Source organism: Lissotriton vulgaris, chromosome 8, assembly GCF_964263255.1.
Source record: "Lissotriton vulgaris chromosome 8, aLisVul1.2, whole genome shotgun sequence".
In the NCBI taxonomy this organism is placed as follows: domain Eukaryota; kingdom Metazoa; phylum Chordata; class Amphibia; order Caudata; family Salamandridae; genus Lissotriton; species Lissotriton vulgaris.
In genome coordinates, this window is record NC_141696.1 from 1,253,694,190 (window position 1) to 1,253,982,547 (window position 288,358).

Below are 288,358 nucleotides of genomic sequence, written 5' to 3' on the forward strand. Positions count from 1 at the left end.
CTTTTCCCCCCCGGTTGGGCCAGCATCAACATACATAAATGTAACTTAGATAGTGCAAAACATCTTAACAAGATATATTATTCAAACATTTCAATCCATACTCTCTTCTTTCCAACGAGTAATGGGATCCCAGATCTGTCTCCCAGTTTTCCTTCCCTTTTTCCCTTTCCTTGCATAGATCTCAATTTCCAGGTTATATATTGATAGTAATTTAGCCAGCCATTGGTGAAATGACGGTGGTAAAGGATCCAGCCATGCAGATGCAATACAGAGTCTCATAACTGACATAGATAAAAATAAGCAGGATTCCCCTCTGTCCGGATGTTGACCCTCCTCCTCCCTTATCTCCAAGAGAATTATTGAGGGGGTAAGGGGAATATTTGTTCCTAATACTTGATTCAAGAACCCCTGTATATCTTTTATAAGTGGCTGCAGGTGAGGACATGTTGCAAATACGTGTTAAATCTGCCTCTGAATTTCCACATCTAAAGCAATTAATTCCTGCTGTTCCACCCCATTGGGCTATCTTTGCAGGCGTATGTTATATATGGTATAGTGTTTTATAGTGTTGCGCCTGGAGAGGTGCTGAGCATAGCAGTGTATACCCCATTTCCAGAGACATATAAAAGCTTTCCTCCCTGACTTCCAAGCTGTCTTTCCATTTATTTGCCCATTTTTCAATATCATCCTCTTTTGAATTTAATAACTCAGCATAGAATCTCTTTATAGTGCATTCCTCACCAGCTTCGATCACTTCCATGATTGCGTTTTTGCTAAATCCTGACACTCCACCTTTTTTGTTGTGCAAGGAACTCCTTATTTGTAAGTACTTAAAAAATTGTCTTTTATCTATTGCGTACTTAGCTTGTATTTCGGAAAACTGGTAAACCCCTTGCTGTCCCATAAGGTCGCCTATCCTTCTAATTCCTTTTCTTTCCCATTCTGCAAATGTAGTATCAGAGACTACTTCCACAGGTAGGTTTGGATTTCCTCTCAGTCTAGTGTATGAGTTATACCGCCCCAGCCCGAACCTTTTAGCGAAGACTTTCCAGACAGTGTAAGCCGCTAGGAGCGTTTTAAACCTTGTCCTTTTGTAGTAGCTGGTTTCAGTATATTTTAGAAGAATATTTTCTGCTTCTGGACCCAATAGTAAACCATAGATTGCTAGTGATTCCAACTCATTCCAGCCTTCAAATTCTCCTCCCCCCACTAAGCCAACCATATTTTGTAGAGCTGCTGCCCAATAGTAGAGCTTTAAGTCTGGCAGTGCCCACCCCCCCCTCTCCCGTGGAAGTGTCATAAATCTAAGTGCTCTCCTGGTTTTCCCCTTTGCCCATAAGAATCTGTTAATCATATCTTCTATTTTCTTGAACAATTTAGCCTCGAATAGTAAAGGTATTGCTCTAAAAAAATAAAGAAACTTAGGTAAAACCAGCATCTTTACTACATTTGTTCGTCCCACAATTGATAAATGTAAATTATCTAGTCTATCTAGGTCTCTCCGTACTTTGTTGATTAAAGGTGTTAAATTCTTTTCCACTAGGCAGTCTAAATCAGCTGAGATAGACACTCCCAAATATGTACCTGCCTGAACAACTCGGGTATCTGTGCACGTAGTGTTATGGTTTTTAATTATCTGGGTCTTATTGGTATTAAGTTTGTAGCCTGAGATTTCTCCAAACTTCAAAGCCTCTATTTCCACTTGAGCAATAGCCTCCATTGGTGTTGGTGTGATTACTGCGACATCGTCAGCATACGCTAGTATTTTGCAATGACCAATTCGAGTAGGCAATGGTTTAATTATATCGCACATCTCTATTCTCCGAATTAGTGGGTCCATATACATTGCAAATAGCAATGGGGAGCAGGGGCAACCTTGTCTCGTACCTCTCCTTGTCTGGAATTGTGTTGTAATCCCCGCATTCACTCGCACGGAGGCCACAGGGTCTACATATAGCGCCTGGATTGCTTTAATAAACCTTTTTTTGACTCCTGATCTTTCGAGAGTATGCCACAGATAGTCCCAGGAGACCCGATCAAATGCTTTTTCAGCATCTAGCAACATAATCGCCATTGGGTCCCCTGAGACTGCTGTGGCATCAAATAAGGTTATTACCTTGCGTGTGTGGTGCGTGGTGCTCCTTCCAGGTATAAAACCATGTTGGTTATTGCTCACTACTCTGTCTATTATTTTGGCATATCTTGTTGCTAATACTTTAGAGAAAATTTTAGTATCCGTGTTCATCAAAGTAATGAGCTTATATGACCCCGGTTCTTCCGGAGGTTTCCCTTTTTTTAAAATTATCACTATTTCAGCCCCTCCCCATGACCTAGGTATTGAATCTCCTATTTGTGCCTGTTGCAACGTCCTGACCATGTCAAATTCTAAGATATCCCAGAATACTATATAAAACTCTATTGGAATCTGGTCTGGACCTGCAGCTTTTCCAGAGGGGAGATTCGAAATAGCGTTTTTAATTTCCTCCCCCTGAAAAACTTCCTCTAAAGTATCTGCCTCTTCAACCGAAAATCTAATCACCGGGATTTCCTGTAAATAATCTCTAATTTGAGTAGCATCTCCCCTTATTGGTTCCTCATATAACTTCTCATAAAAGATTCTGAACACTTCCCTTATCTCCCCTGCCTCTGTATGAATCCTACCAGAGGTATCCCTAATCTCCCTTACGGTTCCTAACGCTTCTTGCTGCCTTGTTCGAACAGCTAAGGTTCTGCCCACTGTTTCACAGAATTCGTGACATTTTTCTCTTTTTGCTGTATATAGTTTTACAGCCTTTCTAGCGATGTCTCCCTCTGCGTCCCCTTTCGCTTTTAAAAGTTCCAAGATTGCATTGTCTAATGGGGTACCACTTACTATACATTCCTCTAATTTCTCTTCAGCCTTGAGCACTGCCTTTGCGAGTTCCATATTTCTGATCTGCTCCTGTTTTCTCTTATAAGAATTAAAGCTCAAAGTTTCTCCCCGGACCCCCGCATTAAAAGCATCCCACACTACCCCTACAGTAGAACTATCTCTATTAATCTCGAAAAATTCTTTGATCCATACTTTCATGTAATCCACGTATTTTTCTTCCTGCAGTAATCCTCTTTCAAAAGTCCACTGTCTTCGCTCTCGAGTATTTGCCGGTTTTGGTAGTGTAAGGATTAGGGGATTGTGATCACTCAGGATCCGTGGGAGTCTTTCTATTCTTGATTCCGGTATAAATGCATTTGATATAAAAAAATAATCCAATCTTACACAGATTTTATGTGGGGCCGAATAGTATGTATACCCCTTATTTCCTACCTTTTTTTTCCCCCAGACATCAAATAGGGTATTGTTTGCCACTAATCCCTGCAAAGCATGGCATACACGCCTCTTTCTACCAGAGTATTTACCGAATGAGCCTAAGCCTAGACCATCAGCGCCATTGATATTCAAGTCCCCTGCCAAAATGATTCTGGGTGCCCAAGTAGCTAGCTCCACGTCTAAAAATTGAAAAATCTCCGGGCCATCCTCGGTTGATCCATATACAGTTACCAACGTGGTCCATTCCCCATCTATCATACATTCAGCCGTTGCCCATCTCCCCCATTGGTCTTGTGCTTTTTTTCTTAGGAGCAGATTTTTATTTCTGGATAGTATAGCTACCCCCCTCTTTTTGACACCTTGCTGTGAACTTACTAATACCTGAAAGCCCAATTGTTTTAAATAAAATTCTTGTGAGGTCATGACATGTGTCTCTTGTAGAAAAATAAAGTCCACATTCATTTGTCTTAGTAACACTGAAATTTTTGACCTTTTCTGAGCATCATTTAGCCCGCACACATTCCATGTTACATATCTAGTTCCCATAAGTAATTCATTTTTTTGTTACCATATATAAATTCATATTATACAGTTTATTTCTTTTTACCATATTTCCCATTCTCTCACATCTATACCCCTCACCAGGTAAATTTTTCCTTTCTTTCGTCCCCAAGTCTCTTGTCTTGTCTCCCTTTTCCCCCGCCTCTGCCTTTGCTTCTGTGAATGATTCTATCATTTGGTGCCATACCGTGCCCTGTGTTCCCACCCCCCCTCCCCCTTGACCCCTGCCCTCCCACCCTCCCTTACTGGCAAACAGGTCAATAATGACCTGTGTCTGACAGCCAATCTCCCCCAGGAGGCCTCTCCCCTGCCACTCTCCCATAATCTCAGTATCCTTTAATTTAACCTACATTGTCGGGATTATTTATCCATGCTACTCCCTCCCTCATTCGCTTATTCTAAATTCTCCATTTCATTTCTTCTTTTTTTGCGTCACATGAGCAGTTTGTCTAATAGCTACAGCTCTCTCACTTTGCGCTTTCCCATCTCTTTGTGCCTTCCCCTCTTTTAGGTAAGTCAGATATTCCTGTGCCACTATTTCCGAAAAGAAGACCCTAAATTGGCCATTAAAGCCAACCTTGAGTCGACATGGAAACATCAAGTATACCTCACATCCCACATTCTGAAAAGGTGTTATTAGTTGCCTCATTCGCCACCATCTCTCCACAGTAGTGTGGCAGAAATCTGGACGGGCAAAGAATGTTGTGTCCTTGTAGGAGCACTTAGCTGTTGGCTTCGCCTTACTGATCACCTCCTCTCTCAATAAGAAATTGCCCACATATACTAGGATGGCCCTTGATTTGGTGCTTACATTATTTATTTTTTTGCGTCAAAGGAAACCTGTGTGCACGTTGCACTTCCTTATCCCAATCCCATTTATCCATTTCTGGGAAAGCTCCTTTCAACAATTCCACCGTAAAAGCACGTACATCCGCCCCCTCCTTCCCTTCCTCGATCCCAAGCAGTCTGATATTGTTGCGCCTCTGTCTATTCTCGAAATCTTCGAGTTTCCATAACACATCTGATGATATTTTCTCTTGTTCGTCTCTGTACTCCTGTAGTTTTACGACATCATCTTCTACTTTGCCTGTCCTCTCCTCCACCTCCACCAATCTACCAGCCATTTCTGCATACATTTTGTCAACCTTTCGTAGAGACCCTTGTATTTTTTTATTTGCTTGCTTGGCTCTTTGGCTCTCCCGTCGAGCCTCCCCCTGTATCTGCTTTAGGGTTGAAAACAAGAGATCGAAGCTCGCTGCGTAGTCCTTGCCCTGCATCTGGGCCTGAGCTTGCGGTTTGTCAGCGCCACCAACTGCACCCTCCTGGTACAGCTGCGAGGTGGCTGCATAATCCCAATCCAGTTTTTTAGCCACACCTGCTTGTATAACACTCCCGCGTTTCTTTGCTCTTCTGTGGGTCCTTCCCTTGATTCTACTTGACTTACTCACTAAGTTTCGCTTTAATACGGTGTTATGTTCTGACTCTGACTCAGTGTCTAACTCTGAGGTATCTATCTGTGATACCTCAGAACCGCTTTCCGTGGATGTTGATGTGTCACCTAAATCAGCAGATAGGTTCTGACTTGATTCTGATTCCTCGGCCTCTTCCTCATTATCATCCCTGTCATCGTCATTCCCAGTGAAGAAACAGTCATCACTGGGTGAGCCAGTAGTTGCAAGCATATGTTCAATCCTACTGTTCATATTCCCCTTATCCACACCCTCAGTTCTTGCTTGAGAGTCATCTGATACCCCCCCTGGGACCCCCTCGTAAGTATTGTTTTTGTTAATACCATTTTTAGCATTGCTCGTGTTATCCACCAAGATATCTGCAAAATTATTAACTGGACCGATTATGGTAGGCATGTCTACTATCTTGTTACCGGGAGAAATCTGTATCAATTCAGGTGTAGAAATGCTCTCGGCCCCTCGGCTCCCGCCCCCTTGCTCCTTACCCACTTGGGCCATTGTATTTTCACGCGGCTCTGTTTCTCCCATTGAATCACTTATATCGCCAGGCACTGTGTTTGTCTTCATTAACACTTGAGGTTGAGTATCAGGCATTGTTACTGTTGATAGCGATGGCATAACCGCTGGAGGGACTTCTACTACAATTATATTTTTACGCGGGTCTGTTTCACCCATTATACCGCTTATATCGCTAGACACTGTGCTTGTCTTCATTAACGTGGCCGTCTGCTTTGGGCCCGTGGATTCCAAAAGCTCATTTCTACTTTGCTCTTCTTTCCCGGCTCCGTTCACAGGATCCAGGGCTGACTCCTTGCCGGCCGTTAGCTCACTGCTGATTCCCGCCGCGTCGCTTCCTTCATCCATCTGACACATCACAGCTGCTGCCCCGGATTGCTCGCTCCTTGGCTCGCTGACGTCATCCTCCAAGCTCCTCGCAGCCTCTAAGCGTTCAGCCTCAGTTACATCTTGCAATCCAGGCCGCTGCTCTGTAACACTCTCTGACCTGTTACAGCCATTCAGTCCTGCAGCGTTCACGCTCACAAGAGCATCCCCAGCGCTCTCGGCTCTCAGCTCCGGAAATGACTCGAACAGAGTCGGTTGCCGCAGGGTAGTTTCTCTCGAGGATTCAGAACCGGCATTGATACCTTTCGTAAGTCCTTTTCTGATCGATTCTTTCTTTTTCCTCTTTTCAGCTTCTTTATCTTGTTTTCTCCTTTCTGTGGCAGCTAGTCTCTCTTCTTCTCGAGCCTTAGCAGCCTCCCTCCGCAAATGGGCTCTATGCCGTGCCTTCACCCTTACGTTTGGTGGTATCTCAGCATCGCTAGCTCGCAAATCTTCCTCCTCACTTCCAACCATATCCTTGCCTGTCTTCAACACCTTTGGAGCCATGAGTTGCCTCCCAATACGCCAGCTATTCTGAAGTCGCTGTATCGCCTCCACAACCACTGCTCCAACCGTCTGCCAGAAGGTATATGGCTCTCTCTTGTAGTCAAAAGTGGATTGTGTGATGGGCCACTCGATGAAATCAAGCCAGCTGAACAAATCCTTAAACATCACGCTATGTAGTACCTTAACAGTTCAGCTTCTGCTCATTATTTTGGGCTCAAGCTCGGACACAGCTTCATTAATTTGATTGAATTTCTTAACTCCGCTGCATATTACAAATTTGTAGCGTATCCCGGTGTCCTTCTTATCAAATCCAGGTCTCCCGACTTTTCACCACGGGAGAGTGATCGGGTGCTGCCACCTCCTACGGTCTGTCGGCGGCCATCTTGCCTCAGACTCCTCTATCTAGCTTCTGGTCAAAGACCAGATTGAAATCACCTCCCAAGATTACCGGGCCAGTTGACCCTATTAATGCTGTCGCTAGCTTAGATAGTGGGCCCGGGTTATCATCATTCGGACCATAATACACAGCCAGTGTATACGGGATGTTTTGAATATGTATTACTGCTACCAACCATCTTCCTGATTGGTCTGTCTCATATTTTTTCAAACTTATCCCACTATTTGCTCGAATTATGATGGAGACCCACCTTGTGGTGCCAGATTGCCTGGAGCAGATTATTTCCTGAACCCACCTTAGTTTCTTAAAAAGAGAACTACAAATATCTGCCTCTAGATGGGTTTCTTGAAGCATTATAAGATGTGCATCTGAGTTTTTTAAGAATTCACAAATCCTATTCTGTTTCTTTTTTTCCCCCATGCCATTGATGTTCCATGAGAGGGCTTTAAGCTTATATAGATTACTCATAACCCTGCTATCATCTCGTATCCATCCATAGCTATATACAAAATATATTTACCTATATATGAGGATTTTTTATTTTTTATCCTTCTCCCTTTGCTCCCTCCACCCAGTGAACACCCTCCCCCCTGAGGAACCCCCCCGACATACCAGACGATGGCTTCGCCTTTTGGAACACCTAGGAGGATCCCCTGACCGAATCAACTATATTATAGCGAGTGAAAAGTGGGACGTTAAATAAGTCGTGTTCCCTATGCCGTGATTTAGTGTTTCAGTGCTTCAATTTATTCTTTATTTAATCCCTAATATTTTTTTCCCCCTTTTTGTATTTTTTTTTTTATTTTTTTTTAGGTTATATACTTTTAAGAGTTGTCACAAAATCTGCCCATTATTGATCTTCCTGATCGTTTCTCATACGGCCTAAAAGATTATCAACCTCTTCAGGCTGTGAAAAGCTATAGGTCTTATTTTTCCACATGATTCTGAGCAAGGCAGGAAACCTCATCTGCACGTGAGCTCCCAATGATCTCAAGTCTGGCATCCTGGTGCCCAGCTCAGATTCAACTGTTGTTTTTGCATTTGTCACCCCGAGTGGGAAGGGTATGCTCAGACGTGAGTCCCGTGCTCACCACACCACGGGAGTCAAGCTACCCTGGCTGATGACGGCTGATAGCCAGAAACCGGTCCTTGGATGCTTGATTCCGGTCCAGAGAAGACATGGCTTGGCAGGTTGGCCTGGACTGTTCCCATGAGGCACAGGGTCAAGGCTGATTTGCATATGGCCATGTCTGAACTGGGGTGGTGTGGAGTGCAAAAAAACGATGGATTAAGGCCCAGATCTCTGTACTGGGGTGAATAAATGACATTGTTCTGCATTCTGTCCATCAACTGTTGTTTTTGCATATGTCATAAAGGACAGCGTGTTCCATTAATTTATTTAAGGTTTAGTATAAAGAAACACAGTGTACTCTAGGGGTTGCCACCCTGGTTTACCTCATCAGACCCAATTGAGCTAAAATTCTAGCTTCCAGTTGTATGCTGAAATTAGGAAAGAAACATTTGGCTGGACTACAGTATTCCTTAATTCCTTATGACACACATTCATTTGATATCCTTGCTGTTAGAGATAGGCAACATTCTCATCCTTTAATATATTTATGTAATTATTAAAGCATCTGTATTCGATTCACAGAATCATCAAAGCATCACAAAATACTAAGAAAATTGTTTAAAAAAAGCATATACAGTACATTGATCCTCATGTTGGATATTATACAGTACATAAAACCTATTATTTACAGTTAGCACCAATATGATGAGTTCCATAAAGTGCAAAGTGCAGAGTGCAATATCATCAAGGCTTCTTTAGCAGTGCATAATTAAGAAATTAAAAGTAGTTTTACACTATCATTGGCTATATACATCATGGACACTTAAAATTCATATGACTCCCATGAGGAATGAGATCCAGAAGATTTTAAAATTTTAGAATTTAAAATTTAAGCCCTTTCTTCCTCCTCATAAAATGTATAGCCAATATAAATCTACTGACACCAAATACAATAAGCTTGGAGCTATCCGTTTTTAATATACTCAGCATTTCAGTGTATTTCCTAATACTCAAATTCCTGCCCAAAGATTTTATCAATTTTTTTCTAGGATTTGCATAAGCAGGGCAGAAAATTAGGACGTATGCAATGTCCTGCTTGCTTCCCAGATGGAACTGGGTACACTTACAGTCTTGTCCCCCTTCCTGTATCATTCCCCACTTAGATATAAAAGCCTTTATCTGGAGAGTACCATATCTGAACTTCAGATACAATACCTTAGCAAGTTGAAGTTCTAATTAATCTAAAAAGGATACAAAAATGGGGGTTATTTTGAACATCAGGAATTGAGTTGTGAGTGTACCAGAGTTACAATTTAAAGTGACACTGTGCCAAATAAAGGGTTTTAAGTTCCCGCTTTGAGTCCGGGGTCAGCTTACTCAGTTGTTCCCAGAATCTACTCAAGCCCAGATCCAAAAGCCATTTGCAAATATGGGCCAACCATAGGAAGGTGACATGAATGTCAAGAACCAATAATTCACTCAATGCTTGTGTATAGGTTTGCAATTCCTCTGTGGTCCATATTCTAATCCAATATTACAAGATCATCCAAACCACCCTTTGTTCAATTCATTTTATGCCCAGATCATACATTTGGGGGATCACAGGTGTATTCTGAGGAAGGGCAATCTTAAAACCATCTTAAAACCTTATTTTCCCCCACAGTTAGAGGGGAGAGTAGATTCCCCCCCCCCCCACACACAACTCTGAGCCATACAAGGCAGCAATTTGAGCCTTAGACTTGTAGACTTCTAGGGCTGGTGTAATAGCCTTTGTTTTAGTTGCAAAAAGTTTTTTTTATAACTGGTGCTGAGTTTTGCAATAAAATAGATCTCGATTCCTTTATCTGAAAGTTTTGAATCAATGGTTACTCCGAGATAAACAAAACTGGAAACGCACTCCAAAGTCGCTCCATTCAATGTTATATCATTTTTAAAACACTTTTGGGGCCTTATAGACATGTATTTAGTTTTTACTGGGTTAATTTCCAAGCCTTTTAGTTTGCAACATTCATTAAGAGTATTTAAAAGATTTTGCATACCCTTTGGCGTTTGCGACAAGATTGTGTTGTCTGCAAATGTTAATGTGCAAATATGGTTCCCTCCTAATTTCGGGGAATCATGATTAGATTTTTGCAGGAGCTCAACCATATCATTAACATATATGAGAAACAAAGTTGGCACCAGGACACAGCCCTGGTGCACGCCTCTCTTAACTGGTATCTCGTCTGTGAGTTCCCCCCTTTGCCCCAACTGACTTTTGCTAAATTGTCCTCGTGAAGCCTAATCAACTGAACAAAAATATTTTTGGGTACCCCCCACTGCAATACATTTATCCATAACAGATCTCTGGGGATTGAATCAAATGCAGCCTTTAAATCAATAAAGGCCACATATAAGCGGCCAGATCTCAGCCTGGTGTATTTCCAGGCTATAGTTACAAGCCTGAACACTTGATCTATGGTACTAGTTCTCCTTCTATAACCCGCTTGACACGGGGAAAGTACACCGTTTCAATCATCCAGTCATTTAACTTATCTAAGATCTGTTTGGCATAAACATTTTGCATTATGTCTAACAAACTGATAGGTCTATAATTAGCGGGATCGTCCCTGCTGCCCTTTTTGTATATCGGGACGATCTCTGCCCCCTTCCAAGAATCTGGAATGGGCTGCCCTCTAGCAATTGCATTGCATAAAAGATTAATATATGTGGCCCTAACCTCAGGCGCATGTTTAAGGAGGTCCCCAGGTATCTTATCGGGGCCTGGAGCTTTCGATGACTTAATAGAAGCTATGGCCAGTGTGGTATCTTCTATGCTGAATTGTAACGGTGTAATCTCATTTGAGGTCATGAGCTCCTCAATACTACTTGTGGGATCTCTGACTATTGCAGCCAGAGGGGCATATAGATGGGCAAAATGTCTATGTCAAGTGCAAGGGTCCAGATTATAATCTTGGACCGGATTACTTAATTTACTACCATTAGCAATGATCCGCCAATACAAGAATTGGTCACCTGACTTTGAGGCTGTTATCAAGTCTTCCCTACTAGCATCCTCCCAGTTTCTACGAGCTACTTTCAGAGCGTTAAAATATGTGTTTCTTTCTTGCCTAATCATAACTATCTCCTTAGATTGCAAAGCCCTAATGAGGCGTTGTTTGGCCGCTACACAATCTTTGTTGAACCACGGGTTAGACAACTGCATCTTGTTACTATGTTTGGCCTTCCCAGTCTCAGATTTGGTTAGGTAGAGTTTTATATTTTCTACTAGCTTCTGATGGATCTGTGTTATAGGTATGGCTTCAAGACACACTTTTAAAAAGAGCGATACAAGGTCACTAAAAATATTATAAATACAAGTGAGGGGTTCTGCCTTTTCCAGTATAGACGGACATTTTACTGCCTTCCTATTATTGTTCACTATAGGCTGCATAACCTCTGTGCTTGTTCCAGGTTGAATCAATGAGTGTATTTCCCTGCAAGATCTAAACACAAAGGAAAATTATCGCTTTCTCTTCTGTCATCGACTTTAAAGTCCTGCACGTACGCCCAATAAGCAACACTTATCATAATGTAATCTATTCGGGAAGAAGAAAGACCTCTCAAGAAGGTATTAGAGCATTCAAGAGCTGAGGGGGATCTGCTGTGGCAAGACCTTAATCCTTTCTCTATAGTAAAATTAAGTAATTGCATTGCAGAGACAGAGCATCCCAAAGTCTTTTCTGTCCTCAGGAGCGGGATACCCATTGCTAGGTCTTCTTCCTCAAAAATTGTATCTAATCCCAACAAGGGTTCGTAGCAGTAGTTAAAATCGCCTCCAATTATAATGGGCCCATTGGATTTAATAGGATCAAGGACTTCTTCTAAATGCTGGTTTAATGGTGATTCTTTTGAACAATCTCTTGGTCTTATATATATTGAATAAATACAGCCAGGACTTATTTGGGAATTTTAAGCTTCAACCCAGTATGTCATCTGTGACAGTAGGTAAAATTTCTATGGACACATTTACTTGATTTTTTTATCCATATTAAGAGGCCTCCTGATGGTCTTCTCCTATTTGATTGTTGGGCCTCTATACTAAATGTTCTATAACCTACTTTAAATAGTGGTTACCTTGCCCAAGTCTCTTGAAAAAGGTAGAGATCAAAATTATCAATATAATCCTGCCAGTTAGGATCTTGAAGATTTTTTGAAAGGCCGGCTATATTCCAAGACACCATCTTCACACAATCTAGAGTTTGATATGTTGGTTTATTAGCGGGGAAGCCACAATCTGATGTTATGTGTATTGGTTTATCGGCGAGGCAACCTTCATTATTTATACGATTAAACCTTTCTGACTCCAGAATATTAGTTGCTTGGCTTTCATCAGTGCTATGCCCTTCATAAAATGCATCCGCATTAAGTTAGTCATCCATTTCAGTTACATCTTGGTCCCCAGCCATTAGGTACGATTTATCCCCCCCTGGAGAGTACAGTTTTCACTCCTGGTTCAGTCACCATTGCTTTGCCCCCCTGAAGCGTGTGTGGCAGTGCTTCATCTGTCTATACTGGTTTTGTTTTGCCTGAGACAGATTTTAAAATTAAAAAAAGAATGAATTCTCAGGTTCACAGTTATTAAGTTCTCAGCAATAGTTTTAGAATAAAATGTTAACCTTATGTCATCTAGATCCCCCTCATCTTGCTGTATCCGTTCAGCACTTTTTATGTCAGATCTTATTATGGATAGGCACTGTCGTTTCGTCCTTATCCAATGTGTGACTTTATTTACAAGAGAATTCCTGTCTTCCCTGGTACCCGGCTTTAATCTTGGGACATTGGTAAGAAACACGTTGTAAGAATTTAGTTTCTCCTTAATCAGATGGTGAGGTCCCTGGTATAGTCCATGTTTCCACTCTGGACCCCTATACTCCCTCCCTACGTCTAGAGCGCCCTCTAATGTTCTATTTGGGTGTAGAATTCCTGGGTTTGTATATGTGCATTGCAACTGTTGGTGCAATGTAGATTGTCTAGGATGCTCACGCATATTAGTTGCATGGCTCCCCAATGTAGGTGGGGGGTAGGGTATTGAAGTTGTATTGTTGCTCTGGTTTAAAGTTTGGTTTAGGGGATGATTTAACGTTGCTTTAGATGGCATTCTAGTGAAAGTATTCTCTGCGTTGTTATAATGAGATTTCTTATCCATATGTTTTCTGTCCCCTAATGCATTAATTACTCCTCCCGGATTTATATGTAGGTGAGTAGTTAGTACCTCAATCATCCTTTTAATTGTCAGAACCTCTCCTTGGAATGCATTTAGTTTCGTATAGAGGTCAAACACAAGAGTATGGGTGTCATGTGGCTGTACCTGAGTGTGAGCCCCAATTATACTCAGACTAATAGGGCTACTTACATCTTTTCCAATTATTTGCGCTGCTTGCGTTCCCTCCAAGCTATCTACTAAGGGTAAGTGTCTATTAGAGCACTCTACATTTATAGTCTCTCTATGTGTTGGGCTTCCCTGGTTCCTATATACATTATCTATGTTATCTAATCTAGGGGGGGATGTCTTGCCAGAAGCCAATCCTGTCTTTAAAGGAGGTATAATTAGTGATTGCCACTGTGTTTTATTGTGGGCTTGGTGGACTATAATAGTTGGGCTGTTGGGCCTTGCTGAGGTCGCTTTGTCTCTTCTGCTATAATAGGATGAAATTTTACTTTTCCCCTTGGTGCTGGGCTCTTTACCATTAGACAGCATATTTTCTAACTCTTCCATTAAGTTGTCAATAGCAGCTAAAGTACAGTTCTCTACTGCAGATTTAGCCTGTTTTTGTGTTCTAGCTATCTTTTTCCACCCTGTGATTGTTTCCGCTGCTTTCCTTTCCCCATTGTTGCCCAGATGCTTTGGTATTGCAGCTATTCATATAGGGCTATAATTGATATAATAGCCTAAGCGGGGTTAAAGCTTAGGCAATCAAGCAATATCTATCAGCAGCTTGTGCAGTTTGGGACAGTGTTAGAAGCTAGAGCGACATGTACCAAGCACAGGTACGTTTATATTCAATAATTTGACCACAGTACAAACAATATAGGAATAGAACAAAATAATAACCCAGAATTAGCAGAACAATCTACCCATATACTTTGATATCCTCAATTTGCATGCTTATACATGCTTGTACCATACTAATGCCATAAAAGTCTTCAGCAGATAGTTTGTTAAAATGATGCTTTATATAAAATCAAACTAACAATTGTTCAGAGGTCAAAGTTCGGTGTAGGTTAAATCCGATGTAGTTCATGTCCCACTTAAACATAAATGAGTAAACATACTGCAGGAATGCAAGCATACTGGGAAAGAAACAAGAGGGGTGGCCCAGCCCAGCCTTATCCAATCTTTGGCGGGTGCAGACGGGCCCGCCCTTGGCCCGGGCTTAGGCCAGGCATGCCTGCGCGCGTCCCTTGCTGTGGGAGCCTGCGTCCGTTTTTGAAGTGCCTCCAGGCACTGTTTGTGACGCTGTTGGTGGGTGCCAGAAAGTGCAGGCAGGCAGTGTAGTCGTTGTGGTCCTCTTCCTAGGAACAGAGTCAGCAACGAAGGACTGGTGGTGGCAGAGCAGCAAAGACGGGACCCGTGCTGCGGGAGCCCGCGTCCGTTTTTGAAGCGCCTCCAGGTGCTGTTTGTGACGCTGTTGGTGGGCGCCAGAAAGTGCAGGCAGGCAGTGTGGTCATTGTGGTCCTCTTTCTAGGACCAGAGGCAGCAACGAAGGACCGGTGGTGGCAGAGCAGCAAATATACAATATACTTTCAACTCATGCAGGAGAAGTGAATCAGAGGAGCTATCAATGAATACTCTGTCTGGTGTATAGTTGATACTGGCATGGCTACCTGCTCTAGGGGGGCAGGGTAGACAATGTAGTAGTTCATGCTGCAAATACTTCTGAAGTAGGACATTTTCAAAGCTTTCCTACATTTTCAAGAGATTATTTGGGACCTCAAGCTTGGTCATCAAAACAATTGGAGCAACAGAGGGAATATAGCCAGGTCGCCCTCCACTCACAAAGTCCATACAAAAATGGCCTGGTTACATAGAACACCATAACTCTTTTTAGTGTTATATAAAATTGGGGTTATATACTCCTAGGTAAGGCCACCTCATTTATTAGTCATGCCCACCAGCAAGTGTTTGTTTGTTTGTTGTTGCTGCAGCGCGGACCATTCCTGATAAGCATTGCCTGTTAAAATCTGATATCTGTTTTTAAATTATTGTTCTTAAAACTTACCCGAATCGCGTGTCAAGGGGGAATTTTTCTCTGTCCTTGAGCTGATCCCCTCCCAGCGGCCTCAGCCAATCGGCCGGGATGGGGTGGAGCTTGGAGGCAGGACCGGGCTTTAAATCAGAGTGTAGTGCGCGGAGCGAGCAATTGTTTGTTTGTTGTTGCTGCCGCGCGGACCATTCCTGATAAGCATTGCCTGTTAAAATCTGCTATCTGTTTTTAAATTATTGTTCTTAAAACTTACCCGAATCGCGTGTCAAGGGGGAATTGTTCTCTGTCCTTGAGCTGATCCCCTCCCAGCGGCCTCAGCCAATCGGCCGGGACTGGGTGGAGCTTGGAGGCGGGACCTGGCTTTAAATCAGAGTGTAGCGCGGGGAGCGAGCAATTGTTTGTTTGTTGTTGCTGCCACGCGGACCATTCCTGATAAGCATTGCCTGTTAAAATCTGCTATCTGTTAAATTATTGTTCTTAAAACTTACCCGAATCGCGTGTTAAGGGGGAATTGTTCTCTGTCCTTGAGCTGATCCCCCCCAGCGGCCTCAGCAAATCGGCCGGGACGGGGTGGAGCTTGGAGGCGGGACCGGGCTTTATATGTACGCCGAAGGCGCGCCAAAGTCAAGCCCGTCTGCGCCCGTCCTCGCTCGAACGGGTCCAGTGGCCATGAACCTTGGTCGAATTATTACCTACTCCCCGGCGGAACTCAGATTGCTAGAGCAATCTCAAGCTGCATTAACCAATGAAGCTCTTGCTCGTATTAAAGCTCATGGCATTTTCCATGAACAAGTGGACCATCCCATTCCCTTGTCCGTGACGCCCTCTGTTTCCCCCACTAATCACTCAACTGCAGGTAACTCGACCTCTCTCCGGGTCCTGTATCTTAATATCCGTTCTTTGGTGAAGCACCAATTGGACATATTTCTGCTGTTACTATCTGACAAACCGGATGTCCTCCTGCTTTCTGAGACCTGGCTCACGCCGGACTCTACGCCAGATATCTTAGCAGCACCCCCCTCTGACTATTACATCTTATTAGCTAACCGGCCTGCAGGGAAGACGGGAGATGGAGTTGCTGCTATTATACACAAAAGTCATAAGTTCAGCACACTGACCTCTCTGGTTCTGCCAGAGGTGGAGAACATCATCATTAAGCTCGATACTAATTTGGGATCTTTGGCTTTGGTGCTTTTTTACCGCCCTCCCCAGTCCATGCCATCCTTTCCCCTATCCCTCAGTGAACAGATAGCTAATCTTATCATGAAGCATGCCAGAGTCCTACTTATCGGGGACCTGAATTATTGGTTCAATGACGTATGCGGGGGCCTCATTTGGCTGAACTCTCTGAACTGCTTTCTAACATCAATCTGGTCCAACATCTTACTGCCCCCACTCACGATAAGAGCCACATCCTGAACCAAGTCTGGTCTCTCAACCTAGAACTCTCGCCACCTATTACCTCTCCCTGTATATTGTCTGACCACCATTTGATTGAATTTACAGCTACCTTCAGCGGCAGGGCGAAGACTCCTAAGGCAGAGGGAGGTCTGACCAGAAAGTGGAGAACACTTGATACCCAAGAATTAATTAACACACTAGCTAGTTCCCTTCCCACCGTTAATTCCTACTCAAGTGTTGACTCCAGGGAGAAAGATATCACTGACTGGCTATTGGCGGCCAGTGATATTCATGCTCCACTTATTAAATTCTCACGGGCCAGACACTCTGAAGCCCATAAATGGTTCCCCAGTGAACTGAAAACTCAAAAACTATTGCTCCTTCAGTTGGAGGCATTGTTATGCCAGCAAAGATAGACAGCTTTATCTGTCAGCTCGCGGAGCCTATAAGAAAATCTTATTGGCCGCTAAGGCCTCGTATTTTTCCACAAGAATCCTCGCTGCCTCTAATAAATCTAGAGACATTTTCAGGATTGTAAATGACCTCAGCATCAATGACAGAATCTCTCCCTGTCGGGCCCCCACTCAAAAGCTGTGCAACTCATTAAACAATTTCTTTGTGGAAAAAATTTAAATCATCAGGGCCAGAATTCCCATCACTGTTCATGTGAAATCATTAGATGACAATTCTAGCAACTCTTCGACTATGAACCAATTTACAGCTATATGTCCTGACATCTTACTGGAGTTAATGGCCCGAGTTAAGTCGGGCTCTCCTAAGGACTGCTGTCCTCCCTCTGTTCTGAGGGATACTTTCTCGACCTTTCCTCACAGTATTCTTCCTTTCCTTAATGAATCCCTCAGTAAGGGAGAAGTACCTCGATCCTTCAAAAATGCCACATTGGTCCCTCTTCTTAAGAAGCCAGGAGCAGATCCCTCTAATTCATCAAATTACTGCTCTATCTCCCTCCTCCCCTTCTTTGCAAAAGTCTTGGAGACCCACGTGGCTAGGTGCCTCTCTAATTTCATAGAGAAAACCTTTTACCTTGAGCCTAACCAAGCTGGATTCTGTCCTGCTCACTCTACGGAGACAGTTATCCTGGCGGTGATGGACACCTTGAGGGCCAATGCTGATATGGGGATCCCGCAGGCACTTGTGCTCCTGGATTTGTCAGCGGCGTTCGACACGGTCGACCATAACATCTTGTGGAACCGTGTCGAACAACCTGGTATCCGGGGCGCTGCCTTTAAGTGGATAAAGTCCTTTCTTACTGACAGGTCCCAAGCAGTTCGTCTTGGGGACTATACTGCCCCCAATCTGTCCACTTCTTGTGGGGTTCCACAGGGCTCTTCCTTTCTCCACTATTGTTAAACCTTTATATCAGGCCTCTGATTCACTCACTTAAAGCTATGAGAACCACTGTTTTCAACTATGCTGACAATCTCCAGCTTGTTTTCTCTCTGGAGTCCCCTAATGCTGCTGTCGAATTCCAATCCACAATGCTCCACATTCAGCGTTGGATGGACTTGAATCAACTGAAGCTCAACCCAGGCAAGACAGAATTGGTGTTGCCTGGGAAGAGCTCTACTTGTTGGGGACCTCATTTTTGGCCAGGCGAATAAGGCCCACCCCCAGTCCCTTCCTCATCAGTAAAAAGTCTTGGGGTGACTATAGACTCTGATCTCTCACTTAGAGGACACGTGGGTGCCGTGGTCTCCACCAGCCTTTTCCAGCTGCGTAAAATAAGGAAAGTCTCACACTTGCTATCCCACCAAGCTCTGGTTCAGGTGGTTATAGCTCTGGTGCTCTCACGCCTTGACTTTTCTAACTCCCTTTACACCGGCCTCCCCCAGGGTCTGCTCAACCTGCCTCCAAATATTACAGAATCAGGAAGCGAGACTGATCTACAAACAATCGAAATGGCAATCAGCCAGGCCCCTATTGTCTAAATGACATTGGCTGCCTATAGTAAAATGCACCGCCTTTGGAACTCATTTCCACTCTCTGTCAGGAACAGTGACAGCTTACTGGGCTTTAGAAAGGCTTTGAAAACATGGCTCTTCGGGCAATCTTAATAATCTGGTCTCTTGTATTAACATTCATCCGATTAGCGCCATGAAACCTTTTGGTGTCCGTGCGCTTAATAAATTCATCTTAACATAACATAACATAACGTTCCCGGTGTGTGCATTCTCAGGAGGCATTGGCGTGGAAGTATGGCCCCGAAAGTGATGTCGAAGACGGCCGCGGCGGCTGGTGCGAGGGCACGGTTTGTGGCGGTGGCTGTTGCCGCAGCGTCTCTCAATAATCCTGAGGTCCAGGTCGGCGGGGGAGGTCCGCCACACAAAGCGCTGGGCAGCGAAAATGCTGCTACAGAAGGAGGTGCTGCTCGTAATGGCCCTAATTCCAAAGGAGCTGGCAAGGGGAAACATACAGTGCCGGCTCTTTTAAAAAATCTGACTGCAAAAACCAAGACTTCTTCCGAACGTGGAGCAGCTGGGACAGTCGAGGCAGCCGGGGCAGCTGAACAAGCATCGGCTTGTTCTGCTGTTGTAGTACTACAAGCAGTGGGGCATTCACCTTCAGTTGTATCTGGCTCCTTATCGGCTGATAACACACTTTTAGGTCAGGAAGACTCTGTGGAGCAACTTGTGGCTAAGCAACAGGGGTTTAATGTAAATGTAGCATATAAAGATATATCAGGAAATGGGCATCCGCTACCTTGCTCGAGTATCCCAGTGAACCGAATTATGGGTGATGTAGTTCAGGGTAATGAGAATTTTGCAAGTCCTGGGCTTTCTCTCCCTACAGCCAATATTTCGGTCTAAAGGCAATTAACCCTTCAACTTGCTACGTTGCTGACGATAATGAATCCTACAAGGAACCTGATGGGGATAATTTTTTTTCTCTGTCGGAACATACCGGCTCTTCCCTGAATGAAGAGGATGAGCCTGATCCTGAATGGACTGATGATGGCAGTGATGTTGGAGATTGGTGGCTGAATGAGGTTCTAAGCGAGGAGCTAACTTCCCGTCGCCCCTGTACAGTACGCAAAATAAATGGGCCAAACTCTTGGGATCCTGTGAGAGAGGGTCTTGAAGCTACGGGACTATCACTTTGCGACAACTCTTTTGCTGCTCAGCATGGTCCAGGGGGCGGCATAGTGGCCGGCTCTTCAATGTCATTTAATCAGTCTGATCTGCCACCGGGAGAAATCACACTTGCGCTTATTTATCAGACGATGATGGTGCATTGGGAGGAGGCAAGGCAGGAAAATGTTCGCACTCAGGGGGCCTGCCGCAGAGTTCAGCCAAAACCTGTACTCATATTGCTACTAGAATTGGAGTGGCCGAGGAGAGGATCTCTAATTTAGAGGATGCCTTAGCAGCGCAGAAGTGCGCAACTGATTTGATGGGTGCTCAGAAGGCTGACATTCTTTGGAAATTGACTGACTTAGAAAATCGAGCCAAAAGAAACAACCTCAGGATCCTAGGGGTTCCTGAGGGTCGTGAAGGTGGAGATATGAGGCAATTCGTTGTTGAACTGCTTTCCAAGGCTTTTCCGGAAGTAAATGAGTGGAATTGGCAGCTGGAGGTGCTGCAAGCTCATCGATTTCCGTTCAAGCAGCGGCAAAAGCCCGGAACATCAGGGGACAAACCTTGTGCAATATTGATATACCTCAGCAACTTTTTGGCAAGGGAGAAGATATATGACTTAGCAAGGCCCGATAGAAAGAGACGGGCGAAAGACTGTGTTTTTTTTGTGCGGCCGGACTTTTGTCCTGCCACAGTTGAGCGGAGGTAGCAGCTCCAACAGTTGATATCTCTTTTCCAGGCAAAGGGTGCACAAGATTTTTTGCTCTTCCTGTCCAAATTGAAAATTCACATCAGGGACAGACAAGATTTTTCTTGTCTGAAATCCAGGCTAAGGAATATCTGGGCACCATATAGCCAAGGATCACCTGTGTTTTTCTAGAGGTGTCTTAATGTAATAGTTCTATGTGGGTTTGGGGGCTGGAGCGGTGGTAGACAAGTGAGATTGGTCTGGGTACATACTTTTGGTTTTCTTTAAAAAGTGAAAAAAATAATAATATCTTTCTTTTCTCATGGCTTATGAATATATATGAATGTAAATGTCTCCAGTCCTGACCTCTTATGATTGAGGGGTGAGGGAAGCCAGGGGAGAATGTTCAACCAGCTCTCCCCATCACAAGGACCCAGGTCCTGTTGCCACATAAGGGTGTTGTAAGGGTTGGGTGGGTCAAGGGGGAGGGGTGCTTCGAGGGTGGGATGGGAGTGGGTGGGGGGGTTCGAGAGGGTTTATGGGCATATTGGTTCTGGAAAGATGCTGCAGTGATGGCTTCAGTTCTTGATTTATGTGATTGCACATTGGTTTTCTTGTTTGCAAATTTGGAAAAAAGGGCAGTCTAGGCGGGAATGTTTTTCTAGGACTCATGGGGCAGGATAGACTCATTTTTAGTTCCTGGAATATATGTGGTCTTAACGATCCAAAAAGCGAGCATTATTCTCCAAAATTGTACATACAATGCATGTTGACGTATTATGCATACAGGAGACACACATACCATGGGGGAGGCGCGATTGTTTGAAGTTGCCAGGCTTTGATTTAATAGCGCGTTCCAAACGGGCTTCTATGATCAGAGGAGTGGCCATTCTTTTGAAGTGAGGAGTAGGGGTCTGTAAAAAGTTTTGAGAGGACAGAATAGGTAGATGGATTATATCTGAGATATTAGTAGGCCAAAGGTTGCTAACTATCTGCACAATCTATGGCTCCAATATTGACGACCCTGAAGTACTTAAATATTTAAATGTAGAATTAGCTACATGGCCATATCCACTTTTCATCTGTGGGGATTTGAATATTAATCTACCCAGTAATTTTAATTTGGCAGCTGACTGTAACTATAGTGGTAGGAAACCTAAAGTGTTTGAGGCACTTCAGGCCTTAGTACAAGAGCATGGGGTGATGGATCTGTGGTATTGACTTAATAAAATGGAAGATGGGTACACGTACTATTCAGCTCCCCACAATAAATTGGTCAGGCTTGACTATTTTCTTGTTGCAGATCAGCTTGCCGAAGTTTCTTCTATTTCTGTCTCTCCTAGGATCCTATCAGACCACAATTCATTAATCATTGAGTGTCCTTGGCCCCGTATCAGGAAGCCTCCCAGGCAGTGGTCTTTTGAAAGGAAGCTTTTGTTTGACGAGATTTACCAGGCATATTTAAGAAAATGGTTAACCGAATTTCTCGACATTAATAGGGGTACAGCCCCTGATTAGGTGGTCTGGGATGCCCTAAAGGCCGCAGTGCACGGAGAGACTAAAAACTTTTCTTCATTTCCGCAGAAGCAAGGGCAAGAGCAGTTGAAGGGTCGTCTAGAGGAGCTTAGACTGGCAGAATCAGAATTAGCCTCCAAAATTAAGAATGGCCATGATGTAGAGGACTGCCAGCAGGCTGTCACTATAATAAAATCTAAACTCCTGGAGTCTTTTGGTTTGGACCTTGCCGCTAAGTACCTTCAATATCGTACGACGATGTTTGAATACGGGGAAAATTCCGTTAGGCTCCATCAGAAAAGTGTACAGAGTCGCATCATGAGAAAACAGGATGAAAATGGTACGGTTCAGGATACCCAGGAAGGAGTGAATGGTGTGTTCCAAAAGTATTATGCCGAGCTTTATTCTGAGGATATTGAGAGTGCTCAGTTAGAGTCAGAGATTGAAGCCTTCCTATCGGGCCAAGACACTATGAAGATATCACCCGAACAGAATAAAATATTATTGGCCCCTATTTCATGGGAGGAGGTGGTGTCAGCGGTCAAAGCCTTGGCCAATGGCAAGGCCACAGGCCCAAATGCGGTGCTCTTTGAGTTCTACAAAATATTCTTAGCAGAGATTCGGCAGGATCTCCTTACTGTTCTTAGGGCCACATAGAAAGGCACGGTTCCTGACTCATAGCGGCAGACTACAATTGTTTTGTTCAAAAAAAAGGGGAAGCCGGAGTTGAGTCTCTCATCCTTTCGGCCAATCTCTCTTATTAATAGCGATTCTAAAATATTCTCTAAAATTTTAGCCTCCAGATTAGCTGAGGTAATAGTTCCATTGGTATCTCTGCGTCAACACAGATTTATTCTGGGCCGTGACACAGCAGACCATGTCCGGCGTGTGATTGCCCTTCTGGATTGGGTTCTGGTCACGGCCTCTCCCCTCTGGGTGATCCTGTTGGATGCTGAGAAGGCGTTCAACAGGGTATCCTGGGGGTTCTTGTGGGCTGTGCTTAGGTGGAAGGGTTTTAGCACTGAATATATCCAAGCTATTTGGGCATTGTATGCCTCTCCGGAGGCAGCACTTCGTATTTCTGGTCAAGAGACTGGTTATTTTAATATTAGCAGGGGCACTAGGCAAGGGTGCCCGTGTTCACCCTTGCTGTTTGCCTCATACATTGACCTGTTTTTTGAGCAAAATCGAAGGGGATCGGAGCATAGTACCCATAAGAGTTGGGGACACAGAGTACCGGGCCATGGCCTATGCAGACAAAATCGTCGTGTTAACATCGGACGTTTCTTCTGCATTTCGGGTACTTAAGGTGTCTGCTGAGCAGTTTGGCTTAGTGTCTGGTTATAAGTTAAACGTGGCCAAGACCCAGGCTGTTCACACATTAGATATGCCACACTCTCGGGCCCCAGTGGTTAGCGAAGCAACGTACCTTGGGGTAAGGATCACAGCGGCAGTGGAAACTATTCCGGATTTAAATATTCGTCCGGTAATAGATACAGTAAATACTAAATTAGAACGATTGGGCCATTTACATCTGTCGCTCTATGGCCGTTGCAGTGTTCTTAAAATGCTTATACTGCCGAAGTTCCTATATCTTTTTAGGACAATACCTTTAGTACTTTCGCAAAGTAGTTTGGCAAAGGCAGACAGGATCTGCTATAGGTTTTTGTGGGGGTATCGGCGATCTCGTAGGGCTGCTAAGTGGATGTGCCTTCCTCGGATTCGATGCGCGTGGGCGGTACCCAATCTGGTGTTATACTATTGGTCAGTAATGGTACAGTCTTTGGGAGTGCTGCTTCTAGGGGATAGTATCAAAGTCCTGCTATGCAATCGCTCTACTATCTTTGAGATTGGGTTAGGCACTGTGGCCAAGGGTATCCTGGTTGAAATCTTAGAGCCGAGTTATTTCAAAAGAACTAGATTCAAGGTAATCAATGCTATGTTCCTAATCTGGCAGAAAATTTGGCGGAAATTGTCTATTCATCAGCTCAATGTATATACTCCACTCAAAGCATCCCGACTTCTCTCTCCCCCTATTTTCCAAGATCAGACAAATGTATAGATGGCAAGCACATGGACTGCGGGTTATAGGAGACTTGGTGGGGGATGGTCAATTACTATCTTTTTTATCTTTGAAGGATAAATTTCAGTGCCATACTCACGATTTTTTTAAATATCTTCAGGTCAGAAGTTTTTTGTACAAACATCTTGACGGAATTCCCCCATTATTTGATAAATTAGCTATATTCGAACTTATTAAAAAAAAAGCCAGAATAGGAATGGTGTACCGGTATCTATTGTCCAGTCTCCCGGATGACTTGAGTGCACAAGGATTAAGGTGGGCAGACAAATTGGGAAAGACTGGTGTTGATTTAAACTCGGCCCTGGAGCTTGGTAGCGAGGTTTTGGTGTCTGGAGGTCTCCGGACCCAAAGCTATATGTCGATGTTCGACTTGTATTACACGCCTGCAAGAATTGCAAAATGGGGTAGCAGAAAGGGGGACCACTGTTCAAGTTCTGGGTTGTATGCAGCAAATACAACTCATACGTTTTACTCTTGTCCGAATTTGTCTGACTTTCTATCAGACATAGAGCGTTTTATCAATTCTACGCTTAAGATTCAGGATACCTTGACTCCTGAGATGGTGATAATGGGCTATGATGGTGTAGCGATAACGGGTAATTCATGGTACACCTCTGCGCTTTTGTTTATCGCTATGTCTATGATTCGGTTGTGTATAACCTCACAATGGCTCTCCCCCGAGGCTCCGACATTCATGAATTGGAGAGCTAGATTGCTTGCTATTTATAAGTTGGAATTCTCAGTATATTCATTAAAGGGTAGGCGGAGGCGGAAGCTTGCCTCTAAGATATGGGCTCCAGTGGAGGCATGGATTAATAGTGGGTACGATTAAAATGTTCTCACCGCCCCACTGTGATCGGTGGCAGTATTATGAAATATTTGGCCTTGGTTCCATAGTGTGGTCCTCCTCTTATCCTTCCTCTTACCTTTTTCTGCCCCACCATAGCTCAGTTTATTTTGTTGGGTACTTTTGATGCTGTAATATCTTGTCTCAATGTTTTATTTTCTGTTTCTTTTTTTTTTCTCTGGTCTACTTAAAATATTCTGAAATTTCTTCTTATTTCTTCCTTTTTCCATTTATTGCCATTGAATATGAGATATAATTTCTACTGTTTGTGCACATTTGTACTGAAAGCCATGACTGTATTGTTCTACATAAACTTGAATATATATATTAGTTAGCTAGTGAGCAAGGCGGAGGTTGCCGCCGAAACGCGTCTGAGCAGAAGTTGATGTAAAATAAACACCCTTGAACTAAGATACACGGAGTCAGCGCCTTCTTGGATGGTGAAGTTTGGTGTGGTATTTATATATATATATAGAGAAATGTAACAAGATTTAGAAATAAAGATTAGGCTCTCTGAACTCAGACTTTAATAACATATCTTTTAGTAAAGATGGTTTTAAATTACATGTTTGAAAGTGCCACTTTTAGAAAGTAAACCAAAAAGGCACAAGGCTTGTGCACCCCTCTGTCACACTGCTAGATGCAGGAAACTTTTCCACACCATAGGCCACTCCTTGCTGAATAATCCATTCTGAATAGTAAAACCATATTAGAACAATTCTTCATTTCACATTTAATCCACTACTTTTTCTGAAAATCACTGTGGAGACAGTGTGATGTCACCATGTTTCTTTTATTGAACATTTTCAAATGCCTCCTGCTCGCCCATTCAGGCTTTTAACAGCGACACTAGAGAAGAATCATTGATACGAGCAGCCTCATATAATTTAATTTCAACCAATGCATTTCGAGCCAAGTGGCTCTTCGTCAGGGGTTTACTGAAACAAATAAAATAGATAGCTCCACCAACTGCTCTAAACCAATAGAAATCATTATGTGACTCCCCCTGCATCACCACCCTCATCAACACTCACTCCCTGCGATTACCAAACTGTAGGGGCTGGGGATGTGCATTCAATGTAGACATCCACTTGGGGAGTTGAGGTGTGCCTGGCCCTTCGAGAGCTGGGCTGAATATACCCTGTCGGAATTTAGAGCAGTGGGAGGAGATTTCCTTGCACCTGAATAGGGCCTGTCTTCCTTGCACAATGCTTTCTCCACCCCCTGTGGTCATACTGCACCAGTCAGGACAGAACTAATTTGGACTGAGTCTCAGAGATACTTGCACAAAGAGAACAAAGACATTTTGTGGTATACGTATTAGACCTAAAACACCAGAGAGTTAGACAAGTACTGGAATCAAGCGGAACCTTTGCCAAGGAGAAGAGCTGGAGAAACTGGAGGAGGAGTAATGCCCCTGTGCTGTGTGCTGTCATGGGTTGGCCTGCAGTAGCTGTTTCTGCCAAGGAAAGGACAAGGACTTTGCTGTGTGCTGTGTCCCCCTGCTTGAGGAAGATCTCCAAGGGCTTGAGTAGAGATTGCCTCCTGTTGTGAAGTCTCAGGGACACAAAGACTTCGGGCCCGATTCACAGAACTAACTTAAGACAAAATCCTAAACTTACTACCATTTATTCATTTTGGTATTCACAGAAGGCACTTACTCATTCTGGTATTCACAGAAGGCACATGCACATTAATGAGTAAGTGCCTTCTGTGAATACCAAAAAGTGTAAGTGCCTTCTGTGAATACCAAAATGGTAGTAAGTTTAGTATTTTGTCTTATGTTAGTTCTGTGACTCGGGCCCTCCACCCCCAGCTCCCCCCAATGTCCTTGCTGGGAGTTCTGACCTGTCAAGAGGGGCCTGTGTCTGTGTTGGGACTCTGGAGGTTGCTTCTGCTGTTGGGAGCTGGAAAAGCAATGAAACTGCAAGAAAATTGATGCATTGCTCTTCGTGTGGCTGTTTCTGTGACACAGCACCACTGCACAAGAAGAATCTCCACGCATTGCCGTACGGCTGCAATAACTGATGCATCGAGGGATCGCTGCTGAAGAAACTGACGCAGCACCACTCGACGCCACTGCATCGATCGCCGATGCATCCCGGATTTCCACGCATCATACCCGTACACCAAGTTTTCCCGATGCATCACACGCAGACCAGAACCATCTCCGAATCAAATCATCACTTCCCCCTACAGACCGGATTCGACGCATCACTTCTCCTGCGTGCCGCAGAAATGTCATATCGCCTACCCATGGTCTCAAGAACTGACGCATCTCTTTGTTTTTTGACACTTCCCATATCTACAGCTGTTTGGCCTTGTGAATTTCTTTGCAGCTACAGGTACTTTGAGAGAAATCATGCATCCCTGGTTTTCTATGGGCCAAATTGTTTGAAACCTTTTTAAAGTCATATTTGTATTACATGTATGTAAGATTTTTGTGGTTTTGTCTTGTTGAGTTTAGATAAAGATACTTAATTTTTCTAAACTGGTGTGGTGTCCATTTGTGGTGTTATCATTATATTACTGTGTGCTTTGAGTACCAATACTTGACACATTGCTTTTGGGATGAGTCTATCTGACTAGAAGCAAAGGTCTCTCTTTGGACAAAGGTACCTACCTCTGCCACTAGAGACTCCCATTTCTAACACACCCACAGCTACATGTTGCTTTCAAGGGATGTAAACTACTTATTCTATTACCAGAAATAACTATGTACATAAATAAATCCTAATTCATTACCACGGTAAACAAAGTCAAACATTATATGAAGTGTAACTCTAGTTCTTAGAAATATGCTTTATTTTCTATTGTTGGGGATCTGCCAGATTTACTAGCCAACACTGGCTGTTTAAAGCATGTCACATGACATAGGCATTTCAATGCGTATACTTAGAATTTCTTTGTCCTTACAACCTTTGCCTATTGCAAAGTAATTTATTTTTGTCTGAAAGGGAAAAAGTTGAATTTTAGTAAATGCCTAATATGCAAAACACTCATTTTAAAAAACAGATATGCCGAATTCATTTGCAAAAAAATCACTTTGCTTCAGAAACGAATTGATTAGTGGTGAAGACAGATATGCTCACAAAAAAAGTCAATATAAAATCTGCCCATATTACCCCTACAAGTAATTATAACATTAACTCACAAACCATCTTTAGGAGACAAATTTGAAATGATTTGTCCTGGCCTTCTACTTAACTTACTGTAAACGTTAAGATGGATGTATACAAAATGCCATAAGCTGCCTTACGTTTTTAAGTTGTAAAACTTTGGTTTGCTTTTCAATAAAATAATCAGTTTCCCTTTCACGTGTTAGGTTTTTCAAAAGGAGGACCACCGATTTTGCCGGACCCCCTCTGAGTACAAAAACATTCAAGACTGCAGTACTGCTGATGGGCCCACGTCCACCTACCGGTCAGGAGAGGATGGACAATCATAAGACAGAAGATTTGCAGTGACTCTTTCTTGCACTGTGTGCTCCTTGAACATTGCATCCACTGAAAACATTTCCTGCTGCTGCTATACCAACTCTACTGACATGGGAGTGTCACTTTGAAGCTGTTAGGAGTGTAACCGCTCGTCATTTTTGAGAGATACTTTGCAGTTTTTCCCTAAATATCCAGTATGTTATGTCATTTTTTTCATCTGATAGGTTTAAGGGGTTCGAAGTGTAATTATACTTGATGATACATGCAGGGATGCATTGGGATACAGCTGCAGCTAGATTTTAAACTCTTGCATATCCACCCCCACACATGCTGCTGTAAACCAGCCACACATCTGCATGGGTGGCTTTAGGTGCCAGGCACAGCTAAGCATCTTATACCATGCAAACAAGCACATGCAGTAATCTAACCCCAAATACTCAGCGGACAGGCCCCTGGAGGCTTTAGTGAAGCTGGCCGACTTGATATTTGCCCCATGCAATGCTTAATTTGAGCTGGTGGTCTACGGTGCCATTAATTGCCCGCACCAGCACTTGACAGTCTGCCGCACGGTTGCGCTGTTTGTCTAATTAAGAGATAAACACAACAACTGAGGGTTATTACTTCAATATACATTAAGAATGACTAATACCTGTCGCCCATGGCGCAAGTCCTAAAAAACAGAAATGGGACTAACCTAATGAATCGGTATGCAAGTGGCATCACAGCACGTGACATCGCTGCGCGTAACATCACGGCGCATGACATCACAGCGCGTTACATCACAGGAAGTGGCATCACAAGAAGTGACATCAGATCTTAAGTTCTCAAATATATGTTTAGCAGGTCTATCACAGTGCTTAATTTGTGCCGGTGCTTTCCGGTGCTTAGCACCGGCACTTATCGGTCAGGGCCGGGTCTACACTGGGCCGGGTCTACACAGGATATCAGCTGCTGCCTGCTCACTGACTTCACACAAGTCTTCGCAGTGGCGGCGAAGAGCTGATAAGCGTTAAGCCATAATGGGACACTCCGCATACTGCTCCGAGACGCAGCTGCTTGCAGGGCTCAGTAAAGTCATAAATACTTAAAAGATTTCTGCTCTCAGCTCTGGACCGGCTGAGAGAGCAATGTAACGAATCTGTCCAGCCAGGCTACCACATATATATTCCTGCGGCGCCGCGCGATGACACACTGCTACAATGTTGCAATTCCCGCACGTTTAGCTCTGGCTGTCACCCTGACGTCACAGGTATTGTGCTAGTACTTGCTGGCGCCATGGTGGACCTTCGTCACATCCTGTCTATCTGAGGTAGGGAGGGAGATGTCTGGTTGCTAGATTTGCCGCCCGCAAACCATTCATAGATTTCGCAGCTTCCTGCTGCAGCTTGCACCTGCCGAGGGACGCAAAAGAAAGAGTCAGTGACCCGAGTTGCACAGTTGTTGCAGGACAGCCTGTCAATGGACAGTCCCGCTCTGGACTCGCATCTCAATTAGGGAACGTGAGTGATAAAAAGCAACTTTTGCATTTACTTTCATTTGCCGTTTTTTTGTGTGCTAAATGTCAATACAGAGACATTTAAATACTTCCTGCCGGATTCATGTGTACTAAGCGAGGGAAAAAAATAATCTATTCTGAATCCCCACTGAGGCCTGGCAGAGACAGGCAGGGGTCATAGCTGGTTTCACAGCTTCCCCCTCCCCCAGCAACCAGCAGCACACGGTCCATTAATCCAGCCTTTGCAGAGGTGAGCAGCCCTGGAATTGGCGCTCGCATCCTCAAAGTAAATCAGTGCCTCTAAACTTTAAAGTAATCTCTCGCTGCTGAATTAGCTTGATATAACTCCAGCCGCTGCCTTTCCAATATACACGTGTATTTTTTTATGGGGTGGTTATGTTTCACACTCGTGAGCACACCTCTGATGCACGACTATAGAGGTACTGAGTGTTTACCTCCCCACCCGCCTGCTAAACATACAGCGGGCTCGTAATAGCTGCAGGCAAGTATTTGTGAACAAGCATTAGAAATGCAATAGGTCTCGCAGCATTAGAGTTAGTGCTTTTAGAATTGTTAATGGGTTTTTTTGTAAATCTTTAGCATGAGGGTGAGGGTGGGTGAGTGAGGGTGAGGGTGAGTGAGGGTGGGTGAGTGTGAGTGTGAGTGAGGGTGAGTGTGGGTGAGTGTGGGTGTGTGTGAGTGTGGGTGAGGGTGAGGGATTGAGGGTGAGGGGTTGAGGGCGAGTGAGGGTGAGGGGTTGAGGGTGAGTGAGGGTGAGGGGTTGAGGGTGAATGAGGGTGAGGGAGGGTGAGGGGTTGAGGGGTTGAGGGTGAGTGGGGGTGAGTGAGGGTGAGGGGTTGAAGGTGAGTGAGGGTGAAGGTGAGTGAGGGTGAGTGTGGGTGAGTGTGGGTGAGTGTGGGTGAGGGATTGAGGGTGAGGGGTTGAGGGTGAGGGGTTGAGGGTGAGGGGTTGAGGGTGGGTGAGGGGTTGAGGGTGAGTGAGGGTGAGTGAGGGTGAGGGGTTGAGGGTGAGGGGTTGAGGGTGAGTGAGGGTGAGGGGTTGAGGGTGAGTGAGGATGAGGGGTTGAGGGTGGGTGAGGGTGAGTGAGGGTGAGTGAAGGTGGGTGAGGGGTTGAGGGTGATTGAGGGTGAGGCGTTGAGGGTGAGTGAGGGTGAGGGGTTGAGGGTGAGTGAAGGTGAGGGTGAGGGGTTGAGGGTGAGTGAGGGTGAGTGAGGGTGAGGGGTTGAGGGTGAGGTGTTGAGGGTGAGTGAGGGTGAGTGAGGTGTTGAGGGTGAGTGAGGGTGAGGGTGAGTTAGGGTGAGGGGTTGAGGGTGAGTGAGAGTAGTTGAGGCTGAGTGAGGGTGAGTGAGAGTGAGGGTGAGTGAGGGGTTGAGGGTGAGGGTGAGGGGTTGAGGGTGAGTGAGGGTGAGGGGCTGAGTTAGGGTGAGGGGTTGAGGGTGGGTGAGGGTGAGGGGTTGAGGGTGAGTGAGGGTGAGTGAGGGTGAGGGGTTGAGGGTGAGTGAGAGTGAGGGTGAGTGAGAGTGAGGGTGGGTGAGGGTGAGTGAGGGTGAGGGGTTGAGGGTGAGTGAGGGTGAGGGCGAGTGAGGTGTTGAGGGTGAGTGAGGGTGATGCTGAGGGGTTGAGGGTGAGTGAGGGTGAGGGGTTGAGGGTGAGTGAGGGTGAGGGATTGAGGGTGAGTGAGGGTGAGTGAGGGTGAGGGGTTGAGGGTGAGTGAGGGTGAGGGATTGAGGGTGAGTGAGGGTGAGGGGTTGAGGGTGAGTGAGGGTGAGGGATTGAGGATGAGTGAGGGTGAGGGGTTGAGGGTGAGTGAGGGTGAGGGGTTGAGGTTGAGTGAGTGAGTGAGGGTGAGTGAGGGTGAGGGGTTGAGGGTGAGTGAGGGTGAGGGATTGAGGGTGAGTGAGGGTGAGGGATTGAGGGTGAGTGAGGGTGAGGGTGAGGGGGTGAGGGGTTGAGGGTGAGTGAGGGTGAGGGGTTGAGGGTGAGTGAGGATGAGTGAGAGTGAGGGGTTGAGGGTGAGGGGTTGAGGGTGAGTGAGGGTGAGGGTGAGTGAGGGTGGCTACGGTATGGGATGTCTCATATTAAAATTACGTGTGACCTGTGAAAACGTGAGTGAGATACCGGCATGCCATGTTCTCTTGTACAAGCGCATTCGGGTGTTCAACAATGCCATAGTGGGCCGGTTCATGGCTACGTGTTGTATCATAAAAATAGTGCAAATGCTCATGTTTAAAAACGTCAAAGCCAAAGGAAAGTGCGATTTAATTTTAAAATCAAATAAGTAGAAAAAAATATATAATTAACAGCCATTAGGTTTAAAACAGAACCAATGCAAGGAAAGGTGTATTTTAAAAGGAGAATAATGATGTTAAAAATCGAACACAACACATAAGGAGGTCCAAGCCCAACGAGCGTGTAATACAAAATAGCAGGTAGCCAAGCAAAACTATCAAAAGTCTATTGTCATTTAAATGAACCCCGGCTGATGCTAGAAAATGGCCAGGTGCTCGTGCTGTGATTTAGCGCTGGTATTGAGTTCCATGAGTGAGGGTGAGTGAGGGTGAGTGAGGGTGATGGAGTGAGGGTGATGGAGTGAGGGTGATGGAGTGAGGGTGATGGAGTGAGGGTGATGGAGTGAGGGTGATGGAGTGAGGGTGATGGAGTGAGGGTGATGGAGTGAGGGTGATGGAGTGAGGGTGATGGAGTGGGGGTGAGTGGGGGTGAGTGGGGGTGAGTGAGGGTGAGTGAGGGTGAGTGAGGGTGAGTGAGGGGTTGAGGGTGAGTGAGTGAGGGTGAGGGGTTGAGGGTGAGTGAGGGTGAGGGTGAGGGGTTGAGGGTGAGTGAGGGGTTGAGGGTGAGGGGTTGAGGGTGAGTGAGGGGTTGTGGGTGAGGGAGGGTGAGTGAGGGTTAGGGTGAGGGGTTGAGGGGGAGGGGTCGAGGGGGAGGGGTTGAGGGTGAGTGAGGGTGAGTGAGTGAGGGTGAGGGGTTGAGGGTGAGTGAGGGTGAGGGTGAGTGAGGGTGAGGGTGAGTGAGGGTGAGGGTGAGTGAGGGTGAGTGAGGGTGAGTGAGGGTGAGGGTGAGGGTGAGTGAGGTGTGAGTGAGGGGTTGAGGGTGAGTGAGGGGTTGAGGGTGAGTGAGTGAGGGTGAGGGGTTGAGGGTGAGTGAGGGTGAGGGGTTGAGGGTGAGTGAGGATGAGTGAGAGTGAGGGGTTGAGGGTGAGTGATGGTCAGGGTGAGGGTGAGTGAGGGGTTGAGGGTGAGTGAGGGGTTGAGGGTGAGTGATGGTCAGGGTGAGTGTGGGTGAGGGGTTGAGGGTGAGTGAGGGTGAGTTTGAGGGGTTGAGGGTGAGGGTGGGTGAGGGGTTGAGGGTGAGTGAGTGAGGGTGAGGGGTTGAGGGTGAGTGAGGGTGAGGGGTTGAGGGTGAGTGAGGTTGAGGGTGGTTGAGTGAGGATGAGTGAGAGTGAGGGTGAGTGAGGGGTTGAGGGTGAGTGAGGGGTTGAGGGTGAGTGAGTGAGGGTGAGGGGTTGAGAGTGAGGGTGAGTGAGGGTGAGTGAGGGTGAGGGGTTGAGGGTGAGTGAGAGTGAGGGTGAGTGAGGGGTTGAGGGTGAGGGGTTGAGGGTGAGTGAGGGTGAGGGGTTGAGGGTGAGTAAGGGTGAGGGTGAGTGAGGGTGAGGGTGAGTGAGGGTGAGGGTGAGTGAGGGTGAGTGAGGGGTTGAGGGTGAGGGGTTGAGGGTGAGGGGTTGAGGGTGAGTGAGGGTGAGGGTGAGTGAGGGTGAGGGGTTGAGGGTGAGTGAGGGTGAGTGAGGGTGAGTGAGGGTGAGGGGTTGAGGGTGAGTGAGGATGAGTGAGAGTGAGGGGTTGAGGGTGAGTGATGGTCAGGGTGAGGGTGAGTGAGGGGTTGAGGGTGAGTGAGGGGTTGAGGGTGAGTGATGGTCAGGGTGAGTGTGGGTGAGGGGTTGAGGGTGAGTGAGGGTGAGTGAGGGTGAGTTTGAGGGGTTGAGGGTGAGGGTGAGGGGTTGAGGGTGAGTGAGTGAGGGTGAGGGGTTGAGGGTGAGTGAGGGTGAGGGGTTGAGGGTGAGGGGTTGAGGGTGAGGGGTTGAGGGTGAGTGAGGGTGAGTGAGGGTGAGGGGTTGAGGGTGAGTGAGGGTGAGGGGTTGAGGGTGAGTGAGGATGAGTGAGAGTGAGGGTGAGTGAGGGGTTGAGGGTGAGTGAGGGGTTGAGGGTGAGTGATGGTCAGGGTGAGTGAGGGTGAGTGAGGGTGAGTTTGAGGGGTTGAGGGTGAGGGTGAGGGGTTCCTCTCGGAAAAGCTAGCAAATGCCCCCTGGCCGCATGAGAACGACACAACGCTGTGGCCTCCGCAGAGGGTGTTCCATACACACAACCACTTGCTGTAGTGCTTTGTCCACTTGTAACGGAATCTGGAGAAGGCCGGGGGTGAAATGTCAACAGAGGAAAGAAAGCAAACTCAACCTGGGGGCCGGAGCTGGAAGCCATTTTATTATCATAACACCCCTCTTAGCGCTGTATAGACAGATAAGACAGAAACGGGGCTCCAGTTACGAGACGCATGTCTTCAAAATTGCACCCATGACATTTTGTTCTAGTGTTCCTGGTGTCCCGGGTACATGTATTGACACAGCCCCCTGTATTAAACTGAAGTAGCCTATAATTGGGTACATGCACTGAGCTGTCATGAATCCTACCCCCACCACACAAAGGTGGTCTCTTACCCCTTAAAACGGTTCAACACACTGTGTAGAGGAGACGCCAACTTCACGCATATCTATGCGAACAACAAATCTATGGTTCCAATCGTGGAGTTTAAGAAATTCTTCAAAATACACCACATGGGTTCGTATGGTGTTCGAATTCTAAAAAGTCAGAAAAAAAAACGATCTATTAGTAGATCGATCCCAGTACTGAAAGCTACTTATCTAATTCAAGTAGTGTCCAAAAGATATAAGATAAAGTCCGCAATATAACACCAACCAACCGTACCTGTGTAGAATCACCCTCGATGAGACTCGCGTCCTCGACCCGGAAGTGACTACCACCCGACCCGGAAGGCAAGGTTATAGCCTCCACAGGTAGAGAAAGCCTAGAATGCGAACCTCCGTTGTGGATGGCGAGATAAACAACGGGCTGAATTACCGCTGCGGAGGTTAAAAGTCCCGAAAATATAATTAGGGAGGTTCGGAGTCTCGTTAGTAAAAGTGAAAACCGACAAGTCAAAAGTATAATGAAGCGGCTCCAACTAAATCTTAAGGCCGTATTACGGCTATCCTGACAAAAATGCTCATGTACATAAAAGGCCACCATTAGTAGCACACAAAGGTCCCCATGTAACACAAAGAAAGCGGAAAAGAAAGGGCATTGTGAATAACGAGAAGTTGTAAAACGAAGAAAGAGTGTTATAGCAAGGCAATATGAGAGGCAGGCATGGGAGGAGAGGAGGAGGGGGGAGGAGAGTAGGGGAGGCACGGCCTAGCGGCCGTGCAATCAAGTAGTGAGGGGGCGGAGTTGTGGGAAGGCTGAGAGAGAGAGTAGGCGGCTGGGTGCATGTGCACGCGCATTTAAGCTCAATGCGCATGCGCATTGAGCTTAAATTTATCGTGCACTGCAAGGAATCGCCACGATTCCTTGCAGTGTGGATAAAGAGCCGATAAGTGCCAATACTCTCGCCTTGCTCGATGCGCATGCGCATCGACAGGCGAGACCTAAAAAGTCCTCCTTAACCCCACATCGCCTTCTGGCAGAAATCTGTTTATTTTTAGAGTCTGCCTTTGATTGATGGCAGAGTCCCTAGAGTGTAAAAGAGCACGGATGGGCGCAAATCCTGCTAGAATGTTCTGCAGGTACGTGTGGACAAGTGGTGACTAATGTAAATATGCCCATAAAAGCTCGTATTCGCCAATCAGTTCACCCGATGACCTGGGATCTCTACTATTTTACCCTGACCTACTCAATGCTTAGGGGACATCCTTAGGCTGCTTGAAAACATATGAGATTAGATTCAGAGAGATAGAAGGGAAAAGAGGAAAAGGGAATGTTGGTAAAATGTGATGTTCGTATAACAATATGTCATGTTACGTTTACTTTGAAGTGCTGGTGGTGAACAGAATTGTAAGGGAGTATAGGAAAGAGAGAAATGTTCTGGAATATTGGGTAATGAGACATAGGGGTGGCGCCATAGGCGGCTGTTTCATATTGCCTTTCCTGCACTGCCTAAGGACGATTCAGTATGCAGAATTGTATATATAAGTGTAGCAGTAATTGTGAACGCACCATTTTCGACATTGACACACAGTATTACTACACGGGGCCGGAAGAGATACTTGTAAAGCTTCTCCTCTGCCGTGTAATCCCACGACCGGACCACCCGACAGGTGGTCCACCGGAGGAATTATTAATTGCCCTGCTGAAGAGGACACATAACGGCGCCAGAGAGAGCCCTTTAAATCAGCTGGGCCTCTCCCTGCCTGCAGAAACGAATTTAAGTGTTGCAGAGAACTATTGCATTGTTTTAGTTTGGAGGGGTAGGTGCTGTGGACTCGCTGACTCAGGCTGGCAAGGTTGGCAGCCGGGCTCAGAGCACGCAATAATAGAAGTCATTAAGTGCCATTACCAGCCAGAATACAGCACTTCTTGCAGACTTCTTGCAGTGAAGACATGCTGCTTAGCTCCGGTGACGTCTCTGCTCAGGCACACTCACACATTCTGTAATTCAAGTTCACTTTTAAGTTGTTATAGGCTTCTCATATTTTATATTTTGGTATATTGATTATTATAGCGCACTATTCACCCAAGAGAGTATCTGGGTGCTTGGGCAATTGGGTAGGTGTAAGCTACTCTAGGTGCTTATGTGAAGAGCCAGGGCTTCAGCTTCTTGTGGAACTCAAGAAGTGATGAGGTGGCTCTGATGTGTTGAGAGTTATGAATGTCGGTCGACCCAACAATGGAAGTGGGTGGAGCCGGGGAAGTGGGTGTGGCCTCCTAGAAAAATGTTAGCACCTGCACTTCATATTTTACAAATTAAGCACTGGTCTATCATGAGTACTTTTGAGCACATTTCGAGCATACTTGCAAATCCTCTTGATTTAGGCAGAAGATTCACACTTTTGTCAGCTTCACATAAACCAAAGTTGCCATTTGTCAGTGTAAAGCTTCCTCTACCCATTGTGCTTTAAAAGAAAAAAAGTGATATTTAAATTATTACAGTACCTCCTCAGGGGTAGTAAGCGCTATATAAATGCTAATTCTTTTGTGCAAATATTGGGAAAGATCAACACACCTGACATTCTTACAGTGCATGCTTATCTCCCAAACAGAGCCTGAATAAAGTTAAAAGCTGCCTCTAAGTATGTGTGAAGTGCTAGCAAGGTGTGAACCTTTGTTTCCCCTCTGTTGCATTTGCTTCTAGGTGTGAGGCTCCTGACTGCTGCCAGCCAGGAGACTAACAAAAGGAGGCCTGACGACCCCTCAGATTCAGCCATTGTTATTGGCCCAGCAGGAGTCAGAAATAAGAGAGCCCCATCCCATCTCGCCTGCACATTGTTGCGGATCGAAAGCAGACAACGTGCAGTCGCTTCTGAAAGTGTCCCGGTGTTTGGAAATGACACTGGGACGAATTCAGCATCTCTTTCAGTAGAACCCAACTTCTTGGCAGGGTAGAAGGCATCCACCCTGTGAAAAAAGTGGGTGGACGCCGTCCACCCGCATGTACCCCCGACTCATGCCCTGCTGTCGCCCAAGCCATTCCTATATCTTTGGGGGAATGGAATAATCAGAATTATCACATTCACATGTGGCATAGCAGGAAACTGGGAGATGACAATGCACAACTACAACCACACATCCGTGATGGCGTAGAAATGTCAAGAGTCCCGCTCCAAATAGGCGTTTCCTCATAAGCAGACACAATGTATATGCATTCTGACGGTAAACATGTACAAAGCGTGAACATACATGTGGACATATTGCCAATCTGCCTTTCCCCTTCACATTGCATAGGGATAATCAACTCCTCCTGCAGAGCAGACCCAACAACTCAGCACTGATGATGAAGAGGACCCCGAGGCACTGCAACAGCTCAGGGACAGCTCCGGCACACCCCCTCCTGGAGCAGGGCAGACCAGCTGCATCCATGAGACCCCCCTGCACAGACCACGGAGCAGGAAGCACCCACCAACACAGCTGTCTCCCAGGACCCCCACGACCAACACATGGCATTCCAAAGCCATGTGCCACTGTGCCAGGAGGAGATGTCGGACCAGCTGCGGGTGGGCCACGACCTCATGGCTGTCAAACTAGATGCCATACGTGGGTGTCCAAGTCCCATCGGGGACCACTCACAGACCCTAACGGATACCCACTGTCCGCTCCTTGCTCCACAACAAGCCATGGCTGACATCACTGGAGTCATGACTCTGTGCCAAGAATTCAGCTTGGTTCTGCCGTCTGCATCATGTCCTGGAATGACACCTCCCACTGTCTCCCTATACACTGTGCAACACTCACCTGGGACCTCAACATGGACTGCCATATTTGGTTTGGTTACCAATGAAACAGCAATCACACTGCGGACTGTAGTCTTCCACACCCTATAAACTTGTCAATCCCAAAAGGACTCTGGCTGGCCCTTCACGGACCAACAACATACAATGGGGTTTGCATGGGACTGTACTGGTCCAGTTCCAACACTCCACTAAATGTGAAAGAAAATTACATTTCACACAGATGTGTCATGGCCATGATCAATCAAGAATGGAAGTATGGACGAATGTAGGGACTGTGATTCCACAGCAACCTACTCCCTGTATCATGCTGTCATTGTGCATGTATGGCCATGACCCAGGTAGGCATTGAGACACACATTGTCATTCAAATCAACACTCATCACAGTTGAATACAAGTGAAAAAAAGTGAAGGTGCTTAGACTTTATTAGCATATGCGTGTTAGTACGGTCAAGATAAGTGCCACAACATGCAGACCAATGCAGCAGAATGTCAGAATGAGGAACGTTGGCGAGCGCTGCTGTCCACTCCGGGGGAGTGCCTCACCTTTCACAGGTGTGTGTTAAGCTGTGTTGTTGTCCGCTCATGTTTTCGTAGTCCAGGTGAATGCAGCCATTTCCACTGTTGTCGTGGGATATGTGACCAGATCTCCAAGTTGCAAAAGGGTGTCGGGACATGTGCAATGTGTTCCAATCTGTTGTGGCTGCAGACCATGAAAGCGATTGCAGCTTCGTAGGCTAACATTTCCAACATGAAGTCGTTTTTTACTTCATCAAACAGGACGGCGAGTCCATCAATCAGCAGGTCCAGACAGATGTGCTGCGTCCACCCCCTTTCATCAACTTGCACTACGGCCCAATAGGGGAGCAGTTCAATATGGTCATTGCACATGAGGATTTGTGCAATCTCCCAGGTCCAGCTGCCAGCATGTATGCCAAGTATCAGGGCATCCCATAAACGGGTATCACGGTGACACTCCTGGTCGTTTGCCAACAGGGGGTGTACACACATGTCAAAATCCAGTTCATCTACCATCCTGTTGGATAGGCAGACATCCATGGACCACTTTAATATGCACTATCGACAATGCAAAGGCTGAACGCAGGTGACATTGGCAAGGCGGCAGCTAAGCCGGTAACTGATTTGCATCACCGCCATTGGGAGTGCCCCCATTAAATGCAGCATTCGTGCAAGGCACAGTTCCTCATGACAGGGGTTGTGCATGTGTCTGGGTTGTGCTACCATTGCGTCAGGGGTTGTAGTTGAAGCAGCACTGGTCTGATTTGCGCCAGTCCTGTGGATGGAATGCCACATCTCGGATCAATGAGTTGTTTTAGTGTGCACCGGTTGTATGCCTGGAATGGTGTGTGAATTAGTGTGAAGGCCATTCCATGCAAGTTAACCTTACGCAAGGACTTCTGTCTGTGGGGTGTGTATACGCTGTTCCTTTCTCAGGCTCTGCGTAGTGTGGGAGTAGGCATCAGCTGCAATGGTACCTGTCAGGGGGTGCCGGGCACATACAATTCGAGGTCAGAGGTGCAGATGTGCTCCCGCCTGATAGTTCTAACAAAGGGGCTTTCATGCCACTGTAAGTTTTTCCTCTGCTTACATTCAGGGAATGTAATGTGCCGTGTTGGGGATGGGGTTTGGGATGTGTGCTACTATGGGATTCATGTTTGACATGTCTTGCATGTGGCAAATGTGCGGCATCACTGTGTGTTACATTGCCTCACAGTTGCTCCTTACTCCCTCGAGCCGATTTACTTGTGTGACCTGCGCAGTCACGTCACCTGCATTCCTAAGACACACCATTGTCATGCCTGTCTGCGCATGTCCACAAGCCTGACAGCGACACTGTGATGTTGGCCATTGTAGGTGGTGGGCCACGTGAGTGTAGACCTATGGTAAGGATGGGGCGGACACAGATGTGGAGTATATGCCTGGCTGAACTGGCGCAGCTAATGTGTCTAGGCAATTGGCTCATGCAGCGGAAATATAGTAACACAACACTTGGCAGGTATGTTCCTGAACCCCCAGCGTTCTTGTGCTCCTTCATTGCTCCGTTAGGCGGAGCCCGCCCTCCGGGTGCATGCTACAATTCGACATTTTCGCTTACAGGGGCCAGGGGACTTAGCTACACGACCAAGGTCTTCCCCACTGCCTGAGGTAACATGGTTTTGTCTGCTGTCCACAACACTACAAACACCAGCAGTGTATGTCCACATGGACAGGTCTGTGCTCTGCTTACTGAGGTCTGTCCAGCACATCACTGCCATGCTTGGCATTGTGTGCATTCCAATTCATGGGTGGCTTGGCTCCCACCTCTGCCCGCATTCTGCTATTGTGTGGCTTGGACCATGCCATTTTAGGGACATCAGCTGTCCTGTTCTGCGTTGCCTTGGTGGTAGTCCAGAGGGGGCGTGAGGGAGGCGGAGGTTAGTGTTGTGGTCCTCTTCGGTCTCCGAGCTGCATGATCAGTGTCTTCATGCCATGTGTTGGTCTTCAGATGTGTCTCTGGGCTGGGCTCCCTTTCATACTGCAGGTAATCGTCCTGCTTAACACCAGCAAAAAGCAGGTGTTCGATCTCTGTTGATAACGGGTCGTATCTTGTGTTTTTGGTTCGCATAGCAGATCTGGCTGGTCGTTGAGAATATCGCGAAGTGGTGTTTTTGTGTGTTTTTGCACTGGAGTGCCTACTCTGCATCTCATTAGAGTTAGATTTCTCACTCATCCGTGGCAATGTTTCTTGTGATCGCTTTCGCTGAGAAACTGGGGCTATGGGCAGTTTGCACCAGCTTGTGAATGGGGCGATGGTTCTTTCGCCCTTTCGCCACATGTGCTGCGCTAGTGTGCCGTTGACTCGGCGATGTGTCCTTGTGAATATGCCTCTATGAACCACTGGGTCTAAACATCAAGTGGCCAATAGCATGCTTTTTACACTGTCAGATAAAAAGGTCCCTACTGTTGTAGGCTTTTAGAGAGAGGGAAATAACATTTTGTAATTGTTGGCATTATTGATATCACGGTTTATTTTCAAAATCAAAAATTGACGGGCACATTTCATTTGATATGGGTCATTATATTTTTATAAAGATATATATAGCGATTTTGTATAATTTTCAGTTTGCTGATTATTCAAGAATATTTTAAATGGAAATAGTACAATTGTATGCCTTAGGCTTTACTAATTCTACCAAGAAACTTAAATTGGAAGCACTGTTATTAGATAACATGTTCAGAGAATGCAGCTAACTGTAAAACATACATTTTTTAATTTACAAAAAATATTTGTGAAGTGTGTTAAAAGTTTTGTTCTGAAATTATTCCAAATGAGAATCTTCACCTTGTAAATACCAATGTCACATGGGTATTTGTAACAAATTTCAAATCAATTTTGATAATCAGTTCTGTGTATTATTTTCTTTGTACATTACATTTATGTTTAATATAATTAAAGTTCCCAGTATTCCTTTTTTACAGATTTTTACAGCTAAGTAAAGACAGGAAAACATGTATTTTTGTGTTTGTGTTTCCTATTAAATATGAATAACTACAGAGAACGGGTCTTATTGTGGATGATTCTAACTACTGTCAATCATTAGTGCCAGGTTAATTGGTGTGCAGATTAATAGGTAGGGGAGTTACAAAAAAGAAAAATATTGTTCTAGTTAACAAAAAAATAACTAAAGATGTACAGTTGGGGGTGCTGTTCTACACTGCATATGCTTTCAGATATCTGTCATGTACTATATATAGCCAACACCTGTTTGACATTCAAATGTGAGTATGTATTTATTGTTTTAGAAATTTGGAACTATACCAATTGTATCTTCATTTTTACACTAAACCCAATATAAAAAAGGTAGATGCAGATAAAATGAGCTGTGCGAGGTTGTGCTAGCGCTGAACACAGGGGCAGCCATAGGCATGCGCAAGCTGTGCACCTGCACAGGGCTGCCAAACCCAATGGGCCGCCACGCCAATATATTTCCTTAATATAATAATCCTCTGAGGATGGATACATATTTGCATGGCGGCCCCTGGCAGGGATTTGGGGGCCTCCAGCTCTGTTCCACTTCCAAACACCCTGACCCCCCCCCCCTCTTCACTGGCCTCTTCCCCTCTGTTCCTCCGGGGGCCCCTACCTACGCTCCCTGCCCAGGGCCGCCATGAGCCTAGAGCCGCCGCTGCTGCACAAAGAGGGGAGGAGCTAGAGAGTTCCGGCAGCTGTAGCTGCGTAGCTTCGGGCGAAGGACGCTGAACCGCTCATTGCATTTTCTGCTGTGGGTACTGCCATCAGACATGAGGGGAACGGTTGTCAAGGCCGTTGACGAGCACCGATGGGCAGGAGCTCGGAGTCTCCCACCCTAAGTCTCCTGAAGTGTTTTCTTCATGGCCACCACCTTCTGATCCAATTGAGGGTGAGTGCGGTGGCTGCAGACAGCCACATCTGACAGTGATACCCGGATCCCCGCAGAAGTGGCCCAGCTAGAACTGAGTTTGGCTTGCAAGGACACCCAGCTAGCACTGCTCGACCCACCTGCCAGCTCTCTTCCTCAATGCCTGGCGTCAGTGCTCAAGGTATAGCAGACCTCAAGTGGTGCTATGACCGACGCCAGTAGAAGCCAGAGCACGTGCCCTCTCCCCACGCCAAGTTGTGCATCTCAGGAGGGACGTCTTGGGCAAGGAAAGCTGCCAAGAAGGTGGAGGAAAAAGACATTGAAGGACCCTGGAAGGGCTGTTACTTGCTCCCACCTTCCCTGGAAGGTAAGGGAGTCCCTCCCCACAAGCTTAAAGCACGAACCCGAGCCTGTGTTTGCCAGCATAGACACTGCCATAAGCCACCATTCTCACTGCCCTTGGCTCACTTCCCACCTGATTTGTGCCCGGCCTGCCTGACCATGGTGGCACCAGGAGGTCATGGCCCTGGGAGGCTCAACTTCGACTGCCCCAACCTAGCACACTACAAGCTGAAAGCTAGTGGGGGGTCAACCCTGAAAGATCCAACAGTATGGCCATGTGCCTAATCCTCCTGGATTACTTCAAGCTCCGTCAAAACTGATGAACCAGAAGACAGGCATCAGCAGTCTCGCCTCAAGCTCACCTGTCAGCCGCAGCACTCGGGTAACAGTTTCTCAGAATCACATAACAGAGGAGTGCATAGAGCACAATCCCAAAAAACTAAATCATGCACAAAAGGAAAACAATCGCCCAGTCTAAATCAGCCACACAGTAAAAAGCTACAGCCACCAACCACCCTGAGTCCTTGGAGCGCTGCCCAGGAGCACTCAGCGCCCAAGTCATCCCACTAGGCTACTACAACAGGCCTCATCATACAGTTCTTTCAAGCCCCCACTCATAACGGGGATTCATTGGTCACACCCTCCACTAGCAATCTTGATGGCAAGGAATTGGTACTAACCATGAGCAATCCAAGCAAGACCCCAGCCCCGCACAAACGTCACGCATCAGTCGGGAAACACAGGTCTCATTCCTGCCCTAGGGTGCACAGTGCATCCGGAAACAACATATTGAAACCTCAGCAGTCTTTTAACACTCTTTCCAACCCTCAGGCATCGGAGTCCCTGGATCAGGAACCAATAATCTCTGAAATTGTGGTGAACCCGGCAGAGTCCTAAAAAAACACACAAGCAATCACTGCACAAATCCATCACCATTCCACACCTGCATTACAGCCCTTCCTTCAAAACCTAGAGTCCAAAATAGAAAGAAAATTGGAGCTCACCCTGAATCTGTTCAGAACACCAGAAGTAACAAGGTAATCATTACCGGACCCACAAGACACCAACAGGACGGAGGTTTTGCATTCAACTGCCATTAGTGCAGCACACAACTCCATAGCTAGTGCACTAATATAGCAGGCTGCCAAAATGGAGTTCGAAATATATCTTCTCCAGTCAATTGCACAGCGCCTAGTGGACATGGGCGCCAAGATTGTCCTCACTGGAAACAAAGTCAAGGTAGCCTGGAAGATATGTCGTGATTGGTTCATTCGCAGCAAGCAGTGTCAGATGGGCAACTCTTCCTGTCATCTTAAATGAACTTGTTGCCAGTCAGGGGCAAAGTTGGCAGCCCTGCACCAAGGAGGTTACCCACCCACTACAACAAAATGTGTGACTGCAAACTCAGAAGGGTCACACTTCAACTCAATAATAAATTGAATAGACAGTCTCCAGCCAAACCCTGGCACCCTCTGCTCACCTTCTCAAGACAACTCATCTCCGACCTAAATGGTGTGTAGTCCCCACATCACTGTCCAGCCATCTGGTTAGGACTAGATGGAGGCCCAACTCAGTTTAATGCAGTCAGGCGCACCTCTCTCCGGGAGGGCTAAGATAAATACCAAGAAAACAACACAAACAAGCCACAAAAACCAAGAGTAGCATCTCTGAAAACCACTAGAACTGGTTGTCCTTGGCAGCAAACGAAACGACCATGCCCCACTGTATCCAATTTTCACTTCTAGATGAGGTACCAACAACTCAAGAAGTACAGCAGGAGTAGGATCTGACATCAAGACTCTCCCTTCTTTAAAGAATATAAAGGATGGTCTGGACCCTGAAATTGTATGCTTGGCACCTGAGCTCCTACTGGGGAAACATCCTTTACAACGCAACTTTTACCACGCAGTGCCTTTACGACGCAACTTTTACAACGCAAACCATTACAACGCATTGCGCTGGGGGGCGTTCTAGGATAGGGAATAGGTTTAATTTACTATCCAACACCTTCCCTACTATCCACGGGGACTGGAGTTGGAATAGTAAATTAAACTATTCACTATCCAGCGCCCCAAAGCACTATGTGTTGTAAAGGCATGCGTTGTAAAAACCGCGTTGTAAAGGCATGCGTGGTAAAAGCATGCGTTGTAACGTCATACATCCCTCCTACTGCTTCAACCGAACAGGAAGGAGAGGATGGTGCCAGTACCCAGGCCGCTTTCACCTATGATCCAAGCACAGACTTTAGTGGGCACACTGCTTGGGTCTCACCAACACATTCATGTCCCTGCCTCATCATCCCAATGCTCTGATAACTTTTGGCCCCATCAAAAATGCATTCCCAGTGATGGAGACTTTAAGCACCACACCACCAAGCACCGGTACACAGAGCTCACACACTAGAACCAATTGCTACAAAGGTGGGGACGTGTACTCAGGAGGTACTGCTAGCCCCTAGATATCACATCAAAGGACCAGGTGACATCTTAAACAGGGGTAACATACTCTGTCCAGTCAAACACATCCCAGCCCTGGCCCACATTCATTCAGACGATCTTGCCTGGGTCAGGCTCCAGAATCTCCCCGAAGACACCCATGGTGAGTCAACATTGATAGTCATCTCTTGGAACATGGCAGACCTTAAGAAACTCATTGAGGAAGACTCAGCCCTCGACTACCCTCATACCAGAGACATTTTATGTCTACTGGCGACTTGGGCTACCGAACCCATGTTGCTGGCAGTGTACTACACATTTTACACTTCAGCTATAAAGTGTAATATTTTTGGCTGTCCATTCAGCGGACTTTCCATCTTCATCAAACGCCCGAAAAAAAGAGCCCTTGAAATACTCACTAACATGCACACCCTTCAAGCACTGCTCCTCAAAGGTCTGAAGTGCAAATCCCAACCCCTTTGACTGCTGCTAATTAACTGTCGCGGCATCAGAATAAACAGCCTCTGGATTCTTTTGTAACCACAACTATTACACAAATAGGTCTTGTCTGCCAAATATAATTTGGGACTTTAGCATGAGGGCTTTGGATAAGCTCTCTATTTATACTCGTGAGACTTCAAAAGCCACAACGCAATGAGTCTGATGGTGCAAGCCACCTTTCGTGACGTCACTTCCTGTGGGGACGTCAGCCCCCCCCCCCCCCCTCACTTCTTTTTTTAGGACTTGTGCCCTGGATGACAGGGAAAGAGAGTGACTATAGGCCGCTGCATGCAGCCCTGCAATTAAACATCGAGGGCTCACAACTTCCACTCTAACTTGAGAAACCAACTGGGGAAGAACGCCACAAGGTCCTTCCCAGAATCAAATGGTCTGCAAACTTTGTAGAAAACTCTCAGCCTAGATTGCGAAAAAAGTGTCAATCACTAAACCACCCAGTACATCTGCACCTCTGGGGCATTGCGAGGAACTCGTTGCAGAACTTCAACTGGCTCTGGAGTGTGGTCCGAGGAACCCTTTGAGAAGGGCACCCCCTTTCCCCCTCCCCCCCACACACACACAAACTGTCCCTTTCAGCATAAGAAAGGAGCTGGTCACAAGCAAACACATTCTCCGAAGGGCCCTGGTCTCAGAGGAAGAGGTTGCAAAAACTATCACAGACAAACAATTTCAGCACTGAGAGCAGCTCACAGACGGAATGTATGGCAACTAAAAAAGGAGATTACTGAAGCGGAATGGCTGAAGATCTTCACCCTCTTAAAAGAAAAGAATAATTCCCGTCTTTGGAAGTGCATAAACAGTCTCAGCAACTCTTCCCAGACTATGGAGAACATCGTTGCAGAAAGTGAATGGGTCATTGATGTCAAGCAGTTATACACGGCTGACCAAGCCGCAGAAACAACATTTCTTCCACATTCTACCGCCTCAGTCCACCCTGCTCAACAACTTCTCCCATGTCAGAGGCAATAGTAACAGGTGCCATCAAGAAAATGAGGAATGACGGCGCTCCGGGACCGAGCGGGATCCATGCCTATAATGACGTTTTTTGTTACTACAATGATTCTGATCTGATGTAGAGGGTCAATTCTCTTCCCAATTCACAAAAAGGGAGACCATTTAAATCCGGCAAATTACCGGCTAATTAGGCTCTTTGATCTAGAAGCAAAAGCCTAAACCCATAATCCTATAGGAAGAGCTGTAATCTTGGACCACATAAAACAGAATCCTCCCTTCCTTTCAATCCGGATTCGGGCATGAAAGTTCCACAATGGACAATATCTCAGCATTAGCGTACCTATCGCACTCAGCAGCACTTAGCAAGCAACCTCCATTGTTCTGCTGCTTTATTGACTATAGGGAAGGCTGTGGGATAAATTGACTGTATAGGGCATGGGTCTCCAAACCGGTCCTAGAGGGCCGGATCCATGCCAGATTTTTTAGATATCCCCATTGAGATACATGTAGTAATTTTAAAAATCTGGCATGGATCCGGCCCTCCAGGACCGGTTTGGAGACCTCTGGTATAGGGGGTCTGCATGCTGGCCCCCTCCTTTTTAACCTCTGCACGGCCAACCTGGGCACTGCACTGGAAGGCGTAAATTTAATCTTACCAAGGCGGGGCAGGTGGGGCCTTCCAATCCTGCAGTATACAGATGACATTGCAACCATAGACCATGCCAGAGCTGGCCTACAAAGAACCCTCAGTGCTCTCCATCGTTAATAACAACGACTTCAATCTACAACTATTTAGGTGTCTGGTTTATGGATGGGGCTAAACAGCAGCTCACCTGGGTATCTTAGAAGTAAGAGCACCGGAGTCATCCACAGCCTGAAATGCCTAAATTGTGGCCTACACAGTCCAACAGCTGAAGCAAAGCAGAAAGTCCTGGGAGCAAAATTTATCCCAGCTCAAAATTACAGGCATGTAGCCTTTCCCGGTGCTTTTGACATGCATCTCAAGAACTCTCAAATCTTTGCATACACAAAAGAATCCTTGTCACTCTCCGGCAGGCTCACAGAGCAAGGCTGAGGCTGAAGATGGATCTCGGAAGTCCAGACCTCATGTTCCAAGGGGACCTACTAAAATCCTATATTAGGACCCTCTGGGCCTGAGAGTTTACACTTAAAACACAGCTTAAATCAATCTTTGAAGAGCGGGGGGCGGGGGGTTCCCCATTGCAAACAGAGTTAGAAAAGGCAATCCGTTGCTTGAAAATCGAGGCTGTCAGCCTGCACACTCTGGAAATATCATTTGCAACCTGGAAAAATACACTGTGAATAGGCAGGCCATGAGAACCTAATTCAAGTGGGATATCAAAAGGCTAAGGTTCAAATCCATCACCAAGACCTCGGATGCCTTTTATACTCCGGGAAATGGTCAGACCTACTTCCAGCAAGCGCTCACTCTCCAGGAATGAACCTCGCCCTACCTATCATAGACTTCAACCCTGATAAGGAGGGGCAGGACGAGGCAACATCATGCACATTATCTAACTACTGCAGAGACTTTTGATGCCCCAAATTTGCCAGTGATCGTCACTATCTGCTATTTCCTTTATGCTGGGCTGGCAGCACCAGACAGTGCAGAGCCTAGTTAGGCTGGGAGAATTCACAGACGCTATCCGATCTGCACTCCTCACTGTCTCAACAGGGCAATAATGGCATAGTCGAGGTACGCCACATGTATTTTTTCCTCTTCCTCCCAGGGGACTTGAGACAGCCCACATTGAGCATCTCATATGACAAAAGAAAAGTCATCCCGGCCCCTGTGGTCTTGTGCACTGGAAGACGAACACTTCACTTTGCCCAGTTCCTTGCAATAACCTTGTGGACCCATTATACAGACGAGACAAAACACATAACGCTCTCTTCCACTAAGAATCCTGAAGCTGTTAACACATTAGCAAGTCCTCAGTGTGGGAGGGCTCATCAAGGTAAGTGAAGTGCGCCTCACTCAGCCATAATAGTTAGTTTGAATCCAAGTATTCGAGCAAGCCTGCAGTTGAAATGTCGTTGGTGGAGGCATAAAGTGGAGCATAAAAGTCTGCAAGGAGATCATGTATGGCATGCGTTCCTATGACAGGGCAAGAATCCTAATCTAAGAGCTCAATAATACGATGAAGCCCGTGGGCATCTAAGTATTGTGGCCAGGGTTCTGCCAGGGCAACCCCCCTCACCGAAGGCCTGGCTCTAAAGAATTTGCCTAAAAAACAGGTCTCCCAATGAGCTTCCACCCCATACTCAGTGATTTTCCCTCGAAGGATGACTAAGTGTTGAGGTCTACCGATAATATACCAGTTTGGTGTCTTGGATGTCATGTTCCAGTTGTGACAAGGTGTGTCTAATCGACCTTGGTATGCATGTACCTCTGATCACAGCCTTGAAAGCTTCCCAGAGCACTGAAGGGGAGGACTCCTTGTTGAGTGAGAAATACTACACTATTACATTGCATATCTCTTCCCTAAAAGCCGGGTCTAATAGAGCGTTTGGGGGTAGTCACCAGCTTAATGCTCAAGGGACTGCCTGGTGTAATGACCACCTGAGGATGACAGGGACATGGTCTGATAGCGTCCGCGGCATATGTTGAGTGTTGTTGGTCCATGTTGCTACGTCTCCGATTACCAACCAGAAGTCCAGCCTGGACCAGGCGGTGTGATGCAGTGAAATGCAAGTGCCCTCTCTTGCTTCTGGGTGCCCTTTCCTCCAAATATCTATTAAACCCTGTTCCTGAGTGATGGATGTCAATTTCTGATTTGCCCTGGGATGCAGTCTGCTGGAAGAGATCGAGCGGTCAAGGGTATAGTCTAAGATAGCATTGAAGTCTCCGCCCCATACTATTGTGTCACATCCCATCAAGGTGTTTTTGGACCAGATAGTGTTGAAGAAATCAGGGTCATTGACATTAGACCCATATCTCGCTACCAAGATAATTCGAGTCATTCCCAGTGTTCCACCTATAATGACATATCTCCCTTCGGGGTCAATGATAGATCGGGATGTGGTCCAACTGAGCCCGCAATGTATCAATATAGCTCCACATCTGGCGTAATTTGAGTATGCGTAAGAGTACACTTTCCTACAGCGACTATTATGTCATTTGGAGTTAGATGTATTGTTGAGATGCGTTTCTTGCAAGAGACAAATGTCAATCTTGTGCCTGAGTAAGTACGAATGGGTGAGTCATGTTTTCCTGACGTTGTTAAGCCCTCTAAAGTTCCAGGTGAGAATATGATCGAAGTAATCTAGGCAGTAGTTCGAGTGGATCTCGGATGAGGTCAGGTTTGATGTTCCACGTTGTGTTATATTGCTGGGCTGTGCAATAATGATACAATAGGGAAAGTGGTTGCCTGCATGCCTCAGCGTATAGGGTGAGAAAGTGCTGATGTGTTCGATCCGTCTCCAATGCCAGTGTGTCCACCCTCCCCAAAAAACTGTTATACCTATACCATCCCTCCCTCCTCTCCAAACAACCCACCCAACTAGGTTGTGAATCCTTCCACTCCAGCCACCCCAAACAATATATCTCCCCAATCAGGATGAAAGGTGGGTTCTCCATGGGGGGCCTGCAACGCCGGCAAACTTCCCTGCCTTAAAGGTGGCGTGGTCGAGCAGTGTATGTGTAGAAGGCTATACCGAGTATGGAAGTTTCAAAACATTTGCTAGCGGCCAGGCGATAATAGCTTGTAACAATGATAGTAATATTATGTAGTCCACAGGGGTTTCATGTTACCAACAGTTCAGGCATCTAGAGCTATAGGAAGATAGGTAGGAAATGTGGTGGAGCATCGTCAATCATTGTCACTCATGCTAGGCTTAGCCCCATTACGTAAAGGCTGACCCAGGGGAACGTTTTCGCCATCTGACATGTTTTGCAAATTTAAGGGTCGATTTCGCATCTGTGAAGAAGAGGGACTGTACTTCAAAAGTTACGTTCAGTTTACCTGGATAAAGCAGGGTTTAGGGGCCTCCACCTGTTGGAGAATGCGCTTTGGAGGTATGAAGTCTCACCGGGCTGCTTGCACCAGAGGGATGAAATTAGGATAGAACGAGATGGTATTGTCTTGATGGGTTATAACTCCGCACTCTCTGGCAAGATGCAGGATTGTGTCTCGGTCCTGATAGTTAAGTTGGAGTGCTGTGATGGGTCTCAGTATGGCCCCCACAGGTGGTCTGGTGCACTCGTTCCACTGTAAACACAGGCAAAAGTTCTGGGCAAAACAGGTAACACAACAGTTTCTCAACATAGGGTTCCATCTTGGAAATCTCTGTATATTCAGGAATGCCTGTAGCACTGAGGTTGTTTCATCTTGAGTGAGCCTCAAGGTCTTTATTCTTGGCTTTGATTACATTGAGGACCTTTGCCATATGAACAATATGTTCCTTAGTTTCTACCTGATAGTCGTGTGTGTCAGATGCGAGATTTTCAAGCTGGTCCAGCTGGGTTTCATGAGTGTCTTCTTATTTTTTCTCCTGGTCTAGCCTGGAGGTCAAGGTATCTAGTTTGGAGTCGATGGTTTTAAGGCTCATTCTGATCTCCAGTAGAACACTGAGAAAGTCGTTCCCCTGTATCTCCCCGTCTTCCCTGGTGCAAGAATCAAGTTCTGAGTCTGGCCCTGCTTCCATCAGGCGAGTGACTCTTTTGTTCTCAAATGACAGCTTTGATTGTTTGGGATCATTTTTCCCCAATTTGTTGTGTTGTAAGTAACTGGGAAACTTGCTAATTGTCTATTGGCCGAGTAGTGGCTCAGTTCGATCTTTCCCTGCTGTCTCCCGTGACTGTGTGGCCCTTTAATGATGATGTGCTATTGGACTGAAATTTATGCTGCTACTAGGATTCGAGTTCTTTCCTGCCAAGTGACGCCTAGACTGCGGAGAAGAGCTGCTGTAGCTTCGCAAAAGTCGTAGTGCCATGGGCGTCTCTCTGACTCTAGGAGGGTATGTGGTTGAGGATCTCTGGCTACGTGACCGGTGGTGCACCTTTCACACAGTGACCTTGGTGCCTTGCCCAGCGTCTTACTCTCCGCCGGTCCCAGGGAACAACTCCAGGCCCCAGCAAATGCAGGAGACTCGCTGCTTGCCAGCCCGCCTGGTCCCCGCCGTATCACTGAGTCCCCACTGAGTCTCACCGTGCAGAACAGCAGCGGCCAGCCAGCAGTGGCACCCACCTGGTCAGTCTGCCCTTCCACCCCCGTTCGGGCCCCCGGTCTCGCCCCCGGCCTAGGCCACCATTGATGCAGCCCCCAACAGGGGGATTGGCCAGCGGCCTGTCCAAGGAGTGCCCCAGCCAAAAACCGACCGGCTAGGCACATGTCCACCACTTAGTCGATCTCTCCACAGACCTCACACAGCTCCTGCCATTATGCGTTGGATCTCAGCAGTCCAAAGCAGCTACACGAATCTTGTCAGGTGGGTGCCGGAGATTGGGGCTCTGGCCTCCAGATCTTGAGGTGCCCTCGGTGTTGGGTCTGGTGATCACATGTGGGTTCTGGCCTGGGGGGGTCTCAATTCCAGCATTAGAGCTGAAGCGTTCGTGGTCTCCCTGAGTGCAGTAGGCCCAATCCACCGGGAGCATGCAGCTTGCTCACCGGGGGCCCCACCATTCAACTCTTCAGTCAATCGGGAGCACAAAGTCAGCAATTAAATTACCCCGATTGCCTTACATAAGACAGATTTCTGCAGGATTGTGACTTGGCCGCAGAGCCCTCTTAGCGAGCGGCCATCTTGCTGCTCGGTTAAGCCATGCCCTGAGCCTATATATCTTCTACCAAAATAGCATATATGAATACTTATTTTGAAAACTCTTTGAAGACTGGTGTTTAAAAATTCTCTTGATTAGCGGACTAATTGCCCCAATATCATATATATTTCTGCGTCCTGATGAGGACCCCATTTTAAATAATTTAAGTCCAGGGTTCAAAACGCTGACAACAATAACAAATGTAGACAGTTTTACAAGAAACTGATGGTGGCTGTCAACACTCGCTTAGCGTGGGTGGATCTCTAACACTCTATTATCCTCATCAGCTCCATGTATATATTTCTGTACACAGCACGTTTGCACTTTCTGTACTTATAGTCACTTTCACTGCTCCATCATTCATTCCTTTTTTGGAGCACCTTGTGTTCGATAGAGTAAACATAAGTTTTACTTTTCATGGTCAACAATCAAAACAAAAGTTGCTAAAATGAAATAAAAAGATAAATATGTAAGGCTGAGTTATTTGTGTTAGAGGTGTTTATACTCCCCTTTTGACACTTTGCCGTGGAAGTCAAGAGCTACACTTTCCCCATAGGATGTAGAAGCTGGCAGCAGGTCGGGTCCTGTGCCCACGGAATTCTGCGCACTGCCAAATGCTATACACATCTGGTTTATTGGGACACATGAGCTGCTGAAGGCTTCTCCTAGAACCTGCTATGCTTGGCCAATGATAGCGAGGGTTTGGCACATGGGACATTGGCAGAGGACCTGGCCACATGCCAGGACATGCATCATCCCCCACTGTGCTCAGTCAAATGTTGTGCACATCAGGGTTTGTATATATGGAAGGACGGGGGCAGGGCCTGTTCACAGTTCTGTACCTATGCCATGTCCTCCAGGATCCCTGTGCATGGCCAAAGTGTACATTAGACATGGGCATACAGGTGAATAAGTAAAGGGCCAGGCCAAATACCAGGACTTTGGTCAGCCACCACTGCATACAGCTGAAGCGCTGCTCCACAAGGTTTGACACACTTAGGGCCCGATGTAGGTAGGCCGTTACCGATCGGCAAACGGCCGAAAATACCGATTTTTGGCCCTTACCGATCGGTAAACAGCCATCGAGATGTAGGGAACAAAAAAAAATCAAAATCGGAGTGAAAACCGAATCGGAATGAGTACCGAATGGAAAAGAATCCGATACGTACATACCGAAAATCGGATATGTAACGAATCGGTAACACACCGAATCGGATGCAAACACCGATTCGGTCAATGTACCGAATCGGTAGACACACCGAATCGGAAAATAACCGATTCGGTCCATGTACCGATTCGGTAGTGACACCGAATCGGAAATTATCCGATTCGGTCCATGTACCGATTCGGTAGTGACACCGATTCGGAAATTATCCGATTCGGCCCATGTACCGATTCGGTAGACACACCGAATCGGAATGAAGCCGATTCGGTCCATGTACCGAATCGGTAGATAGACCGAATCGGACATGAGCCGAATCGGAGAACATACCGATTCGTATGAATCACCGATCAGGAAATTGCCCGATTCGGACAGATGGGGAGATGTAGGGAGGCACAGAAACACCGAAATCGGCTCAGAATCGGTAGAATTCACTCGGTATTTACCATGGATTACAATCAGGTGGTAACCAACTCCAACCCATTTAAACAGCCCCAAAATGCATTGCAACTTGCAGGATGGCAGCTTTTTTTTTTTTTTTTTTTTAAATTTTTGAAAACCTTTATTCGGAATCAGGACACACAGCTATTTAGCCTAACATCCCGGAGGCAAGGCAGCATAAGCAAAGGAGGGCATTAGCGTCCAACAGTAGGAACATACTCATCAAAGGTTAATTTTATTTTTATAGAAAAACAACAACTAGCGCCCGTGGGCGCGAAAGTGGCAGTACGTAAAGCATGACGCTGTGTGTCGGGGATGGGTAGGGAATAGGGCAGGAATACGATCAAGAAAGGAAGAGTTCAGGACGGGAGGGAGGGAGGTGGGGAAGGGCATCAGGAGAAAGAAGCACTTCGAAGTTCAGTTGGCGTCACAGGTCAGGGGAACGCAGCCTCCTGTTGGTCAATTGGTGCAGGTGGTTGGCAAATATCCCCCCTATATTCGTTCCATGCTCCCCAGATCTTCGTCCAGTTCTGCGGCCTCCCCCTGGCTACATAGACCGTCTTCTCCCGAACCATACACCAGTCCATGTTGGCCTTCCACTGCACCAGTAGAGGGGCCGCAGTCGCACCCCACCGCTGGGCTATGTCCCTCTTCGCCACCATGTTCCCAAGGGTGACCCACCTAGTCTGTGCAACATTATGATCTGACGGTTCCCAGACATTTAGGAGGCACCGACGGGCCTCCGCATGGGCGGCCACGCCAGTAACTTCCGCCATCACGCGGTGGATCCTCCTCCAATAGGAGGCGATCACCGGGCAATCCCAGAGGATATGTAGGAAGGTGGCAGGAGCCCCACACCCCCTGCGGCAAAGCCCATCTGAGGAGAAACCCATGCGCATCAATCGGGGCCCAGTCACGTACACTCGGTGGAGAATCTTAAACTGCACAAGGCGGAGACGGGAAGAGATGGCAACCTCCTTAGGAGAGGAAACCGCACTCTGCCAATCCTCGTCGTCCAGCTCAAGGCCATCCGCCACCCACCGCTCTCTCAGGTCAAGGAGGAGGTCCGCGCGTGCATTTATCAGTTTCTTGTACGAGAGGGAAATCGCACTGTCTGGCACATGCCCATCCAGGATCCTATCTTCCAGCGGGGAACTTTCAGGAATGGCGCCGTCCGGCGGGGAGGCCGAAATCAGCGCATGTCTCAACTGTGCATAGCGGAAGAACTCCGCCGCGCCCAGCTGATATTCAGCCTGTAACTGGGAGAAGGTCTTAATCACGCCCCTAGCAATCATATCCTCAACCCTGCTGATGCCAATGAGGTCCCACTTGTCAAAGCCCTTGGTGTGCCACAGTCTACCCAGGATGTCGGAATCAAAGAGGGGAGTGAACCTCGTGAGTCTGCCCTGCCATCCCTGCGCCTTGGTAACTGCTTTCCAGATACGAACCGCCGTTAGAGTGGGGCCCGTCAGTTTGCGGTCAAGGGACTTGGAGTATAGGGCACGGTAGTAATTACCGCCTCCCATCAGCCATCTGTCCATGGCGTATCCAGGGTTCTCCACTGGGCCGTAGAATCCATGGTTCAGGGCAGCGAGCTGGGATGACCAATAGTACCGGCGCACGTCGGGGAGGGCTATGCCCCCATCATACCAGGGGAGCGTGAGTTTGTGGAGGGCCACACGAGGGCGGCCCTCCCAGAGGAGATTACGGAGAAGGCCGTCAACGTCGCGAAAGTAGCGGGCAGGGACAGGGTCTTGCGAATTCTGTAGTGCATAAAGGAACCTGGGAAGAGCCATCATCTTAAAAAGGGCCGCGCGGCCTAGGAGGGAAAGCGGCAGGTGGCGCCAGCTATCGACGTCACGCCGCAGCCGCTGAAGTGGAGGGAGCAGATTGTTATCATATCTGAGCTTGGCATTACCGGATATGTATATACCCAGATATTTGAAGCCGCGCGAGGCGATCTGGATACCGCAGCCCCCCGGGAGGCGCGGGGTATCCCCTTTAAGGACATAGAGGGAAGACTTGGCCCAGTTAATGACCAGGCCGGAGTATCGCCCAAACAGTCTGATGACATCACAGGCCACAATAAGGGAACTACCCGGCGAAGACATGTACAGCAGTATGTCATCAGCGTAGAGGGAGATCCTGTCCTCAAATCCGGGGGCCCATTCGATACCTCTCAAGTCGGGATGGGACCGTAACTGCGCCGCAAGGGGTTCGAGAGCCAGGGCAAACAACAGGGGGGACAAGGGGCAACCCTGTCTGGTGCCACGGCGCAGGGGGAAGGATGCCGACAGGCGACCATTGACCGTCACATTGGCCATCGGGTCCGCATAGAGGAGTTTCACCCAGCCAATGAAGATCGGACCGAACCCAAGTTTAGCCAGAACCGCCCATAAATAAGGCCATTCCAGGGAGTCAAAGGCCATGGTAGCGTCCAGGGACGCCAACACCGCCGGGTCCTTAAGAGTGTGGGCCCGGGCCATAACCCCGTGGAGGCGACGCAGATTCAGGGCAGTGTTGCGGTGTGGGATGAATCCCGATTGATCGGGGTGGACAAGGCCACTAATCACTCCAACCAACCGATTAGCCAGCAGTTTGGCAAGGATCTTAGGTTCCACGTTAAGGAGGGAGATGGGACGGTAGGAGCGACAAACGTCCCGTGGTTTGCCCTCCTTGTGGATGACCACGATGGTAGCAAGTCGCTGGTCCAGGGGAAGGGAGCCTCTCTCAAAGGATTCAAGGAACATCTTGCGGAGATGCGGGGAAACCGCATCCGATCGGATTTTGTATAATTCCACTGGAATACCATTGGGCCCAGAGGCCTTGCCCGAATTAAGGGAGCGAATCGCAAGGTCGATCTCGTCCGCTGTAATGTCCCTATCCAGGTCCTCCCTCTCCTCTTCGGAGAGACTAGGCAGGTCTATGTCAGCGAGGAAGGTCGTATTATCCGCCTCCGAGAACTCCGAGACAGACTCATAAATACCACGGAAGTAGTCCGCGAAAGAGTCAACAATGGCGCTGGGGTCCGTAAGGAGCGTACCGTCGTTTCCGAGGAGCTCCGGCACCACTCGGCTGGCCATCTCCCTCCTGTCGAGCCAAGCCAACAGTTTCCCGGCCTTATCGCCCACATCATAGATGCGGCCCTGCTGTTCTTTGGCGAGAACAAGGGCGGCATTAGTGGCCAAGTCATGATACTCCGCTTGTTTCAGCGAAAGAGTATGGAGGGCCAGGGGGTCCGAATCGGAACGCAGCTGGGCCTCGAGGTGTAGCACCTCCTGTTCAATGGCCAGCATAGCCGAGTCTCTATCCCGGCGGGTGGCCGCGATGAGTGCCTGGGCCTCACCACGGAGCACCGTCTTAAAGGCTTCCCACAGTGTAACGGCCGAATCCACCGAGCCCACATTTTCGGTAAAATATAGGTCAATAGACTTGGCCAAAAGGGTGCGGGACTTAAAATCTCGAAAGTACCAGGGATTGATCGCTGCCGGGCGGTCCGACTGAGTCACGCCAAAGTCGAAAGAGACCCACAACGGGGAATGATCAGAAATCCCTCGGGCAAGGAAGCGGGCCTCCGACACAGCTAGGGCATCCGAGGCCAGCGTGAGGACATAGTCAAGGCGCGAGAGACTCCCGTGCGCACCCGACAGAAAAGAAAATTGGCGAAGCGTGGGGTGCAAAAGCCGCCACGTGTCCACCAGCCCAGTAGAGTCAAGGAAGGACGGCAACCACATCTGTGGTCCACTCAGGTCGCGAGGTGGTTGGCGGTCGAGGAGGCCCGAGCAAACCGCATTAAAGTCACCCCCCACGATCAGACGACCAGCCGGCATAGACAAAATGGCAACACCAAGGTCCTGGAAAGTACTAGATTGAAGCCCTGGAGGGACGTACACAGACAACAGCGTGAGGGAACGCCCTTCCCATCTCCCGGATACGGCTGCGTACCTCCCCCTATCATCTATCAAGGTGGTCCCTATCTCTAAGGGAAGGGATGCGCGCACAAGAATCCCCGCCCCCCTGGAGCCGGAAGAGAACCCCGAATGAGCCACCATTTTGTAACCTTTGCGATTCAGGGCTTTACAGGCATTGCCCACCAAGTGCGTTTCTTGAAGAAGTACAACATCCGGCATATGCCGCTTAACCAGCTGAATAACCACCCCTCTCTTGATACGATCACCCAACCCGTTAACATTCCAACTGAGAATTTTCAACACCCTACCCCTCATCCCTCCACCACCCACCCCACCCATCACCCAAAGACACGTGCATCAGAAAAAGTCCAGGATCGCCATTGTCCGTGTGCCACAATACGGAGAAAAAAAGAAACAAAACACAAACCAAAAATGTACCCAACCAACCCCCCACCCTGCACCCCTGCGTTAGACTAGAAAGCCCCCCCAACTTGCAGTGTGCCTGTCGCCCCATTAACTACTCTACCGAAGACCCAGAGGAGGAAGGAATCCCCGTGGAGTCGTCCCGCCACCCACCTTCAAAAGAAAGGAGAGAGTAATCACACCAAAACAGTAGTCCGACGGTCCTTCGAGGCAGGGGTAGCCCCGGCGCCCAGTTCATTCCTGCCGCTCCGCTCCGCCCGAGGCCCCTCCAACATCTTCCTCACGCTCCTCCCGTTCTGGTGTGACAGTGTCCAGCCACTCGCTCACGTTGTCCGGGTAATCAAAGAAGTAGGCACGGCCCTTGAATTCCACGCGGAGCTTCGCAGGGAATTGCAAAGAGTATTTGAGTCCCATATCTCTGAGGCGTCTCTTGACCCCCGCGTAGCTCAGTCTTTGGCGTTGCACCAGCCTGGTGAAGTCCGGGTAAAAATGAACCTCCGCGTTCTGATATTGTAGTGGCCCTTGCGATCTGGACGCCTGAAGGATCGCATCTCGATCTCTGAAGTTAAGAAGGCGCGCCACAATGGGTCGCGGCGTCGCCCCTGTTTTAGGTGGACCCCCGGGCACACGGTGGGCACGCTCCACCGAAAAGAAGTTGCTCAGCCCAGAGGGCGCCAGATGTGTCTTAACCAGTTCCTCAACAAAAAGGTCCGCTGCGCCATCCTCGGACCCTTCCGGAACCCCCACTATGCGGACGTTCTGCCGCCTGGCTCGCCCCTCAAAATCCTCCAGCCTTTTAGAGAACTGATCGGCGGTCGCTCTCAAGTTCCGGACCTCCGTTTGTAGTTCAGAGACATCCGAGGTCAGACTAGTGGTCTTAATGTCCAGCGCTCTCACACGGTCATTTGTCTTCCCCAAGTCAGTCCTGATCAAGGCAATATCAATGGCCATGGAATCCACCTTGTGGGACAGAACCTCATGTTGGTGTTGTCCGTCAGTACGGAGGCTGGTGATGGCGCCCATAATGTCCACCAGGGTAGGATCCGAGCCGTCCGGCGGGGCAGTCACTGGGGTTCCCTTGGGGACAGCACCCGACGCAGGTGGCGAGTTGAGATTGACATACCGCTCCATACGGTTGTTCTGCGTCTGCGGTTTGCCCCGACTTCCTTTATTCGATGCCCTCTCCGGAGCGCCTCTGCCCGCCATGTTGGGTCCCCAAGAACAAAGGACCGGTGGTCGCAGGTCAGGGTCCACAGCCAGGAGTCAATCAGGTCAGAAAGACAATCAGGTCGACCAGGGCAGGGCTAGATCACCGCGTCTTCACCAGGGAGGTGGCAATCAAGGCCCTCGCAGCACGATCGAGCGAAGTGGCGAAGTGACGAAGTCCGGATGGACAATGGCACCGTTACGGAGCGGAGTTCAGCTCGACGTAACTTCGCTCAGGAGCCACCGATTCGGGAACCGATTGCAGCCCCCGCCTCAGCAGGCCGCCAGCTTTACAGTGCCACCAACGTGGACCAGGATTTCAAGCAGGATAATTGCGGTGGATCGGACGGTCCACGGAGCTCCGAGCTTACGCGGCCATCTTGGTCGCCCGCGAAGCTCCTCCCCCTCAGGATGGCAGCTTTTTATGTCATTGCGAGGCGGCTACGGCTACAGCAGGAAGGACAGAGGGAATGGCTAAGAAATGAACAGGTCTACAGACAGAGGATAACCCTGTTCATGCTCACAGAGGCAGAGATCCTACAGAGATACAGGCTGGACTCTGACAACATACTTGAGCTCATCAGGGATCTCAAACCATTCTTGGACCACCACACCCCAAGGGCACACGCCATCCCAGCACACGTCCAGGTGCTATGCAGCCTACACCTGCTAGCGTCTGGCAGCTATCAAAGTGGAGTTGCAGCGGCAGGAGGGGTGAGCCAGAGCAGCCTGTCAAGGTTCATCCACACATTCCTTGACGCCATGATACACAGGATGGACCAATACATCTCTTTCCCTGCAACCCACGCAGAACTGCTACAAACTAAAGCTGACTTCTACCAGATGGCACAATTTCCCCAAGTCATTGGTTGCATAGATGGCATGCACATTCCGATTTGCCCACCAGCGGACACAGAATACATATACCGCAATCGGAAGTCTACACACACCATCAACGTGCAGGTGATCTGCAATGCGAAGTGCACCATCACAGACCTGGTAGCAAAATTTCCAGGGAGTACCCATGACTCCTATATTTTCCAACAGAGAGGCATCTATGCACGGCTGATGGCTGGCGAATTTGGCGAAGGATACCTCCTAGGTGAGACACATCATCAGACCCCCATAACACACAGTAGCTAGGTGGAATACATGTATGCATGTGTGTAATGTTACCCCTTTCTCTTCCAGGCGACAGTGCATATGCCCTCCGCTCATTCATACTCACCCCCTACCTCAACCCCTCCACACCCAGCCAAAGGAGGTATAACCGGGCCCACATACGCACAAGGAATGTCGTCGAACGGACCTTTGGCATCTGGAAAAGTAGATTCAGATGCCTACACAAGAGTGGAGGTGCAAGGCAGTATACCCCCATCACCTGCTGCAAGATCATAGATGTATGTGCAATGTTACACAACCTTGCGGTGAAGAAGGGCACTGAGGTGGAGTTGTCTGACTACGAGGACCATGACGACGACGAAGCTGTGCCACTGACACAGCCAGCTGGGGTGTGTACGCCAAGTGATGGCAGATACAGACGTGAGGAGATTACAGAAAACTATTTCTGAGTGAGTACAGATGCAAAGACAGCCAAATGGTTGTTGTGAAAAAACAATTTTTAATACTGTTGCAACACAGTTACTGCACTGATGTGCAACAAAAAAAAGGTGTAATGGCAAAGAAAACAAAAGTCCAAGGTCCAGGTTGCCTCACCCGCCCTTGCAAGGCTATTTCTTTGACCGCTTAGCAGCCCCACTGGGGTGTCCCTCAGCCCCCTCTGAATGACCAGCGGCATCTGCGGAGCGCCTGGTGCTCCTGCGTGGCTCTGACGCAGCGCTGGCCGGGCTGCTGCGGCTGCTGCTGTCCCCAGCATCCCCCAGGTCCAGGGCAGGATTTGTGGCAGTGTTCGAGATGATCATGGCCTCCATTGCAGTCGTGATGCGGGCCATTCCCCTTGTTAACTCTGCCGTATTTTGTGTGAGGCTAGACTCCATGTTGGCACTGCGCTGGCAGAGTTGTGCCGTTGCCGCAGCGAGGCGGCTCATGAAGCGGTTCTGCACCCGGGCATCCCGCCTGCGCACCAGCTCCTGCTCCTCCATTCTGCCACACAACTGGGTTATGGCAGTGGTTAGCCTGCCTAAACCTGCTGCTACCTCCTTGTTTGAATCCACGAAGGCCTGAAATCCTTTTACCATTTCCCCCATCTGCAGGTTGTGCTGCAGGAGCTGGCGTTGGCAGGCCATCATGGATTTCGCCTGCTGCCTTTGTATCTTTACCATCTTTCCTTCGAGGCCCAGGAAGACACTGCCCTCCCGTGATGGTGCTGCAGTGGTGGGGATGGCACGGCGCCGGGTACTGCTGCTGCCGGCCTGCTGAGTGGGCTGGGGTGCCACTGGTGGGGGTGTGGTGCTGGCCGGGCCCTGAGCCCCTGCTCCCAGGACAGGTTGTACTGGTGTCATAGCCATGGTCGTGGCAGGAGCTGGTGTAGGTGGAAGGAGGGCCCTTGTCGGGGAGTTCTCTGGGGAGAACTGCAAGGGGGGTGTGCTGGGCATTTGTGGGGAGTGCAGTGCTTCAAAGTCTATTACCAGGTCTCCCTCCATACCAAGCCCTATGGTGTTTTCGTCCTCCTCCTCCTCGGCAGCCTGGCTGGTGCTCGGCCCTGCGAGTGCAGTGTCAGATGGTGCTGCTGCCTCTGTTGACATTGTTTGTCCGCCTGATGGTGCCCCTAGGTACAAAGAAGCATTTGTAAATTGAGTGCCGATGTATTACAGTCAGTACAATTAAAGCATTCCACATGTCCTTGCATCTCCTTAGAATGTGTTCCACTGTTTCCTGTCTTGTGATTCTGCACTGCCATAGTTTGCTAACTTCTGCTGACTACATGTACCATGATGCTTGTCTCTTGTATGTTGGTTACAGTACTGTGCTGGGGTTTGTCTATGCATTGTGTCTAATGGGGAGGTGTCTGGTAGGGTGTGTCATGATGCGCATGCTTCTTACCTGTAGCTGTAGCTCTGGCTGAGCTGTCCAGGGTCCCAATTCCAGTTACGCTCTCCCTCTCAATGGTGGTGGACACCATTTCCTCGAGGTCTGTGAGGGGTGGCGCCGGGTTCCTGCCTCCACCAGTGACTCCAGCCTGCCTCTGGATGTCTGCCATCTTCCGTTTTGTGAGGCTGCGGATGTCATAGAAACGCTTCTTCAGCTCTTCCAGGGACCTGGGGGTGACACCCACAGCTATCACCTTTTGGGCGATTTCGCTCCAGATCCTCCTCTTGGTGCTGTCTGGAACATTCAGGGACAGCTTTCCAAATAGCTGCCGGTGCACCCTCACCACCTCCTCAACCAACACCTTCAGCTCGGTGGTGCTGAACTTAGGCTTCCTCTTCTGGGAGGACTTCTGGTTCTCACTCTGGTTTGCCATCTTCTTCAGTACAGTTCACAACCTCCTACTCCCACTGCTGCTAACTGTGAGTGTTCAGCTCAGGCTGGCTCTCCAGAAAGTTCTTAATTAGCTGCACCTGCCAGGGTTGCCACTCCCTGTTTGGGTGGGGGAGGGGGAGCCACCTCATTGGCTGAATCGGCTTTTGCCGAATCGGATTTTACCGAATCGGATATTACCGAATCGGTAAAATCCGAATCGGTATTATCCGAATCGGATTTTACCGATTCGGTTTCTTCAATGCATTCCTATGGGCTTTTTGGCCATGGGTGTGTTTTCATAGCTACGATTCGTTAATTGACGAATCGGATTTTACCGAATCGGATATTTCCGAATCGTTGGTAGCCGATTCGGCTATTTACGATTCGGTGGTAGCCGATTTGGTACTTTCCGATTCGGTCCGTGCCGATTCGGAACGTACCGATTCACATTACCGATGCCGACCGAATCGGTATTATTTCGCCGTTTGTTTGCTACATCTCGTTTTCCGATTTCAGAATACCGATTCGGCCCGCCTCGGTATTTTGAAATCGGAAAATCCCTTTTACCTACATCGGGCCCTTAATGTTGAAGGAATGTGTGTTTATCACAGGACCTTGCCAAATACAAGGGCCTCTGCCAACTGTCAATGTGCATGGCCAAAGGCTGTGCGCCGTGGGTGATAGATGCATAGAAGGCTAGCCTCAAGCGGTACTGGAAGCAGGGCCTGGCCAAAAGTTACACCCCTCCGTCAACCCCTGCTGCACACAGAGAAAGACCTAGTTCAGGAGGTGTTTGGTACATGGGAGATTGGGCGTCAGGCCTGGTTAAAGGGTGCACCCTCCAGCCATCCCGTGCTGTGTACTTCTAATAAGTGTGCACAGTTGAAATACGTTGTATAAAAGGAGACTGAAGTATGTGATAACAAAACAAGATTTCACTGAAAAATCTTTTAAGCACTAGTTATGTGTTCTTCTGTTCTAAACATATTGGCGTAAGTTTAAAAAAATCAATAATTCCCTTGAAAACCTCAAACATATTGAAGATTTGGTTACAAAAAAAACCCAAAAACCTTAAATTGGCCACTTATGCTCTACTGCCATACCACAACTCAGGACTACACATTTACACCAAACAAATAGCAATATTTCACAACACAATATCATTAAATAGCAACACATTTCAAACAGATAAATGATACTGTATCCATACTGATAATGTCAATAGTAAAGTGAACTGTACTGTTACCAGTGATGTCATCAATGTGATTTGTGATTGCATCTGACACATCATGATTGTGGCCACGAACAGTCCAAGATATGGTTGTTGATTGTAAAATGAAAAACCATTGACAGGTAGTCACAGACCTAAGGGTAGATTTACAAGCCCCTTGCACCTTCTTGCACCACCATTGTGCCCCTTTTTTTGACGCAACAGCGGCACAAACAAGGCGGCCTATTTACAACGTGACGCATCTAGGGAGATGCGTCAAGTTGTAAAGCCCTGTGTCACATCATACCTGTGTCAGGCACATGCAGGGTGGGTGTTCCCACGCAGGAAGGGCTCGTAAAAGTGACACAGTGAAATCTTGTAGATTTCACTGTGTCACTTTTAGGACACCACTACGTCAAAACCTTACGCCTACTTGAAGCAGGCGTAAGGAGTGACACAGTACAGTAAGTATAGGCCCCAAAATATATTGCTGGAGTTGCGTCATGCTTGCGACATAACTCCAGCAATGCGTGACTTTTGGGCCAACAGATGCGTCAGAATTTCTGACGCATCTGTTAACCCTTGAGCCATGGAGCACTGTATTGTAAATACAGCGCATCCATGGTGGCGCAAGGACATTTGACGCTGGCGCAAGGAAACTGACGCATCTATGCAGATGTGTCAGTTCCTTGTAAATCTACCTCATTTATTACACTATCTGGGTAGTAAGGCGATTGATAATAAATATGTTCCCCTCATTTCATCACACAGGTTGTGATTAATTTGCTTAAATTACGAGGGTTAATTGTCCCCCAATAAAACTGAGGCAGCATAAAAAATTCCAACTATTGTCTATGCTGATGTCCTACTGCTGTTGGATAAATCTCATTAGAACTTCAACACTTCTTGGACTTCACGTTCTCAAGCTGTAGGAGAAAAATCTTTGAGTAGGAACAAGGCCTAAACCAAAATTATGATTTTTGGTAAGTCATCTCATACGTTTTTTTGGAGGGTAGATAGTGCTAGCTTAGCTAATTTAAAACCTATGATTATTTAGCTATCTGTATTTCAGCTAATTTGTCATGGGCTCCACAGCTGTCTTCCTTATTTATTAATTTTTATATCTGTTTATTATGCTCAATTAGGTGTTATTCAACAGGATTGTAGATACTGTGAGACGTTGGCCTGGTATATGCTGTCCACTAATTAAAGCGGGCACCATGTACCTGTCCAAACAACCCTTATTGATGATTAGGTCAAGGATAACCTTTATGAAAGCTATCCTAGTGGTAGCTATGGAGAGCAGCCTTCAGGCTAAGTCTTGAAGGAATGTAAAGCAGCTTGTTTTACCAGAATAAAACCTCCTGAATAACCAAATGAAAGGAGAACCACACAGAGATGTATAAAATATATGTATTTATTGCTAAACAGTCTTTACAACGTCTATAAGAGATGAAAGCACAAGGCACACAATACTCAATCAATCGAACAACAGTAAATAACACAATACACAGCGGGCTCCGGGGGGAGTCCGAACCATATACAAAGAAAATGGTATAACAACAATGACTTCACTAGACACAGTGCCTAGAGCACGTAGAATCGCTGGGACCCCAAGGAACCACCCAAAGTAGTGACACAGGGGACCCATGGAGGACGGGTGCAGTGTGTGAACACAGACACGAGTACCGTACAACTCTATGGGAAAGTCACGGTTTGAAAATTTGAGTTTAAGGACACTTCAGAGCAAATCCTTTGGAACATAGATGGTTCTAAGGCCAGCACCCTTGTGAGTACCGGTATACCCATGTTACCTATCCCAGAGGAGCCGGGTGCATAGGGATCAAGTGGTGTTGGAAACCTTTGTTGTTTTCAATGGTGTGACTCAAAGAACTGCTGCTGCCGGGAGGATGAAAAGTGTCCGGTGGAATCCAAGCCTGGATTTGAGGTGAGAAGAACCTGAAAGCAGAGGGGACAGAGTCTGGGTCACTTCAGGGTGACCAGGGGCTCGGTAGACGAATGCCCACCGATGTCTGTTGCTTCAGGTGTGATGACAGGATGCTTGAGGGGACCAGTAGACGTCAATGATGACCAAAGTCTGGAGGTGGGCTGTCCCATGAAGGATGTCAGGTGCTGAGGGGTCAGTATCCAGATTGAACACCAACAAGCCTTGGCAAATGTAACCCATGCAGGCAGAGGAAAGCAGTCACAGTGAGGACCACCAAAGTCCTGGAGACTCTCCAAGGTATGGGGAGTCAGGGCACATCAGGAGCAACTAGGAAAGCCCAGTAGAAATCAAAGTTACCTTCACAGGGACCCACAGGCCAACGAACCATGGATCGCAAATGGACCTCGAGCTGAATCACGAAATACCAGCCCACGGAACACTCGTGGAGTGTAGGCCAGAAATCTTCAGTGCAACTACTGCTCAGGGTCAGGACTACACGTAGCCCAAAGCACAGCCTCAGGGACTGCCAAAAAGCATATGCTGCTGCATAAGTACACAGTGCACAGGGGTTCGGGTTGCACGGTCCCCATAAGGGACACTGGTCTCAGAATTACTGAGAGGTCAGATCCACCTCAGGGACACTCAGGAACCCACCTCCTATGTTGCTATCAGGAGCTTGGGGGATGGAAACCGATCAGATGTGTTAAAGATGCCTGCCTTGGAGGGGAGTAACTCCTTTACTCCAAGGAAGATTCTTCAGTCATCCAGCGTGGTGTAGATCATCAAAGTACTTGGTTTCTGCGTGCAGAGTTTAGTCCAGGGAAAATCTAAAGTCCTGTAGTCAGGGTTCCTACTTCATACCCAAAGAAGGGGTTGGACAAACTCTGGGGACCCTCCTAGGGGAGGGACAAGACAGAGGGGTGATTACACCCATGTCCTTTGTCCAGTTTTACGCCAGAGCAGGATCAAAAGGCTCCTGCTAATGGTTTGAGCTGGACTATGCACAGGGACACCAAATGTGCCCCCACTGCAGACTTTCAGGCACTTTCAGAGTGCACCCACTCAGCCCCAATACACTAAAGCCTGTCTGGGAGGTGGTCACACCTCCCTGTGACAGGAAACCAATTGTCAAGCCTTCCCCTGCTCGAGCTCAGCTCAGCAGCAGGAGGGCAGACTCGTGTCTGTGGCTGGCAGCATCCATTTTGTGCTGCCCAGGTCAAGAAAGCTGGTACCGGGTAGACCGGTGCCCCACATTAGTGGTTCTACAAGGGAGAAGGCATACCTCCCACACAAGTTACTGGTGTGAAGGTGTGGTTCCAAGATGTTTGACACCAAGCACGACATGTTTCTAAGCAGCTGTTTTAAAGTTAGCATTTACTGTGAGGTTATACTGCACTTAAGTATGTATGATTAGGCTGCATCGCAGACATCCCTGGAGAATAGATTCCGAAGGCTGCAGAGGGGCTCGGCTCATGCAGGGGCACCCTCTCACACAAAACCCAGCACCCTGCCTTCAGGATTGATAAGGCCTGTCATAGGGGTGACTGCGAGGTTTATATGTGCAGTGATTTATAATAGATATAGGTAACCTATATTTAAGTAAGAGATTCATGCACTACCTTACACAGGCTGCAGTTGCAGACCTGTGGTGCCATTTTGAATGGTCTCTCAGGGGTGGTATAATACATGCTGCAGCCCCTGGGAGGCCTCTGGGGTACCTAAGACCTGGGTTCATGCTGCGCCATATACTAGGGACTGAGAAGGGTACCCCAGTATGCAATCTGGAGTACATGCGATCAATTTAAGGGAGAAAGCAGATAGACTGGGGTCCTGGATAGCAGGATCCCAGTCAGACTAGTCAAAAATCAGCAAAACACCAGGAAGAAATTGGGGGTAACCATACAGTCAGATTCCACCTTCCTACAGATACATCATACAATACATAGTTGCAGAGTTGCCCTTACAGGGATTAGGGAGTCAGTTGAAGCCAAGGCCACCTCTCAACGTCTCACCCAATGGCCCAATGGCTCATGATGAAATTCAAGACTGTCACTGCTGCAGCATATAAACCATTTGTAAACAAACCTACAAACTTAATAAAAAGAAAAAAGTTAACTGCCCTTATCTACGCTAAGTGTTATGGCATATGGTCTGGTGATAGCAACTTGTGTGTGTCATTTTGTGTCAGCTGTTCAGAATTTAGGGTGACAGTCTCTATGTCAGTGGTGGATGTATGTTGCAATAGGCTAGTGGGCTAGGTCTGCTCTAGATTGGTGATGGTCATGAGGATTTCACTCCAGGACTCCGCAATGAGATGTCGCCTAAGTCCTTGTCCTAAATGACAACATCACCAACATCCTTAACACACGTGAATTAAAATGGATGCTTTATTTTGATTCCATTCAGAATGGCCTCAATGAAACTGACAGTTCCGTCTCTCAATTGGCCACGCTTAATTAATTTGCACAATACCAATCAATACATCTCTGCTATACTCATACTCTTGCTTACCAACGTCTATGAACTATGACAGTGCTGTCTCTATGTGATGTGGCATTTTCCATCTTACGACAGGTACGCCACAATGTGATGTCCGTATGTATCAGTGTGTATCTAGACACACAATTCATTGTCAAAACTACACAATGACATAATGTTCTTAAGTAGAGATGTGTTTATCTATGATCCTTAAATAATCTATTGGTATTATATGCTATATCTATAATTTATGTCATTAACATTGCATATGGTTTGCTAAATGTTTCTCTGTGACGTGGCCTTTACCGCCATATGACAGTTACGCCGCATTGTGCTGTTCCAAATGTCATTTATTGTGTGTTGAGATATATACAATCTGGTTGCCTTGGGTACCCTCCTAACAACAGGCAGCCGATCGCCATTAACGAACGTGAGTCGGCTAGACCGGGTTCAAAGTTTATGGCATTTGCGTTTATTCAATTTTTATATTGAATATCCTCCTAAAATTATAAATGACACTCGCAACTCATGGAGTTTTGCCAAATTTCTAGCATCAAAACAACTTTATTAAGTGACACTTGCATTTATTTTATTTTATTTTATTTTTACGTTGAATGTCTGTCGAGTAGAATGAATATTTATTCTTCTACGTGACGTTTTGTCAAAGCCCTGTTCTTTAGTCTTTCTTCCCTGCCTACACGGACCGTCAGAGGTCACGTGTTCTGGTTGCCTTGGGTACCCTCCTAACAACAGACAGCCGATCGCCATTAACCAACGCGAGTCGGCATGGATGCGGATTAATTCTGCGTGTTGGTAGGTTCACGATAGCCATGTCATTGCTTAACCTACTACTGGCCTCAATTCAAAATTGCGGTTTCAATTCCCGTCTTTAATTCACAGACGGTCAATTTCCCGACGAACAGAATAACGTGCAGCGGGACGCTCGGACATGCCTTGCCTTTCGGCCGATTTGATAGGAAGACATATGCTTCAAAGTTTTTGTAAGTTGTCTCCTTTTTCTAATGGTTTATGACCCGCTACTCACAACCCAATCTCGTGTTTGGTGACAGCCCATGACTAATGTTGTGTCACCTCTCGCTTTCTTCTTAGACCTGATGGCTGCCCTAAATCATCATTATATGTGAGTGTATCCCTTTTTTTATTAACTCTAATGTGGACATAACTTTACTGTTAGGCTGCTAATTACAATTCCCTCAATTGTAGAATCTGAAATACCACCCTCACTGAGAGCGCCCTCCTCCTCATCCATCCTGGGGACAAGCAACCTCTGGTATGTCTTTCCTACTGTCTATGTGTGCTCAATTTATAAAATATCTTTGATTTACGCAATATATGTGTTAAATGCAAATATATTGTTTACTAAATAGGTTGTCTGCCCCACCCCCTCCTGATGAAGACCCCGACGCAAGGACATAATTAATGCCTGCTAATAATACTAGAGGGTCGATACGTCGACAGCTTTCTGTGTTCATTCAGCTTCACCCCAAGAATGGCTCATTCATTGTGATATGTGGAGCATGATTAATATACAATGATGTATTGAACCAATGGTCTTTTGTTTTGTCTATGTTTGAACTTGGATACATAGTACAGTGAGGCCCTTTTTGGCTGTTTTTTATTGTCACTATCCCATACCCACACCACCCTGCACTATATCACTTCCCTCCCTACCAGGGGCACTATGATGAACTGTGTGATTTTGTATTGAAATTGGTGAGAATTAACTTACACCTACATTGTGAATAAATAACAATGCCGGCTCATTAAGCTTTCTCTTTATTATTATTTACCTGTTTTCAAATGTTCCTACTTTATTGCTGGGACCCCTTTCCTCTGATTTCTTCCATATGGCATGGGCATGTCCACATATTGCTGCTTTTGGGGAACAGATATTTATGGAACTGGGGAATATTGTTGGTACTCCACTTACTCCGGATCCCTTATTGGCCCTGTTGAGAAACACTAAACCACACCCCAAATGGATTATGAAGCTTCTGGGATTGGGCCACCTTCTGGCCAAAAGGCAAATAGCTATGCGCTGGTCACGAGGTCCTCCTCCCTTCGAATTACAAAGGGAAAAAGATTTGATTTTCTGTACTACGCAGTTCGAAACATACAGCGAGTTAATGTCCCTACGGAGTCACCCCAATACTTTTTGGGGGCTGTATAAACAGTATTTGCTGTCAGGGGTAGATGCTGGAATAGGCAGTGTTTGAATTTTCACTATGTAGGAACATGTCTTCTCAAGTGTGAAATGCCAACGGAAGTGTAAATGTTGGATATGTTCATATTTCCCTTTTTTTATTGGATTTATCTTTGGGGCTGGTATGTCCATGTTGGTAGAGTGTTATCAATACGGGGATTCTGTCTTCTCTACATATCGAAGGGATATATTTTTTTCTTGTACTGTTTATCCTTATCTATATTTGGCTGACTCCATGATAATCCTCATTGTTATAATGTGACTAACATTGTGTAATGTTCACTGCTGTGGGTTGTTTAATAAAACTAAAATAAAATGTAATTTTTTTTCTCAAAATATCCCAATTCCGTTATATAACAGCTTCTTCTTATCTCTTCGAACACTGCTGATACAATTGGTGTGGGACAGTAAACAACTTTGTATTTGCTGGTACACCATAATGCTGCCATATGAGAGAGGAGTGTTTGGGGTACCAATTTTTCATATCTATTATCTGGTAGAACAGGAGAGCTTCACTCCCACTGGTACCATGCGGATAGTCGGATTCCCTATATCAGGTCGCAGGCTGACATGGTGCTCCTGGCGCCCCTTGCGACCCTGTTGCCGGTTGGGTTCCCGCGGGACATTCAAACACTCTCTACAACTAGTTGGGCTTGGCACAAATTATTAAATATAACTAGATCACGTATATTGTACTCACCCGAAATATCACTAGCGGGAAATGGCTGGATCCCTATTCTGCAGGAGACACTTGTAAAGCGTACACTAGCTAAATTCCATTTGGTAACATTTGGAGATCTATTCCCTAAAGGGCGCGTCCTCTTGCGCACAGAGGACCCCCGCTTTCGCGCGGCTACAGTCATTTACCACTTTGTCTTGCAGAGAACTCAGAGAGCCCTGAGAGCTAATCTTTTCAGCTATCCATTAGAACCCCCTGAAATCCCAATCCTGACAGGGGATAGGACTCACCTTATGGCCAGAATGTATAAGTCTGCAGTGGCATTGCTGCTGTCCCGGGACTCTGAGGTGCGGGCGGCTTGGGAGCAGGACTTTGGCCATCCTATTATGGATATACAGTGGGGTAGATGTTGCACACAAATACACTGTATCTCACCCAACCACCAGCACAAACTGCTGCAGTTCAAATCTCTTTTGAGGGCGTAAGAGACACCTAGTGCACTACATCGTATCGACCCATCCCGATCACATTCCGGCCCCAAATGTCGCTCCCAGATGTGGACTTTGCACACATAACGTGGAGGTGTGCTAAAATAATGGGTTACTGGACAGCAGTTTTTGGGGCAATCTCTCGAATGATAGAAATGGTGATTACACCCATATCACTAATAGTGCTGCTTGGATACACACATGACCGCCTCAAATCCAAACGAAGTGGCCATTAATTGGGGTAGTAAAAGCACGCCCACAATACATTCATGGCTTCCCAGTAAGACCTATTGCAACACCAGCAGTGATACTTATGCACAGTTACAGCCACCCACTGCTAGGCCCCTCGACATATGGCAACTATTCCATTCCTACCTATGGGCCTTACGGGACACTGGTGACATTTCAATACTGCCACAACACACTTCCGCATCGGATGGGACGGAGGAGGGTACACTCGAGACAGCTGGGACATCACAGGGTTTGTAACCTTAATATGTATGCTTTCTACCCCCTTGTAGGACGGGTATATTGTACTCAATGTTAACCTTGTATATTTATGTCTGCACCTTGACATTTATTTAACTTTTAATAGGTCATACCCTATACTGCACTGTAACCAAATTTCCAATTTGTGAAAATCAATAAAAAGAATAAAACATTTTTTTTAAATAAATGAAAAAACTTCCTTGTCCCTCCTCCCACAGGAGTGTGTGCTGTTTACTAATGGCCCACTTGTTCACGTTGCACTCCCATGTCTCTAGGGCTGGGGCTAACTTTGCCTTTTAGTGTATCGCGATGTACGGTTTAGCAGGAATCAGGACCAAGTCCATGGATCTGGCTTGATATCTATTTGCAGCTGTTTTTTGGAATAGAACCAGAAGAAAAATGCCGGGAGTGGGGCACAGAACGGTTTGTGCCAGCCTGTTGAGGGCTGCGATCACCTGTTCCCATTAAGGTTGAAGGTCCACACAGTACCACACCATGTGTAAAGTGTCTGTGCTAGGCTCCTGGAAGTATGGACATGTATTTGTGTTAACTCGCATCATGAGATTTAACAGTTTGTGGGGCAGATAGGTGGAATGGAAGTAATTGAATTGTGTAAATTTTAGTCTTGCGTTTCTGGATACACATATAATCTGTGATCTCGTCGCACTCCCTCTTGGTGAGGTTCCTTCCCAGGTATTGTTCCCACCTGTCTCTAAACCTCTGGTAGGGTGGGCTAAGTCATGTGTATTAGGGATATGTATAACCAGGAGATCAATTTGGTGCTCCACCCCCATCGATAACAGTAGCTGCAATGCTTGGTAAGCCTGTGATTCTGCCTGCATATCTTTGACAGTATGGTGGAATACACATTATATGTTAGTAAGTGTGCCTCTGATAGTGGTAGTTCAGTCACCATCTCTTCCATTGTCAGGATTTTCCCTTCTCAGTAACAGTCTTCTATTGTAAGAGATCTGGTGCCCACCCAATGGTGTAGGTGGTCTGCCCATTCCTGCGATCTTTCCCAAAATATTCATGCTAGAGGGATTGGCTGCGCTTATATGGGCACTCTTTAGGTTTCAAAAATACATCTATGCCAGCATTTGATAGCCACATTCACTAATTTGGGTAATTGGTGGTGGCCCGCAGTTCTGCGTGGGTTATCAAAGTGTTGATCATCTTAATACTCTCCATTAGCGCCAGTTCCCCTCTATGTCTCGCTTCTAGCCACTGGGACAACCATTGTACATGAGATGCCAAATAAGCTTCAAAATCGGGCCCACCCTTTGCTATGGGCACATTTAAAGTTCTTGTGTTCACACTGCGTTGTTGTGTGCCCCAGACTAAATCCCCCATTAGGCCATTCAGGTCTCTAAATCACCAAGGTTTAATCCATATTGTGGATTTGCAAAGTGATAAAGCAATTTTGGAACCATTATCATTTTGGACACTGCGGTGTAACCCATCACTGAGAGTGCCAAGATTTGCCAGAAGATGCTACAACTAAGAACCTGCAGCGCTGCTCCCAGCCACACACCGCTAGATATCGGAAGGTGTAGGAGCACTACTAGACGCACCAGAGTTCAAACTTATCAGGTGGGTGGATGGTGCTTGCGTCCACTGCAAAGGCACATGTGTTTCCCAAGTTACTGCATAGTCCTGACAGGGCCCCAAATATGTCCAATAGAAGCAGCGCTCTCTCAAGTTCTGTGCCTCAATCCTTGAAGAAAATTAGCACATTGTCTGCATACAATGGATAATGTGCCCTTCATCACACACCCGGATCCCTCTGCATTCATGTTCCCTATTGCTGCAAAGAGTTCTACTGCCAATGCAAAAAGCATCGGGCATAGTGGGCAACCCTGCCTGATTCCTCTACATATTTCAGAAGCGGAGGAGATAATGTTTTTAGTGCGGACCCATTCAGTGGGATGGGACCAAAGTAACTGGATCCATTGGGTCCACCTCTCACCCATATTCATGTGGCGGTGGGCCCCCAGGAGGAATCTCCAACTCAGGTTGTCAAACGCCTTTTCAAGGACTATTGACAGCTCCCTGGCTTTCAACCTGTCGATGCATGTCGTCTCCTCTAGCACCCTAAACAGGTGCTCTTATTCACTGAAGTGTTCCTGCCAGGTGTAAATCTGGATTGGTCCAGGTTAATTTGGACTGTCATCAAGTGGAGTTGTCAGTTAGCTAACACTTTACTCGATATTTTGTAGTCTATATTTAAGAGAGACATTGGCCTATAGGAAGCTCCATCGGGAGCTTGGGAAGCAAACCCAGTATAGCCCCACACATGGACAGTAGTAGGCTTACCTCCTCTGGCGCAGTGGTATATAATTTGGCTAAGTGTGGGACCAGGATGCCTGAATACATATGGTAGAATTCTACTGGTAGCCTGTCGGACCCCTAAGTCTTACCTCTGGCCAAGTCTTTAAAGGTTGCTTGGACTTCAGCCTGCATTAGCGCTGCACCCAGTCGGTCCCCTTTATCAGCAGAGACCCCATTCAGTGCTCCCCCACTGTAAGTAATCCTTCATCACTTGCTTGGGACCTTCTGTTGCAGCACAGTGGGTGTCAAGTAGCAGTCAAGAAACACTTATTTGATGTCAGCTTGAACGGAACGAATAATGCCCTGCGAGTCCCGAATGTGTGTAATGGTGGTGCTCCCCAGGTGAAGCTTGGTGAGTCAGGCCAGTAATTTGCTCTCCTTGTTGCCCTCTGTGTGTTGTTGCTGCTAATATTCTGTGTGGAGTGTACACCGCAATCTCTCAACTAGTGTTGCGTTCCGTTCCCTGGCTGCAGCCAGTGTCTCATTTACTGCATTGTCATGGAATGAAGTTATTTCTACGTTTCTGAGTTCTATTTCCATAGCAGTCTTCTCTTTTTCTAGGGTTTTATGGCTCCCTAATGTCACATTTATACAATGGCCCCCAACTACTGTCTTGAATGCCTCCCTCTCAACTTAGACTGAGGTAGCCATGTTGGTGTTTTCCTGAAAGTAGTGTACGATCACTTCTCGCAGTCCTTCTCTGAATACCTCGTCTTCCACCGCGGCCCCCTGAAGGAGGTGTGGGAGTGCCCCAGCACAGACGTGTCAAAAGTGGATTGTGGTCTGAGATCGCACACCCTAGATTTTGCGCTCAAGTGAACGTCAGGCCCCACCCCCCCATGTAGGCCAGATTTTATGATGTTGTGTTTGCTGGGGGGTATGTTCGGTCTATTGTCACATCACACACACTTTGTGTCAACATCTAGTACCATACGCATGTCCGCCTTATCTGTCAGTTGTGCCGACAACATGCCGTAAAATTGCCAGGGTCATACACCACTCCCAGCACAATGGCCTTCCCATTTAAGTTCCCCTTGATCAAGACATATCTGCCCATGTTATCAATATCAGTGGAGTTGACCGCAAAAGGGCACTCCTGGGTAGATTCATATCAGCACCCATAGGGCAAAGGAGGAGTATCTTGTTGCATATCCTCGCCCTTGCTACTTCCTCTTATACTTGTCAGCTTCCAATCTTGCTAGCCCCTTCCACGCGGGGCTTATTCCCCCGCGGTGCGGGGGAGGGGGCCGTGCGCGGCACCGCGGTGCTCGTGACAAGCTCAGCTCGTCATGCTGCCCACTCAATGGAATGCACAGGCGGGGAATTAGCCCCGAGTGGGTGTTCCGCGGCTGTTATGACGAGCTCAGCTCGTCATGAGCACAGCTCCACTATGCCAGGAGTGTCAAAGGAGTTAAATGTGTCTCCTGTAGGAATGCTATCTGGACCCCTCATCTCAAGAGATATGCATGTATTTTGTATTGTTTTGGTGCTGACCCCATATCTTTGACGTTCTATCTCATGAGGGTGTAAGTAATAGTGGTATGTTTAGTGCCACCACCTCCCGCTCAGTCCCATGACACCCTTTATTCCATGTTGACATACTTACCGAGACCGCTGTTTCCCTCTTACACAGGACTTGGGCCGTAGAAGACAGTGGCAGACATAGTGTAACAAACGTAAAACAGTCCCCGACTCCACTTCACCAGGGCCAACAGCAACTGGCAATCGCCCTGTAACATAAATTAAAAAGTACATTTGCTCGTCAACACTCCTCTCCATGCTAATGGGAGGAGTTCGGGTTTACCAACTTGTGTTTCTGGAGTGCTCCATGAAGCCCACCCAGCTGGCCACAGTCTATGACAGTTGGCGAAGCTTCACCCTCACATAATTCCATACCATGCAGGTTTGTGTATAATTGAGATCTATAGGTCATCTGCTGCATGAGGTGTTATGACCGGGAGGTTGTTATTGTTGGACATCTGAAGTTCAGAATCAGTTCCATCTCTGGATACCTCCAAATCTGTTCCATCCAAGCTTAGAGGCTTGTCTTATTCGCTCAGTAGTATTGCTGTTGCCAACGACGCTGCCTTGCCCTCTTATTCCCGTCCCATCATCATTTTATTTGTGCCTCAACTTCAGTATCGGGCGGGTACATGTGTTTCAGTCTATTTTTTTGGTTTTATTTGTTTTTCCCTTCTGCCCAAGCTTCTGTAGCATCGGTGAAGAAATAGGATTTGCCATCTAGGAGTACTTTTAACCTGGCTGGGTATAGTAGTATATGTTGCAGTCCTTCGTCCCTTAATGCCCTTTTAATTTCTACCAACGAAGCTCTCATCCTCACCACTGCCAGGGTGTAATGTGGAGAAATCATAACTGTGTGGTTGCCAACTGCAAGGGTGCCAGTCAGTCTGGCCTTCCTTAGGATCATACCCCTGTCCCTGTAGTGCAAGAGGTGTGGTACTCGGGGTCGTGGTGTGGCTCATGGGTGGGGTGTCACCTATCTGCCATGAGGAGTGCTCTTTCGAGAGCAAGAAACTTTAAGAATTCTTGGGGTGCTAATTTCTCCTTTAGCCAGGCTTTAATGTGCTGTACCATGCCCCAGCCTTCCTCTCATTCAGGTAAGCCTACAACCTAGATTTTGTTCCTTCTGTTGCAGCCTTCTGCATTCCACCCTGCTTTCTAATATGCATACGGTGTCTGCTAGAGTTTTCATTGCCTTACCCAAGTCATCTCTAGGAGTCAGGTTACCCAATGTTGTTTCGGCCATGCACACTATGTCAGCTAGCTTCCGTTGATCTTCTCGCAAAAGCCCCAGTTTGACCGCTGTAGTGTCCATTTTTTTATTTTTACATCTTGGCGGGATGTAGTAATGGCACCTAATATTTTAGCGAGGCCTGCCACCTCGGAGATGGCTAACAGCATCTCCACCACCTTCGCTTTTCAAGTTGTAGCCATCTGTGCCAGCTGCTGGGTTGTGTATGGTCATTGTCTGGTGCTCATCTTGGCACTGGGAGGGTACAGTGTGATGATGAGCCTCTATTTCAGGCAGGCCTCTGTTGTAATCTTTGGTATTTGTCACCCATCATATCGTTCTGCAGTGTCCACTCCAGCTTGCAATACTGGATGTGCTGCCCATCCATTTGCTTCCCAGCGCCGGAGGGGCAATGGAACCAGGGCCCCCGCCACCAGGTACGGTCGCGTAGGTCCAGGTTACTCTTTATGGGCTTGGAATGTAGCGGAGCACCGACTTGTGGGTATCTATCTACTCCTGGCACCAGGCATGGGAAGGTCACCATCCAATCCTTGTACTCCTAAAGGCCTGTGGCATTACCACTAAAGGCCATTCAGCGGATGGCCCGGCTGCACTCACCAATGCAAGGTGCTGGTTGATCCAATTGCCACCATCCTCAGGGCTGCTGCTGCAACACAGCACACCAAATTGCTGCCTCATCTGCCGCTTCAGACCTGTTTCACTTTTTTGGGACTCAGCTGGGTCCCCTAGCTGCAACAGCTAATAAGAAGCCTCTGTCTCCCCTCCCCGGAGCCACGTTCGAACTCAGCAGCAGCCATCTTGGGCATTGTCGCACACTCTCCACTCACGGCTGGGCGCTGTATCCGCAGTGCCCCCCCTAGTGGTCTCTCAGGGTCCATGCCCATTCCCAGGTCACAGGTCACACCGTCTGCAAGATAACCACGGTTTCCAGCTTCGTTGGCGGCCACAATTAGTGAAAGTACTGGCCAGCCAGGGCAGGAGCACGGAGAGATGCAAATTCACTCCATGCTAGCTTGGCCACACCTCCCATAGCTGTCTTCTTTAAAAGATAAAAGTTCTAAGGCACTTACTCATGTAACATTATTTTATATGATATATAATATGGCGTCTTATACTACAACTTTAAATGTTTTCAATCCAGAGATAGCCCCACGTAAATGCCGTGAGTTGGCTATTTCTGTGTGGAAAATAATGAATTAGTGGAAATTAAAGCCTCTCTCTTGAGGAGTCTGCTTAGATTATGACAAGGCATTTCTTTTAAGAGCTTGTGTTTAGAATTTGGTACAACATCATTTGGCAAATTATATTATCAATATACCCTTCCGTAGTTTTATACTATATGCAAGGTGGGAGGAGATTGTACAGTATAAAGTACTTACTGGTGACATAACCCTGAGTCCAACTCCCTCGCTTTAATTCAGTACATATGAGGCATCACTGCCTCAACTAGACCCAATCACTACACACGCCAAAAGAAAAAATAACAACCCCTCCCCGCCATTCATCTGGTCAGTATTCATGCTTACTACCAACAATGCATCAGTTGTACAGACTGGGTGGGCGGAAGGGAACATGAATTAAACAAGCATTAAAAATGCAACAGGTCTCGCCTTTTATTAAGTTAAAGTCATTTGCTTTGCTATACAATACCATTAGCAAAGCAAATGGCTTTAACTTAATCAAAGGCGAGACCTATTGCATTTTCAATGCTTTTTAGGTCTCGGCTAGAAGCGCGCGAAGCGCAATCTCGCAGAGAACTATAATCGTCGGCTCAGTCGACAAAGGAGACAAGAGCTGGTCACGCGCGCAGCAACGTCAATGGGAGAAGGAGCGACAAGAGCTGGCCACGCGTGCATCGGATTTGGTCGCGCACGTGAGTCAGTCTCGGAGCTACCGATGTGCACGCTCACGGCGACGGCGTCTCCGCCGCGCGCCACAGCCCCATGATGAAGGTGACGTTGCCAGTTCAAGTGAGTGTCTAAATGTAAGCCAACAGATTTATAACGTGGCTCAAATATGGGAATTCCAAAAAGAAAAACTTCAGCGTTACAAGTCAGGGAATAAATGACAATGTATTTACACTTATGGCAGGTTTTGACAGGGCTCGGTTCTTTTGCATCTTTCACGTAGGGGGTGAAGGGGGAGAAACTCAGTATATGGACTCTTCTCCTCGCGCTCGTCTCTCCTCTCCTCCCCTCCTCACTGATGCCTGCACTCGGAGGATGGTAGTCTCTCGCACCTGCATTCCACCTCCCGCCGCCTCGGATCACGCCTGCCCCCTGCCGGGTGGGGTTGAAGCCCGGGCTCCCGGGGTGGCAGAGGGTGGGAGGCCAAGACCTGCCCCGCGGCCGTCTGTCTGACCTGAGCCTCATGCGAGGCTGCAGGAGGGCGACTCGAGAGCTGGACAGAGAGCAGCCCTCTCAGTGGAAGAACAGTTAGTTATACCTGGGCAGTGGCGCCCCATCCCTGCCCCCTCCCCCGGTAAAAGGGTGGGTTGTTTTCCAATGCTTCTTCGGCCCTTCATTATAGATGCACTACTCTTGATAACTAAGACCTCTCGGTGGGTTTGTGCGCTTGAAGCAGCGATCTTTGTGTGTGACATGTATGTCATCTGTTCGAATTGCCTCAGGTTGTCAACCTCGTAGAGTCGACTGTATGGGTACCCTTGGCGTGTTGGCATGATCACACCTATTGTTTAAGTAAGGGTCACCAATGTTGGTGCTAGGCGCCTCATTGTATGTAATCCCTCCCTAACGCCTACCCTTGAGCAGTGAACAGTGCTCCGCTGCCCGGGTGCCAGATCCCCCTCTACAACATCAGTAAAATAAATCACACTAGACGTGGCCACTTTCTGCATTCCATTAATGGTGAATGGTCTTATATAATTGTTAGAAATGAGGTGCCAGCCCCCCTCCCGTTCTGAGCGTCCATGGCGGTGCGTGGAGGAACCTGGACGAGGCGATCGGAGGCAGTAGGTGTGACCAGGCAGGGCAGGAGACGTGCCAGCACACATCCTCGTCACATTGGACACTTGAGCCTATAACAAAATATTTGCTGGTGCGAGAGGGTCCGTCTGGACACGATTGGATTGAACATAATACAGTCATCGGCGCACTTACCCACTCAGATGCCTGCAAATGAAATGACATTAGCGGCCATTAGGGTGCAGCAACTATACAGCAGTGGACTGATGGGCACAATTATTTAAATAAGTACAACCAATGACGGCGTAAAGAGGAACCGAATACCCTCCACTCCAAAAAAAATAAGACAAATGACCAAATCCCTGCAGCCTCGGAACCCACGCCCACCTCTCCAAATCACAGAGGAGCCTTAGAGAGCAGAGCTCCCCACCTCCCTCGATGGACGAGGCCAAGTCAGCACCCATAGTTTTGTACCTGTCATTCCAACGGCTCTTGTTCGCAAAATAATTTTTTAAAGAAATACTTTATTTAGTATGTTGTTATGCTTCAAAAGACTTAAAGGGAAAGTCTCCTGGTATTTTATTTCATACAAATAGACTGCACCACCCAGCGTGACCTCTCCTATCTTCATTACTCTAAAAATATTGGTTTTTGGGGTGGAGTCATCTCACGTCATTTAATGTTATTTCTCTTCAGATCCTAGCACTCCAAGCGCTCCATTAAACAAATGTAATGCTTGTAAGAGGACCTCTGACACAGCATCTTTCAGCAGGCTGATCGCTCGCATTAAACATGTGAGAGTGAAAGAGGCAGATTTAGGGCAAGGGACACTGACACTATAACACGTTGATGACCATACTACCCTCCACACATACAGTTTGTACTTTGTATGCTCTTGTAACATACACATGTAATTTTTTCCTCTTGTAACGTATCGTTTGCTACCTCTTGTATTTTGTTTGCTCGATACATGCACAATTGTCACTATTGCCTCATGTAACGTAACGTTTGCTTTTGTAAAATGCTAACTTGTAATTTTTCTTCATGTTTCACTACTGTTCCTATTGTGAAGCGCTCTGACACCTTCGGGTAAAGTCTGCGCTATATAAAAACGCATAAAATAAATAAAAAGTTATGGGGTGGACGTAGGACAGAAGGGTCAAAATTGCGTGAGGTCACTTCAGCTGGGTGAAACAAAGTTCATGTTCCCTGTTGTCTGTCCTGAGTCTAGGAGTGACAATGGGGAACTGGCACACATTCTTAGATATCTTGCAATGGGTCTCTAGGTGGCTTCATTGCCTTAGTTATACAATCTGCAGAATAAAGGGAGGATGGAGAGACCTTAAAAGGGGGAGTAATGGCGCCTGTCTGATAAACTTGCATGCAAATATGATATGACGAAAGTTGTGGGTGTTATCTATGTTGTGTGTATGCAGTTGGGTTTTTTTTTTCTTTTTTCCTCATTCATAAATAAGCATTGAGAGGTGATGTAGGCGTTGCAGGTTGAGTGGTGCTGTACGCGGTGGGGAATGAGTGGTGCTGTACGCGGTGGGGATTGAGTGGTGCTGTAGGCGTTGCTGGTTGAGTGGTCATGTAGGCGTTGCGGGTTGAGTGGTGATATAGGCGTTGCGGGTTGAGGGGTGATATAGGCGTTGCAGGTTGAGTGGTGCTGTACACGGTGGGGATTGATTGGTGCTGTATGCGGTGGGGATTGAGTGGTGATGTAGGCGTTGGGGATTGAGTGGTGATGTAGGCGTTGAGCGGTGCTGTAGGCGTTGGGAGTTGAGCGGTGCTGTACGCGGTGGGTATTGAATGGTGATGTAGGTATTTGGGGTTTAGTGGTGCTGTAGGCGGTGCACGTTTTCAGCAGGCACACTCCTCCAGCCATCAGTGCACACTTTCACCAGGCACACACCACTATCTGGCATTGCACGCTTCACCAGACATACACACCACCAGTTGTCAGTGCACGCTTTCACCGGGCACAAACACCACCAGCCGTCAGTGCAGCTTTCACCAGGCACACACACACACATCACCAGCCGTCAGTGCGCGCTTTCAAGTTGGCAGTGCACACTTCCACCAGGAACACACACCACCAGCCATCAGTGTACAATTCCTACAGGCACACACACCACCAGCCATCAGTGCTCACATTATTTGTTATCTCATCCACAATTAACTATTGTAGCAATCGCAGTATGGCGCACTTTACTTTTAAACATATTCATCTAAAGCGCAGCATGCCACCCTTGCTACAAAAATAAATAAACATTTTTTTGCCAACAATTTATAGACTTTTGTTGCAGTTGGTGTTGCAATATTAAGCAATGCCAATAGCTCAAACTTAATTAACCCGAGACCTATTGCATTGTAAATGCTTGTTCTGGACTGCAGTGACACTAGGCACATCGATGTGCGCATTGTTACACTTCTCACTAGTGGAGAAGTTACAGCATACCAGGTGAGCACCTCGATGTGCGCAAGCTCACACTGCTCACTTCTAACTAGTGGAGAAGTTACGGCATGACGTCATGCCAGGTGAGCGTTGTAGGCGAAGGGAAATCCTTTAAAGAGTCATTTTCTCTCTGGATTTTACTTCTCTTTTTGAAACTCAGGAGCAGAAGCATTGTTGTGGTGTCACCAGGGCTGTAAGTGGAAGCTTTTTCAATATTATATACAAGCCATAGTTGCTGCTTATTTATCTTATGCAAGTAACAACCATTGACAAAGCCAATAGTCCTGACTTGTTGTAGGTTTGTTACTTGTTGTATCATATATATGGATGCAATGACAGAAACAGTAAAATACAAGTCGGGCAACACACTATGCTAAGCACAGATTTTTAGCTTATGCGTTTTTAATCCACATCCTTAATTACAATGACCACGCCCCTTTAACAGACCCCCGAGATTTTCAATTCCCCTTAAAGCATGCACAATGTAACGAAGTGCTTACAAGCAGCATGAATCTGAATTCAACTACATACTGAAACGTGCAGAAGTGAAAGCAAGCAGCAGCATGGGCAAGCCAACCAGCACAGCGGAGGTCGAAAAGTACTTCAAATCCTCATTAGCTTCTGTGCTGTATTTACCTTGCAACCTCAACTGGCCCTCTTCAATCACCTCGTTGCAGCACCACTTCCAAGCCAATGAATAGAGCTGCTGTGTTGCAGTCCGTGCACGAGCACACCAGTACCTCGTGTGCAAAACGAAATTCGTTTTGCTTTTTTTATTTCAAATCGCACGCAGGTCCCCATCAATGAAATAAGCCCCCACCACAGAGATATTAGCCCCTAGCTCAGCAGCACACACAACTGCCCGGTAAACAGTCCGGCCCTGCCTGTTGTTATTCAATTCATCTCGTGCTGCCTAAGTTTAAAAGCTATGTGCCTTCTCCTGCCCTGGAGGCATACTTCTGGCACACTAACCCAGCAGCCACACTAACCCACACCCTGCATAAAGAAATCATATCTGTCAAGCGCACCTCTCACCCCATGATGCACAGATTCACTCGAGCTGCACAAAGTAATGAACTCCCACTGACGGTCAAACGTGAAGCAGTTTTTAACAAGACTTGAGAGCTGCTGAAAATATAAAAGTAATAAAAATAAATTACCGTAATGCCAATCCTAGGTCAGAGTTATAAAACACAAATTTGGAAGCATGTTCAGTAGTATTTAATAGCAGCAGCGAAAGACGAGAACATACCGATACAGCTGCCTGTGGAGGCTTTATGTAATGTAGACAGCGTGCTCAGCAGAACATAGGAGGGTCAGTTTGCGACATTCTTTAATCAGTGCCCCTTGAAGCATGGCTCTTAGTTGACAGCACGTTGGGACTAGGGCCGCTGATACGTGGGGGCTGGAGGGCAAATTATACAGGAGAAAAAGGATAGGAAAGCTGATGGACGAAGCGAGATGTATTCTAGAGTATTTCAATGCAGGGACATAACCGCAGCACACTAAAGTACGGAAAAGCCATCAGGCCCATTGAGGCTGCGTAAGTCCGCATACACTGATTCCCCAAAATGTTGTCCGTCCTGCAAGTAGTGTTGAAGGTCTGTGGCTCGATCTGTAGTGCTCTGCTCAGGATTTCAAATGTTTGTTGTTATCAGTTATGCTCCTGCCGAAGAAGCGCCTATCTTGAATTCCAGGGCAACTGTTCTACATTAATTTCTAAGTGATATGGAGAGCACCCATAGAGATCATTCTCTTAACGAGGATGACTTTGCCCACATGTCCAGGCACTGAAATGACTATTGGTTGGTGGCAGCTGATGAGATAGTTGTGGGTTAAAGGCCACTTCACCAAAAGTCTGGGAGGTTGCCCATTCACCCTCCCTTATACAGGTATATATTTAGCCACAACTGGAACACCTCACTTCCCCCAGAGTGTCAGTGTCAGGGGTGTTTTTCAGTGTGGGAGGGGGAGAATATGGTGGCCGGCTGATGAGTCCGGTCGGGAGCGCTCACCCGCCCGAGCGAGACGCATGAGGATTCGTAACTAAATCTTTCTCTAACTGTTTGGAAACAATGCTGATAGCTCGTACAGGACATAAAGCGTATTGGATAAAATAAAACAGAAAAAAATCAGAGACCTGTGGAAGGGAGTTGTTCCGCCCGCCCTGTTCGTTGGAGAGTTCGCCGCACCCAGTTGGTTCAGTGGAAGCCGAATCTCGGGGGCCGGGAGCAGACCGCTGAGCAGATCACCAAGATTGAGGGAGTGCACACGCAAGGTTGCAGTGTGTGTGCAGAGGCAGCAGAGAAGCAGCCAGAATTATACCAAATCGCGGCACTCGCGCTTTACTTTTAAAATGTTATAAATGAAGCGCGGGTACCGCGATTATACCAAAATGAAAGAAATAGATGTTTTTCTATTTCTTTCATTTTGGTATAATGGCTGCACCCGTGCTTTACTTATAACATTTTAAAAGTAATGCGCGGTTGCCGCGATTATACTAAAATGAAAGAAATAGAAAAAAACATCTACTTCTTTTATTTTGGTAGAATCGCGGCACCCGCACTTTACTTTTAAAATGTTATAAGTAAAGCGCGGGTGCCGCGATTATACCAAAATTAAAGACATTTCTTTTTTAGAGCCGTCCCACTTGGACGGACTGCCCTGCTGGCGTAAAAGGTTTCTTATCTTCTTTATGGGGCGAAACAGATGGCCCCAGAAAGAAGATAAGAAACCTTTTACGCCAGCAGTAAGTCTGGGAAGTCCGCCCGAATGGGATGGCTCTTAAAGAGAAAAGAGTACGTCGCTGTGACCTCTTTTCCAATGACTGGCCACCGTTTAGCATGAACGGTGATGCCAACCAATGGAAAAGAGGGGCGGGGCTTAACCCTAGCTAGTGAAAGTACTTTTAAACAATAAATCTCACTAGCGAGACTGCGCATGTGCGCAGCCTACGCTAGCCGAGATCTAACGAGGGAGTAGGACTCACAATAATGCCATTACCTGTAAGTAATTTAGACATTACTGGAACGTCCTTACCTCATTTTAATTCAGTACATATGAGATGTACTAAGCTCACAAAGATGGACAACTGACCATTTATGCAGAACGAACTCAGCTCTATTGAAACATAAAACATGCTCTCCCCTATTCCTTCATAGAAGGAGAACTTTGTATCCAAACACATCAGGAAGGCACTGATTCTCTGCCAATCTGTAGTGCCTAGCAAATGTAGAGGAATCAGACCATGCAGGCACTTTACATATTTCGGAAAGTGAAGCCCCATTCAACTCAGCAACAGCAGGTGCTGGTGGCCTTTGCGTACAAACCTGCGATTCTCTTGGTGCCTTCTTTGGCATTCCGCCATCTCATCCACATCTTAAGCGCTTGCACCCACATGGCCTTCTGCACACACTTTCAGTTCATCATGGTCTTGGGTATGTAGGGTATAGAGCTCGACACCTTAGGTCACCTCTTTGAACAGAAAATTATAGGGGGTCTGAATGCTGGTGAGTCATTAACAACAGTATGAGATGGGAGGGGAATACTGGTGAGTCTAACTCAGCTGCCCAGTCACCACCGACAACAACATGAGGCTGAGTCATCCTCAGCTGTGAAGTTATCCACAGCAACAACATGAGATGGCCGGCCAACATATCGCAAGACCTCAAAGTCTCTGTGGCCATTTTAGAACTCTGAACTATATGTAGCCTGGCTCCTCAACATTTGATGCTCACATCAAGGAATCCTGACTTGACACATCTCCTGTCCAGCCTCCGAATTTGGATTACTCATCTCCATCTGGATATGATATGTACTCTATTAAAGTGCTCTCCTGCTTTGATATACGTCCCGCTGCCACCACTCTCATTTAGAGGGACTTGCCACCTTGCTTGGGCCTCTGGCCCTGAACCTGGCTAAAGGAAAACTTGGTATCTCTCACCGCCGGAGAAAACCCTGCGCATTCAAGCTTCCAAACATTCTAAAAACAGCTATACTAGGGTTATTAAGCTGGCAGCTAAGTTTATTGTTATTATTATTATTATATGAAATTTGTAATGCGCTCAGCTTACCCGGGGGCATCCCGGCGCAACAGACCAAAGAAGGAGGAACTCGAAAACTCACTACTGTGGAAACAGGTAGGTTTTAAGAAGTTTCCTAAATATTAGGATCTTGTGCTCTGAGCGAATCTTAAGGGGCAGAGAGTTCCACAGAGATGCCACCTGAACCGAGAAACGCCTGCCCCCCGTCCGAGCTCTCCTGACTCTCGCAGATTGCAAAAGATGTTGCTGGTCTGAGCGCAAAAGGCGTGGAGGTTTATAGGGACGGGCCATATTAACAAGGATGGGGGGGCCTTTGCCATGTAAAATTTTATGGGCCGTACACAACGCCTTAAATTTCACCCGCTCCTTAACGGGGAGCCAGTGAAGTGCTTTTAGGGCCGGGGCAGCGGACTGCCTTCTAGGGATCTCCATCAAGACTCTGGCAGCTGCATTTTGCACCTGTTGGAGGGTTTTAAAGGTAGCTTCAGGGGCACCAAGAAACAGGGCATTACCAAAGTCAAGCCTAGAAAGGATTAAACCCCGCATCAAAAGCTTCTTAGCTGGATCCGGAAGCAGTGGGAGTACCTTTCGGGCTGACTTCAGTAGACCGAAGCAAACCCCCGCGGTCTTTCTGGCGTGGGTCCTGAAGGACAGATCTTCCTCCAACCATACTCCCAAGGACTTGATCTCCTTCTTGGGAGATGGAGGGTCGCCAAGAGACCGGGGCCAGCAGCTGGCAATGATGGAGGGACTGGAGTTGCCCAAGAGCATCAACTCAGTTTTACCTCCATTGAGCTTAAGAGCCGAGTTGGACATCCATTGGTAGACATTAGCCAGGCAGTCATGCAACAAGTTGGGTTGTTCCGCCAGCTGAGTGAGGCCCACCACCAGCTGAGTATCATCAGCATAGCTGATGATCTTCAACCCCGAAGGGGCTACCACTCTTTCAAGTGGAGTCATATATGCATTGAACAAAGTAGGGCTCAACGATGAGCCCTGAGGGACTCCACATTGAAGAGGGAATAGGGAAGACTGCTCTGCCCCTTCCCAGACTTGGTAGAAACGGTTGGAGAGAAAGGATCCCAACCATTTCAAAGCCGTCCCTGAGACACCTACCTCTGAAAGGCATTGGAGGAGCACCTGATGACTCACGGTGTCAAAGGCAGCACTCAAGTCCAGGAGGATATTGTTTATTATGAATATTGCTTTCTCTTTCAACCACATTAGGAACTCTTTATTTTTATGCAACTGTTGTGCTATTGTATGAGGAGAAACACTAAACATTGGTGTGCACTTTGTCAGCGTACTAATCACACATCTACTAGGTACGCAGATTGATACTCTACACGAGTTATGTGTTGTGATGTATATCAATCAAGCAATCAATCATAGCATTTTAAAGCGCACTACATACCCGTGAGGGTCTCAAGGTGCTAGGGGGGGTGGGGATGCTGCTACTGTTCGAAGAGCCAGGTCTTGAGAAGTCTCCTGAAGGTTAGAAAGTCTTCGGTCTGCCGCAGGCGGATGGGGAGGGTGTTCCATGTCGAGGCGGCGAGGTGGGAGAATGATCTGCCACCGGCGGTTGCTCTTCGGACGCGGGGGACGGTGGCGAGGGCGTGGTCTGCGGTGCGGAGCTGGCGGTGGGAGTGTAGAGGCTGAGTCAGCTGTTGAGGTATGCTGGTCCGGTGTTGTGGAGTGCTTTGTGCTTCGTGGGTGAGGAGTTTGAAGGTTATCCTCCTTTTGATGGGGAGCCAGTGCAGGTCTCTCAAGTGGGGTGTGATGTGGCTGCAGTGAGGGATGCCGAGGATCAGGCGTGCAGAGGCGTTCTGGATGCGTTGGAGCCTTTTCAGAAGTTTGGTCGGGGCTCCTGCATACAGTGCGTTTCCGTAGTCCAGTCTACTGCTGATGAGGGCCTGGGTGACCATCCTTCTTGTTTCGGTGGGGATCCACTTGAAGATCCTGCGAAACATGCGGAGGGTGTTGAAGCAGGAGGAGGAAACAGCGTTGACCTGCTTCGTCATGGAGAGGGTGGAGTCGAGAATGACCCCTAGGTTGCGTGCGTGGTCGGTGGGTGTAGGGGGTGCTCCTAGTGCAGTCGGCCACCAGGAGTCGTCCCAGGCCGAGGAGGTGGATCTGAGGATGAGAACCTCCGTCTTGTCCGAGTTCAGCTTCAGTCAGCTGTTTCTTATTCAGTCGGTGACGACCTTCATTCCTTCGTGGAGGTTGGTTTTGGCGGTGTGGGGGTCTTTGGTGTGGGAGAGGATCAGCTGGGTGTCGTGTGCGTAGGAGATGATGTTGAGGTCGTGCCGTCATGCGACGTGGGCAAGCGGTGCCATGTAGACGTTGAATAACGTTGGGCTGAGGGATGAGCCTTGGGGTACGCCGCAGATGATCTCTGTGGCTTTGGAGCGGAAGGGGGAGAGGTGGACGCTCTGTGTTCTGCCAGAGAGGAAGGAAGTGGTCCAGCCCAGGGCTTTCTCGTGGATTCCGGCATCGTAGAGGCGTGTTCGTAGTGTGCGATGGCAGACCGTGTCGAAGGCGGCTGACAGGTCCAGGAGGATGAGGGCCACAGTTTCTCCATTATCAAGCAGGGTCCAGATGTCATCAGTGGCTGCGATGAGGGCAGTTTGGGTGCTGTGGTTGCTGCGGAACCGGGACTGGGACGGGTCCAGGATGCTGTTCTCCTCGAGGAAGCTGGTCAGTTGTTTGTTGACGGCCTTTTCAATGACCTTCCCCGTGAATGGGAGCAGGGAGATGGGTCGGAGGTTCTTGAGGTTCTTGGGGCCCGCCTTGGGTTTCTTGAGTAAGGCGTTGATCTCTGCGTGCTTCCAGTTCTCCGGGAAGGTCACTGTTTCGAAGGAGATGTTGATGGTTTTCCAGAGATGGGATGCGATGGTGCTGCTGGCTTTGTTGAAGATGTGGTGTGGGCAGGGGTCTTCCGGGGATCCGGAGTGGATGGTGTTCATGATCTTGATGGTGTTGTCGTCTTTGATGTTGGTCCAGGCGAGCAGGCGGTTGGTGCGGGCGGTGGTCGAGAGGGCGGGGGTCTCAGTGGTTGCCGGGGTGGTGGGGGCATTGAAGCTGTCGTGGATGTCTGCGATCTTGCGATGGAAGAAGGTGACCAGCGAGTCGTACAGGTCTTGTAAAGGTGGGATGTCGTTGGTGTTGGAGCTGGGGTTGGAGAGTTCCTTCATGATGTAGAAGAGCTTTTTGCTGTTGTGTGCGTTGTTGTCTAGGCGGTCTTTGTAGGAGGTCCTTTTGGCAGATCTGATGAGGTGGTGGTGTCTGCAGGTGGCGTTCTTGTGGGCTGTGTTGCTTTCCGGTGTTTGTTCATGGATCCAGTTTTTCTTGAGTTTTCGACAGGTTCGCTAGGAGGCCTGGAGGTCTTCGGTGAACCAGCTGGCTCTCTTGCTGGTGTGGGTGTTGGGGGGCTTCTTGAGCTGGGCGAGGGTGTTGGCGCAGTCGTTGATCCACTGTCTGAGGCTGCGTCAGGGTCGGGGTCGGTCGGGTCTGCGGGCGGGCTCAGAGCGAGAGCAGTGGTTAGTTGGTCCTCGGTGACTTTGCTCCAGTGGCGGCGAGACATCTGCTGGGTGTGGTGGTGTGTAGTGGGTTTCCGGAGGGTGAAGTAGATGCAGCAGTGGTCGGTCCAGTAGCGTTTGGTGGGGCGGTTTAAGAAGACGTGGGAGCTTGCTGAGAAGATGGGGTCAAGCGTGTGACCGGCGGAGTGGGTGGGTGTTGTGACGAGTTGTCTGAGTCCGAGGTTGGCGAGATTGTCGATCAGGGTGGAAGAGTTGGAGTTGTTGTTATTCTCGAGGTGGAAGTTCAGGTCCCCGAGGAGGATGTAGTCCGTGGAGGAGAGGGCGTGTGTGCTGATGAAGTCGGCGATGGAGTCGCTGAACTGCGGTTGGGGTCCGGGGGGTCTGTAGATAAGGGTACCGCTGAGGGTGGTGTTGGGGTCGCCGTGGATCTGGAAGTGCAGGTGTTTGGCGACGCTGAGGGTGTCGTTGGTGTCTGTCGAGATTTTGAGATTTTTCCTGTGAACGATGGCAATTCCTCCTCCTACTCCGTTGGTGCGGTCCTTGCGGATGATCGTGTAGCCTTCCAGGATGGCTGTGGCGATGTCTGGTGCCGAGGAGGGGTTCAGCCAGGTCTCTGTCAGGAAGGCAACTGTAATGATATCCAAGCAGGTTCCGCAGGAGCGTCAGGAATCCGAAGAATATTCCACAGCCTTCCCCTACGGCCTTCCGACTCTATCAAACACTAGAGTTATGAAAGGCTCGCCAGGGGAAAACAGGGAGACAAAACAAGGAAAGGTTGCTGGAAAAAATGAGAGCTTGCTGGAGGTCTTCAGAGTGGATGCGTGGCAACTCAGAATTGGGCACGTGGCAACAGGTGGGCTGTAAAGAAAGGTACATGTACAATCTCTCTGGGTAAAACACAAAACATAAATACACCCTGTCTATAGTATGTATATGACTACTACATACCACATTTGTTTTGTCTATGTCGCAGAATGGATATGAAGGATAATGGTAGGAATTCGTCTTGAGCTGTCACAAAGAAAATAACAGTAAGCACTGTCTTCTGACCTTGTACACATAAGTGTTAAATATCTAACTTGTTAAACTCTCACTCTGTGTGTGGTAGAAGACTACTGGATAACATCCACTATTCTGATGACAATGAGCTAATACCAACACCAATGATCGTTGCATGGAAATCTATGAAACAAAACACACACACAGGTTTCTATTAGGTTCATAACATTAGCCAACATATATGTAGGCAGCGCATAGCACTGTTACCGTGATTCTAAGTCGTGAAGGTTGAAATCTGCACCCCACTCCGGTCCACGCAAGAATCCCAAAACACATATGAGGCTTGCCAAGGAATAAGTAAAAACGATGATATGCTCAATAAGAAATTCAGCATAGAGTGAAGGATATATATGGAGGGAAAAAACAAATGGTTGCCCAGCCGGATGACGGAGAACCAGCCCGGTCGCCTGGCGGAGCACCAGATGAAGGAGGATAAAGGGAGCAGGAGGGAACCTAACTAACTAGGAGGTCCCAGTGTGCCCAGCCGGACGGCGGAGACCAAGCCTGGCCGCCGGGCGAAGAAACTCAGGTAAGGGAGGGAAGAATGAGTAAGGAGACCAGCCGGGCGGCGGAGAACAAGCCCGGCCGCCGGGCGAAGCAACGCAGGAGAAGGAAGGGGACTGATTAGGAGCCGAGCCGGGGGGGCGGAGAACAAGCCCGGCCGCTGGGCGAAGCAACACAGGAGAAGGGTAGCGTACCCGTTACCGGAACTACAGTAACAATACACCATCGGACGTCAGGAACAGAGACGTCCGCTAACCTAGTAGACTCTGTGAGGAGAAGGGAGAACCGGAGCCCGCTCATGAGCGCGAAGGCCGGAAACACTCCCACAGAGGTAACGAGGGCGGAAAGGCAAAACAGGAAGTCAGGCAAACAGGAATAGGACGGAACACCGTAACCATAGGAGCTCAACGCACAACGTAAAGCGTCGCTCCAAGAGTCTTGGTGACTTAAATAGCGGTCTAATTAAAGGGGCAGTGTGTAGGGAAACTCGAGGCATGACAGCAACGTCTGGGGCGTTGGTGTCGAGTAGGTCTCAGAGTTCGACAGCGTGTTTGCGGGCGGAGCGGGGGATGAGCAGGATGCATCTGAGGAAGTTGGGTTCTTCGGTAGGTGAGTTGGCGGGCCGGATGCTGGTGAAGCTGCAGTTCCGGCCGGAGAAGGGTCCTTGGGTGCGCCTCGGGCGGCCAGGCAGCAGGTTCGTGATCGTCCGGCGTTGAGTGCATGGAGGGTGCTGGAGTCGTAGCAGAGGCGGGGGTCGTGGCGTGTGCGGGGGCCAGGGGGCCTGGAGCCAGGCGCGGTCCAGGTTTCGGACGGGCGCAGACGCGCTTGCCTTAGACGCGCCTGCATATGAGAGGATGTGGGAGGGATGAGCAGCTGGAAGGCAGGAGGGTGTGGTGAATGGGAATGCAGGGGGGCGGGGCCACAGGGGATGCAGCGGCGGGAAACACGAAGGGGGGATCGGGCGGGGGTCACAGAAGACAAAATTGGGACACAAGGAGAAATGGGCGCCCAAGGGTGGACAACAGAAAAAACAGAGGAAGCACAGTATTTACAATAAGTCAAAAAATGCAGGCAGGAGAAAGCGGGACACAAACCAATACGGGCAACAGTAGCAGCGGGCTTAGGTCACACAGGGGGGCTGTGTGGTGGTGAGGGGAGCGACCTGTCAGGTGACACGGTCAGGGTCGCTCTCTCTCCCGCTGCGCAGCCTCCCTATGAGCAGGTGTGGGAGGGAGGAGCAGCTGGGAGGCGGGAGGGGGTGGCGAATGGGAATGCAGGTGGGCAGGGCCGCAGGGAATGCAGTGGCGGGAAACACGCAGGGGGATCGGGCGGGGGTCACAGAAGACAAAATGGGGACACAAGGAGAAATGGGGGCGCAAGGGTGGACAACAGAAAAAACAAAGGCAGCACCGTAATTACAATAAATCAAAAAATGCAGGGAGGAGAAAGCGGGACACATACCAATACGGGCAGCAGTAGCAGCGGGCTCAGGTCACACAGGGGGACTGTGTGGCGGTGAGGGGAGCGACCTGTCAGATGACAGGGTCAGGGTCCCTCTCTCTACCGCTGCGCCGCCTCCATATGAGGGGGTGTGGGAGGGAGGAGTAGCTGGGAGGCAGGAGGGGGTGGTGAATGGGAATGCAGGGGGGCGGGCCGCAGGGGACGCAGCGGAGGGAAACACGAAGGGGGGATCGGGCGGGGGTCACAGAAGACAAAATGGGACACAAGGAGAAATGGGCGCCCAAGGGTGGACAACAGAAAAAACAGAGGAAGCACAGTATTTACAATAAGTCAAAAAATGCAGGCAGGAGAAAGCGGGACACAAACCAATACGGGCAACAGTAGCAGCGGGCTTAGGTCACACAGGGGGGCTGTGTGGTGGTGAGGGGAGCGACCTGTCAGGTGACACGGTCAGGGTCGCTCTCTCTCCCGCTGCGCAGCCTCCCTATGAGCAGGTGTGGGAGGGAGGAGCAGCTGGGAGGCGGGAGGGGGTGGCGAATAGGAATGCAGGTGGGCGGGGCCGCAGGGAATGCAGTGGCGGGAAACACGCAGGGGGATCGGGCGGGGGTCACAGAAGACAAAATGGGGACACAAGGAGAAATGGGGGCGCAAGGGTGGACAACAGAAAAAACAAAGGCAGCACCGTAATTACAATAAATCAAAAAATGCAGGGAGGAGAAAGCGGGACACATACCAATACGGGCAGCAGTAGCAGCGGGCTCAGGTCACACAGGGGGACTGTGTGGCGGTGAGGGGAGCGACCTGTCAGATGACAGGGTCAGGGTCCCTCTCTCTACCGCTGCGCCGCCTCCATATGAGGGGGTGTGGGAGGGAGGAGTAGCTGGGAGGCAGGAGGGGGTGGTGAATGGGAATGCAGGGGGGCGGGCCGCAGGGGACGCAGCGGAGGGAAACACGAAGGGGGGATCGGGCGGGGGTCACAGAAGACAAAATGGGACACAAGGAGAAATGGGGGCACAAGGGTGGACATCAGAAAAAACAGAGGAAGCACAGTAATTACAATAAATAAAAAATGCAGACAGGAGAAGGCGGGACACAAACCAATACGGGTGGCAGTAGCAGCGGGCTCAGGTCACACAGTGGGGCTGTGTGGCGGTGAGGGGAGCGACCTGTCAGGTGTTGAGCTGTGAAAAGTAATGTATGTACACATGTGATATTCTTGTTTGTGTGTACACCTTCATGATGTCATTGTGTAATGTCCCTTCTCCAGCGTGCTTATGGGAATATAGTCACCCAGTCCAAGCTCCTATGCAAAGAAATTCAAGCGCAATTAGTAGCTTTTCTAGCTAGTTATTGCTCCCAGGCAGCAATGGTAAATGAAAAAGAATTTCTTGCAACTATGTGGATGCCTAAGAGATTCTCTCTCTACCTGTTTTCAACAATTTAACTTTCACAAGGCCTTGATATGACTGACAGCCACAAAAGACAATATTTTCATGTTGCAAGTGTTTCACATTTTAATATAGGTAATCAGTAAAGGACTGGTGGAGGATAAGGAGGTCACTTATAATTTGGTAGGCAGGCCACCAAACTTCAGATCAATGGAGACCTTGCCTCTGCCAGCTCCATGACTACAGATCACAAATATTTAATATTCACCACCAGGTGGGAACTTTTAATGAAACTAGTGAACACTAGCTGGCCCACATTTTCCTAAGACAAAGTCCCAAAGCTGGAGGTTTTGGAAAAGTTTAAACTCAACATCCACCCCCTTTTCTGAATCATTTTGTCCACCATAAGCGTGGAAGGGTATACTCAGATGTGAGTCCCTTGCTCATTGCACCATCAGGATTCAAGCAAGCCGGGCCGACGACGGCTGAAATGCCAGAAACCGGTCCCCGGAAGCTTGTTTAATTCACAGTATAAGAATTGGCTTGGTAGTTTGGTTTGCCCTGTTCCCATCATGCACTGGGACAGGAACAGACTAATTTGCATGTAGCCAGGTTCTGAGCTGGGATGGTGCAGTGAGCTAAAAAATGGTGATGGATCAAGCCCTGATCTTTGGACTGGGTAAGAGTGGTCTGCTTAATTCAGACACTCTGTTCATCACCACCCCCTTTTCTGAACCACATTTTCCTAAGACAAAGTCCCAAAGCTGGAGGTTTTGGAAAGGTTTAAACTCAACATTGCTGATGCACAGACAGTGATCTTTTATTTCTGCCCATGCATGGTGGTTCCTGGGATAAAAAACAGCATTGGAAGTCCCACCCTAAGTAAGCATGGCCTTTTGAAGCCAAGCAAATGGCACTTCTGCTGTGGTTGGCCCACTGCAAAGATGTTTCAGATGATTTATCCCACTGAGGCCTCCATCTTGGAAGCAAAGTGGTTCATACGCCTCTAAATAAGGTGGAGGAACCGAGAAGTGGGTGACCGCATATACCCCGTTGCTATCCACCTCTGAATGAGCTTCTAAGTTCTTTTCTCAGGCTTATCTGTGAAGTGTGAGTTGAAAGGATTGAGGTATCTGACTGACTCTGTGCAACTGTCCCACCTCTCCATTTTAAATTCGTCCCCAACTGTCTCGTTTTTCCCTTCAATCAATCAATCAATCAATCAATCAATCAATCAATCAATCAATCAGGGGGTTATAAAGCATGCTACTCACCCATGAGGGTCTCAAGTCACTAGGGGGGGTGGGTGCAGCTCCGGATCAGTCAAAGAACCAGGTCTTTCTGAAGGTGTGCAGTGTGGTTGAGCGTCTGATGTTGACAGGGAGCTCGTTCCAGGTCTGCGACGTAGGAGAAGGCTCTTCCACCTGCTCTGGTTCTGCGGATGCGCGGGGTTTCTGCCAGGACAAGGTCAGCAGAGCGGAGGTTCCTTTTGGGTCCGTGAAAGGAGAGTCTTTCATTGAGGTATTTGGGTCCGATGTTCTGGAGGGATTTCTAGGCGTGGATGAGTAGCTTGACGGTTACTCTCTCGTCGATGGGGAGCCAGTGGAGGTCTCAAAGGTGCTGGGTCATGTGCTTGTGTCTGAGGGGTCCCTTTGTAGAGAAATTTGGAGCACTCTAATTCTAAGGAACCCCTACATTAATAGATATGATACTCTCTTAAGAACCCCGTGGTGTACGCTTGGATGGGAGACTCTAAACTGGTCTCCCCTTTGTAGCTTCTAGATGATCAGCATTGCAAATCCTGGCCTCTGGCAGCATTTGTATAATTTTGGGGTGCAGTAGCGGCATCCAGGGTAATGCCTACTGGCTCTCCTGTTTCAAATAATTCCATTGACATCTGGCCATTGGAGCTCTTTATGTTCATATGTTTTATACTGATGAGTATGTTTGCAGCTATTGTGATCACAAATGGGATTCTGGTAATCTTCAGTACACTTTTTGTTAGGGTTACACTTACATGATCACAAATATCTTTTGGTAGGAAAGCTTAATGTAAGTTTGATGAAGCGGCTTCTTCCCACAGAAAAACAACAGGAATGGCCCACCCCCACTTTCTCTTCCTTCTGAGTCCCTGGGGTCGATATGAAGGCAATACACAGGCTTTTCCACCAGAAATGACCCTGGGAATGTACACGCCTGGTGTCACATAGGTAGGAACCTTAACCATGCAATATGACGCCATATGCATCTCCTCACTCAGGTGTACAAGTCTGCTCCCCTCCGAGTGGCCGTATTTTCAGACCGTGAATGTACACTGGCACGGATTGGCAGAAGGGTGCTGACTAACTACCAACCACTCTGCGTATAAACTGGAGCACTGGCCAAGCAAACGTTTCCTGAGCTCCATCAGTCATCATTTTTAGCTTCATCGTTGTGCTTTCTGAACTCGAGCTGTGTGCTGCATGCTTTTTGGAGGCTGAAGATTGGTGCCATGCTGAAGCTCTGCTAGCAAGCCAAGAGGCTAATCTTGCATGCATGGAAGTTGCTAGCCACTGCAAGTTGTCCAAGGACACAGATGATGCGTTGAGTCAAGAGGCTCTCTCTCCCCTCACCGAAGGCCTGAGGGGCTGCTCAAGTTCCAACCACAAGTGCATGCAAACTAAGAGGTGTCTCTACCTCAGCCTGGCAAGCAAATTCCATGCCTTTGCCATCATTTTTGTTTGATCATCTTTGTGAACTCTCTACTTGTCTATTTCTGGTCACCACTATGGCCTAAATGCCCTAGAAGTGCCTCGAAGCTACACGAGGAAGCTAAAGTTGGTTTTCCAGGCCCATAAATTTTAACTGCAACAGTGAGACCAGGGCAGTCACAAAGGAAAGGCAGTGTGGGCATTATAATACAGGCCCTGTGCTTTTAGGGCCCGTCATTCCTGTAGTAAAATGTATTAATTGATTTTTCATTTTAAACAACGCTGCTGCCTTTATTAATAATGAAGGAGCTTACATTTCCATAGCTAAGAGATGGTGCTAGATACTGCAGCTGCTGTGTGCTCTCTTGCCCTGGATGACACATTTTTCATATTAGAAATCAGGTGCAAATGGCACCTGGAAAACATGGAAGAACCATCGAACAGCCTCTACATGAAGTTTTTGAATCAGGCCCCACAAACACTTCAGATGATCTGACTGAAAAACATGGTTTTATCTTCTAGAATCTTGTTGAGACACCTGGGTTAACCTTTGTTTTAGAATGTTGTTGCTTTTTTTAAACCGTGTGCATTAATGTAATCTTCCTAGTGACCCTAATCCACTGGTGATCATGAACAGTGCATTAGGAAAGACGCCCTGTTGTGGTGGAAGGGTCAGAATCCGCTCAGTTCTTGTAAATGAATTATAAACAGTGCAGCATTCGCAGCCAGTTAATGGTTCTGAGCAGTGTGCCCTTGATTATGAGCGGTCTGTGTTTTTATGATCCCCATGAAAACACCTATGTGCACAGAGATCACAAATACCGGAGTTTAATGGATGATAAAAAATTAACCTGGAAATGCTGCAAAGCCCACGTTATTCCACATTTTTTAAGAGAAAACTCTTAACTAGAAGTAATTTTTGCATCTTACGATTCAGAATCCAGCTGTATCCGATTTTATTGTGTCTGCTATTTTTCGCATAACCCTCCTGCCCACTTGTAATTGGGGTCTTTGAGTAACATGATTCTCTAGCATTCCAACTCGACTTCTTTTGTGGAATCTTGTTGCACTCGTAAATAAACTGATTTTTATTGTTTCACTCGTATATTTATTGCACGTATACCTATCTATTTAAGGCGCTATTAAAGTGTTGTTTTATTTAATAGAAAATGTCAATTGGACTGGGCATTTAATGTTTACTGCAGCAGTGACTGCCTGCTGTGCTATGCTGAATTCAGTCTCAACCTTAACATCACACTTGTTTTCTAGGGCTAGAATAGGTGCTCTTTATCACACCCGATAAATAACGATACCCTGAGGTACGTTATTTGTCGGTGCAATAAATTATACCTATTCTGAAGAATTGTAGGAATTTAGGAGATTGGTATGATAAATACCATACAATCTTCCCTGGGGCAGCACACAGACAATGGGGGAGGGGGGGGGGGGGGAGGGGGCAGGAGGGGAATGTGAGAAGAACACGGAGTGGGGAGAAGGACACAAGAGAGACAGATGGAAAACACCCACACTCTCATAGAGTGCTTAAACAGAAAGAAAACAGTAGTACCCGAAAAAGAGAGCACTGAAAAGAATGTCCATGCTCCAGGGGAGGGACAAACACAAAAAAAAGATGAAAGCCTACCAAATCTGATGAATAAGAATCAATTGAGAGTGACAGTGCAGCCAACCAATGGTAAGCAATGGGAGGCCTCCAAGCCCACTGCAATGTAGAAAAAGGTATTGCAAGAGACTATCTTAGGCAAGAACAAAAAATGCATCAACAGAAAAGTAAAATGTTTCTTGTGTTTGCATTTTTTTTAAAACATAACTTTGTATTGCGCAGCTGAATATAGATGATTTGAATCATTTACAGCTACATTTAAAAAGTTCATTTTGTATCTTGAGACTTAATCTTGGCAGAATTCAAACTCAATGTGAAATATTTTTAATGTATTCCACGCTTCTGAGTGATAGAGTGGTATGAGGCCAGCACAAACTGTACTTACTTACACTGTACTTACGGATCTGTCCTTCGTTTAATGTTGATTCAAAAACCTGCTGAATCAGTGTTTCACCAAAACAAGCCCTCAATCCAAAGTTCAGCAGCAAGTTTAAACAAGCGCCTGTAAGATCGCCCCAGGGACCGCACGTCATTTCCCTTGCAAACTCGGAACCATGGACCTAGCAACAGCCAACTCCATGACGTACGAGGAATTTATGGACGTTTTCGGCAACATTGTAGAGAAATGCCCTCTTATTACGGCTGCCGTGTGGTCCAAACGACCGTTTGCTAATTTTCTTGACTTGGAAAGCAGTGTATTTGAGTTCGTGGACTCGCTGTCTACATTCGGTAAGTTCGCTTGACTTGTTTATATGCAGCTAAGTAAATGGCACGTTTGACGCACCATAGTACACCCCTGACGTGTGTCGATAACATTCACTACAAGGTGCTAATGTTTCACACCACCGTTCTCTACGAAACTACATATTAACATAGCTTTTGAAAAGGTTGGACGGATCGAAATGAAAGTCGTGTTGGAAATGATACCTGCTATATTAAATGCATTTCCACTGATTTATTTAGGGCTCTGATATCCCGCTTCAGGACCCTGGGCACAGTGTGGCCGAGTGCTGTACAAAGAATGGCATAGAATTAAAAGTTAACATGCAAAAATCTACTTAATAAATACAGAAGTGTAAGTCTTCCGAAAAATATTGGGATCTTTGTAGTGCTGATTTGGTAACACGATGCAGTAGGCTGCATAGGTAATGCCTGGGCCAGTTGGCATAGTGTAATTGTTTGATAGTGACTTCTTCCTAAATCATTTTATGGGTCGGTTTGTACCATTATGCCCAAGGATGTGACACTTGCGTTTAGGGTGACCAACTGGCATGGGTGCAAATTCAGGACAGTGAGCGTAAAAATTCAGGACAAAGGCTCAAAATTCAGGACAAAAATTCAGGACAAGAAGTCAAATTTCAGGACAAAAGGTATATAAGTAAGTAAATAGACAACCACTAAAGAACAAGTGAAAATAAGTTTATATTAGGTTGAGACAATTGTGCACTTCATGGTTTGTCAGTATGCACGCAGCTTTAAGCAAATGTGCAGGTCTTTTTGTGGTAACAAACCCGCCCCCACCTTTCCAGCTCCCAGAGAAAACGCTTGATGCCCGGTCCGGCCAGTCTGGCCTTGCTACCACCCTCCAATGGCGCCCCTCATCTTCACATAGACCCTCTCTCATGTGTATTTAATTTCTTCTATAGTGCTACTCATCCCAAGTATGCGGGGCAGAGTGTTGGAGTGCGTTACAACACACACATATTATATAGAGACAATCACTCATATAAATGGGAAAATCAATGTATAGGAAATGTTGCTTATGATAATGGGGCTTACAATATGTAATCATACTTTCATCCATCATTCAGTCTTTCACCATTCATTCTGTCCTTCCATCTGTGTGCCCATCCATGTCCATATTCATCCATTTACAAACCTATCCATCACGGATCCTTCCATCCATCCCTCAATCCACCCTTTTACTCATCCATCATCCATCCATCCACCCTTTCACCCTATCCATCCATTCACTCATCCATCCAGCCATTTACCTATCCAGCCATATTTCAGTTACTCGTTCATCCATCCAGTCACTCATCCTTCCACCCATTCACCCTTTCAGTCATCCATTTACCCATTCCCCCTTCTCTTTCAATTCCCCTTTCACTTAGCTATCCATCCTTCCATCCACCCACCCATCTATCTACTCATCCACTCCTGAATCCATTCATTGAACCTATCATTCATCCATCCTTTTACTCATCCATCCATCCTTTCTCTCATCCATCCTCCCTTTCACTCCTTCACTCATCTACCCTTTCTTTTGTCCATCTACCCGCCCTTTCACTCACTCATCCAGACTTACATCAACCCTTTCACTCAACCATCAATCCATCCATTCACCCTTTCACGTATCAATTCATTAATCTACCCTTTCACTTATCAATTCATCAATCCATCCATCATTTCACTCATCCATCCACCCATTCACTCGCCCATAATCCACCCTTTCACTCATCCATCCATCCATTCATCCATCCATCATTTAACTCTTCCATCCAGCCATGCATCCACCCATCCCATCCCTTCACTTACTTACTCACTCACCTTTTCACATTAATTATGAGACCCATCAAGAACTCCACCCTCGCTGTAGTTCCTAAAGCAAGGGGTGGGATGGGAGAGGATTCACTATGCCCTTGCACATAGGCAATCTGGAAAAGTGAAAGGCATGAGTCATGCATGATGCACAGTGCCTGGACGTGGGTGTGTGAGAAGTTAGCCTGTCATATGATGTCCACTAGTTCTAGTGGGTACCTTGCACCAGTCTATCAACCCTTATTGATGGTGGTTGTAAAGTCAACCATATAGAAAGCTATCCTAGTGGTAGCATGGACCAGCAGTCATCAGGCTAAGACTTCAGAGAGCGCATTAAGCAAGTTGTTTTACCAATTATAATCCCTTGAGTACCCAATGAAAGGACACCAAACAAGGTATATATCAAATATATATGTATTTATTCTAAACACAACCCCTCTGCACTCTTTATGAGGTCAGAGGTAAAAGTACAATACAAGTTACTTAATTAGCATACGATAAGTTGCACAGTATACGTTATGCCCTAGGGGCCTCACAAACCATATACTAAAATAGTGGTATAAGAACCACGTGAGAATTAGAAAGCAGGCCTGGGGCCTGTGGAATCGCTGGGGCTACTTCTAAACAACCAAAGGTTAGGAAGTAGGAGGCCCACGGGAGACGCGTGCAGTGTCTAAACACAGAAGCGGGTTACCATTGACTTTCTATGGGAAACAAACAAGTTACAAATTTACAATTTAAGGATACTTCCGGATGGACTACGATGGAACCCTTTTAGACTTAGACACTAGGAGGGCCAATACCCTCGAGACTACCAGAGTACTCGTGTTACTTTACCCACGGAAGCCGGGTGCATAGGTGTCTTTTGATGTCGGGTTTCGTCGGCGATTTCAATGGAGATATGCAAAGAAGTGCTGCAGGCGACCAGAGGAAAAGTGTCCGGGTGGATCCAAGGGTGGATCAAAGATCTGAAGAACCTGAAAGCAGAAGGGACAGAGTCTGGGTCACTTGCCAGTGACCAGGATGGCGATGGAAAGCTGCCAGCCAATGTCAGGTGATTTCAGGTGAAAAGGTGAAGCTTGTCTCTTCAGCCACGAGGACCAGGAGGCGTCAACGAAAACCAGGAGCTGGATTCGAGCTGTCCCACAAAGGATCTAGTTGACTGCGGTGTCGGTATCCAGATTGGACCCAACAAGCCTTGGCAAACGCAACCCACACAGGATGTCAAGATTGGCTGCGGTGCAGACCAGCAAGGTCTGAGGTACTTCTCCTTTGTTGGAAAGTTGGAGCAAACCTGGAGCAACCAGGAAAGTAAGTTAGACTCAAAAGAAAGTCTTCGGGGGGCTCACTAGCCAACGGACTAGGAACCGCGAAGACGCGCGAGCTGAAATGCAAAAGTGGGGCCTGCGGGTCACTCGTGGAGTGGGGGCCTCTGAGCTTCGGTGCAAACGGTGCTCGGGTCTGGGGCTTCAAGCACTCCAATGCACAACTTCGAGTTCACTCGCGCAGTGAGTGCAGCTTGCAAAATGCAGGATGACCAGGACTCCCGGTCCCACGTCTCTCCTGTCCGCCATGGGTCTCAGCTTTGCTGTGAGCAAAGGTCGGGGTCAGAGATGTCTGGAAGTCCATGTCCTGTGTCGCAGATTCTTCGGGATCCGGCGGGAGCCTTGAAAATGCAGACCGGGGAAGTTGCTGTTGGTGCCTGTTTGAACAGGGTGGTCACTCCTTGACCACAAGGGAGATGTCTTCTGCCTTCTCGTCGAAATGGAATGTCGAAGGTCCAGGATATATGTTTTATAGTTTCGTTCAGGGTAATCTAAAGTCCTAGGGACTGGGTTCCTATACTTATACTAAGTTTAGGGGCTGGACTACCTTTAAGGTCCCTCCTATGGGTGGACCTGGGAAAGGGGTGGTTACACCCCTTTCTCTTAGTCCAGTTTCGCACCAGAGCAGGGGCAGAGTGCCCCAGCAACCGGTTCGAACTGGGAAATGCATGGAGCACCTTGTGTGCCCCAGGCAGTGTCTGGAAAGCATTCACCGAATGCAGCCCTCCCGGCCCCAATACCCAAAAGCCTGTCTGGGGAGGTGCCAGCACCTCCTTGGACAGGAAACCTATTGTCCAGGCCTCCCCTGCGGGAGTTTCGTCCAGCAACAGGAGGTCAAACTCGTGTCTGTGGCAGCAGCATCCATTTTGTGATGCTGAGGCTCTGTTTAACTTTAACCGGGCAAACCAGTAACTACATGTCTTCTCCCTCTAGAAGGGTGAAATGCTACCCACGCCGCCAGAACTGGCGTAGGGGGGTAATATTTCAAAGTGTTTGACACCTTACACAACATGTTTTGATAAAGCCAAACCAAAATTAGCATGAACCGCGAGGATTATAATGCACTTAAGAGTATATGGTATGGCTATATCATAGAACAGCTATAAGGAGATGGTTCTGAAAGGCTCAGCTCATGCTAGGGCACCCGCTCACATAAAACCAACCCCTCTACCTCCGGGACTGTCGAGGTCTGCCTTAGGAGTGGCTTATAGTTGTATATGTGTCTATATGTATATAAAAATATAGGTATACTATAGCTAAGTAAGGGGTGATTACACCAACTTACCCAGGCTCTGTGAACAGACCTGTGGTGTCGGTTTGGAAGGCAAACCAGGGGTGGCACAATACATGCTGCAGCCCATGGTAGGCCTACGGTGCACCTATGCCCTGGGTACCTATGGTACACTATACAGGGGCTCACAAGGGTGACCCAGTAACCAATCTGGTATGTACCTAAAGTACATGGTATCAATTTAGAGAGAGAACAGCTGGGCTGTGGGCCTGATTAGCAGGTCCACAGCCACACTAAAGTAAAGTAAAAAAACAGAGAATCACAGCAAAAAGTGGGGGTAACCATAGGAAGCAGACCCTACTCTCCTACAGGGCGACTGTGACATGGGTTTTTTTCCAGAGCTTTAAGTGGGATAAAAAAACCAGGGGGGTCTCTCCAAAGGGTGTTTGATGTAATAACATGTGTGGCATAAAACACATAAGCTAAAAATCTGTGCTTAATATAATGTGCCGCCCGACTGGTATTTTTGTTGCTTCTGATCCAGCGTCACTATAGAAATTCTGTCTCACATGCGTCACCATTTACTACCTAATACTCACCATACTAATCAATACTAAGGCCCATACAACTATGACAGAAAATCATGGAGCTGAATCATGTGGCCTAATTAATCACACTTTCAAATTTATATGTACATTATTTACAACTGCAGTATAACATTTATATTCATAGATAATTAAGAAAACATTTAATTAGACCACTATGACCAATGAATCAGCTAATGGTAATGACTAAGTAATCAAGACCAGCTTGACGTTTTAAGTCTTTTATTTTTAAAGTTTCAAAATCTTTATTAGCTCATTTATTAATTTCAAACATTTTTATTAAATTAATATTATTCATTAGATTATTGGCACATAGGTCTGGCACATCAAAATTGCACAAAATTAATGAAACATCAATCCTAAAACCCTATGTTAAACTTTCTGACCTGAAAAGAAAATTATTTATTATGCATTCAGAATCCTTACGTGCCCAAAGGAAAATCGGACAGCACTTCGCCCTCAGGAACAGTCAGCCCCTCTCCCTTCAAGAGGCCAAGTTTTTATACCTTTTCTTACTCACTAATCTAACTAAAATGATATTTTAGTAAAAATGCAGCAACCTAATTGGTTGTTGTCCATCAGACCACCGAGAGGCCAACACATCAGTTCTCCTAACATCATTATGTCATTGTCCATTGACACGAAGCGACACTGGCTTCCTAGAGTTGCAACATTAAACTAAATGTTCGTAGCAATTTCCTCCAGGATTTTAGCCAAGCTGCCTCTACACATTTCCTTGACGCATTTACTTTCGAAGCTTGTTGCACACATTGTCCATTGTTTGAGCTCTTGCACGTTTCCGTGGAAGTATTTTATTAAAAAGCATCAACACTGCTGTGCTCAGCTTCTTTCAGTCTGGCCAACCAACTTCCATCAGAACTAGGCCTCAAGCCTTTCTCTCGAACTAGTATTTAAACAAACACAAAAAGGTAATTAATTCAGGTAAAATAAACCCTACTGTTACCCACCCTCCATTGCTAATTATTAACCCATTAATATATGTCACCTAGCAGAAGCACACAAATAAAGCAGCACATTTAATATCTACCATTCTTCTTAAAGTCCAGCTGGATTCTTTATATATCTGAAAAAGTAAAAAGATAGACAAACAGAACATGGATAAACAGGCACAACAAAGACAAACACATAAGCACACATAATGGAAGCACATGCCTCTAGATAATCAGCCGCATTTAACAATGACAAGGACAATAGGACAAACAAAACAATATTAATTATGTATTATAGAACAAACTCGCAAATGCAACATGAGCACATGAATATTAATCCCACGTGTTTGTGAATGCAATTTTTACTCTACGTTGGTTTAGTATTACAAATCATGCAATAATTCATTAATAAATTAGTTCATGTTACAGAGAATTAATTTCACGAGCCAGAATAAAATGAATTCTGAAACTCGCTCCATCAACTCCCTCATCTGGTGATTTATAAATCACCAAAGAACACCCAAAATTTAGAAAATTTTGAACCCAATTTTGAGACGTCACAATTTGAATTCTTTCAGTATTAGTCTCCCCAAAGCCCTGTTTCTGCTATTTGCTCAACACTTTCAAACTGAGCCCTTCATATCTCTTCTAAATCATATTCCTTCTCCTGTTCCTCTCTGAGTTTATAAATCCTCCTTTTTTCTCTCTGATGCTTCTTTCTCTTGTGAATCATGCAACTAATTTTTTAGCAGCAATATCACTATAATGATGACAATTACTGGATAGAGCACTTTGCCAATGATGGAGGCACCAATTTCTGAAAACCATTCTTTTATTGCCTCCATTCTTTTGCCTATTCGTTCAGTGAAACTTTCTTCCTCCAGGGGTTCTATTTCTTCGTGAAATTCTGTAATCTATACTACTATTATAAAGAGAGAACTGTGTCCTTTGAGCCAGGTAAACTCAAATAGTACACCACCAATCGCAACACCCAATACAGCGTTGGAAAGGGGGGGGGTCCTGTAGATGGACATAGGCTATAAAAAAAATAAAAATAAACGTTATTTAAAAAATAAACAATAACAAAAAGTAGTCCCTAAGAAGTAGCGCCGGCCGTGTGCGCTAACAACGTGAACGTGCGTGCTGACATCATCTAGCGCGGGGGGAGCGGCGGACAGCAGCGGTGAAGTCGGGCTGAGATACATGAAGCGCGGGGAGGAGCGGAACGTGTGCGGCTCAGAGAAGCGATGGGAGGAGGCGGAACGAGGAGCGGTGAAGTCGGGCTGATGGGAGGAGGCGGAACGAGGAGCGGTGAAGTCGGGTTGATGGGAGGAGGCGGAACGAGGAGCGGTGAAGTCGGCCTGAGGTAGGTGAAGTGCGGGGGCGCTGGGAGGAGGCAGAACGTGTGCAGCTCAGTGAAGTGCTGGGAGGAGGCGGAACGTGTGCGGCTGAGTGAAGAGCGGGGAGGAGTGGAAATGTCTTGGCGGGCGTGGGCCGGGGCGGGAGTGCACACAAGCATGAGATGCTGCCCCAGCCCCATTCTGCCCCGGGCAACGCAGGGGCGGGCTGCTAGTATTTTTAATAAGCGACTCTATATTCCGACTCTTATCAGGAATATAAGTACAACAATGCTGGACATGTAAGACCCCACATACTCCTCCCTCTTTTGCAAGCAGAATGTCTAATGCAAGACGATTCTGCATGACCATACTTCTGGTAGCAACAAGTTCTGTATTAACTAATTGAAAACCACTTGCTGTATCTGTAGATAATCTATCTACAATTGTGGAAACTTTTCTAATTTTGATTGAATTCATGGTAATTCCTACCATAGGAATGACAGCACCAAAGATGTCTCCCAGGACTTCTGTAAAACTTTCTCTTTTGTACCTATTCAGGTGTTCACCAAATTCGAAAGTACCTTTTTCATTTCTGTCAACATGAAAAAAAATTGGAAAAACTAATCCAAGATAGCACGTCCCATACCAATGGTCTGGGAGGCTAAAGTATGCTTTGTTACCACAGATAAAATAAATTCCAGGAAAAATTAGATCTTTTCCACCTTTAAATCCCCATCCCCCTACGATACGATAGGTATCCTCACATTGACTAGCACCCACAAAAAAGTTATCATAGAGTGTGTTATCTCTTCTAATGCAAAATTTACCACTAACTGGTTCATCTATATGAATAGCTGCATTTGTGTTAACACCATTAAGTTTAGCATCTTCCATTTGCCAGTACTTGGACTTAGCATGTTTAAGCATCTCATTTCTCTTGTAAACAGCCCTTCTCTCCTCAACCATATTCAGGAAAGTCTTTTCTTCTGCTCTCATTTTGCATGTTAAATTATTTCTATAAGCATATTCGTAATTAAGTTCATTAGTAACTAAAAAGAATTCCCTCATTTGTTTTGCAGGCCTAACTTTGTTTAAGCTATTTACAACTTTGAGATTTGCAAAAACCTCATCAAAATCTGAGTAATAATACTCCAGACGACCAGTTTGATAAAACAGACTAGCAATTACACTGCAAGTAATGCCATAGGTAAGAGGTAACATATTACAAGTAACTCCCTCTGAGACCGAAGCAGGTAGCTTTACACAGACATAGCAGTCTTTTACATTCATTACTTTAACATATTCAGACAGAAGCCTTGAAAATGAATTGCTAGAAAAATCTCCAACAGATCTATCTTGATGGATCTCTGGATTATGCTCAATAACTCTTCTAGACTTGACAGCATGTTTCTCATGTTTAGTCTCTACCTTACTTGTTATATTAGTCTTAAGTTTCTGTTTGTCAATACCAAAAGGGTACACTACAGCTATTATTAACCAGACTAAAATTAATAAAACCACACAAATTGAAGACATTTTGCAACATCTTCTCAAAATGGAGCACCTTGAAGTATCTGAACTAGGCATTTTGAAGAATAATCAAAATTGAAAAACAAAAAAATTTAAAATAATGTAAGTTGTAAGTAACTAAAAATGACTGTAAACTAAAACTAAACTATTTAAAAATGACTGTAAACTAAAACTAAACTATATTCCCCCCTTTTATTTTTTTTAATTTTTTTTAAAAGAAACCCTAAAACAGCTTTTCTTCGACCTTGTGTCACATGAATATGTGCTTTCCAACTAAACACAATTTCTTCGACCTAAAGTCACCTAACACATTTTCTTCAGCCTTATGCCAGGAACTAAACCCTATATCTAAAAATTAAACAACTTCAATCATTCTCACTTGCTTCTTCCAAATCCTCTTGACTGCTACTCTCCACTTCAACAATCGGTGGGATTATAATATAAGTCCACTCAGGGGACTTATATTTTTGATTTGGCTTAATCACTCTTTTTGTCTTACGAGTAATTACTTCGATTTTCTTTTTTTTCTCTTCTTTTTTATCAGAGTCACCTCCCTGACTAGACACTTCGTTGATTTGCTCCTTTGACTTTTTCACCAGTTTGAATTTCAAATTATCTTCTGGCCAAATATCTCCTTTTCTCAAGATTTTCTTTTTTGGCACATTTTCATTACATTCAGCTTTCCAAGCTCTTTTTCTGAATTTTCTGATTTCATATTCTTCATCACTTCCATCAGTATCTGTATCTGAGACTTCAAATCTGTACCTAGGAACTTCTTTACTCGGCAGCTTCACTCCATTAGGAACATCATCCTTACAGCTGGTACTTGGTAATTCTTCCTCTTCTTCAGGGATCACCTTTAGCTTCCCAGTTTCAGGTTTCTTGCTCCTGCACACAGAGCTACTTCTTTGCCTTTCAATACTCTCCTGGATTAGATTTCTGTCTTGCTCAGAGTCTTCTGCTTCTGGATCTCCTTTTTCTTTTTGAGATTCTTTTTCTAACAGGTCTTCATCAACACCTTGATCTCCAGTTTCGATACCCAGATCTTCTTCATTCAAGTTCTGATTCTCATCTAGATTCTCCAGATGTTGATTTTCTTGCTGATCGTCAGATTCTGGATCTTCAGGGTCTCCTTCTGAATCTGAATCCTCAGTTGTTGTCTCACTTTCTTCATCAGAATTCTCAGGAGGTGGTACACGAATAGTATGGCTCGCATGCACCCACCTTTTCAGCCCTTTGCATTTAACTGCATTTGTTGTGACCAAAATGACTTGTCTTGCTTTCTGCCACCTTGGTACTAAACAATTTCTTCTTCGATGAACTTTAGTCCTCACCCAGTCTCCAGGCAACAAATCATGAGCTTGTTCTTTCTCTTTTGTAATTACATCTGTTCCCACCTGATGAAATACAAAATTAACTACATCAGAAAGATTCTGGCAGTATTCAATGATTGCACTATCATTAATACTCAATAGTTTGCCAACTGGAACAAATACTTGCCTCATTACTCTACCCATTAAAATATCATGGGGACTAAGGCCTGTCTTTTTCTCTGGAGTGCTTCTCAAAGACATCAAAACAAGTGGAAGAGCAGCTGTCCACTTCATTCCTGTGGCTAGACACATTTTTGAAATCCTGTTTTTGATAGTTCCATTTATCTGTTCAACAACACCTGATGCTTCTGGTCTGTATGCACAATGCAGCTTTTGCTCAATGTTTAAAGCCTCACAAACCAATTTCAGCAATCTGTTTTCAAAATGCGTTCCGCAATCACTTTCAATAGTTACTGGAAATCCGTACCTAGGTATGATCTCCCTCAAAAGCAATTTTGCCACAGTGACTGAGTCATTATGACGAGTTGGGAAAGCTTCCACCCATCTTGAAAACAGACAAACAAGCACATATTTGAGCTTGTTGTGCTTCGGCATGTCAATGAAATCCATCTGTAATCTGGTAAATGGACCACCCTCCCGTCCTATGGTTCCCATGCTTACAACAGTTTTTCTATTCAGATTCATTTGTTGACAGGTCAAACATCTTTGGCAAAGTGACTCTGCAATGATTCTAAATTTTGGACTGAACCATGTTTCTCTGAATAGTCTGATCATTGAATCTCTTCCTAAATGCCCTGGACCATGGTACATCCGTGCCATGTCAGCAATCATGCAGTTTGGCATTACAGGCCTTCCATCTTTGTAAACCCAAACTCCATCTTCCTCTCTCTGTCTGCAGTCTGCTTTTAACCATGTGTTTTTCTCTTCTTCTTCTGCCTCATCTTGCAATTCTTTTCCCCCTGCCATGTTTCAACTACAAAAATTAGCATGAGAGAATTCAACATGTGACTTTTGTCTTTTTCCCGATTGATTGAATAATTGTTTTTAGCACAGTACCTTGCAATCTCATCTGCGTATGCATTACCTTTAGTGATGTAATCTTCTCCCTTTTTGTGAGCTGCACACTTGACAACAGCAATTTGTTCTGGTAACTGAATGCCATCAATCAATCTTTGGATCAATTTTGCATTTCTGAATGGCGTACCTGCAGAGGCCAAATAACCTCTTTGAGACCATAGCTGTCCATAGTCATGAACTACGCCATATCCATACTGACTATCAGTCACTATGGTTACCTTTTTGCCAGCTGCCTTTTAACAAGCTCTAATTAAACCAATTAGCTCTGCAATCTGAGCAGAATGAATTCCATCAAGAGGTGAACCCTCTACAACATCTGAAACTGTACACACTGAATATGCTGCTCTCAGAATTCCCTCATCAGTTCTTAAACAGGAACCGTCCACAAAATACACCAGATCAGATTCGGGTAAAGGAACATCTTTTATGTCCTGGCGAGGTTTTGTGCAGTAATCTACAACATCCAGGCATTCATGATCAATGTCATTTTCATTATTTACCTCAGTAACAACCCCATATGGCAATAATGTGGAAGGATTTAGATTCACACATCTTGCAATAGAAACATTATCTGATCCCAGAATTGTTTTCCCATATTTTGTCAGTCTGCTGCTTGTCAAATGCTGAGTTTTACTTCTGGTAAGAAGAATTTCAACTGAATGAGGTACATATACTTTTACAGGAAATCCCATAATGATACCCTCACTCTGTTCAAGACTTACACTTGTTGCAGCCACTGCTTTTAAGCAACCTGGCAAAGCTTTTGCAACAGGATCCAAAACAGCTGAGAAATATGCAATTGGCTTTCTCAATTTTCCATGTCTCTGAATCAAAACAGACAATGCACATCCTTCCCTTTCGCTGCAGTACAGCTCAAACTCTTTCTCATAATCTGGCATACCCAAAGCTGGAGCTTCACATAAGCTTCTTTTTAATTTTTCAAAAGCTTCTAGTTCAATTTTTGACAATCTGATTGGATCTTTTATGTCTGCTTTTGTTTGTCTTTGCAGTGGTTTCGCAATTACCGAAAATCCACTAATCCATTGTCGACAGTAACCAACCATTCCCAGAAACATTCTGACCTGTCTTTGTGTTGTCGGAGGCTGTATTGCTTGAATCATTTTAATTCTTTCAATTGTCACTTGTCTTGTTCCCTTTGCAATTCTGTGACCAAGATACTTTACTTCTTGTTTACAAAACTGCAATTTTGCAGGTGACACTTTATGTCCCTCATCTGCCAATCGATTTAAAAGAGTAATGGTATCAGTTACACAATTTTCTCGTGTTTTTGCTGCCACGAGCAAGTCATCAATATACTGAACCAATGTTTAATTTCCAGGCAATATCAGATCTTCCAGAGATTTCTTTAATAACTGATTAAAGATAGATGGACTCTCAGTGTACCCTTGTGGGATACAACACCATGCTAAAATGCGATTCTAGAACCTAAATGCAAAAATTTGCTGGCTTTCGGGATGCAATGGAACTGAAGTATTTCGGGGTTCCCAAGGCCTACACGCTCCGGAGATAACCCACTCACACTCAAGAACTGTTGGCACGGAAACTGTAAAAGGCAAAGAACAAGTTTATTAAGACCCCATGGGGTGGTGGTACACTCAAACAGCACCCTTCGGTAATGCAAGAGGTATCACACCGAACATCGGGGCAACCTCATATTATATACAGTTTTGGGGCAATAAAAGATAGGCGGCACAAGTTAAGACACATTTTCGAGACATATATGGTCATGTTTTGGAATACTGCCAGCTCATTGGAGGGGGCACAACTCCGCTGGTCAGTTTGGTGCACATTCCTGAAGATCTACGGGTCAGTGGGAGCTGCGCATGTGCGGCTTGACCAGTACTAAAAATAGCCTGTTGCTGGGCAGACAAGAGTGGTCAGTGGAACGGACAACGGACTAAAGGGCACGTCGGCCACGAGGCCGCTCATGATCTAAGATGGCCGCCGTAAAATTCAAAATGGCGTTTATCATATATAGCCAAGTTAAGGAGGACAACGTGTAGGTTCAGCTAATCGCTAATGCGAACGGGCCAATTACGACAGACGACCCTTTTAGCGCTTAGCTGATTCTACCTCATAATGAACATAGTCAGGATGTTCGTCCTCGATATCTATTAACATAATTTGTGTCACCTCTTTGTGTAGCATCATTTTGTCGTGGGCAAGAGCTCGCCTCGATGGTAAGCAAGCTGATAGACACATTGAACATAAGGCGGGGCCACATTGAATACATAAGCATATAAAGAACATTGCTCCCACAAGTATACAGAGAATTGTCAACAGTTTCCAGCCCCAAGTTGCAATCATGGAGCAGAACCATCCTGAAAGTGTCCAAGTCCCATTGTCCGGGTGTATATCAGCAGCTATTTTATGCAGCTTGGAAATAGCATCATACACAGATGGAGAATTGTCCGGGACGTATACACAACAGCTGCTTCCGATAATTCTACATGCCCCCCCGCGATCAGCCAAAACAACGTCCAAAACCATTCGATTTTGGAGGGTGACAATTCTGGAAATCTGTAGTTCCTCGGTAATATTCCCCAGGGCAACGGCAGTGTCATTCGCAACAGCCTCGACAACGCGTGTCAGTCGTCTTATTTTCCGGCTGTTCAATGCAGCCCCCACAAAGAGAATAGTCCCAGATTAAAATCCACATACTGTTGTAATGCAGTGTCCGTTTGATCAATGTCCTCTAGGGCAACAGTTCGTTTAACCCTGTTCAAAACGAAATCGTGGTACAATGTGTAATCGTTGTGGTACATTGGAGGGGCAATGAATACAGGAGGTAGCACAAACGATACGTAACACGTGCCCAACCACCCCACTGGAAGCTGATGGTACCCCTTCGTTCCACAGATAAAATATGTGTTTCGGGATGCAACAAATGAAATGCCATTCGGGCTATCAAACGTGAGAGTAATGTTACATTCACTTTTCCCCACTGCAATCGTGCCCTTGTTTCTAATACATAAATCGGCTTTTGTAGCAATGACATTTATGACATGAGCACTAGATACATTCACATTTCGCTGATTGCTATATACACGTGGAGCAGATACATTGTCAGGCCTGTACTCTTCCCATTCGAAACGTGTGCCCTCAGCCCGGGGAAACCCATCCTTGTCATGGGGACATACTTTATTCAGACGGAAAAGCACCCCCCCCCCCCTTAGTTGGCCATCTCAGAGTAAAAAGGAGGGTGTACCAGGCGTTGCACGACCCATTGTGTGAAAACGGGAGTGGAATAAGTGGGGTGCCCCCTCTCTTCTGGTGCCCAGGCAACATTCCACACACCCAGCAATTAGAGGTATTGGTCATATTATGCGTGTGGTGAAGAATCTGAATGAAGCTGTTATTTAAATACGTTTGGCGATGGCGCTCTTCATGGAAAGGCAATGTAAAATGAAAGTGTTCAGACGGTGCCGGGGTAGTCGGCAGCAAATGTTCACGTACAGGTACCACAAGTTCGACTACCCAGGCTATAACAGCTATCACCACAATGGTCAAGACAAAGAGAAAGGCACCCAATATTTTCTTGTCACGAGATGCCGTTGGTGCCATAGTTCAAGAAAGTTTGTGCAAAGTCTCAAGTGGCACAAATTGTTCACAAATTGTTCACAAATTGTCCCAGATACACGTGCGTGTATACCTTAAAAAAAAAAGAAAAATGCGGTGCTGAACTCCGAGGTAGCCGTTGTTTTCTTCTCCGGGCCAAGACGGGTGTCACTACTCTGGCAGAACTGATCCCCCCCCCTTGGAATTCCCGGTTTCCGTTTCACAAACCTGGAGCGGTAACCAACCAGTCATTAAAAAGGAACAAAAATCTTCTTATCGTGGACGTAGATCGTAGCGCTCTCTTCCGGTAGCAGATTGGTCCGGGAAGGCTCCCTCCACTTCGGCCGACGTCACAGCTGGGCTCTTTTCTTTCTCCAAGATCTCCTTATAATCAGTCAACACAGCAGGAGTCACCAGATCCGGAGAGACACGGCGACAGTGTGTCGAATGCACCCACCGCTTCCTGTTTGTCACTCGTACTGCGGTGCGGGTCGCCAGGAGGACCTGCTCGGGGCCCTTCCACCTGGGCTCCAGACTGCTTGCTCTCTCAAACGAGCGGACCATTACATGGTCACCAGGACGAAGATCGTGGCCCTCTCCAGTAGAGTTATCAGGGAGCGCTTCTCGAACCTGTTGATGAATAGAGAGCAAATCATTTGTTAATCGTGCCAAATAATCATTCATCATAACACAAGGCACATCATGTATTAATCGCGGCTTGGGCACCCCCCAGATATTCATAGGGCGGCCAAACACCACCTCATAGGGCGTAAGGCCAGTTCGTGAGTGGGGTACTGATCTAAGAGATAGTAGTGCTAGCGGCAACGCATCTGGCCACTTCAACGATGTAGACGCCACAATTTTGGCCAGCTTAAGCTTCAACGTGGCATTGTACCGCTCGACCAAACCTGCTGACTGAGGGTGGAATACAGCGTGGAACTTTTGCTGAATCCCTAACCCCTTCAGTACATATTCCACAATCTATCCAACAAAATGGGGCCCATTATCGCTCCACAAAAATTTGCAAACTCCAAAGCGAGGAAAGAATTCCTTAAGCAACACCTTAGCTGTTGTCAAAGCCGTATTGTCTTTCGTGGGGTAGGCCTCAACCCATTTGCTAAAAGCGCACACCACCACTAGGACGTACTTCAGGTTATTGCAGCGCTCGAGTTGGATGTAATCCATTTGAAGCACTTCAAACGGTGCAGAAGGTGGAACGAACCCTCCTTTCGGAGTATGGGTCCCCTTTCCAGGATTGTGTTGCAAGCATACCAGGCAGGTCTGCACTACTCTCTTTGCAGTATTCGCAATCTCGGGATGTTCCCAAACTTGTGTTAAAAGCCGAGTGATTGCAAGAGCTCCGACATGGGCCAGTCCATGAGTCATCTGGACCATCGCCTGTAAGTAAGCCGCAGGCAATTTCCACTTCTCCATGTCTTTGCTTCTCCAACAACCCTCGTCATCTAGTACCCCATCTGCTGCCCAAGCCGCAAGTTCAGATTCTGTGGCTGATTTTTGAATATCCCATATCTCTGCTCTAGCATCACTCCATCGCTCAGCCTGTGATTGTACCACGTACATGGGGGAGCTAGTTCGGGACATAGCCGTTTGCCTTGCTATGCTGTCTGCAAAGGCATTTCCTTGACCTACTTTATCCGTAATCTTCTTATGGGCACTGCACTTCACTATCGCTACTTTTTTAGGACTAAGCAACGCATTTAGGAGATCACGCACTAGCTCTCCGTGCATAATGTGCTCCCCGTGTGATGTCAGGAACCCGCGTTCCCTCCAAAGAAGCCCGAAGTCATGGGCCACTCCAAAAGCATACCGGCTGTCCGTGTAGATGTTCACACATAAGCCAGCACTCAATTCACAGGCTCTTGTTAAAGCTATCAGCTCTGCTGCCTGAGCCGATTTTTGTGGTATTCTAGCTGTTTCTACCACCGTCTTAAGAGTCGTGATCGCATATGCTGCGAAAGTCGTACCATCTGGCAGCCTTAAACACGATCCATCAACCCACAGTTCCCCATCCACATCAGGAAGTGGCACATCCTGTAAGTCAACACGACCCTTTGTCTGTTCCTCAGTCAGGAAAACGCAGTCGTGATGTTTTTCTTCCTGACCCTCCTCGGCCGGATAGGGCAATAAGGTGGCAGGGTTCAAAGTAGCGCATCTTTTCAATGTTATGTGTGGCGCTAAGAGTGTCAGCTCGTATCCTGTAAGTCGTGCACTCGTGAGGTATTGGGTCTTTGTTTGATTTAGCAGGGCATCTACTGCGTGAGGGACTAACACCAACAATTTGTGTGATAACACTATGCCCTCACTCTGTCGTATGGCTACTGCTGTTGCCGCTACCGCTCGAAAACACCCAGGCAACCCTCGTGCTACAGGATCCAAAATGGCAGAGAAGTATGCACATGGTCTCTGCTTATCCCCGTGTAACTGCACTAACACTGACAACGCGCACCCATCATTCTCGTGCACGTACAATGTGAAAAGTTTCGTGTAGTCTGGTGTTCCTAACACGGGTGCGGAACAAAGGGCCTGTCTCAACTGTTCAAAAGCTTTCTGACATTCATCTGTCCACTCAAGAGGCATCGGTGTAGCTTTGGACAGTAATGCTAGCAAAGGTTTTATGATATGTGAAAAACCCATGATCCATTGCCTACAAAAGGACGTTAACCCTATGAAGGCACGCACATCTCTCTGCGTGCGGGGGACTGGTGTGTCTAAAATTGCTTGAATTCGATCAGATGTTAATGCCCGCCCCTCCTTAGACAACAGATGACCGAGGTAGGTCACCTGGGGTCTACAGTATTGAAGCTTTTTCTTGGAAACCTTGTGATTGTTTTGTGCCAAAAAGGAAAGCAGTGCAAGCGTACTCTGTTCACATTGTGCATAGGAGTCGGCGGCAAGCAGAAGGTCATCCACGTACTGGATGAGCGCAACGCCAGACTGCAATTTAAAGGAATCTAGTTGTCGTTTCAAAGCCTGGCTGTAGATACTAGGGCTTTCAGTATATCCTTGGGGAACACGACAAAATCTATACGATTTATTATTGAGCGTAAAACCAAACAGATATCTGCTATCTGGGTGCACAGGGATGGAAAAGAACGCATTCTTCAAGTCAATAACGCTAAAGGTGGTGGCCGTCGGTGGGACCAGAGTAAGCAAAGTCGTGATATCAGACACCACCGGGTATTGGGGAATGACAATTTTGTTGATCTCACGCAAATCAATAATAAATCGATAGATCTTGCCATCTGAGTCTCTCTTAAGAATCGGTAGAATAGGGCTGTTACAAACATTATAAGGGACCTCCTCCACCACCCCTGCTGAAATCAAGTCCTGTACAATATGTGTCAGTGCAATTTCACCTTCTTTCGAAATCTTATACTGGGGCACTCGTGGTAGAGGGGCCCCCTCCTTAACAGTAATGCGTATTGGTGGAATGCGCATCTCTCCCACATCCGTGTCTGAAATCGCCCACAACGTGTGCGGCAGGGAAGCCAAAGCAGGGATGTCTAAAATGGCATAAAATCTGTCAGGGTCAGGGCAATCATCAGGGTCAGGATAATTATCGTTCAGAATAACCCGCACTCCCTCTGGAGCGCAGCGTATTGTTGCTCGAAAATATTTAAGCAAATCAATCCCCAGGATATTGTCCGGGGTATGAGGTGATAACAAAAATTGGCCAAAGCTAAAGTATTTGTCAATGCATAGTGCAAGGGGCTTGGACAATGGGCTGGGGGAGGGTGTGCCATCAAACCCTACACACGTAATCATTTCGCCAGACAGGGGAGCCCTCGGAACCAAATTTTTCGACAGAGCGCTACGAGTAGCTCCTGTGTCGACTAGAAACTGATCAGTAGAACCCAAAATACCCGCTGTTACATATGGACCTTGCTGATCTACCGGCACTTCAACTGATTCCTTACCCCATCCTACGCAATCCTATGCATGCACATAATCCTGATGTTCCACATTCTCTCCTTCCGAAATCTGATATTGATTCCGTCTGTCAAACGTATTTCGTTCGTCCTGGCCACGGCCCCTCTCCTCAACCTGTCTACGATCACCTCCGCCACCTCTCGTTCCAGTATAACCTCCTCTGGACCTTCCACTTCCTCGACCACGCTGACTACGCTGCTCACGAAGTACCGGACAATCTTCGGCCCAATGCCCAAACTCCTTACAATAAGCACACTGATCCTCCGCAATGTCCGTACGACCATACGATGCGTTTCCTCCACCTCGTCTACCTCTATCATTCCCTCTACCCTGTGTTCCCCGAACCTGCGCCAACATCACCTTCGTTTTCAATTCCTTCGCCTTTTTCTCTACACTTTCTTTAGCCTCCACTTCCTGCCGCTCATAATACTGAGCCATAGTTAACAAGGACGCAGGGGTCGCCGTGGCCCAGGAACTTTCACTCGACTTCAATCGCTTTGCAATCTCCGGTAGGAGATTAGCTACATACTTATCTACAAACAAATGCCGACCCGTATCGTCAGTTAAAGATTGACCACTGTAATCATGAAACGCCTCTTCGAAGCGTGTAAAGAAATCTGAGACCGTTTCATCGGGTTTCTGCTTGCACGACGTTAACATGGTCCAATCAATCTTTTTGGGGGGGACGAGCGTTTTTAATTTATTCAATATAGCTGCCGGAAGGTCTAGAATTAACTGACAAGGCTTACATGCTGGTTCTCTGTCCAAATCTGCAGCATTTATGTCTTTCCATGTCCCCCCCAATATCGTTTCATCATTATTTTTACGAATTTGCCTCCATATATCAGGTGGTAAAATTAGTCCAAAAAACAATTCTATATCCACAAGAGTCATCACACAGACGATATAGCCCCCTCCACCCCCTCATAAAATGCCGCCGGATTCTTTCGAAGATCAGGTAAAGTATATATATATATATAAAGAATTTTTCAATGCCATGACATCTGCTCTATTCCATGGCGTATATACCCAATTATACACAAAATACCCTTTCGCATCCTTTGACAATTTATCATCATCCGTACCTTCCCCTTTTGGTGGAACATACAAAGGCGCGGCTTCACGCATAGGCATAACATGCAACGCAGAACTCTTATCTGAACCACGGAGAGAACACTCCTTAGCCTGCCCGTTATTTCCCAAGTCGGACTCCTTTTGCCTCCGTTTTCGTTCCTCCCGCAATTGGGTTGTCTCATCCCGCAGCTTGATCAATTGCTTGAACAGGTCGTCAACATCTGAAAGATCAAAATCACCTTTAGCTAAATTCTCCCGATACACTGACAACACTTTAGGCTCTAACGTATCAGAAAGTTCACGATATGCGTTTACAACTTCATCCGCCAGACTGGACAGAAAATACATTAATTCAAGATCCGACCACCCTTTCTTTTCTGTTAACAACTGCTCCTGAGTAACACAATGCTTATTCACTTTACGAGCCCAACTGCGTAAATGAGCGGACCTCTCCGCAGTAAACCTGAGAGCCGATACCCCCTTCTGACTCGACTGATCCTGTCCATCATCCTCGGAATCCGCAGCCGGAGCCGTCGGTGAAACGTACGGAGGCGGTGACCGATCTAACAAAGAAAAATCATCAATTTCATTATTAAGGACAGGATAAAGTGGTCGGCGAATAGGAAACTGACCAGTCGTTTGCAAATTACGTTCCCGTTCCTCCCTTTCTTTCTTCCCCTGAGCCTCTTTTTCCTCAAGCTGTAAAGCCTTATCCCGAGCAGCCTTGCGCTGCTCTTTGTCCGCCAAGGCAACCTCACGCTTCATTCGCTCACGCGCCGCTTTCTCCCACATTCGCACGCAATCAAACATGTTTTGTCTAGACCTGCGTTGAAACATACACTGCTCTACAAATTGTATTTTACTCAAATCATACGACCCGTGTAGAGGCCATTGCAATTCAGGATCGGCCTTGGTGTATTTATGCCATAATTTACTGTACATAATAGGGGGAAGGCCAAGCTTTATGTACATGTCCCTATTTGGAGTTCCCTCTGGGGGAGCCGGCTGTGATTCCGCTAACCTAATTGAGGTACCTTCTCCTAGACAACACATTCCTCGGAGTGTGCTGAAAACAGGCATGTTCAAAAAGTATCACGAAAGCGTGACACCGGACAAAATGGCACTTACAGTTCTCCACACGATTGTGCCGCTCAAAGGAAAAAAACAAAGTTAGAGAAACATCTCTACATGCCTGCCTATGTGAAGGGTACTACACATATAAGTTCAAAGATCACAAATTCACAATGTTAGCTAACTCAAATCAAAGTTCATAGGACTCGGCAAGCGTCCGAAGACTACCTCACCGATCACAAAGCACAGATTGTCAGTAAGCGTCCGAAGACTACCTTACCGAACACAAATCGCAGAACTTCAGTAAGCGTCCGAAGACTACCTTACCGAACACAAATCTTACCAAATTCCCAACTGTCCAGATTCCAACTGCCAAGGTCTTGTAAGCCAAATCAGCCAAACGGCACTTTCTCAATAATGCAGACACTTCGAAGACTCAGTCGGAGACCGGCGCCACCTGGAAGGTCAGATCGGAAGGAAAGGAAAAAACACCGTGGCAGCCAAGACTCGGGTCACTCGTGGCAGCGCGCGCCCATGGCGGGTTTCCAAGCCTTCGTCACGACCTCTCCTTCGGGCATCCGAGTCGCCGATGAGTCCCTTCGTGGTCGCCAATTGAAGTATTTCGGGGTTCCCAAGGCCTACACGCTCCGGAGATAACCCACTCACACTCAAGAACTGTTGGCACGGAAACTGTAAAAGGCAAAGAACAAGTTTATTAAGACCCCATGGGGTGGTGGTACACTCAAACAGCACCCTTCGGTAATGCAAGAGGTATCACACCGAACATCGGTGCAACCTCATATTATATACAGTTTTGGGGCAATAAAAGATAGGCGGCACAAGTTAAGACACATTTTCGAGACATATATGGTCATGTTTTGGAATACTGCCAGCTCATTGGAGGGGGCACAACTCCGCTGGTCAGTTTGGTGCACATTCCTGAAGATCTACGGGTCAGTGGGAGCTGCGCATGTGCGGCTTGACCAGTACTAAAAATAGCCTGTTGCTGGGCAGACAAGAGTGGTCAGTGGAACGGACAACGGACTAAAGGGCACGTCGGCCACGAGGCCGCTCATGATCTAAGATGGCCGCCGTAACATTCAAAATGGCGTTTATCATATATAGCCAAGTTAAGGAGGACAACGTGTAGGTTCAGCTAATCGCTAATGCGAACGGGCCAATTACGACAGAACTGTAAAGTAGGTATTACACAGATCAATGACCGTGTACCATTCTGCATCATGCGGAATCTGATAAAGAATTACCGCAGGATTTGGAACAATTGGGCAACATGAAACAACAATTTGATTAATTTTCCTTAAATCCTGAACAATTCTATATGTTCCGTTTGGCTTTTTAATACCCATTATCGGTGAATTACATGGGCTGCTCTCAATTTCTTTTAGCACACCTTGACTTATAAACTTTTCAATCACTGGAATGACACCTTCAATTGTTTCAGCTTTCATTTTATATTGAGGAACATTTGGAAAATCTATTCCCTGCTTTACAGTCATTTTTACTGGATCTACATTTTTCATAAGACCCATGTCATTTCCAGTAAGATTCCACATTTCTGGATTAACTGGCTTTTTGAGCTCTTCTGGCAAATCATTTTTGTCAAAAACAGGAAACAATAATTTCTTTTCTTCATCAACCACCAACATTGTCAATTTATAAAGCCCATCTTCTTCTGAAGTTTGCATTTCAATGCCATCTGGTGAGCAATATATCTTGCAATTCATTTTGCATAATATATCACGACCCAACAGAGTCACAGGACTGCTGTCACAAACTAGAAACCTGTGTTTGTCCTTGTAATTTCCAATCTCCACTTTTATTGGTTCTGTCAGGCTTGTTTTAATTTGCTGATTAGCTACTCCTACAACTTGGATGGACTCACCAGAGAGAGGAAGGTTTTCTATTTCTGTTGATCTAACAGTAGAACGGGTAGCACCTGTATCCACAAGAAAAGTGATATCAACATCGTTCACTTTACCATTCACAAATGGACCAGACTGATCTACCTCAAGAGTGGGTCCAAGCACACACTCTTCTTCCTCTCTCAGGCACCGTCATGAATAATCTTCTGACGAATCACTCTCTTCCTTATTTTTTAGCCAAAATTGAGAAGCATTTGACATGTTAACTCTTCACACATTATTTACCTGATTACCTCCACAGAAACCTGTTTCGGGTGTAAACCTCTGAGCATTAGCACTATTTGGAAATGGTGTTTGTGGAATCTGGCTCTGCTGAATTTGACTCTGCTGAATCTGGTTCTGTTGAATCTGGCTCTGCTGATTCGCTACCTGTCGCTGTAGCTGTCGCTGCTGACTTAACTCGTTTAACTGTTGCTGTAGCTGTTGCTGCTGTTGCTGATTTAACTCACACTGCACCTGTGGATTCAATGAATTATTTTTAAAATTTCTGGGCGGGTTTTTACACTCGCGTTTCCAGTGTCCAATTTCGCCGCAATTAAAACATGGGAGCTTTTGTTTTATCTCTTCAACATTTACATTAAATTTAGGCTTATTATTATTATTAAAATTGTTCTTAAATTTGCCTTGATTCTGCTGCATAGAAGCCAACTGCTGTTGTTGATGCTCTGCTACCTTCACTTGTGCCCACATTGCCTTCTCCTTCAGGTTCTTTTGTTTTGCATCTATCTGGTCACTGCAATTTTTTGCCTTTCTCAGGATGTCATCAACTGAAAGTGATTGCCAGCACACAATTCCATTTTTAATCATTTCACCAATTTCAGGTCTCAGGCCATAAACAAATCTGTAAATAAAGTGGATCATGTCCTTTTCACTTAATTTTTCATAGCCACTATACTGTTTGAAGACTAACAGTAACCTTTCATAAAATGAATGTACTGATTCTTTTGGTTCCTGATTTGTTCTGTCAATTTTAACCCAGTCCACTTCTTTCGGGGAATTTTCCCTTTCAGCCAATAGATTACTTTATTATAAATGTCCATAACATCTTTTGATGGGGCACCTGTAATTGTGTCTCTGGGAGGTTCTTCTTTTGGCCAATCCACAGACATTTTGCATTCTGTCCAAAGATCTGATTATTTTTTTTTTTTGTAACATCGTTTTTATTGCAGTACCAAAAGTGATTGCATAGACATTACAATGATGAATAACATATCAATACAACAGTATGGCATACAATCATTCTGCTACCATTAACATTTTGCTCGAGCTTCCAGATAGAAAGCCGATCAACAAGTGCAGTGAGTCCATTCTCTGCTCCATCGTCCAATGTCCGTTTCCGAAAGCACAGGAGGACGCGGACTGCTTTTAAGTTTTCGCCCCTCCCCCACCCCCTGTCAACTACCCCCCCCAAACTCCCCAACACCCTCCCCCCCCATGGCAGCGCTGCAGTAGAATCATAGAGAAAAGTAAGGTCTGGTGTGTGCAAGGAGGAGTGAAACATCCGCTAAAGGTGTGCTCCTGGTGCGCTAGTGGGGTCAACCACTTCAGAATCCGTATCCTCTCCTTCCCCCTCATCATCATCATCCCGGAGTGCCTGCACTATCATTTCCCACGCTGTTGCCCTCTCCATGGCTTTCTCATCAGCAGCCCTTCTAGCCATCTGGTATCGTAGAGTGCTTTCACATGTCGCCCACCTCAAACATTCACCATACCAGCGTTTGTATGTGGGTCCCACTTTCGATTTCCAATTCCTGGTTATTTCCCTCTTCGCCAATATCAAACCCATGTCTATGAGCCTGCTGGTCGTCTTATTTTTAGGCGTGTGTGGAAACCAGTGCAGCACCCCCACTGCTTTAGTGTATTGTATCTCCCTATCCGTGGCATTGTTTAAAGCCCTCCCGACCTCCTGCCAGTATTCCCCCAGTGTAGGGCAATCCCAGAGCATGTGTCCCAAGTCCGCCCCCAGTGTACCACACCTAGGACAGGCCGCTTGTTCCACTCCAAAGTACTGCTTCAGTTTCCCTGGCATGAGGTATGCCCTATGAATGATATAGAAATGTATAAGTTGGAATCTGGCGTTCCTCGTGCTCTTCCGTGCCCTCCGTAATAGTTGGCCCCAAGTGGCGTCAGGAATCTCCATTTGGAGGTCCAGTTCCCACTTAGCCTTTAGGGCAGTGAGCGGCTGCAAGGCATCCCGCAACATTCTGGAATACAAACAGGTCACCGCCTTAAAGGTTCCCGCCGCCATCATCGCGTATTGGCACGCCATAGAGGTCGCAGGTTCCTGCAGGCCCTCTCCCCAGTGGTCTTGCATGGCGCCCGTCACCGCCGCGTGCAGGAGATAATCGCCTCGTGGAAGGTCGAAACGCTCCTGTAGCTCTTGGAACGGAAGCAAGGCTCCGTCCTCATAAAGGTCACCCAGCATCTGGACCCCAGCTTCCTCCCAGCCCAGCAGTCTCGACCAATCCCCACCATGAGGCAGGGCCGTGACCATTCCCAGCGGGATCTCCGGAGCATACATGCGGTGGATTCCCGCCCGTTTACGCGCCCGGTTCCAGCAAAGCCGAAACGTCTGTTCCTCCACTGTCAGATCTCTGAGCAACAGCTTCTGATGAAGCGTGATATACGCAAGCACATGCCGCGGAGTGCCCTCATCTCTAGTGTGTTCTGGGCCTCGATATACTCTCGCGACCTCCTGTGTAAAAGTCTGCAGCTGAGCCGCTAGGTAATAGCACTCAAAATCAGGCACCGCCATGACTCCCTCATCCTTGGGTCGCAAGAGGGTGTCCAGCGCTATTCGCCGCCGACCCGTGCCCCACAGGAACGCTATAACCAGTGATCTCAGACGTCGAAAGACTGAGCCGGGTACCCATATCGGGAGGGTCCTAAAATAATACAATAACCTAGGTAATGCCACCATCTTCAGCAAGGAGACACGACCTGCCAACGAGAGTGGCAGAGTGGCCCAGAAATCCATACATCCCTTCAAGGCGTTAATGCAACGAGTGATATTACTGTCCAACATATCTGCAGGGGTATGATACACATAAACGCCCAGATAGTGCAGGCAATGAGGCTCCCACCTGAGTTCCTGTGCCGTGAGAGGGCATGGCTCTCCCCGTCTCAACGGGTACAGGCAAGACTTGGTCCAATTGACCTTCAGGCCCGACAACCGCCCGAACAATTCTAGCAAACGTCTCGCTCCCATCAATTCCTCCTCCGCATCGGCCAAAAACATCAACAGGTTGTCCGCATACAACGAGATGACGTGTGGCCTGGCCCTGTAGACCAATCCCTTATAATAGCGGCCAGACCTGGCTTCCGCTGCAAAAGGCTCCATTGCCAGGGCGAACAAAAGGGGGGAAAGTGAGCACCCCTGCCTAGTGCCGCGTCGCACCGGATATTGACTCGAGATCAGCGAGCCCACTCTAACTCTAGCCGTGGCTTCAGTATACAGGACTTTGGTCCAGTTGATATAGCCCTCCCCTAGTCCGAAACACCTCATCACTTCGTATAGATAATCCCATTCTAGGCTATCGAAAGCTTTCTCTATGTCTATGGAGAGCACTAAAGGAGTAGCCCCCTCCGGCAACCGAGTTCCTAGCAGCCTAGTTAATCTACGGATGTTGTGGGTGGTGTTTCGCGTTGGGATGAAGCCGCATTGATCACTATGGATCAGGCCTGTCATGTGGGTCAACAATCTATTCGCCAGTATTTTGCTCAGTATCTTGTAATCCGTCGTGAGCATAGATAATGGATGGTAAGAGGAGAGGGCGTCACTCGCTCTACCAGGTTTCAACAACGGGATCATAAGGGCCTCACACATTGACCGCGGCAGTCTACCTCGCGACTGTGCCTCGTTGTAGACCAATTGCAATTGCGGGGCCAAGTGCTCCAAATATTTGCTATAGAACTCAATCAGCAAACCGTCAAGCCCCGGGGTTTTATTCCTAGCCATCTGCTTCACTGCGCATCCTATCTCTCCGACCGTTATAGCTCGACCCAGCTCCTCTGCCTCCGATTTCTCTAGCTGTGGCAGCTGCAGCCCTCCAAGGAAGGTGTCCAATTTCTCCGCCCCGCCGTCGGCCCGCTCTCATACAGACCCTCATAATACGCCCTGAACCTATCCAGGATCCCGGCTTGGGTGTGGCAGAGCCCGCCTCCCTCCTCCTGAATAGACATGATTGGAACACCCCGCCAAAGCGGATTGGCAAGCCAAGCCAGCATCGCCCCCGCCTTATCGCCCTCCGCATGCGCTCTCGTCAGATAGACCTTGTGATCGAAACTACGCAACCGTTCCAACTCCACCGCCATTGCTTCTCTGGCGTTACTAACCCCCTCTTGAAGTTCAGGATGATTTGGGCACTCTCTTTCTTTCTCTCTCAACCGCCGCTCCGCTCTATCAAGGTCATCCAACAATGTTTTACGAGCACCTGAAACGCTCCCAATACAGTGCCCCCTGACCACTACCTTAAACGCATCCCACTCCACAGCCCTAGTGGAGGTGGAGCCACTGTTCTCTTCGAAATAGCGCGTCACTCGCTCCCCCAAGGCCTCCCTAAATAGCAAATTATCTAGGGTATCAGGTTGTAGCCGCCAAGTTGGGACACAATTGACTTCCACCATCCAGTTCAGGGACAACAACAGAGGGTTGTGGTCCGACAACGTGCGGGCCAAGTACTCCGTGTGAGAAGTTGGCCTGATATATAATGCTCACTAATTCTTAGTGATCACTTTGTATCAGGCCAACTTCTCACATTGGTGAGCAGCGGATTGGGATCTGAGCTTGCTGTTGTTTTACCATTACAATCTTTGAGATTATCATTTGAAAGATCATACAGGTACCTGCTAGGTACATATAAAACAAGACTAGTATACTTAAGTTCTACTGAACTTAGTTGTTGTAGAGCAAAGGGAGTAGCACACCCTAGCTACAACTACTAGATAGGTTTAGTAGGTAAACACCAGTGTAGGTAGATTGCAACACATCCACCCACACTAGAGCAATGTCGGGAACAGAGGGGTCCAGTGGACTTACTCCTGTTGAGAGTGACCCTCCAAGGGCACCATCCCAATTTGCTATTTTTCCCTTTAAGGAATTAAGACAGCTTTGTGTCTTAAGGGGTCTGAAGACAGGGCCTTCCCCTACTACAGACCACCTAAGAGAGCTCTTGGATCAGTCTGAGGCTCTAAAGACCTCTAAAGCAAACCCCACAGGGGATGCTGAAGGAGGCCATCCTTCAGAGGATGACACTGTAGACACCCCTGCCCCTATCATCCTGGTAGATGAGGAAGCCTCCACCACTGGAGCTCCTCAGGTAGATGTAGAGGAAGAAGAAGAGGAGGAGGAGGTGGAAAGCAGTGAGTCAGATGATGACAGAGATAGTCAGGTGCTGGTCAGTAGACTGAACCAGGCTAACTTAAGTCAACTTGGGAATGAATCAGGTAACAACCCATTCAGACCCCCAGGTGGACTTAACCAGGGCCATAGGAGGAGGAGGCATCACTCAGGTGAATCCAATACCTCCCATGTCTCTAGAGGCTCTCATGGTCACTCCAGAAAGGAGATGACTAGCCCTCAGAGAAGGGAACATGAGGCCAAGATGAGAGAGGCTGAGCTTAGGATCCAGAGGCAAGAGTTAGAGGTTGCCCTGGCTAAGGAGAAACTTGCTAGAGCAAGACAGCCTAGAGAGAGTGGGGTAATAGAACCCACTGGTGGCAGCAATATCCACAAGGATAAAGACAGGTCTTTTGATAATAGAAACCTGAGTAAGATTGTGCCCCCCTACAAAGCTGGGGATGATATCCATAAATGGATTACTGCAATGGAGAGAGCCTGCAGAGTACAGCAGATCCCTCAGGAGCAGTGGGCAGCAATCTTGTGGCTCTCCTTTGAAGGTAGAGGCCGAGACAAACTCCTCACAGTTAGTGATGGGGATTCTAGAAACTACCTGGTCCTGAAGAGTGCTCTGATTGATGGGTTAGGCTTAACCACTGAACAGTACAGGTTAATGTTCAGAGATACCCAGAAGACACAGACTCAGGACTGGTCTGAATTTGTTGAGTGTGCCACTAAGGCTCTGGAGGGATGGTTGCTGGGAAGCAAGGTTACAGACTATGAAGGATTGTATAATTTGCTGATGAGAGAACAAATTTTGAATAATTGTCAGAACCAGCAGTTGCATCAACATTTGGTTGACTCAGATTTGACCTCTCCCCAAGAATTGGGAAAGAGGGCAGATAAATGGGTAAGAACCAGAGTTAAGCAAAAGAACCAGAACCAGAACCAGGGTGGTGACCAGAAGAAAACAGACCAGAAGGGTGGGGAGCAGAAAGCTAAAGACCAGAAGTCTTCAACAGGGCCCCAAACTGAGACAGAGGGTGGGTCCCAAACTTCCAAGAAGAAGAAGAAAGAAGGTCAGAAGAAACCCTGGTGTAAAACTTGTAAGAACACCTCTCACTGGACAAGTGAGTGTAAAAAGGGTGGAGCCCCCAGCACTGCAGCCCCTAAGGCACCTGCACCCACTAGTACAGTTAGCAGTGCTGGTCCTCAAGCCAAGGGATTAGTGGGAATCACTTTGGGAACTGAAGGAGATTCTGACCTAGTCAGAACTCTTACACAGGCTGTTCTGGTTTGTGAAGGGGACATAGATTTGACCCCTGACATAAGTCCCAGTAACCTGGGCAAATACAGACAGACACCTTTGATTAACAACAAAGTGGCTCAAGCTTACAGGGACACATGTGCCAGTGTCACTATGGTGACACCTAACTTTGTGGACCCTGGACAATACATGCCAGGCGATGATTACCTGGTGACCAATGCCAGCAATGTCACTACTACACATAGTGTGGCACTTGTTAACTTTTCCTGGGGAGGGGTAACTGGCCTAAAGAAAGTTGTGGTTAGTGCTGATCTCCCAGTAGAATGTTTGTTGGGCAATGACCTGGAGAACTCTCTATGGTCAGAAGTTGAGTACAGGACTCATGCAGAGATGTTAGGGATATCATCACATGTCCTTGCTGTGACCAGGTCACAGGCCAAAAAGTGCCTCTCTGAACCTCAGGTCTTGGATCCTGGAACAATGGACCAAGTACCTCCCAAGAAGAAGAACAGGAGGGTTAAGGCTGCGCCTTCCCAACTGCCTACAAGTGAGGATCAGGCTTCACAGGAAACTGATCTGGAGACCCTTGAAGGAACTGTCCCTGAAGAACTTGAACCTGATCAGGTTGAGTTTCTGGGGACAGGGGGACCTTCTAGGGCAGACTTGGGGCAGGCTCAGTTAACCTGTCCTTCTCTTGAACCCCTCAGGCAGCAGGCTGCTGCTGAGGCTGCTGGGAATGCTCAAGGTGCCCATAAAGTATATTGGGACGATGGACTCCTTTATTCAGAGGCTAGAGACCCCAAGCCTGGTGCTACCAGGAGGTTGGTTATACCTCTGCAATTTAGGGGCTTCCTACTCACCTTGGCCCATGATATTCCTTTAGCAGGACACCTAGGCCAGAACAAGACTTGGGACAGGCTTGTCCCTCACTTTCACTGGCCTCACATGTCTGAAGACACCAAGGAGTTTTGTCGCTCCTGTGAAACCTGCCAAGCCAGTGGTAAAGCAGGTGGAACAACAAAGGCCCCCCTAATACCACTACCTGTGGTGGGGGTAGGCATGGGCGGAAAATCCGTTCCGCTCGCGGATTTTGCGGATTTTCGGGAAATCCGCAATCCGCGAGATTTGCGAATCTCCCGCAAAATCCGCAAATCCGCGAGCAGCGGATTTTGCTCGCACTGCTCGCACTGTTCGCGTGAGTTCGCGTGAGTTCGCGCCCCGCGAATAAGTGCAAAATTGCAGAAATACGATCTTAGCAAAACTGAAAGTAACTACTTACCAGGTTCAAAAGTTCAGGCTCATCATTAGTAGCCATTTCCTGTAGTGCTTCCTGAGGGGCCCCTCCAGAGTTCAGTTGCCAGTTGAAACTATTATGTGACCCTGCTCTGAACCTCAGAATAGTTACACATATGCCACAAAGGTCCTGAATTACAGCTAAGGGAGACAAGCAGGAGCCAGGCTGGAAGTTAAAATCCATTAATCAGCCCCTAATTCATTATTGTCAGTTGGGGCAGGGCAGGTGTTGTAACTAATTTTGCAACAATGAAAGCACTTAGCAAGTGCAAAAGATCACTAATCAGGGCGCACTAAGGAAGCAGGTGCCAGCTAAAAAAATATTCTGTGACACATTAATCAGCCCCAAATTAATTCAGGTCACTTGAGGCAGGGAAGGTGTGCTTTGCTTTACCGAAAATAATGTACACTGGACAACCAGAGGGTGTGGTGATGAAACAGAGGGTGGCATGGGTGGGCCAGAGGGTGGCATGAGTAGTCAGAGAGTGGCAGTGGTGACAGAGAGTGGCAGTGATGAAGAAGAGTGTCCCAAACAGGCTGGACACGTAGAAACAACAAGTTCGCGAAACTTGCGACCCGACAGGTAAGTTCGCAATTTGCGAAAGTGTACAAAACCCTCGCGAACTGGCAGAAACACGGGCGAACACAAAAAAAAAAAAATCCGCAAATTCGCGGGAATTCGCGGATTTTGCGGATTGCGAATCCGCAAATCCGCAAAATTCGCGAACGCGAGATCCGCAAAATTCGCTCATGCTTAGGTGGGGGTTCCCTTTGAGAGAGTGGGGATTGATATTGTTGGTCCAATGGATCCCCCTACAGCATCTGGGCACAGATTCATACTGGTGGTAGTGGATCATGCCACCAGGTACCCAGAGGCAATTCCCCTTAGGACCACAACAGCTCCTGTTGTGGCCAGGGCCTTACTTGGAGTTTTCTCCAGAGTGGGGTTTCCTAAGGAGGTAATATCAGATAGAGGTGCCAACTTCATGTCTGGATATTTGACAGCTATGTGGAAGGAATGTGGTGTAAACTACAAGTTCACCACTCCTTATCACCCACAATGCAATGGGCTTGTTGAGAGATTTAACAAGACCCTAAAGGGCATGATTAAAGGATTACCTGAAAAGCTCAGGCGAAGATGGGACATCCTTCTGCCCTGCCTTTTGTTCGCTTACAGAGAGGTCCCACAAAAGGGGGTTGGCTTCAGCCCCTTTGAATTGTTATTTGGCACCCTGTAAGAGGACCCCTGTGTCTAGTGAAGGAAGGATGGGAGTTACCTCTCAAAAAGCCTAAACAGGACATAGTGGACTATGTACTTGGTCTCCGCTCCAGGATGGCAGAGTACATGGAAAAGGCATAAAAAAACCTTGAGGCTAGCCAAGAATTACAAAAAGCTTGGCATGACCAAAAGGCTGTCCTTGTTGAATTTCAGCCTGGACAGAAGGTATGGGTGTTGGAGCCAGTGGCCCCAGCAGCACTCCAAGACAAATGGTCTGGACCCCATACAATTCTGGAAAAGAAGGGAGAGGTTACCTACTTGGTGGACCTAGGAACTCCCAGGAGCCCCCACAGGGTGCTCCATGTGAACAGATTGAAGGCATATGTCAGCAGGGCAGACATGGGCTTGGTCATGGCTACAGATGAGGGACAGGAGGAAGAGAGTGACCCTCTCCCAGACCTGCTCACTCAGAACCCTGAGGATGGCTCAGTTGATGGTGTGGCCTTAGGTGGCAGCCTCACTGAACATCAGCAACATGACTGCAGACAAGTTCTACAGGCATACAGGCATATGTTCTCATTGACACCCAGTCAGACTAACTGGTGTACACATGTGGTGGACACTGGTGACAGTCTTCCTGTAAAGAGCAAAATTTACAGGCAACCTGACCACGTCAGGGACTGTATAAAGACTGAGGTGCAAAAGATGCTGGAATTAGGTGTCATTGAGCCTTCAGAGAGCCCCTGGGCTAGCCCAGTGGTTCTGGTCCCCAAACCTCACACCAAAGATGGCAAGAGAGAGATGAGGTTCTGTGTGGATTACAGAGGACTCAATGCTGTCACCAGGACAGATGCACACCCTATTCCAAGGGCAGATGAGCTCATTGACAAGTTGGCTTCTGCCAAACATTTGAGCACATTTGACTTGACAGCTGGCTACTGGCAAATCAGGTTAGCTGAGGAGTCTAAAGCCAAGACAGCATTTTCTACCCCTAGTGGGCATTATCAGTTTGTGGTGATGCCCTTTGGTTTGAAAAATGCACCTGCCACCTTCCAAAGGTTGGTGAATCAAGTCCTCACTGGGTTGGATGACTTTTGTGCAGCTTATCTGGATGATATTGCTGTCTTTAGCTCCACCTGGGAGGATCACCTGGTCCACCTGAAGGAAGTGCTTGAGGCTCTGCAGAAGGCAGGCCTCACTATCAAGGCAACAAAGTGCCAGATAGGGCAGAGTAAGGTTGTATACCTGGGCCACCTTGTAGGTGGAGGCCAAGTTCAACCACTGGAGAGTAAGATCCAGACCATCAAGGACTGGTCCCCTCCAACTACCCAGACTCAGGTCAGAGCTTTCTTGGGCCTGACTGGGTACTACAGGAAGTTTGTTAAGAACTATGGGTCCATTGTGACTCCTCTTAATGATCTGACATCCAAAAAGATGCCCAAAAAGGTTCAGTGGACAGAAATCTGTCAAAAGGCATTTGATGACCTGAAGAAGGCCATGTGCTCTGCACCTATCCTGAAGAGTCCTGACTACTCAAGAGAGTTCATTGTCCAAACAGATGCTTCTGAGTTGGGAGTGGGAGCAGTGCTTTCACAGCTTAATGTAGATGGCCAGGACCAGCCCATTGCTTTTATTAGCAGAAGGCTGACCCCCAGAGAGAAACGTTGGTCAGCTATAGAGAGGGAGGCCTTTGCTGTGGTGTGGGCCCTGAAGAAGTTGAGACCATACTTATTTGGCACTCACTTCAAGATTCAGACCGACCATAAGCCCCTCCTATGGCTTAATCAGATGAAGGGTGAAAACCCCAAACTACTCAGGTGGTCCATTTCCCTACAGGGGATGGACTTTACAGTGGAGCACCGCCCAGGGACTGACCATGGCAACGCAGATGGTCTTTCCAGGTACTTCCACTTAGAACATGAAGACACAACTGGTCAAGGTTAGTCTAATGTCCCTGCGTTTGGGGGGGGGGTTATGTAGGAGAGTAGGGTCTGCTATCCTATGGTCACCCCAAATTTTTGCTTTTTGCTTCACTGGTTTCTGACTTAATGTGGCTGTGGGCCTGCTAATCAGACCCACAGCCTGCTGTACTCTCTCTAAATTGATGCCAATGCACTTTAGGTGCATTACGAATTGGAACTGGTTCACCTTATGAGCCCCTGTATTAGTGCACCCTAGGTGCCCAGGGCATAGGTGTATCCAAGGCCTACCAGGGGCTGCAGCATGTATTATGCCACCCCTGGCCCGGCCTCCATATTTGACACAACTGGCTGATCACTCAGCTGGGGTAAGTCGGTGTAACCACCTCTTACTTAGGTACAGTATGTCTGTGCCTAACCCTAAACTGGACACATATGTTCCTATCAGCCACTCCTATGGAAGGCCTCATCAATCCTGGAGGCAGAGTGCTTGGAAATATGCGAGATGGTGCTCTAGCATGAGCTGAGCCTGTCTGCAGCTGTCGGGAACCACTCCCTAAGCTGTTCCGGGATATTGCCATACCATATACTCTTAAGTGCATTATAATCCTCGCGGTTAAATGCTATCTTTGGTTTGGCTTTATCAAAACATGTCGAGTAAGGTGTCATACGAATTGGAATACTATCCCCTCGCCAATTCTGGCGACGGGGATAGCATTCCACCCTTCTAGAGGGACACGACATGTGCGTAGCCTTAACCCCGGTTAAAGTTAAACAGAGCCTCAGCTTCACAAAATGGACGCTGCCACCACAGACACAAGTCTGGCCTCCTGCTGCTGACCGAAACTCGGCAGATGGTGGCCTGGACAAAGGGTTTCCTGCCTTGGGAGGTGCGAGCACCACCCCAGACAGGATTTTGTGTATTGGGTAGGACAGGGCTGAATAGAATCAGACATGCCCGGGGCACACAAGGTGTCCCCGTGCATAGGCCAGTCCAAACCGGTTCTGGGGCCTTCCAGCCCCAGTCCTGGCGCGGAGCTGGACAAAGGAAAGGGGGTGTAACCGCCCCCCTTCCTGGTTCCTCCCAGAGGAGGGACCTAGTAGGTGATCCACCCCCAGTTTGGGAATAAGAGGGGGAGCAGTGCCATTGCACAGCAGATCATCCTGAAATCAACTTAAAACAAGAAGAAGACTGGACTTCGACATTCTGCTGCACAGAAGACTGAAGAGAATCTCCCTTGTGGCCTAGGAGTGGCCACCCTGTGAACACAGGTACCAACCAGCAACTCGACGTCTGCTTTGCCGCTGCCTCCCGCCGGAGACCGAGCCCAGAGCCCGACAAGAACCAGACTCCCAGACCTCTCAGAGCCCGATCCACAGTCCCTGCGAAGAAGGGACCCGTGGAGGCACCGAGTGACGTGGGACCGGACCTCTTGAAAGACACTCGAAAAGCTGACTGCGCAGCTTCTGAGGCATCCTCGACGTTGTGCTTTGGGGATTGAGAACCCCCACCACCGAGCAGCCCTTGCACCGAAGATCAGCCCTCCAGCATCTCCACGATCTGCGTGGGGCCCTTTTGCATTGTGCCACTCGACGCGCCATCCCGGCCACTAGCCACGTGGTCAGCGGCCATCTTGGCGACGAACCCGAAGATTTACACAGCAGGTCTGGTTGCTCCAGACCTACCCAAGCTCCTGTGAAAAGGAGCACCTGCTCTGACCTTGCTGGTCCGAGTGAACAGCATCTTTCGACTTCTGCGTGGCTTGCATTTGCCAAGGCCTGTTTGCTCCGATCAGGTCGCCGACACCGCCAACAGCGAGAAGCCTACGTGGGACAGCTCGTGACCGACTCCTGGACGTCCTCGACCCCGGGTATCCGCGTGGCTGCAGAAAGAAGCTACCCGACAACGCCTGTTTGCACCCGACATCGCCTGGTTCCAATCTGGTTCCACGGTAGTCACTGGCTAGTGACTTTGAACACTGTCCCCTCTGCTTTCAGGTCTTCACATCTTCAGATCCACCCTTGGATCCACCGGAACTCTTCTCATCGAGCCGCCTGCAGCATCTTCAGCTCCAAGCACCATCGACCAGCGTGACGAAACCCGACACAACTTCGACCCTGTGCACCCGCTTCCTGTGGGTGAGGTAACTCAGCTCCGCCGGTGCTCCTGCACTGGTACACATCCCAAGGGCCTGTGTTTTAAGTTTCAGCTCCGTAGGTCACTCGGAAGGTTCCTAACTTTCTAACTTTGTGCTTTTTACGCACCATAGACTTTGTATTGAAAAGTGCGTGCACTTTGAACACTGCACCCGAGTCCCGTGGGCCTTTCCCGACTTAGTCATTGCCAGTCTCGAATAGCTCCAGCGATTCCCAAGGCCCTAGGCCTCTTCACTTTCCTCCTGGTATCTCTTATACCACTTTCTTAGTATATGGTTTAGGTGGCCCCTAGGGCTCATCCATATTGTGCAACTTTTGTGTATTTTAAACTGTCTTGTGATTTAACGCTTGTGCTTCTGTGCTCATAAAGAGTCCAGGGGATTTTAATAGTTAATAAATCAATATATATTTTCAATATATATCTGTGTGGTGTCCCTTTCATTTGGTATTCAAGGGGGTTGTGTATGGTATAACAGCTGGCTTCACATGCCTTTCAGAGTTTAGCCTAAGACTGCTTTGTCCACGTTACCACTAGGATAACTGGTCTACAAGGTTGAATTACAACCATCATCATAAGGGTTGCTTGGCATGATACAAAGTGATCACTAAGAATTAGTGAGCATTATATATCAGGCCAACTTCTCACACTCCGCACTTCCCACCGCTGCAAGCACAGGTGAAGAGCACAAGAACACATCCAACCTAACATGAAGGTCATGTAAAGTAGAATGGAAGGAGTAATCTCTCGTGGTAGGGTGTAGTGCCCTCCAGGCATCTCCCAGGTCCCAACTCTCTTGCCAATCTAATCTTCGTTTCGCTATTCTATGTATCGGTGAAGAGTGCAATGGGGGATGAGACCTATCCACCACCGAGTTGAAATCCCCTCCCATGACCATCGGCCCTGCCAAGTAACTCGCCAGTTTGCCCAAAAGCGCTGTCAGGAAAGCGGGCAAGTCTACATTCGGAGCATACACACTGCAAAGAGACACTATTCGGCCCCTAAGTCTCCCCTCCACAGCCACAAACCTGCCCTCTGGGTCTACTACTTTTTTAGTGACCTGGAAGGGAACCCCAGCCGTATCCAAATCAAGGCCCCCCTCGCATTGGCCGAATATGTCGTGTTAAATAGTTGCCCCCTCCACCCTCTGCGATTTACAAAAAGGGGGTGGTGATGAACAGAGTGTCTGAGTTAAACAGACCACTCTTACCCAGTCCAAAGATCAGGGCTTGATCCATCACCGTTATTTATCTCACTGCCCCATCCCACCCTCTGCAGCGCTACTCCCTCCTGCTTGGTGAGGTGCGTCTCTTGAAGAAAAGCTATATGCACTCCCCTACGTTTCAGATACGCATGGACCTACGCATGGACCTTGTGTCTACGTACCATGGTGTGGAGACCCCGCACATTCCAGGTCACACATTTCAGAGCCCCCGTATTAGCCATACCTCCCTGCACCCATAGATATAACAATAATATCCTTCGACCATGCGCTCATGCCAACATAATACTGACCCCCCCTCCCTCTCCAAACATATGAACCCCACATCCCTCTGAACCCAACCTGAGCATCCCCAACTACTCTGGGTTCCCACCCCCCCAGGACAGGACCCCCCACAATTGGAAGTGAACCCATCCAAACTGTTGCAACTAAATATCTCCCTCAAAGAAAGACACTAGAACTCGCAGTCTCCACTGCGATGACCTTAAGGGCCAGTAGGGCGCGGACCGCTACCGAAGGAGTTCGTTAAACCAAATCAGTCCCGCATATCCCGCCCCAAGATCCCCCCATGAAAAACTCACGAAGTCCCATATAGCGAAAAGCTGTGCACACGGGCACAGCGCCCCAGTGTCTGACCATCAGGCCGTTCCTCAAGTCCAGCGTCTCAGGCCTCGACGATCTCTCCAGACGTTTGAGGCGTGACGACGGGACCCTTGGCCCCCCCGAATTCTGAGAGTTCCGTCTCCGATCCCGTACCCTGCTCCTCCGAGTCCGTGCCCTTCCCGGACTGGCTCCGCGCCGTACCAGAGAGATCCACCACCGCCTGTAGGGCAGCCTCCTCCTCCGCCTCAGTCTGTGACACCGATGGTTTCCCAGTCCTCCGCCTATTTTTGCGAATGCGTTGTGACTTCCTAATCGGCTGTTTCTCTTGAGCCTTCTCCGCCCTGGCCCCGTCCGTTCCAGCCTTGTACGTGTCCCACCAGGCCCAAGCGTCAGCCGAGGAGGCAAAGAACAGCGACTTGTCGTCCGCCACCACCCTCAGCTTCGCTGGGAAGAGAAGGGAGTATTTGATGCCCTCTCCACAGAGCTCACGCTTGAGCGACAGGAAACTGGCCCTGAGTCTCTGGGTCTCAAAAGTGTAATCCGGGAACAGGGTGACTCTGTTATTATCAACTTGGAAGGGTCCTGCTTCCCTCGCCCTCTGCAGTAGCCAGTCTCGATCTTTGTAGTGAAGCAGCTTAATCACCACCGGGCGAGGTGGCAGGCCCGGGGCTGATGGCCGGGCCAGAACCCTGTGGGCCCGTTCCAGGGAGAAGAAAGGAGAAAGCCCTTCTGGCGCAACTTCAGTGCGTAGCCAATTATCGAGGTAGCCCACCATGTCATCACCCTCAATTTTTTCTGGAAGGCCCACCAGGCGAACGTTGTTGCGCCTACTCCTATTTCCCGCTTCCTCTGCCCTCCTCTCCAGCACCTTCAACCTGTCCAGAGCATCCGCCATCTGTGCCTTCACCGCTGCGTGATCCGGGGCCAATTCTTGTATGGATATCTCCATATTCTTGACTCTGTCCTTAAGCTTATCATGGTCCGCTTTCAGGAGGCCCAGGCCCGTCGCTACCTGGGCGATGTCCTGCTGCAGGGCGTCTTTTGTGGTCGTGATGGCCTCCAGTATGCGGTCTTGCATGCGCTGGAGAGCAGGGTGGTCGCGGTCCGCTCCATCCAGCGTTTCCGAGTCAGCCGCTCCGTCCCCCTTCCCCTTTGGTTTCACCATCTCGGCTGCTGCAGGTACTGGCCCCCGGGATCCCTATCAATCTCCTCGCAGTCGTCCGCAATGCAGGACCTCGCCACTGGACATTACCCCGAACAATGGGACCGGGGATCTAAGACACCCGCAGGGCACTGAGCACTGTCCTGATCTCACCCGTGGGGCCAATTCAATTCTCGGAGGCCAACGGCTATGACGGGGTCTCGAGGTTCTGGTCTATGCGTGGAGAGTCGGAGTCGCCTTCACAAAGCCGTCGCCATTTTGGGGACCTCCCCGGAGAATTTTCCTTTGTCCTCGTGTCCCCGTCAACTCGCCGCCAAAGCGAGGAAAAGGGCATCCGTACTTGCTTACAGGGTTGAGAGAGGCCCTCCGGTCCGGCAATCACCGCTAGTACTGGGTCAACAGGAGAACCAGGCCACAAGCCACCTCCGCCTTCTGCGACACTCGTCCAGGCCTCAGGGCGCCATCTTAGATCAATGTCTATCACACCCGAGGCACTTGCTAGAGGTCGATTTTCAGGACGATAAGCAGCCACAGGTCGCCCACTCTGAACGCCGTTGCCTCCGTGACACCTTTAGATCACGGATTTTTCAATTTTCGTTGGAATTCGCGTGGATAATCAGGATGATATCTGGGATCGGGCGCGGAGCTCCGGGCTCACGCAGCCTACCTCCTCAGCATCCAAGCCACGCCCCCTGTCCAAAGATCTGATGGGACAACAATGTCAAAGAATCCATCCAGATCAATCCACAGAACTTTTGACACTTTTATAAATCTGTCTACCTGTCGATACCATTCAACTGGCTTCTCTCTTAAACGAGAGAAATCATTGGTAAACAACAGAATATCCTGTCTGGACCAAGGAACATGTACATACCCTCCTCCTGCTATTTCCCTCATTGGAAATTCTGAAACCACTTTGTTTCTCACTCTTTTATCCTGTTCTTTATTCTTTGACCATTTTATTCTCCATTTACCTAATTCACCTAGTTTTCTGAGAATTAATTCTTTTATATGAGTCATCCTTCCAGCAACATTGAGATTGTCAATATCCTTCTCTGAAAAATCCACTCTGTAGTGTTTCTGCAAATTTTCTGTTTACTCAAATCAATTTCTAATTCAGCAGCCATTTCTTCCAGTTGCTCATACCTGTTTTTCGCTTTCCACTGAATACTCTTACAAATAAAAAGAAGTTCATCATCTTGATACAATTTCAAACTGTCAGTACCAATTGTGCCAATAATTAATTCTTCTAAATCAGCCTTTAATTTTGCAACATCAAGCTTTTTATAATCAGGAGCTTCTGGAGACAATGCATTTTGTGTTAAATCTATTCTGTTTAAGCTTCTCTCTGACAGACCTGGATCTGATTCTGCAACAGATGGTGTCTGAGAACCTGACAGACTCCCATTTAACGTTAAATTTGGCATCATAGATTTTTCTCTATGTATTTCTGAAAGTTCCGAATAAAATTTCTCAGCCACTTTTTGAATTTCTGCATTTAATGGAACTGTCAAAGCAGAATGTCTATTTTCTCCTGGATCGAAAACTAGAACAACAGGACCAATAGTTACTGGCACTGTCACTGCTTCCATGCTTTTTGTCATTTGTTGAATTAAGTTTTCCTTCGCTTTATTACAACTGGAAATTTCTGGCATGTCAGCAAGTATTCTTTCCTGACTTCTCGTAAAATTATTTTCCTGTTGAGAAAATCTATTTTCTCTAGGTGTAGTAAAATTATTTATTGACCCTACTCTTTCAGGTAATTTTAAAAATCTGGGAGAACCTTCCTCCACTTCCCTAGGAGGTGCACTTGGAGAAGTTCCTGTAGAAACTCTCGGGGTAGATTGAGAATCTATTTGATAAGGTGGCGGTTTGCGTTTAGTAGCATAAATGTCTTCTAAATCTGCATCATCTAATTCCTCATCAAGTCTCTTCTGAGCTTTCTTTTGTTCTAGATCTTCAGTTATCATTATTCTCACTGGATACAGACCATCATACATGTCTGCTTTTCTCCAGCGTCTCACTTTGTCTTCATGTGTTTCTCTATTTAAAATATACTTTGAATTTCTAGGTGCTAAACATTTGCTTTCACGTTCAAGTTCCATCATCTCAACTTCCCATTCAACCAATGCCTCAAATTGTGTAGGTCTAGGCTTCGGTACCAGATCCATAATTTTTCCTCTCAGATTTCTCAAAACTTTCATATTAAATGACCCATCTTCCGGCCATGCTAATACACCGTCATTTTTTGTATAATGCATCCAATTGTCAAACCAAATTACAGTATGATAACCATATTCGCCTTCCATATAGGCTGCGGGTGTTTTGTACTTATGAAGTAATTTACCACCACGCGTTTCAATTTTCTTGTCAGGTTTAAACAAATGTTTCACTTTCTGAAACCATGAAGGCTTCTTTTTCTCACTATCGTTCCAATAACTCATGTTTAAAATCAAAATTGCTTATTCCGAAAACTTCGAAATGTTCTTTTAGTATTCCGCTATTCTAGCCAATCCGTGCGTGAAAGACACCAACAAACCAATCAGGTTAAGCTACGTCACCACCTTGCTCAACCAATAGAAATACAGTATTCAGAACGGACCAATCTGGTATCAGCTCGTCACTGTCACGTGAACCAATCAGTGCGCTTGCTGTGACGTATGTTAGCCAATCACAGCGCGAACCGAAGTGACATACACTGCCGCTGCAGCTTCTCTGTGTGTTACTCCGTAAACTCACCCCTCCTTCACAATAATTTTTCACAGCGCCTTTTTAAACAATGCTTTCCAATGAATTTTAATTAGTAACCACAAATAAACAAACCACTTGTCTGTTTCGCTATTAAAGTGATAGTTTTACAAACATTCAGAACTCTCTTCCCATAAAATAGACGACGCTATTTCTATACAATCATTCACGCATTCATACTAAAACCCTAATCATACACGCACGAAATCTTGGCAGGACTTGAACCAACCACAGAAAACGTCAAACGTTAATAAGAATAGACAACGCTATCTCACCTGCTCTCAAGCTTGGATAAATCCTATTACTCTTTTCACAAAAAGTTTTAAAACGGGCTCACCAGGTCCCTATGCTTAATGCTACGATTTCATAGACAGTCCTCACTATTACATTCAACCAGTCATGTCTAAGGTCCCTAAACTTGTGTTGTACGTCCACAACACTCTGCGATATATTCTATACCACAATTTTGAAACAGAACAAATGCACTGTGTAACTCTTCTAGTCACACTACTCTTTTGCCGGCAAACAACCAGGAATTTTTCACACTGCTGGAAAAATCCTTTCGACTACATTCAACAACTGAACAAACTCAACAATATGTTTTAGACATGTATCCTATGTAATTAACATGTAACATGTATGTTACCATAGCAACCAAACTCTGCTACCAAATGAATTGATCCAGCGTCACTATAGAAATTCTTTCTCACATGCGTCACCATTTACTACCTAATACTCACCATACTAATCAATACTAAGGCCCATACAACTATGACAGAAAATCATGGAGCTGAATCATGTGGCCTAATTAATCACACTTTCAAATTTATATGTACATTGTTTACAACTGCAGTATAACATTTATATTCATAGATAATTAAGAAAACATTTAATTAGACCACTATGGCCAATGAATCAGCTAATGGTAACGACTAAATAATCAAGACCAGCTTGACGTTTTAAGTCTTTTATTTTTAAAGTTTCAAAATCTTTATTAGCTCATTTATTAATTTCAAACATTTTTATTAAATTAATATTATTCATTAGATTATTGGCACATAGGTCTGGCACATCAAAATTGCACAAAATTAATGAAACATCAATCCTAAAACCCTATGTTAAACTTTCTGACCTGAAAAGAAAATTATTTATTATGCATTCAGAATCCTTACGTGTCCAAAGGAAAATCGGACAGCACTTCGCCCTCAGGAACAGTCAGCCCCTCTCCCTTCAAGAGGCCAAGTTTTTATACCTTTTCTTACTCACTAATCTAACTAAAATTATATTTTAGTAAAAATGCAGCAACCTAATTGGTTGTTGTCCATCAGACCACCGAGAGGCCAACACATCAGTTCTCGTGACATCATTATGTCATTGTCCATTGACACGATGCGACACTGGCTTCCTAGAGTTGCAACATTAAACTAAATGTTCGTAGCAATTTCCTCCAGGATTTTAGCCAAGCTGCCTCTACACATTTCCTTGACCTTTACGTATTTACTTTCGAAGCTTGTTGCACACATTGTCCATTGTTTGAGCTCTTGCACGTTTCCGTGGAAGTATTTTATTAAAAAGCATCAACACTGCTGTGCTCAGCTTCTTTCAGTCTGGCCAACCAACTTCCATCAGAACTAGGCCTCAAGCCTTTCTCTCGAACTAGTATTTAAACAAACACAAAAAGGTAATTAATTCAGGTAAAATAAACCCTACTGTTACCCACCCTCCATTGCTAGTTATTAACCCATTAATATATGTCACCTAGCAGAAGCACACAAATAAAGCAGCACATTTAATATCTACCATTCTTCTTAAAGTCCAGCTGGATTCTTTATATATCTGAAAAAGTAAAAAGATAGACGAACAGAACATGGATAAACAGGCACAACAAAGACAAACACATAAGCACACATAATGGAAGCACATGCCTCTAGATAATCAGCCGCATTTAATGATGACAAGGACAATAGGACAAACAAAACAATATTAATTATGTATTATAGAACAAACTCGCAAATGCAACATGAGCACATGAATATTAATCCCACGTGTTTGTGAATGCAATTTTTACTCTAGGTTGGTTTAGTATTACAAATCATGCAATAATTCATTAATAAATTAGTTCATGTTACAGAGAATTAATTTCACGAGCCAGAATAAAATGAATTCTGAAACTCGCTCCATCACTTCTGTCATTGCATCCAGATTTTTCATACAACAAGTAACGTTACACTTAGAACAAGTAACGTTACACCTAAAACAAGCCAGACATTTTGGCTTTGTCAATGCTTGTTAGTTGCATAAAATAAAAAATCAGCAACCATGGCTGCTATACTATAAATATTATCCTTTCCTTTGAACTTCTTTCCCCGCCTTCCTATGGTTAACTGGATTCTCACCTAGCAGCAGCATGGGCGTTTTTGCACTTCCATGCGACAGAAATGAATGCCCTGCCCTGGACTGAAGCTGGAGCAGGCCACCACATGCTTTGCCAGCCCAGACTGACCCATTTTCATCCTGTATGTGGCAATCAGCTCCACACAGAATGACAATGGGCGGGGTGGGGCTGCTCTTGTGCTCAGAGGAGTGCGAGGCGGCCCAATCAGGGAGCGGAGTTCTTGCGCAGGGCAACTGCTCTGTTCCCTGAAAGGCCCAAAATTGCGGAAAAAAGGCGTCCGTAGAAGGGATCCTCACGGACAATGGATATAAGGTCCAATTTTTGGACTGTCCTTGAAATTTACGGACGGTTGGTCACCCTACTGACGTTTGTTTCGTATTGTTGGGGTGTACAATTCTCCATAGCTAAGTTTCAGGAAGTTGTTTTGTTTTGAGGCCTCCTTGCTCGCCATATAAAGTGAATTGTTCGCCTTTACATTCACGGACTTTTTGCTTATATTTCCTTCAAATTATCTCCCGTTTTCCTGACTCATTTCCTACTCGACATAGGGTACAATTTGCCTGTGTTATTTAAAGACGGCTGTGGTGCCCGGGGCCTGGAAACAAGTCAAAGTGATTCCTCTACTCAAGAAACCGACTCTTGATCCAGCCAGACCAGAGAATTTATGCCCTATTTCCTTGCTTCCATGGGCAGCTAAGATCACAGAGGCCTATGTGAACTCCATTCTATCAGACTATCTGACCACCAATAACCTTCTGGATCCCTCTCAGAATGGTTTTAGGCCGGGTCATAGCACGGAATCAGCACTCCTGGCGGTTACGGATTATCTCTGATCAGCTGTTGATGAGGGTCGAACGTCGGCACTAATTCTGTTAGATCTGAGCGCCGCGTTCGACACAGTGTCGCATGACATATTGCTGCGATGTGAAGGCCGGAATTATGGGCTCAGCTTTGGAGTGGTTGGGTTCATTCCTTCATGAGAGGTCATTCATGGTCTTTGCCCCGCCTTTTACCTCTGGCAATCATCCAGTTAAACAAGGGGTGCCTCAGGACTCCTCCCTCAGCCCCCCTGTTGTTTAATATTCATATCCAACCTTTAGCGGCAGTTGCCAGCTGTAGGGGTCTGACCATGGTCTCCTACGCTGATGATACGCAGTTGGTGGTGGCACTCTCTAATAACAATGAGCGGGACACCCTCAAGTTTCAGGGCGACCTAGCGGCAGTGGCCGAGTGGATGAACAGCAATTGCCTCCAACTGAACTCTAACAAATCAGAGGTATTGTTAGTAGTAAGGGACCATGGTCAGTGGAGCGATCTCTGGTGGCCAACCAGTCTTGGTAAACCCCCCTCCCCCAAACAAGCAGTAAAGAACGTTGAGGTATGGCTCGACTCTTCCTTAAACTATCGAGTCCAAACAAAAAAAAACAGCCGGACATGCTTTGGACTCCTTCGGGAGCTTAGACTCCTGTTGGGCTTTTTTGATGCCTCAATGCGTCAGATCATCATTCAGGCAACGGTTCTGTCAAGACTCGACTATGCCTGTTCCCTGTATTTAGGGTCCAACAAGGTGGAGGTCTTGAGGTTGCATAGGGCACAGAATGCAGCGGCCAGAACACTTTTAGGTCTACACAAATCTTGCTCTGCGTCTAATGCTATTCGCCGCCTGCACTGGCTACCGGTGGCCATACGCACTGAATTCAAAACCTTATGCATTGCTTTTAAGGTTTTGAAGCTGGCCACTCCTCCCATTTTGGCTGATCTCCTGTTGCCCTATGCCCCCACGCGTTGTCTCGGCTCACTGGGTCAGCATATGGCGGTGGTTCGCCAGCCCCATAGAGCCCGGGCTGGTGGCCGCTCTTTTCGTTATAGAGCAGCCACTCTTTGGAACTCGCTTCCTGAGCAGATCCCTGACCTTGACAACTACTTTGCATTTAGAAAAGCCATCAAGACCTACCTTTTTCCAGCTCCCTAGTCTTCCACATGCTCTCTGCCGTGTTGTCTTTCCTGCATTAGCGCCGGGACACCCCTTTGCTGGGGCAGCTGTCGCGCTCTACAAGCTAAGATAACATAACATAATGAACAATTCACTTTACCTCATTCCCGAGATTTGACTTATCTGAGCCTTCCTGAGAAGGGCAGATCTTTCAGGCAGCCTCAACTCAGCGAGGGACACCTAGGGATACTTCTCGCTTGCTGGGCTGTCTCTTGTCCCGAAGAAGACCAGCTTTGACACCATACTAACACTTTATCAGGGTGGAAACGTGGACGATAACACATGGCTCAGTCTTAACACTAATGAGCGGCCCCGCCATAACCAGAGATATTGGCTATGTTGTTGTTCTGACCATTCTTCAACTTGTACATATTTGTATATAGCTTCACTCTTGTATATACGCACTGCACCATTAGCACTGGGCACCATTGTCACTTTGAAACACCTGTCACTTTACAGTTATGCCTCACCTTGACAGCCCTTGAAAAATGTGTTTTCAATATGTTTGATGAAAAACTCAAAAATATCAAATAATAATAATTTTTGCAAACTAATTTGAAGTTTTTTGTTGTACTGTTGTGTTCCATTATATTCACCTTGTTGCGCCCTGTGATTTAGCTCACTTTTACTCTCTGGTATAATGCTTATGCAGGGAGTCGTAAAATATTGGTAACAGGATTATTTGTCATTTGCAAAGTGTTTGTCTTCTCCCCGGCAGAACTACTCTAGCTTTACCTAAGGCAACATTTGAGTGGGGAAGTGTTCTACTGTGATAGATTAAATCTTCGCTAATCAGGAGCTGGGTGTTTGGGTTATGGGAGCCAAAACAGACGAAAGACCTCATAGCGACCACAACCTCCTGCTTGTGGAATTATGGATCCCAAAGAGAATGGGTGACGTGCTGGTTTCGAACTCACAGTCCCAAGAAACCGAGACGCAAGGGCAGCGTTTGGTGTGGAGGAATGTGGACATGGTGACCATTTTAGAGAAATTATGCTCTAACCATCTTCCCCTGGTTCTTGCCTGCCTTAACCCTCCCGATTGTTTTCAGGTAGTGTATACGCATTTTGTAGAACTAGGTCTTGCGGTGAGCAGCATATTAACTAAACCTAGTAGAACAAGACTTGCTGAGTTTAGATTGTTCGAACAGGCTTACAGAAAGGCCTCAAAGTGCCTGCATGAGGCCTTAAAAGCCAACTCAAGGGCAGAGCTGAAAGTACCTAATTGCAAACAGGCATATAGGGAAGTGAAAAGGGCCAGGCAGAAGAAACTACAGGATGAGTTCTTGGGAGACTTGGTAAAGGCTTGCAGGTTGAATGACACCAGAGCTTTTTGGGTGGGCATAGGAAACATCAAGACAGTGGAGGTAAATTCAAACTTTGTTGTTACCACCTTAAATCAGGAAGTCTTGTGTGAGCAATTTTAGAAAATCTGTGGTTCTGCAAGTGTCATTGGGGCTATTGAGGAATAGGTAATCTACCCTCTATCAGTTGAGTTTTCTGTTGATGAAGTAAGGGATGCAATTGCTAAAAGCCCAAGTCGAAGGCTCATAGCCAAGATGGGGTCCTTGTGGACTGTTATAAAACCGCCAGGGCTCTGGGCCCCATTACTTTGTAACAGTTTTAACACACTCTGCAGGACCGAATTACCACAGTCTAGGCGTTCCCCCATTATTGTACCCGTCTTCAAACAGGGCAAACCCCAGTCTCTGAATTGTTACTGCCCAATTTTGTATCTGGAATTCGCAGTCAAACTGGTGTGCAAAATAGTTTAGGCATGTCTCCTGGACTGTTTGGGGCTGCTGGCGCTTTTTCAGAGGTGCAGTATGGATTCCATGAGGGGCTAGACACATCGGAGCAATGTTTAAACCTGCATTTGCTGATAGGCACATATACCATTACAAAGCAGGGCTCAGGATGCCTGGGTTTCATGGATTTGTCCTGCACCTTCGATAGTGTGGTAAGGTCTAATCTCTGGGAACTGTTGGCTGACATGGGGATTGATGTCGACTTAGTCCAGTTCCTGAGAGTGCTTCACTTTGCCCTCCTGCCTCAGTTCGGTTTGGTCCCTCAGGTGAGAGGACAACGAGTTTTAATATTGGACGGGGGTAGGATAGGGGTGGGTTATAGCCCCCATGCTGTTTTTGTGATATATAAATGTGCTTGGTCCACCAAGGTTTCCGAAGCCCCCTCTTTAGGTGGCAAGAAAGTCCCCGTATTATTATATGCAGATGATGCCGTTTTGTTATCTAGAACCCATAGTAGATTAAATAAACAATTCCAGAAATATGTTACTTTTATGGGCTCCCTGAGTTTGGCCACCAACCGGTCCAAAACCTTTATGGTGACCACTAATCCTGTTAGGGTTCTGGAGTAGCGTGCTACTTGCAGAAAAGTACTTTGACACCTCATCAGTGGTACCAAGCCCTATATAAACGCAAACCCTCCCTCTTTTATCCCTCTACTATATTTTTCAACCCAAATAACAGACTCACATGTCCACTGCTCAAATTAATTTAATATTTCCCTATACTTATTCACCACTAATCCTTTTTAGGTTCCAGAGTAGAGTGCTACTCACCAAAAAGCGCTTCGACGTCTCAGGGGTCGTAAACGCTTCATAAATGCAATTACAATTGCATGTAATTAAAAGCAGACCAAGATACAGGGAATAGAGCTGCAAGGTCATGCATTGGCACTCACTCAGGATTTTTATTACTTGGGTGTAGTTTTTGATTACAACGGGTTCTCTGCAGCACACATAGGAAGAGAAAAATGCCTCAGGGGATTGTTTTACTACCAGGAATGTATTCCTGCCCTTTACCTGTCATGCAACGCAGTGCAGCAAGGTGACTTGCTGGGCTGTGACTTCTACATTAACATACCCCTCTTAGGATATGTCTTGTTTTATTTTCCAAGTTTCGCTGCTGGCAGTGCAAAATAAATTGCAAATGTAATCACTCTCTTCACACAAAATAACAGCACATCCTTAACAAATGACCAAAAGTGCTCTGTTGTGGTGTGTGAGTGGTAGACTATCCCCTGAATCCTGGGCGTGGACATTGGAAGAGTGGTAGGCAAGGACTAGACTATTTCACGGAAGACTGAGAACTGAGGAGAGGCATGAAGGAGGTAATTAAAACGTTTAAAAGCCACAACAGAAATATCAAAGAATGCAAGAATGTTTAGTAGGATCGTGGGACCTGGAGGTGGCTAAGAAGGATATATGAAAGGTGACCATGGTGTGCATGTCCAGCTTGCAAAGAAGTTGAAAATGGTACTGTAGGAACGTGTCCCTTTTTGACATGGTTGCCCCAACTTTTTACCGGATATCTGATATGATAACAACTGAAAGTGCACTGGGTCCCTGCTGACCAGATCCCTAGTGCCAGACCTCTTTCCCAGAGCAGTACCATTTTTTCCCCAGTGGCGGACACATCCTGCATGTTAAGCATTGTGGCGGGCGGTGCTCTCAGCACCGCCCGCCACAATGCTTAAAAAGCACTTTTGCATTTGCATAATCAAAGCGGCAGGCACCGCGCGGTGCCTGCTGCTTTGATTATGCAAATGCTGGGGAGTACCACAGGTACCCCCCCGGGTGCACCCCCCTACTCTCCTTCATTGTGGGGGCCCGCAGGGGACTCCCAGAGCGAAGTCTGCATGCCTTTCCGTGGCGGCAATGCAAATTGAAAAATGCCTATCTTGATATGGCTGGCGGTGTCTGACAGACACCACCACCATATTATTCCTTTTCCGCCCCGGCCTCAAGGTGACCGGGGCAGAAAAGCGGCGGACGGTCTTTTCATCCACCGAGGTCCCCCCGCCATACTAATATGGTGGGGGGGAAATCAAGAGTGGATGTCGGGCGGGGCCACCGCCAGCCTGGCGGGGGCAATCCGCCCAACATCATAATGGGCTCCTTAGTGTCTTGGTGCAGACAAAACTGAAGAGTCGACACGGCACACAGCCTTGTGTGCTATGCCTCCAAACACTGCATGAGATATACTTAAGTCACCCTTACCACAGTCCTTACAGCCACAAAATCAATGTGCACTATATCCCCCGTGTGTAAGTATCTGCCTGATCAGATGTGACACTAAAATACCGAAGTCCATTCGTAGACATTGTAAGTGAACAGGTAAGCTGTAATGAGTATATATCATTACGAAGTCCCCAGCTCCATGATGACTTCACTGTAACCTAAAATGTTTGGGACCCAACAACTCATCTTAATAAACCCGCATTGATGCCAGTGTCGTATTTATTAATTGGTCTGGCTTTGGATACTAGACACCATTTAGGCATCGATTACAAGTGTAGTTAATATTTATTGCACTCATTGACTATCAATACCCTGGGGTTTGAAATTTACAGGGTCTGATAAATAGCATATTTTTTGGAGTGACCCCCACATAATGCAGAATGACATGCAATGAGGTGCTTTCAATACCACAAATCACGTCTCAGCATTTATCAGGCCTTTTCGCCCTGTAAATACATGCGTAAGCACCGCCCCCCTCATAATTGCCAACAGGGGTTTGAACCGGGTGCTGTAATTTAGCACAGTCGAGGCCTCACAGTCTACTAAATGGACATGACTTAGGACAAGAGAAATGCAGGCTCCATCAGCTACATAAGGCAGTGTAGCTGATGGAGGCTGCTCCTCAGGTGAAGAATAACCAGTATCAGAGAAGAAATGTTGATGCAAACATAATAAAGTGGTATTTTATTTGTGCATCTCTCATCTTGGACTTGATGGTTTGCAACTAGGGAAGCGTGTGGGACGTGGAGACACCAACTTGAAATCCCATAGCCACAGCTGACAGCTCTGTACTCCAGGGGCAGCTGGTGACATTTGAAAGTGGTGAGGCGTAAAAGTTCTGGATGAGTGGCTGGTGCGAGTAAGCATAGCGAGCGCGCCTCAGTGTCATAAAGAGGGTTCAGGGGAGTTCAACCCCTGGGAATTTTATTTAAAAACGAGTGTGCAAACTGTGCATTTTCAAGCAAATTTGAGAAAGCAAGAAGGTTACTAAAGCAATTTTGAAAGTGTAGTTATGCAGTGGTGTCAGTTTGTGAATGTGACATGAAGTACCACATAATCCATCTTATGCTGCATAATCATCAGATTTGAACTAAAAACTAATTTATGGCTTTTTTACACTGACCCTGATTTATGAGGAATCGTAACTGAGGCAGTGCCAAAAACATACGCCTTCCCAGAGGAGGCATAACGAAGTCGCAATGAGGAGAAATACCTTTATTTCTCCACATTTTTCCTTTTTAGGTCGAGGTACGATCCGGTTCTGCCAAAGGCAGAACCGGAAGTACCGAGAAATTATGTTCCTTAGAGGGGCTCTTCGTCCCGCCTCTCATTTTGGCTCTCTCCCATTGGCTGGCTTCCTAAATGGAGGCCAGCCATTGGAGGAGAGAGCCGTCCCTCCAAATAGGCTCCGTCCTTTTCGGATTTGGAGGTGTGTTCGGTGTTCTTCTTTCCACTTTTTAGCCACGCCTACTTTTGAACACCGAACACGCCCCTAAATCCGAAAAAAAACGGAAGCTTATGTCCGCCATTGTTTGTCTCTTCTGGCCGTGAGAGGACATGAGGCAGCCCGCTGCCACTTTCACATGTTTTTTCTTTTAAACATTTCTTGTTTTCTCTCTCACCCCCCACCTTTCCCTAACGCGCTAACAATTAAAGTTGACAAGTGGGAGGTGGGAACCTCATTTTGTTTCGCCCGGGGCAGTATCTGAGCGAAGGCCAGCTCTGCCTGTCGTCCAGCTGTTAGACTGCAGCTCAGGCACGCACAGACTCTGCGACGCGCTCTGCTCTCTTTCCTCCATCATCACCGCGCCCCCGGAACCCCTCAACCCGTCCTCTCCTCGCACCATTAGCACATGCTCTGGCGCCCCCTCAGCCAGCCAGGCTTGCTTGTAATGTTTGAGGGGGGCTGAGGGAGCGGAGCTGCACACTGGAGCGTCACTACCATCCAACACACCCGGGGCCCCCTCATCCCAGCCAGGCAGAGTTGCACCGGCCCTCATCACGCTGCTTAATTTAGGAAATTGTGGGTATAGAGTAAGCATTATTAGCGCATGGCTTCTGAGTGCACACTTATGGGAAGGAGTGGGGTTGTTGTATAATAATTTGAGCGAAGTCCAGCTCTGCCTGCCGTCCAGCTGTTAGACTGCAGCTCAGGCACGCACAGGCTCTGCGACGCGCTCTGCTCTCTTTCCTCCATCATCACCGCGCCCCCGGAACCCCTCAACCCGTCGTCTCCTCGCACCATTAGCACACACTCTGGCGCCCCCTCAGCCAGCCAGGCTTGCTTGTAATGTTTGATGGGGGCTGAGGGAGCGGAGCTGCACACGGGAGCGTCTCTACCACCCAACACACCCGGTGCCCCCTCATCCCAGCCAGGCAGAGTTGCACCGGCCCTCATCACGCTGCTTAATTTAGGAAATTGTGGATATAGAGTAAGCATTATTAGCGCATGGCTTCTGAGTGCACACTTATGGGAAGGAGTGGGGTTGTTGCATAATAATTTACTAAAAAGGGGGCCTAGTGCCGCAGGGGGCCTAGTGCCGCTAACACCCACAGTGGCATTGAGACCCAGCTCGATGTTTACTCCGTGAGTGCCGCCTCAGAGAGCGCTCATAGCTGTTTTTTTTTGCTGGGGAGATTCCCGTGAACTCCGCATCCAGAGAGAGGAGTCCGGCCACAAGAACCACGAGATCCCACAGCCAGTGAAGGGAGCCGCCGCAAAGGAGCCCCCGCTACAGCAGCCCGGTGAGTGTGGGCGTCAGGGGGGCTCAGCAGTAGTGTAAGACCTGCCCCGGATGGTAGAGGGCAGCTCCATCTTCCGGTGGCAGCACCCAGGGGGCATTACGGTTGTAGAGCCCTGAGAAGGTTCCAAGGGCATCTACGTACTTCAAGTCCCCCGAGCAGGACTCCCACGGAGGTGGACTGCTTTATTTTATCGAGGCTCAGGGAATTTGCAATTTCGAGCCACGGAGGCTCCTCCTGGGCAGTGTTTATTTAGAGCCCTGAGAGACTCACGCCGCACCGTTGCTGGATTCAGAGCCTCGGAGGGGCAACTGGACGGGGACGACCGGGATGTGCGTTATTTGGTATGGAGTATGCTTTGGTATGGAGTATGCTTTCGATACATGTCATCTTGGTAGGGGAATACTGGGACATGTCGTTTTTTGAGGAGTATGCCCCTTTTTTTAACAAAAATTGCATGTTGCAAGGACACAAGGAGGCACAGGGAAGCATGGAGAGCCAAAGGAAACAGAGTGCGATAGAAAGCACATGGAGGCACACGGAAGCATGGAGAGTCTGCGTTACGCCCCTGGTGCTACAAGGAAACGCAAGGTGGGCGTGTGCACAAGGCGGCAGTGTGACCAATAATAGGTCAGATGCGCAGAGAACTACAAGGAAGTCGCGAGAGGTACAAGGACACATGTACAGCGACGAGGTTTTTACTGTCGCCACTCCTAGTATGACTCGCCCCCCCCTGTTCACTTGCCCCATCCCATTGCACCCCCAATGCCCTGTTTATGTACCTCGGGTTACGGTATGCACCACTGAATGAATGAACTGGAGGCTGTGTATGTCCACTCGAGGGTTCCAAACACTCTGAGCCCTCAGTGCGCATGCGCGGGTTTTCTAGGCGCTCAATGCTCCCGGCTGCGGGTGAGCGGCTGCTCCCAGCTGGGCCAGGCATCAGCTGCCCCCCTCCGCTGGGATGTTTGATTTAATCAGAGCCGCTGCCCCCACCCCGGGCCCCGAGGATTATCCGCTCAGCCTCCTGAGCCATCTGAGAAAACCCCACGCCGCATTAATCGCAGCCGGGGGTCTGCCAGGCGCCCGCTGGGGGGCAGCAAGGAGGGCTCTGCTGACGAGGAAGTTTAAAGAGTTTCTTTCTTTATTTTTATTGCCATTTATTTTATTTTTGTTTATTCACGAGAGGGTGTTAGGCCAGCTGTTCACTGTAGTAACTTCACTCCTTAGTTTCACTAGGGGGTTCCATGGCGCCCCACTCCGTTCAGCCAGTGTGACGGTGGCAGAGAATGCATTCATGGCTTAAACTGTGAAACACTAAGTGCCGGGGCACAAAGTATTTCTCAGAAGCCCATGCTGCTTTATTTATGTTTTTTAAAATAAAAAAAATTTAAAAAGTCATGAGCAATGCCAATAGCTCTACCTTTAATAATGCCGAGACCATTGCATTGTAAATGCTTGTTCTATGTGTGCTGCAGAAGCAGAAAAAAGCCTCTTGTGATTGTTTTTGTGCAGTAACGTTCCCCTTCCTGCACAAAAACAATCATCCTGCAACGCAGGCACCCTTGCATCATGGCGCAAAGGTGCCTGCATTGGCGCATGACAGCCCATTGTGCGTCAGCGCAGGGGAAAAGGACTTGAATGTGCCATATCTGATAGATACGACGTATTCCTACCTTTTCTTTTGCTGTAGGGCAGCACAACAGGAAGGCCTGTGCGGCTGCCCAGTGGCAACATCTTGTAAATAGGGTCCTATGCTTGCAAACCAAAGTTGAGGGTGCAACTTGGGTAACCGTCTGTGTAAGCTTTAGGCACAAAAGGTCGCCCCCATAGCTGAGATAACAGCCCTGTTTGACATTACCACTGTCAGGATGCACGACCACGGCTGAGACGGCCATCTTAGGGTGGTATTCATGCCAGAGGCCCTTTGAGAGCAGTCAGCAACATCTCTCCAGAGCAACAGATCATGCATGAGCTCGACAAAGCTATATTGCCGTGGCATTCTCACAACCAAAAAGACCACCGTTATTTTTCAATGAACAGGTCTAATGAGAATTACATGCAGTCCTTATATTAATCTTGTTAATATATGCTGTTCTGAAGAGGAGCACAACAGATATAATCGAATGTAGGAGTTAAACAAGTGAGTGAATTTATGAGGTATGCTGGCTCCCGCCCCACCCATCCTGAACAGCATTTATGCAACGAGGTAGGGAATAAAATGAATGGTGATTTAATTACACCGTGTGTAAGATAGGTCCCTGACCAATAAGCTACTGGTTTGTTAGAAATTGCCAATATGTGAAATTGTACATATTGATTCAACGATTCATATAATCCTGAAGAGACCCATGTAGATTATAGGCTGCGTCCTTCAGAATTTGCTGTGGTTGCAAATGCGATCATACGAATCTTACATAGAATAAAAGGTACATTCTCACAAGCACAATCCTTTTTTCAGTGAGTAAGCATGTTTTACGCCGGTAAATACATAAATCAGATTTTAATCTGTCAGAAAGCACAATGACTCTCAGAAAAAAGCTTTATGAATCATGCCTGGCGCTTCTGGTGTAATTCAAATCCAAGACATAATTTACTATTCACAGAAAAAGCTTCGTGAATTCTATTAGGCGATAGATCTGAATGAGGAGATCTTAGACACACACATCTTTGTGCATGATTCTTTGAGGTGCACGTACAAAGACTACAAGAGTCCTAAACAAACCAGTCCTGCAGAGGTTCGAGCATCAAAAAGCTTTAAGGAACCAACCAGCAAGTTTTTTGTAACTTTCCTTTGAGTCTTTTCTTTTTCAGTTTACATTTCGGAAGTATAAATATTCATGGGTAGTAAGCGCTATATAAATACAGGTTACTATGACATACAGGTCTCACTTGCACAATTCTCTATTTAAAAACAGGTTCGAATTTTGGGTTATTGTTGACTGGACCGTTGTAGCAACGTATTTCTAAACACAACTGAGGGGGATATTTACAGTCCCCTTGCGCCCCTTTTACGCTGCTGTTGCGTCACTTTTGTGATGCAGCGGCGGCGCAAAAGAAGCACCATGGTGCGGGGTACTTACAACGTGACGCATCTCGGAGATGCGTCACGTTGTAAAGCCCTGCGCCAGAAGGAGGCGTTCCTGCGCGGGGTGGGGGGGGGGGCGTTCCGGCACAGGAACACCTCCTAAAAGTGGCTGAGTGAAATCTACAAGATTTCACTCAGTCACTTTGGAGCCCATGCTGCGTCAAAACCCTGCGTCTGCTTGAAGCAGGCGTAAGGATTGATGGAGCATTAACAAGATAGGCCCCCCCAGAGCCTTGCTGGAGCTGCTTCACGCTTGCGACGCAACTCGAGCAAGGCGCCTCTTTTACGGCACAGATGCGTCACGCATCTGTGCCGTTTTTGCCCTTTGATGCGCCGCATTGTAAATGCGGCGCATCAGTGGTGGCGGAGACATGGCGCACAATAAGTGGAGCATCCCAGCTGATATGCAGGGATGCGCCACTTATTGTAAATCGGCCCCTCTGTCTTCCTTTCTGTCTCTCTCTTCCTTATGACTGGCATTCTCTATCTCCATCCTCCTCTCTCTTCGTATCCTTCATCTTTCCCGTGCACCCCAGTCCCCTCTCTCTTTTCCCCTCCTTCTTTCTCTTTTATTTTCTCTTTTCGTTCTCTCTTTCGTGCCCTGTATCTTCTTGTCTCATTTGTGACCCGCCACTTCACCAGACACTAGGACTGTTTACATGCCCGACTTTGGTGCTGCAGAGAGGAACTATCTGACACGATCATTTGCGTATTTCACGGGTGTGTTATTCTACATCTTCTAGCAGCAAAAAAATGTATTTATTTGCGATAGTAACAGGTACGTGAATCATTCTATGATGTAGAATTCGTCCTAAATATGGAGAGCAAAATATCTGTTTGTACACTGTTTGTTAATGTTGACGCTAGGTGGCACTCTAAGATAGGTCTTTAAGCCCACGCTTGAGAATTGCAAGTTCAAGAGTTAAACCAAAGAAACCTTAGTGTGAAAATGGCAGTGCGTAAATCGTTATAAGCGTACACGTCTGAGAAAGTAACCCTTTCAGATATTATATCAGATTTATCATTAATCGTTGGTGTTAAGGCAATTATCTGTTAAACGGGGTCGGTCATACTGAAAAGCTTTGCTAAACTAAGCAGATCAACAGGCGAGGTACTGCTTCTGATAATGACAAGGACAGATAACTGAAAGAGTTAATACCATAGGAACCTAAATGTGCTTGTGCGTACTATATTATATGATTTGTACTTAAAGACCAGCCAACCTAAAGCTTTCAGAGGCCAAACTTCCTCCTGGTTCTATCAGACTTGTCATCAGCCTCACAGGCACTGTCACCCAAAACATGCGTATAAAACTTTGAATGAAAGCAAGGGCCTTGAAGAAAATGTCCTGAAATGATCCTTGTGGTATCTTGGGCCCTGGACCCACATGCCTAGCTATAAGAGAACACATACACTGTAGTGTAGTACTGGAACTGGCCCAGGGCACGTGCGCCCAGCCCCTTTTATTTGCAGGGTCACCTGACGGGTGACGTCTGTGATGGGTGTGTTTAAATTGTGGGTTACAAACAGGCAGAACACTAGAACGTGTCCAGCAGGACACTACATCCCTCCCAATCATTAATGAAAAAGAAACAAAAACACAAGTCCAACCTATAAGGAAAACAAATAAGCAATACACAGCACCAAACAAGTCTCTTCAGGCCACCTGCCAGGCAGCTCAGGAGCTCTGGACTGCATGGTCAGGATGCTTTAGTCCACCTTGATGATGTTGTTCAGACCGGCCTGGTATCGCGGTGTGGAAGTCCATTTACATAGTTCTAATAGCAGTGCATCTGAAGCGGTGGTGGAGTCCACTTTGGAGATCTTGCAGGCGCTCAGATTCTGGTGGACGACAAACCTACAGCTATTGAGGATGACCTTGGTGGATGAGGCCCTTCCTTGGAGGCAAGGCACTTGATGATCTTTCTAGTTCCCGGTAGCCGAGCAGCTACAGACTTGCCTCTCCTGCCTGGACTCCCCTGTCACAGGAGTTTCATGGAGGGTCTTCCTGCTACACTGCCATGGGATCGTGTGGACTGTGCGGGCTTCGTGTAGGCTGCGTGAAGACGTCACTGAGGAACTGCCAACTGGACCACAGCCAAGACGCTCATGTAGCCGCAGAGTGTCTCTGTCTGGGTGTTCTATCCATCAGGACTCAGGTTCTATGCCTTACTCAGATGGTCTCTGGGTGACCAGTCTTCATCTGTGACCTCCGTGCTTCCAGGTGCCTGTTGTGGAGCTGCTGCCGAAGCATCTCTCCAATCCGGAATTCCATTGAGGCCCTTGCCCCTGGATTGCCACATGACCGCGTGGGCTGTGCAGGCCTATCCTAGGCCGCGCCAAGGGATCGCTGCAGAACTCCCCCCAACAGGGCCACTGCCAAGCCTCATGTGACCCCAAGGGTGGATGGTCCAATGATCGGGAACGCTCTTTGTTACGGTTTACAAGGACACACAGAAGGTTCCTGGGTGGCAAGCGTCCCAGAGAGCCAGGAATGCCTCGTTGAACTCCGGCTGTCTCGAGTGATTGGATCCACTCTGGTGGTACAATGCTCCTTTGATGTTGTTGGTGATGATGCACTTTGGATGATGAACATGGTAACTTTTCCCTCAGTTGGGCAAACAGGCAGCAATCTCTTGCTTTCGGTGACCTCATGGATAGAGAGGGACTGGAGGGACTTTGTGGCCACTTGCAGTTATTTTCCAGCAGGTGCACTTGCTAGGCATGGTGCTATTGTTGCCAAGCAGCCGTGACACATGAGAGGACGGTCGAACTGTGAAGCCTGGGACCTAGACGAAGATCGGGTTGCTAGTGGCTTATGGTTGGTCCTCTCGCGGAGCTGTCTCAATTGACGTCTCTGCACCCCGGTGGCTGGCTTGTGCTGATGAAAATCTTCTCCAGTGCTGGCACGAGTCCTCTGTCCTGTCGCTCTTCAACTTTTCCTTCTTGCACGCCTGTGATGGTTGTTTGCCCTGTGGCATAGTGCCACTCTCCTTTCCTCCTTCACAGAGTGGAGTCATGCCACGCCCTTCTTCTTCAGACCAGGCTGTCACATGTCCCATGTTTGCGCCACATGGACATCTCGCTGGGCGTGTCTAGTTCTTGGGACGATCTTTACTTTGCTGCTGACCTGTCATAGGTCTGTCCTGTTGGTAGGACATGCTTCTTCTCTTTGAGGACCTCTTTCTGGCCTCTTCCCATCCTCAGGGTTTTTCACGACGCTCCTCTGCACTTCTTAAGAGGGCGTTGTGCTTGTGCCTCGAGGCTGCGCCGTCGTGGCGCTTGATCCTGCCTCTGGTGAGGCATGCTTGGTGAGGTTGGTCACTTCGGATGACGTGCTGCTTGCTTGCGGTGCAAATATGGGGTCCGGACACATGTCGCCTGTCGTTGGTGCACATGTTGCGGTGGCAGCTTGCCACATGGAGTGTGTGACTCTCCTCGTGTGTCTTGGGTCATTGGTGACTCCGTCTTGAGGCAGTGTGAGGGAGGACACTCTGATGCCTTTGGCCCACGGCGGGGCTTCGCTGGAGCATTGGAGATGTGGATGCTCTTGCTGCATTTGGCAGTGCTTCTCTGTGGAGATGTCTCTATCTACCGGGCGCCTGCCCGTGCTTTTATGTTCGCCGGTATGGCCTTCTGCACACCTCTGACCTTGTGAGTTCCGCCCTCTTCTTGGGTGCCCTCTTCTGGCACTTGGTGTGGTTGCTCTTCTTCCCTGTGTTTGTGGTCGTTCACCGCCAGGGGTGTGTGGCTCAGTTTCTTCGCTTGTGGTGGCATCAAACAGCCACTGGTGGGTGCGTGTACAGTGCACTTTCTTTACTGCTGCAGTGGGTGTTATTGTCTGGCTCGAGCTGCCAGTTTGTATCCTGGGTGCTTTGGACTTCTTGGGTTCTTTGTTGGGGCATGGAAGCATTAGCACTGCAGCTAACTACTTCTCCTATGCTGCTTTGGCTTCGCTGACTGTGCAGGTGACTTTAATGATCCTCAGTAGCTTTCCGCCTGCTGTGAGCGTGGTGCAAGCTGTGTTGATGTGCTGTGTCATGCACCACCACTAGGGGCGCTGTAGCTATTGTTCAGGTGCTGGGCTGGCTTACTGCCACTGCAGAGTCATGCTGGGGTGATGATGCAGGTGTGGGGCCTTATGCAGTGCTGGTGGTCCCCAGTCCTCACAGGATGCTCTCTACTGTTTGGCTTTTCCCTTCAGTAATTGGCGCTGCCTCTTTGACATTGGATGCCAGTCTTTTCTTTTGTTGCACCATTCGACATGTTCCAACTTGCTGAGGTCGTGTCTATCTTGTTGACTGGTGGCCTGTGGAGCGGGGCCCTTGCAGGGACTGACTGTCTTTGGCCGCAGTGTGGGAGCTGGGAACACTGTATAATTCAGTTTGAGCCAGTGTGAAGGTGACAGCACCCTATACTTGTGTGTGGTTACAGTTCCTTTTTTTTCTTTTAAAAGTGTTTCACCTCAGCTGCTAAAACACTGCCTGCAAATGGGTACTGATGGCCACCTTGCCTCATGGGGAGGGCGCTTGTACACAGTATGAGTGATTTTACTTTTTTTTCTTTTTATGTGCAGTACCGCTCATCATCACTGGGTGGCACTGCAGGTGATTTCAGAGAGGCCCAGCAGCTCTCCTAATGCTGTGGGCCAACTTGGCTCTATTGGTGCCACAGGACTTGCAAGAGGGCACTGCGGACCAGCGGTGCCACTCATGCTGTGGGCTCCCTCGTGTTGGGAGGTGCAAAGGTCGGCACATTGGAGGGACCGCATTTCTGGCTCCTGCATAGGACAGCAGCTCTCAGATAGCTGCACTGCCATGAGAAGTCTCTCTTCCCAATGCAGTTGCCGGAAAATGGCCACTAGAGGCATGCAATGCCGGTCAGGCCTCTCCTTGTCTGTTGTCATGGCCTACACCGCTTCTCAGTCTCTAATCGGGGCATAAGAGGAGCAGCTCGCAGTGAGAACAAGGAGAGACAGGCGCTTATATTGGCAGGTTGCTATATATTTTTTCTTTTGTGCTTACCGTAGCGCTATATCGTAGCGCTATATCGCATTGCCTGAGTGATTGATTCGCCTGGTTTCGCTTTTGTTTCTGCTGCCATTTTGTTGTTTGTTTGCCTCCCAGCCCGTCCCTCCACCCCGCTCCCGCCTCCCAGCTGCTCCTCCCTCCCACAGATAGCATAGGAATCGCCCTGCCTGCCCTAGCGCTGTGACCATCCTAACTCCTGCAGAGGAGGTCGCTCCCCCACGCTCCCTGTTATCACAAGTCAAGTCAAGTCAAGTCATAAAATTTGTATAGCGCACTACATACCCAGAGGGTTTCAAGGCGCTTAGGAAGGGGAGGAGGATTATTTGTCAAATATCCACGTTTTAAGCTGCTTTCTGAACGCTAGGTGATTTTGGGTGAGGCGAAGGTAAGCGGGGAGTGAGTTCCATGTTTTGGCGGCCAGGTATGAAAAGGATCTGCCTCCCATGGTGGTCTTGTTGATGCGAGGTACAGTGGCGAAGGCTTGGCTGGAGGAGCGAAGTTGGCGGGAGGGGGTGTAGAAGGACAGTCGAGAGTTGAGGCAATCTGGTCCGATGTCGTAGAGTGATTTGTGTGCGTGGGTAAGCAGTCGGAAAGTGATCCTCTTATTGACGGGTAGCCAGTGGAGGTCTTTAAGGTGACCAGAGATGTGTTCGTTGCGTGGGATGTCTAATATGAGCCTGGCTGAGGCGTTTTGGATTCGTTGTAGTTTCTTCTGGAGTTTAGCGGTGGTACCTGCGTAGAGGGTGTTTCCGTAGTCCAGTCGGCTCGTGACTAGGGCGTGGGTGACTGTTTTCCTTGTTTCGGAGGGGATCTAGCGAAATGTTTTTCTGAGCATGCGAAGAATGTTAAAGCAGGAAGAGGATACGGCGCTGACTTCTACATTGCCTGCTTTAATATTGAGGCAGATTGGTATAGTAGCGTTGTGCTGAATTGTTTACATTGCCTGCATTCAAATTGTGCCAGATTGATATCGTAGCACTGCGCTGGACTGCTTCATTGGCTGCATTTGAATTGTGCCACATCGTAGCGCTATATCGTAGCGCTATATCGCATTGCCTGAGTGATTGATTCGCCTGGTTTCGCTTTTGTTTCTGCTACCATTTTGTTGTTTGTTTGTCTCCCAGCCCGTCCCTCCACCCCGCTCCCGCCTCCCAGCTGCTCCTCCCTCGCCCCACCCCCCTCCACTATCCACTTATGACAGATGCTTATGCGCGCAGCGGACGCGCCCTATGCGCGCCGAAGGTGCGCCAAAGGTAAGCCTGTCTACGCCGGTTCGCGCTGCACCGCGCCTAGCGCCAGACCCCCTGGCCCCCGCAAAACCCACTCCACCCGCATAACGTACGACGCCGCAACCCTCTCAGCACTTAAACCCGGCCGACTCCCAAACTGCAACCAAGCCGCCCCAGGACAAACCCACGGTCCCTTCACCTGCCTCTACTGCAAGTTCGACTGCATCAGGATCCACACCAAATCCACAGACTCCACACAGAACTCCAACACTAACCACCTGAAGTGCATCCTGCTCAACACCCGCTCGGTCCACAGACACACCATTGAACTTTGGAACCTACTCAACACTACATCGCCGGACATCGCCTTTCTTACTGAAACATGGATGAATGCCTCATCAACGCCCGACATCGCCATAGCCATCCCGGAAAGCTACAAGATCATCCGAAAGGACCGCATCAACCAAACTGGAGGAGGCATCGCCATCGTCCACAAGAACACTATCCGCATCACGACCAGTTCCGATGACAACCTCACATCCGCCGAACACCTTCACTTCCAGATCCACACCGACCCCAAGACCACACTCAGAGGCACCCTCATCTACAGGCCACCAGGACCCCGCACACAATTCAGCGAAGACATCACTGACTTCATCAGCCCACACGCCCTCCCCTCCGAGGACTACATTCTACTGGGAGACTTCAACTTCCACCTGGAAAAGAAAAACGACAGCAACACCACCACCCTTCTGGCCAACCTGGCCAACCTCGGACTCGAACAACTTGTTGATACCTCCACCCACTATGTCGGGCACACGCTCGACCCAATCTTCACCTCCAGCAAGCACATCTCCTTCAACCACACCACAGCTCTCCATTGGACGGACCACAGCTGCGTTCACTTCAACTACAAAAAGACCATGACCCACAACCTCCCACAACCAATTCCCCGAAGAAACTGGAACAAAATTACCACCGACCAGCTCTTCACATCGCTTCACCAAAACCCTCCTGCCAAATCATCGGACCCAAACCAAGCTGCCACCAACCTCACACAATGGATCACCCACAGCGCCGACGAACTAGCACCCTTGAAAAACCATCAAATCAAGCAAGGTAGCAAAATAGCCCCCTGGTTCAACGATGACCTTAAGAAATCCAAGAAGTTCTGTTGCACCCTCGAGAAAGCCTGGAGAAAAAACCCAACCACTGACAACCTGGCCACCTTCAAGAACGCCACCCGCAAACACCACCAACTGATCCGATCCACCAAGAAATCAGCATTCAAGGATCGACTTGACAACAACGCCCACAACAGCAAGGAACTTTTCAACATCGTCAAAGAATGTGCCAACCCCACCGCCGGCACCAACGACATCACTCCCTCTCAAGACCTCTGCGACTCCCTAGCCTCATTCTTCCACAACAAAATCGCTGACATACATAACAGCTTTGAAAACCAGTCCGAAGACCAATCCACTCCACCCACCTCCGAACCAAAACGCCCTCCAACAACCTTTGCGCCTGGAACCCAATCACCACCGAAGACACCATCCACCTGATGAACTCCATCCACTCAGGATCGCCAACCGACCCATGTCCCCACCACATTTTCAACAAAGCAGACTCCATTATCGCACCCCATCTCCGAGACATCATCAACTGCTCCCTCAACTCCGCGACCTTCCCGGAAAGCTGGAAACATGCCGAACTCAGCGCCCTTCTGAAGAAACCCACAGCAGACCCCACTGAACTTAAGAACTACCGCCCCATCTCGCTCCTCCCATTCCCTGCCAAAGTTATTGAGAAAGCCGTCAACAGTCAGCTCGCCGCCTTCCTCGAATCCAACAAATCCCTCGACCCTTCACAGTCCGGCTTCCGAGCCAAACACAGCACCGAAACCACCCTCATCGCATCAACAGACGACATTCGAACACTACTGGACAATGGCTAAACAGTTGCCCTCATCCTACTTGACCTCTCCACAGCCTTCGACATAGTCTGTCATAGCACCCTCATACAACGCCTCACCAACGTCGGAATACAAGGAAAAGCATTGGACTGGATCATCTCGTTCCTCGCCGGAAGAACCCAGAGAGTCCGCCTCCCTCCTTTTAGATCAGAGGCCACCGAAGTCATCTGCGGCGTACCACAAGGATCATCACTCAGTCCCACCCTCTTCAACGTATACATGAGTCCCCTCGCATCCATCGCTCGCCAACACAACCTCAATATCATCTCCTACGCAGACGACACCCAGCTGATCCTCTCCCTCACCAAAGACCCAAACACCGCCAAAACCAACTTACACGAAGGGATGAAAGAAGTAGCCGAGTGGATGAAGAACAGCAGTTTAAAACTGAACTCGGACAAAACAGAAGTCCTCATCTTAGGATCATCCCCCTCTGCCTGGGACGACTCATGGTGGCCACCGGCCCTGGGAACCGCACCCATACCTACGGACCACGCACGTAATCTGGGCTTCATCCTGGACTCCTCCCTCTCGATGACCAGACAAGTCAACGCCATCTCATCATCATGCTTCAACATCCTACGCATGCTCAAAAAAATCTTCCGTTGGATCCCCACCGAAAGAAGAAAGATGGTCACCCACGCACTGGTCACAAGCCGACTGGATTACGGAAACACCCTGTACGCCGGAACCACAGCCAAACTACAGAAAAAACTCCAACGCATCCAAAACGCCTCAGCCAGACTCATACTAGGCATCCCCCGCCAAGCTCACATTTCCGATCACCTGAAAGACCTCCACTGGCTCCCCGTCAACAAGAGAATAACGTTCCGTCTCCTCACCCACGCTCACAAAGCCCTCTACAATCTAGGACCCGAATGCCTCAACACGCGCCTGTCCTTTTACACCCCCACCTGCCAACTACGATCGTCCAATCAAGCCCTCGCCGCAATTCCGCGCTTCCATAGATCCACCATGGGGGGAAGATCCTTCTCCTACTTAGCGGCCAAAACCTGGAACTCTCTGCCCACCCACCTCCGCCTTACACAGAACCACCTCTCCTTCAGAAAGCAACTAAAAACTTGGATATTCGATAAGTAAAGTACCCCCCCTCCCTCAAGCGCCTTGAGACCCTCTGGGTGAGTAGTGCGCTATACAAATTTTTGAACTTGAACTTGAACATGAGTAATTAACTAGATGCGGTGTACACAGGCGACCGCTAGGTGGCAGTAGAGTCACTTCAGGAGGCCACAGCAACTTTAATGACGCTGCGGGCCTCGCGGTGCACTGAAGATGCCAGTTAGTCTCTGCTGGCTTAGGGTGGCAGGGCCACAGCCACACTCTTCCTTTTCTGTGGGCAGCGACCACCCGTACCAAGCCACGACTACCGTGAGGGCTTCCTTCAGTGCAGGTGCTGCGTCTTTTAAGTGCAGGCAGCGTTAGCCCTCCTACTGCTGTGGGCCATGCCTTTTCCTTGCGGGCTCTTTGTAGATAGCTGCAGGGGTCAGTGGATGACTTTAATGAACTATACAACAGGTTTGATCAGTGCTCCCCTCATCTTCCGGCACAGCAGCAGTTACAGCGTAGGCACTGCGATTTGCTCACTCACTTCAGAGGCAGGGGGTCTGCCTCTTGCGGTCTGTGTCTGCTGGGTAGACGCAACACAAACATGGCATACACCTGGCCGCTCCTACCCTTCTCTAGATCGCTGGCCCCCTGGCTGGTCACTACAGGCTGGAAGACTACTGGTAGGGGCTGGAAAGCATGCAGGCAGGTGCTGTAGGGCACCGCAGTTGGGCGCCAGTTACTTCGTGTTGTGCTGGCAATAGGTGCAAAGGCACCGCAGACTCAGGCCATCACACCCCCATGACGAACCACGAAATAGCTGACAGTACACAAGATGGGATCGACCCGCTCATTGCCATTGTGGTATCTTGGGCCCTAGGCCCACATGCTTAGCAATGAGGTTACACAGACACTGAAGTGTAGTACTGGAACTGGCCCAGGGCACGTGCGCCTGGTCTCTTTTATTTGCAGGGTCACCTGACCATTGACGCCTGTGATGGGTGGGTGTAAAGTGTGAGGTACAGACAGGCAGAACACTAGAATGTGTCTAGCAGGACACTAAAGTCCAAGTCTTACCTATCATCGGAACTCAAGGTGTAAAAATAAACAGTTGTAACTGAGGTGAGACCCCACTAAACTGCAGCGTCTCCAGTCAGGACCGGCACCAGTGCTATCTGATGCCTTTAATGCTTGTGTCCATGATTACCTTGGATAAACTTATAAAAGACCATATAATACGAAGCCAATGCAGGACAAGGCTCTTATTATTAATCGTGTGGAGCAAAAATAACGCACGGGTTTCATGCATTTATTTTGTGCCACACGATTACAAATTTAACACATGCAATTTTTAGGAATTCATATTTAGGAATGAGAAAAATGTGCACATTTTAATTATGAGTTGTATGGAACGCAGTTCCTCATAAGGAATTACTACCCAAAGACTCCTCCTTTGGAAGCAGGTGGTGATTGTTATATATTCATTCACAATATTAGGAGGGCAACCTAATTTCCATGTTCACATTGAACTTTCGAATTCGAATTGCATTTACCTGTTATCACTCTTTTGTTTTCAATTACTTTCCATATCGCGTTTTTCAATTCATTTCCAGACGTTGGTGTCTTTTTCCTTAAAAGTTCTTTTTATTAAGTATCCAATTTCATCACACTTAAAACAGACCCAGCCCATCCTTACTTTATCTTTCCCAGTCGGGACGTCACCAAATTGCTTTGCGAATTTAAAGACCCTGCCATTGGTATAGTCCCGTTCATCCATCCTGATTTTTACTAACTTCCTTTCCTTTAGTTCCTCTTGGTGTGTTTAGATGATTTTATTCAAAATGACATTTTTTTTCTCTGTTAACTCCTTTAAATTAATCTCTCTTATTTCTAACTCCAATTTGTCTATCCATTCTTTCAGTATCATTACCTTCCTATCACAGTTTAGTATTCACCCTGTTAAATGAAGCATTGTACAAATTGTCCTCCCATTCGGTCAACGGTAATTGTTATATACTAAAGAAAAAATATTTTGATAGATTATAACCCAAAGTACCTTCTAATTTCTTGTTAATCATTAATACAGTTAATGAAATACTTATGCATCCAAATTTCCTAAAGAAATAATATTGGGAAATATGTAGACATACACCCAATGCCCATCCTGCTTCACTAACGCTACCTACCTCTACCTTATTCTGTTCCCAGTAATAGACGTTGTAACCCCATCATCCACAACCTCACTAAAGAATACAATAAAATGAAAAATTCTAATAAAAAATACATTTTTTTCAAAATACTTTGATACTTTGGAGTAGAGGGTCTGAGCCAACAGATTAGCTTGGAGAGCCGAGCAAGAGATGAGCCAGGGGGTCTGGCTGGACTCTAACCAGCCTGTGCACGAGCTGAGCCATGAAAATATTTGCATTGCTGCCAAGTTTTCAGATTGTTTATGTGTGACATTTTCATAATTTCAGTGTAATTATGAGTGACATGTAAGAACTATGAGTGACATTTTCTTGCGAACAGTATAATGTCACCCATACCTAGTAGTAGCATGGCATAGCTGCCAATGATTCTGATTCCATAAGTGTGACATTTCTGTATTTTCATTATGTATGACGTTTGATTGCCATATGTGTGACACTTTCAGTGATATTTTAGGGTGAGTGTAGTCAAGCAGTTTTATCCATAGCATGTCCCTAGCACCACCCTGTCCACACACTGAGCATAAGCGCAGTTCAGCTAAGTTGTGTAGACATGCCTATGATGGGCCAAAATGTACTGACTGTAGTGTGGGATGTACCAGCTGCACATAAATGCAATTCGCAAGGCTGTTTTAAACCATGTTTATATTCATTGACATTAATATAGCATGTGATCTAATGCAGCGAGGATGTTCTAAACCAGCATATAATATAGCCAGGCATCTTAAAGGATTTTAGCCTGATACAGTTAATAGGTAGGCAATCGGATTGCAAAGTCAGAACTGGCAGAAAGATTAAATCACATGAGATACAGCCACTTCGCGACCACTGACTCGCCTAGAAACACAAACGCTGCAAAATATAAATAGTGTTTCTCATTCAATGGCATTTCCCACCTGCAGGAATTTCAGATATGCAAATTATTTTCATTTACTGAAATTGGACCGGCATACATTAATACATCGGATTTATGTTGCACCCCCGCGCTACAGTCAGCATCTGTTAAACCACCCATCTACTTGGCCCCAATACTTTCTCTTATCAGCAGCTGCGACATAGTTCTGGAACACGCTCGGTCCTGGTTGGGTAAGAGCGCCTCTCCTCAGGTGCTTATGTAAGCTTGCCCATGTGTCAGCAGAGCTCTTATGGCTGTTTTGATCAACGGAGCTGGCTGCCACTAGGTGTCACTGTCTGACAGCTAATTAAAAGAGTAGAGCCACCCCAACAAGGAAGCGGAAAAAAAGAGATATCCTGTTTAGCTTTCTATTGTTTGCGTGACAAATTACCAATCATGCGGTAATGCAAGAACATAACGTTTAAACATGCCTGTAAATCAAAACAACAAACATCAAGTAAAAAATGTTTAACGTTTCTTCAGAATTGAAACACGCGTGTTTGTCTACCACGCGGAAGCGTTTTACCTTCGTATATCCAATTATAATTCTGAATTGAGGGGCATTTATAAAAAGTGATATTTTTTTAGATTGCTGTTGCCTCTCCCCGCTCTGACAACAATGCCGTTGGTGTATTAAAGGGAAAGTCCGCTGTCATGTGCACGCTATAATATGAGGCCTAGATGATTCTCAGGAGTAACAATATAATCTATTGAATGAAACCCAAGATGTTTCCATAAATCATAACGTCCTAAATATCACATATTTCTAGGTCTTCTCATATGAGATGATTTAAACAAGCATTGGCAAAGTCACTAGGTCTTGCCTATGCACGAGCTATTGGCCTTGCCAATATGTTTCGGCCATGTTGTACACCAGTGTGACTGCTGTTCAGCATGGCTAAAATGTTAGTGGGTAAAGGAGAGTGGCATGGAGTGGAGTGTGGTAAAGTTGAGTAGAGTGGAAGGGCGTAGCGTGGAGTAGAGTTTAGTTCAGTGGTGTAGCTAGACCTACTGCTCCGTGGGGCGGACCATAAGTTTGCTGCTCGGTGCAGGTAAAAGGGGGGAGATAATGGCGGCCGACAGGCCGACTGAAGATTGAGTAGGAACCAATGCTCATTTAGAGTGATTGCATTACAAAGTACAAAGTTCCAAATTTCCTTTTTATTTAGTCGGTCCTTTGCAGAAATTGACAAACGTAGAAGTCATGCAACTTCAAAACATTCATATAGTCGTTATTCGGCTTGCGTTTTTCAAAAGTAGGTAAATGGCGTTTGGAGCATTTTGATTTATATGATGCAATGTTTTCAATTTATCTATCCTTCGCCCAGTACTGCTTCCCTTCCCCACACGTTGTGTTGCTTCTTCCCCTCAGACAGTGCTCCTCCCTTGTACCCTGTATGTGCACAGTTCTCCACCAAGACACCCTGTAGATTGACAGTGCTCCATTGTACCTTGTATGTCCACAGTGCTCCTCCATTGTACCCTGTATGTCCACAGTGCTCCTCCATTGTACCCTGTATATTGACAGTGCTACTCCGTTGTATCCTGTATGTCCACAGTGCTCCTCCATTGCACCCTGTATATTGACAGTGCTCCTCCATTGTACCTTGTATGTCCACAGTGCTCCTCCATTGTAAACTGTATGTCCACAGTGCTCCTCAATTGTACCGTGTATGTCCACAGTGCTCCTCCATTGCACCATGTATGTCCACAGTGCTCCTCCATTGCACCCTGTATATTGACAGTGCTCCTCCATTGTACCTTGTATGTCCACAGTGCTCCTCCATTGTAAACTGTATGTCCACAGTGCTCCTCAATTGTACCTTGTATGTCCACAGTGCTCCTCCATTGCACCCTGTATGTCCACAGTGCTCCTCCATTGTTGTCCACAGTGCTCCTTCATTACACCATGTATATTGACAGTGCTACTCCATTGTATCCTGTATGTCCACATTGATCCTCCATTGTACTTTGTATGTCCACGGTGATCCTCCATTGTACCCTGTATGTCCACAGTGCTCCTCCATTGTACCCTGTATGTCCACATTGATCCTCCATTGTACTTTGTATGTCCACAGTGATCCTCCATTGTACCCTGTATGTCCACAGTGCTCCTCCATAGATTGACAGTGCTCCTCCATTACACCCTGTATGTGCACAGTGCTCCTCCATTATGCTCTGTAAGTCCACAGTGCTCCTCCATTACCCCATTGTACCCTGTATTCACACAGTGCACCTTCATTATACCCTGTATGCTCCCAGTGCTCCCCAAAATACCCTATTGTCTCAGAGTCTTCCTCCATTGTACCCTGTATGTGCACAGCGCTCCTCCGTTACACCCTGTAGATTGACAGTGCTCCTCTATTGGGAAACAGTCGGAACTCCGTGGTCTAAACCACAAGTGTTCCGACTCCGCAAGCTTAACCATGCTTGCCTTAACCACACATATGCCTTAACCACGCATGTGCGTGGTTAAGGCAATTCGCAGTCTAGCTACTGGCTGCATTGGACAGAAGCAGGAAGCAGGGAGAGATCCATGATGAGGTAAGTGGGACTGAGGGGCAGGATGGGGGCTGGGTCAGGTACTTTTGTGGTCTGGGGGTTGGTATTGTTTTGTGGGCTGGGGGTGGGTTGTGGGTTGTTTTGTGGGCTAGGGGGAGTTGGGGTTGCTTTGTGGGCTGGGTTGATTCAGAATTGTTTTGTGGGCTGGGAGTGAGTCGGGGTTGTTTTGTGGGCTGCGGGGTGGGTTGGGTTGGATTGTTTTGTGGGCTGGGGGTTTGGTCTGTTAGTGATAAGAAGGGGTCCCAGTTACATAGGAACACAATTTACACGGTACACTATAAATCAAACCAAAATGTAACTTGAACCACACTGTTTTATTCACAATGTGGAGGCATATTCAATATACACAATTCAAAACAATCAGTGGTTATTGTACAGTGCCCCAAAGTGGTAGAGAAGAGGGGAGGGTGTGATTGTGTAAGGAGGTAGTGAAGAAGGAGGGGAAAATTTTTAGATACTGGTGTAATCAGCAAATATGACAATTATTTACATATGTTACATAGAACTGTACATAGAAATAGGACCGTTAGGTTCATGTAACTAATTTAAGCAAAAATCATCCTCCACAAGGTTCATAAATGAAAACAGTTTGGAGTGGAGTTGATATAGACAGACTGGTCGTAGTCGACGTTTCGACCCTTAAGAATGCAGACAATGATATTCTTGCTGTAGGGTCTTCATCAGGACATGGGTAAGGGACACGGAACCTATTTAATGATAAAATGGATTTAGAGTCGGGTAAATTATCCCTATGTTAAGTAAGGACAACTAGCACAACAGCAAATGGGAAATGGCATAATCACGCCCGAATATTACTAGGGCCAGGAAAAACCACAATTTGATAACACCTCATAATTGATAAAAATAGTTTAAAATTTTTGAAACTTTTCGCCTAGACTCTGCAACGCTAAAGTTAGGAAAAGGCTAACATAATCGCAAAAAAGTCAGTTATTTAAATTTCTGAGGCCGAGGGCCGTTGAGGAAAAGGGCTGATCGTTATCGATGAATATGGACAATACACTTATAGAAAGAAAACAATTAGGGGTTAGAGCCAGTAACATCATAGATAATATAACATCCGAGTAGGTTTAAAAATACTCAACCACTCATCAGATGTCGCACTCACCACGAGGTGGTATGATTGGGAGCTGATGCCGTCTGATTTAAAGTCGATCTAGTAGATCTGTGGGTTAAAATAGGTAGAGGGACGATATAATCGTAATAAAATACTACCGGATGTAAGTCAGTCACATGGTTGGTCTGGCAGGGTAGCGATGACTCACCATTGTGCAAGGTCTCAGTTGTTGCAAATGTAGGTCATAGTTCGGATTTCCATGATGAAACAAACTCTGTCAAATACAATAATTGGCCATTTTAGGGGAACCGGAAAAATTCCAGATAACAACTCGACATTACGCAGGCAAGAAAACCACTCACCCTATCGTCGTAACGCTGCACGTCCGACGGGACTGGGGTTGGTTTATTCAATTACAATCAAGAGATGTCTGAAAGTAAGGATTAGATTTCAGTTAGGGACATGGCGAGTATACCCGTGAGACAGGACTCTGACTAGCTAGTACGATGGTTTAGGGATTGTTAGTGATGCTTACCAAGTACGGAGTGAATCACGTCCTGATCGCTGCTCCAAATCGCAATGGCGAAATTGGGTTCCGGCTTGGGAGATATCACCAAGGGAACGGGATCACGTGATCCAATGGACCGTATAGACATGGTAGACAGACTATTTGGGATTGCTACGTTACAAAAAATCATCTGTAAGCATGGTGAACAGACTGTGCGCGTTGCTCACAATCATACACACATTAGGAACATATAGTCAGAAAGAATTGATATAACGTCTAAGCCTAGACGAGATATTTTAGATGCAAAGCATGGGTCAGCATTACGTATATTGCGCGGTAGTTTGCAGAAGATGGAACGCACCAGATGTATTGATACTGACATTTAAGATCGCATCTTGTCAAAAATGATCATTGGAGAGGAAACATAATAAGTGTACAAAACATGAAGGACCGCTCAGATGAGGGTATGGGCCACATATTGGATCCACAGTGGTGTACCTCTCCCATGAGGGTAAAAGACCACATCATTTAACAGAAAAAGCAGGGAATTGAATAACATAAGTATCAGTTGTTTAAAAACCTGTAAGATGTGTTACACAGGAGATCTGAAATAATTATGTAAAAGTACAATATCCCAAATTCCGAGAGTTGACGTACCTCTCACACGAGGGTAAGGTCAAATCACAATATGATCAGGGTTCATTAAGATAGGGTGGCTAATTGGGAGAAGGAGCTATCGAGTTCATTGAGCCCAGATTCAATTGAGTCTAATGTGTATATCCATTTTAGCTCCCGGGTGTTGAGGATGTTGGCGATATTACCTCCTCTCGGTCCCAGCATGGCCTTTTCAATAATAACCCATGTGAGGCTCTCAGGTGAATGTCCAACTGTGGTGAAATGATCAACCATCGGGGCCCCTGGCACTTGGCACCGAATTCTGCTCATATGTTGCAATATTCTTACTTTCGCTTTCTGCTGTGTCTGGCCAATGTATATCAAAGGGCAGGGACACAGGATGGCGTAGATGACATTGACTGAATTACAGTTGGTATGCGTCTTCATTTGGATCTTATGATGACGATAAGTGAATTCTTTAGTTTGAATGGTGCTGTCACATGCTTTGCAGCTGCCACATCTGAAGTGGCCGACTATCGGAGGTAGGTTCCACAATGTAGCAACAGTAGGATCCATCGGAGTTTTAAGAAAGGAATGGACCACATGATCTTTGATGCTTCTCGCTTTTTTGAAAGCATGTAGAGGGGTTTTTTTTTGCTTTATATCATCGGATATGAGTTCCCAATGGTGGTTGATTATACGTTTTATTTGATTGCTTTTAGTATTGAAAGTAGTTACACATACTATTCTCTGTTCCGGTTGATCTGAGTCAACTTTGGGGGTCAACAAGTCCTCTCGGGGGTAGAACCAAGCCCTTTTCCTTGCTCGTTTGATTAACTGCTTGGGATAACCTCTGCTTACGAGTCTCTGTTTCAGTTCTTCCGATTCCCTGAAATAATCATCTTTGTTTGAGCAATTTCGGCGTATACGTAGGAATTGCCCGAAGGGCAAGTTGTCTCTTAGGGCCCTCGGGTGATGACTGTTGTAGTGTAACAGTGAGTTCCTTTCCGCTGGTTTGCGGTACAGTTTTGTCAGTAAGTATCCAGAGTTTTCATAGATGGTAAGGTCAAGGAAATCTATTTGATGGTTGTCGGATTGAATGGTGAACTTTAAAAATTGAGATTGTGAATTCAACCAATCAAAAAACATTGTTAGTTCCTCCAAAGTACCATTCCATATCAGCAGGATATCGTCGATGTATCTTCTCCAGAGGCCCAGATGGTCCCGGAATAGATTCACCTGATTTAACACAGTATCTTGTTCGAAAGCAGCCATGTATAGGATAGCTACGTCCGGTGCAAAGGGAGCTCCCATTGCTACTCCCGATGTTTGGATATAGAATTTATCCCTGAAGATAAAAAAGTTCTTGGTCATAGCTCCTTCTCCCAATTAGCCACCCTATCTTAATGAACCCTGATCATATTGTGATTTGACCTTACCCTCGTGTGAGAGGTACGTCAACTCTCGGAATTTGGGATATTGTACTTTTACATAATTATTTCAGATCTCCTGTGTAACACATCTTACAGGTTTTTAAACAACTGATACTTATGTTATTCAATTCCCTGCTTTTTCTGTTAAATGATGTGGTCTTTTACCCTCATGGGAGAGGTACACCACTGTGGATCCAATATGTGGCCCATACCCTCATCTGAGCGGTCCTTCATGTTTTGTACACTTATTATGTTTCCTCTCCAATGATCATTTTTGACAAGATGCGATCTTAAATGTCAGTATCAATACATCTGGTGCGTTCCATCTTCTGCAAACTACCGCGCAATATACGTAATGCTGACCCATGCTTTGCATCTAAAATATCTCGTCTAGGCTTAGACGTTATATCAATTCTTTCTGACTATATGTTCCTAATGTGTGTATGATTGTGAGCAACGCGCACAGTCTGTTCACCATGCTTACAGATGATTTTTTGTAACGTAGCAATCCCAAATAGTCTGTCTACCATGTCTATACGGTCCATTGGATCACGTGATCCCGTTCCCTTGGTGATATCTCCCAAGCCGGAACCCAATTTCGCCATTGCGATTTGGAGCAGCGATCAGGACGTGATTCACTCCGTACTTGGTAAGCATCACTAACAATCCCTAAACCATCGTACTAGCTAGTCAGAGTCCTGTCTCACGGGTATACTCGCCATGTCCCTAACTGAAATCTAATCCTTACTTTCAGACATCTCTTGATTGTAATTGAATAAACCAACCCCAGTCCCGTCGGACGTGCAGCGTTACGACGATAGGGTGAGTGGTTTTCTTGCCTGCGTAATGTCGAGTTGTTATCTGGAATTTTTCCGGTTCCCCTAAAATGGCCAATTATTGTATTTGACAGAGTTTGTTTCATCATGGAAATCCGAACTATGACCTACATTTGCAACAACTGAGACCTTGCACAATGGTGAGTCATCGCTACCCTGCCAGACCAACCATGTGACTGACTTACATCCGGTAGTATTTTATTACGATTATATCGTCCCTCTACCTATTTTAACCCACAGATCTACTAGATCGACTTTAAATCAGACGGCATCAGCTCCCAATCATACCACCTCGTGGTGAGTGCGACATCTGATGAGTGGTTGAGTATTTTTAAACCTACTCGGATGTTATATTATCTATGATGTTACTGGCTCTAACCCCTAATTGTTTTCTTTCTATAAGTGTATTGTCCATATTCATCGATAACGATCAGCCCTTTTCCTCAACGGCCCTCGGCCTCAGAAATTTAAATAACTGACTTTTTTGCGATTATGTTAGCCTTTTCCTAACTTTAGCGTTGGCAGAGTCTAGGCGAAAAGTTTCAAAAATTTTAAACTATTTTTATCAATTATGAGGTGTTAACAAATTGTGGTTTTTCCTGGCCCTAGTAATATTCGGGCGTGATTATGCCATTTCCCATTTGCTGTTGTGCTAGTTGTCCTTACTTAACATAGGGATAATTTACCCGACTCTAAATCCATATTTTATCATTAAATAGGTTCCGTGTCCCTTACCCATGTCCTGATGAAGACCCTACAGCAAGAATATCATTGTCTGCATTCTTAAGGGTCGAAACGTCGACTACGACCAGTCTGTCTATATCAACTCCACTCCAAACTGTTTTCATTTATGAACCTTGTGGAGGATGATTTTTGCTTAAATTAGTTACATGAACCTAACGGTCCTATTTCTATGTACAGTTCTATGTAACATATGTAAATAATTGTCATATTTGCTGATTACACCAGTATCTAAAAATTTTCCCCTCCTTCTTCACTACCTCCTTACACAATCACACCCTCCCCTCTTCTCTACCACTTTGGGGCACTGTACAATAACCACTGATTGTTTTGAATTGTGTATATTGAATATGCCTCCACATTGTGAATAAAACAGTGTGGTTCAAGTTACATTTTGGTTTGATTTATAGTGTACCGTGTAAATTGTGTTCCTATGTAACTGGGACCCCTTCTTATCACTAATTGTCCGCCCAGGTCCCAGTGACTTCAACTGGGTATAACCCCCCTATTCATATTGTACTTCGTGCAGAAAATGCTCTGCGAGGTTTCATTTCATGTTCAATTTATTTGATCCTAGCACATTATGGCTGAACTCTTATCCTACTCGGAGGATTACATAGATAAATTACTAGAGGATCCCAAAAACGTATTTATTTCCTCTGATATCTCTACTATTGATTTCACACTTAAAGATAAAATTTCCCGTCTTGAACGGTTGGAAAAGAAGCTGGTCCGGACTCGGTGGCATGGTCACCTCCTCACCAAGTACCTGAAAGAAAACATTATCCCTATCGGGTTACAAATAAAGATCGAACCTGCCATATTTGTGGAAGTACCAAAATTCAGAGAGGGATTCAGTCACGTTGCAAACAACTGCTCCCGTCACTGGATGGTCCTTGGCGTGGAAACCGCCGCAGAACAAATCCATCTAATCACTGCAGAAATAAAGACCCTAAAAGAAGAAATAGCGGCTGATGCAAACTTTGCAAGCGCTAAGGAAACTTTGACTACCTTAGAATCAACACTAAAGGATTTCGACTTAACAACTCAGAATCGAAAACTGGAGAAATTGGCTCGCGACATTAGGTTGTACGACAAAAAGAAGACCTATCCTTATCTCCAAGAGGATTATTTCCGACAAGACAACCAGGGTAGATTCACAAACCGAGGCCGTGGTGCACCGAGAGGTAGACGAAATTACTACACCTTCTCGGACTCCTCCTATAGCTCGGAGGGCGAGCAAGAACAGCCGGCACCCAGTTTCCAGCAAAACTATCCAGACTCCGCTTATCAGCAGCAATATCAGTATCCAAACCCCCCTTTTTTAGGGCAACGCCAGGGGACATGGCGACCCCCTCGCGGCAGAGGCAATACTTGGCAACGCGGCCAACAACGTGGGTCTCAACAGAACACAAATACATGGAATGGCGGGCGTGGCCAACCACAAAAGCAGGTACATTTCCAGTCCGAACCCCAACATGGGGAACGTGTCACCAGGAACAAAACCTACAGATGGTAGGCAACGATGAGAACTATCCTCGATTAAGACTATTGGGCGGCGCCCCAGAAGCAGCCGCGAGCCCTGTTGTAAATATATCCAATCACACTCTGAATGAGCATGAAATCAAGGTACTGGGCAAAGGATTATCATATGTACCCACCAACCACCCGAATGACTTCACCATCCGTGCGGAATTATTCCAGTTTTTCCGCAAAATACGGTTAAAATATTTCTTCCGTAACTCAGTTCCAACTACGCAATCTTCAGTAACTGGGCTAAGACCTCCATCAACCTTTGTACCATTCAACAGCGTCATGTCTCACAAAATACTGGCCTATGAATCGGTGGTATTACGCGATGTACTACAGCTACTTGCCACGAAGTTCTTTACAAGATACAATACTAGTAAAGATGAGAAATTGGCCTTGCAATCGCTAGCTCGCAATGAGCAATTAATTATCAAACCTGCGGACAAAGGTGGTGCCATCGTGGTGCAGGACGTCACTTCATATGAATCTGAAATTTATCGCCAATTGAATGATGGTACAAGCTATCAACAACTACGAGCAGACCCATCCAAAGCCATTGCACTAGAAATTCTTGAGATCACTAAGGCCGGCCTGGACTTAGGCTTCCTATCGGATTTGGAATTTAACTTTCTTAACAAACAGCACCCCCGTCTGGCTACAATTTACACCATCCCAAAAATTCATAAATCCATGACAGACCCTCCGGGTCGTCCAATAGTTTCGGGCTGTGGATCCATACTAGAGCCTTTGGGAAAATACATCGATTTCTTTCTCAAACCGCTTGCAGAGGCCACACCGGCATACCTTCGTGACACCATGCACACCATAAATATGGTCGAAAACTTATCCTTTGATGTACATAAACAACGTTTGGCGACCTGTGACGTCGTATCTTTATACACGTGCATTCCTCAACAGGAAGCCTTGATGGTTATTACTCGCTGCCTGCAACAACGACCAGCACCTGTTCAAGTGCCCACTGAATTCATTGTGGCTCTACTACGTATAGCTATGACCAAGAACTTTTTTATCTTCAGGGATAAATTCTATATCCAAACATCGGGAGTAGCAATGGGAGCTCCCTTTGCACCGGACGTAGCTATCCTATACATGGCTGCTTTCGAACAAGATACTGTGTTAAATCAGGTGAATCCATTCCGGGACCATCTGGGCCTCTGGAGAAGATACATCGACGATATCCTGCTGATATGGAATGGTACTTTGGAGGAACTAACAATGTTTTTTGATTGGTTGAATTCACAATCTCAATTTTTAAAGTTCACCATTCAATCCGACAACCATCAAATAGATTTCCTTGACCTTACCATCTATGAAAACTCTGGATACTTACTGACAAAATTGTACCGCAAACCAGCGGAAAGGAACTCACTGTTACACTACAACAGTCATCACCCGAGGGCCCTAAGAGACAACTTGCCCTTCGGGCAATTCCTACGTATACGCCGAAATTGCTCAAACAAAGATGATTATTTCAGGGAATCGGAAGAACTGAAACAGAGACTCGTAAGCAGAGGTTATCCCAAGCAGTTAATCAAACGAGCAAGGAAAAGGGCTTGGTTCTACCCCCGAGAGGACTTGTTGACCCCCAAAGTTGACTCAGATCAACCGGAACAGAGAATAGTATGTGTAACTACTTTCAATACTAAAAGCAATCAAATAAAACGTATAATCAACCACCATTGGGAACTCATATCCGATGATATAAAGCAAAAAAAACCCCCTCTACATGCTTTCAAAAAAGCGAGAAGCATCAAAGATCATGTGGTCCATTCCTTTCTTAAAACTCCGATGGATCCTACTGTTGCTACATTGTGGAACCTACCTCCGATAGTCGGCCACTTCAGATGTGGCAGCTGCAAAGCATGTGACAGCACCATTCAAACTAAAGAATTCACTTATCGTCATCATAAGATCCAAATGAAGACGCATACCAACTGTAATTCAGTCAATGTCATCTACGCCATCCTGTGTCCCTGCCCTTTGATATACATTGGCCAGACACAGCAGAAAGCGAAAGTAAGAATATTGCAACATATGAGCAGAATTCGGTGCCAAGTGCCAGGGGCCCCGATGGTTGATCATTTCACCACAGTTGGACATTCACCTGAGAGCCTCACATGGGTTATTATTGAAAAGGCCATGCTGGGACCGAGAGGAGGTAATATCGCCAACATCCTCAACACCCGGGAGCTAAAATGGATATACACATTAGACTCAATTGAATCTGGGCTCAATGAACTCGATAGCTCCTTCTCCCAATTAGCCACCCTATCTTAATGAACCCTGATCATATTGTGATTTGACCTTACCCTCGTGTGAGAGGTACGTCAACTCTCGGAATTTGGGATATTGTACTTTTACATAATTATTTCAGATCTCCTGTGTAACACATCTTACAGGTTTTTAAACAACTGATACTTATGTTATTCAATTCCCTGCTTTTTCTGTTAAATGATGTGGTCTTTTACCCTCATGGGAGAGGTACACCACTGTGGATCCAATATGTGGCCCATACCCTCATCTGAGCGGTCCTTCATGTTTTGTACACTTATTATGTTTCCTCTCCAATGATCATTTTTGACAAGATGCGATCTTAAATGTCAGTATCAATACATCTGGTGCGTTCCATCTTCTGCAAACTACCGCGCAATATACGTAATGCTGACCCATGCTTTGCATCTAAAATATCTCGTCTAGGCTTAGACGTTATATCAATTCTTTCTGACTATATGTTCCTAATGTGTGTATGATTGTGAGCAACGCGCACAGTCTGTTCACCATGCTTACAGATGATTTTTTGTAACGTAGCAATCCCAAATAGTCTGTCTACCATGTCTATACGGTCCATTGGATCACGTGATCCCGTTCCCTTGGTGATATCTCCCAAGCCGGAACCCAATTTCGCCATTGCGATTTGGAGCAGCGATCAGGACGTGATTCACTCCGTACTTGGTAAGCATCACTAACAATCCCTAAACCATCGTACTAGCTAGTCAGAGTCCTGTCTCACGGGTATACTCGCCATGTCCCTAACTGAAATCTAATCCTTACTTTCAGACATCTCTTGATTGTAATTGAATAAACCAACCCCAGTCCCGTCGGACGTGCAGCGTTACGACGATAGGGTGAGTGGTTTTCTTGCCTGCGTAATGTCGAGTTGTTATCTGGAATTTTTCTGGTTCCCCTAAAATGGCCAATTATTGTATTTGACAGAGTTTGTTTCATCATGGAAATCCGAACTATGACCTACATTTGCAACAACTGAGACCTTGCACAATGGTGAGTCATCGCTACCCTGCCAGACCAACCATGTGACTGACTTACATCCGGTAGTATTTTATTACGATTATATCGTCCCTCTACCTATTTTAACCCACAGATCTACTAGATCGACTTTAAATCAGACGGCATCAGCTCCCAATCATACCACCTCGTGGTGAGTGCGACATCTGATGAGTGGTTGAGTATTTTTAAACCTACTCGGATGTTATATTATCTATGATGTTACTGGCTCTAACCCCTAATTGTTTTCTTTCTATAAGTGTATTGTCCATATTCATCGATAACGATCAGCCCTTTTCCTCAACGGCCCTCGGCCTCAGAAATTTAAATAACTGACTTTTTTGCGATTATGTTAGCCTTTTCCTAACTTTAGCGTTGGCAGAGTCTAGGCGAAAAGTTTCAAAAATTTTAAACTATTTTTATCAATTATGAGGTGTTATCAAATTGTGGTTTTTCCTGGCCCTAGTAATATTCGGGCGTGATTATGCCATTTCCCATTTGCTGTTGTGCTAGTTGTCCTTACTTAACATAGGGATAATTTACCCGACTCTAAATCCATATTTTATCATTAAATAGGTTCCGTGTCCCTTACCCATGTCCTGATGAAGACCCTACAGCAAGAATATCATTGTCTGCATTCTTAAGGGTCGAAACGTCGACTACGACCAGTCTGTCTATATCAACTCCACTCCAAACTGTTTTCATTTATGAACCTTGTGGAGGATGATTTTTGCTTAAATTAGTTACATGAACCTAACGGTCCTATTTCTATGTACAGTTCTATGTAACATATGTAAATAATTGTCATATTTGCTGATTACACCAGTATCTAAAAATTTTCCCCTCCTTCTTCACTACCTCCTTACACAATCACACCCTCCCCTCTTCTCTACCACTTTGGGGCACTGTACAATAACCACTGATTGTTTTGAATTGTGTATATTGAATATGCCTCCACATTGTGAATAAAACAGTGTGGTTCAAGTTACATTTTGGTTTGATTTATAGTGTACCGTGTAAATTGTGTTCCTATGTAACTGGGACCCCTTCTTATCACTAATTGTCCGCCCAGGTCCCAGTGACTTCAACTGGGTATAACCCCCCTATTCATAATGGGGGTTTGGTCTGGGCTAGTTTTCTGGGCTGGGGGGTGGATCAGGATAGTTTTCTGGGCTGGGTCGGGGATAGATTTGTGGGTTGGCGGTTTGGTCAGGGCTAGTTTTCTAGGCTTGGGGTGAGTCGGGGAAGTTTTCTGGGCTGGGGGTTCGGGCTAGTCTTCAGGGCTGGGAGGTTGGAGGTAGTTTTCAGGGCTGGGGGTTTGCGACTAGTTTTCAGGGCTGGGGTTCTGGGGATAGTTGTCTAGGCTGGGGGGTCAGGGGTAGTTTTCAGGGCTGGGGGGTCGGAGTAGTTTATAGAGCTGGGGGGGGGGTCGGAGTATTTTTAAGGGCTTGGGGAGTGTTGGAGTAGTTTTTTTAATTAGGAGTTAGGGTATTAGGCCTCAGAGCAGGGGGAGGGGAATCGGTAGTCGGGGTCGTTTTTAGGTCTCAGCCTGCGAAAGACTGCGCACATGCGCAGTCGAGCTGGCGAGATTTAATGATGTAGGGAGAGTTTCACTAGCGAGGTTAAGCCCCGCCCCTCTTCTCCATTGGCTGGCCTCCTAAACGGTGGCCAGCCATTGGAGAAGAGGTCCTAGTGACGTTCTCCTTTCTCGCTAAGCCCCGTCCTTTTCAGACTGGGCTCCTTGACTTCCTGCTGGCGTAAAAGCTTTCTTATCTTCTTTATGGGGCCAACAGATGGCCCCATAAAGAAGATAAGAAAGCTTTTACGCCAGCAGGAAGTCAGGCGCTTGTTTTCCTATAGAATTGCGTCCCGGCACGCAAGTGCTTGGAGAGCGTTGGGAGTACTGGATTTCTCCTGGGGTTTTGGAGTTCGAGCGGGTCGACCTTTATTTCTCACGGAAACATGGCCATGTCTGCACGAATAATCTCCCTGCCGTTGTGTCGTAACGGTCTTCTGAACTGCACAGGGACCTACGGTCTCTAGCGCAAGCACCTCTTCTGCACCTCGGTATCAGGTGAGCCTCATTTACCCGCCCCGCGTGACCCCTGGGTTGGCTCGTGCCACCCTGCATAACTGTCAAGTGCCTTCTGGATAATCGCGTGCAGGGTTCTCATTGTAACCGTTTTTTTCTCTATTTCCTTCCGTGTTCCCTGCCCTTGTCCCAGGCGCGACACTGCTCTGCCTCTGCGGCTTCTCTCCGTCACAATTCAGTGATTTTAAGTGATGACTGCATCAGAAAAAGGCGCTGGGGATTGGAGGAGAGGTTGGTGGAGAGTACGAGACAAAAAAATATAATTTAAAAGAAAATCAGTGTGCAACGTTTGGTTTCTCCGTACAGGAGAGATGTTCTTTGCTGATTGCATGTGCCTCCGCGACAGTAGCCTTCAGTTTGTACTTCCCGCGCGTCTGATTACATGCATTATTTAAAGGTTGAATCGTGCGTGCTGCCCATCACCACTTGCTGCCTGGCTGTTCCTTTGCATAATTTTCGTCTACTTTCTCGCTATTCTTACCCTAGAGATTGGTTTGTCTTGCAACTCTTATTGACACTGATTGGAAAAATATGCAGCTGTGGAGTATACTCAGCGGCTTCAACCATAATTTCTTATAAGACATTAGCAATTAATATGGTTTCCAAACTGCCTTTCGAAAAATATTATTTTTGTAAAAGTTCTTACACGATCGACCTGTCTTCCTGTGACACGAAATTGGAAGGTATGGTTGTAAATCTTAATGTAGTTGTAGATTTTTTCTGGGCCGCTGCCTCCCCTTCCTGGCTCCTCCCGCCCAGGGGACCCGCCAGCAAGAGCAGCGCCGCTGCTGCTTCCCCAGCACTGAGCATGGCAGAGGCCGGGGAGGACACTGGAGCCGGGCCCTGCTGTGTCTGCGCTCAGCCCCCTGCAGCCCGCTGCGCAGCTCGGCCGGCGGCGGGGTGTTCGAGAGCCCGGCCCTGGCCCGCCTGGAGGGTCGCGGCCTGGAGTTTCTCATGCGGCAGCTGGCCGTCACTGTAGGCCCCAACTCTTCGCAGGGCTCGGAGGACGTGAACATGGGCCACTCGAGCTTCATCTCTCGCCGCCACCTGCAGCTCTTCTTCCAGGAGTCGCACTTCTACCATCACTGCCTGAGCAAGAACGGCATGTTCGTGGACGGGGTGTTCTAGAGGCGGGGGGCACACGCCCTGCAGCTGCCCCAGCAGTAAGTGACACGAGAGAGTGGTGGAGGGTGGCCTGGGCACGGGTGCTGCTGGCCTGGCAGGCGGTGGACCGATAATCTGTCAGTCGTGGTTTGTGGGTGCAGTGGCCCAGGCAATCTGTGACTTGTAGGTGAAGGGGACCCCTCCAATCTTAACTTTTGGGTGCAGGGTCCCAGGCAGTTGTGACTCGTGGGTGCCTTCTCCCAGGCAGTCTTCACTTGTGGGTGCAGGCCCCCAGGCAGTTGTGACTTTTGGGTGCAGGGGCCCAGGCAGTCATGACTTGTGGGTAAAGGGGTCCTTGTAATCGTGACTTGTGGGTAAAAGGGGCCCTGGCAGTCTCATGGGTGCAGGTGCCCTTGTAGTTTTGACCTGTGGGTGCAGGGGACCTTGCAGTTTTGAGGTCACAAATGTGCATGCAGCCTAGCTGGAATATGTTATGTGTAAGTGTTTGTTGGGGTAAGCTTTAAGGGCAAAGCATAGTGTCATATGGGTACGTTACTTAGTAATAGATGGTTAACGTGAAGAACATTGGCATAAAATAACGGAAGTTGGCACTGACAAATACGTTTAGAAGTCTACTTAAGTGATGGTGATTGGGCTGTTAGCAAGTGGTTGGTGATAAGTGTGGGTGCAGTGTGTGGTAGGTGGCAATGTGTGGGCTTAGTGCCAATTGAGAGGTGGGGATGTTGAGGACTGACAAAGCGTTTAGTGTGAAGTGATGAATGTTGGTAGTTAAAAGTGGACATGCACTAACTGTTAATAATTAATATAAGTTATGCATAGACTGGACCAGGTGATACATCTCAGTTGTTTTGGAAAGCATAGCTGGATCTTATTTATTAAACAAAGTGTATACATATGCTGTTGTATGGCCCAAACTTAGACTAAAGACAAACCTCATGAAATAATCACATAAGATAAGGATCTGCTCAACAGGTGGAGTTTTTGAAGTTTGTTGTTTATTTAAACCGGATTTGCAAGTCTCTGAATTTAATTTATTCTGTCTAAAAAGCCACGAGTAGCATGGTGTAGGCTGTTTATTTGATGGTAATGCAAGTTTAACCTACGTTACCTATCCCGAATAACTTACGTTCCTGCACATTTCATGTCAATGAACATGACGTGTTTTTTTCTCATATGTAGGATTATCCTGTGAGTACTACTTTCGCTATATGTTTGTCTTTCCTTGTAGTCTCCAATCCCTAGCTATGTCATTCTCCAGAGCAGATAGGTATTGCTCTGTGGCTCTGTGTGTGTGTGTGTGTGGCTCGGTGTGTGTGTGTGCGGCTCTGTGTGTGTGTGGCTCTGTCTGTGTGTGTGTGTGTGTGTGTGTGTGGCTGTGTGTGTGTGTGTGACTCTGTGTGTGTGTGTGTTGCTCTGAGTGTGTGTGTGTGTGGCTCTCTGTGTGTGTGGCTCTGTGTGTGTGTGTGTGTGTGGCTCTGTGTGTGTGGGGGGGCTCTGTGTGTGTGTGTGGCTCTGTGTGTGGCTCTGTGTGTATGTGTGTGTGACTCTGTGTGTGTGTGTCTCTCTGTATATGTGTGTGTGTGGGTGCAAATGCAATAGGTCTCGCATTTGCGAGAGATTAAGCTATTGGCATTGTAAATGACAATGCCATTTATTTATCTGTTTTCAAAACCAACACATAAGTAAAATTGTTGTCATTTACAATGCCAATAGCTCTACCTTTTGCAAAGGGGAGACCGTTGCATTGTAAATGCTTGTTAGGCTTTAGGGGAGGGTGGGCAGTTTTTAAGGCTGGGTCAGGACTGGGCTGGGTCATGTCAAGGGTTTTAGGCATCAGGGCAGGGGAAGGGCAGAGCATGGTGGTTGGGAGGGGGTAGGGGTATATGCACCTCCGGGCAGGAAGGGAAGTTTGTACCTTCGGGTGGAGGGGAGGGGAGTGGCGACTTTAGCCACGCAAACCCCTTTACCATTCATTCTTTTACCATGAAAATTAGTGGTAAAGGTATCTGTAGTATATGAATGTGTGGTTAAAACGTGGTAGTTATTAAGACCGTATTATTTAGGCACGTGGGGTTAGGGAATTCGTAGTTCCATCATACAATCTCCTCCAATACACCCTATATACTCACACTACCCCTTCATTTCTCACCCCTACCAACCCTTCCTGCCCAGCACAAGCAGCAGGTGGAGAGGAGGCCGACCATTTGAGCTCTAGATAACAGCCACTGTGGGAGGCCTCTAACAACCACCCTGGCCGTAGTGTTCCACAGTCAGACACCATACTCCAAGATTACCTTTTCTGACTCCTCTGTATTATGTTTAGGAGATTTGCATTATGCCTACAGTGTCACTGTCCTGCCTGTTCACTGCAGGCAGGACACACCTAGTTGTGTAGGAGTACAGAGAGGTGTATCGCCCCTTAGTACATTTGGTCTGATTGAATACTGCAGATCGATTGGGGGCAAAAACGTTTACAGCACAGTAGAGTTATTAGCCCCGCTGTTTTTGCACCTGATGCAGTGTTCAATATTGGAGCTAGTGCTTGCCATGCAGAACAGAGAAGGCTTTAAGTGGGCTGGGTCCTGCCGGTGCTGAGCACCGGCAGTTCTAAAAAGCAGGTGCTGAGACACGGTTCCTATCGGGCTCTCCATTTTTGCCCTTGGGCTGAAAAAATCAATCTTAACTCTGCAGCAATGCCACCCTTCACTGCGTTTTATGTAACTTCAAAGAGACGTGTTATAGTTCTTTCACAGTCTCATCATGGCCTGCTCTCCAGCTAAAAAACAATGTGCATTGGTCTGACTTTGAGCTAATGTCGGAAAATGAGGTCTTTAGTATAATTTCTAACCTAAACCCTTCCTCCCACACTATGGACCCCATCCTATCCACAATTATAAAAGAAATCAACCACACCATTTCCCCTTTCTGGACTAAAATCATCAACGTCTCTCTCACCTCAGGCTGTGTCCCAGACTCCGTTCAACTAGGACAAATCACACCCACTCTTAAGGTACCAGGGGCTTAACCTAATGATCTTAACAACCTCAGACCTATCTCCAACCTCCCATTCCTTGCAAAAACATTGGAGAAATGCGTTCTCCACCAACTCAACAAACACATTGATGAGTTCAACCTCCTCGACACCTTTCAATCAGGATTCAGGAAAGGCTGTAGCACGGAAACAGCTATGCTCAACGTCTCTGACGATATTCACAAAGCTTTAGATGAAGGTGATGCCTGCCTACTCATCCTTATTGACCTATCTGCTGCATTCAACACAGTAAATCATCCAGCACTTCTGGAGACCTTGTCGAACCGCTCCGGCATCAATGGCACAGTACTAAAATGGTTCACCTCCTTCAACACCGCTCGCAACAAATTAAAATCAACTCCTGTCTATCGAAGCCATCAAAAGTTACACTTGGGGTCCCGCAAGTCTCGATCCTCTCTCCGTCCCTCTTCAATCTCTTCAAGGAGCCGTTTGCAATCATCTTGAAAAAAGATGGAGTGAATTACCACCTTTATTCTGATGACACCCAAATCTATTTCAAAATCAAGTCTCCCAGCGACATCCGTCACCTCAATGCCACTCTAACCGAGATCCAAACTTTGTTCAATGCTAACCACTTAAAGCTCAACCCAGATAAAACGGCCCTAATCCTATTCTTTCCAAAAAGCAACCATTGTCCAATCCAAGAGTGGCTCAAGAATCTGTTCGCACTAAACTGCCCCATCGTCCTATCCGACTCAGTTAAGTCTCTAGGCATCACCCTTAACAAGAACTTATCTATGGAGGTCCACATCAAAAACTCTGCAGAAAGTCTTCTTTTCTCTCTAAAACACCTCAAGAAATTGAAACCAGCGCCATCCCCTGATTAAATGCGGAAGGGGAGGAGCGCCGGTTAGAGCAACTAGAACGTCAACCCTCGTAATGGACGCTATGAAATGGCCAGGCGGGAGAGCGCTTGAACCTAGCCGGTCCACCCTCCACTCAAACAGCCTAGAAGAGCTGTGGTGGAACGGGGCGGAGCGGAACACACAGAAAATAGGTAATCGCCCAAGTTAAAAAGAATTGACAGGCAACTTTAAAAACAAGCGGCAGGTCCGCTATTAAGGCAAGCGAAGCTCGTAAAAACTGCAAAACAGAATCAGAGTGAAAAAAGGGAACACCCTCTACGCAGGAATCACAGTCAAACTACTGAAAAGACTCCAGCGTACACAGAACGCCTCCGCTCGACTCGTCCTGGACATCCCCCGCCACAACCACATCTCCGCCCACCTGAGAGACCTGCACTGGCTCCCCGTCAGCAAGAGGATCACGTTCAGACTCCTTACCCATGCACACAAAGCTCTCCACGACCTGGGCTCCAAGTTCCTCAACAACCGCCTCACCTTCTACACGCCCACCCGCCAGCTGCGATCGACCAGCCTCGCCCTCGCCACCGTACCACTCATTCGCAGAGCCACTGCCGGAGGAAGATCCTTCTCCTACCTGGCGGCCAAGACATGGAACTCCCTCCCCATCCACCTACGGCTGACCCAGGACCATCTCACCTTCAGGAAGCAACTCAAGACCTGGCTTTTCGAGCAGTAACGAATCCCTCCCCACCCCCTCCCCCATCCCCCCCCCCCAGCGCCTTGAGACCCTAGAGGGTGAGTAGCGCGCTATATAAATCTGTTTGATTGATTGATTGATTGAAAAAGCCATAAAAAGTCCCCTAACCGCAGCCGTTACCTTCTCAAGCTCTAAGCATCAGCGCCATCCCCTGATTAAATGCGGAAAGGGAGGAGCGCCGGTTAGAGCAACTAGAACGTAAAATCTGTGCAAAACAGAATCAGAGAGCAAAATGCCATAAAAAGTCCCTAATTGCAGCTATTACCTTCTCAAGCTCATGATGACCTCAAGACAGTAGTCCAATCCCTAAGTCTCTCTAAAATCGACTACGGAAACGCCATCCTAACAGGGACCCCAAAAGCTCACCTAGCCCCTCTAAGGGCAGGGCTGAACATGGCCACTCGACTCATATCTGGAGTAAAAAAAATCACTCCAGCTCTCAACTCCCTCAACTGGCTTCCCACTGCCCCACCCAGTTTTTTCAGCCCACTTAAAGCCCTGAGAACAGGCATTAGTGGACTATAGTCCACTCAGCACAATGTTTTGGTTGCCTGGGGTCCATCAGGTGCCAAGTAATATGTGGCGTTAACTGTGCGGGCAAACTTTGGGAGAAGTATAGTGTGTGCACTGCTCACAAAGTGAAACCTGATGATCCCTTTACAATGACACTTAAACCGGGGCAGTTAGAGTCCAGCTGAGCAAGGTTTGCCCCCTATTCAACTTTCTCACCTGACTGAGAGCAGGCAACCGGGCCTCGGGTTTTTCCAAATTACGTGTTGAAAAGGCCAGTGCCTGATACTTTTCTGTGCGCTCATCTGTCCTGGCATTAAGTGCCCCGAGACATTATCGAAACTGCGCTACACTAGTACATTTCTTCAGTAATTGATTGAGACATTTATTAACCTAATGTCACATTTTGGGCTGTTTTTGTTACAATGTGAAGAAAATGTTTTTTTTATGAATGAATACGCACCCACCAACCATCTGCGTGAACTCACATGCCCTCTACCAATGATCACATCTCACTCCTATTCCGCTAATCTACCACGAACCTGTGCTAAATGCACGAAAAGGTTTCCTTGAGAACCTTGGGAGTGCTGCCCAGCTAAAAACGCTTGAAAGCCCAGTCAGGGGCAGTAAACGCTATTTAAATGCAATTACAAAACAAAACAATAAATTGCAAGACATACAGATAAATGGCAAAAGATTCATTTTTACCCGAAATGTAGAAATTAATAATATCATTTTTTGTTTGCTCGGTAAAAAAAGTTTCCAAAAATACACACGCGCAGCGAGCCCAGTGGGCGCCCGTAGCCCCCTTGCATTTCAAACCGGCACAATGCCTCCTTGGGCCTCCCCTGGCAAATGTGTAAGAAAGGAGGAAGCAGAAGGGGGGCCGATTCAAGAGCTCCTGGAGCCTGTGAAGTTCCCAGCACTACAAATTATCCTTGTAAAAGCTGATAAAAGGTCAAAGCAATTCTTTGAGCACACGCTGCCACTGCTGTAGATAGGCAGATATTAATGGCCGATAAGGCCCGCCTCTGCCGTCCAGTCTGCCTTCGCCTCTGTCTGCTGTAAAATCTCGGTTCCTCCCTAACCTTCCAGCTCTGCCTTTGATCTCGCCGCCTATTATTCCCTGCTCACTCTCTCTCTCTAGCCCAGTCTTTTTTGTGTCCCGCCCACCTCCGTCTCCCTCCTTCCCCCTACTCCCCAACCTCGTCTCTTTTGCTGGAAGGTAGTTGTCGCGTGCTATCGTCTTCTGTGTAAATCTATAGTGTGTTCACTCCAACAGACCCCTCTGACACGTCATAGACCATGGTTCCCTAATTTCAGTAAGGTGCATCTATTGAAATATAATTTTCGTAGGGATTCAGCTGCATAATTCCTGCCTCCATTCTCTCTATTTTTTTCAGATTTCTTAATTTTATTCCAGGGGTTCTAAAATACTTTTCCCTGTAATGCCAATCTCATTAAACATTCCTACATTTTGTAAGCCAAAATACCAAAGATGCAAAGCAACATCTTATTTTTACATTTGTAACCATCTAGAATTTATGTGACCCCACAATCCCTAACATTGGATGCCACTAATTCGATTCTGTCTCGATATGGTGTACATTTAGCCAACTGTAAGTGTGGCTCAATGGTTGGAGCAGCAGACCCTGATGCTGAGGTCTGGCCCGGGACCAGGGTTCAATTCCCCGCCTCGGCCGGTCTTGAGCTCTAAATTCCTCGGACCTGATTTCTCGCCTCGGTGCCTATTCCAATCATAGAGTCCCACTCTGCAACTCTGGGCAATAGCTTGCTTAATCTCCACAACGGCCCCAACAGCGCTGGGATGCCTGGCCTCCACCTTGGGGGTGCCCAGGAGTGGACATTTCACAGGGAAAAGCCAGGAAGGGTTCCTTAGCGGTATGAGTACAAGCGCTGGGAGACCCGGTCCGGGTAGCTGTGCGCTATACAAGTACAAAACAATTACGCCATCCAATGTCTGAATGTTGCCTCAAAGATGCTGGGTTAATGCAAGACGTATATTTATATATTTTAATCAAAATCACTGCCTACGTGCACGGTGTCTTTATTGTGTGTTCACTTTTGTTTTATAATTGTATTTATATAGCGCTTGCTGCCCCAGATGGGGTGTTGAAGCACTTTTTTGGGAATAGCACGCTACTATGATACCCAGAAAGGATTAGTGCTGAATTAGTATTGGGAAATATGTTGCTAATTTGAACGGTGGTCATGTGTGTCTGTTAGTTTGCTTGAATAGGATAGTGGAGGGATAGAAGAGGGAAGGGTCTAGAAAGTGTTATTTGCGAGATCATCTTAAGAAAGATGAGGTTTGAGATGAGTGAAAGGATGAATAGAGAAGAGACGGTCTAGCAAGGAATTAGGAAGATCATATTAGTAAAATGAGGTTTGGGTTGTGTCAAAGGAGGGATACACGAGGGGAGAACCTAGAAAGGGTTATTTGAGAGATCATCGAAGTAAAATTAGGTTTATTATTTATTTATTTATGTTATTATTATTGAGTTTTCTATAGTGCTGGCTCGACCCAAAGGTAACAGAGCGCTTTACATGATTAGAGGTTAAGTTTACACAAGTACATGGTGAGAGGTAAAAAGGCATCGCATTATGCATAGTGAAAGTCAATAAAGTTGTTTGTTGCTTGGGAGGAGGAAAGAGGTGGAGTTCGCTTGGTAAGGAATCCGACTGGAAATTGACCGGGAGAGTTGGGTCTATGGGAGGTGAAAGTACTTTCATGCTCTACTTGAGGTACTTGGTGAGCAGTAGAGCCTTGAGGTCTCGTTTGAAATAGGAGAAGGAGGGGTTGCAGCGTAGTTCTTTAGGGAGTGAGTTCCAGATATTAGGGGCATTTCCTGAGAAGGATCTTTTCTGGGATTATTTTTGTTTTAGTTCAGGGGTATGAGGAGGAGCGCGTTGGAGCTTCTCAGAACCCTGTTTTCCGCTGCTCGCATTAGTTTAGAATCTAGATATTTGGGGGTTGCAGAAGGGAGAGCTTTGTGGGTGATACATGCAGTTTTGTAGATGCACTTTCCTCCGATGGGGAGCCAAAAGAGAATTTTGAGAGCTGGGGAGATATAGTTGAAGCGTTTGGTTCCTGTGATGAGTCTGGCAGCCATATTCAGGATTGAGGTTAGTGGCTGAAGGTGGCATTTGGGGGTTCCTGTTAGGATGGCATTTCTGTAGTCCAGTTTCGGGAGGACTAGAGATTGAACCACTGTTTTAAAGTCTCCAGGTGGGGTGAACTGTTTTATTTTTTTTAGATGCTTTAGCGTGTAGCATGCAACTTGGGCAGTGTTTTTGATTTGATCATTCATTGATAGGTTTGCGTCTTGGGTGATACCTAGGGATTTAGCAGATTTGGATAGTGAGATAGGGTTGTTTAGTGCATCAAGGGTTTGGGTTACCCAAGGAGGGATAGAGGAGGGAAGTGGCTTGAAAGGCTTATTGGGGAGATGATATCAGTAGAATGAGGTTTAGGATGAGTCTGAGAGTGGAGACAGTGGATACATTGAGAGAGGTATAGGATGAGACATAGAGTATGACTGAGTAAGCACTATATTAAAGCTAAATATGAAACAAATACATAATAGCTTTATTGGAGTGGTTGATAAAGAGATGGCCTGAGACTATGTACACTGGAATGGGGCAGGTGCATTTATAGTCTAAGTAAAGGTAGGTGGAGTCCTTCCGGATCTTCTTGTGTGTGCGATATGAGAGGAAGTGTGACCTCTGTATGGGAAGGTCTAACGAGAGCCCGGTGAAGAGACAATGGATATTCCCAAGACTGCTCAGGAAATAAGCCTTAGAGTTTAAAGGCTGGATGAGATGAAAATCTCATGCAGTAGCACCTGCCAATCAAGATAGCTGATGATGAGTGCCAGTCGCAGGAGTCTGGCCATAGTCCTTTAATATCTTTTTCATAGGGCTCCTGATGCAGAGTGTGTATCATCCTTGCAGGACTGTCTGTAATGCCTTCATTACGTGTTGCCCAGAAGGAAATCTCTGCTCCTGACAACTACAAGCATACCAGATGTAGGTTTATTGGGCTCAGAGCCACAAAGTAAAGAGAAACATAGGTGAAGAAGGGCGGAGCTTTAGGAACGAACAGAGCTCAGCCCCCGCACTACCACCTTTAGCACCATGGGGAAGCAGACAACACTTCACCGAGTGAGGCCACAGCCTCCCTTATATAAGACTCACTCCAACCACGGCAATACCCCATCCAACCCACACCCCTACTACCCACTGATATATACTACCAGCTGCTCAAGGCAGAAGTTGAATATCAGCAGGATATTCACCAGGCTCGAAGAGCAGGTCTGTCTGTTCACCCAGAATTTCCAGATCTGCATAGTTATTCCCCATTATGGACACTACAACTGGTAATGGGCGGATTTAGGAGTGAGCCTACCTGCTGGAATCATAGATTCTGTACTGTGCTCTTGTATCCTAAGACCTAAATCTAGTCAACCACGGTCTGTGCAGGTAACAGCGATGGGGCAGTGAGGCTGTATAAGGGGGGATTTCGAGGGACAATGCAGAGGGGAAATTACATACATAATTAATTTTCCCTCTGCATCGTCCCTCAAAATCCCCCCAACGCCAGTCCACCGCCCTACTGCTGTTACCTGCACCGACTGCGGCTGATCAACCGGCATTGATGGGCAATGGCTTTTAACTGTCCTTAACTTTCTGCAAATATGGCCGAAACAAGTGAACACATTGGGACAGTCGAGACCTTTATGGTCTGTAAATCGAATAGACAACTTACAGGTGCTTGAGATCAACAATCTACACCTGCCTACTCCCCAACTCAGGAACTTAATGCTTTTCCATCCCAGTTGAAATGCCACAGTACAATTACTTGTTTTAAGGAGAATCTACATTGAAACACCATGAATGCCCTTTCTGACTCAGCCAACAACATACAGTGACGAGAGATATATAAATGCAAACCTTTTCCCTCTTCTATCCCTCCCCTACCCTTCTCAATCCAAACAACTGACTGACATATCCACCACTCAAATTACTTTCATATTGCACTATACTAATTCAACACTAATCCTTTATGGGTTCCGGAGTAGGGTGCTACTCGCCAAAAAAGCGCTTCAACACCCCTTCAGGGATAACAAGCGCTATGTCAATGCAAACTTTTCCCTCTTCTATCCCTCCGCTATCCTCTCAATCCAAATAATTGACTAATATACCCCACTCAAATGACTTTCATATTTCAGTATACTAATTTACCACTAATCCTTTATGGGTCCCGGAGTAGCGTGCTACTCGCCAAAAAAGCGCCATCAGGGGTAAAAAGCACTATATAAATGCAAACCTTTTCCCTCTTCTATCCCTCTGCTATTCTTCTGAAGCCAAATACCTGACTAACCTACACACCACTCAAATTACTTTTCATATTTCACTATACTAATACAACACTAATCTTTTATGGGTTCCGGAGTAGCGTGCTACTCGCCGAAAAAGCGCTTCAACACCTTGTCAGGGGTAGTAAGCGCTATATAAATGCAATTACAATACAATACAATACCTGAATTACCCAGCGGGGACTCTCCGCTATGGGGAGGAGTGTCACCCCCCCAGGACAGTCAATCCGACATGCGCACTGAAGATGTCACCAACCTGAGCTGTGTGGACAGGTTGGATGCAGCAGGCACAGGCTCCCATTCTCACTAGGAGCTCACATTGAGGGCGCTCAGGCCAATCCTGATGCTGCTTTCAAGCTGCTAGCAGCATGAGAGCAGCATCAGGATTGGCCGCAGGGTAGTCTGGGAGCTTGTGCCTGCAGTGGACTGGAGCCAGAGAGGAGCGGAAGACCGGTGATGTGGCAGGTAATTTTGCTAAAGTGTGTCATGAAGCACTTGACAAAACATATAATATACACATTATTTTTACATAATAAATTAACAGCGCACACATGGATCTCAGTAAATGGACATAGAAGGTCAAGCCATAAACTTACAATTGTATACACTGGGCTTTAAGAAAGCTTATGGGTAAAGTCAGTGTGACTCTCTTCCCCTAAAGCATTCCAGGATTCGTCAGCAGGTTGTTTTGAGGTTTTCGAAGGTGCTGTTGTATACAGAGAAACCTGCCAGCTGTTCATATTTTCCTGGGATGGGGAGACTGGTTGGTGTGCTTTATAAAGTTTGAGAAAATATCCCAGTTAATATTTTTTGCATATATGTTTCCAAATCTAAAGTGTGGAGGGTGGGTGGGGGTTAATGCTTTAAAAACAGACAATTGCTCAGTTGCCAAGGGCTTTAAAGACCGGAGCATGAAACAATCCAAGATGACTCGTCTCTTAACACAATTTGTTGTCTTTAAGCTTTGTAGCAGCCTAGTGTTTTGCCATTGGGTAACCAAGCTTAGTGCATGTGGCTATTGCTCACTTGCAGCAAGGTCACAATAGACTTTGATTTTTTAGCAGGTGGTCTATAAGCGGATAGTATCCATCTTGGCAGGTCCCCTTTGCCCGCCCCCCACAGCAGAAACCATACAAGTGGTGCAAGTTTTGAAAACCACAGACTGTATCTCATATGCAAATGACTGAGCACAGAGACGCATATGATCTAGACACTATTCTGTCTCAATGTATAGATATCAGAAATTAAATGCTTCCACTGGTCACTGAACTAGGTCTCCCTCACAACCAACCCATCTTCCCATCACATCCTAAGAACAAACCATAACCTCATTGCCCTCTGTCCCCAGACCTGGCTTTTCAGTTATCCCTGCCCCAGGAAGTGCTAGGCACACACACCTGCTCAGCGGAAGTATACATTTGCAAGTGATAGTACACTCTGCAAATATACATACCATAACACAATGCACACCCTCACTCTATTAATGCTACATGACCACCCCTTCTTCACCGCAGGCCTTGCGTACACGAGGTTAGTCCCAAATAAGTAACTACTGGGTCGAGGAAGACCTGTAATGGAGTACTGTAGGTCACTGGTGAGTAATTGCAGTGCTCCCCACAGTATGAGGCCCCCCCCCCCCCCCCCCCCGGCCCTATCACACACAGCTTTTACACAGCACTTCCTCTCGTCACAGGGCATTAGGCCTAACTGTGCTGTTTGTTTCCCAGAGTCCTCCACTTCCTCTCGTCACAGGGCATTAGGCCTAACTGTGCTGTTTGTTTCCCAGAGTCCTCCACTTCCTCTCGTCACAGGGCATTAGGCCTAACTGTGCTGTTTGTTTCCCAGAGTCCTCCACTTCCTCTCGTCACAGGGCATTAGGCCTAACTGTGCTGTTTGTTTCCCAGAGTCCTCCTGGCTCCACAGGTAGCATATGTTCATCTACTGCCTATGGGCACGAGGCCTCCTGTCTGGGCCGGCAGCACTGCACGAGCGGAAGAAAACCTCGGCGCAGCAGCAGGTCCAGGCCTGGGGCCTCCGCCCCTTCCTGTTGGTGTGGTTAAGTGATCCTTTGATGTGTCTGCCTTCCCGAGGCTAGGGTATGGTGATTACCCCTCCCCCTGGCCCTGGACGGAGAACACTGCTGGACGTATCGATCAAGAGGCTGGCGTCGCCGAAAACAGGTAAAAAACTGGAGATAAACCAAGCGTTTTAAGTGAACTGCAAAATATTAACATGAGCACTGCCCCCTAGACAAGTCTGGTGCATCATAGCACGTTCAGGGCAGCATACAACAGTTCCATTTATTTTGTATTTATTCATTGTTTATTTTCTTCTCTTTTACCCTGCACCCACGTATTGCCTTCCAGAGTTTTACACTATCATTGTAAAAGGGAGGGGCGTATTTGTTGCACTCTCACGTGTTCATATACAGTACCGAACAATGCTGCCACTATTGACCATTAGGCCATCAATAGTCTGAAACCTTTCTGGTTCTGACATGATTAACAGTCAGTTAGCATAAATGAGGAAATATATTTATCAAATGTTATATAAATACAAACATTAATTCATGAAATCCATAATTAAAAATATCTCATTATTATACACAAACTGTAGAATGTGATTAATGCTCTGAATACAATTTCAGTATACAAAATATTCACCAGTATGATAGGAATTTCATAAACCACATTCATTCACACTCACATTCATACTTCTTTGCAAAAAAATAAAAAGTCTATTTCATTTTATGCAATGTGCAGTTCTTATTTTCAGTCACATGCACTGGTTTCAGGAGGTCAGTAGCTACACTAAAATGTGTTAGCGTATGCTTCGATGGTCATAAAGGGATTCGCCACCATCTGCTTCAGGACAGCAGGCACAACACATTTCAAGAAAATAGCAAAGTGGAGAATCATGGGCTGACTGCAGTAACACCTGGAAACAATGATAAATAGGGATGATAAACAAAAATCACAAAGCTTCCACCAAATTCAGAAACAAGAGAACCACACACAGGTCCTCCAATCAAAGCTATCAGGAACTTCACTAACTAAGAAAACATCCTCTTTATGCATATTAGTAGTCACAATGAGATCTGGTCACTGCAAGTCTTGTCAGTGCGAAGCTTAGAATGCTGCAGAAGGCACCCTGAGGATTGATTTATCAAGGTGGGAAGGGAGTGCGAATACACCATTATCTTCATGGGGAAAAACTATTTCCAAATGGAGAAATTAAAAAGAGCTCGTAAGTGAAAATGTACTTTACCTTCACATTTTCATACGTTGAAATGTATATCTTTCAACGGGAAACATCATTTACATTGCATGCGATACATCACAAACCATTACAACATAAGTTGTTACAACGACTTGCTTTCGGGGGCAGAAGGTGTTGATTTGAAATCCAACACCTTCCCCACTGTTGCACAGACTGGAGTTGGAATAGTAAATTATACTATTGCAACATCCAGCGCCCCCTACAGCAAGTCTTTGTAATGACTTGCGTTTAAATGGTATGCGATGTAACAACGCGGTCGTTGTAACTACCACATTGTAATGGCATGCGATGTATCGCATGCGTTGTAACGCATCCGTATTTAGCAGGTGTAGCCCACTATTCCCATATTCTTTCACCTTTACCCTAACAAGTCAATGTGTTTCACCAGCAAAGGCTGATGGGCTTTAGATGCAAGATGACCACATGAGGACAGCCTGAAATCAGCCCCTGTCCCACGCAGGCTAGGCAGTGTGGTGCGCCATCAGTGTGAATGTGATTACAAGACACCATTGGTACAAAGCACCAATATGAATTAAGGGCTGCACTACAGCACATCAGGCTTTTGATGTGTACAGGCATCCGGAGTAGGCCACTAAAATGATTGAATAACCTGGAAATGCCGAATTTACACATGTTGATTATTCATAAAAACTAAAAGATCAAGATGGACAACGTACGCTTTACATAGACGGCCTTTATAACTTGAATGGGGGAGACCACCAAGCAGGAGGGAGCCTGTATCGCCCTCAAAAGGGGAATCATTGGGCTGGTCAGACTTTATCAATTCTTATGACATCATTTGGTTTCAGGAAACCTGGTGTCAGGATCTGATTAGCTACGATGGTTACGCCTCCTATAATTTACCAGCGGTGGCCTCTGTTTCTGGCAGAGCCAAAGGTGGCCTTTTGACACTGGTATCAGTTAACCTCCCAATTATTGTGAAGCGGCATATGAAGCTTGGGGCACATTCACAGGTTCTATGGCTGCTAGAAAAACAAGCCCACAATGTCCTTTTAATTAATTTCTACAATAATGTTTTTGATAATACGCGGCACCTAGTTGTGAAGGATTTAGAGATTGCTCTAGGTGAACTGATAGCAGGGGAAAATGTTATTTTTTATTTTATCTAGATGGGTGATTTTAACATTCCCACTTGTCCCCTGTCCAACCATGGGGTGTGTGGGTTAAGAGGCAATCTAGAGGAGGATGACTTGCATTTCCCTCATAACCTGTATGGTGAGTCTCTTAACAAAATATTGGCGGACCAATATCTGGAACTTCTGGCTTATGGTAAAAACGATCATGGTGATACTATCCCGACATATACGGGGCGAAATGCTAATACGGTGATTGACCATAAATGTGTATCATCCAACATCACTTCGCTATGTAAAGCTCCAAAGATTTTTGAAACCCTGTTGAGTGACCACAACTGTATTATCTTAGAAATTATTATATGGAAATGCAGACCACCACCCATCTCACGTATTGTGACGAATATTGAACCCCACAGACCCAATGGTGTGCGATTAAGATGGAAGGGAGAAAAATTAGAAGAGGTTTTAAAATCTATTGTTAAAGGTTGCACCAGGGAAATAAACGCCATCCTAAATACTGATCCTGATTGCATCCTAGGAAATGTTATGTTTATTAACAAAGTTATCAACACTATGTTCACGAAAACTGGCCTGGGGACAACCACTCATAATAAAGGGTGGTTTGACCATGCCTGTACAGTACTGCAAACTGCACTAAAGCGGGTTCTTGCAGTGAGGCTGAGAGATAAGATAGCGGTAAGCCAACTGAGATTTGACTATAAAGTAGCCCTCAAACGCAGAAAGGCAGAGCTGCAACAAGAGGCCTGGAAAAAACTGACAGAGGCCGCAGATACTTCTAACAGCGCGTTATTCTGGTCAACAGTTAACTCCCCTTTTTTAAAAGATGATTCGGTCCCCGAACTTTTATCCAACGTTACCAGTGAGACATGGGTAGCCCACTTTTTTTACCATATTTAAGTCAGACAACCCCCACCTTGTCAACAATAGCTCTTGGCTTGTAGTCCCTCTGGATTTCACAATCGCAGAGGTAGAACTAGGCATCAATTCTAGTAAAGGGGGGAAGGCCCAGGGGCCGGATGGGGTCCCTGTTGACGTGTATAAAACTGCCCCTAAGTTGTGGAGCCCTGTGTTAACTATTCTATTTAATGCTGCTGTGAATAATGGTGTCCCACCGACCTGGGGGGGAACCATCATAATCCCGATCTATAAAAAGGGGGATAGGGGGAGGCCAAAAACTACCGCCCTATTTCCTTGTAAGACTCCTCCATCAAAATCATGTGCAGAAAACTGCTGGCTCGGTTGGAAGAATGGGCAGAGGAGAAAGGGATAATGGCCAGCTCCCAGTATGGCTTTAGGAAAGGGCGAGGAACTCTGGTTCAGTATTTAAATTTAAACTTGATTATCGGAAAGTATACCCAGGCCAAACAGGGCTCTCTCTACCACTGCTTCGCAGATTTAAGCAGCGCCTTCGACCTGGTTGATCATTCTATCCTTTGGGCGAAGCTGCTTGAATTGGGGGCACCAGAAGGTATTATTTTCTTTTTAGCTCGGCCGTATGATAACCTTCAAACTAGTGTCCGTTACGGGGTGAAGAGGGAATGCACTCCTAAATTTAAGGTTAGGAGTGGTATAAGACAAGGTTGTGTCCTTGCACCCCTGCTTTTTACACTTTTTATTAATGAGGTAGATTTAGTTTTACGAACAGTTAGTGCCGATGCCCCACAGGTTAATGGCCTCGACGTACGGTATTATTATATGCAGAAGATGCCGTGTTACTGTCTAGGACTCCCATTGGCCTTCAACGCTTGATTGACAGATTCTCCATTTTTATTAGGGATAGGAAACTGCTTATAAATAAAACCAAAACCTACACTATGCTCTGTGGGGGAGGCCGCAGGAAATCCCATAGCTTTTTTATTGATGGACAGAGAGTGCTCCAAGTTGAGAATTTCTGTTACCTGGGAATTAGCTTTGCCACAGACCGAACCTGGGCACATGAATTTACCAACGTGCGGACAAAAATGGCTAAGACTGCCCATGGGGTTTTTAGATTTGCAGTCAAGATAGGCGATAGACGCATCAGGGATATGTTGCAGATCTACTAATCACGATGTGTGTCGATCACCCTTTATGGGTCTGGGATCTGGGGACATTGTCCTAATGGATGTTTGCAAGTTGAGGAAAATATTTTCCTCAAAAGACTTCTGTGTCTGCCAAATTCCACCCCTAATGATTTAACCCATTGAGAACTAGGGATCTTCCATCTATCAGACTTGATAGCTCTGAGACCGCTTATGTTATGGCGCTCGATCTGGCTAAAGGAGGAGACAGCTATGAATAGATCTGTAATTAGTGACTGCCTCTCTCTGGATAATTATTCCAAGATCCCCTAGTTAAAATACGTCATAGTTAGTTTCCAGGAAATCCTTGGTATAAATATCTTGGCTGACCCATGTGCTGCTGCAGCGATGTCTAAACATGAGTTGAAGACCATATTTATGAAATATAAAGCAGAGAGGCGGGCGAGCAACAGTAGTTTAAAACCGACTTGTATGTTCTATAATAAATTTGCAGGAAACAGGGTTTTTTAATTATATCTGAGCCAGGTGACTAGACCCTCGCATAGATTTGTCCTTACGAGGATGAGGCTTGGGTTAGTACATCATCTGGTGGCCTTCCCATCTCAGAAAAAACATCAGGTGGGCCCGTGCCGCTGTGACGGCCAATCTAAGCAAAGCACTTGGCACTTTCTCTTGCTATGTAACCACTGTATGAATTACCGCATTGTTTATTTAAAACCTATCTTTGTGAAATATGGAGTCCGCACTGTCAATGAGGCGATGAATTTGCTTTTTAATATGCATAACTTGGATGTATGCTTTTTTACTGCTACCTTTTTAAACAAATCAATTCATGCGAGGAAAAGTATGATGTTTTAATATTCTTTGCATTAACTGATTTAATAACCCCTGTCACCTTTGCCTGTTTGTATTTGTATGTTATCCTGTGCTTTTATGGTCATTTTTTATATGTACCGAATAAAGCTTTATGAAATGAAATGAATGATTGAATAACCTGCATAAGTATTTGAAAATTGTGTCCAAAAGGTTCTCTTAGGGCTTGTTGAAGTCATCAATGACAAATGTCTCAATAATGTATTATCCCATACGTATGGTAATTTTTTTCTGGTTTTAATTCATTTTTTAAAATAAACTTAAACTTACCATGATGACACAAGTTCAAGCCGCCTCCATCAACTTTCATAATAGCAGGCTCAAGCAGTATCCAGAAGGCTAAGGTTCCAGAGATTCATTCTCCAGCGACAAAAATGTAAATTTCTCAAATATGACATCAACTTCTGTTTATATTTCTTCTCAAGCTCGGGTGCTGCAATAGACCTGTAAAAGTGTAAGAGCTGGTGAAGGCTGACCCTGCCCGGCAACCAGTATGAGCAGGAGCTTTCTGGAAATGGTCAATTATTTTGATTGTTCTATAAAAGAACCTTCATTTTAGCACCTATGCTAACATTTAATGAAGATCATTTACCACAATCCATTTTAATGTTAGACAGTTTATCATTTAAATTATATGTTTGTATTCTTAGAGGAGTCCCTAGTCATTTTAAATTTCAACCACTTCATACATTTTTATGACTATTTGAACCTCAATTTGATTGTAATATGACTCCAACAATTCCAGGTAATCGAAAAAATTTCAGTATTTTCTACACTTAATTTGTAGCCCGAAAGTAGTCGATTCGAAAAGTCTTTATTTCGATACACATATTATAAAAGATAATACATTAAAAAGCATTGGTCACTCCATTCTCATAGGAGTATCAAAGCCACACAGTAAGAAAGTGAATCCGCAAGTTACTCCATCTATATACACAATAATTTAGGTTAAAAGACACAAGATAAGAACTATTAAAAAGCCTGAAAGCCTAAAAAACAAACAAACCCATATGGCCGTGAGTATCACAGAATTGATGTGACTAGGTTTATAATTACATTAAAAGGCCTTTATATCAAACTTAGCTTATGTGCATGGATTGCCTACATCCAGTGTAAAAATTTGGCAACAGCAATAGCTATAGGTTCTGAACAATCAGTTTTTAATATCCTTAGCGCCTCCTTGCCTGTTTTAATACCCTTCAGTAGGCAAATAGGCTTCAGCCATGTGTGCCTCGGGATTTAGTACACTGGGCAAATAAATAGAATGTGTGCTATATTTTCCAGCTGTGACGGATAGAATGGACATCTCGTGCTAGCCATGGCGCGCCATTTACTGGTAAATGAATTGACTGGGAGCGTACCCACCATGAATTGGTGGTACCGTTTCCTATCACAAGAAAGTGTAATAAAATCCCAGTACCCTTCATAAGCGTTATCATTAGGTGCAATAATACTAATTCCCAGGTGAATTTCCCATTTCTATCAGTATCCTTGGAGGAATATTCAAAATTCCATGGTAATCCTGTGTCTCAAATTTACCAATGCCTGCAGTATTGATCATTGGAGGTGTAGGAGTTCCAATGCATTTTTTTCGTCAACCCATATAATGGAGGCCAATGGAGATAAAGAATAGAGTTTGGTGAGCTTATAAATTAACAGGTAAGGCTGAGCATGAGCAGAGCCATAGCCGAGCCAAGGGTCTAGCTCGGCTATGGCTTTTAGAGCTGGGCCACAAGCCCAGCTCTAAAAAAAGGTGTCATGTAATTTGTGCGACAAACATAATTTTGGATTAGGATATGGTGATTTCCAAATTCAATAAAGTGTACTTCTTTAACACATAAATGTTTTTCACTTTAGACATCAAATATTTTAAAATTATTGAAAGAGAATTTTTAAACATGCATTGAGAAACATTCCATCCCCTGCCCTGGTGACATTGCAATTAGAGATGAAAGTGGCCAGGATTCACAAGATGCTGAACTCCGACCTGTTCTAGAAGACACATGGTTGGCAGCTATAGCTGTGAGTCCACATCGCCTCCTTTGAAAGCTCTGCTTTTTTTGGACTCAAGGTTCTAAGAGGATCTCGAGCTGAGCCAGAGCCAAGCATCTTACTCGAGCCTAGCTCCAGTATTCAGAGGCTCTCCCACCTCTAGTTAACAAGCATATGAGATATGTCCTAAAGTTCATAATGCTAGTGGTTAAGTCTTGGGTATCTTTTTTACAATTCGATAGCATTGATAATATGCTAAGATTTGATAATCAGGAAATGCTTACCCAGCTACACCCTGACAACTCAAATAGAGCAAACCCTTGGAAATCAATTGTTTTAAATTACAGTATTGCTGGCAGCTATTTAAGAATGCAGCAGTTGTCTAAAAAACACCCATACAGAAGACTGGAACCAAGATTTACTTAACCTGGCTCTGTGCTTAACTTGAGCCGTCCTGTGAGCATTATTTTTTCTTCTGATATCCTCTGTCTGGTCCCTTCTAAGTCTATCCTTGCAACATATTAATTCTGCTATCACCTCTAAAAAGAGGTATTTGATCTAAAACAATACTAGCCAATAGGTGTAGTTTCTTGTCCTAGACAAATTGTGATTCAACTCCAAATGGAAGTTTCGACCAGCAGTTAGTTGATTGATTGTGATGGATATTGCAAGTTTGCCCTTGAATAGCAGAGCCCTTCTCTGCCTTATCCTTCTAAGAACTCTGGTCTTGGGCCTTACAGGCAAATTTTAGGGAAAATCAAACTACCTGTTACTACTTTAACGCTGGCTGCAAAGTCTTGGGTTACACTTGCTGCTTCCTGTGCATTTAGACCAATCCTGCTGACCATTCCCATCGCAAACCTATAACCAGGAATCTATCTTTACCAGCATTAGAAGGTGAAAGTGTGCTGAGCTCTGCCAGGCACTAAAAATCCAAATACTCCCATCCATTGTATGAGTAGTTGCAATGTCTCGGACTAAGCTTACTTGTTCACGGGTATTTGGTCCCTTCCTGCTGAACCATTGCACCAATATAACCCACAATCTACCTTTATTGAAAAAGGAAGATGAAAGTATGCTGAGCCCTTCTAGCCAGAAAAAATGGTGGTTATATTGGTGGTCTATGTGGGGTTGTTGTTGAATAGGTGTTATTGGTATTATAATAGTAGTGGTGGTATTGATATTGGTGTTATTGATAAAGGTGGTGTGGTATTAGGGTGGGGATATTGGTAATAGTAGTATTGGAGGTGATGTTGGTGGTGGTGCTACTGGCAGTACTGGTAGTATTGGTGGTACTGGAGATGGTGCTGCTTGTGATATAACATTGTTAGTTTCGGTGGTTGTAGTAGTATTACCAATGTTGGTGATATCTGAGGTGGTGGTATTGATGGTGATAGTATTGGTGGTAAATGTGTTTGTGGGTCATGGATTTATGTGTGGGTGGTGTCGGTTGTGCTATAAGTATTGATGGTGTTAACACTATTGGTGCCATATTTGTGAGGTGTTATTGGTGGCAGTATTAATAATGCTGCTATTGGAGGTGTTATTGTTGGCGGTCATATTGGTTATGGTTTGGTATCAGTGGGGTTTGTTATACACCCGAGTGGGATGGGTATGCTCAGACGTGAGTCCCGTGCTCTCCACACCACTGAAGTTAAGCTATCCTGGCTGATGACATCTGATAGCCAGAAACCGGTCCTAGGATGCTTAATTTCGGTCCAGGGAAGACATGGCTTGGCAGTTCGAGCTAGACTGTTCCCATGAGGCACAGGGTCAAGGCTGATTTGCATATGGCCATGTCTGAACTGGGGTGGTGTGGAGTGCAAAAAAATGTTGGCTTTAGGCCTAGATCTCTGTACTGGGGTGAATGTATGACATTGTTCTGCATTCTGTCCATCAACTGTTGTTTTTGCATTTGTCACCCTGAGTGGGATTGGTATGCTCAGACTTGAGTCCCGTGCTCTCCACACCACTAAGTCAAGCAATCCTAGCTGATGAAGGCTGATAGCCATGAACCGGTCCTAGGATGCTTGATTCCGGTCCAGGACAGACATGGCTTGGCAGTTCGGGCTGGACTGTTCCCATGAGACACAGGGTCAAGGCTGATTTGCATATGGCCATGTCTGAACTGGGGTAGTGTGGAGTGCACAAAAACGATGGATTTAGGCCCAGATCTCTGTACTGGGATGAATGTATGACATTGTTCTGCATTCTGTCCATCAACTGTTGTTTTTGCATTTGTCACCCCAAGTGGAATGGGTATGCTCAGACGTGAGTCCTGTGCTCTCCACACCACTAAAGTCAAGCTATCCTGGTTGATTACGGCTGTTAGCCAGAAACCGGTCCTAGGATGCTTGATTTCGGTCCAGGGAAGACATGGCTTGGCAGTTCGGGCTGGACTGTTCCCATGAAGCACAGGGTAAAGGTTGATTTGCATATGGCCATGTCTAAACTTGGGGTGGTGTGGAGTTCAAAAAAACAATGGATTTAGGCCCGGATCTCTGTACTGGGGTGAATGTATGACATTGTTCTGCATTCTGTCCATCCATCAACTGTTGTTTTTGCATTTGTCACCCTGAGTGGGATGGGTATGCTCAGACGTGAGCCCCGTGCTCTCCACACCAGTGAAGTCAAGCTATCCTGGCTGATGACGGCTGATAGCCAGAAACCGGTCCTAGGATGCTTGATTCCGGTCTAGGGAAGACATGGCTTGGCAGTTCAGACTGGACTGTTCCCATGAGGCACAGGGTCAAGGCTGATTTGCATATGGAGTGCAAAAAAACGATGGATTTAGGCCCAGATCTCTGTACTGGGGTGAATGTATGACATTGTTCTGCATTCTGTCCATCAACTGTTGTTTTTGCAAACTCATGAAGGGACCACATTTCAAGATATGTAAATATTGGTGATTAAAGGTGACAAAAGACTACCAAGGAGCATATCTAAAACATGCACAATTCTAATAGCTCGCCACAGTGTGCAAGAAGAACTGTCTGTATCTTCAGGTGGGCTGATCCTGTATAGTCAAAGTTCATAAACTCATCAAAGTGATCCAAACACACAATGAACCCATATTTCAAGGAAGAGGAATTGCAAAATACCTGGCTTGGCTAGCTATTAAACATATTAAGATCACTCTGCTCTATTGTCAGACACATGAAAAGTAGAATGTTGAATGTTCATTTTAAACACATTGATTTAAATTGCACAAGCCAGAAAAGAGTGGAACCAGCAATCCACACTTTTTGTGTGAGGATAACAAAAAATACTATCAGTCAACTGCCAATTGCTCACCATTGCCTTGTGCGTATATAGGGTGGATGTGGCAGACTCACTCTCTGATCTTTCATCTTGAAGTCTTATGCCCCCTTAGATGTAAGCCATCCCAGCAAATGAGCAGAAAGAAATCTGATGTAAGCACCCACAAAGAGCAAAACTGAGCAACGCCCAAGCAGGGGTGCAGCTATCAATGGTGCAACAATTGCAGTGTCACAAGGAGTTTGACTGTGGGGTTTGACTGGACCCCATTTTCCACTACAAAGCCAAAGGACCATTTCCTGTGCTCGCATTAGGGTACATGGCACTCTTGCAGCGTCACTGCTTCCAAGTTAGTGACTTGGCCTTTATAAGAGATTGACATCCAGGATGAAAATTCAGGCTTCCTTTTAAAATGCATCCCTGAAAGATAACTCTTCATACCTCTTAGGGAGGAGGTGTCATGGGTACCAAATAGCATCCAAAGAAAAGTGAAGCATCCAAAGGGTTTCCAACAAGTAGCTCAGGAGCTACTGGATGTGTGCCTGCTACACGCTTGAAGTCACTCTCCTAAGTGAAGCTTAGTCCAGTGCATTATTCAGAAAGTTTAAGTACATTAAAAAGTACAGAACTTCTCATCTCAAGACCATTGCAGTGGTAGTCAGTCAAACCTGGGCTTCTATTGGAATTCTATAATGCATATTAGCAAGCCCATTATCACCGTTTAAGCGGTAGTTTCCTGCCGCTAAAACGGCGATAATTTTAACAAGGGTCTTGCTAATAGGCCCCTATGTCTTTTGGGCTGATTCAGCTGTTATTTCATTAGTTATGTGGAGGCGTTATAAATTGATAACATTTTTCCTGACATTTTTGCTGGTAACCCTGGATGGAATATTTGGGTTTTACTAAGGTATCATTAATATATGTGGTCACTGTCGTACAGTGCTAAAATGTGTTAGTCACCGGAAATAATTTTTGTTGAGCAGAAGTAGCTCTCATTGTAGAAAAGGTTAGCAAGGAAGGGTAAAAATATGCAGTAGTGTGTATTAAATTATGCAGCAAGATATTTCAAAGTATGGGGCATAATGCATCTCATTTTGCGATAGTGTTAGGTCACTATTTTGTAATGTTTACACATTAACACTGTCTAGACAACAGTTTCAACGAGTAGTAATAGTTTAACACTCAAATACAGCAATATGCAACTGAAAGGTGAACAGTCCACCTTTGCAAAGTGCCTTCTGCTGTACAGAAACACGCATTGCTGCATTTTAGATAACTTTTTATCCGTTTGAGGTAGAAATTTTTTTGTTGTTAAAATCCGCAAATTGTGCAGCAGCAGATGGATTAAGTGCCAAAAGCAGGAACTCCATAAGTATGTGAAAAACAATGCGGGTGCAGAATCGCATTATTCTAGTAGCCCTGTTAATAGGCCAATCCGAACCAGTGTGTACACAGCTCCTCTGGAATACAAGTCAAACTTACTCACACACACATGAGTAAGCAATAAAGTCTGCCCTATCAACAGGCATAAACATAGCTTTGAGTAAATTACTGTATTTTGCCCTGAGCATTATGAATTTTCCCTTAGGGGTGGGCAGAATTGGCGGCGTTTCATTCTGTGGAATCACACAGAATTACATTAAATTTCCGCAAAATTCCACTGCGGGCGAAGTGGGCATTTAATGCTAATTTCATAGCGCTAAATGCACCCTCGCTGCAAAAATGGATGCAAGGATGCATTTTCACTGCACATCACTCAGCGCCCTTACAATACTCTGCAGTGATTGAAAGTTAATTACCACAGAGTATTCAAGGGTGTCGAAAAGTATGTAGTGGGTTCTGAATTTTAGAAACCACTGCATACTGTAATCTCACCATTGGAGAGGCGGACTTTAATTAATGAAGTGATTCTGCAATACAAGACTAACCCGGAATTACTAAAATTCCGCAGACTCCGCCTACTGAATTAAAACCCCCACCTGTGCCTATTTTCCCTTACGTGTGTTATTCGTTGCTGACTCCCACATTTAACCTCGCTGTTCCTTTTCTTTGTGTGTTTTATCTGATTAACTTGCACTGTGACTTTGAACTTACATTGTGTCCCTGCTTTATCCAGTTGTTCTGGCTTGTTATAAGCCTCCCAAACACAACAGTTAGAAAGAGGGTCCAAGGGCAGGATTAATGACCAACATCTAGACACATGCCCCAAACAGTAGTACTAAAAACAAACAATGTCTAGGGGTCAAATTAAAAGGAACTCGACTATGTGAACCATTCGAGACACAACTAATTGCTAATAAAGTGGAAAAAAACAATAAGTGTGTGTATGTGTGACAAACCAATAGACAAGTCTCAAGGGTATGGGAAAAATTCCCATCAGTTGCCACTCAGTACCGCCCTTTTACATCATATGGGTTCTCCTTACCCAGGAGAAAATGTCCACAGCCTAAAGATATTGTCATGGCTGGAACTTAACCATTGATGAGTATGTGTGCAAATGGGTGGTACAAAAAGTAGTATTGTGAGTAGGTAACTGGATAGCAGTGCAAAGTGAACGTGAAAAGTATTAAAATTGGATAGGACTCAGTAGAGAATGAATTTTAATAATTTCTCTCAGTTCGTCCAAGTTTAAAATTTGTGTGACATACCAACAGATTTAACATAATATCTGTTTACAATCGGGGTCGACATGTTTCAGCATAAGTGACAGTTACGCCACTGCTTTCATCAGGACCAGAATGTTTACTACTGCAACAATAGTGAGAGTAAAAAAAGTTTTATCACCTGTTGATTCCAGGTTGTTCTAATTTAATTAATCCACCACATCACAAGTAGGTATGGAGATAAAGCATCACCCCACCTGGCTGCAGCTCAGGTAAGAGGAGCACCGCTCTGTCCGTCGGTGTCTCCCAGCGTCCTTCTACGCTATAAGCCTCTTCATAGTGTCTACATGAACACACGTGTCAGTTCATAGTAAAAGAGGCCATTTTGATTGGTTCACGAGTGCAGCTCAGTTACAGACTGTGGGGCTTAAGTACAAGGCCATTGCGCGGCAGGTGCGTCATTTATTTTGATGCACCGGCGGCGCAATGAGCTTGGCCATATTTACAAAGCCATGTAAAGTCGCCCTTTGTGACTTTTCACGGCCTTGTAAATATGGGCCCCTTTCACGCATTAATTACTCTGTGTGAAAGGGCCGTTACATGGGTATTGCTGTGGATGTTCCCACGCAAGATCCATGGAACTTGAAGTATTCCCAGATTTACAACATTTGGTAAAACTGGAAATGCGTCAGAATCCTATGCCTTCCCAGAGGAGGCGTAGGAATGGCACAACGAGGAGAAATACTTTTATTTCTCCTTGTTCTTTCCTCTTACTAAGTTTGCTGCATTACACAGCACGTATAGAAAGATTAAAATGCCATTAATAATAGTTTTTGTGCAGGAAGGTGTCTTTTCCTGCACAAAAACAATCATCTCCGCAGCGCAGGCACCCTTGCAAAATGACGCAAGGGTGCCTGCGCTGGTGCATGGCAGCCAATTGTGCACCAGTGCAGGGGAAAAGCACAGGGATGCGTTGTATTGTTGTTAATTCGACGCATCCCTGTGCTTTGAAAATGATGCAGCACGGCGCAGCTAAATGGCTTGCGGCGCCACGCTGCATCATTTTCTTGTAGCGGAGGCCCTATATTCGCATATAACATTGGCGCAGCAAGGGGGCCCTGGCTGCTAATGCCAGCAAAGAAAACGTGCCCCTTATCCACCGGTGTGGTACAAAAAAACCTTCCAAATTAGAATACACGGGGGCCTAAAACTCCTTTGCCCGGTGCCACTGCACCTGCCGCACCCGTGAATTCCTCACCCCTGGGCCATGGCATGTGTATTGTCCTTGTTTACTTTGGCTCTGTTTTACAATCAGGAAGGATCAGAAGACACCGTATTGCGAGCCAGATCTTCCTTCCCACGGATTCCCACGGTATTTTACTGCCGGGCCGGTCATGTCTTTACCCGCAGCGTTACTGTGAGATTTCATCCCTTTCATTCTTAAAGACAGCGCTGCCAAAGTAACAACAACACTAGAAGTTCCTGGCAGATCCCAAGGTATGGCCGGAAAATAACCAGTTATTTGTCTGTACGTCTTGTTCAATTCTGCTGCCTGCTCCGTGTCGCACTGCCCTAAACTTTCACTCACCTTTGCCTTTCGTGTCCCTCCCAACTAACACGATGTAAATGTTTGTTGTGTCATGTTTCCCCCTTCCCTTTGATGCCATTGTCTTCCCTGCCCGGCCTTTCTCTCCTTGATTAGCCAGCGGGGGTGCTGGGGGCGCCTTTGCCGCAGTCTCCAGGGTGGTGGGCCGAGCAATCAGGCACTTTGTTGTATTTCTTTGTTGTTTTGCTGACTGCTCTTCTGTGTCATGTTTGCCCTCACATTCGGTCTGTGTCACCAATACCATCGGATGCAATCAGACCTTTAATACACAGTAACTTTGAAAGAAAAACAGAGAATCACAGCCCTAGAATTCATTAACACACTTTTTAACCATTTTTAAACAAATGATAAAAACATCTTACATGTAGTGTGCTTCGTTGCAGCATTTATATAGCGCTTACTCTTCCTATGTGGGCCACAGAAGTGCTTACTTACATGCGCAGCACGCTACTCCTTGTAGACTGCAGGGCTCGAGTCGGGGTACCACGCGGGTGGACGGCATCCCTCCATTTATTTTACCAGGAGCTCGATAACTATAAACTGCAACTGTGTGCAAGCCACCTTTCGTGACGTCACTTCCTGTTGTGACGCCAGCGTCCCCCCCACTTCTTTTTTTAGGACTTGTACCCTGTTGTAGAGTGTGCGGCTGGGAGGATGTCTTGTTAGTTTTTTGATCCAGTGTGGGCAGTGCTTCCATGTTGTGCATGATGACCACCTAGGTGCAGTTATTGTGTTATGAGACGCAGCGAGTAGCAGTGCGGTGGGTGAAGAGGTGTGAGATATAGGTGCACAGTAAATGATTTTCAGTAATCTGGCAGCTTTGAGCAGTTCTACTGGCCCCCTTATGGGATTTATTATGAACATAGCTAATTTAGCTGGCTACTTCAATGGGTTGTCCAACCTGATATTTTGTTTAAAGTGTTTTTTGGTCCTGAGACGGCATTTCTGTAGAGAGGTGGTAAAGAGAGATCTGCTGGAATGTGTTTTGTTACTTCTATGCATGTCTTGAATGTCATTGTGAGATGTAAGAAAGTGGTCATAGTGTGTAGCTGGTGGGGACCTGCAGTGGTGCACTAGTATAGAATCCTCCGATTGGCCAGCAGTGTACAACAGACCTTTTTAGTTATTTCATGTAACAGACCTCATCAGTTGTTCCATGCATGTTCAGATGGTGATGTCTGGTTTATTGGCTGGTACAGTACTGGGTGATGGACAAGAACCATAGCAGAAATGTCTTATGTGAGTGAAAGAGGATTAAGCTGCAGTTGGCTGTCCTCTGAGGCGGAAGCCGGAGGTGCTGTTCACTCGGCATTTTAAACTTACTTGCATTTGTGTCAGAATCTATTTTTAAAACTTGTAATTGCACCCTGTGCTCATCCCTGTGTGAAGCGCCAAGCAGGCACCCCACATTCAGCTGTTCTAGCGCTGTTTTCGTGGGACACTTCACCCGGCCGCCATCGCTGCTACATGCGAGGCCACGCCCCCTGCCAGGCCACGCCCACCCTCACCTATTAAAGCGCTGACTGATAGCGCATTCGCTGGTAACTGAGTCCTCTGAGGCGGAAGCCGGAGGTGCTGTTCACTCGGCATTTTAAACTTACTTGCATTTGTGTCAGAATCTATTTTTAAAACTTGTAATTGCACCCTGAGCTCATCCCTGTGTGAAGCGCCAAGCAGGCACCCCACAATCAGCTGTTCTAGCGCTGTTTTCGTGGGACACTTTACTCGGCCGCCATCGCTGCTACACGCGAGGCCACGCCCCCTGCCAGGCCACGCCCACCCTCTCTCTCCACAAATGTGCTTCCCACGCAAGCGCAGCGGACGAGCGCAGCGGGAGCGCCTAAGGCAAGCCCGTCTGCGCCCGTCCGCGGTCGTACGCGGTCCAGGGCCACAACCCCTGCTCCACCAGATGGCCACATACGATGGAGCAAGCAGGATCTACTGAACTTATGCCACAATATCGACGATTCCTGCAAGCACAGTCTATGCGTGGAAAACGATATGGGTTGCGAACACTGTCATTTCTCATTTGACCTTGGTAAGAATACAACCAATATGGGCTATACCTTACACTGCGGACTGCTTAATGTACGCTCACTGAGAAAACATAGGTTAGACCTATATGATCTACTTACTGAGAACCAATGGGATCTTGTGTTTCTAACAGAGACATGGTTAGATAATGAGTCTACACCCTACGCCCTTGAGGCAATTCCAGGAGGGTATACTATACATAGACAGGATAGACCCACAGGCAGAGGAGGTGGAATCGCAATTATAGCCCGCGAAAACCTACGATGCCAGCTAGACAGCTCTCCCATCCTGGACAGTGAAGCAGGGAGCTTCACTGTCAAAGTGAATAATAACTACACGCTAAAGGGCATACTAATTTACAGACCCCCAGGCCCCATAGCCAGGTTCGAGGAGAGTCTAGTTGAAGGAATCATGGAAACCGCACTATGCAATGACAAGTTTCTGGTACTCGGGGATCTCAATTTACATCTCGATAACCCCTCAGACAACGTCAGTAAGAATTTTGGTCAGGCACTGAAAGCCCTCCAACTTACCCAAATCGTTAGAGGCCCTACTCATCAACTAGGTCATCTGCTGGACCCCATATTTGTCAACTGGGGGGAAGCGGAAGCTATGACCCCAATTCCCATTCCATGGTCGGACCACTATTTGGTCCCTTTTTCCATACGAATCCCTGGAAGCAGACCCCCACAGCCACCAGTCATGTACCACCTCAAACGGAAATGGGCTACATTCTCTCAGTCTAAATTCTGTGCAGAATTAACGAAAGGAGGAAGCCCAGGAGGGAAAGATGCTGACACGGCCAACGCTAACCTCTGCATGCGCATTAATCAGGCACTAGACTGCACAGCTCCTCTGTTAAAAACCAAATCTGGGGGACGCATAAACAAAACTGCCCCGTGGTTCAACGCTGAACTAAGAGTTCAGAAAACCGCACTAAAAAGAACCGAAAGAGAATGGCGCAAGACTCTCTCTGAAGAACCCAGAACTAATTATCTAATCGAGAGACGAACCTACCATGGACTAATCAGAAAGATGAAAACAGCATACTTTACGACTAGGATCAATGAGGCTGGTAACTCGACGAAAGAGCTGTTTTCACTTTACAAAACTCTTTCAAGCGGAAACTCAGCTATTGTCCCCGATGACTGCTCGCCAGAATTGTGTGACAAAATCGCAGATTTTTTCTCAGATAAAATAACAAAAATCTACTCAGCATTCCCTACACAGCCCAATACCGGGGCAGACTTTGTTGAAAGCCCAAGGGAGTGGGGAGATAAACCAAGACTCACCAACTTTGTTACCCCTCCCACGGAAGATCTTCTCAAAATCTGTAGGTCGGTGAAGTCGGGCTCTCCTCGAGACCCAACCACACCCAAACGTCTGACGGATAGTCTAAGGGTACTAGAACCATACATCAGACATCTACTCGATGTATCTTTTAGCACCAAGACAGTACCTAGGGATTGGAAAAAGGCGGTTGTTCTGCCCCTCAGGAAGAAACCTACCATCAGTTTTGAGAAACTTGACAATCTCCGCCCAATTTCACTCCTGCCCTACCTCGCCAAGGTGGCTGAAAAAACGGTCAATATACAACTAATGGACTTTGTGGAAAGGGCTGCCCTATTGCACGACACCCAATTCGGATTCCGCCCTCGCCACTCTACAGAGTCCGCACTGCTTACTGCAGTTGAGACCCTACGTCAGGGGGTGGATGAGGGACACACCATGGCCCTCATCCTATTGGACCTGAGTGCAGCTTTCGACACTGTGGCGCACGACAACTTGCTACAGTGTCTGAACAACGGAGGAATATCCGAAGCTGCACTCCAATGGCTACAGTCCTTCCTGACAGGGAGAAGCTTCCAGGTTCGCCAGGGCGACCACTACTCGAGAGACATAGGTTTGGGACAGGGCGTCCCCCAGGGTTCGTCCCTGAGCCCAACCTTGTTTAATCTCTATGTCTCCCCAGTGGCTTCAATTGCCGTGAGTCACGGATTGAGCATCGTGTCATACGCCGATGACACACAGCTGGCTATCTCCCTATCGCGTGCACCCGGTCTTGCGATGGACAGTTTCAGGGATTGCATGCAAGAACTTGCAACCTGGATGTCCACCAACTGCCTTAAATTAAACGGCAACAAGACCGAGGTGCTCGTTGTGGGGAGGAACCCATCTGTTTGGTCATCGGCGTGGTGGCCTCCATGCCTGGGTGAAGCTCCCAGACCCCGCCAGGGAGTAAAAAACCTTGGCGTCTGGCTCGACGCTGACCTATCTTTTGGACCCCAAATAGACCGAGTTGCAGGTGTCTGTTTTGGCGTCCTAAAAACCATAAGGAAGGTCCTTGACCTCCTTCCTATGTCAGCACGGAAAACACTGGTACACGCCCTTGTGACATCACGCCTAGACTACGGCAACCTACTTTACCTGGGTACCACCAGCAAAGCTATGAACCGCCTTCAGGTAATACAGAACGCAGCAGCCCGTCTCATCCTAAAAACCCCTAAACGATCAGACACCAAAGCCGCTCTCAAAACCCTCCACTGGTTGCCAGTAAAAAGCAGAGTGGAATTCAAAGCCCTCTGTACATGCCACCGCATCCTGGCTAAGAAATCACCTATCCCACTCCAGAACTTACTGACAAGGTATACACCTGCCCGCGATCTGCGCTCCTCATATGGGGGCCTACTTCAGGTTCCTAGGGTCAAAAGGGCCCGTATGGGCGGACGCTCCTTCCGTCATCTGGCAGCGAAAAGCTGGAATTCCCTCCCTCTCCATCTCCGTCTGGATCCATCCGAATCCAGCTTCCGCAAGAACCTAAAAACATACCTGTTCTCCACATAACAGTTCACTGGTCTCCAACCTCTCACAAGAGTTCTTCAGTTGCAGCGCGGGGACACGCTTCTGCGTAACCAAGCGCTTTATAAGCTACCCTTAATAATAACCGCTGAGTATGATCGTATTTGTATTAGTGTGCATCAGAGAGGTTATACATGAGTTGACATTACTAATTATTAATCAGGGTAACCATTGATCGGTCCCTCTTAGCTGACTAAGGTATAGGACATAGTGTGCTGTGTGTGAAGTTCCATATCTGTTTCATATCTTCTCACTCATCAAAGACTTCACCACACCTGAGCTGTCACTGGAAACATCAACTCATCACAAGACACCCTGGCCCTCTCCAGAAGAATCCCAGTGATAAAGGAAGTCAATGCTATCACCATATTGGACACCATTAGCACAGAGGCAACCTCAACAATCATGAAGTTCATTGGCTCCGGTGCTCCGGCAGACCCCTGCCCCCACTGTGTCTTTGACAAAGGAGCGATCAGTGATCATCACCCCTATACTTAACACCTCCATCTGTACAGCCACCCTCCTGGAACCATGGACACATGCAGCTGTCAACCCCCTCCTAAAGAAACCCTTGACTGACCAGACCAACTCATCAATTACCATCTGATATTCCTCCTTCCCTAACCAACCAAAGTGCTGGAAAACACCATCAACAAGCACCATTCCGAACATCTCACTAAACACCATCTTCTCGCCACCACACAGTCAGGATTCAGACCCAGCCACAGTATGGAAAGCGTCCTTATAGTAGCAAGCAGGTTCACGTAGATGTTGAAGAGTGATGCCATCTGGATGATCCTCGACAGGGGCAAACTGCAGTCAACATCCTTCTAGACTTATAAGCAGCCTTGGTCTTCATCACCCACCCCATCCTAAACCAGTGACTCTGATAAGTGGGCATCCAGAGACTTGCCCTCAAATGGATCTGCTTCTTCCATACTGGAAGAAGTCAAACCGTCAACATGCCCCCCTATGACTCTGAAGCACAAGTTCTTTTTGCGGAGTCCTGCATGGCTAGTTGCTCAGCCCAACACTCTTCAACATCTGTATGGCACCACTAGCCAACATCAGACAAGCTCACAACATAAACATCCTCACTTACACCAATGGCAGACGACTAATATTGTGCCTCTCGGACAAAACACCCAACACCAGGAACAAGTTCACCACTTGCATGCCAGCTGTAGCCATATGGATGACATCCAATTGCCTGAAATTAAACTCAGACAAGACCAAGGTGGAAGAATTTTGGAAAGATCTCCTTGCCATGGGACTACACGTGGTGGCCCACATACCTTGGACCTCTGCCCATTCCCTGCTAATAAGCAAAAAAAACAGAATCGTCATCAACAACAAACTGGACATGATTGCCAAGTCAGTGCAGGGGTCTCATTCTACTTCATCCGACTAAAGATGCTGAAACAAATCTTCAAGTGGCTACCAGACAGCACCAGGAAAATGATCACCCGAGCACTCACCATCAGCAGACAAGCCTATGGAAACACCCTGTACACAGAGATTACGAACCACCTCACAAGAAGATTGCAGACCTTCCAAAACATAGCCGCCAGACTAGTCCTCAACCTCCCACGCTGAGCCCACATCATACCACACTTTAAAGAAATCTGCTGGCTCTCTATACATAATCCTGCACACTTGAAACTCCTCACCCACACCTACAAAGCAGCTCTCAACAACACTGGCTCTATCTACCTTAACTGCTGCATTCACTTCCACCAACCTTCCAGACATCTCTGATCTGCTAGACTCTCAATAGCACGTACCCCAAGCATATACAACAGCAGAGCAGGATGCCACTCCTTCTTTTACCTGGCCACCAAAAAAGCCTGGAATGACCTTCCACAACACATAGCTTCAGGTCTTCAGTTTTACAAGAAACTGAAGACCTGGCTTTTCAAGAAAGTCCTGAGGGCTGGCCTCAGACACCTGCGAAAGAGCACCTGGTTACCTTCATGGGTAATTAGCATGCTATAAAAACACTGATTACTTAACATAACATACCAGTGGGCTGTAAACTGTAGATTGCACTTGAATGTGCAATTATCTTACAGTGTGAATGTGTGATGGATGTTTGTAGGTAGGATGTTGCACAAATCATGGTCTCTGTAGGTCTATATCCATTATGTGTTTTTATATTTAAAACTGAATTATGAATCTTGAATACATTGTTTTGTATTTTTCTAATTACTAGTGTCACAATTTTTATTTGACATGTTCTGATAATTTCATTGTATTGAAGTTGCCCTAGGTTGTTTACAATATGAATTCTAAAGGATACATTAGAAGAACCAGAGCTCAGTAATTCAGTTTAAACAGGCTACACAACCTACCAATGCTTACAAAGCAGGTGCTAACCTGCATTTGGAAGCCATGGCAACCATTTTGGAAAAAAACACCAATCCCCCATTTTGTGCGGCATTATTGCATACAATGTGTAGCAATGCCCAGTTGACCATTTACCAACAATTACTGAGCTTTCATTCTGTTGAGAAAGGCCTGCTGTAATGCACATTCTAATCTCAGCTGGTATGCAGAGGCTAGTAATTAGCTACCATAAGGCACATACAAGTTGGCTAAAACCCATGTAGTCTTTAATAACACATTGTCTGTTTTTTTAATTCAAGGAAAGCAAGGGGTCTTGAGATGCCACCCTGACCTTGCAGGGAGAGAGCTCATGAGCGGGACACTGACTGCAGAGTCAAAGAGGGAGCAGCACCAGTCCGGCCTGACATCCCTTCGACCAGAAGAGAGACAAAGACTGGACCAGCTCAACGCCTGCTACAAGGAGAAGTTCGGCTTCCCCTTCGTTATCTGTGCCAAGCTGAACGACAAGGCCAGGATCCTCCAGGAGCTGAGTGACCGGTTTGAGAACTCACCCCATGAGGAACTGCAGAATGGCATCGAGGAAGTGAAGAAGATCTGCCACCTCAGATTACAGGATATATGGGCCCAAGTCATGCCAACAAAATTGTGAAGACCTAAAGCCACAATAATGAGAATATATTGAAAAAACAAATCAGAGCATTATTGCATAGTAATAAAAGTAGTGTAATTTCTTTTGTTTTTTTTAGACAGTGGATTATATTGTGACATGCAAAAGGGGGGCCCAATTTACCATGAGTGTCCAAAGCAGGTCCAGGCATGCTGAATACATGACATATTTTAGGGATTCACGAATAAAATAAAATTGCATTCAGTGATTCGTAATGTTAATTTACACTTATGTGTCTGAATATTAGAGGCCACTGTGCTACAAAAAGATATTAAGAAATTAATGCCATGATTGGGGTGCTATGTCCATTCAATGCTCCACGAAATCTCAAGGTTTACCTTTATTTTCACAGAATTCCATTCCCTACATCTGACCCCAGGCTTTTTATAATCTGTGTGTGTCTTTTCTCTGTCACAGACATTGATAGACAGATCAATGAATGTACTTCGTGGTTCAGCCTAGTCCAAAACCACCTTGTCGTCACATTCCTCTTATAGAGCAACACCCATATTGTTGTACAATAAAAAAGGGTGGTTCAGAAGAGCTCTGTTGGACCGAATCCCTATCTGATTATCTGGATAGCTACACAGAAAATGTACATAATGAAATTGAATAGAACTCCCTTAAATGGCTGTTAACCAAAATATTTGGCATAGATGCAGCCATGCTGGAAATATGTACTGTATCCCAGAACAGCTACTTGCAAACATCGTCATGAAACCATTACCATCCGAAATGAAACTAATTCTTCAGTTCTCTTAATTGATCAAGTTGCGTTTGTTTTGCTTTATATCTCCTATTTCCAGGTTACTTTTCTTCCATGATATTATTAAGCTGTGCTTATTTGTTAAAATTGCTATCCTTCCTGTTCATATTGCCTGCTTTTGTGTACAGCGCTCTGATACCCAGACGGGCCGTGGTCACGCTTTACAAAACTTTTCAAATAAATACATACATTAATTCCCTGTAATATCCATATACTTTACACTCTTAGTATGTATCACAACTCTCATGTTTGTGTTTTCCTCATTGTTCTGAATATAAATCCTCTTAGCTAACTAGTTAAACAGCAATCGCAGTGCATGTACTATTTTTGTTGCCCTTTTTTGGTCCTATCTAATCTAAGATTTCTTCCTATGGCTTATCTCATTGGTGGCTGGTACTTATAGCAGAGAGGCGGGGCGGAGGAGACACAGAAATATTGACTCACACACATGCCTTTAAAAACGTGCACACACACACATATCCATTCACAACACTCACTCCTATATATTCATGCACACACCAAACATTAAAATGAAATTACACTTATCTGCGCAGATCTGCCTCGGAGGACTCAGGAGGGTTGGGACTGTTGCCTCCCCTCATTGGCTGACATTAAGTCAGCCAACAAGGGGAGGCAGCAGTCCCAACTCATCACAGAGAGGGGTGGGGACAGTGAGAGCTGCTGACCCCACCCCACTCTGTGACGAGGTGTCAGTGATTGATACTTGCCCCTGGAACATAAGGGCTTAGAACTGGATTGGATAGGTCCATGGCAATCAGTGACACTCCCCCTTGTCATGAGGGGGATGGCTTTGAAGTGCTTTGCCAGGCTGAAGATGTCCCGCCCACTGAAGCTGTGACATCTTCATCCCGGCAAAGTTTAGCTCAAGCAGCCAAGTTCCTGCGCATTTAGCGCATGACTGGCTCCTGGCTGCCTGACTTGATGATAAAGTTTGTCTGACAGGCTGATCTTTGCTCAGCCTGGCAGACATTCTTCTTTTTAAGAAAAAGGTGAGGGGGAGTGGACCCTTCTTCTATTAGGATGGTTGGTGGCTGTCTTACCTTCAGAATGCCCCACTCGTGGACCACACCAACAAATTTATGTGGGCTTTGGGCCAGTCTGTTGCTTACCATTGATGTTTTTCTCTTCACTCTCATTTGCTTATTTCTTATTTGATGGCTTTCCCTCCTTTTTTTGCGTTTGTCTCTCTTCTGGAGCCTACCTTCTTTGCCATTCTTTTGATTGCACATATCCTTCCATTGCTTACATTTAGGAAACTACTTTTTTCTTCTCATTTCACCTCTCATTGAAAGTATTTATTTATGTATTTTTTAGCTCTCTGCCTCTTTTGTTGCTTCCCGTTGCAAATTCCTGTCCCCGTCACTTTCCATTCGGCTACCGCCCCCAGCTCTTTCATTACACCCCATCCGATTCGTATTTTTTTAAATGGCACATCCTCCAGCTTCTCGTTGATCTCTTGCTACCCAAAGTTCCTTTGTGCAACTGCACCTCTCTTACAACCACGCACACATCCTTCCCTGCTTGGCCCATCGTTGCCCCCCAATGGCTCCTACTCTGCAGTTTGCCTTCCCTCTATATAACATTCATTTTTTTTTTTACTGTTTGTCTCCTTTTTAGGAGGGCCACCAAATGCAATCTACTGCTTGGGCACTCCTTTTTCAAAAAGTGCTTTTGCTCAATAACCTATTTATGTCAGTAAATTAGAAAAAAAGGATGGTTGTGTCATGGTTCATATGGGTAATATTTTAATTTTTCCATTTGACGATACTAGACAGCACCGGCAAACAGCATTGGTAGAGTCAATAGGTCCACATTGGCAGCCTTAAGGCAAGACTCTGTGTCTTTGCCAATGCTTCTTCTTGAGGTGTGTGGCAGAATTCTAGGTGAGTCCTCTTTGATAACACATACAGTGTCCAGAGTGTGTTTGCTTGTTGTACGTACATCAACAGTCCCAATAAAAGGCTCGTCACACTGTCTGACCACTTTGAGGTCATTAGAAGAAATTAATGCAAGACACATGTCCTCTTTTGTTCTGCAAATACTTTATCTCTTATATTACCCTCACCCCATGTTCCTGAGCCCTAAGTTATTGACTTTTCAATGGCTGCAAAAACGCTTGCCTGCAACCTTCCTGGTTGGTGTTAAAACTGATCGTCGACCAGGGTTTCACCGCACATGTTCTTTTGCTTTCTAATTCATTACATTGAAAAGGCAACAATTAGAAATGGGGTACCTTAGAGACCCTAGGGTGCCGACACCTGTCCCTAACCTCTGTGAAAAATGACCATAAGGTCGAATCCTATAGAGGGTCACTTGAGAGTGCAGGAAACACTAAGGTGATGGATACAATCCTTACAAAAGTCTCTAGATAGTTAAGCAGGACCAGTGCATGATTTTGGTGCATCTGCTGGGATAGCCTTTGTGGAAAACTGTATAAAACAAAATGACCCTGCAAAACTGACCAATGCAGAAAACAGGTCACAATGTCCCAAGGGAGCAGTAAGAATGAATGCTGAGAAGACCCAACATCCTTTGAATGCAATGCAGCATATGCCATCACAGTGGTCCATTGGTACTGAAAAACACTGGAGATGGGGTGCAACACAAAGGAAGTAACTATTGAGTGGCAGAACGATATCCAGATGCTTCCTGAATGCCAAATCATCATTTGAGAGTCATTGAAAGAAAATTCCATAGTTTGACTTTCTGGATCGTTGATATAAGCTATGGATTTTCTTTTTCAAATTTGTGTTTTACCATAATGTGGAAAATGAAACAAAATAGGTATCTAGTGCAGTACAGTAAATGTTGTCTGGTTGAAGAGACGTCAATGCACAGGCATAGGGCCTGTTTTAATGTTTAGTGGTAATGAGGTATTGAAATAAACTTTTTTTGTCAGTAATGCTAAACTGGGATAAAAATTCACTGGTGAGATTTCCAACACCGTACAGATAGCATGGTTGAGGCAATTCTGCCAGTGGGTTATCCTCAGGATTTGGTATTTCGACATAATGTGGAACTTTTTCTGTTACTTTCAAACTCAAAATCTGGCAGCAGTCTTGCGACATTACCCTGTGTACTGTCAGGCAAATGTAACGTGCTCAGGGTTTAAAATAGGTTCTTTGCTAGCAACATATGAGATTGTTGCCGGGAACATAGAAAAGATGTCCTAGCCAGTGTGGGGTGTTTCTTCCCAGAAGCCCTGCCTCGCGAACCCAATGGATGCAATCAGTGAAGCGCATTCAGCAGTAATGTCTTGCAACTGGAGGTGGTAAGTTGCTGTCTATTCTGGAACTGTTGCTGATCTAGATGTAGTACCCAGGAATCTACAACACAGCTAGAGTAATACATTGAGCAGGTCCTTATGCATTTATGTTATACAATTAGTACATATGTTTTCAGGCTTTCTAATTATTAATATGTGTTTGAACTCACATGAATTCACAATTATTTGTTGAAATGTTCTTATATACATTTTAGCAAATGCCTTGCTGATCAAAGAGAAATGTATGTTCTGGGTCATAGTACACTGTATGATGAGATAATTGGATTTTAAAAAAGTGACAGGGAACCGATAGGACATCAGAGTTGTAATGTTTTGCAATTGGATGAAAGATCTGATCAGACCTTTGTTTCGCGTCCATAGTTTGAGTATTCCAGATGAAATCAAAAACTTTGGTTAAAAGAGCAGCACATAGTTTGATGAAGTTATAGGCATTGATGGATCATATCAATGTTACATCTATAGAGAGTAAAACCCCACTGGCTAGTGAGATTGAGAACATACATCTAAAATCACTCCTTATTCGTGGGGGGGAAGGGAGTGAGGGGGGCAACAGGGGGAGCTGATGGGGGATAATGAGACTGATCTGCCAAGATGCGCAAATAAAGCAATGATTAGGGTGCATGAAGCTCGTCTCCTATTTTCAAAAACCTGGTGATAAATCCGTGCATTGGGGGTGTTCAACAAAGTCAGAATGTATTCATTATTTTATTTTCAGTCACAGGAATAATGCCCTGCAGAGGCCAGAACAATAGATTTTTGCTTATTTTCCCAATGCATTGGTTTCAAGTTGATTATTTGTTTTACAGGCTTCCACAGCAGTTTTAACGTTAAAAGAGCAACGTTATACCCATCCTTTGAAATATTTTGAAACCTAAAGATTGCTTTATGTTAAAGATTAGTCCGAGCCAGCTCCAAAACGGATTTGAATCTAAATAAACATGTAATCTTAATGTGTCAGAGACACACATTCCAATTATACCACCAACTGAGAGGCTACATAACATTTTGGTAAGTGCTAAAATGTTTATGTTAATCTAGGAAATCAACCAAACTATAGTTTTAGACACTGAAGACATGATTTATTGTTTTAAAACTGTACTAAATGCATAATTTTATTGACACACCTTAAATGTTTACCAATGTATAAGATAAAGTTGGTAATCCTTCGTGACACACACAATAAGAACTGAAGCAGGATGAGTGTGCTTTAATAAAGGTGGTTATTTTTAGGTCGAGCCTGACCCAGCGCTTGCGCTGCTCTGGCCAGACCTTAAGTAAGAAGGGCTTCAAAAAATGCTACCCAAAAAATGCGCCGGCTACAGCTTGCAGTGCATGTGCACGGGCGCACGCTTGAGCAGAGGTGCCATATGGCATTCCTCATGCTCATTAAGCGCATCTCTTGCCGCCCGCTGGATCGCGATCACTTTCGCAGCTGCACGTTTGTTTTTATTTTTTCTTTGGATGAGGGGAAATGGAAAGGTCCAAACAGCACATCTCAAGCATTCATTACAAAATCCATGGTCCAGTCAAAGACCAAGTTGTGCATTCTTGTTTTTAAACCTGCGTGAATTTTAAATGATGCGAAATGGACATGTTTCCAGAAATGGCCAATTCAGGCAACATTAAGAAATGGAAACAAAATATTTTTTCCCATCAATTTGCTTTAGCTTTTTTGCTTATTTTTTTAAAGCAAAGTACAAAACATTGCCAGAAAGTCGCATGCGGCTGGTTCGTTATTAGCCCCGCCCTCCCGCCCATCTTTAATTGACGAGCAGTGGTGGGGGATGCGGCTCCCCCCACCTTCCTGGCTGCTGTTATTTACTCTTTATTGCTCGATGCGCTCTTCATTCGTCTTCTTAATTACCTCTTTTCTCGACTTCAGCCCCCGAAATCTAATCGTCTGAAACATAAATCTCACCTTGCCTCTTACAGTCACACATCATTAATGTAATTCATTTCTCCTTCATAAATTCTTTATAATAAGCAATCATTAGCCACACGTTAACCCTTTTGATGGAGCTGTAAGAGTTTTATAAGACTCTAGGGCTGTCTCTCTGTAGGTTATCTCGTTTTGAGCTAATGTCCTCTCTTTGCCTCTTGAGGTGCCCGTTATATTTTTGGAACATCGCATCATGCTCATTTTGATTTATTGTCGCCCACTGATGCAGCATCTTTTAGCCCGGCCTCTCACGGTGGCTTGCCCCTGAACATTGACCGGGTTAGAGACGCTGTAGACCCCGCTGCTCAGGTCTTGTCTTTGTTCCACAGCTGCAGTTTCGTGCGCAATTGTGATCTTGTTCGGCCTCTTACCGCAATACTACGAGCAACGGCAAGCAGCGGTTACATTTGCTATTCATAACATAGTAACTCAGGCCGGTTCTCCAGCGGATGAGCTATGACTTCTGGAGCATTAAACCTCTTCCTGGACAGAAGTGGGTGGATGTCTGGTCTTTTTTGGTGCGGGACATGGTGTTTGTTAACCCAATTGAAAGGCGATCAGGTGAGCTCTTCCTAACTCCGACTCTTAGGTTTCCAATCAGTTTCAAAACAACTTTCTGGTTACCGTCACACGCCTTCTCAAGTTATAGTTTTCCGAAGGTCTGAAGAGAAGCAGAAGTGACAGATCGGATGTTTAAGACCACATTTAGAGGTAAGTGCCATGCTGGATAATCTCTTGGTTGATTACCCAAGATATATCATAACATACACAGAGTTGCTGATATGTTTCTAATTCCGCTTTACTTTTATTTACGACTGCAGCCAAGGAACTACCCGCAAATGGCCAATTGGAAGTGCTAAGTGACTACCCTGTTCTTTTTTACACTCGAGCTCCTTGCATGTGCAAGCAAGCATTGGCAAAGCCAATAGGTCTTGCATACTCCACGGGAGCTATTGCCTTTGTCAATGTATTTTAGCTATATTGTACAGCAGCGCAGCATGGTTGAAAGTAAAGGAAACAAGCTTTGGCATAGCCAATAGGTCTCACTTTTCGGACCTTATAAGTGTTTAGCCATGATGTTGTTGCACCAAGGATATTGTGCTGCATAACTAAATACTTATAAGATCCCAAATGCGAGACCTATTGGCTATTCCAATGCTTGTTCTAATTTAGAAGTGAATGAATCACACCCACAGAATCTTACAAGAACCAGGAAAGAGATACATATTTGAAAAGGGAGCACAGTTATCTAGGTATGAGGATTAGAGCATTGCCTGCTAGCCCAAATTTAATTCTGCAGGCCATGAAGAAACACACCGCAGCGAGCATGTGCTGGTTTTATTGTGTTATTAATTTTGCATTTATACAACACAATCTTTCGAAATTGGACCAAAAGAGTTACACCAACTCAAAGTCTGTGTCACCCTAAGTTGGCAGGGTATGCACAGATGGAGGTCCCTTGCTCACTTTGCCACTGGATTTAAGCTAGCCTGGCTGAAACCAGTCCCAGGATGCTTGTTTCCAGTTTAGGGCAGACCTGCCTTGGCAGTTCGGGCAGGACTGTCCCCATGAGGCACAGGGTCAAGACGGGTCTGCATACAGTTGGGTCTAAACGGAGGTGGTGAAGTGAGCTAAAGAACAATGATGGATTCAACCCAGATCTGTGACTGGGGGTGAGTGTCTGAAAAGTTTCAGCGCTCCGTCCATCATATCCTTGTGTTTGCTTTGTTCGCCCTAAGTTGGCAGGGTATTCCCAGACTTAAGTCCCTTGCTCACTTTGCCACTGGATTCAAGCTAGCCTGGCTGATGAGGGGTGTTACCTCGAAAATGGTCCAAGGATGCTTGTTTCCAGTGCAGGGAAGACCTGGCTTGGCAGCTCTGGCTGGACTGTTCCCATGAGGCACTTCATCAAGACGGATTTACATATAGTTGGGTCAAAACGGAGATGACGACGTGAGATAAAGAACGATGATTAATTCAACCCATATCTGTGACTGGGGTGAGTGTCTGAAAAGTTTCAGCGCTCCGTCCATCATCTCCTTGTGTTTGCTTTGTTTGCCGTCCATCATCTCCTTGTGTTTGCTTTGTTCGCCCTAAGTTGGCAGGGTATGCCGAAACGTGGGTCTCTTGCTCACTTTGCCACTGGATTCAAGCTAGCCTGGTGGATGTGGGGGTGATACCCTGAAACCGTCCCAGGATGCTTGTTTTCGGTTCAGGGAAGATCTGGCTTGGCAGTTCGGGCTGGACTGTTCCCATGAGGCATAGGGTCAAGACGGATTTGCAAATAGTTGGGTTGGAACTCAGGTGGCGAAGTGAGCTAAAGAATGATGATGAATTCAACCCAGATCCATGACTGGGTGAGTGTCTGAAAAGCTTCAGCGCTCCATCCATCATCTCCTTGTGTTTGCTTTGTTTGCCCTAAGTTGGCAAGGAATGCCCTGAAGTGAGTCCCTTGCTCACTTTGCCACTGGATGCAAGCTAGCCTGGCTGATGAGGGGTGTTATCCAGAAACTAGTTCCAGGATGCTTGTTTCCAGTCAGGGAAGACCTGGCTTGGAAGTCCGTGTGGACTGTTCCCATGAGGCACAGGGTTAAGACTGATTTGCATATAGTTGGGTCTGAACTGAGGTAGCGAAGTGAGCTAAAGAATGATGATGGTTTCAACCCAGATGTGTGACTGGGGGTGAGTGTCTGTAAAGTTTCAGCGCTCCGTCCATCATCTCCTTGTTTTTGCTGTGTTCGCCCTACGTTGACAGGGAATGCCCAGACGTGGGTTCCTTGCTCACTTTGCCACTGGATTCAAGTTAGCCTGGCTGATGAGGGGTGTTACCCCAAAACCGGTCCCAGGATGCTTATTTCCTGTTCAGGGAAGACCTGGTTTGGCAGTTTGGGCTGGACTGTTACCATGAGGCACAAAGTCAAGACTGATTTGCATATAGTTGGATCTGAACTGAGGTGGCGAAGTGAGCTAAAGAACGATGATGGTTTCAACCCAGATGTGTGACTGGCGATGAGTGTCTGAAAAGTTTCAGCGCTCTGTCCATCATCTCCTTGTTTTTGCTGTGTTTGCCCTACGTTGACAGGGTATGCCCAGATTTGGGTCCCTTGCTCACTTTGCAACTGGATTCAAGCTAGCCTGGCTGATGAGGGGTGTGACCACAAAACCGGTCCCAGGATGCTTATTTCCAGTTCAGGGAAGACCTGGCTTGGAAGTTCGTACTGGACTGTTCCCATGAGGCACAGGGTTAAGACTGATTTGTATATAGTTGGGTCTGAACAGAAGTGGCGAAGTGAGCTAAAGAACGATGATGGATTCAACCCAGATCTGTGACTGGGGGTGAGTGTCTGAAATGTTTCAGTGCTCCATCCATCATCTCCTTGTGTTTGCTGTGTAATGCAGATCCCCATTGGATATTTTCAAATGCAAACTTCAAAATAAATTACTTGTAATCAGCTATATGATTTACATGAAGCTCTAAATTAGCATGCATGGAATATATGTATACCCATACAATTACTAATCCAGCCACTCAATTACTTATATATATATATACTCACTCACCTACCTAGTGTAGGAGAGACCACATACTTTCCCATACAATCTCTGTCACAGTCACTTGCTCAGCCGGACAACAACTCAAACACCCATTCACACACACATACAGCCACTCACTCACCCATACACCCACTTACACATCCATTGATGCACCGAGATAGCCACTCATGTACTCTGTCACTGACCCATAGATATTTACGCATCTGCTCAAACACCCATCAGCCACTCATGCACCCTTTGATTCACCATTTGCAACCACTGATACAACAACTCAGTCAGCTATACAGATACTCACACAGCCACTCACTTACTCATACACACACTGACACACCTGTTTGCTCACCTATACAAAAACTTACATAGCCACTATCTCATGTATACAGCCTCTTATATACCCAGTCACTCTTCTGTACCCATACAGGCACTTCCACAGCGAGTTACCTTAGTTTATATGTTTAATATTCAGTAGCTTTAATAAAACACTCTCAATCACTGGAGGATGTCATTTGAGATGTCATTGGTGATGTCACTGACCATGTCATGAGTGATGTACTATGTGAGCTCATCAGCAGTGCATTGCGGGGCATGAGTTACTTAGCTCAACTAAATATAACTGGTGAATATCTCTGGATTTGTATGAGTGAAATGTCAGCCTAACTTTAAAGTCCCTGTAACCTTTGTTTTTTTCTATGAATTTCTAAGGTTTTTTAAATTCTATTTCCTAACTATAATATCCCTGTGACCTTTTGTTTTTGCTGTGAATTTTTATGAAAGTTTTTTAAACAGCAATTCCTAACTATAACGTTCCTGTAACCTTTGGCTTTTTTAGTGAATTTCTAAAAATTATTTTGTTCTATTTCATAACTATAACGTCCCTGTATGGCGACACACAGCGAATATTGCATGTTTTTTACAAAGTGTAAAACACATATATAAACATTTTTTACATAAAGTTTCAGTTTAGCTGTTTAGTAAGATATTCATTTAACTTTCCCCTTTGTATTTATTTGTCAAAAAAACTACATCAAAATGGTGACACCGAAGGTCACGATGAAGAGCAGTACTCGTGAATACAAATGACAACGTTTAAAACACATATATAGACATTTTTTACATAAAGTTTTACTCTATCTGCTTAGTAACATATCGGTTTAACTTTATTTTAAGAATGCATTTGAAAAAAACAACTGTTTGAAAAAATTACTCTCAACAATGGTACTTAAAAATATTTCATAACTACTAAATAAGGACATTTCAATGGTTTACACAGTTTCTTTTATGAAAGGAACTACACAACGAATCTCCCTTCTTGAACTTCCCAGGTACAGGTTAGTTTGTTATAGGAGTTCACCCAAATTGGCTTTGAAAATTGTGCTGGCTTTTAACTTTTTTGCTCTATTTCTACAAAAATAAAATGGCATCAGAAGAACTAGAGGAAGACTTACAACTAGTTGAAGTTGTTGAACACCAGGAGGACTCAGCTGCATAGCAACAGACTTCTGATGAAGAAACAGCAATGAAGAAACAAAGAATATCTTGGGATATTTTTTCTCGCTTCCATCTGGTAAATCGAAGACCACAACCAAATTGGTGATATGCAACAAATGTGAGAAGACATTATCTCAGGGCACAGCAAATAAATATTCATGTGGCACAACAAGCATGTTGTACCACTTGAAAACATACCACAAGAAGCAACTTAAAATTGCATAGTGGAAAAAAAGGAGAGGGATCTAAGTCTCCAGCCCCTACTACTGACGACAAAGTTCCAGCTTAAGTGGAGAGAAAATGCAGGGAAATCTCACCAGAACTAAAGCATTTTGCTACCCTCTGCATGAACAATAACACCATTATACCAGCCGGGGAATAGTCTGTGGATGTAGTTTGCAGAATGTGAAAAACCATACATGATGATTTTATTTCCTTTTTTACTGCAGCAGTTCAGCACTGTGAAAAAATATAAACAAATAAAAATATATTAGGATTTTATTTTGAACATTAGGCAACCAAAACAAGATACAGTGGTGAAGTGGAGAAAATATTCCTTAGATGCAACTTAAGGCTGCTGGTATTATGGTGTCTCCATTTAGTTTTTGTCTGTATTAACAGACTGTACTCCTGTAATGTTTTATAAAGTCCTTTCCTCCAGTTAAACAGAGTCTTTCATTTCTAATAACTTGCTGTAGACAATACCCCTAATAGGCTGAATAATGTCTCATAAACTCATAATGTATATTCATGTCAACACAATACCACAGTTTGTTATCCTAAATCATCCTTAAAGTTCAGTTAACTATATTGTGTAATGTGTAGAGGTTATATTAACTCCTTCATGAAATATGATTGCTATAGTTTTGAAACTTCTTTTCTAAATGGAAATTTGTCCAGCTATAAAGTTTGTAATTTCAGTTTCTGATTTAGCAACATCAACTCTGCATCATTGTAGCATGACTATGGCATATTTCCCATACCTTTATAGGTTCAATATAGACCTAAGTTCTGATATGCAGCTTGGACAGGTCATATCTTGATGGGCGTTTTTTGTTAAATTTACAATCTGGTAACGTCAAGTAGAGGAATCTTTCTGAATTATATCAGTGCTTGAGGTGAATTCATAATGTTCACAGTTATGATTTCACCAAATAATTCATTAATAGTCACAGCCTCTTCCTCTAATAATCCTAGCATTACCATTAACAATTCTTGAGCATCCTGCTGAACATTTTGAGAAAACACTAGTAATCCAGTACACTATTCTACCTTTTAGATATTCCTGCAGCTCTGTTGGTGGTAACTTGCTTTCTTTGGCTCCATACAGAATATAGCCTGAAATGGTAGTGTACTTTGGATAAGAATTGACTCATAAACATTTAAACCTTGAAGTGGTTCTGAATTAGGAACCAGTACTAATTTGTTATGCACAGCTGTAGCAGGAATTTTATTATTCTTTAATTTATTGTAACAGTACTTACATATAACTTGCTATTTGGACAAGACAAAGCGCTACTCTACAAATAAGTACACAGCAAACCTTTGCCAGTTATCATTATTTTCTTTTGTCCCCTTTTTAAATACAAGTCAACAGTCCATGTTTGAATCTTGTAGAGAGTGTGTTGACAACATATACAAGCATACTCTGGTTGTTCAGAGCACACTATGTTAACTTTTGTAATCTGCTATCAGCTATAATACCTGTGTTCTGTTCAGCAACTCCTCCTGTTATCAACTCTTCATTTCCCACTGAGTCCTGTTCTGGACAAATGAAACAAAACTGCACATCATCACAAACATTTTCTACCTCTGCCCCAGTAGTATGCAAAAGTGCTCTATTTATTGCTCCTAAACTTTGTCATGAAACATTGTACATACACATTTACGCAACTGAGAACTGTATCACAAATCTTGATTATGTATTAATGTGTTCCTTTTGTTTCCTACTCTCTAGTCATGTACATCACTCTGATAACCGCAAGGGTCATGTTCGCGCTAAATAAAATCTTAAAAATAAATAAATAAAGCAGGAGTTTTTAGATAGTACAGCCTCTTAACTAAAGTTTGCATTGTTGAGAGGAATATATCTTACATCCTGAAATGATGAGAGGTGCTTTGGCATGCTTTCTTTGATAAACAAGTTAGTGGGTGTCCATCCACATGTGTATGCTTTCTAACCTTGCAAGGATTTAATCCTTGTAAAGTACTTCTTTTGTGTTTCATTCTTCGCCTTGGAAAGATATGTAGAAATGTTTGATGTTGAATACTGTAAACACTACTACAATTCCATTTGTATACAGGACCTGACTCCGCCTTCCCTGTACCTCTTCTGCACTTTCTTGTTCTACATTTCTAGATACCATCACCTCTTTCGCTATAGGAATACCATTTTTCATTTCATAACATTGTCCTCTTTCATCAATAGCATGAACAAATATGTTATCCTGGAGCTAGCTTTCTTCATTAAAGAAAGGTTCTGTAGTAGAATTATGTATTCATTTTCCACAAAAAACTGTACAAAAGGTACTTCTAATCACTAATCGTTTCTTCTGGTTTTGTCTCCTCATGTACAGCACCATTTTGTCAAGAGTCTTCATTCTATCTATAACCAAAATCAAAAGCTTCCTCTTCAAAACAAAGACATTATTAACTACTCCCTCAACTTGTTCTTTCTGTTTCAGTTCCTTCCTCCTTCTTCTATACTTTTTCATATTTCTCAGTAGATGTACAACCACTCTACAATGAAGCATCCTGGCTCTGATTTCCTTCAACTGTTTCTATCTCATGGTTAAGGTGTGTCCATCTTTGTTACATTCTTTCCTGGTCTTGTAATATATTATCCGCTTTTATTGTGAGATTTCCAACACCGTACGGATAGCATGGTTGAGGCAATTCTGCCAGTGGGTTATCCTCAGGATTTGGTATTTCGACATAATGTGGAACTTTTTCTGTTACTTTCAAACTCAAAATCTGGCAGCAGTCTTGCGACATTACCCTGTGTACTGTCAGGCAAATGTAACGTGCTCAGGGTTTAAAATAGGTTCTTTGCTAGCAACATATGAGATTGTTGCCGGGAACATAGAAAAGATGTCCTAGCCAGTGTGGGGTGTTTCTTCCCAGAAGCCCTGCCTCGCGAACCCAATGGATGCAATCAGTGAAGCGCATTCAGCAGTAATGTCTTGCAACTGGAGGTGGTAAGTTGCTGTCTATTCTGGAACTGTTGCTGATCTAGATGTAGTACCCAGGAATCTACAACACAGCTAGAGTAATACATTGAGCAGGTCCTTATGCATTTATGTTATACAATTAGTACATATGTTTTCAGGCTTTCTAATTATTAATATGTGTTTGAACTCACATGAATTCACAATTATTTGTTGAAATGTTCTTATATACATTTTAGCAAATGCCTTGCTGATCAAAGAGAAATGTATGTTCTGGGTCATAGTACACTGTATGATGAGATAATTGGATTTTAAAAAAGTGACAGGGAACCGATAGGACATCAGAGTTGTAATGTTTTGCAATTGGATGAAAGATCTGATCAGACCTTTGTTTCGCGTCCATAGTTTGAGTATTCCAGATGAAATCAAAAACTTTGGTTAAAAGAGCAGCACATAGTTTGATGAAGTTATAGGCATTGATGGATCATATCAATGTTACATCTATAGAGAGTAAAACCCCACTGGCTAGTGAGATTGAGAACATACATCTAAAATCACTCCTTATTCGTGGGGGGGAAGGGAGTGAGGGGGGCAACAGGGGGAGCTGATGGGGGATAATGAGACTGATCTGCCAAGATGCGCAAATAAAGCAATGATTAGGGTGCATGAAACTCGTCTCCTATTTTCAAAAACCTGGTGATAAATCCGTGCATTGGGGGTGTTCAACAAAGTCAGAATGTATTCATTATTTTATTTTCAGTCACAGGAATAATGCCCTGCAGAAGCCAGAACAATAGATTTTTGCTTATTTTCCCAATGCATTGGTTTCAAGTTGATTATTTGTTTTACAGGCTTCCACAGCAGTTTTAACGTTAAAAGAGCAACGTTATACCCATCCTTTGAAATATTTTGAAACCTAAAGATTGCTTTATGTTAAAGATTAGTCCGAGCCAGCTCCAAAACGGATTTGAATCTAAATAAACATGTAATCTTAATGTGTCAGAGACACACATTCCAATTATACCACCAACTGAGAGGCTACATAACATTTTGGTAAGTGCTAAAATGTTTATGTTAATCTAGGAAATCAACCAAACTATAGTTTTAGACACTGAAGACATGATTTATTGTTTTAAAACTGTACTAAATGCATAATTTTATTGACACACCTTAAATGTTTACCAATGTATAAGATAAAGTTGGTAATCCTTCGTGACACACACAATAAGAACTGAAGCAGGATGAGTGTGCTTTAATAAAGGTGGTTATTTTTAGGTCGAGTCTGACCCAGCGCTTGCGCTGCTCTGGCCAGACCTTAAGTAAGAAGGGCTTCAAAAAATGCTACCCAAAAAATGCGCCGGCTACAGCTTGCAGTGCATGTGCACGGGCGCGCGCTTGAGCAGAGGTGCCATATGGCATTCCTCATGCTCATTAAGCGCATCTCTTGCCGCCCGCTGGATCGCGATCACTTTCGCAGCTGCACGTTTGTTTTTATTTTTTCTTTGGATGAGGGGAAATGGAAAGGTCCAAACAGCACATCTCAAGCATTCATTACAAAATCCATGGTCCAGTCAAAGACCAAGTTGTGCATTCTTGTTTTTAAACCTGCGTGAATTTTAAATGATGCGAAATGGACATGTTTCCAGAAATGGCCAATTCAGGCAACATTAAGAAATGGAAACAAAATATTTTTTCCCATCAATTTGCTTTAGCTTTTTTGCTTATTTTTTTAAAGCAAAGTACAAAACATTGCCAGAAAGTCGCATGCGGCTGGTTCGTTATTAGCCCCACCCTCCCGCCCATCTTTAATTGACGAGCAGTGGTGGGGGATGCGGCTCCCCCCACCTTCCTGGCTGCTGTTATTTACTCTTTATTGCTCGATGCGCTCTTCATTCGTCTTCTTAATTACCTCTTTTCTCGACTTCAGCCCCCGAAATCTAATCGTCTGAAACATAAATCTCACCTTGCCTCTTACAGTCACACATCATTAATGTAATTCATTTCTCCCTCATAAATTCTTTATAATAAGCAATCATTAGCCACACGTTAACCCTTTTGATGGAGCTGTAAGAGTTTTATAAGACTCTAGGGCTGTCTCTCTGTAGGTTATCTCGTTTTGAGCTAATGTCCTCTCTTTGCCTCTTGAGGTGCCCGTTATATTTTTGGAACATCGCATCATGCTCATTTTGATTTATTGTCGCCCACTGATGCAGCATCTTTTAGCCCGGCCTCTCACGGTGGCTTGCCCCTGAACATTGACCGGGTTAGAGACGCTGTAGACCCCGCTGCTCAGGTCTTGTCTTTGTTCCACAGCTGCAGTTTCGTGCCCAATTGTGATCTTGTTCGGCCTCTAACCGCAATACTACGAGCAACGGCAAGCAGCGGTTACATTTGCTATTCATAACATAGTAACTCAGGCCGGTTCTCCAGCGGATGAGCTATGACTTCTGGAGCATTAAACCTCTTCCTGGACAGAAGTGGGTGGATGTCTGGTCTTTTTTGGTGCGGGACATGGTGTTTGTTAACCCAATTGAAAGGCGATCAGGTGAGCTCTTCCTAACTCCGACTCTTAGGTTTCCAATCAGTTTCAAAACAACTTTCTGGTTACCGTCACACGCCTTCTCAAGTTATAGTTTTCCGAAGGTCTGAAGAGAAGCAGAAGTGACAGATCGGATGTTTAAGACCACATTTAGAGGTAAGTGCCATGCTGGATAATCTCTTGGTTGATTACCCAAGATATATCATAACATACACAGAGTTGCTGATATGTTTCTAATTCCGCTTTACTTTTATTTACGACTGCAGCCAAGGAACTACCCGCAAATGGCCAATTGGAAGTGCTAAGTGACTACCCTGTTCTTTTTTACACTCGAGCTCCTTGCATGTGCAAGCAAGCATTGGCAAAGCCAATAGGTCTTGCATACTCCACGGGAGCTATTGCCTTTGTCAATGTATTTTAGCTATATTGTACAGCAGCGCAGCATGGTTGAAAGTAAAGGAAACAAGCTTTGGCATAGCCAATAGGTCTCACTTTTCGGACCTTATAAGTGTTTAGCCATGATGTCGTTGCACCAAGGATATTGTGCTGCATAACTAAATACTTATAAGATCCCAAATGCGAGACCTATTGGCTATTCCAATGCTTGTTCTAATTTAGAAGTGAATGAATCACACCCACAGAATCTTACAAGAACCAGGAAAGAGATACATATTTGAAAAGGGAGCACAGTTATCTAGGTATGAGGATTAGAGCATTGCCTGCTAGCCCAAATTTAATTCTGCAGGCCATGAAGAAACACACCGCAGCGAGCATGTGCTGGTTTTATTGTGTTATTAATTTTGCATTTATACAACACAATCTTTCGAAATTGGACCAAAAGAGTTACACCAACTCAAAGTCTGTGTCACCCTAAGTTGGCAGGGTATGCACAGATGGAGGTCCCTTGCTCACTTTGCCACTGGATTTAAGCTAGCCTGGCTGAAACCAGTCCCAGGATGCTTGTTTCCAGTTTAGGGCAGACCTGCCTTGGCAGTTCGGGCAGGACTGTCCCCATGAGGCACAGGGTCAAGACGGATCTGCATACAGTTGGGTCTAAACGGAGGTGGTGAAGTGAGCTAAAGAACAATGATGGATTCAACCCAGATCTGTGACTGGGGGTGAGTGTCTGAAAAGTTTCAGCGCTCCGTCCATCATATCCTTGTGTTTGCTTTGTTCGCCCTAAGTTGGCAGGGTATTCCCAGACTTAAGTCCCTTGCTCACTTTGCCACTGGATTCAAGCTAGCCTGGCTGATGAGGGGTGTTACCTCGAAAATGGTCCAAGGATGCTTGTTTCCAGTGCAGGGAAGACCTGGCTTGGCAGCTCTGGCTGGACTGTTCCCATGAGGCACTTCATCAAGACGGATTTACATATAGTTGGGTCAAAACGGAGATGACGACGTGAGATAAAGAACGATGATTAATTCAACCCATATCTGTGACTGGGGTGAGTGTCTGAAAAGTTTCAGCGCTCCGTCCATCATCTCCTTGTGTTTGCTTTGTTTGCCGTCCATCATCTCCTTGTGTTTGCTTTGTTCGCCCTAAGTTGGCAGGGTATGCCGAAACGTGGGTCTCTTGCTCACTTTGCCACTGGATTCAAGCTAGCCTGGTGGATGTGGGGGTGATACCCTGAAACCGATCCCAGGATGCTTGTTTTCGGTTCAGGGAAGATCTGGCTTGGCAGTTCGGGCTGGACTGTTCCCATGAGGCATAGGGTCAAGACGGATTTGCAAATAGTTGGGTTGGAACTCAGGTGGCGAAGTGAGCTAAAGAATGATGATGAATTCAACCCAGATCCATGACTGGGTGAGTGTCTGAAAAGCTTCAGCGCTCCATCCATCATCTCCTTGTGTTTGCTTTGTTTGCCCTAAGTTGGCAAGGAATGCCCTGAAGTGAGTCCCTTGCTCACTTTGCCACTGGATGCAAGCTAGCCTGGCTGATGAGGGGTGTTATCCAGAAACTAGTTCCAGGATGCTTGTTTCCAGTCAGGGAAGACCTGGCTTGGAAGTCCGTGTGGACTGTTCCCATGAGGCACAGGGTTAAGACTGATTTGCATATAGTTGGGTCTGAACTGAGGTAGCGAAGTGAGCTAAAGAATGATGATGGTTTCAACCCAGATGTGTGACTGGGGGTGAGTGTCTGTAAAGTTTCAGCGCTCCGTCCATCATCTCCTTGTTTTTGCTGTGTTCGCCCTACGTTGACAGGGAATGCCCAGACGTGGGTTCCTTGCTCACTTTGCCACTGGATTCAAGTTAGCCTGGCTGATGAGGGGTTTTACCCCAAAACCGGTCCCAGGATGCTTATTTCCTGTTCAGGGAAGACCTGGTTTGGCAGTTTGGGCTGGACTGTTACCATGAGGCACAAAGTCAAGACTGATTTGCATATAGTTGGATCTGAACTGAGGTGGCGAAGTGAGCTAAAGAACGATGATGGTTTCAACCCAGATGTGTGACTGGCGATGAGTGTCTGAAAAGTTTCAGCGCTCTGTCCATCATCTCCTTGTTTTTGCTGTGTTTGCCCTACGTTGACAGGGTATGCCCAGATTTGGGTCCCTTGCTCACTTTGCAACTGGATTCAAGCTAGCCTGGCTGATGAGGGGTGTGACCACAAAACCGGTCCCAGGATGCTTATTTCCAGTTCAGGGAAGACCTGGCTTGGAAGTTCGTACTGGACTGTTCCCATGAGGCACAGGGTTAAGACTGATTTGTATATAGTTGGGTCTGAACAGAAGTGGCGAAGTGAACTAAAGAACGATGATGGATTCAACCCAGATCTGTGACTGGGGGTGAGTGTCTGAAATGTTTCAGTGCTCCATCCATCATCTCCTTGTGTTTGCTGTGTAATGCAGATCCCCATTGGATATTTTCAAATGCAAACTTCAAAATAAATTACTTGTAATCAGCTATATGATTTACATGAAGCTCTAAATTAGCATGCATGGAATATATGTATACCCATACAATTACTAATCCAGCCACTCAATTACTTATATATATATACTCACTCACCTACCTAGTGTAGGAGAGACCACATACTTTCCCATACAATCTCTGTCACAGTCACTTGCTCAGCCGGACAACAACTCAAACACCCATTCACACACACATACAGCCACTCACTCACCCATACACCCACTTACACATCCATTGATGCACTGAGATAGCCACTCATGTACTCTGTCACTCACCCATAGATATTTACGCATCTGCTCAAACACCCATCAGCCACTCATGCACCCTTTGATTCACCATTTGCAACCACTGATACAACAACTCAGTCAGCTATACAGATACTCACACAGCCACTCACTTACTCATACACACACTGACACACCTGTTTGCTCACCTATACAAAAACTCACATAGCCACTATCTCATGTATACAGCCTCTTATATACCCAGTCACTCTTCTGTACCCATACAGGCACTTCCACAGCGAGTTACCTTAGTTTATATGTTTAATATTCAGTAGCTTTAATAAAACACTCTCAATCACTGGAGGATGTCATTTGAGATGTCATTGGTGATGTCACTGACCATGTCATGAGTGATGTACTATGTGAGCTCATCAGCAGTGCATTGCGGGGCATGAGTTACTTAGCTCAACTAAATATAACTGGTGAATATCTCTGGATTTGTATGAGTGAAATGTCAGCCTAACTTTAAAGTCCCTGTAACCTTTGTTTTTTTCTATGAATTTCTAAGGTTTTTTAAATTCTATTTCCTAACTATAATATCCCTGTGACCTTTTGTTTTTGCTGTGAATTTTTATGAAAGTTTTTTAAACAGCAATTCCTAACTATAACGTTCCTGTAACCTTTGGCTTTTTTAGTGAATTTCTAAAAATTATTTTGTTCTATTTCATAACTATAACGTCCCTGTATGGCGACACACAGCGAATATTGCATGTTTTTTACAAAGTGTAAAACACATATATAAACATTTTTTACATAAAGTTTCAGTTTAGCTGTTTAGTAAGATATTCATTTAACTTTCCCCTTTGTATTTATTTGTCAAAAAAACTACATCAAAATGGTGACACCGAAGGTCACGATGAAGAGCAGTACTCGTGAATACAAATGACAACGTTTAAAACACATATATAGACATTTTTTACATAAAGTTTTACTCTATCTGCTTAGTAACATATCGGTTTAACTTTATTTTAAGAATGCATTTGAAAAAAACAACTGTTTGAAAAAATTACTCTCAACAATGGTACTTAAAAATATTTCATAACTACTAAATAAGGACATTTCAATGGTTTACACAGTTTCTTTTATGAAAGGAACTACACAACGAATCTCCCTTCTTGAACTTCCCAGGTACAGGTTAGTTTGTTATAGGAGTTCACCCAAATTGGCTTTGAAAATTGTGCTGGCTTTTAACTTTTTTGCTCTATTTCTACAAAAATAAAATGGCATCAGAAGAACTAGAGGAAGACTTACAACTAGTTGAAGTTGTTGAACACCAGGAGGACTCAGCTGCATAGCAACAGACTTCTGATGAAGAAACAGCAATGAAGAAACAAAGAATATCTTGGGATATTTTTTCTCGCTTCCATCTGGTAAATCGAAGACCACAACCAAATTGGTGATATGCAACAAATGTGAGAAGACATTATCTCAGGGCACAGCAAATAAATATTCATGTGGCACAACAAGCATGTTGTACCACTTGAAAACATACCACAAGAAGCAACTTAAAATTGCATAGTGGAAAAAAAGGAGAGGGATCTAAGTCTCCAGCCCCTACTACTGACGACAAAGTTCCAGCTTAAGTGGAGAGAAAATGCAGGGAAATCTCACCAGAACTAAAGCATTTTGCTACCCTCTGCATGAACAATAACACCATTATACCAGCCGGGGAATAGTCTGTGGATGTAGTTTGCAGAATGTGAAAAACCATACATGATGATTTTATTTCCTTTTTTACTGCAGCAGTTCAGCACTGTGAAAAAATATAAACAAATAAAAATATATTAGGATTTTATTTTGAACATTAGGCAACCAAAACAAGATACAGTGGTGAAGTGGAGAAAATATTCCTTAGATGCAACTTAAGGCTGCTGGTATTATGGTGTCTCCATTTAGTTTTTGTCTGTATTAACAGACTGTACTCCTGTAATGTTTTATAAAGTCCTTTCCTCCAGTTAAACAGAGTCTTTCATTTCTAATAACTTGCTGTAGACAATACCCCTAATAGGCTGAATAATGTCTCATAAACTCATAATGTATATTCATGTCAACACAATACCACAGTTTGTTATCCTAAATCATCCTTAAAGTTCAGTTAACTATATTGTGTAATGTGTAGAGGTTATATTAACTCCTTCATGAAATATGATTGCTATAGTTTTGAAACTTCTTTTCTAAATGGAAATTTGTCCAGCTATAAAGTTTGTAATTTCAGTTTCTGATTTAGCAACATCAACTCTGCATCATTGTAGCATGACTATGGCATATTTCCCATACCTTTATAGGTTCAATATAGACCTAAGTTCTGATATGCAGCTTGGACAGGTCATATCTTGATGGGCGTTTTTTGTTAAATTTACAATCTGGTAACGTCAAGTAGAGGAATCTTTCTGAATTATATCAGTGCTTGAGGTGAATTCATAATGTTCACAGTTATGATTTCACCAAATAATTCATTAATAGTCACAGCCTCTTCCTCTAATAATCCTAGCATTACCATTAACAATTCTTGAGCATCCTGCTGAACATTTTGAGAAAACACTAGTAATCCAGTACACTATTCTACCTTTTAGATATTCCTGCAGCTCTGTTGGTGGTAACTTGCTTTCTTTGGCTCCATACAGAATATAGCCTGAAATGGTAGTGTACTTTGGATAAGAATTGACTCATAAACATTTAAACCTTGAAGTGGTTCTGAATTAGGAACCAGTACTAATTTGTTATGCACAGCTGTAGCAGGAATTTTATTATCCTTTAATTTATTGTAACAGTACTTACATATAACTTGCTATTTGGACAAGACAAAGCGCTACTCTACAAATAAGTACACAGCAAACCTTTGCCAGTTATCATTATTTTCTTTTTTCCCCTTTTTAAATACAAGTCAACAGTCCATGTTTGAATCTTGTAGAGAGTGTGTTGACAACATATACAAGCATACTCTGGTTGTTCAGAGCACACTATGTTAACTTTTGTAATCTGCTATCAGCTATAATACCTGTGTTCTGTTCAGCAACTCCTCCTGTTATCAACTCTTCATTTCCCACTGAGTCCTGTTCTGGACAAATGAAACAAAACTGCACATCATCACAAACATTTTCTACCTCTGCCCCAGTAGTATGCAAAAGTGCTCTATTTATTGCTCCTAAACTTTGTCATGAAACATTGTACATACACATTTACGCAACTGAGAACTGTATCACAAATCTTGATTATGTATTCATGTGTTCCTTTTGTTTCCTACTCTCTAGTCATGTACATCACTCTGATAACCGCAAGGGTCATGTTCGCGCTAAATAAAATCTTAAAAATAAATAAATAAAGCAGGAGTTTTTAGATAGTACAGCCTCTTAACTAAAGTTTGCATTGTTGAGAGGAATATATCTTACATCCTGAAATGATGAGAGGTGCTTTGGCATGCTTTCTTTGATAAACAAGTTAGTGGGTGTCCATCCACATGTGTATGCTTTCTAACCTTGCAAGGATTTAATCCTTGTAAAGTACTTCTTTTGTGTTTCATTCTTCGCCTTGGAAAGATATGTAGAAATGTTTGATGTTGAATACTGTAAACACTACTACAATTCCATTTGTATACAGGACCTGACTCCGCCTTCCCTGTACCTCTTCTGCACTTTCTTGTTCTACATTTCTAGATACCATCACCTCTTTCGCTATAGGAATACCATTTTTCATTTCATAACATTGTCCTCTTTCATCAATAGCATGAACAAATATGTTATCCTGGAGCTAGCTTTCTTCATTAAAGAAAGGTTCTGTAGTAGAATTATGTATTCATTTTCCACAAAAAACTGTACAAAAGGTACTTCTAATCACTAATCGTTTCTTCTGGTTTTGTCTCCTCATGTACAGCACCATTTTGTCAAGAGTCTTCATTCTATCTATAACCAAAATCAAAAGCTTCCTCTTCAAAACAAAGACCTTATTAACTACTCCCTCAACTTGTTCTTTCTGTTTCAGTTCCTTCCTCCTTCTTCTATACTTTTTCATATTTCTCAGTAGATGTACAACCACTCTACAATGAAGCATCCTGGCTCTGATTTCCTTCAACTGTTTCTATCTCATGGTTAAGGTGTGTCCATCTTTGTTACATTCTTTCCTGGTCTTGTAATATATTATCCGCTTTTATTCTTTCTCATAGTTTGTTTTTTATTTTAATTATTTTGTAATATTTGCAGATGTCCACGTATATTTGTAAGAAATTACTTTGTCCTCTTACCAGTAGCTCATTTTTCTTTCACCACGTATTCTGGATTTTGCCCCTTTTGTCTCTCAGTTCTGCAGAGATACTGTAGTTGCTTCTGTTGCTTTTTCCTCCAAGCTTTTCTAGGCATTCTAACTGTCTGTAGTTAGGTAGCTGTTGTTCTGTAAAAAAATTAAGTATATTTAAATTTTTACTCTAGCCAACGTGCCAACTACTTTACAATGTTGCAGTTTTAAATCTACAGATGAACCTAGCTATATAAGACCATGCACTTACTTCAATATACCAAACCCAAAGCAAAACACAAAACTGTATTTATTAGTTACCTTTTAACATTAAAGAACACTCTCTTACAACACAGCTGCACCAATTAGGCCTGGGCGGTGAACTCTGCTCCATTCATGGATTTTGCGGAGTTTTCTATGCTCTGCAGAGCTCGCAGAGTGCAGAAAACTCCGATCTGTGTAGTGCAGAAGAGTTTTTTTCCTGCTCGCTCTCGCTATTAGTAAGTTGGCGAGCGCGAGCTGCCACTTGATGAGTGCATGGGTTGTAAGTGGGTGTTTGGATGAGTGCATGGGTTATGCCTGGGTGTTTCGAATGACTGCAGCCTTGGTGATTGTATAAGTGAATGGTTATTGCTTGGGTGATTTGATGAATGCATGGGTAGTGCCTGCATGGTTCAATGGCTACAAAATTAGTGCATGCATGATTGGAAGAGTACATGTGTAGTGCCTGGGTGATTGAATAAGTGCATGGATAGAGCGTGAGTGATTCGATGACAGACTGAGTAGTGGCTGGGTGACTCTGAAAGTACCTCCATTACTGTTAGATTCATAACAGTTGTGACTATATCTGTGACTCATTGTATAAGTCCTTCTGTCAGTATCACACTACCTATTTCAGTGTATCTATCCTTTTCTAATGAGCTATGTGTGAGTGGTCTAGATATCACACTTGATATATTATTGGATACATGGCTGTCTAGGAGTATACATTGCTCTGTTACTCAGCTTGCACTTGCATCAGTAACTTTCTAAAACTGAAAACAATTCTCACTTTTTCAAAGCAAAAAACATTTTTTAATGGCATGCCTATATAATTTCTCAAATAATTCTTGTGTTTTTAAAACATATATTCAGCATTTCTCAAAGATACGTTACACACCAAGTGAAGCTAGCAGAAGAACTATCAACAGACATTCTGCACTATTAATTCTCCTCAATTTTAAAACATGTGTGTTTAAAGAAATACACCGCCCTTAGCATATACATGAAATTTTCAAGAGCCTTTTAAAACATAGATCACCATGTAAACATATATGTGATTTCATAATTGATGTACACCTTCAGGCCATCTTTCAAAAAAGTTATTTCTCTCTACATCTTTAAGTAAACTCAAGAGTCTCATCGTACATATAACTATCTGCAGCCAGAAAAAAACATCTCAACATCTAAACATATGCAAACCGATCATATAAGTTAAAAGTCACATTGAGAAACTCTTCCTAATACATACGTATTACTACTTTATAATTCATATACAGCAAATGTTCTTATCTTTTATTCGTGTTTACTCATGTTTAATAATGTGACTAAAAGTACTACAATTCCCAGAATGCAAATAACATAGATCTGTCTGTACTTTATATGTTGCTTAGACATTTAAAACATTGTCATTTTTAAAGGCATTGCCCATTGTAACTTTCAACACCCTCTGCCAGATACAGCTAATTTGATATATTTTTTTCATATCACTGTGATACTTTTTTTTATCAAACTCCCATATACAGCTCCATTTCTAATGTAAATGTTTTAAATATTTAAAAAGTTATATTCATACAAATGAATTGAGTTTGTAGATTTTATTGTTGTTTTAGCTCTTTCTGGATAGTTTTGACACTGCTAGGATTTGTAGAAACTAAGCACAAGAATGGTACCCCACTCATACAAAGCAAATATAAAATGGCAACCTCTTCGATGTTCCACTCTATGATCATGAGAAAGGCAGCAAATGAAATCATGTCTTTCAATTTAAACTACTGTATTTCCACTTCTGAATTGTTAGCATCTGTTAATCCTTTCCCTCTTTTTCAAAAAGAGGTCCCAGTCTATGAGATTTTGCGATATTTTTGCAATCATTACAGTGATGTGGTAAAACAAAACGGGATTCTAAACCTATCTTTAGCTTCAATTTTTTAAAATTAAATACTAGACAACAGTTTATTGCATAGTCCTTAGTTGGAAATTAAACTTTATCATTATTTAAATTGTGTCATAACTCCTCAACTTTAAAAACAATGTTCTGTCTCTTTAACACCCTTCCCCTCAATACACGTAGCTCAGTGTATCTAGCAACTCAGTGGAAACAGTAGGTCACAAGTTCACAGCACATTCTAGAAGGAACATGCTACTTCCAAATGAAATAGAGCAGGTTTGGTTTACTCTACAGATTCAAAAGCATATCCATATCTGTATTACATCTCATTTATTTAAACAACAGCCAGTAATATAACTTCTTGCTAATGCATCCAACACACTACATATTCACTTACATCCTAACATCATCCAATGAAATATAGTTAATTTAAATAAAATAAAGAAAACACCTCAATTTTGACTGCTTCTCATTTGGAAAACCATCCCATTCAGCTCCTGCCTTCTCCGGACTGCTATTGCTCATTCACTACAGAACGCGTAGAGTGTGGATTATTGGCCACAGCTATGTCATTTGGCTACAGAGTAAAAAAAAGAGAGGTATTGGCAGGCACTTTGTTTTGTCAAATGTGAAGACTGCTTGTTTTGGCCAGAGATGGTTAAAGTTTCATCTTTTGCTGGATTTTGTTGAAACCATTGTGGATTGCCGAGCTCATCACCTCATAATTGTGCACCGTGATGGAAATGACCTAGCTACACTAACTGGGGTAGGGCTTGAAATCCTACTGAAATATATCTTTGAGGAACTGATGTCCCTTTTCCCCTCACACTGTCTTAGTGTACTCTTACATATGCCAAAGACAGAAATGGAAGTAGTCAATTCTGCCCACAGATTGACAAAGCCAGGAAACATGTTAATAAAACTGTTACTGCATTCTTGAGAGACCATTGCATGGGCTTTATCTATAACAAGAATGTGCATTTTGACATGCATGGAATCTGTAGAAATTATGAAGTGCACTTTACAGATGAAGGCAACAGGGTGTCGGCATACGAGTAGCCCTTTACTCGTATGCCGACGACACGCAAATAATTTTTTCCTTGTAGGTTATGAAGGAAGGTTCCTTGTCCTCCCTTCAGGTGGGGCTACGGAGGGGGTCGGCGTGGATGTGTGTCAATCTTTTGAAATGAAATGGAGACAAGACCGAGGTTGTTATTTTAGGTAAACACAAGCATCTTTGGGGTCCTCAACATTGGCCTCTGGAAATGGGCATTCTTCCTCAATCTGTTACCCAAGTTCGTAATCTTGGGTTTATTATTTATAACAACCTCTCAATGCGGCAACAGGCGGTTAGCGTTGCCGCCACTTGTTTTACCATTCTAAGATGGCTGTGGAAGATCATCTGGATGCTTCCAGACTCCACTAAAAGAACGGTAGTCCAGGCATTGGTCACTTCTCGCCTGGACTACGGTAATGTGCTGTATATAGGTGGAAGTCAGGAGGTGTTGAGGAAACTCCAGGTGGTCCAGAACTCCGCAGCTCATCTCCTATGTCATGTCCCAAGGAAATTATCCATCTCCCCTTTCCTTCGGGACTTACATTGGCTCCGCATTGACAGTCGTATTAAATTCAAGACCCTGTGTCTTGTTTTTAAAATCAAGCAAGGAACCGCCCCAGCCGACCTTCAGGAGCTTGACCATCCATATGTTCCTTCTCGGTCTTTACGCTCAGCCACCCAAGGCAATCTTGTTACTCCTAGTTGTAGACTTACCAGAATGGGAGGTCGCTCCTCATTCCTTGGCCCTAGATTATGGAATTCTTATCCTAGTCTCATGAAACATGAATCTCTCTATCCCAAGTTTATGCGACATCTCAAGACCTGGCTTTTCTCTCAGTAACCAGCTTGCCGTCCACTTAGTCTGCAGAAGTAGACACGCCTGCGCCGGGAAACCCTGTCTAGGGTAGCTGTGCGCATTACAAATTCCATTAATAATAATAATAATAATTTCTAAGTTACCTAGAACTCTGCATTCGGTCTTATGTGTAGCTGTCATAAACACACAATCAACACAAAGGTTCTTGTCAGAACAACCCTAGTACTTCCTATATATTTCCTATATAAAGATCCTTGAGTGGGTCTGTGCGTGGAGAAGGCTTGTATATAGATATAGATGTTTTTTATTTTATATTTCCACAAATATTTGTGGTGTCGCTGTGATAGTCACGGCTTCCCTGCAACGGTACACGAGGGCTGTGCTGGCAGTTGCGTCATCGGTGCAACTATTGGGCATGATGAAAAAAAACAATTTTGGACACATAACTTGTGCCCCTAACACCTCCATTTCTAAAACATGGGGACAGAGTATCTCCACGCTAACCCTCTTATGTTACCTTTCACAGAAATTTTCAGCCCCGGGAACTGTTCCCGATCAATAAAATGGCAGCCGCAACTTTCTGTTCAGGTTAAGCCCAGCCAATCAAGGCGATTTACCTTGAAAACGACGTGAAAATACCACGGTCATCGCGAAATCTTTGTGAAATATCCGCGGCCAAAGATATCACTATAATGTCCAACTTAAGAATATTAAAAACTACTAAACGGATTTGCACTATATAACAAAAAGTTTAATCAGCGTAAAAACATCTACTTTTCTGCCAAATTTGGTGTAATTCTGTCCAGCAATTTGGGGCATTAGGTTCGACAACACGTTCCTTTTGGAATTAGCATTACAAATGCATCCTTATTTTGCTCCCCCATTTCTCGGTCCCTACTGCAGAGATCACCACTCAACTTACCAAGACACACAGAACCTACCTTGACACTTTTTTTGAAAATTTCATGAAGATTGGTCAAACGATGGCAAGGGTATATGCAAATCAAAAAGCACAAACACTTTTTGACTTGCCTATAACTTTGGCGTTGTTTGGCCAATCTTCATGACACTTTAAAAAAAAGTGTGTGTATATATATATATAAGAATGTTATTGTATTGCATTATGATATAATTATACCCTCTGACGCGGAGCTGCCACCTATTTGTAGGTATGATAAGTGCTGTACAGCTTATGCATTGATACAAAATTGTGTATGAACACCGCTACAAGATGGCGCTCATAGCGTCTTAGAGGGGTTAATGTCCTATGTCTATGTCCATGCTATATTGTGATGTAGAAAAAACTTTATTAACATGCCTGATATCGAATGCTTTACACACTGACGAAGGCAGCACGCCGAAACGCGTCTGTGTAGCTCCTACATGAAATAAAATATGTGGACATCCATATCCTCTTGAGTGCTGCTATTTTTTCCTGAGGAATGAAAGGGAAACTTTGAGCGTAGTGTTTGGCGGCGTCCTCACGAGCCGCTGGCAGCACCCGCCCGCGAGTTGCACGGGATATCGTGGGAAATTAGAGTTTTGGAATAGTTCTCCCGAGCACCGCCGCAACTGCTACAAGTGGATTTATTCAAGCTGAAGAGAGGAGGACCGGAGGACGGTACGGAGGAATGCACTGGGGGTTCCTGGAGGCTTCCCGAGTCTTCTTCTGGTGAGCGAGCCTCTTCTTCTTTCCACTTTCTAACGCATAAATATTTACGAGGCATGGCGGCGATTTAAGGCAGAGCGTCAAAGAGGAGATAAGGGTGCACGCAGGCAGGAGCTACATTCTAGCAGTTGTGTCGCGTTTCGACTGAGACGTGGGCGCATACGAAGCGAGGCATGTTCTCTGACACTGAGCGCCGCACAGAGGCAATGGGCATGTTCAAAGGGCGAGATAAGCGGGACAAGCCACCAGAAACAGCGGCGAAAGCGGCAGAACCAGAGAACAGTAAATTGAGTGATGCCATGCTCAAACTGGAAAGGTTGCACGAACGAGAGGTTTGTAAATGGTGGGAGGCAACTAGTCTCACCAGTTACATTGAGGAACAGCGGGTACCGCGAGGACTCAGAGTACACACGGTACCATCATACGAACATCCAGATCCGCAATTACTGACAGATTGGCCGGAACATACAGCCTCCTATTGCGAAGAGACACTAACATTCCTGGTCAAATACGCCTGGAGCGACAGGGAGAAAGCGCTAGCTGAAATTAAATCATTGGAAGAAGAGCTTGAGAAGGAGCCAGACCTTGATCAAGTCACACAGCTGAAGGCGCAAATGAAAACCCGCCTCATCAAATATGAACAAAAAATAAGATCTCGCAAACAAGAGAAGTTTGAACGAGATGAGGACGATTACCTAAAAGGGCCGTACTAACGTACGCGAAAAGATTCAATGCACCCCCCAAAGCACTCCAAAGCAATGCCAACTCTACGAAGATGGCGGAAGTAGTCACCTTGGAATCAGAGGTCACGGAAAACGAATCCAGTGATGATCAAGGGGAGCCTGGAAACCCCGAAAGCACTCGGAGAAGACATGTCAGTGCCACTTCCAGCACCGGACGAACCCGTTTTCACGAGGAGTTCGAAGTCATCAAAAATCATGGCTACGGGGAGGGAAAAACAAACCCCCAGATACAACACAACCAGGATCACCAGAAGAACCAGGAGGACAAGGAGGCCGGGGGGCGCCAAGAGGAGGCAGAGGAAGAGCAAAATCCTCGAACTGGGCCAACCAAACCTACACCAAAAAGAAGTAATGCCTGATGACACCACAGAGAAAACTAGTCTAACGGTAGTCAATCTAACTGAAAGATTCCTGACGGACTGTGAAATTGATTTATTGAGCCTGGGCCTAACATTCTGCCCGAATGACACTATTGAGTACACGCAGACACGCATTGACTTGTTCTGCTTCACGAGAAAACTAAAACTCCACAAATACTTTAAGCTTCGACCACATCTAAAAGATCTAGAAAGTAAAGGCTCTAGAATAACTGCTACGGACACACTAATAGGGAAGGATATTCTAGCCCTAGTGACTCTCAAAGATTGAAGAACTGGACAGTCTCCCCAAATTGAAATTTGGATCTTGCTCAACGAGCGGAATTCCAGGGCATAGAGCAAGAAAGGGAGGAAAGTGGATACAAACCAACTTCGGTATTTGTCCCACAAGCCCCATGGGACGCTGTGGATGTTTTTGCTGAAGCCATGAACAATGACCTCATGAAATACAGAAGAGCCAATCACCAGATACAAAGCACCTGATAAGGGAACCTCCGGGTCCCGAAATGCATTGGGCACCATGTTCTCTGAAAACTCAGCATGTCGTCTCTTGAGCAACTATCAACTATGATTTTTTGATTCAACATGAAATTTGTAAACAGAACAAAAGTGCAACTAACCACTTTAGTTTGAAGTATAAAGCAAATGCTCTTTTGTTGACTCTTATGACAAATGATTGTTATAGACCAACAACAATGATGTTTGTGTATCTATGAAACGTTTGATTACGGTTTTTTTCCCAGTGAAAATTAAACAATACAAAGTGAAATCTTATATCGTCTAGTGTTGTAAACTATTGGTTTAATTAACAATAACATTTTGGAAAAGGGATTCTTTTCCCATAGGAACAGTGCACACTACAAGGAGGTTGTTTCCTTCTTATTCATCTTCTTGTATTTTCTGTGCTAGCCATCACATTTTTGTAGTGTAGCACCCTTGTACAGGCAAATTCAGAATATACTTAACGTTTGAGTGCTCCTCTTTTTTCTATTTTTCTTATTCACTTGGCCCCTTAAGGTAGCACCACTGTTCAGCAGAGTTATTTTTCTAGTTAAAAAAACATGGCAACTTTCCAAAGCATAACCCATATCACTGAAAATAGAGCTAACACCTTAGCGTACACGGCAGAAGAAGCTACAGACATATACGCTCTTATCAACGAGATTAAGTTAGTAGACACTAAAGGGGGATCAACCATCCAACGCCTACAACAATTAGAATATTTGACCAGAAGACAACTTAACCAACGTCTGCATGCATCAACCCTTGTTCAATATCATCGAGCTAAAAGAATACCAAGGGGACTCAGGAAAGCACTAAGACCCATGCTATTCAGATTTCATCTAAATCCGCAGTTCATGGACAAATGGTTTTCCATTTTAAATAAATGCTCCCTAGACCTTATCCTTCTGATCATTGAAGAACATCCCATACAATTAAAGATTTGGACGAAGAAATTTTCAACCTAAAAAGAGATTTATCAGCAGCCATTGAACCAACTATTTGGGAAACCGCCATGGAGAAACTGAACGCAAAACTTGACAGGTACAACCAAGAACTCCAAGAAGGCAAAATAAGAAAATATCGTAGGGATACTATAGACTACAAATTAAATGAAGTCTACACCTGGGCGGAGATCTATGCTAAACGACGCTTCATTCCACGCAAAACGATGACTTCAAGCGAAGAAAGCATCACCACGGATGCAGACATATCTGCATCCAGACCACCCCTGGCCAAAACTGGCTTACCATCTACATCAGCCTGTCTGTTCCTGCCACATGTGCTTTAACCACAAAAATGTCTGATACCACCACCACAGGTTCTTCTTCTTTTTTATCACAGGCCATGACGGAAGGGCAACCTCCACCATCGAGTGCTACAGTGCCACCAGGAACAACAAGCGTCCCACCAGGAGAGGGAGAGGGAAAACTACTACGAAGTGGGAAAAATCTACCCTCATCATAAATATATCATCCTTTGAATTGTCCAAAAAACGAATTATGACTTTGAACAAAGGCATGTCTTTTGTACCAACGAATGATAACACATCTCTCTAAACTAACATAGCATTTTTCAAATTCATGCGCAAACTTAGACTGTGCCACTATTTCAAGAACATAATGGGATGTCAGGCTGATTCAGACCAATCACTAGAAGATACAAAGTTCAAGCCAAAAAGCAAATACATGGCCCCCACATCTCACAAGATTCTTGACTACTTTGAGGACACTGTCAAAAGAGATCTATCCAAGATTAGGTACAAGTCAATGAAGCAAAAAAACTTCACGGTTCATGATTATCACACTGTACAATCCATAACTCAGAATGCCCAGATCACTCTCAAGCCAGCAGACAAGGGAGGTGCCCTAGTTATCTTGGACACGGAACACTACAACAAGAGAGTCAATGAACATGTTCAAGACCAACACACCTATCAACTTATTGATTGTGATCCCACTACACTTCTACAAACTGCTTTATCAGAACTACTACTAGAAGCGTGCACAGCTGGCATTATTTCAGAGGCACAAAAGATGTTTCTCACCACGCACAATCCGAGAAGAAATTCACTCTACATGATACCGAAGATACATAAACATCCCACAGATCCTCCATTCCGCTCAATTGTGTCTGGGTGTAGTTCTATTTTTGACCCTATCGGGAAGTATCTAGACCATTTCTTACAAGATTTCGTGCAAACTTGGTGCACCTACATCAAGGACACCACCCATTTTTTGACCAAATTGGAATCCATACAAGAGTATTTGAAAGAGGACTGGACATTATGTACCATAGACGTGACAGCACTTTATACATCTATCAACCACCAACAAGGGATGGAAGCTGTTGAATGGGCACTCTTGCAAATGAATCTAACCCAAGAAAAGAGTCTTTTCATCCTAAAGCTGTTACATTTTTGTCTAAATAATAGCTATTTTAAGTGGCAAGACCAATTTTTTGGCCAGATGATCGGAACCAGCATGGGATTCTCGGGGGCTCCTGCCTATGCGAATATTTTTATGTCTTTTTTTGAGCATGAACACATTCTCATGAATGACCAGTGGAATGAAGGAATAGTAATATTTGGCCGGTACATCAATGACATATTCTTGGTATGGTCTAAAACCCAGGCAGAGCTGGAATCTTTACTAAAGGATCTTAACATGAAGAATCCAAGAATCCAGTTTACTCATTCCATAAGTTCCAACGCAGGACACTATCTAGATGTCCTTGTCATTAATGATCGGATGCGGAAAAGAATCATGACAGACATTTACACAAAACCCACCGACAGGAACAACACCTTGATGTACACCAGTTTTCATCCGAAAAGTCTAATCACAAATTTACCATATTCCCACTTTCTAGGAATCAAAAGAATCTGTGCATCACAAGAAACATATGACAAACAAATACCGGCGCACCGAAGAAGATTTGAAGAACGCGGTTACCCTCCTGAAGTCCTCAATCAGTGCATCGACAGACTTGCCATAGTGGAACGCCAGACATTGCTGACACCGGTGAGCAAAACGTCCAAAGGAGCATTTACATTTGTTTCCAAATTCTCAACATCAGCCAGTCATATCAAACGCAGCATATTGAAAAGATGGGAAATACTTCAAAGCGAGTCAGACTTCCATGGTATTTTCCAAGAGAGACTCATATTTGCCTACATGAGAGGCCGCAACTTGATGGACATAGTTCGCTCACCCAAGAATATCCACAGTGACCAAGAGTTTAAAGGAACCATGAAATGCCAAAACTGCGTACATTGTAACAACATTATTATTGGAGAAACTTTAACCCATCCAATGACAGGCAAAACCATTAAGCTTAAGCACACATCGGATTGCAACAGCATGAATCTAGTCTACTGTTTAAAATGCCCATGCGGCAAACTGTATGTGGGCAAAACCGAACGAAAATTCAAGGTCAGGCTCACAGAGCATAAAAGTAACATCAGGTCCAAGAAGAAAAACACACCTATAACCATCCATTGGGATGAGAATCACCACACCATTGCTCAATTACGAGCTCAAATTATTGAAATTGTACCTAAAAAGGAAGGTCAGGATAACTCAGCTAGATTACTGCAGTGCAAAACATATTGGATAGATTTCTTATGCACAGGGGTCCCCAATGGGCTCAATGACCGAATAGATCTGGCATGTTTTTTATAGGCCATCCTTCCTTTACCATTCTGTAAACATAGTGATCCCCACAAGGTTCCCCACAGTATGTATTGATCCACCCATCCACCTCTCCACACTAACACTCCTATTTTTTATGTACAAATCCATCCATTCTTGTTCTTCCCAACCTAGGTACACCGCTTTATAACTTCCCCTTAGTAGATAACACATGACAATGTATAAGATTTCACGGCATGTTTTTATGTTTCGTGCAACAATTATGTGGCTGTGATGTTAATGTTAAAAACATATCCATGTGCACAAAAATATGGACCTCTGGTTCTTTTGGGAAGCAGGTTCATCAGCAAGTGTATAATTAAACAGGGGAACTCATTTAAATCTTTATTCCAATGGATGTTATTAAATGCACATCATCAAGGTTTTCTTGTAAATATGACACACAACATTGGGGGATTGATAGCATTTTGAATAATCAACAGAAACAACGTCAAATTTCTTCACTGTACTTTTCTACAGGAGAAATGCTATACACTTTCGCAACACATGTCTATTGATACTTTGTAAATTATTTTCTATAAATTATTTCTGGTGCAAACAAGAAGATGCGTTTATCATTTCCCCTCCGCATATATTCAACTTATGTTGGAGAGATACCGTCTCTATAGTCACCATTGTGTTTCGTATACACGCAGTTATGTCATTATTACATCTCACACGCCCTCATTTTTGACAACTTCTACTCGTGGAAGCAAATTCAAGAGGCGTGTCACAGTACACGAAATATTAGCCGCACCAGACAAACAACCAAGTATCCATGACCACCTTCGTTTATATTTCCGCATTTGCGCACAGAACGTCTTGTCATACCATCTCTAAGCAGGTCATTCGAAATGTACCATGTCCTAATACTTGAGTACGTTCTGAACTATAAGACTGGGTTCCTTATTGAACTCCAATTCCCATCAGCATTCCGGAACACGTTCCCCGAAAGGAACTCTTTAAATTCCTGTGTTGTATCCTTACGCGCATCCGCGATAGGAGTGTCCAGACTCATTTGGAATCGAAGCATCGGAAACAAAGGTACATAATCAGTAGGAACCATTGCCCTTTTCACCGAGCAAAGATCAGTTAGATCAGACGCTCAGTCGTCTTTTGCTTGAATCATTCGCACATCATCACAATATATTATACAGATCACGTTTTAAGACTTGGTTGTTGTTTTTTTCCAGTAAAGAAGCGCATTGACATCCCCCAAAGCTCTGAAACTACCCGGGGATCTTGACAACATACAGACACCCACGTCTTTGTCTTGCATCACTAAGGTATATATTTTTTGCATATCGTTTAATGATTGGCAACATTACTGCACAGTTACACAGCCGTCCATGACCAGTCCTTTACATTTCTGTTTTTCCATTAAAGAGGCCCGCCGGGACCTTTTACATTGGTGTTTTATATCCTCGGTTCTGTCTATTGTGCCAGCACTGTAAGACTCAGTCAGCCACTACAACACCGTTGTTTTAGGTATGAGTCTACTTCAATCCACCTAAATATGTAAACTATTCTTAGCAACAGTTATTTTAATCCCCTTCCCCCACCCGCTTGATTTATTGTCTTACACAGTTTTCCGCTGTCGGAAACACACGGCTTCCCTAGCAAGATTCACGTTTGAAAAGCTACACACCAGGCCGTTTACTACAGTCCTCAAGCACACAATTATTTAGGTAAATGTCGGATCTCCAAGTTCTGTCATATAATCCTGTGTACCAGAAATAGGCGTGCCCTCAACACTCATTCTTATTTTTCAGCTGTTTAAAACTTATATTCCCCTGACTGAAATAGAGAATACGAGCGGTTCCACACTCTTATTTTGAATATAGATCTTCATTCAAGAGCGATACACTACAATAAAGGTACATGTTTTTCAGCACCTATAATTGCAGCTTTTGTAAATACGGATTCACATCAGGGAAGGCCAACGCAGCCATTATTTCATGTTTATTTGCAATGTTGATATTAATCTATACATGTTGAGGTTGGTTACCAATGAACATGTTGTACACTGTGATAACTTGTCCACTATTACCAGTGAGTGTACCACCATACTGTGGAGCTGCAGAAATCGATCAGAAATGGGCGTCATATTATTTGTGACTTTGTTGCACATACTAGTGAGGCACAGTGCTATGTGAGTTTATTTGTGATATGATTGTTTTACCAGAGTATTATTGCAGATGTCGTCACTACTAGTTGTTTTCTCCCCCCTTAAGTGTCTGTAAACTATTACGCTTCTTCATAATTTGACATACAAACACATAGAGTATTATTATTCATTGTATTGATCATATGTCCATATATATTTTCTAGGATTTTTCCCCTGATGAAGGGAACCTCCGGGTCCCGAAATGCATTGGGCAACATGTTATCTGAAAACTCAGCATGTCGTCTCTTGAGCAACTATCAACTATGATTTTTTGATTCAACATGAAATTTGTAAACAGAACAAAAGTGCAACTAACCACTTTAGTTTGAAAGTATAAAGCAAATGCTCTTTTGTTGACTCTTATGACAAATGATTGTTATAGACCCACAACAATGATGTTTGTGTATCTATGAAACGTTTGATTATGTTTTTTTCCCAGTGAAAATTAAACAATACAAAGTGAAATCTTATATCGTCTAGTGTTGTAAACTATTGGTTTAATTAACAATAACATTTTGGAAAAGGGATTCTTTTCCCATAGGAACAGTGCACACTACAAGGAGGTTGTTTCCTTCTTATTCATCTTCTGACATTTAGCAAAGCCAGATCATTGGGGGACCTACTAGTTACCAGCCATCTTGAGAAACCAATACCAAGAAATAACACACTCAAAGAAATGAAGGGCTTTTATCCTTGCGGGCGATGCAAGGCCTGCTCAGGTAGCAAGCGGGTCCTGTCATATGACATACCGGACACAGGTAGGACGATGCACATAAAGAAGTTCATCACCTGTAGCACCCCTTTTGCAATTTACTGTCTGTTGTGCCCATGTGGCCTTCGCTACATAGGCAGTACCATTAACCAGCTGAAACTGCGAATTTTAGAACATCTGAGGGCCATCGATAAGGCTGATCCATCGTACCCGGTGGCCCGACATTTCGCAGAGGCACACAACAGAGACCGAAGTAAGTTACAGTACTTCGGTCTAGACACTATTCAACCGAGTGTAAGGGGTGGAGATAGACTAAGACGACTACGAAGACGCAAGTCTAGGTATATCATCGACCTATCTACTAAACACCCAAGGGGTCTAAATAGCGGGGAAGAAATGGCTTTCCATTTGGGCAAATAATGTTGGACTGTGATATATGCGAACTGCCGAATATGCTTAATCATGATTCTGTATTGTACCTAGTAGCAGACACATAAATTCTTGAATGTATATATGATCACAATTGAGGATAATGAGATACACAATTGCATATTTGTATTTGGGAACCTGAAGAGTCTGTTGGATATGAATCACTCAATACTGTATGAATTAATTTGAATAGGAGTAATTTGCTATGATTTTGCTGGTTGCTTTCAGCCGAGCTGATTTTTTGAAGTTCCATTTAGTTTCTTTGAGAAATTTCAAGTTTTCTTGAATAGAATATGTATTAGATGGCTTATTCCACTTCAGCCATTATTAGCACTAAATTGAACTTTTTTTGGATTTTGATTTTTGATCTGTACTTTTCTGATCTGTACCTGTTTCTGTCTCAGTGTATACCGAAAAGTTACATCTACATGGGCTTTGGTTGAACATGGGACATAAGCCAATCCACGGCTCAATAAGAATGTTATTGTATTGCATTATTGTTAGAAATGGGATCCCTGGCTGGAACTCCATTACACTGGTAACATTAGATGTTGAAAGTCTCTACACCAGTATTCCACAGGACGATACCATCAAGGTCCTAGAGGCCTCACTGGATGCACTAGATTGGAATTACCAAACTCCGAAGGCATTCATCATCCAGTGCGCAACTATAGCACTAAAGGAGAATTTCTTCTCCTTCAAAAACCAACTATTCCTTCAATGCTCGGGGACATCTATGGGCAGTACATTTGCCCCCAGTGTGGCCGGACTTTATGTGGCAGACTTTGAGTCCAAACATATTTTACCAACCTCCACCTATTTTTCTGCTTCCATACTACTATGGAAGCGCTACATTGATGATATTTTACTACTATGGACCGGTAGTGATAAAGACCTCCAACTATTTCTAGTTTGGATAAATACTCTTGATCACAATCTAAGATTTACTCACACTTCGAGCAAAACTGAAATCATTTTTCTGGATGTGGTAATCTCTGTTTCTGGTACAAGCCTTATTACAAGAAATCATTGCAAACCTACTGCAAAAAACAACTTACTTGAATTTACAAGCTTCCACCCTCGCCCGTTGAAGGAGAACCTTCCATACGGACAGTACCTCAGACTGAGACGAAATTGTAGCACCCTTGGCAATTTCAAGGAACAAGCCTCAGAATTAACTGTAAAACTACAAAACCGGGGCTACCCAGATTCAATTCTCAACAAAGGGTTCAAAAGGGCAAGAAATCAACCAAGAAGTGCTCTGTTGGAAGACAAACCAATCGCCCCAGACGCAATACCTCTCACATGTGTCACAACCTTTAATAGCTTGTCAAACATTATGAAAAAAACAATCAATAAGCACTGGAAGATCATCAAGTCTGCCAAAAGAGATTGGGAAAAGCCTCTATTTTCTTTCAAAAAAGGTCGTAGCCTTAAGGACGCTTTGGTCCACACTCGCCCCAAAGAAAAAATCCCTCCTAAAATCCCGTCAATCACAGAGGCTTGGGGCTTACCCCAAATCACAGGACATTACCCATGCACAGATTGCAGTGTATGTCATTTGACAGAGACCTCGAGAACACTTAATCTGGAAGAAGGCAAAGTATGGAGGCAGATGTCACACACTAACTGTAACTCAATGAACGTGGTGTACCTAATCACGTGTCCTTGTGCCCTTAGATATATAGGCATGACTACCCGCAAAATCAAACAGCGGATTTGTGAACACCGTAGCAATATTAGGTGTAAAAAAACAACCACAAAGCTCAGCAGACACTTTCTTGCCAGTAATCACACGACTAATGACATGAGATGGACGATCATCGAAACAGTCACCGGCACAAACAACATTACGAACAGGCTGTTTGAAAAAGAACAACGGTGGATTTACCGTCTTGGTACTAATGTTGAAGGACTGAACGATGATATTCCTTGGAACACAGTCCTCAGACACTGAACCTAACCTGTTCCAGACCAAGGCTACCCTCTGTCATATGCTTTCACTCTCGCTCCTGAGATATGAGACACCACACTTTTAGGTTGTAAAAAATCTATATGTGTTCACCCCCACACGTGGGGCAAACACATCTGCTCCACAGAGTACGATGTACAACCAATAATATAGGGGATGACACATCTGCTTCATTGATTAAGATTCATAATCAATGTTTACCCTTCTTTTCATCATAAATGCCAAGACCAATATACTATTAATGACCCAGATGTCTTGGTAACTTGTTCCAATCTATTGGGCTCTGTATTAACATAACACAGATAGGATTGATGCGGTCTACCAACACTGAATACAAAGTATGTTCAGCAAATCACTGCTAAGACGACGTACCTGATATAATTAGTCATGGAATAGTGGGGTTGACCTATATGTGGGTTCGCTATGCTTGGTTTCCGATATCTGTACACTGAACATTTATTCTGTCTGTTGCACTCCTTTGGTTGCACTTCACTCTTCTAATTTATATGCACTTATTTTTGTGCTTAATGGGAAATACTTGCTGAATTCTTTAGTGTTTTACATCCGCTAACCCCTGTGTTAATTGTGACCTTTAATTCAATAAGTATCCATAGTAACTCCCATTTGTCCAACTCTGATTGGATCCAACTTCCAAGCCGCGTTTCTTCCTTAGTAACGCATGCGCGAGATGCGTCTCACGCACTCCAAGCCTCTATCTCAACCAGGCTATGCTCACCAGGAAGCGGGCTCGATAATTCTATCAGCCGCTTTCCAACAGATATCCATGGCAACATTCACTTGCCATTTCGGATTGGACCTGTGATCCAAGCCTCCATTCCGCGAAGCTAGCGCATGCGCAGGACGCATCTTATGCGCTCCAAGCCTCGCTCCCAATCAGGCCATGCCCACCAGGAAGCGGGCTCGATAGCACAACCTCCCTTTAAATAACATCGATGGACCGGGACCTGGATCGTCGGGGTCCGGTCGAGAGCTGAAGCTAGGTGCTGACGAGGGTAGCAAACGCTGAGGGCGTAAGTCTGCTTCATCTGCCCATGGAACGCGCTACATTCACTAATGGAAGACGCTACTACAAAATCTGAGCTAAGTAACTAGCTAACTGATGGCTCTTCTGTCTGATTCATTTTCTGTTTACAGGATGTGCCAGGGACGTTTCTACCCCCCTCCCGAGACCCATGGTGCATTTAGCGCCAAATTTTAAAGTGAGAATAACTTCTGATATGGCTTTACACACATGAGTAGGTCACCCGACCTTTGGTCCATTGATTTCTCATAGTGTTAACCATCACCTAGCCATTTTTAACCTCCCCATTCCATATGTGTATTTTTACACAGTTTTAGTACTGCTATATAGCACTGTTTGGCACCTCACTTCCTACTGTTAGTGGTATAATCCTCCTCGGGGTTATATGGATGGTGTTAACTTGAGTGTTAATTAACATACACTGCATCGCCACTTTACGGAGCACCTTAAGACAGATCATTAAATTCATACTCTTTATTGACAACATATCCATTTTGTATGTCTGTGTGTGTCTGTCTTTTCTTTCCCGCAGGTGCAGATATATCCTAATTCAGGATTTTAGGGATGTGACAATTGTCCACCCTCCTTTTTTGCACTTTTTCACCTTTTCCTTTTTCACTTTCACGTCCTCAGGTAGGGTGGATGATTAGAGAAGCCATACCACCGGGGTTACACTAGTCCTGACGAATGCCGAGGTAAATTCAAACCAATTAAAGGCTGAAACATGTTGACTGACTATCCAATTTTGAATTAAACCAATCCATTACTCTTGGCTTTAAATTCAATCACATAAGTCCTATTTTTAATTGTGCTATAGGGATCTATCAATAAAGTTTTTTTGAGATACCCATTAGACACTTTTAATTTATCTTTCACTACACGCCTAATCACACAAACCTGCTCCGCAGTCTTCTGGCGTCGTAGCACACCAAGGAGGTACTCGGCCTCCGAGGTGGGGCCCTATGATGAAGCATGACACTGACTAGGTCGGTGTGTGAGGGCTTTCCTATCCTCCCAAATTGGGCTGGTTGGTATATTCTTTACTTGACTCCGTCTCTGTGGCTCCTGAGACACATGTAAACCTCTCTTCTGTTGATTTATAGCCTGAAACCGGGGAATAAGAGAGAGTTTCTCAATCTCCCTATCTCTCCATTTGTTTCTATGGCCAGGGCTTGCGCCAAAGTCAGTCAGAGACCACCACTCCTAAGTCAGGGCAAGGGAGTTACACGCCAAGATAACCCCTGCTCACCCTCTAGGTAACGTGGCGCGAGCAGCAAGGCTAAACTTGGAGGCGATGTGAGTTAAGTATTTGCGCACGCACCCCAGCAACATCACCCAAAGCCCACCACAAAGGAAACTCCACACAAGGTTATATATAAAAATAGCCTTTGTATTATACCAAAACACATTAGATAAAACACACACTTTACAATGTGCCAACAGGCATGGGCAGAATTTACAGGGGATATGTACAAGACAGGGCCACATGGACCACTGTCAGGAATCAGCATTTTTAGAACTTAGAATATAAGTCACTGTAGCACAAAATAGAACATAAAGCACACAACCAGTAATCACTGGTAAAGGTTAAGTACCACCTACGCAATCCTAACCACCTTAGGAACAGGTCACGCAGGGAACTAGGACCTCACTAGCACCACCTGTACTAGCAAGAACAACCACCTAAGTATCACAATACCTGTAGGGGTATAAGCACATAACACATGATGCATAACCACACATTCAGAGGTGTAAGAACAAGGCACATGACGCATAAAAACACATTCAGAGGTGCAGCACAGGAGAGCACATGATGCCTAAAAACATTCAGAGGTGTAAGAGATCACATGATGCATAAAAACACATTCAGAGGTGTAAGAAACAAGGCACATGATGCATCTACAACACATTCAGAGGTGCAGCTAAGAACACTTCGCATAAATCGCATTAACACAGAACTTACATTAAAGTCCAGGGTCTAGGTTGCGCCACTGCGCCAAAACCTAAACGTAGCAGCTGCCCACAAAGTGCTGGGCAGCTGAGGGACAGAACAGGGGGCCTAAACGCTGCAGCTGGCACTAAGTGCTGCGCAGCTGGGGAAAGGCCAGGGATGAAGGAGTGCGCCTCACTCCTAAAGTCCATAGAACACATGTCCCTAGGAAGGAAAACCTAAACGGTGCAGCTGCCCACTACTTGCTGGGCAGCTGGAAAACAAATCTGCGACAGGGGCTCTCACTAGCCCCTCAGGAAGCAAAACTGCGCAATAGGTTGGAGCCCTCTGGCTCTGAAAACAAATATGCCCCTGGTTAGAGCCATCTAGGCTCAAGAAACACTACTGCCCAGCGTGGGGGAGCCCTCTGGCTCCTGAAAGAAATCAATGTCCCCATCGTTGGAGGGAGCCTTCGTGGCTCTAAATACAATAGGTGCCGGCTGGAGCCTCTCGTGGCTCCTCCACACATGGGGCGCCTTGAGCCCCTCGGCTCGAAATAACCGAACTGCCCCCGGAGCCTTTCATTAGGCTCAAGAGCCGGTAAGGCCCCCACGAGCCTTCCATTTAGAGGGGAGGGGCGGGCAATGGGCCCCGACGCCCCCCTCCCTTCACAGGCACTCACCGGTCTCGCGGCGGCTGGGGGGAAGGAGAGCTCCCGCTCCTCGGGGCCCTCCGGTGCTGCGGGCTGGACTCCTTGGCCGGGGCTCCCTCCATTACATGGGAGCCCCACAACACCGGCGCTGCAATTTGCTGGCTGCCCCGGGCGGCCATCGCTCAGCCTCAATCCCCTTCCGGTCGGCGGCGGTGGGAAGCCAATCACAGCGCGGCAGCGGGCGGGACTTCCTCCGGCAAACCGGAAGTCCCGCCCCGCGTCAGGCACCGTAGTGCCTGGCTTCCTGTTTTGCGGCGCTCGGGCCGCGGCGGTGATTCTGGGGGGCATTTAAGAGGGGTGGACACCCTCGAGACCAAAAGAAAACAGTGAAGCGAGGTGGGCACTCGCAAAGGGCGCCATAATCGGGGTGACACCCGTCAATTAAGGATAAAGTGCAACGAAGCACTCTGGGGCACTAAAAAGGGCAGGAGCGCTTCCCTCAGAGGGAAAACGACAGCGCTCTGCCCAGGCAGGCAAATGAAAGCGCTCCTTGCGCTAGGAGGGGAAAGGTCAGCAATTCAGTCCTTCAGGGGTCCATCAGCAAGCCAGGGCGTGGGCAGAGCCCAGGGGAGGCAAGCCTTCCCCTGGGCCCAAGCAGCAGCACGCCCCTGGTAGATCCAAGTCAAAAACAAGAACATCTTCATGGGGTCACAGCCCCTCTTTTATACACCTTTTCCCTTTTGTCTGTGGGTGCAGGGTGGGGGCAGAACCAGTCGCAGCTGGTCTGAGAGCACTGTTGATGGCTCAACCACCCCTTTCATTCATCAGGCAGGCTAGGGTCATCAGTCGCACCACAGGGGGCGGAGCCAGCATTGTGTGGGGAAAACCCAGCCCCATTCAGGACACAGGCGCAGCCCCTCCCTCACATCACTCATGCTAATCTCTCCATTCACCACCGAGGCAGACCCACACAGACTTCCTGGAGCCTGGCATCCCAGCCAGCTCCAGCCAATCGCACGCCAGCACCTTCACAGCACATACTCAGCCATGTCTAGAAGTGGCGCTTCCACACAAGACACATACACACCGCACATACCATTGCGCAGCATTCACTCTCACGAGTTCGCACATACCAGACTTGACCATGCACGCCTCACGCATCAGGAACTATCAGGGACACAGACATTCCCCATGCATTCCTATGGGAGAGCAGGCCAATCTCACACATGCACTCAGGGAGAGGACGCACTTTACACTGCGCCACAGTGTCAAGGTGCGCAAAGACCGGAAATCACTAGGCAAAAAGTTCAGGGGTGAACCTGCCAGAAGGGCCAAGTCCAACAATTATGATATAATTATACCCTCTGACGCGGAGCTGCCACCTATTTGTAGGTATGATAAGTGCTGTACAGCTTATGCATTGATACAAAATTGTGTATGAACACCTCTACAAGATGGCGCTCATAGCGTCTTAGAGGGGTTAATGTCCTATGTCTATGTCCATGCTAAATTGTGATGTAGAAAAAACTTTATTAACATGCCTGATATCGAATGCTTTACACACTGACGAAGGCAGCACGCCGAAACGCGTCTGTGTAGCTCCTGCATGAAATAAAATATGTGGACGCCATATCCTCTTGAGTGCTGCTATTTTTCCCTGAGGAACGAAAGGGAAACTTTGAGCGTAATATATATATATATATATATATATATATATATATATATATATATATATATATATATATATATATATATATATATATATATATATATATATTTTTTTTTTTCTTTCGTCTTGCAGACAGCAGCTGCTCATCAGGACTGCGGGCACGTCGTCGACTCGGACCTCGCAAGCCCAGTCCGTCACATGAACACCACACTCCTTCCAAAACAAGGAAATGACGACGCCGTGTCTCGAAAGTAGTTTTTAGATTATTTTAACCGATTTAAAATAATCAAAAAACTACTTTCGGGACCCGTCGTCGTCGTTTCCTTGTTTTGGACGGAGTGTGGTGTTTATATATAAACATCCAGGGCTAAATTTGTATATAATCAACTGCAACACAACTTTGGCAACGTGTAACCATGTGAACTGATGTGATTTTCACGTAAATTTATAAGTGAAACTCACACTCGTAGGTACCCGCGGCATAACTACCATCTAGACTTATGGTCAAAAAGCGAGAATGAATATTAAAGTAAATCCTTTTTTTCAGGTTTCAATTTATGTGATAAATGAATCAGTTAATTTAGTTTCTCGCGCCTTGTATATATGTATATATGTAACATAGCAGATTGCCCGTTCAAAGATGGCCGCCGCAATAACAGTGAATGCATTGCTGTATGTACCTTTTTTTATGTTAACCTACATGAAGGTAAATCACGTGATTGATGATGATCACAGTGTTTGATTTAAATGCAATTTGAAAACAATGTCAGTTACACTGACGAAGGCGGCAACGCCGAAACGCGTTTGTACACTGACTACCGAGGAGATCTTTGATTAATAAAAGACTTGGCTGACCTACGCCGTATTGGCCTTGAGTGCTCTCATTTCTCAAACCCGAGAGTCTGGGGTTTTTGCGTTTTGCAAATACATTTTGCATTCCACCGTGCGAGAGAGGCACCCGTGTTCGAGTGGAGCGGAGGCTGGTGGAACCTGAGTGCCGTAAAATTGAATTGCCGTCTGGCCCCGCCGGAGCAGCGTGCGAGGAGCACGACTTGGGAGTAAAGCGAGATTCCGCAAACACAACCCGGAAAAGAACAACCGACCGTGAGGGAACTCGGCGGCCGGAAAATTCTGAAACGGGTGAGTGAGCGACGCTGTCATTATTTTCAAAATATCCGGCGAGAACACGCACAGCCTGAGCGAGAGGTAGAGCCACGCATGGAAATATTCAACTCCTCGGCAAAAGACATGTTCACAGATAGCGAGAGGGAGCAAGCGGCAGACTCTCTGTTCATTCCCCAAACAGGGGCACGGAAGAAAACCACTCCATTGCAGGCAGCAAGTGCACCCGATACATTGACCAAACTTTTTGCCACCCTTGAGAAGACATACGAGCGAGAAATCCGCAAGTGGTGGGAGGCCACCAGCCTTCAAAAATACTTAGAAGTTGGGAGGGTTCCCAGGGGATTGAGAATCCTATTGGTCCCCTCTTACGAAAAACCCAACAATGAACTTTTAAAAGAATGGTCTGAATTTATGAACGATGTCATGCAAGGGATGCTCAAACTGCTGGTGAAACACGCATGGAGTGACCGAAACAAATTGCAGGAAGAAATCAAGGCAATAGAAGCTAAGATTGGCGAAGAGAAAGACACAAAAAAATGCGAGGAGTTACGAGAACAAATGAAGAAAAGGTTGATTGATTATGAGAATACCATAAAATTGAGGAAGCAATCCAAGTTCATTCGCGATGAAAAGGATTATGCAAATGGGAGAATATTGACATTTGCACGAAAATACGACGCCCCTAGAAGGAAGTTACAACAAGACAAACTTAAGAACAGAACCCCAGCCAGTACTGAAGAGTCTGAAATTTCAGAAGACGAGTCAGTCAGAGCAAGAAGCACCGTGGAATCTAGAGGTGCAGAGGGCGGTGAAGCTAGAGACGACCTAATTGAAGACGATCCTTTTTTCGAGGAGTACGAGGTCATCAGAGGACTCAGAGAGCGACCCGCAGCAACAACACACCCTCCAAAAACACCAAAAGGAAAACGAGGAGGGGGAGGCGGGGCCGCCCAAGGAAGATCAACTCCGGTGGTAACAAGGAGCACCCGAGGGAAGACCTGGAAAGGACCACAATGAATACGACAGAAAATACAATAATTAATCTTTCAGACCGGATACTGACCTCCAAAGAGGAAGAACTATTGAAACTTGGACTCACCTTCTGTCCGACTCCTGCATTCAATTACACACAAACAAGGATAGATCTCTTTAGATTTATCAGAAAACTCAAACTTCATAAACTTCATACTCTTAACCCGAAAACAGCTGATGGAATCAACATTGAAGGAGAAGATCCACTAACAATAATAACAGGCAAAGATTTTGAAGCCATTGTGGTAGGACAAACACTTGTTGGAACTAGTCATTCCCAAGATTGGGAGATTCAACCGACACAGACTTTGGAGGACTGTGGTATCATTCAACAAGGTTGTAGAAGTGGAATGACTATCAAATCTAAAACAAATCCGAGAACACCACATGACGGAATAGACACTTTCCAGGAAATGGTCATTGAGGAATTAAAATATCTCCAAATGGAAGGTTTCAATGCCAGCAAGAAAAAATTGAGCAAGGAGGAATGGGCAGTAATTCAGAACCTGAAAGAAGATGACAATATAATCATCAAACCCAGTGATAAAGGGGGAAATATTGTCATTCTGAAACGAGGACAATATGAGGATGAGGCCCTATCCCAATTAAATAACAAGGAACACTACGTGGAGATAAAACGTACGAAATATACTGAAAGCATTAAAGCATTCAATGACCTAATCAACAATTGGAAGGATAAAGGCATCCTTGATTTTAAAGACTGGAAAAACTTGAAGTGTGACTACCCACAAATAGCGACATTCTATCACCTGCCAAAGGTGCATAAGAGCAAAATTTGGCCTCCAGGCAGACCTATTGTGTCTGCCAAAGACAGTTTACTAGAAAAAACATAGAGCTATATCGACAGCTTCATTGCCCCTTTCGTGAAGGATCTCAGCTCGTATCTTAAGGATACGAAAGACTTTTTGAGAATCATACAGGATGTGGTCTGAGAAGAAGACATGATTCTTATAACTTTAGACATTGCCAGCTTATACACATCCATCAAACACGAAGATGGCCTAATGGCAATGAAAAGCTTCCTTGAATTAAGACCTATCAAGTACCGAAGCCATAACAAGATGTTATTGGAACTCACAGACTTTTGTCTCCGAAATAACATTTTTCTATTTGCAGGAAAACTGTATTTACAACTGCAAGGGACCGCGATGGGCACGTGCTTCGCCCCCAGCTACGCGAATCTATTCGTGGGCTGGTGGGAGAAGCACGTGGCCTGGGCGGGGAACAACGAACGGTGGATGGACAACATTGTTCTTTGGGCCCGCTACATCGAACACTTGTTTTTGTTGTGGCGGGGTTCACGGAATGAGGCTGAGGAATATATTTCTGATTTGAATAGGAACAATCTAAATCTCAGCTTCACCAGTGATATGAGTCAAAGTGAGGTTTTCTACTTAGACCTACGGGTCTTCGTGGAAGACAACAAAATACAAACCGCTGTCTATAGAAAACCCACGGCGGGTAATACTATACTACACTCACGCAGTTACCATCCCCGTAGCGTTATTAATAACATCCCCTTGGGAGAGTTTTTGCGAATGAAACGCAACTGCTCGACCACTAAGGAATTTGTGAGCTCCAGGGAACAGTCTAAAACAAGATTCTCTCAAAGAGGCTATGGGAAAGGGATTCTCACACAAGCAGAAGTGAGAAGTGATTTGGTCGAAAGAAAGGACCTATTAACTGACAGAATTAGGCCCCGAGATAACAAGATCAGGCTAATTACTGACTTTTCCGAAAAATCTCCAGAGGTCTTCAATATAATGCGGAAGAACTGGAAGATTCTAAAAACAGATTCTGTAATCGGGAAGTCACTGTCTGACCATCCTCTGATTACTTATAGAAAGGGGAAATCTTTCAAAGACCATCTTGTAAATAGCCATTATGAAAAAAGAAGAAAGAGAAAATCATCTGTTTCAGGCTTCTACCCTTGTATGAAGTGCAAGGCCTGTAAGAATTCCCAGAAAGTCAAGGAATACTACATTCCTGGTCAAAAGAAGAAAGGCAGAATAACCAAATTGGTGAACTGTAATTCTGACTACACAGTCTATTGTCTAACATGTCCCTGTGGGAAGAGGTATGTAGGGAGTACGGTGAAACAAACGAAACTCAGGGTCCTTGAACATATGAGGGCTATCTCGTCAAAGGACCCCAACTACCCAGTAGCCCGTCATTTTGAGCAGGAACATGATAGTAATAGCAACTTATTAACCTATTTCATCTTGGATCAATTGGTCAGAACAGAAAGAGGGGACAATTGGGTAAAAAAACTGAGAACATTAGAATCAAGATTTATTATCCAGTTGCAGACCAAGACCCCGGGAGGGATGAATAATGAAGAAGAGATGTGGACTCACATCTGAACATTCCTCTTACATTTCCTTTCCTCTTTTTCTCAGAACCAGAAATGCAGTCATGTATATAGTTTTTCTTTAAAGCAGAGCAGTCTGACAAGTTACCATTAATGTTTTGTGTATCATTTCGATAATTTTGGTGAATGTAAAATGCAGTTGTAAATCGGGTAGAATAGATTCAGTCTTTCATGAATTGAATATGCCGATTCAGGGCTAGACTGTTGATAATGCCAACGCCCATCTAGGGCTAAATTTGTATATAATCAACTGCAACACAACTTTGGCAACGTGTAACCATGTGAACTGATGTGATTTTCACGTAAATTTATAAGTGAAACTCACACTCGTAGGTACCCGCGGCATAACTACCATCTAGACTTATGGTCAAAAAGCGAGAATGAATATTGAAGTAAATCCTTTTTTTCAGGTTTCAATTTATGTGATAAATGAATCAGTTAATTTAGTTTCTCGCGCCTTGTATATATGTATATATGTAACATAGCAGATTGCCCGTCCAAAGATGGCCGCCGCAATAACAGTGAATGCATTGCTGTATGTACCTTTTTTTATGTTAACCTACATGAAGGTAAATCACGTGATTGATGATGATCACAGTGTTTGATTTAAATGCAATTTGAAAACAATGTCAGTTACACTGACGAAGGCGGCAACGCCGAAACGCGTTTGTACACTGACTACCGAGGAGATCTTTGATTAATAAAAGACTTGGCTGACCTACGCCGTATTGGCCTTGAGTGCTCTCATTTCTCAAACCCGAGAGTCTGAGGTTTTTGCGTTTTGCAAATATATATATATATATATATATATATATATAATCACCTCCACAGCGGTTCCTTCTCGGGAGTTGATGCAGCGCTCTCGCATGTGCGGTATCCTGCGGCAGAACCAAGCCGTTATTATCCCAACAACTTTTTCCCCGAAGGGGAAAACAACGGGTCGCACAACCAGCTTGGATTTAAACAGCAATCCTTTTTATTTTTCAACTCAAAAGGGCAACAAGCGCATTGATCTACGCGTTTCGGTTTTGGATATTTTGTCACTTTCTTCTCCCAAGAAAGTGACAAAATATCCAAAATCCTCCGAAAAAACTGGAAACTTTTACAATTGGACAACACCGTAAAGGAGTTCATGGGAACGCACCCTACAATAACATATAGGCGTGCAAAAAACCTGAAGGATCACTTAATACACAGCCACTTCCAGAGGAAACGACAGGATGACTGGCTAAAAACCAAGGGATTCGTGAAATGTCATGGCTGCAAAATGTGCCAGATAGCGAAACAAACTAAAGAGATCACGTTGGCTAATAAAAAGAAATGGCAAATTAGACAATGTATAACGTGTAAAACACCATTCACTGTATACGTAGTGGAATGCCCGTGCCCTATGCAATATGTGGGGAGCACAACTGTGGAACTAAAAAATCGCATTTTGCAGCATATGCGGGCAACAATCCATAAGGACCGCTCAAATGCCATAGCCAAACACATGGAACAATCACACCAGGGTGATTGGCAAAAACTGAGATTTTATGGCATACAAACAATAACCAAAGGTGAGCGGGGAGGTGACCGAGCGAAAAAATTAAGGCAAGCGGAATCAAGATTTATCATTAACCTGAGGACCGTGCACCCGAATGGGTTGAATCAATCGGAGGAATTGTATGTGCACCTATGAAAAGACATTGCAATGAGAACCCAATGTACATTGTATAACAAAAGTTGCAAGCCTATTGGGAGGCAGCATAATGACAGAGACATCAGCCTATTGGAAGGCGTATGAGTTCATGCACTGAATAGTCACCAACAGATCTAAATTTGATGACTGGTCTGCACATTGATTAGTATTATTTTGTTTAAACAACCGGTAAAACTACAAGGACCAGAATCCTTAGTAGAACATGTGACAGGAAATACCTAATTTTGAAAAAAATGTGTTTAAATGTTTGAGGGTGATCGTGAGCAAGGTGGAGTGACACCGAAACGCGTAGATCAATGCGCTTGTTGCCCTTTTGAGTTGAAAAATAAAAAGGATTGCTGTTTAAATCCAAGCTGGTTGTGCGACCCGTTGTTTTCCCCTTCGGGGAAAAAGTTGTTGGGATATATATATATATATATATATATATCTATATATATATATATATATATATATATATATATATATATATATATATATATATATATATATTCCAGTGAGGAACAGATAAGTTGCATACTCACAGGCCGTTTTGATTTATTTAAACATAGACAAACGCGCTTTGGCTTGACGCCTCTTTCAATACCATAGCGGAAGGGCCATTTTTGCTCATTTATACAAAGGCCGTTCAAAGCAAATCATCATCACATCGATGTAAACAACATGGACGAAGGACCATTCCTTAAAATACAATCTTGATTCCTAAATTCATGGTGGCCATCTTAGCCTCTATCTTGGCCAGTGGTATTTGGAAACAATTAATGCACTCCTTACTTACAATGTATTGTAGCACTACAAATTAAGCACCAAAATTAATCCAAACACTATATACACATAGCAACCAGGTAATCATCTCATCAATTAAGTGTATTGCAAATAAAGTTCACAGCGGTTCGTGTGATATGTCAATAGTCTAATCAAGTTACATTAATCATGGTAACCAACACCCCCTCCATCAATGGAAGTCATAAGTATTGAAATACATTTAATTTTAAATTCATTGTGTATTCTAGCAATAATTTGAGGCGATAATACAGTGAGGTTCCTCATGTGGTGACTGTTACGTTTTGCACAATTATGCCCTGAATGGACTCATCACCAATATGTTTAACCTAATGTTTTTTTCTGTAATGCACACAATGCAGTCTTTATTTATATTGACTATTATTTAAAAAGATTAATAACGTTCTAATAAAAAAACATGTCAGTGATGTTTTCTTTTTACATAGTTTTTATCATTACATTTTGTGGGCGAAAAATGTTACAAAAAATAGTTAGAGACATATTGTTTTTTTGTTAAAAAATAATAAAACTAACATGTCTGTGAGACTTTTTAAAAACTATTTTTGGTCCAGAAAATGCAATTATAAAAAAAAACAACCACAAGAGGATCTGAATGTAACAGATACCTCCAACTAGAAGTCCTTTGAAGAAGCATGGTAAGGTCTCCTGAGGTAATGGAGTTAATTACCCAGGAGACCTGCAGGTTTTTATGGTACTGAGAAAGGGGATATGCTGGAACCCTTGCATCCCCCAACAATTTTTTATTAAAAAAAGGCTTTGTGGTGCCCCTCCCTATTTCAAGGGCACCACTAAGCCTGAAAACAAACAAAAAAAAAGCCCTTGTAGATGATAATGGGGCACTCCTTCAAAGGAGCAGTAAATACCAGCTCCAGCCGCTCACTTATTATTTGTTTTGGTGTCCCTGCAGCCACCTGGGAGGTCTTTTTTTATACTTATTGGAGGTCTGGGAGCACCATTCCCTAGGGTCCTTAAGGGAAAGGAGCGCATGGGCCCTCTCCAAGAGGTAATAGTGACCCACTGGGTGCTGCAAGAGCCTGCATTGCTACTATCCAGTGGAAGCAGCTGTTTCTGCTTGCTCCCGCCATGCTGGAGCAATCCGATTTTACCTGCCCATAAGAGCATATTTGCAAAGCTCCCACCTGGTGAGCGCAGACAAGTTTCTCTGACCGCGCTCTTGCGGGCGTAGAAGCGGTGTCTCAGGCAGTGGACTCCCCGGGACACCACAGTAGATCCAGGTGTTGTTCCCAGGGCCATCAGAGGTCCCTTTATAGCGGGCCCATCCCCTATATTTATGTGTCAGTCCTGAGGGATGGGGACCCAAGGGCCTTTACAGGCTTAAGGTGGGGAAGGCATGTATCCCCTCCTCCTCAATTTTCAGTTGTTTAATTTGTATTAAACTTGCTGATTATTTAAAGGGCTACCAATTTTGTATTTGTCTGGTGTTTAAACTTGTGAGTCAAATCTTTACACCTGATTTGCAATTTTATATGCTGTGGGGCTCATTACGATGTTGGGTGGAAAGTCTCCGCCCAACAACGTTTCGGATTCGGGACCCGCCGACTTGCGGTTGGCGGTTCCTTCTGCCGGATGACGATTACAATAGGAGCGAACACTCATCGGTCGGATTCCCGTTGTTTCCTATGGGAGCTTGTGCTACGCCCCAGAACCGGCCGTAACAGAGGCTCTTATGGGGAAATGTGGTGTGTGTTTAAAACCCTGCACCCTGTCGCAGGCACTCCTTGGTGCCTGCTACACAGTGCAGGGTTTTATATGGGGGTTACTTAGGTAGCCATCATCAACATTGGGCTATCTTTTAACCCCAAAACCAGTGGCCCAGCCAATGTTGCATTTGCAAATATCTCATGAAATCGTTCCATTTAAATGGAAGTATTGGGGGATAGAGATGGGGGTTGATTTGGGTGATGGAGTTAGTGGATGGAAGTCATTGATCAAGTGAGTGGGAGTAACGTACTAATAGGAAGAGTGTAGTAATACTGATTAATGAAAAGAATCAACTGGTTTAGAACTTCACAGAGGGCATAAGATGTTATAGTTAGCGGAGTGTAACTTGTACCATTAGCACAGTTTCATGAGATTGATTGTACATATATCTGGAGGTTTTTTAACGTACGTTTTATTGTCATTTTCAGTTACCCCCTGACGAAAGGCCCCTAGAAGCCCGAAATGCATTGGGTGCTAATTAACTGCTTTTGATGAATTTCGCCTTTGTACGTGTTTTTTGGAGAAGAGGTACGGATGACCCACTTAAACATGAAAAACTCAGAAAATTGCATTTCCTTGCATGTGGATTTGATTTGTTTACAGTGAAAACGAAAAAGAAGAGGAAAACATGGAATTTAAAGAAGTACAAACGTTGAAGAATTGAGACTATTTGCAAATGCAACATTGGCTGTGCCACTGGTTTTGGGGTTAAAAGATAGCCCCATGTTGATGATCTTTAGTTTACACGTGCGTTTGAGCTAGGCACGTCACCAGTGTTAAAGCACGCAGAAGATGGATTCGGACATTTAAGATACGAGGAATATTGGTTTAACAATAAGGTGTGCAACCCATCCATATATGATGTTGTCGAGTTACTTAGGTAGCCCCTCGGCCACCAACCATAGGCCATGGGGGCTAGGGGACCCTGCCAGAGGCGCCCATAGTCACTTTCCGACAGCCTTTTCGTGTCAGAAAGGCCAGCGTGGAAAGGCTGTTGGAAACTGACATCGTATTCCCGACGACGGAAACACCAGCCATAGGGGTTATGGTGCAGTTCCGACCAACAGGAATACTCTGCGAGTCGGTTGGAACCGAGTCAGAATGACCGGCCGGTTTACTTTCTGACCGCGAACATCATAATCGGGCGGTCGGACTGTAAACCAACCGAGTCGATCCGAAGGGCTCCGATGCAGTCGGGAAGATTCCAACTGTTGGACAGAGGCTTTCCGCCCGACATCGTGATCAGCTCCAATATGTTTACCTGGACAAGGGCTGAAATAATTTTTTAACCACACTGAGGCAACACTGACTTGTAAGTTTTGCTCTGTGAAAACTAAATTTGATAACTATGGATGGCCAACCCCAAAGATGGTTGAATGCAGGGCAGTGTCAAGTGGTCACAGATGTGTAGAAAATTTAGGGCAATCCTGAGGAAAAAACTATTTTAGCGCATGACTCACAACTTGGTGCCTACTCACAAGTTCATCAGAGGCAATATTAGATGCTCGATTCGATTACCATTTTGTGCATGACTCGCAAGCTGTTTCCGAATTGCAAGTTTCATACACTGTAAAAAAACAAAAAACAAATACTAAAATGAGTGTCTGGCTTTGCTTGGAGGGCAAGATAAGGGCCACAAGTCTTGGGTACAGGCCCGGCCCTGTGGACAATCACTGCTGAGAAGCACACAGTGCATGCGCCCACTTAAAGTTCTGTGCAGGTGAAAGGGTGGGCAGCTCGGTGGTTTGTGTGCAGTGCCTTGTTGAAAATTAAGTAAATCATAATAAAACAATTATATTAACTGGAAAAAACTCATTTAAAAACCCAGTTATGTTTCAGACTGAAACATGTAAAGCCACTGAAATTCATCAGTTATATGTATAAATTCGCATATCACATTACATAACTCACAGTCGACAACCATGCACAAAAAACATATTAGCCAATGGCACAGACCCACAAAACATAACTGGAGAGCTGAAGAGCAACTAGGTGGACAACCGTGAGTTATGTCATTTGCTATGAGCTATATATATATATATATATATATATATATATATATATATATATATATATATATATATATATATATATATATATATATGAACAAAAAGGTTTCTCCCCAGCCTGCTCTGCGTTCGCAGACACCGCCTCCACGCCAACAAGGAAGAGGACCGGACCAGCCAATTCAGCAAGATGGTATTTTATTTCAAGATTTAAAACAGAACCAGCGACGCGTTTCGGGCAGGAAGCCCTTGATCACGCTGCAACATGTTTACAATCAATTATGCTTTTTTATACGTGTATGCAGTGAAATAGACGCCACCCCCTGGTGACGCCCACCATGATCATGTGATTGGTAATAAACAGTAACAACGCACTACCGCTGATACATAGTTGCCATTGCTGAATAAAATGCAATAATTCATAACTGGTTAAATCCAGGAAACCATCCGAATACATAAACATATATTCAATTATAATGATATTTCAGCACAATTCTTCAATGTTAAAATGCGGATGGGAAAATATATCCGTTGTGTGCAAATGAGCAATCCAGAATATATAGCAGCAGAAATATAAAGTGCGTGTACAGAAAAGTGCATAAGTGATAAAAAAATGTGATAAAGTGCAAGAGTTAGCGGAAACATATGGAACTACCACTGGAACAGTAATCAACAATTAGGCATCATATCTCGATGTTTATATACATGAATTCATCCCAATCATCCTAATCCATAATTAATTCTATTTAAAAGGTCAAATAGAAAAAGAAGAACCATTTTTTCAAGAAGCTAAAAATGACAATATGTATAAATAGACTTATAATTCATATATATACATACCTACACACACACCCCCACTCCTGCCCACCACCCCACATACCTGGCCCGTTATATCAATGTGATTAATCCACTGGATTATAAATCCCTATGTGCTAGTAAAGGACAATACAAAACAATACAAATGACCCCAACTATATACACACACAACTCAAAAACCCTCACATGAATATTTACAAGTGTGCATACCTGTGCGATTCCATATTTACACTTCTTTGTGCAAAGCTAAGCCCACGGTCAAAACAATATCAAAATTCTATACATAATATCCACATAATATTAAAATCACTGTACAATTAAAAGATATCACAAAATTGACTATCATTAAGATGTTGTACGTGATATGTGAATAGGACTGTATGAAAGTGTATATCTAATGATGCCTAGTGCCTAATATTTGCCAAGTAAAGTGCATAAATTATGTCCCCATAGGTGAGAATCGATGTAAACTTCACCAGTTGTAATTACAGAATATGGGACAAATGCAAGGGACTTCTAATAGGGAACCTAACTAGAAGAACCAGAAACCGGAACACAGATAAAGATAATATCAGACGCTGGCGGAGCCAGATATATCTACAGAAAATGATGCATCTCCTCAATATTATTGAGCCCGTTAGGCCAACGGCTATCGAGCTCCAATATAAATTTAGACTCCATTTTTCTGAGTTGGGACTCACGATCACCTCCTCGTCTTGATAGTGGAACTGCCCCTATCACAAAATAGCTCAAACAACTGAGGTCTTTGTTGTGCACTCGTTTAAAGTGACGGGCGACAGGGTAAGAGGGGTCACTATGAAGAATAGCCCTGAGATGCTGCAAAATCCGGGCGTGCACCTGGAGCTTAGTGCTTCCAACATATCTAAGCCTACAGGTGCACGTCAGAACATATACAGCATGATCAGTTTTACAGTTGTAGTTGCCATTGATGGTTTTGGCAACTTTACTGAACGGGGTGTTGTAATGGGTAGTAGTGACTCCGAACTTACAAGCCCTGCAACTGGAGCATTTAAAGAAACCTCTGGACGGGCGAAGCCATGGGACTTTGGATTTTAATTCAGGTGCTGCTTTGTCCAGATGGTTGCCCATAGTTTTGGCTCGTCTGAACGTCACAGTAGGAGAAGAGGGCAACCTGGTGTTAAGAATGTGGTCGCTCATGATAATCGGCCAGTGTTTGTTCAGAATTGACCTGATTTTTCTATCTTCTCTACTAAAAGTAGTGATCAGACGTGGGCACTCCAGTTGGGGTGTGGTGGTGAGAGGAGGTTCGGTTTCCAAAGTAGAGTCAGGGAAGAGACTCTCCCTAGATCTAGACAAAGATTTGTTTACTGCTGTATTTAATATCCGCTCGGAGTAACCTCTAGCCCTCAATCTGGCCAAGAGTTCTTCCAAGCAGGCATCAAAATCAGAGGGAGAGCTGCAGATTCTCTTTAATCTAAGGATTTCCCCATAGGGGATTCCTGAGATTGTGTGTTTAGGGTGCATGCTGGAGGCATGCAATGTGGCGTTGCCAGCAGTCTGTTTTCTATGGAGGGTGGTGTTAACTATTCCGTTAGAGACATACACCTCCACATCCAAGAATTGGATACGATTTTCATGGATATGAGCCGTAAAGTGAAGATTAAGCGAATTATCATTGATGTCATCAATAAATCGTAAAGCTTCCTGTTTACTACCCTTCCAGATGATGAAGACATCATCTATATATCTTAAGAAGCACCTAACGTACCTATCCATCCATGTTTTGTGGCGAACCCTGAGGACCCGCTCCTCCCACCAGCCAACGTCCAAGCACGCATAGCTGGGAGAGAAGCAGGCCCCCATGGCCACGCCCCTTAGTTGTTTATAAATTTCCTTTCCAAATGAAAAGAAGTTGTTATGGAGGCACCATGTTATCAACCCCACAATCACCTTATTGTGTTCATAGTACTGGATAGGTCTACTGGAAAGGTAGTGTTGTACAGCAGATAACCCCTTATCGTGATCTATGCTGGTATACAGCGATTCGACGTCAAGCGAGATCAATAGCATATCATTTTCCCATTCAAGCGTAGATATTTTAGATATAAAATCACTAGTGTCTCGAGTGAAGCTGGGAAGTTGCTTGACAAATATATATATATATATATATACTCACATGTATATGTGTGTGTGTGTAATTAGGCAGTAGAAATCTATAGCTACCTAGAGATACTTATCTTTACTAGATGTGTGTTGTGTATATATTTGCAGAACAATATTTAGGGTTTCATTTTCTGGTGGTAAACACATTAGGGCTACTTCCAAGCATTCATTAAATCAACGTGGCGACATTTACAAACAGGTAGACTAAACAGAGCCAGGACAGGCATCACCCCCTCTAGCAGCATGAGCAAAAACTAAAACATACGCTTTCTTAACATGAAAAGTGAGGAATACTGATAACACGCAGTGGGAAAGACAGCAAGGCGAGTTATATTTATGGAGGTAAAAGTATGAAATATGTCATTCGAAATTCGAGCCATTATGTTACTGCCCTGTGCAAGTAAAATGGCGGCTGAGGAAGCTCTGTGGGTTACGTTATGTGTATTTGCAGGTTAAAGGCTTGTTGTCCACCACTCTTCACTTTTGGACTCCTAGCTGCAGAGGTATGCGGTACATTGCGGCCTCCTGCAAATACCTTTCATGACCCCAGCTAATGCTCTCCAAAAAACACTCATTTGCTACATCTTTCATTTTTTAAGTGAGGTTGAAGAGGCACCAGGTGATGGGGATACATTAATAGCACCAACATTTTTGTAGCTCTATATTCACAACTGCAATTCCTCATCTTGGTGTTGACACATGGAGTGAGAGATTTTTGTGTGCATCTGCAAGGTCAAATTTTGAGGAATAAATTCACTCCAAAGTTAAGGGTTGAATACTATTTAAATTCCTGCTTGTACACAGGCGTTTTGCAATTGTTAAATTGTTAACCTAAAAGGTTGGCTACGTTTTCTGTGCTGAGAGGTGGCTAGCAATGCATACAGTGCCCCCCCACCATCCTTGCCTTGACTAGTTTCATTGACAGAATGTGTTCAATCATTTTTTATTTATGTACTGTGCACTGATTCAAACTATTGTTTTGAGCAATTCCGTTTAAATTAGATGTGCAAATGACTGAATTGATTTGCAACTGCAATTCGCCAAACATAAATCTTTAATGGAAAATTGATTTATTCCCATATAATAATATATAGCAGTGTATCTGCCTGTAGAGTTGGGCAGTGGGACTTCCAGAGGTGGCAATACCATCACAGACATTTGGTAAACATCCACAAACTTGTGAGTTAAACTTATAAGTTTGTGGTTGGACATTAAACACATTATGTTGTAAAAAGCTTCAGATTGGTTGCTCGTTACCGCCATGTTTATGGCTCATGGTAACTATGTTGATCGGATGTAGCCGTCTCTGAGGTGAGATGTGAAGCTCCTTGGCACACAAGGAAAGGTTTAGAATTCAACTTGCTTGGCTGAAACTGCACTAATGTTGTTACTGGTCAAATGCCATTTACACCCTCTTCCATGGTCTCACCCATCCACAAATCTAGTCATGTCACTGCCACTTAGGACCTCATTTAGATATAGGTGGCCGGCCCGTGGGTCCGCCAGGGGGACATAGTAAATTACTCCGGCCCCATGGTGGAGAGGCCACACACCTAATTCATAACTGATAGCCAAGCAGGAGGTCAGCTATAAAGACATTGATAGGAACTGCCTTCACTGCATTTTTTGTCAATGCATTTTACTGTTTGTTGTAGGCCACATTAGACAATGGGAGGCTGCTCCCATGGCCGGGTAGCATTAGAATGGTTTTATTGTTCCTTATCGCCAGATCTGACCTGGCGGTAAGGAATACTAAAAAATGACTACATGTCCACCAATCTAAATTAAGTGTGTGGACTAGTAGCTATTTTAGCCATTTCTCAGACGGCCCTTCTGACAAGTTTGGCCACAGCGGAGACACGTGGCCAAACTTAAGCTCCGCCCACAATTAAATTTAGCCGCCAGTCCACTATATGGGCAGGGATGGAATTCCTTGCCCATATAGTGGTACCCTCTCTTCGAATATGTAAATCAGGCTCTTAGTTCTTTAAGTGAAATAAAAAGGGTATGGAATCTCATAAAGGGGAGCAACCGAAAAGGCATCCTTTGAAATGTAAACTTAAAACAGTAAATGCTATAACAAAAGTTTCTAAAAGTATTTATTAGCTGCCTTGAGTATTCTTAAAAAAATATTAAAACAACCAGAGTCCGAGTTGATATGTTACAAAAGAATAAAAATTACTTTACAAAAACACTTATTTGAACACCAGGTCTTGCCCCTTTAGTAATCTTAAATCACAAATGGGTGATATTTCTCGCTGACAATTGTGCCAACTCTATGCCAACACATGGCCCAGAAGGAGGAGAGCAGACTTAGACCAACATAGAGCTCAGAAAGCTGATAGCAGGCTCTGACAAACACTGGTCCCCGGTGGGGTCAGCAGGCACCCATAAACACTTTCAATGGCAATCTACGCAGAGAGGCCAGAAAATCAATAGGCACAGACCCTATACTATATAACTTATTAAGCTTCAGAGCAAATATGGTGTACCCAGAGGACAGGGTGAGGAAGCTTTCACTTCAACTTTAACCTCTCTGTACATTTCAGTAAGCCTTACATTACATAAGTGTCAAGAATTGATGCGGTTCACACCTATGGTTGCTACGAGAAAACCTTCTTTGGGAAAGTGGTGTAAGCTTCTGAAGACAAGGGTGACTATTCCTGTTATCTCACACATTCTGCATATCCAGACGTACATTAAAAATGTACTTAAACAGGGACTTATGTGCAGCCTCTGCCTTGTGCATCGGCAAGCTACATTCCTTGACATGCCTGGAGTTGAAACCTCCTATCTCCCTGAATTTCATCTTATAGCACATGCACGTCAGGCACCTTCTAAAAACAAGCATTAGCAAAGGCACTTGGTCTTGCCTTTATAATGTGAGTACCAAGCTATTGGCTTTGCCAATGCTTGCTTTTCAAGCATTGGTTAAAAAAAGTAAAAGCAACTAATTCAGTAAACTAGAAGAAATAAAACCACATATCTTTAAACTGTACATTGAATCCCATATTTTAATCTTTATAATCAGCATGATTTTATCATGCAGGAAACTGAACAAAATTTTAAAAAACCTGTTTCATGCAAGTCAGCTTAGAAAACAAGCACTGGCGTTGCCAATAGGTCTCGCAGTAGGAAAGTTGGAGCTATTACAATTGCAAATAACAATGCCTTTTATTTTTTTTTTTCATTTTAAAAACATAAAGGGCTTTGTCATTTACAAAACCAATAGCTCCAACTTTCCTACTGCATGTATGTATGTATGTATGTATGTGTGTTCTTATATAGCGCTCGACTTACCCTTGGGCATCTCGGCGCTTGCATTGGGAACCCGTCCTGGCTTTTCCCTGTGAGATAACCCGTACTGGGCATCTCCAAGGTGAAAGCCAGGCATCCTGCCGCGGGGGGGGCGTAGTGGAGATTAAGCAAGCTATTGCCCAGAGTTGCAGAGTGGGAACCCATGATTCGAGTAGGCACCGAAGTGAGAATTATCGAGTCCGTGGACACTTGGGCTCAAACCCTGCCGCGTCGGGAATTGAACCCTGGTCCCGGGTCTGACCTCTGCTTCAGGGTATGCCTCCTCTAACCATTGAGCCACACTTCTCCACTACAAGACCTACTGTGCTCTGCACAGTGTGGGTGAAAGTGGCACAGCGTGGGTGTGAGTGGCTTTGAGTGAGTGGCCTTGCGTGGGTGAGTGGCGTTGCATGTGTGAGTGTTGTTGCGTGGGTGAGTGTTGTTGCGTGGGTGAGTGGCGTTGTGTGTGTGAGTGGCGTTGCGTGTGTGAGTGGCGTTGCATGGATGAGTGGTGTTGCGTGGGTGAGTGGCGTTGCGTGTGTGAGTGGCGTTGCGTGAGTGAGTTGCGTTGCGTGTGTGAGTGGTGTTGCTTTGAGTGAGTGGCGTTGCGTGGGTGAGTGGCGTTGCGTGTGTGAGTGGCGTTGCGTGGATGAGTGGGGTTGCGTGGATGAGTGGGGTTGCGTGGTTGAGTGGCGTTGCGTGAGTGATTGGCGTTGCGTGAGTGAGTTGCATTGCGTGTGTGAGTGGTGTTGCTTTGAGTGAGTGACGTTGCGTGGGTGAGTGGCGTTGAATGTGTGAGTGTTGTTGCGTGGGTGAGTGGCATTGCGTGGGTGAGTGGCGTTGCATGTGTGAGTGGCGTTGCATGTGTGAGTGGCGTTGCATGTGTGAGTGGCGTTGCATGTGTGAGTGGCGTTGCGTGGATGAGTGGGGTTGCGTGGGTGAGTGGCGTTGCGTGTGTGAGTGGCGTTGTGTGGGTGAGTGGCGTTGCATGTGTGAGTGGCGTTGCGTGGATGAGTGGCGTTGCGTGGATGAGTGGAGTTGCGTGGATGAGTGGGGTTGCGTGGATGAGTTGCGTTGCGTGTGTGAGTGGTGTTGCTTGGGTGAGTGGCGTTGCGTGGGTGAGTGTGGTGTTGCGTGGGTGATGGTGGGCTTGCGTGGGTGTGAGTGGCGTTGCATGTCTGAAAGTGGTGCTGTGTGGGTGAAAGTGGCACAGAGCCTTTGATGTGGCCTGGAGCAGGAGAAATGCTGCTGCTGCTAATTAAATATAAAAAGTGTTTAGGGAGTCACGGCTGCCGAGAGTAGCAAGGCAGTGCTGGGAGGGGGGCTGCGCACCAACTGAAGTGCTTGGGGGGGGGGCTGCGCACCAACTGAAGTGCTCTGGTTGCACGGCCTGCGGCCGTGTGAAGTGATAAGCCTTTGAAGTACACAGGCATGTGCGTTGCGTGTCTGAAAGTGGAGCTGTGTGGGTGAAAGTGGCACAGAGCCTTTGATGTGGCCTGGCGCAGGAGAAATGCTGCTGCTGCTAATTAAATATAAAAAGTGTTTAGGGAGTCACGGCTGCCGAGAGTAATAAGGCAGTGCTGGGAGGGGGGCTGCGCACCAACTGAAGTGCTCTGGTTGCACGGCCTGCGGCCGTGTGAAGTGATAAGCCTTTGAAGTACACAGGCATGCTGTGTTGGAGGTGTGAGAGGTCTGGCAGGGAACAGATGGCCTGGCCGTGAAGCAGGGGGAGGGGCAGCGCTGGGGAAGCCTGTGGGAGGGTGATTGATGCCTTTGATGTGGGGAGGGAGGAGAGCCTTGTGCAGGAGAAATGCTGCCGATGCGCGTGCATGTTTAATCACGTGATTCACGTGAACTTAAAGAAAACCGCGGCTGAAAGCCCGTGGTTTGAAGACGATTTTGCTGACATGAATTCTCGCTCCGCTCAATGCGCTTGCGCGCATTAATAGGTCGCGAGACCTAAAAAGATAATACCGGGGACTGTGTGCAGGTACTCAAAAGACCATAACAGCTGTTTGAAGGATCAGATTGTAAAGGAAAAACATTGCTAAGGATTAACTGACTTTCCTCAGGACTCAGGGCTGAAACACCCTTTCCTCTCAGACCATACTCCAACCACCTGCGGAGTCCCGCCGGGTTCCTCTCTCAGCCCGACGCTCTTCAACGTCTACATGGCTCCCCTCGCCCCCATCGTCAGAAGCAATGGACTCAACATTGTGTCATATGCCGACAACACCCAACTCATCCTCTCCCTATCCGACGAACCCAACACCGCCAGACACAACTTCCGTGAAGACATGGAAGCCGTCGCCGAATGGATGAAAAACAGCTGCCTACAACTAAACATGAACAAAACAGAGTCATCATGGGCTCAAACCCCGATGCCTGGAACCACACCTGGTTGTCCCCTGCCCTCGGAAGCATGCCCACCCCCCACGAACCACGCTCGCAACCTGGGAATCATCCTGGACTCCGAGCTCAAAATGGACCGCCAAATCAACTCCGCCTCGTCCTCCTGCTTCCACACCCATCGGCTCCTATGCAATACCTTCAAATGGATCACTCAGGCCCTCGTCACCGGCAGACTCGACTACGGCAATGTACTCTTCACTGGAATAAACAAAAACCTCACCCGCAAGCTACAGCACATCCAGAACGCCGCCGCAAGGCTGGTCCTCAACCTGCCAAGACACTGCTACATCTCCCAGCACCTGCGCACTCTCCACTGGCTTCCCATCGAGGCTAGAGTCACCTTCAAGATGTTCACCCATGCACACAAGGCCCTCCACGGCACCGGACCAGCATACCTGAACAGCCGACTCAAATTCGACACACCCCAAAGGACCCTACGATCAGCCCAGCTCTCCTACGCCGCTGTCCCCTGCACCACAAAGACCAGATCAGGAGGCCGCTCCTTCTCCTTCCTTGCAGCCAGAGCCTGGAACGCCCTTCCTCTCAACCTCAGACAGACAACATCGCTTCCCATCTTCGCAAGAAACCTCCTTGAGGGTCTGCAACCTGCACCTAGCTCCTTGAGACCCCGACAGGTGAGTAGTCGTGCTTAACAAATACTTGATTGATTTATTGAAACAAATAAACTGCCCATTTAATGCACTGCGGCAGCCCATTTAGCATATTTATGAGCCTCCAGGAGAAGTTACATCTCCTTTCGGTCAGCTAAGGAAGTGGTGCCGCCCATCCTTCCCCCAGCACCATAAATGCTGCCTTTGTGTGACAGCACAGAAGCTTTCATGCGACTTGTGAAACACAGCAGATAAAACAAAATCAACCCAATAACGTTTGGTCTTTAGTAAAATCTTGCCTAAAACTTGGTGTAGTGCTCCTAGGACAAGCTGGGAAGAGTAAAGAGTAACATGGAGAGCGCAGGGGAAGGCATTTGTGGGGAAGCAGTCCATAGGGGAGAGTGCAAGAAAACACACTCACGCCCATGGAGTGCTCAAAGAAAAAGACAAGCATTTACAATGCAATGGTCTCTGCATTATTAAAGGTAGAGCTATTGTCATTGCTCATGAAATGTTTTTCATTTTTTGTTTTTTTAATATATATAAATGGTATTGTCATTTACAATGGCAATAGATGAGCATTAGAGAGTAGTAGAGAGTATTCGCGGACACAGAGCCACACACACAGAGAGCCACACACAGAGCCCCACACACACACACAGAGCCCCCCCCACACACACACACAGCCCCACACACACACACAGCGAGACACACACACACACACAGCGAACCACACACACACACACAGCGAGCCTTGATTGCCACTTTTAGCAAACAAATGTTAAAACATTTGGGGCTTATAGCATTTCATTATTTATGATATAAAAGTGGGTGTGATTTGTGAAGGTACAGTGATGTAATTTCTAATGTCATTGCTATGTATAGCGAATAAAGGCTGCTGCAATACTACTCACTTGTATTACATCTTCTCATGGCTAGTAATTGCAAACGGAGGGGTGCAGTACCGTTTCCAACATCCACATGTCTCTTTCATTGATAGATACAGAAATACTTTATTTCCCAAAAATATACTCTTATAGAAATATTACACACATTTCAAATTCATAAAATTAAAAAATTGAATTGCCTAAAACAACAATGCATGGTTTCATCATTGTCACGCCTACTTATAAATTGTACAATTAGAACTGTATAAACATTAAAATTATTCTCTTGCCAGACCCAATACAATCCACCACCCAAGGTCTCACATGTATTTAAAACGTTTCATTCTAAATAATAATAAGAATTTGACAAATAGAAAACCAATTAATTCTGCCTCAATCAGCATTTTAAGTGCAACGTGTGTTTAACTAATAGCAAACAATAAATATTACCCTAATCAGGATTCTAAAGTGCAATGTGCATAACAGCTTATCACTTTCATTGATAGATACAGAAACACCAGTTATATCGATGAGCTAGGATGTCGTTTTAAAGACATGAGGCCACATCTACGAAGCATTATAGGAGGGGCTACAGCAGGTACAATGAATGTTGCCTTGTACTAAAGGCAAAATGTGACTCTGTAACTTGTTACCGAATTGCATTTTGCATTTGCGATTCGGTATTATGAAGGGGTGTGCTTAGGGCACCCCTTCATAATGCTGAATAGCATTGGTATGTAAGAATGTTTTGTGACTGGAATGTGGTTACAAAACATTTATAATTTACCGACTCCGTAGAAGAGGCAGTTACCCATTCGCAAATAGCTAGGGGTCCCCGAGGGACCCCTTTCCTTTTTTGAATATTTGTTGAAAAGACTCTTAAGAGCAACCACTGCCTACTCTTAAAAAATGAAAAGAAAACTTTTTATTTTGTAATGCCTTCAAGGAAAACAGGCTGCAGTACAAAAAAAATATTGCTTTATTTAAAAAGCAATCACAGACATGGTGGTCTGCTGACCCCAGCAGGCCACCATCCCTGTGATTGTAGCCTTTCCCAATCGGTCGCAAAGAAGCAGAGAAGTGTCTGGAGAAGCAGCGGTGGCCAGCAGAGCTGTGCCTAGAGAAGCAGCGGTGTCCTGCAGAGCTGTGTCTGGAGAAGCAGCGGTGGCCAGCAGAGCTGTGCCTAGAGAAGCAGCGGTGTCCTGCAGAGCTGTGTCTGGAGAAGCAGCGGTGGCCCGCAGAGCTGTGTCTGGAGAAGCAGCGGTGGCCTGCAGAGCTGTGTCTGGAGAAGCAGTGGTGGCCTGCAGAGCTGTGTCTGGAGAAGCAGCGGTGGCCCGCAGAGCTGTGTCTGGAGAAGCAGCATTGGCCTGCAGAGCTGAGTCTGGAGAAGCAGTGGAGGCCTGCAGAGCTGTGTCTGGAGAAGCAGCGGTGGCCTGCAGAGCTGTGTCTGGAGAAGCAGTGGTGGCCTGCAGAGCTGTGTCTGGAGAAGCAGCGGTGGCCTGCAGAGCTGTGTCTGGAGAAGCGGTGGAGGCCTGCAGAGCTGTGTCTGGAGAAGCAGTGGTGGCCTGCAGAGCTGTGTCTGGAGAAGCAGTGGTGGCCTGCAGAGCTGTGTCTGGAGAAGCAGCGGTGGCCCGCAGAGCTGTGTCTGGAGAAGCAGCGGTGGTCTGTAGAGCTG

The 288,358-nt window shown here is 45.6% G+C and overlaps 2 protein-coding genes across 2 annotated transcripts in view; both read left to right on the top strand.

Annotated features, from left to right (window-relative positions):
- The window catches only part of FLT3 (fms related receptor tyrosine kinase 3), a 496,362-nt gene extending 467,009 nt beyond the window's left edge, over nucleotides 1-29,353 (top strand). The window contains exon 24 of the mRNA XM_086933459.1: nucleotides 28,397-29,353. Within this exon, the coding sequence (XP_086789585.1) occupies nucleotides 28,397-28,519 (123 nt within the window). The 3' untranslated portion in view covers nucleotides 28,520-29,353. The remainder of the gene's footprint in view (nucleotides 1-28,396) is intronic.
- Nucleotides 29,354-100,310: 70,957 nt separating this feature from the next.
- URAD (ureidoimidazoline (2-oxo-4-hydroxy-4-carboxy-5-) decarboxylase) lies at nucleotides 100,311-220,975 on the top strand. Its single transcript, XM_086935166.1, has 2 exons — nucleotides 100,311-100,568; nucleotides 219,609-220,975. The coding sequence occupies exons 1-2, from the start codon at nucleotides 100,394-100,396 to the stop codon at nucleotides 219,956-219,958; spliced, it is 525 nt and encodes a 174-aa protein (XP_086791292.1). The 5' UTR covers nucleotides 100,311-100,393; the 3' UTR covers nucleotides 219,959-220,975.
- Nucleotides 220,976-288,358: the final 67,383 nt, after the last annotated feature.

Excerpts from the sequence above, each read along its gene's own strand:
- URAD (XM_086935166.1), top strand. The coding sequence starts at position 100,394 with ATGGACCTAGCAACAGCCAACTCCATGACGTACGAGGAATTTATGGAC. Across the intron at positions 100,569-219,608 it reads GGACTCGCTGTCTACATTCG|GAAAGCAAGGGGTCTTGAGA; the intron begins GTAAGTTCGCTT and ends TTTTAATTCAAG.